Source organism: Zootoca vivipara, chromosome 8, assembly GCF_963506605.1.
Source record: "Zootoca vivipara chromosome 8, rZooViv1.1, whole genome shotgun sequence".
NCBI lineage: Eukaryota > Metazoa > Chordata > Lepidosauria > Squamata > Lacertidae > Zootoca > Zootoca vivipara.
In genome coordinates this window covers 81099521-81387878 of record NC_083283.1, presented here as the reverse complement: position 1 = coordinate 81387878, position 288358 = coordinate 81099521, and the positions used below count along the sequence as shown (strand labels likewise).

General features: G+C 44.6%; 5 protein-coding genes and 1 long non-coding RNA gene across 11 annotated transcripts in view; 1 reads left to right on the top strand and 5 right to left on the bottom strand.

Moving 5' to 3' along the window:
- Nucleotides 1-26972: 26972 nt before the first annotated feature.
- TNFSF11 (TNF superfamily member 11) lies at nt 26973-51562 on the bottom strand. The gene is made up of 5 exons (XM_035103479.2): nt 51338-51562; nt 42723-42890; nt 34121-34169; nt 33935-34033; nt 26973-31392 (listed from the first exon to the last, which is right to left on the bottom strand). The coding sequence occupies exons 1-5, from the start codon at nt 51548-51550 to the stop codon at nt 30971-30973; spliced, it is 951 nt and encodes a 316-aa protein (XP_034959370.1). The 5' UTR covers nt 51551-51562; the 3' UTR covers nt 26973-30970.
- A 42622-nt stretch (nt 51563-94184) lies between these two features.
- On the bottom strand, nt 94185-133921 carry AKAP11 (A-kinase anchoring protein 11). 3 transcript variants are annotated; one of them, XM_060278071.1, is made up of 9 exons: nt 133780-133920; nt 127776-127873; nt 126039-126149; nt 124357-124401; nt 122538-122669; nt 121389-121653; nt 114190-118822; nt 100678-107047; nt 94185-94231 (listed from the first exon to the last, which is right to left on the bottom strand). In XM_060278071.1, exons 2-8 carry the CDS (start codon nt 127833-127835, stop codon nt 106888-106890), a joined length of 5406 nt encoding a protein of 1801 aa, XP_060134054.1. In that variant the 5' UTR covers nt 127836-127873; nt 133780-133920; the 3' UTR covers nt 94185-94231; nt 100678-106887. The 3 variants fall into 3 exon arrangements, with proteins under 3 accessions (XP_060134054.1, XP_060134053.1, XP_034959300.2); XM_060278070.1 differs by lacking the exon at nt 94185-94231 and having other exon boundaries at nt 100135-100761; nt 106892-107047; nt 133780-133921; XM_035103409.2 differs by lacking the exons at nt 94185-94231; nt 100678-107047 and adding an exon at nt 120340-120461 and having other exon boundaries at nt 118686-118822; nt 133780-133912.
- A 3239-nt stretch (nt 133922-137160) lies between these two features.
- Nucleotides 137161-148568, bottom strand: LOC132592564 (uncharacterized). The gene is made up of 2 exons (XR_009558070.1): nt 142338-148568; nt 137161-142193 (listed from the first exon to the last, which is right to left on the bottom strand). It is a non-coding gene; the product is annotated as an uncharacterized LOC132592564 (long non-coding RNA).
- Nucleotides 148569-148828: 260 nt separating this feature from the next.
- Nucleotides 148829-236435, bottom strand: DGKH (diacylglycerol kinase eta). 4 transcript variants are annotated; one of them, XM_060278066.1, is made up of 30 exons: nt 236128-236435; nt 200554-200664; nt 198704-198784; nt 195013-195117; nt 194584-194716; nt 190630-190736; nt 189238-189363; nt 187136-187238; nt 182964-183126; nt 181931-182039; nt 181639-181778; nt 180692-180779; nt 180027-180112; nt 179153-179249; nt 176070-176346; nt 174884-175000; nt 174183-174314; nt 170547-170664; nt 169531-169641; nt 169292-169388; nt 168518-168625; nt 165634-165747; nt 164165-164299; nt 163367-163533; nt 162955-163060; nt 159825-159917; nt 158790-158909; nt 157376-157484; nt 155761-155891; nt 148829-150655 (listed from the first exon to the last, which is right to left on the bottom strand). In XM_060278066.1, the coding sequence occupies exons 1-30, from the start codon at nt 236284-236286 to the stop codon at nt 150566-150568; spliced, it is 3633 nt and encodes a 1210-aa protein (XP_060134049.1). In that variant the 5' UTR covers nt 236287-236435; the 3' UTR covers nt 148829-150565. The 4 variants fall into 4 exon arrangements, with proteins under 4 accessions (XP_060134049.1, XP_060134050.1, XP_060134052.1 ...); XM_060278067.1 differs by having other exon boundaries at nt 174183-174245; XM_060278069.1 differs by lacking the exon at nt 155761-155891.
- An 8477-nt stretch (nt 236436-244912) lies between these two features.
- On the bottom strand, nt 244913-248112 carry LOC118079315 (general transcription factor 3C polypeptide 5-like). Its single transcript, XM_035103403.2, has one exon. It carries the CDS (start codon nt 247936-247938, stop codon nt 246361-246363), a length of 1578 nt encoding a protein of 525 aa, XP_034959294.1. The 5' UTR covers nt 247939-248112; the 3' UTR covers nt 244913-246360.
- A 65-nt stretch (nt 248113-248177) lies between these two features.
- The window catches only part of VWA8 (von Willebrand factor A domain containing 8), an 86936-nt gene continuing 46755 nt past the window's right edge, over nt 248178-288358 (top strand). Inside the window, exons 1-22 of the mRNA XM_060278247.1 lie at nt 248178-248423; nt 252392-252469; nt 254510-254640; nt 256600-256710; nt 258650-258817; nt 259719-259883; nt 261122-261171; nt 263941-264049; nt 265865-265969; nt 267794-267925; nt 269085-269219; nt 269803-269880; nt 271357-271517; nt 274300-274413; nt 276903-277071; nt 277757-277834; nt 280131-280246; nt 282496-282602; nt 283424-283530; nt 284998-285069; nt 285728-285804; nt 287555-287630. Coding sequence (XP_060134230.1) covers nt 248246-248423; nt 252392-252469; nt 254510-254640; nt 256600-256710; nt 258650-258817; nt 259719-259883; nt 261122-261171; nt 263941-264049; nt 265865-265969; nt 267794-267925; nt 269085-269219; nt 269803-269880; nt 271357-271517; nt 274300-274413; nt 276903-277071; nt 277757-277834; nt 280131-280246; nt 282496-282602; nt 283424-283530; nt 284998-285069; nt 285728-285804; nt 287555-287630 — 2517 coding nt within the window. The 5' untranslated portion in view covers nt 248178-248245. The remainder of the gene's footprint in view (nt 248424-252391; nt 252470-254509; nt 254641-256599; nt 256711-258649; nt 258818-259718; nt 259884-261121; nt 261172-263940; nt 264050-265864; nt 265970-267793; nt 267926-269084; nt 269220-269802; nt 269881-271356; nt 271518-274299; nt 274414-276902; nt 277072-277756; nt 277835-280130; nt 280247-282495; nt 282603-283423; nt 283531-284997; nt 285070-285727; nt 285805-287554; nt 287631-288358) is intronic.

Sequence of the window (288358 nt, the reverse complement as noted above, 5' to 3'; positions counted from 1 at the left end):
ATCAGCAAGCCCTAGGCTCAGTGGTTTAACCACAGTGCCACCTGGGTCCCTTAATGAGACCCTTAGATGAGACCTATTGGTAGCAGACAGGTAAAAAAAAACACATACCAATGGGTGTTAATGGCTACCATCACCACCTCAAGAGAGAAGTTCCAAGAGATTCACATTTCTGCATCACAACAAATCTGACAAGGAACCAAATTGACTGTTGGGAAGTTGCCATTGGATCAGTTATCTTTTGTTTGCTACAAAAGATCTATGCTACTAAATACCACTAAGTCTCCCGAACCTCATCAGCTTGTAAACGTTGGCAAACATTCATGAACACACGAACAGGACGGTATCAAGCTTGATGTTTGCAAAATTTACTACCGTCCCTAACTGGGGACACGCTCCATTCAATACTTTTCAACATTAACTCCAGACTGCAAAACACGTTAACTGCTAGTGTTTTGCTGAAGTGGGAGGTTGGGGCCGAGTTTCTTCTTGTTTTACTCACATGCGCCTTAAAATAAAATTGAACTTGTCTATGGGAAATATCAACAACCTCAGATATGCAGATGACACAACCTTGATGGCAGAAAGCGAGGAGGAATTAAAGAACCTTTTAATGAGGGTGAAAGAGGAGAGCGCAAAATATGGTCTGAAGCTCAACATCAAAAAAACCAAGATCATGGCCACTGGTCCCATCACCTCCTGGCAAATAGAAGGGGAAGAAATGGAGGCAGTGAGAGATTTTACTTTCTTGGGCTCCTTGATCACTGCAGATGGTGACAGCAGTCACGAAATTAAAAGACGCCTGCTTCTTGGGAGAAAAGCGATGACAAACCTAGACAGCATCTTAAAAAGCAGAGACATCACCTTGCCTACAAAGGTCCGTATAGTTAAAGCTATGGTTTTCCCAGTAGTGATGTATGGAAGTGAGAGCTGGACCATCAAGAAGGCTGATCGCCGAATAATTGATGCTTTTGAATTGTGGTGCTGGAGGAGACTCTTGAGAGTCCCATGGACTGCAAGAAGATCAAACCTCTCCATTCTTAAGGAAATCAGCCCTGAGTGCTCACTGGAAGGACAGATTGTTAAGCTGAGGCTCCAATACTTTGGCCACCTCATGAGAAGAGAAGAATCCTTGGAAAAGACCTTGATGTTGGGAAAGATTGAGGGCACTAGGAGAAGGGGACGTCAGAGGACAAGATGGTTGGACAGTGTTCTCGAAGCTACAAACATGAGTTTGACCAAACTGTGGGAGGCAGTGGAAGACAGGAGTGCCTGGCGTGCTATGGTCCATGGGGTCACGAGGAGTCGAACACGACTAAACGACTAAACAACAACATGGGAAACCGGACTACGAATGGTGTGCTGCATATGGGCTTGTTATTCTGGAATATGGAAGACTCACATCTAATTTTAAGGAATTCAGCTGCCCCTGAAGGCCTTGTGAGTCCTGAGTTCAGTGGAAGGAATTGCCTTTCACTGCCTTTGGCACCACGCAGTTCTCTTGGGGCGGGAAGACGGGGAGGAATTAAAATTCAAGAGCCACCTTCCTTTACTGGAGAATAATTCCATGCCATCAAAATAAGTGAGCAACCAATTAATTCTAAACTTCCTGGCCTCAAGCGGGCTACGCTACCTCTTGTAAAATAATTTATTTTCAGCTTCCTTCATTTTTTCCCTTTCTTTAATAAAGATCGAACAGAACTGCTGGATTCCATCACATTGAAGATGGCCTTTATCAAGGGCGTTTTATATGGCAGGAGAGCTAGACTTTTTCAAACCATTCACCAGGAATAAAAAACGTTCATCATGTCTTTGTGGAAGAGGCTGTCAGAGCTCATTTCGCTAGTCGGCCTTCACTTCAAAAGCTTCCAGGGCGCTGGTCAGAGCAGAGCTTGATAAAATCACAGTGCTGAACTGTGCATGATGCTCTAAACGCTGAAATTTCTATTTTTCTGAACAGGGAAGAAGAAGAAGAAGAAGAAGAAGAAGAAGAAGAAGAAGAAGAAGAAGAAGAAGAAGAAGAAGAAGAAGAAGAAGAAGAAGAAGAAGAAGAAGAAGAAGAAGAAGAAAATTTATATCATTTAAAATGTTGATATTTGACATTTAAAAAGTTGACACTTCACATTTATTGAAACATTCAAATTTAGGCTCCCTGTCTGAATCTGATGAGGAAATTGCTAGTGAGCATTTGGGGGGGGGGGCGTGTAAAGCCCTTACTTGGGGGCTGCTGTCTATTTCCTGGGCGAGGCAGGATTTGCTGGTTGGCTGTACTGCCCTGGTGGGGAGTTGTAGCTGCATCGGGGCAGCACTGAGCTCGTGTGAACATTGCTTTCTCAATAGAAGAGGGTCAAATGCTATCGTTTGCAATAGTTCCCTGCAGGGTTAATAAAGCCCTCCTGTTTTAAGGCCCTAAGATTCCCAGCTCAGCCATTAAACCAGGCATCCCCAAACTTCGGCGCTCCAGATGTTTTGGACTACAATTCCCATCCTCCCCGACCACTGGTCCTGTTAGCTAGGGATCATGGGAGTTGTAGGCCAAAACATCTGGAGGGCCGCAGTTTGGGGGTGCCTGCATTAAACTCACTGGGTTACTTTTTGGGCAGCTGATGTCTTTTTAACGTTCTTTTCTTTGCAATGCTGGTTTGGAATATAAGGGATAATTTATTGATTTATTTATTTCACTGAAAATGCTGCTAGCTGAGGAAGGCTCCTCTAAGCACATAGACAAAGGTGAAGAGCAACAGCAGACCAGTTTGCTTTGCACCTCACACCCCTTGAATGGCCTAAAAAAATTGTGGAACGTTTCACCCAGAACTACTAAAGTCTATTCAAAGCTATCACAGATCCAAAAGAGAAAAAAGCTAGTTCTGGGTATAAACCCGTAAGTAGTGGTTCTTATAAGGGAGAAGGAAATCTCTCAAAACAAGTAACAAAGGTTAATCTGAGCTGTGCAAAACGTATGTGGGAATCTCATCACAGAAAAACCAAACCCCGTGTGAAAAATATTACAAGCACCGATTGTTACAAGTGTTTCTCTTATGATGCAGTAAATTGGTTAAGAAACAGGAAGCAGAGTAGGGCACCCCTCCCAGTCAGCGGCAGAGCAAGCCGATTGAGCGCCTGGGGCGGCGCGCATGACCTGCACTCACCTTCCAAGTCCCGGACTGCAGAATCCGGGACCGGCAGCCATGTGACACCGGAAGTTGCGTCGACGTAACTTCTGGTGTCGTTTTGCCCTTCTATGGGCACCAAAAATGGCCGCCGCCGGCTTCGAAAGTCGCTTCTACGCATGTCAGGAAGTGCGTCGACACAACTTTCGGTGTCGCTCTCCCCATCTATGGGCACCAAAAATGGCCACCGCCAACACCGGAAGTCGCGTCTATGCACTTCCGGACATGCGTAGGTGCGACTTTTGAAGCCGCCAGCGGCCATTTTTAGTGCCCATAGAAGGGCAAATCAGAAAGGGGAAAAAAGGCTGCCGGCAGGAGAAAATAACGGAGAAAAACGGGAGACGAAGTGATACGGGGGACCACCAGGAAAAGGTAAGTAAAAACAGGGGTTTCCCAGGGAAAACGGGGTACTTGGCAGCTATGGGCAGGGCCAGCCGGGGCAGGACGCTCCGCGGGGCTTCCAAGGTGTCTGCCTGTCTCTTCCCCTATAGCTGAGGGGGAGGCGGCAGGCGGACCGTTTGGGGCAGCACGCGCCCAAGCCACCGTGTCTCTCACCGTGTTACCCCCCTCGGTGGTGACACCTGGGGCACACCGCCCCCCCTTCCTCCACCCCTGCTCCCAGTGGCGGGATGCAGAAACCAGAGTCCCTGCAAGGTATGGCTCTCCTTTATCACATATCACAGCCCAACAAGACATTGACAAAAAATCCACCAACAGCATACAAATCAATATGGCTACCCTGATCTAAAACACCCACCCACCCCACTCACACACGAAACAAAGACCACTGCAGCCAACCACAAATGAACAACCACACCCTAGCTTAGGCCAACCCCAACATCTCTCACCACTAAAGGAACACAGGCGAACAGCAGAGAACCTACACAAGCGACGCTGACAAAAAACAAAAACAACCCCCCCACACACATATATTAAGCAAAATAGAAACATCGCCACCCAACCCACCCCCACTCACCTTTCCCCCATCTACCTCTTTTCCCCTTTTCTTCCCAATGTCTCAACAAATGAAACTGATTTGCAAAAAATCTTACGAGAGACATTGCACATATTTCAGTAAACCAAGAAAATCTTTAATAATATTTTTAAAAGAATTGGTACTGAGCTCTGTGCTTCTTAACTTGTTCATAAATGATCTAGAGTGGAGGTGGGGAAAAACATTTTTGGAGCCCTGAATGCATTTTTGAGAGAGTGCGCAAAGTGGCTGCCATAGGGCTGGCATGATACAACATGGCTGCCTTGGTAGGCATGGCCTAACACAAAAACAGTGCAGCAATGGCGAATCTTTCCCCATAATTGTATTTCCATGCTAGAAAAGGCTTGACCTGCTAAGTTTCTACCTGCTACACAGCAGTTAAATGCACAAGCCCTTCTTCAGGCTCGTCTGTCCTGGGGGTGGGCAGCTGCCGCCGCCAACACAAGTTCCTCCCTGTCTTGGTAGGGGACTCAAAAGTTGTCACCTGCACCCAGATGGCTTCTTCTGCACATGAAAGATTCCTGCATTGCAGTGGGTTGGACTAGATCAGGGGTTCCCAACAAAATTTTCTCGAGGACCCCTCATCGAGCCGCTATTGTGACAAGGACCCCCATTAATTCCTAATCCTAAAATTAAAAAGTGAGAGCCAAATTAAGAGTCTTTTTATATTTTATATTTATACGCTTTTTACAGTTACAACAGAGTACTCCATCAGTATACAGTTAGTTTTAATTTTCAGTTCTTAATGAGATGAACCACTTTTTAACCAACGGTCCATTTTCAACTACGCGAACTGTAGCTTCCGCGAAAAACAACGCTTTGTTTACAAACACTACTGTTTTGCAAAGAGGCAGTGCGCGCCAGGGAGGAGGGAGGGGAATGGAGAAGACAGGGTACCTGCGCAGTAGCGCACAAATGAAGCCGACGTGCGCAAAGCATCTTGGGGAGGTGAGCGTTGGTAGAATGCGCGCGCTGCCTCTTCGCAAAACAGTAGTGTTTGTAAAGCGCCACCTAACGGCATACAGCAGAACTACTGCCTCTATCTAATTTTGTTTTGCGCTAGACTCTGCTCATGCAGGAAGCGGCCAAAACAAAAAATCTGTTATCATACGAAATATATTTAATATATTTTTTATTCTAATAGCATCTTGCGGACCCCTCTGGCATAGCTCGCGGACCCCTGGGGGTCCGCGGACCACCTGTTGGGATCCACTGGACTAGATTACCCTCGTGGTCCCTCCCAACTCTACAAATCTATGATTCTAGCAATATTGCTACTTCTTGATTGCTATGAAAGCAAACCTAAAATTGCTTCCAGCATATTTAGTCTACCCACCCCAAAGAAGAGTCAAAGTAAGGTTAATGTGGGAAAACGTAGCCCATTCTGTTATAGGAACCACATTACATTATATGCATGTTGTGACATGGGCTTTTTAGAACAAAGGTATTAGTCAACTGCAAAGATGAAAGAGCAAATATTACCATGCCCAAACATTTTGCAGATGTCCTGTATATGGAGGAAGAGAGAGCACATAGAGACATACACACCACCAAGAAGTTTGGAGTCAGTTCAATTTAATCCCACCACAATACAACAGGAAATTCAGATGATAGATCAACAAAATCTGAGAAGATCCACATAAGTTAACACATTTCTGGAGCAGCTACGACAAAAAACAAAAACAAAGCGGCTGTTGCAGAGGCAACAGTATTTGGATAACCAAGGAATATAATTAGAAGTTACCCTTTCGAAAGGAGTGCCGAGTGCGTAAACAGAGCGTGAGACAAGAGACAAAGAGCAGCTTTCTCCTTGCATTCAGTATTTCCTATATTAAAATGCTTTAAACTTTAAAATGGTTATGTGGCTTGACATTTCAGATCTGATGAAGCAACATAAAAGTCAAGATGCGGAGAGTCAGCAATTCCTTATGGCAGTCCTTTGCATGCAGTCTCTGGCTCATTTCGAAGGAGGCACCTCACACAAGCTCTGACTCTCCTTCCTTTCATCTTGCTGGGCCTCCAAATGAGAGGAGGAGCAGCCTGTGACAATCTGGGGATGACTGCAAAGACTTTCCAACTGGTCTAGTGGGCCCTCAGCCTTTCTGCCACCCCTGGTGCTCTGCCCCTTCGAGCGCCACTGCAGATCTATGCCATCGGTGAATGGAAGAGCTCCAGGAAAGGAAGTTACAGTGGGCAGGTTCACTGTTGAGCTGGGACCTGGGAGACCTGGGTTCAAAACCTCACTCAGCCATGCAGCTCACGATGTTACACTGGGGGAAATGCTATGATTCAGCTTTGAGGACTGCCTGCAATCCTCGCACCTCTGCTGCTTTCCACATTGTTCTGTGTAGTGAGATTTTGCTTCTTCCACATGTTGTATATGTGATTTTCCCCCCCTCAGAAGACGGAGAGCAAAGCTTCCGCTTACTTAAGGCAGAATAAACCAGTTGTCCTCGGTCTTGCTGCTGTTTGTAAGAGGTTTTAGTTAGTTCAAATCCTAACTGGGCCAAATTGGCTTGAATGTTGCTCTTAGAGGTCAAAGAAAACAAGTTTCTTGCCTCCGAAAGTCTCTTCTTTCCATATGGAGGGATGATAAAAATAAGAACGGCACCTTTTTCTTGACCTGTCCGACTTTTGCCTTGAGTGCAGCTGTTACAGCACGGAATCCCTGCTTCTGGGGAAAATGTGATATTTACAAGATAATGGGCAGGTATAAGGTTGCCTAGAGATTTGCTTTGTCTACGCAGAGCTAGTTCCTATCAGAGGGCTGCGCAAATGGATTTGTAACATAAATGTCCTCCCACAGGTGAGAATTGCTTAGGAAAAGCTTCTTTCCAAGAAAGAGAAAATGGATTTCCAGTCTATAAAATAGATTTATAGACCTGCAGTGATTCCCAGTAGTGTGAGCGAGCAGAGTTAGGTGTGCTGTGTTCCCAGGTAGCAAGAAAGAGCAGCCAGACTTCATGACATTTTTCTCCAGGAGAGTTAGACTCAAGCAAGGTGTGAGAGGCGTGTGGTCAGTTTTCTAAGATTATGTTTCTCTCTGCAGCGGAACAAGCTGATCGGGGGCCTGGGGCAGCACCATAGCTGCCAAGTACCTCGTTTTCCCCGGGAAACCCCCGTTTTTACTTACCTTTTCCCGGTGGTCCCCCGTATCACTTCGTCTCCCGTTTTTCTCCGTTATTTTCTCCTGCCGGCGGAGAAAATCTATGGGCACCAAAAATGGCCGCCGCAGGCTTCAAAAGTCGCATCTACGCATGTCCGGAAGTGCGTAGACGCGACTTCCGGTGTCAGCGGCGGCCATTTTTGGTGCCCATAGATGGGCGGAGCGACACCGGAAGTTGCGTCGACGCACTTCCGGTCATGCGCAGAAGTGACTTTTGAAGCCAGCGACGGCCATTTTTGGTGCCCATAGAAGGGCAAAGCGACACCGGAAGTTACATCGACGCAACTTCCGGTGTCACACGGCTGCCGGTCCCGGATTCTGCAGTCCGGGACTTGGAAGGTAAGGGCGGCACATGTGCCCTGCGCCCAGGGGTGGGGCCAGCCGTCCGCGGGGGTGGGGCCAGCCGAGGCAGGATACTCCATGGGGCCTCCAAGGGGTCTGCCAGCCTCCTCCCACTCAGCCGCCCTACAGCTGAAGGGGAGGTGACGGACGGACTGTTTGGGCAGCACGGAACCTGTGCACGTCTAAGCCACCGCGTCTCTCCCAGGAGAGATGCGTGGCTCAGGTGTGCTGCAGGCCCCAGGGTGAGTGCCATCCAGCATTTTGTCACCCCCCCCCCTCAGTGGTGACACCCAGGGCAGCCTGCCCCTACTGCACTCCCTCCCTCCATCCCTGTCTCTCTGTAATGGGCAGTAGCCCTGCTCTGCTCTGGTGGAGGAAGAGCAGCTAGCTCCATCTTGATAGCATTGATCAGGGTTCAGTGAAGCTTGCTCCTGAGTAAGCATGCATAGGAAGGGAGTCAAACTGCACAATCCAGGTGCCCAGCCATGTCAACATCTGACACTAAACCTGGGCATGCACATACCTAATTGGTTGCAACACGCAACTAATTTGGCTTCTCCCATTTTCCATTTGATAACCCTAACTATACAGTGGTACCTCTACTTACGAATAACTCTACTTACGAATGTTTCTACTTACGAATGGAGCTCCGTCCGCCATCTTGGATGCGGTTTAGGTAGGATTTTTTCTACTTACGAATTCTTAGATAGGGTTGCTTCTACTTACGGATTTTTTCTCCCAATGCATTCCTATGGGATTCGACTTACAATTTTTTTCGACACACATTTGTGTCTGTTCGGAATGCATTAAATTCGTAAGTAGAGGTACCACTGTACGTTATATGTAATGTTAGTGACAAGACAGTTTCTCTTCCCATTCCATATTTTGGTAGGAGACATATTTCAGCCCTCTTCTCATTATGATGATAGTGGGTTTTTCTTCTAATCACAAATGCTACATCTTGAAAGCTTAATCATTCTTGTTACGAAACCACAAAACCATTAAATGGAGATGTCATCTTCTAAATCTCACAGACAATATTTAACCAACCAAAAGTCTTTCTGAATTACAAACCTTAGGCAGCATTTGCGAACCAACTTCTGTCTTCCAGTTATAAATCTGGGAATAATGAGGTGGGTTTGAGGAGAGAGAGAAAACAGAAGTGAATTGTAGCAGAGCAAATTGTATCACTGCAAGAGAAAGTTAATGACAAGTTAATGGAAACTAGTTTTTTGAGTCTAATTCTTAATTTATTGAAACTCCATCACTTAAAATACATCCTAAATGAGGGGAACTGTATTCAAAGGATGCAGTCTCACAATTTGGGAAGCACTGAGGACCTAACGACACATAACATTAATGATATGCTTGGAAATTACTTCATGTGCTTTTAACAATGGGATAATGGGTTGGAGGAAGAGCCTTCTATCAAAATGGCAGCATGTGGGGAGAGGAAAATTATGCCTTCCCTTCCCAGCCACAGAATCTGAAAAATTCCCCACAATAGCAGTGCCAGTTAGCATTGGGGGGCGAGGGGGGCACTTCCCATTATGACAGAGGGGGGAAATTGTCCAGCCACATCTTCTGTCACATGAGGGCAATAAACTGAGTTGGAACCCCAGGAACATGGCGGCCACTTGACTGGTCGGAAGCTTCAGCTGTTGTCAAATTGCAGCTGTTGCAGCTAGGCTTTTCGGGGGTGGGCAGACTACTGCCAGCGCATAAAAGATGGCACCCATCGTTCAAGGTTCTCGTGTTCATTTGCCTAGCCCTTAACAACTTGGGTCCAAGATATCTTAAGGACTGTCTGGTTCCATAGATCTCTGCTCAGTCATTAAGGTCTTCATGGAAGTCACTGTTGGTGGTCCCTCATAGCTCTGGTGCACAGCTCACATTCACCAGGAGCCATGGGCTGGGCACCATGGGCCCAGTTCTACGCACCTAGTGAAGAACTGTCATGTGTCCAAGTTCCTGGCTTGATAACACAGTAAGCCTCGTTAATTAAAAAGGAGGATTTATTGCAAAAGCAAACAGATAGCTCCAGACAGCTTTAACATAGCCTCTGCCATCATCAATCAATATGACCCTTCTGAAGACTGTTTCTGGTTTCTACAGAAGATATGGAATTTGTGAACCTTGTGTTGCTTGCTCTTTTTCTGATCTAACAGCCCTCCCCTTAGCCGATTCTAAGGATGGATTGGCTCAGCTCCAACCTCTTCCCGGTCTGACAAACTACTTCCTTCTCTGTTCCCGCCTGATTGAACTTCCCCACTCGCAGTCATTCCCTTATCAACTGGCATTCCAAGGGGCAGGGGAGCTAGTTCTCTCTGCGTTTCATCCTGTATGAAAGTTAACCCACTCTGTTCCTGGCTGCTTTGCAGCTGGCTGCAAACCTTCACTGGGGGCTGGCTCATTCCTGACAAGAACTTTTTATTTCAGATAGAGTTTTAAATAAGTTCTCTGATCTTATAATTGGTTTTAACTGATTTTTATCATCTCTGTATCTTTTTTTAGAGACTACTTAGACATTTTTTGCTTTAAAAAATGAACTTCAACTAAAATTCACAAATCGCAGCAGAAATGTGGAGAACTGAGTTTGGGTTTGGAAAAATTAAAAACCGAGAGAACTGAAATTGACAGATTTGTCTACACCTACCCAGGTGTCACAGGCCAGGACAAAGAGTTGTGTCTTTGGAACACAACAAAGACTACATCATGAAGGTGCTGGACACACTATTTATACTTTTCTTGTCCTTATTGCCACAGGTGGTTTACCCAAAATGACCTGGAGACTACAGGGACTGAGCTGCATCAGTGGATGCATGTATCCCAAAAGCTGGGATTTTTTGTTTCGGTTTCTTTTTGCTATTTGACTTAAATCCGTGTCTGCAAGATGGAGGCAGCCAACGTCTTGACAGGGAATGTTGCAGCAGGAGAGTCACCGGTGGGTGATGACAGCCTTGTACACATTTATATACGGAAAGGAACTGGGGGAATTTAAAACTGCATATATGTGTCGGAATTGTGGGATGGAAAGACCCACAATTGGCTTGGCCCCAGCCAGAGCGTCTCCCTTCTCAGCCTTCCCGCTGCGGAGATCCATCAGTCATCCTCCTCGGACATGCATCTGCGACTCAAGCTGCTGTGCATGCAAGACCACACATTACTCAGCAGAGAAAACACACAACAGATTAGGCTTGAGGCGTGGATACTATACTAAACTATGCATTTATTATACATAAATCAAGACAAAGAAAACATGGCCTCTCTCCTTGTTGTTCTTCTCGGGGAGAGAGAAAACAAAAGCAATACAGAGTGGATGTTCCGCTCACGGGACTCCAGAAATCTGTGCTGGAATGTCAACAGAGATGTGACATGTAACAGTCCTACATATCTGCAGCAAAGGGTGGAATGGAATTCCCAACAATATGTCCTCTCATTTCTCATACCGTACATTTTTCAAGAGTAAATAATACGAAGCAGGTATTCATCGATAATGTACTTTTTGTCCTCAGCACCTGTTATATTGGCACAGTTGTATCGTCAAAGTGCTCTTGACTGATACAACACAGGAGTTGCTGCTCAGTACTTCTGGAGCATAGCAGTTCCCATGTGTACATATTATGCTGTCCACATATAAATAAACCTATTTACAATATTATATTGTTTACAATAATAAAAAGAAGGTGCTTGACCCACCACTGCGTGGTTAGGAGTTACGACAGAAAATGTCCTCTACCAAGCCACTTCCACCCAACTTCTGAGGGCGGTGGAGCCACTAAGGGGACCTCATCCACTGATCTTAACACCCAAGAGCAGGCATCCCCAAACTGCGGCCCTCCAGATGTTTTGGCCTACAACTCCCATGATCCCTAGCTAACAGGGCCAGTGGTCAGGGATGATGGGAATTGTAGTCCAAAACATCTGGAGGACCGAAGTTTGAGGATGCCTGCCCAAGAAGATCTGTAGAGAAGAAAATCTCTTTTCATATACTCTTTACCAGGCATCCCCAAACTGTGGCCCTCCAGATGTTTTGGACTACAATTCCCATCATCCCTGACCACTGGCCCTGTTAGCTAGGGATCATGGGAGTTGTAGGCCAAAACATCTGGAGGGCCACAGTTTGGGGATGCCTGCTCTGTACTGCTCCATATAGCACCTACTGGAGAGTGGGTTCACTATGATGATTCTGATAATTTCTCTGCAGTTTCTAGCCATTCCAATGAACTTTGGATGGCTTCCACATGGGCCTTCAAGAGAGCAGCCTCAGTCTTGCCCCTTTGAACAGGAGACTAGAGATCGGGGTGATGGACATTTGGTCCTCCAGATATTGTGGCACCATAACTCACCTCACACTTTCCTATTGGCCATGCTGGCTGGGACTGATGGGAAACGTAGTTCAGCAACATCGGGGGGGGCAGAGTTTCCCACCCTGGGCTGCAGATATTCCAACAGTGGTGACTCTTGAGCTCTACTGCCTCTGATTCCTGCTAGATTAAAATTATCTAAGTAATTAAGGCAAATAAGACAGTCTAATGGAAACCTAAATTGTGGTTTGAGAACAACATAATAATGATTGGAGGAAATGCAAACCTATTAAAAGATTATTATAAAAAAGCAATTTGGAAGGATTATAATGGTAAATATTTAAATATCTTTAAGTAGCTAAGAGGCTGCATATGCTAATATTTCCTTGGTAATCCAGATTTAAATGCATTTTTGGAGATTTCTGCCACCTTATGTAAGACATGAGATAATTTATCATGGATAGTGCCTTCTTACTATTGTTTATGAGCGTTAATACACTGTTGGCAACACTGTGAAGGCTTTGCCTGCTTACTTCTCAGTGCCACTCAGGCCACACATTTTGGCACGACAGTTCCTGAGATCGAGAAGAGGGTTTTGATCTATGTTTGGAAGCGGCTGGATGTCGTTTTGAATCAAGAAGACTGACAGAACCGTTCCTAACGGCACCGATTCAGATGTGTCTGAAGATATTGTCACCCAACCCGGTGTGCCTTCATTTAGTTTGGCAGGATGGGAAGCCAGCATGGAAGAGACTTTGCTTGGCGTTATTATACTCTGAAACGGTCAAATGATCGATCCTTGTGTGCCGATCCTTAGGATTCTGAAGTGAGCAGTCAAACCATCTAAACAGTAGCAGCCCCAGGGGCAAACATTCTGCACAGAAGGGACAAAGTGTTTTTCTCTGTGTTATTTCCACATCTCTGAGAGAAAAATAACAATATATGTGAAGTGAGAGCTGGACCATAAAGAAGGCTGATCGCTGAAGAATTGGTGCTTTTGAATTCTGGTGCTGGAGGAGACTCTTGAGAGTCCCATGGACTGCAAGAAGATCAAACCTACCCATTCTGAAGGAAATCAGCCCTGAGTGCTCACTGGAAGGACAGATCATGAAGCTGAGGCTCCAATACTTTGGCCACCTCATGAGAAGAGAAGACTCCCTGGAAAAGACCCTGATGTTGGGAAAGATTGAGGGCACTAGGAGAAGGGGACGACAGAGGATGAGATGGTTGATAGTGTTCTCAAAGCTATGAACATGAGTTTGACCAAACTGCGGGAGGCAGTGGAAGACAGGAGTGCCATGGGGTCACGAAGAGTTGGACACGACTAAACGACTAAACAAACAACATGTTAATATATGGGGTCAGGAAGTGGGGAGTTAGCCCACATTTGTGGGGATATCTCATGAGGGCCTCCAGAGCTGAGTAAGCAAAGGGTCTCCGGCCTTCTTGTATGTATGTATGTATGTATGTATGTATGTATGTATGTATGTATGTATTGGTGATCCACATAGATCTACGATTGTGTACATAAAACCAGCTTAAGCTGTGATCCTACAAAGCTCACAGGTTCACCAATGCTGGTCCCCGTAACAAACTTCGCAACAGGATCCCAAGCAATATGGCACCCCGACTGCTTGTTTCTAGATTATAGATGCCCTATAATCAAAGTAGCCATTTAATGTGACACAAACCTCTGACCTGAGGGAATATTTCAAGTAATGCCTGTTTGCCAGGTCTGTGAGTTAACTCGGGGGGGGGGGGGGGTTAGAGAGGGAAATTGGCTAAAGGTATAATTTTTTATTTTGTAATTATAGGTAAATGCAGAATAGGTAAAAAGTGAGCACAAAACTTAGCAAAGAACCACAGTTTTAAGATTCTAGTCCTTACAGCAGAGTATACAGGTGTGGAAGTAAAATCTTAGGAGCTGAGAACAAGATTTGGAGTGGTTGAGGAATGACTTTGATGTCCTGCATAGTTTCTTTAATCTAATAGCGAAACAAATTATACACAAATATGCAGAATCTATACAAGTTGCAGAATTCAAGATTATTTTTGCGCATAATCTGTATTAATTTGACACAGGATGTTGATGTGAGGATTTTTTTTTCTACATGGTATCCCTTTAACTTCCATCACTTACTGAATACTTTCCTTTGGCAAAAGGGCTTGCTGATACAGTGGTACCTTGGTTCCTGAATGGCTTAGTTGTTGAACAAATCGGTTCCCGAACGCCGCTAACCCGGAAGAAAGTCTTCCAGTTTGCGAACGTTTTTTGGAAGCCGAATGTCCGATGCGGCTTCCGCGACTTCCGCTTGAGTACAGGAAGCTCCTGCAGCCAATCAGAAGCCGCGCCTTGGTTTTCGAACCATTTCGGGAGTCAAACAGACTCCCGGAATGGATTAAGTTTGAGAACCAAGGTACCACTGCACTGCCATGTGTACCTTGAGCTTGAGGAAATGGGCAAGAATAATTTTAATAAAGGAGAAATGCTTGATACTTTTACAAATTTCTGTGTATGTGTGTGCAAAATGAAAGCTGATTGTTGCGCAGGTCTGCTGCAAATGAAATCAAATCTTGGTTTCAAACTGTCGTAAAATTTTTATTTACTAAGCTGTGTTGCAAATTTATAGTAAACTGCAACATTTCCCTTTCCCTCACACATCAGTTCATTTGAGACCACCAAATGTTTCTGCTTTCAGCATTGCAGCAGAGCCAGTAAGTGGAAGCTGCTTAGTGGTAAACGGAGTCACAGACTTTATTCTGCACCTTCAGCAAAATGGGAAGACTCTTATAATTAGCAGTAAAACTCAATGGAGTTGAAGGACAAATTTGATAACCACATAAGTGTTGATTCCTGCAATATTTTGTGTAGGTAAGGTATATACAGTGTGAGTCCTTTAAAAGAGCCCCCGTGGATAGAGAGTACACATGTTCCACGGGGCCTCTTTGAAAAACTCACCCTGTATATACTTAATCAGGGCTGGCTCTAAGGCAAGGCTGGGTGGCACAGGGCACCAAGGCGCCGGGACGCCAGGGGTCGCTGCGCTGCTGTGCCCATCAGACAGCCGCGCTGGGAAACGGGGCAGGGGGGCGCCAGAGGCATAGCTGCCAAGTCTCCCGTATTCCCCGGGAAACCCCCATTTTTCCAGCTGTCCCCAGCCGAAAAAAATTGATTTTTTTTGTTTTCCCCCGGTTTATTCTGGTGCGGCGGCCATTTTGGAACTGGGCGGAGCATGCTCAAAAGCGACTTTTGATGCTGCTTTGCCCAGTTCCAAAATGGGTGCAGCGCGACTTCTGGTGCGGCGGCCATTTTGGAACAGGGCAGAGCAGCATCAAAAGTAGCTTCTGAGCATGCTCCACCCAGTTCCAAAATGGCGGCAGCGCTACTTCCGGTCTGCTACTTCCGGTCCAGTCCCTTATTTCTCAGGCCCGAACTTGGCAGCTGTGGTCAGAGGGATCTTCGCACCACGGCGCCAGGGCAACAGGAACTTGGCCACAGTTACTGCAGCACTCTCGTAACCCAAATCCACCATGGTTTCTCTTCCATTACTCAGAAAAAAGAACATTTTATTTTATGCAAATAAAGAGCTGCAGTCATACTTTGATTATAAAATATAATCTGAAAAGAAAATCATCAAAAGGGACAGGGCAGGGAAGGGGCAGAACAGGGTACTTGCAGGCTTTTCTAAATGTAGGTGATTTCATGGAAGCACACGGTGCCTTGGAATGTAGAGTTTCTTACTGGCCCTGTGGATGGTTTAACGCAGACCTTAGCTGAGAGAATCCATTAAAAATATTTATTTATAATTTTATTTATAGTTTTCATTTAGATACATTTCAAAAGTTTGACAATAGTTCTAACATTTCAAACCTCGACTTCCTTCCTCCTCTTTCTGCGGTTCCTTAAATTCAGTACTTCCCCCCCCCCTAAAAAGGTATTCTGAGGGGTACTCTCATTTTCCTACCCATATTGAAATACTGTCCCTCAATGAGACCAAACTTTGATTCACAAAATGTTTAGGGGTATGCATACCCCTGCGTACCCCCCCCCCCAAGAAAAAAGCACTGCTTACATTTATTTTATCATTTCCCGCATATTCTAAATTAACCTCTCTGCAGCAATGCCTCTTCCCCTCCACCCCTGCCATATATGAAGGTCACCTATTAAAGTAATTAGATTCACATTTGAAGCATATAAAAGGCCTGCACTGATAGCTTTTTATCTCACAGCTGTATTGTATGTACTTATTTCAGCACCATTGGTAATTGATTTGAACTGAATGGAGATTTGGGAACTGCTTCCTGGGCAAATATTCCCATTTCTTCATCCTCTTCTCCATAGCATCTGAAAAATGTCTGCAAGGCACTTGAATTCATCGGCGGTTTCAGTTCATTACAATTCATGGAGTAGTAGAAGAATCCAGATGATTGCTTCAGTCTTTATTACACTAATTTCCATTTTATGTATCTCCGTTCAGTTATTTGTTTATGTTCTTAGAGATGATTTTGTCATTTAAAAATATGAGCCATCTATCTAGTTTATCAGGCTGTGTCTCAATCTACAATCCATTTGAATGATGTGAATTACAAAAATGAAGAAGAAAAGGATGGCTTGATGTTCAGGGCCAAACCAATATGCCTATGCAAAGACACTTTACACTGTCTGAATGTTTTAGCTGAGATTCCTGCCTTACTGGGGCCTAGACTAGATTAGTCCCTTCCAACTCTACAGTTTTATGATTCTAAGCATATTTGCATGTAAAAGACATAGTGGATTTATATATCGGTATAATTTTTTTCTATAAGCAGAATATAACAGGGATTTATGATCTTGCCCACAAGACCAACATTAGAACAGTTTAGCCAGGTAGTAACTTTTCAGGGAACTTTTCAACATATGCATATTCACAGGATGGCTTCCAGAAGTCATCCAGAGAATACAAAGGATGAATTCACATTGCCTGTGTCAACACACGGTTCGACAGATCGGTTTATACTATGCTGAAGAGAAGCAGGAATCTCAGCTAAAGCATCCCTGACAGAAGGTCGCTCATCCAACTTCTGCCTCCAAGGAAGGAGAGACCACCACCTTCCAAGGAAGCCCATTCTACTGTCGAACAATTCTAGGTTCTCACAACATTGCATGTTATCTATTCTAAGTTGATAGACTCAATACCAAAGAATATACCATTTGTCCTTTAATTTCTCAATTTGCAATTTCCCTAAATTCCAGTGGGTAGGATTAAAGGAATCTTTTCAGCCGATGTCAGTAATTCTGAAAACTGGATAGGCAAGTGTGTCTGGATACAGCAGCAGGCTTCTGTTATGTTCTCACATTCTTAGGAGGAGGAGGGGAAAGGAGATTGTTAGCCGCTTTGAGACTCCTTCGGATAGTGAGAAGCAGGATATCAAATCCAAACTACTCTTCTTCTTCTTCTTCTTCTTCTTCTTCTTCTTCTTCTTCTTCTTCTTCTTCTTCTTCTTCTTCTTCTTCTTCTTCTTCTTCTTCTTCTTCAGAAACCCTTGGCTGTGGATGTGTTCCTGGGAGTCATTTTGGACTCACATCTGTCCATGGAGGCACAGGTCAATTCTGTGTCCAGGGCAGCTGTCTACCAGCTCCATCTGGTACTCGGGTTGAGACCCTACCTGCCCGCAGACTGTCTTGCCAGAGTGGTGCATGCTCTGGTTATCTCCCGTTTGGACTATTGCAATGCGCTCTACGTGGGCAGGGCCGGTGTGTCCATTTAGGCGAACTAGGCAGTTGCCTAGAGCACGTAAATGGAGGGGGCGCAACCCCCCCCGTGCCACTGCCGCCCTCCCACGGCGCTCGCTCGCGCTCCTCCCGCCTATGGAGGTCCTATGGAGCGCGAGCCAGAAGGAGAGCTCAGCGCCCTCCCGCCTATGGAGGGAACGCTGTGGGTTCCTCAGCAGCTGCAACGAGCGAGTGGTGGTGGTGGCTTGCGCTCTCCTTTTGGCTTGCGCTCCTCCTGCCTATGGAGGGGACGCAGAGGCGTCAGAGGCGTTGTGCATGGGGCATGACGCATGCGTCATGACGCATGTGCCGGGGGCGCCAGAAGGTGATTTTCCCTAGGGCACAAAAAGCCCTAGCACCGGCCCTGTACGTGGGGCTACCTTTGAAGGTGACCCGGAGAATGCAGCAGTTAGACTGGTGACTGGGAGTGGCCACCAAGACCATATAACACCGGTCCTGAAAGACCGACATTGGCTCTCAGTACGTTTCCGAGCACAATTCAAAATGTTGGTGCTAACCTTTGAAGCCCTAAACGGCCTCGGCCCAGTATACCTGAAGGAAGATCTCCACCCCATCGTTCTGGCTGGACACTGAGGTCCAGCACCGGGGGCCTTCTGGCGGTTCCCTCACTGTGAGAAGCCAAGTTACAGGGAACCAGGCAGAGGGCCTTCTCAGCGGTGGCACCCGCCCTGTGGAATGCCCTCCTATCAGATATCAAGGCAATAAGTAACTATCTGACTTTTAGAAGACACCTGAAGGCAGCCCTGTTTAAGGAAGTTTTTAATGTTTGATCTTTTACTGTGTTTTTAATATCCTGTTGGAAGCTGCCCAGAGTGGCTGGGGAACCCGGCCGGATGGGCGGGGTATGAATTGTTGTTGTTGTTGTTGTTGTTGTTGTTGTTGTTGTTGTTGTTGTTGTTGTTATTCATTAGCGAGCTGCAGCTTGCTGATTCTTGCATAAGACTAGTAAAACAACCAAGAATATTTCTCCTAAGTTACCAGTTTAGCTTGGTACATAAATTTACAACCAGATTCTATCATCCTCTTCATCCACAGTCTCAGGATGCCAATTCTCGAGTGAAGGGGCCATGGTGCTGTGGATGAAGCATCTGCTTGCATGCAGAAACCCTCAGGTTTCATCCTGTGACACCATTACTCATAAGGATCTCAGGCAGAATAGCTGGGGAAAGTTTCCACCTGATATCTAGACTGATGACATTAGTCAGAATGGACAAACCTAGTAGAAGACGTCTTTATTCCCTAATGTATCAACTAGTACATTCATATTTTTGTGTTGTGCGATCCATCCTGATGTGCCACAAACAGATTGATATCAAGTTTTGGCAACTTTACCACATTGCCTCCCACCTAAAAATGTCTATGATGGCTTTTCTGGCTGATACGATTGCAGAAATAATTATCATTAGAGAGCTAAGCTCCACTGACTGAAAAAGTGTGTCAGGAGTATGGGCAGGAGTCAGGCCTGTAGTGCTTTGCAGGACTGGGGCCTGCCTCAGCTTGTGCTGGAGAAGCAAGGAGTGGCCATTCAGGTGAGGCCTCAGCTTGTGCCGGAGAAGCAAGGAGTGGCCACTCAGGTGAGACCACTTGATACCTCACTGCACCTGGTGGCAGGAGCTGGGAGGGATAAAAGCTCAGCATTTCCCTTCAGCTCTTTGCCACAGCAACGCTAGCCCTGCTTGGTTGCCTCTGGCCTCTTGCTCCTTGTTCCTTGGACCCTCGCCTTGCCGACGCCTTGATCCTCAACCCTTGGACCTTTGCCTTGCCGACGCCTTGCTCCTTGACTCCCAGACTTCGCCTCTGCCTTGCTCCTTGACCCTGCGACTGCCTGCTGCTGGACCCTCAGCCCTGCACCTGTTCCTGCTTCTACACCACCATCTTGCCTCTGGTCCCAACATCCTCAGCCAGGGCTTCAACCGCCCGCCGACCGGACGGTGACAAACTGACACATCTTCTGGGTTAAAACATGCCTTGAATCAGGGCATATAGAAGAGAGGAACTGCAGACAGACGGTAAGGAGGGAATATACCCCTGGTGAGTATTTTCCTAATGCTTGAAATTTCAGATCACAAGTAATTAATCGGTGCCATGTAAATTATCTGTACTTAAAAACGGATGAGGTAAGTATAAAGCAATCACTCAAACCCGAGTTGCTTTTGGGAGGTGTGTGGGGAGAGAGGGGTGTTACTGAAGCATACCAGGTCCTGAGAAGGTTCTGTTGCTGTATCAATAGTAGAGCTTTCTTTATTTGCATTGCTGACCAAACTCTTGAGACACAGGAGATCTTCCATCAGTTAAAAAAAAGACATTGTGGGGGCTGGATGGACCACTGTTCAACCTAAATGTAAGGACAGGGCCATCATTTCAAAACCTTGCTAAGACTTTTGTGCAAGTTCCGTTCCTGTTTCCATGTGCAAAATATATACATATTATGTGCATAATATACCGTATGCATAATATGTACATGAGTAATATGGCAAAGAAAAGTGTTGAAACTGCACTTGAATGGTCTACGAAGAAATGAAAAAGATTGTGAGAATAACATTTAAAAAAAAGACCAGAGGCCTTCTTGTTGGGTATCCTGAATAGAGACTTACCTGTCCAATATAGGGAGATTTTCCTATATGCATCAGCTGCAGCCCGGTTACTAATAGCGGCCAGGTGGAAGGGGGACACGCTCCCAACACTCCAGGAGTGGCAATGTAAATTGTCAGATATGGTAGAGTTGGCTCAGTTAACAGATAATTTAAGGGGAGTTACAAAACAGATGTTTACCAAAAAATGGGATGTGATTAAGAGATATATGCAAGAGAGAAATGGACATTCTGTAATTTCCATGGCAGCCTTAGAATGACTGGCCTATAAAGTAGTATTAGAACCTAAAATAATTATCGGTATGATTGGATTCATTGATGTACAAAAGGGATGATAAGAGGACGAAAAGTATGTACTTCGCAAAAAAGAAGAGTTGCGCTATGGGAGGTGACGGGAAGTCATCAGGGCAATAATAATGAAAACAAATTTGTAGTTTGTTTAATGAAAATCTTTATTTTTGTGAGACGACAGTGGATTGACGTACTTTAGTATGAAATATCTGTTCTGTTTCTGTTTCTGTTTGAAATATCTGTTCTGTTTGTTTTGTTATAAAAATCAATAAAGATGTTTGCTCATTAAAAAAAAATGAATTGTGTAGTTTCAATAAACAATATTTTGACCCTATCTGAGTTTTCTTTAGACAGTGATTCCACAGCGTTCAAGGTAGAGTACAAACAAACAGTGCCATCTTTTGGAGAAGGCTTAAATTCCATACAGATATATAAAATGCAGACATTCTTTCTGCAGCGATCTACTCCGGGGTACTACCCTCTGAATGGAAGAATTTGCAGCCACAAAAAGGCCTGTGAGCACAGCAGATGACTTTGGGTGCACACATGTCCCATGAAGCTGTCTTAATTCCTTTTTAAAACCACCTAAACTAGTAGTTATCATTACATCATTAAACTAACTTCAAATGTCCTAAATAAATAAGGCCTCCTTGGAGAAAGCAGATGGTTTTGTTGGTCCTGAACCTACTCCAGTCAAATCATCACACCACAAAAGCTGTTAGGAGTTCTAACGTTATCAGAGAAGATCCTCCATCATACCAACAAAAATGGAATGGCAGACGAAATTATTTGAGAATGCTGAGATGGCAAGATTAACGGGGGAAATTAGGAATCACAACGTCCAAAAATTTAAGAGAGTGGGATAAATACAGACAATACCTAAAAGATCACTGTAAACACCTGAAATCTTTGGCAGGTCTTGAATGACTCCTGTAATGTGACATAACTTATGGAAATAATGGATAAATATTAACTAGATGCTATTTAATATGCAGTTTAATTTAGAAAGGTAGAGGACTGTGGCGTTCGTACAGAGCCCCCAGTTGCTTCACGAACTATTAACCTGTACACCACTGCTTTATTCTTCCGCTGCCACCAACCAAGTTTTTTCTGGTGAAATACTGAGTCTCAGTCAGGTTGTAAAGTCAACAACGAAGATAAAAGTTTATTGAAGAACAAGCAAGTTTTAAATATATTCAGAACCGTTTCTGAAATGCACGCCCTTAACTAGATGTGGCACTATCTCGCACTGTCACACTCCTCTCTCTCAGTTCTATTCCCCATCTCTCACTCTAGCTGTCCCAACTGCTATGTTCGTCTTCCTGGCTCTGTCTGACTCTGACACCTCTATCTTCCAATGGTAAAACACCTGGGCTGAGCCTCGAAACCAGGTAGGCTCTGCCTCTGAGCTTTCTCATTGGTCAGTCTACATTAACCATTTCCATCCCCCCCCCGGTACAAACATAATCATAAGGAATGGGCAAACGCCACAAGGACCCATGTTGGGCCAGAGGGAAGTCTCAATACTTCATTATTTATCTTTGCTTTATTTCCAACATTTCAGTATATTCTTTTGTGTATATTTTTGATGGAGAAGGTTAACTGTGATGTATTCCCAAAAAAATGCGAAGGGAAAAAAAAACCAGAGAAGACCCTCCATCATCTTCCCACATAGACTTTAGATACTTTAGACTTTAGATACTTTCCCACTGTAATTACATTGTCTCCCTCCGTATGCAAACTCACTAATGACAGGTTCTTCCTGGGTTCCGCCAATCCTGGGGCTGAGAGGGGAGTGCTGTCAGTCTTTGAAAGCCACAGTGGATCCCAGAAGCAGGGAAGCGCTATTGAGCTGTTGGGACGCAGCTTCTTTGATGCTCGAGCTCTTATGAGAAACGTTTGGGGCAAAGGATTCCCTTGTAGGGAAGTCATTCTGTTCAGCCTGCAAGATTGGCAAGGTTTGAGCTGAAGCAAGATGTAGCATACACGATTGCAGCCGAAGCATACCTGAGATACGGAGGGGTGGGGGGGATATGTTTGAAAAAGCCGTCCAGTAGAGAGTCTTCATTGAAAGGATGTGGGTAGAAGCAATCATATGTCTCGATTTTTGTGGTGTTAAGTATGGGAGGCAAGCCCAGCAGAGAGAGGGGAGGTACCTCTGCAGATAAAGTATTTTATAGGATGAGCTGCTGAAGGGGAAAATGGGGGGTGCGGTGCAAGTGCTTGAGCACATGAAGGCCAAAGCAAGAAAATGATAGTGGTGTTGTTGTTGTTTAGTCGTTTAGTCGTGCCCGACTCTTTGTGACCTCATGGACCAGAGCACGCCAGGCACTCCTGTCTTGCACTGCCTCCCGCAGTTTGGTCAAACTCATGTTCGTAGCTTCGAGAACACTGTCCAACCATCTCGTCCTCTGTCGTCCCCTTCTCCTAGTGCCCTCAGTCTTTCCCAACATCAGGGTCTTTTCCAGGGAGTCTTCTCTTCTCATGAGGTATTGGAGCCTCAGCTTCACGATCTGTCCTTCCAGTGAGCGATAGTGGTGAGGGAACATATTTTTATTGAAACTAAATTTACAGTTGAGCTTAAATCAACTCAACCATTGCAAATAACAGTTATATACAGGTAAAGAATGTGTTTATCTTCACAAAACCTCAGACTGCTAGTGGTGGACTGGCTCTGGTTAAATTACCAGGTCATTTCCAGGTCCTTCAAATAACCCTGGAGTGGGGTCTGCCTCCCCACCCCCACCCCACATTCCTAAAACTGCCTCCAGGAACTTTCAGTATCTTCACTCATTTTCTCCCAACCATCAGTTTTCTCAGGTATTTTGTTCTTCAACTTGAGAACTCACAGCTTTGAGTCAGATGGGCATGCAATTGGCAGGTACCGTTTCAATGGAAGCCCTAAGCAGGAAATATGAATTAACCCATGTGAGCACTGTGTTGTGAGCACGGCTTCCCCACCCACACCCACCCCAAAATATCTCCGCCTTCCTGCACAGAGTGCAAAAGAGGACTGGAGAGGACATTCCCCATAACTTCAAGTGTCCCTATTTCCCAAGATAGTCCCAGAATTATGAAAGCCACCCCGGGTTCTGATTTGATCCTGGAATGTCCCTATTTCTTCCCCCAGTGCCACCGCTTGTCCTGGGCCATTGAGGTGATGGCTGCTAGGGAGCATCCCATTGCCTCTCCATGGCTGCCGCTGCTGTTGTCCTCCCTTGGGCAGCTTGTAGCGGCAGGGCCACCCTGGGAAGGAAGGAAGGAAGGAAGGAAGGAAGGAAGGAAGGAAGGAAGGAAGGAAGGAAGGAAGGAAGGAAGGAAGGAAGGAACGAAGGAAGGAGAGAGCACAAGGAGTCTTGATTTTAAAATAGTAATACTTTGTGTGTCAGCATAAAGTCCCCAATCCTGGCTCAACAGAAGATACACCGACATAAATTGTTCATCCTGGCTGAGCCAAGACTGGTGTAAGCACCCCACAAATGGCATACCCTCCAGCATGCCACCGATGAAAATAGAGACGTCCTATTCCATAACCATAAGTTTACTATTTATCCCCTCCCATCTGACCAGGTTGCCCCAGCCTATATAAAAACACAATAAAACATTGCACATTTAAAAAAAACTTCCCTATACAGTGGAACCTCGGTTTATGAACACCTCGGTTTACGAATTTTCGGTTTGCGAACGCCGCGGACCCATCTGGAACGGATTAATTCACTTTCCATTACTTTCAACGGGAAAGTTCGCTTCAGTTTATGAACGCTTCAGTTTATGAATAGACTTCCGGAACCAATTACACCCATGCTTCGGGTTAAGTACGCTTCAGGTTGAGTACTCCGCGGACCCGTCTGGAACGGATTAATCCACTTTCCATTACTTTCAATGGGAAAGTTCGCTTCATTTTATGAACGCTTCAGTTTAAGTACTCCGCGGACCCGTCTGGAACGGATTAATCCACTTTCCATTACTTTCAATGGGAAAGTTCGCTTCAGTTTATGAACGCTTCAGTTTAAGTACTCCGCGGACCGTCTGGAACAGATTAATCCACTTTCCATTACTTTCAATGGGAAAGTTCACTTCAGTTTATGAACGCTTCAGTTTATGAACAGACTTCCAGAACCAATTGTGTTCATAAACCGAGGTACCACTGTACAGATGGCTAAGGGGTTGGATAACTCCAAACGCTCTGAAATTTCTCCGATGAAAATAGGGACATCCTAAGGAAAAGCAAGACATGCTTAGATCAAATCAGAAACTGGGATTCCTTTTATAAATCCAGAACTGTCCCTGAAAAATAGGGACACTTGGAGGGTCTGAAAGGGGTGTTCTGGGAGTGGTACAGTGGTACCTCTACTTACGAATAACTCTACTTACGAATGTTTCTACTTACGAATGGAGCTCCGTCCGCCATCTTGGATGCGGTTTAGATAGGATTTTCTCTACTTATGAATTTTTAGATAGGGTTGCTTCGACTTACGAATTTTTTCTCCCAATTCATTCCTATGGGATCTGACTTACAATTTTTTTCGACTTACAAATGTGTGTTCGGAACGCATTAAATTCGTAAGTAGAGGTACCACGGTACTTAGGCTGGATCCTAAGCATGCTCAGCTCAGTCACATGACCTGGAAACCTGATGTAGAACACTATTTCAAAGGCTAAATTTCCTTCCGTCAAGCTTAGGCAAAGCAGGAGCAACAGCCCCGCTGCTGAACAGCGTTTGGATCCTGTGTAACTCTACGCCAGCTTCTTGTGCATAAGATTGCTCCCTCATTCTCCCATTCAAAGTAATCACACCTCAATGTGCTTAAACTATGGCTGGGGGCATGCCCCGCATACATTTTATGAAAAGTGACTCAACTTTCCCAATGTGCAAAATATAGCTACTCCATTTCAGACTTCTGTAGACTATTAAATAAAAAGATGGCCAGAGTGCCAGAATGATTATTGCCAACAATCAGGCAGCTACAATTACAATTACACTCCAATGGAAGACATTTCATAGCACATTCTTCAGTCTGCTTATTTAAGTGGCTTATAAACCTTTGTTTTTTGTCCTCTCTCCAGGAAAGGAAAATGGGAGCCTGAAGATCCTGCTGCTCTTTTGGTAACTGTCCCGTTCCCATTGTTGATACAGACTGTCTCATGTTGGTAGCCAGCCCACACTTGACCAAATTTCATTCCTTCCTAACCTAAGATGACCTACAGCTATTTAAAAAAAAACCCTGTGTCTTTTATATAGACACAAACAGAAAATGCTAGATTGAATTCTCAATTACCCTGTGTTTTGTATGGCTAAGTACACAGTCTATCTAAGATAATTCAATTTGGTTTAATTACTGATTTCCAAAGTTTGACATATCATTTTTGTAGCAAAATTTGCTGAAATGCCAAAAAAGGAATAATCTCACGAGCAGATAACAATGCGTAAATAGTGTTGTTGTTGTTTTCAATTTAGACCCTCTGGTTTCCTTCTTTGAGCCATTACCCAAACTATGATCCAGTTGACAAAATGCAGAGAGGGAGATTGACTGTACACATGCTGTAACTGACAAAAAAAAGAGAGGGGGGGAGCAAAAACACAAACATATCTCAAATGGGAAAGACCCACCACCTGGGGGAAAAAATGAATTTTCATTACACTGTTCAATTCCTGAAGTAAATTTCTTGAGAACAAAATCCTTGCTTTATCATCCCACTTAATACCGTAATGTTGTCGTGTAGGGGGCAATCCTATGGCAAGATCCACCAGGTGAGGAGATTAGGAAGCAGCAGATCTCAGTTGTAGCTGAGGGATTCCTGGCTCAGATAAAAAAAATCCTTCTGTAGCACCTTAAAGACCAACTAAGTTTTTATTTTGGTATGAGCTTTCGTGTGCATGCACACTTCTTCAGATACCAGCGTGCATGCACACGAAAGTTCATACCAAAATAAAAACTTAGTTGGTCTTTAAGGTGCTACTGAAGGAATTTTTTTATTTTGCTTCGACTCAGACCAACACGGCTACCTACCTGTAACTAGAACTATGGCTCAGATAGTATTCAGTTCCTGACCCCCAACTCTGCTGAACATATTCTGGCATAATTTGCTCAGCTCGCCACTAACCTAAAGACAGCAGGACTAGCTGTGTAGGTTTGACATTGTTTGAATTTATGCTGCTCACAGTTAACAGAATTTGCATTCCATATGTCTCAAACTAATAGCAATCACATTTGTTATAAACCTTTGCTCCAACATGGCATAGTGCTAGTACTAAGATAAGAAATCTACAGAGAAAGGATGTGGGGGCAGAAAAGAAATGCAAACCACAAACTCTTTTTCTTAGAAATGTGTTTATTAAAAAAAAGTCATAGCATTCAAAAGCAATGCTTATTATACAATATAAAATAATAGTAACATGGGCCTCTATGCATTTATTGGGAATAGGTTTGTATTGCAAAAATCTATGACAGCATTTACAGTATAACAACATTTGCAATAGGATAAAAAGTCTGTTGAACAATTACATAAATACTCTTAACAAATCGCTTTGTCTGCCGCATACTTTTCCATATTCCCAGCTGTGCGGTGTTAATCTATTTCAAAGGCACAATCTTGAAAACATTACTGCCATTTCTCAGCCCTTCCTGAAAGAACCCAATTCTTTCTCCCTCAAGAATTCCAACATGACGTGGAAGGACTTTGCTAGAATGAAGAATTTTTGGAGATGCAAAAAGTACCTAAAATTATCAACAGTCGTCTAATGATACTTGGCCCTTGACTTCTCAGTAACACTGATCAGATCGAAGAGAAGCTGTTAAATTAATAAAACACCAAGAAACATCACATTTGCTAGTAGCAAATGATCATATTAGCTGCAGTTTTCCCCCCAACGGGATTAACAAAGTGCACCAGTTATCTATACAATTTTCAAACATTAAATACACATACAGTAAGTTTTTTAAATATTTTGTATCAAATACTTTAGGACAAATATAAATTAAAGATTTTTTTCAAACAAAACATACACCTGAAATATAACTTGATATTACAGAATATAAAAATACCCATTTTGCCTTTTTTTGGGGGGGGGGACTTATGGATTTGCAAGTTCTGCGTGAGGCTGAGAATCCATTGGCAGGGCTTCCTTTCAAATTAAAAAAGGCTCAGTGCTCAATGTGTGGGACTCCTATCTTCTTTCTTGTACAATGGCAAGCCAACTGCAGAACCAGAGAATCTCAAGAAGCTTAACAGATCAGGCCAGCCTCAAATAATTTTATCAGCTAATGACTAAGAAGTTGATTCTAACCTGGGGTTATATTGTACATGCCACAGGAACCTTTTCCGTGGCATGGCTGCAGGGAAGAAGGGACATCTCCAGGAACATAGATCAAAAAGCTTCTGTGCTGGGTTAAGAAGACCAGGTTTACAAACTGCATGTTCTTCTAGACCAGGCATCCCCAAACTGCGGCCCTCCAGATGTTTTGGCCTACAACTCCCATGATCCCTAGCTAACAGGACCAGTGGTTGGGGAAGATGGGAATTGTAGTCCAAAACATCTGGAGGGCCGAAGTTTGGGGATGTCTGTTCTAGACAAAGCACTGAAGCTTTAAATCTCCTTCTCTTGTATGTGAAGGGCAGGTGGGGTGGGGTGGGGGTGGGGTGTATGAACCTGAGGCTTGGTTGTTGCACATAAACCAAGCCAGCATAATTCCAGCGCTTAGTCATTTCTGTAGCAAGCCTCACACCAGACACGGTGGCACACAGAAGGGAAGGTGTTTCTTACTGAAAGCACATGAAATTACAGGGCAGTTGTGACATACAAAGAAGGCTGGAAGCTTAGAAAATGGGGGGGGGTCCCTGCATTCAAACTAGTTGCCCACCTGTGCTCTAGCTCCTATTGAGCAATTTAAGGAGTTTTCTTAATTTAAAAAAAAAGCATGCTGAATTCATTTTGATGGACTCATGTCAAATGCTTCATGCTTTAAAGATTACTTCTTGCAAGGAACAATCAACGCCTTCCCACACCTAACTATATTTTATTAGCACCTCTTGACACTCCAAGTGGGAACATCCCTTGGGTCTGCCGTTACAACCTTGAACATCTCCTTTGCTAAACCCTGGTTGTTGTTTTCCGAAAAAACCATTGCTCAGCACGCTGACTATGCCGTACACATTTGATGGCAGCAAACACAGGTTGTGACACACTGACAACCCTGGACCTTTGATGGGAGGATCTGCATGTTAAATGTGTTTCTAGACATTACAGGTTACATCAAGATTAAATTAGCTGAATTTAATTCCTACCAGAATCAATGGGACTAAAGTTATGATTAACATTTTCCACTGATTTCAATGGAGTCAAAGTTCAACTAACTTTAATCTGGATCCAACTCAATTACCGTATTTTTCTGTGTATAAGACTACGTTTCCCCCCCTTAAAAATAATGTCAGAAATCAGGGGGCGTCTTATACATGGATGCATCTCCCCCGTTTTCTTAAATCTGACTCCCCCAAAATAGGGGGCATCTTATATACATAGGGGCATCTTATAGACAGAAAAAATATGGTATGTTTAGATAGGCACTTAAACTCTTGGTAGATGTATAAAGGTAAAGGGGCCCCTGACCATCAGGTCCAGTCGTGTCCGACTGGGGTTGCGGCGCTCATCTCACTCTATAGGCCGAGGGAGCCGGCGTTTGTCCGCAGACAGCTTCCGGGTCATGTGGCCAGCATGACAAAGCTGCTTCTGGCGAACCAGAGCAGCGCAGGGATACACCGTTTACCTTCCCGCCGGAGCGGTCCCTATTTATCTACTTGCACTTTGATGTGCTTTCAAACTGCTAGGTGGGCAGGAGCTGGGACCGAGCAACGGGAGCTCACCCCGTTGCAGGGATTCGAACCGCCGACCTTCTGATCAGCAAGCCCTAGACTCTGTGGTTTAACCCACTGCGCCACCTGGGTCCCTTGGTAGATGTATATAACCTTTTAAAAAATTATCACTGCGAGATGGTTGGACAGTGTTCTCGAAGCTACGAACATGAGTTTGACCAAACTGCGGGAGGCAGTGCAAGACAGGAGTGCCTGGCGTGCTATGGTCCATGGGGTCACGAAGAGTCGGACACGACTAAACGACTAAACAACAACAATCACTGCATTGTCGAATAGTCAATCACCCCCCACTTGCAGTGTCACCTAGATAAGCAATAGCTTCTTCCTCTTTCATTGCTGGTCTTCCATCACAACAGGAAAAGCACTCTTACATTGCAGGAGAAATTCATGAGGAACAACTTCAGTGCCAGAAGTTACAAAATGTACAACACTGGAACCTTTGGCGCCATATCCCTTGGCCAGAGGGGGTTGGGGGGAGTGGGACAAAAAGAAAGCAAATGAAGGCACATAGGTACAAAATACAACACACACCAGATGCAATTCTGCCTGCAGAAGAACAAATATTTTCATCATCTGGAAAACAAACAAGGAGAAGTGGCAATTCTGTTTTTAATTAAAGATTCTAACATTTTCCCTGAAACCAGGTCTAGAGAGACTTTTAAAATGGGCAAAATAAAATTGGCTTTTCAAATGCTTTGGTTATGGGGGGAAATAGTACTAATGTTTATTTAAAAGTGCCATCAGTATACAGGTTGCTTTGCAGACCAAACATGCAAAACAAAACAAATGTTAAAAATCCGCACTTCTAAATCTCCCATCAAAATGAAAGCTGGAATCCTTTACACACTTACCTAGGAGTAAACCCCATTGAACTCCCTGGGATTTACTTCTGAGTAGATATGTACAGGATGGTTTTGTAAGTTAGTTGCATTTAGTTCCCCCAAAATATTGATTTCAATGGAACTTGCAAGCAACTAACTTAGTCCGGATTCCACCTTTTGTTTCTCGAGCATCACGAAAAGTGTGCTCGGATTTTCAAGTAAGTCTCTAAAAAAAATAGTTTAGATGTTGTTATGGACTGCTGCCAATTTATATCCACATATCCCAAATCCATAACCCAATAATCTTCACAAATAAATTTCAAATTAAGAATTGGGAAATGAAGTATCCTAAGTGCAACTGAGCTGTAGAGAAGAATGTCTGCAACAAGGATGGCCAATGTGGTGCTCACCGGATGTTCTCGGGGTACAACTCCCATCAACCCCTAGTCAGCCTCTTCAATGGCCAGTAGTTATGGGAGTTGTGGTCCAAGAAGAGATGGAGAGCACCACATTGACTACCCCTGGTCTACGGAGAAATGTTCGTTCCTGTACAATTGGATCCTAAAAGCTGTTCCATCACATCTCCCGTAATCTGGTCCAGTTGAATGAATAGGCTACTTCCCCTCTGAAAAATCCTGTAGCAAAACTCAATCGATATCCCTTATTTTAAAGGCCCCAAAGTAAGTACCTTCCGGAGAGCGATCCAGTAATGATGGGTATGATACCTGGATACTTATTATTTCACCAGATTTCAGTTTGAAAAACCCTCCTACATTTACAGAATAAAAATGAAATTCTGAGTCTCCGGACCAATTCTTTGTACTTCCTCCTTTCATCAAAACTACAGGGTTTCTCCTTTTAGCATCTGTTTTCATGACATATACCATCAACTGCAGAATTTGTCCAGTTAGGTTTCCCAAAGCTTCATGGTGTCTAAAGCATACATTGGTGTACAGATAATAAAAGCCATCATGATTGACTTCCAATTTTCCATCGCTGAATGTCATATTCAGTATGTTTGCCCAGCCTTTGTCGTGATGCCAAGATGTAAGGTTCACTTTTTTGGTACCTGTGGGGGAAACAGATAAGAAAATGCATATCTTATTTTAAGTTTAATGTCACAGGTGGATAATATATTGTTTTTGCAGCCATGAGTTGGTGTATACCTAGAATTGGTATGTAGAAGACATCTGAAGGCAGCCCTGTTCCGGGAGGCTTTTAATGTTTAATAGTAAAATAAAAAAATTCCTTCAGTAGCACCTTAAAGACCAACTAAGTTTTTATTTTGGTATGAGCTTTCGTGTGCATGCATCTGAAGAAGTGTGCATGCACACGAAAGCTCATACCAAAATATAAACTTAGTTGGTCTTTAAGGTGCTACTGAAGGAATTTTTTTATTTTACTTCGACCCAGACCAACACGGCTACCTACCTGTAACCAATGTTTAATAGATTACTGTGTTTTATTTTTCTGTTGGAAGCCACCCGGAGTGGCTGGGGAGACCCAGCCAGATGGGCGGGGTCTAAATAATAAATTGTTGTTGTTGTTGTTGTCGTTATTATTATTATTGTTGTTGTTGTTGTTGTTGTTATTGTTATTATTATTACTGTTATTAAGGCAGCCCTGCAAAGAGAAGTGTTTTAATGTGTAAGGTCTAGAGCCTTCAACTTGACTTTACTCTTAAATCTCTCTTAACTTAATTTCCTCCATTTCTCTGGTCTCATTCCAACTCCACAAGTCTATGATTCAATGACTCTTCTAGCTATGACTGGGGAAGCAAACTCAGATGGCCATTTAACAACGCCCATGACTCTAGTTATGCACAGAGATGCTAATCTCTCGGTCCCAGCCAAAGGGTTACCATGTTCTGCAGCTGTTTAAAAATGGGGTGTGGGTAGGGGACATGGCATAATCTGCACAGAGAGCATATTATACAGATTATAGGTTTTCCACAGTATTAGGCTATCTATTCAGTGAACTGTGGGCTAAGAATATTGGATTCTACTTGGACAGGAGACTCTTGAGAGTCCCATGGACTGCAAGAAGATCAAACCTATCCATTCTTAAGGAAATCAGCCCTGAGTGCTCCCTGGAAGGACAGATCGTGAAGCTGAGGCTCCAATACTTTGGCCACCTCATGAGAAGAGAAGAATCCTTGGAAAAGACCCTGATGTTGGGAAAGATTGAGGGCACTAGGAGAAGGGGACGTCAGAGGACAAGATGGTTGGACAGTGTTCTCGAGGCTACGAACATGAGTTTGACCAAACTGCGGGAGGCAGTGCAATACAGGAGTGCCTGGCGTGCTGTGGTCCATGGGGTCACGAAGAGTCGGACACGACTAAACAACTAAACAACAACAACACTTGGACAGAAGGAAGTGGTCAGAACAGAATCATAACTGTCAGCTGATTTTAGCCAATTAATCATAAATTCATTTTAAGTAAACGGTGTTTCTGTACGCTCTGGTTTCCGCCACAGTGTTCCATTGCGCCAGAAGCGGTTTAGTCATGCTGGCCACGTGACCTGGAAAGCTGTCTGTGGACAAACACCGGCTCCCTCGGTCTGAAGCGAGATGAGCGCCACAACCTCATAGTCGCCTTTATCTTTTTTACCTTACCTTCTAAGTGAACATTCATATTACCCAAACTGAGTATATACCTGTATGTATTTTGGAGTTGTTGAAGGAAGTGTAACATAACTTACAATTTAATCAACAGAAGCCACCATATAACTAACAATACAATTGACTCAACAGAAGCCTGCATTAAAAGGGAAAGACCATTTAAAAACATTTCCCTTTTCACCCATCCTCTATTCTGGAAACACACCAGAGCCAAGATAACCCCAGATAATGGGAAGTATGCCCTTATATTCCAGCCCTACAAATTATTGACATAATTTAGGAGACGTGCTCGTGGATCAACTATCGTATTAGCTTGGAATATTTCATGAATTGTGGTCATGACCGCTGCTGACCAATGCTTCCTTGCTTTCCAGAATTTCCATTGCAAGATTTTAACCAACTTTATGCAAAGTTGAATAATTACATGCCTTACAAATGGGGGTGAGGGAGATCTGAAATCAGGAGGCCTCACAGAAGTTTTGCCGTCTTACGAAAACTCCACGACAGTTCGGACGTAATGAAAGCTTAATTTAGAAGTTTAAAGTATTCATTTTCATACTTGGTTACATATTGGCTCAACTTCAGCTACAGCAAACCAATTATTTGCATAAACCCTAGTTCAATTCAACCTGTGGCTTGGCCTCCCAAATTTACAGATAAAACAACAGGTTAGAGCTGCTTGTCTCATTCCATTTTCCATCTGCTCAGTTCACCATTCTAGCCAATGAAAGGAGACAATTGTCATTAAAATGGTTTGTCAATTCAGATTTCCCATGAAGCTACAGTTAATGTAAACCAGGTTTTCAAGCCAGCTTCAAATCATGACCAGATTCTACTTTGCCAGCCAACTTCAAACAATGGTTTATCAATTCAGACATCACACCAAACCATAGTTGAGTTTTCTTAACCATGGTTTTGCACAATAACATAAACTGGCCCAATTCAGACAGCATAATATTGATAGAAACAAGATGAAAAAGGAGCTTACCAGCTGGGATTTTATTGCCATCGATTATGAGGTGGGCAAGGGGTGCTCTGTCAGGCTTGTTTTTCTTGGGCAAATCTAACCATGACGCTCCCATTGTAGCTAAAAGCAAGACATATTGTTAAAATCCCCACAGAAATCTCATAAGATTTAAATAATATCAAGTAATGAAGCCACTATCATACTTACATTTATCTGATCTTGACTGATCCTTGCCAATAATAATACGTTGGACTTCCTAAAAATGGGAGAAACAAGCTTAATTTTGCATAGTGAAGCTACAGCTAAATTTGTCGCATGCTCACAAAGCCTGAAAAACGAAGTGATGCTGAAGTTCGCAACAGTCTGCAAGCCATAAGGTAAAGGTAAAGGGACCCCTGACCATTAGGTCCAGTCGTGACCGACTCTGGGGTTGCGCGCTCATCTCGCATTATTGGCCAAGGGAGCCGGCATATAGCTTCCAGGTCATGTGGCCGGCATGACAAAGCCGCTTCTGGCAAACCAGAGCAGCACATGGAGACGCCGTTTAGCTTCCCGCTGTAGCGGTTCTTATTTATCTACTTGCATTTTGACGTGCTTTCGAACTGCTAGGTTGGCAGGAGCTGGGAACAAGCAACGGGAGCTCACCCCGTCACAGGGATTCGAACCGCCGACCTTCTGATCAGCAAGCCCTAGGCTCAGTGGTTTAACCCACAGCGCCACCTGGGTCCCCTGCAAGCCATACCATCTAGTTAAAGAGGCAGCAAGATCGCAAACGGCTTTGCCCACTTTGGGCTAATTTGTATGTAATGCTGTAAGTTTAAACCATAGTGTTTAGTGTTACATAAAAGAGCTGTAGCAAATCTGCAGGTTCATAAGGTTCCCTCTCCTTCTTTGCCATGGCTGCGAGGAGGAGTCTGGAACTTTCTACTTAGCGTTTTAGATGGCCTGCAGTGCTGTCTGAACTTGGACAGATTTGGGGCTAATTCAAACCATCATTTATCAAGCTGGCTTGTTTTAATTAACCATTGTTAAAATTAAACAGAGTTTAGCAAAAAATGGCACCCACAAATCAAATTCTTCATAAGTTTCCCCAGCCACTCTGGACGGCTCCCAACAGAATATTAAAAACATGATAAAACACCAAACATTAAAAAGATCCCTAAACATCAGTTGACTGATTGGTTGCAATACCATCAGATTAATGAATTATATATAATGGATAAAAAAAGAGGTTTTCAATCTGAAAAATCAAAGTTGGAAACAGAATTAATAGAACAAAAACAAAATCAGTAATGATTGAGTGGGCAAAGGACCTAGGCCACAATATTATGATTGGGAAAGGTTATGGAAAAGTAACATGAGATTTACAGCATGTAATGTGTTGAAAGAAAATTCATATAAGATTATGTATAGATGGTATCTTACGCCAGTGAAACTGGCGAAGTTATATCATAGAAAAGATAATAAATGTTGGAAATGCAAAGAATCAGAAGGGACCTTTTATCACATGTGGTGGACTTGTCCCCGAGTAAAGAGCTTCTGGGATAAGATTTATAATGAACTGAAGAAAGTGTTTAAAAAGATGTTTGTTAAGAACCCGGAAGCTTTTTTACTCAGAATTACAAGGAAAGAATTGCCAAAGAAAGATGTTACTTTTTTTCTGTATGTCACAACAGCAGCAAGGATTCTACTAGCAAAAACTTGGAAATCTGAAGATCTACCAACCGTGGACAACTGGCAGATGAAGCTGATAGAATATATGGAACTGTCTGAGGTTAGCTCAGAGAATCCGAGAACAGGGAAGCGAGACGGTGGAAGAAGATTGGAAGAAATTTAAAATTTATCTGGAAAAGAATTATAAGATTAAAAATAGATAATAAGGGAAATGGATGTATAAAGAGGCTGACGAAGCATTTAGATATTGTTATAAGGGAATAAGTTTAAATGAAATATAGTTATTAAGATTTTTAGATTTTATACTGGGAATGAGTGTTTAAAATGGACCAAGAAAAAAGTGAATAGATAAGTATATTAGAATAAGAAATGGGTTAAGAAGTAGAGAGTGCGATTATAGATTTAACTAGAAACGTGGAAGGGGGGGAGGAGGAAGTCGACAGTGTAAGAAATTTGTGTGTTTGATGATTGTTAAAGAAATAATTATTATTTTTTCTTCTTTTTCTTTGTATTTTTTGCTTTTTATGTATTTTTTGTATTCTTTTTTGGTTGTAAAATCAATAAAAATATTTATAACAAAAAACAAAAGTCGCTTCTGAGCATGCTCCGCCCAGTTCCAAAATGGCGGCCACGCTACTTCCGGTCTGCTACTTCCGGTCCGTTCCCTTATTTTTCAGGCAGGAACTTGGCAGGTATGAGAAGAGACCGTGTTTGATAACACTCTCTTTCTCTCTCAACGCAACAGAGAGAAGTGCTCGTGTTTCTGTGTGAATGCATGCAACAGAAAGAAGTACAGGTTGATGTTCTCCCCAAGAAGCAGGAAGGAGAAATCTGCTAGAAGGAGAAAGTGGAAACCTCTCAGAAGGAACTGCATGGCCTACATGGGTGCAAACACTGAAAGAGAGAAAGACACAGTTTCTTTGAATGTCTAAGGCAGTGTTTCCCAACCAGTGTGCCTCCAGATGTTTTGGGACTACAACTCCCATCATTCCTGACCACTGGTCTTGCTAGCTAGGGATGATGGGAGTTGTAGTCCCAAAACATCTGGAGGCACACTGGTTGGGAAACACTGGTCTAAGGAAGAAGCTGTCATCTTCAACTAAGTAAAACTAAGCCCATGCTTTGTGAATAGGTACTTTGCCCATATTCTTCTTTAGCTATAAGTTCTGCAAGGAAAAGCTTTTGAATATTTTAAGAAGTGTTTGGGCATTGTTTTAATTTCAAGAAAAGTGTCAGTAGCACTATCTGAGCAGATAGGCTGCCTAGAAGTGACTGTGTGAGAAAGAGAAAAGATCACAATCATTGTCTTCCAGGAAATTCTCTGGTTTCTATCTCTGCAGCTCAGGAAGTAAACTGCAGAGAAAGCAAACTGGTTCAGAATGTTGAAGCCACAGAAATTGGTCCAGTGAATCTTTATAACAACAAATAGCACAACATGGAAAAGGGGACTGTCCACTGAAAGCAAAATATCCCAATATCTGACAATATTTGCCAGGTTGAACCGGGGTGGGGTGGGGGGCAGGTGAGGAATGGAGATTGTGGACCAGATGGGGCAGCCCTACAGGCTTCATCCAACCCCCGGTCACATCATCCACAACTGGGTAAAAGAGTGAATTCCAGAAGGCCAGATTCTGTCACTCCTGCACGACAAGTTGCAACTATCAAAATCCCCTCTATTCTGCAATTATGAGAAGCCATGCACTCCACATATAGTTACAACATTTAAAGTGGTCCCTGTTGCAGGTTGCAGCTTAGGTGGGCCCTAGCCATGGGCACACTGAAGAATATTCACACAAGTCACATTTATCCTGACGCCAAACAGTTTTTAATTCTAACCCTACGAAAAGCACTTTGCATCCTCACACCGCCGACTCAAAAACAGCAGCAACATTGACGAAGGCTTTGCAGAGTCTTCCAAATGCTACACAACGTTGCGTAATTCTAAACCAAACGAAAACAGCCTCTGCGAGGTAGTATTTTTATGCCCTTGTTGCAGAGAAGTGGGTGGGTGGGCTGAAGAGAACGTGGTTTGCTTACGGTCACCTCCAGGGTTCATGGCAGAAGCAGCATTTGAACCATAGGGCATCCCTGACTCTCAGCTCCCTGCTTCAACTTCTCCCCTTCCTTCCGCCCCAGGACTGCCAGGCCAGACTCTCCTCAAGCACCCTCTCAGACGCCAACGTTTCCTCATGCAAGGCCACCCTGGAGGTCCAGCCGATGAAGTGCTTTGTTGCCATGCGCGAGACGAGTCCAGGCCTGAGTTTTCCCAAAGGTGACTTGGGTCTGGAGCCCAGCCAAGGGGACAGGGACAGAGAAAAGTACCACTCCACAAACTGTCTCGCAGTTTTCTGTTTGCCCGTCTTGCCCCCCCGCTTTTTAAAGAGCGAGTTCTGCAGCTCTGGAGTGGCAAAGGCCTTCTAACGCCTCAAGCAGGAAATCAACAAGCAGACTACAAGAACAAAAAAATGTAATTTTGCTACATGGTTTGAATGAAGCTGGGGAATTCACCGACAATGGCCAAGATCCAAGTGAGAAAAGTGGCACCCGAACCTTGCACGTGTCTAAATGGAAGCTGGAGCCACAGATTTCAGCAGAGAATCGAAAAGGCTGCAGACGGCATTCTGAGTTTAGTCACTATCCGAGAAAGCCGGGAGGGTCCAATTCAGAGGCAGTCATTCCATGTGAGGCGGCTGCCACAGACTTTGGACAATGCTCTGTTGCAGATGACCAGGAAGAGGCCAGAGCATTTTAAAATTGATTCCCCCTCCAAATGCCATTCTGAGAAAACAGTTTAGACAACTTCAGCACATTACAGTGGAACCTCGGTTTATGAACACCTCGGTTTATGAATTTTCGGTTTACGAACGCCGCGGACCCATCTGGAACGGATTAATTCACTTTCCATTACTTTCAACGGGGAAAGTTCACTTCAGTTTATGAACGCTTCAGTTTATGAACAGACTTCTGGAGCCAATTACACCCATGCTTCGGCTTAAGTACGCTTCAAGTTGAGTACTCAGCGGACCCGTCTGGAACGGATTAATCCACTTTCCATTACTTTCAATGGGAAAGTTCGCTTCAGTTTATGAACGCTTCAGTTTATGAACAGAATTCCGGAACCAATTGTGTTCATAAACCGAGGTACCACTGTATTTCAGTTGTGTATATTATGTAAAGGTAAAGGTAAAGGGACCCCTGACCATTAGGTCCAGTCATGACCGACTCTGGGGTTGCGGCGCTCATCTCGCTCTATTGGCCGAGGGAGCCGGCGTACAGCTTCCAGGTCATGTGGCCAGCATGACAAAGCCGCTTCTGGAGAACCATAGCAGCACATGGAAAGGCTGTTTACCTTCCCGCTTTAGCGGTACCTATTTATCTACTTGCACTTTGATGTGCTTTCTAACTGCTAGGTTGGCAGGAGCAGGGACCGAACAACAGGAGCTCACCCCGTCGCGGGGATTTGAACCACCGACCTTCTGATCGGCAAGCCCTAGGCTCTGTGGTTTAACCCAGGGCGCCACCCGCATCCCACACTGTGTATATTATGTACACCTTTCAAAATGTGAAAACCAGGACCTACCCTACCCATGCAAAATTGTATATGAATAATTTTACAGTGTACAGCATTACACGGGGCTCTATTAAGCCCACTTTCTTCTGCACAACTCAGACAAAGCTTTTCCTTAAACTTTGAACTAGGCCAATTAAAACCTATTGCAGTAATTTTTATTAACAGAACTGTTGGGACATTAGAATCCCTCAAAGGCAATAAAGAGGAAACGAACCAAGAGTTTTCTACTTCCTACGCAAGGGGCAATTACAAAAGGCAGAACATATCAAGTGCCAGCACTCTGTCAGCTTTTAAACGGCTCTAGATTAGATTGTAATTACATTTAAATAGAGCTAAATATGCAGTGGTGTGTAAGAGATCAAATGCTCTAAAGACCCTCTGGTATTTGCTTCTACCCATCCCTTAGACATTTGCCTGACACTTTTTGCCAGACACTTCCATGTGAAGCAAGCGTATTGTGCTCAGTTTTCGAGGACTTGCTAAGTCTGCAAGTCAGGCAAAAGGAAAATTGAGAGCCAGTGTTCATTGAGACACACAGTATTCAAATGGGGCTGTATGTCAAAATCTCCTTGCATCTGATGCTTGTTCTGAACCCTGGGCAAGATCTTTGTGCCAAAGCAAACACACAAGGAGAGGAGGGGAAGGCGAATGTGGAGTGCTTGGCCTCCTTCCCAGTTTCATCAACCTTTATGATTTATGGAGCTTGGGGTGGTCATCCAAACTAGGCTTATATTTTTTTTCCTTTCAATTTATGGATCACTTTATCATAAAGACTTGCTGCAAACAACAGCAGCTTTTCACGAGAGCCCATGTGGTCTAGCGGTCAGACTGGGAAGACCTACATAGGTTTCAAAACCCCTCTCCGGCTTCATTCATCCGGCATCGCTCAACTCAAAAGTGAAAGTTTCAGCTTTATAACAACAAACTGCAGTGAGCCACCTGTTTCTCACTTCTCCTCCAGCGTGGCTGTGCAAAGGACTTTGGAAACTTTAAATATATATATATATTCATTAGATTTTAAGCAAATTGAAACTACAGATTATAGAAACAAGGCAATGATAACAACAACAACCATTACTTGTTTTGGTTTTTCTTTCTCTTGCAGGAATTTGGAAATTATCACTTCTATGCAGTGCTATTTTTTTTCTAGAAAAAAGAGGTGCCAAAACTCACCATGAACACCTCCGTCCTTCTCCTAGAATGGCAATGGCGCCCACCTGAGAAGTGCCGGAACTGAGTTCCAGCAAAATCTAGCTGAAAGAAAGCCCTGCTTGTTTTAGATTGTGATCTGCAGTTCAATTATGTATTGAATATATTTCTAGCTTGTTCTTCATCGTATCTGATCCCTTTGTTGAAACAAGCCTCTCAAGCTATAAAGGTAAAGGGACCCCTGACCGTTAGGTCCAGTCGCAGATGACTCTGGGGTTGTGACGCTCATCTCGCTTTACTGGCTGAGGGAGCGGGCGTACAGCTTCCAGGTCATGTGGCCAGCATGACTAAGCCGCTTCTGGTGAACCAGAGCAGCGCATGGAAACGGTGTTTACCTTCCCGCCAGACTGGTACCTATTTATCTACTTGTACTTTGACCTGCTTTCGAACTGCTAGGTTGGCAGGAGCAGGGACTGAGCAACGGGAGCTCACCCCGTTGCGGGGATTCGAACCGCCAACCTTCTGATGATCGGCAAGCCCTATAGGCTCTGTGGTTTAATCCACAGCGCCACCCGCGTCCCAAGTCATAATTTGGCCAGGTTCAGACAAGAGGAACATTTTCGCCTCACACCTAAAAATGAAGGCACCAGGAGAACCTCCCTGGGGGGAGCATTCCACAAACGGGGAGCCACTACAGAAAAGGCCCATTCTCGTGTTGCCACCCTCCGGCCCTCTTGTGGAGGAGGCACACAAAGAAGGGCCTCAGGTGATCGCAGGGCCCAGGATGGATTATATGGGGAGAGGTAGTCCTTGAGGTATTGCAGTCCTGAGCTGTGTCATTTATCTACCATATTGGCCCAAATATAAGCTGCACCTGAATATAAGCCACACCTTTAAAAATTGGAGGGGGAGAAAAAAAGAAAAAATACCCGAATATAAGCCACATTGTCGGCAGCCTTTCCCCTTCCTTCCTCACTCTCTCCCATAGCTGCCAAGTCTCCCGTTTTCCCCGGGAAATCCCCATTTTTCCAGCTGTTCCTAGCTGAAAAAACAGATTTTTTTGTTTTTCCCCGGTTTATTCTGGTGTGGCGGCCATTTTGGAACTGGGCGGAGCATGCTCAGAAGCGACTTTCGATGCTGCTCTGCCCAGTTCCAAAATGGCTGCAGTGCGACTTCTGGCACGGCGGCCATTTTGGAACTGGGCAAAGCAGCATCAAAAGTCACTTCTGAGCACGCTCCGCCCAGTTCCAAAATGGCGGCAGCGGTACTTCCAGTCTGCTATTTCCGGCCCGGTCCCTTATTTCTCTGACAGCAACTTGGCAGGTATGCTCTCTCACTTCCTAGCCTTGAGGGGAGACAATGGGGGACTATGTGCAGGACTATGCGCGGGACATGTGCCGCTTTGCCACGCTCCTGGCTGCATACCGTAAGGTTGGAATTTGGGGGGGGGGGAGGGAGGCTTGTAGTCAGGCCAATACGGTATTACCGTGTCATTTAACCACTAGGATAAACTCCAAGCACTTTCTGCTGAGGGACATGCAGTATTTATATTCTGTACCGCCTGAACTCCAAACTTTTCCCACTAAGAGGGAACAAAGAATTGTGGACCATAATTTATTGATCTTGATCATAGAATTAGTTATATGCCCCAGATGAACATAATGTCAGGAATAACAGTTTTCCAAAGCAACTGTAAGTATAAAATGAGCTGCGGGTAAGAAACAAACTGCAGGTTGGGTTAATCATGTTGTTATTTTTTTAAGTATGCTTAAGGGTGCCACCATAAAGAAGGCTGATCGCCGAAGAATTGATGCTTTTGAATTATGGTGCTGGAGGAGACTCTTGAGAGTCCCATGGACTGCAAGAAGATCAAACCTATCCATTCTGAAGGAAATCAGCCCTGGGTGCTCACTGGAAGGACAGATCCTGAAGCTGAGGCTCCAATACTTTGGCCACCTCATGAGAAGAGAAGACTCCCTGGAAAAGACCCTGATGTTGGGAAAGATGGAGGGCACTAGGAGAAGGGGACGACAGAGGAGGAGATGGTTGGACAGTGTTCTTGAAGCTACGAACATGAGTTTGACCAAACTGCGGGAGGCAGTGGAAGACAGGAGTGCCTGGCGTGCTATGGTCCATGGGGTCACGAAGAGTCGGACACGACTAAACGACTAAACAATAACAAGGGTGCCACTTGTATTCGGATGGAAAAACAGCTCTGGGACCCTGAACCGGTATTACGTCCCCGATGTAGATTGGGAGTCACACCAAGAAGAAATCGGCTTCTTGGCTAAGCAGGGCAGGCCAGCTACTGACTGACAGTTTTGGATCTGTGGGTGCCAGGAATTCACTTTGCACTGGGGTTAATGTGGAAGCTTCGGCTAGCTGTAAGCTTTGGACCAGCTGGGCTGCACTGACCTTCTGCATCGCTCCTTGAAATGCCTGCTTCATCCTTCTGCACGATTCAGACAGCAGCCTTGTTTCTTGGTTTGCCAAGGTTGTTTCCTGCAGGTCTATATTCCCCTGGAGTCTCAGAAAGGTTCTCAGACAATGCGTATCTTCTTCCGAAATTCTGTTAGGGTCCATCTGAAAGAAAATATTCAAAGACAATCTCACTGCTTTTATTTCACAGATTGTTCATGCACCCAAAAGCAGAAAGGAGGCCATCCAAGAGGTATCCAATGTCAAAAAAAAAAAATTGCCCTGGTCCAGCAAGGAAAAGGGACCCCTGACCATCAGGTCCAGTCGTGACCGACTCTGGGGTTGCGTGCTCATCTCGCATTATTGGCCGAGGGAGCTGGCGTATAGCTTCCAGGTCATGTGGCCAGCATGACAAAGCCGCTTCTGGCAAACCAGAGCAGCACATGGAAACGCCGTTTACCTTCCCGCCGGAGTGGTCCCTATTTATCTACTTGCATTTTGACGTGCTTTCGAACTGCTAGGTTGGCAGGAGCTGGGACCAAGCAATGGGAGCTCACCCCGTCACAGGGATTCAAACCGCCGACCTTCTGATCAGCAAGCCCTAGGCTCTGTGGTTTAACCCACAGCGCCACCTGGGTCCCTATGTTCTTAAAAGGAGCAGCTAAAGTCATGGTGGGCAGGCCTGTCAGCAGGTATTAAGCATGCAAACTAAAAACAGAAACTTTATCGTGATCAGACCCACACAGAAAGGGAGTCCTGGCCGTTAACTTGATGGCAGCCACACTTCTAAGAGATAACCTGATCTAGAGAGCCCTTTCAGGAAAGAGAATATACACAAGGATATGTGTGAAGCGCAGCACACATGTTTCTTTTTCATTGGGTATGCAAATCAGACTTAAGAAAATTAGTTATAAATGCAGGGTGTGTGTGTGTGTGTGTGTGTGTGTGTGTGTGTGTGTGTGTGTGACTGAACATCAATTTTGCTGGGAAAACCTCACTCAAGGCTTAGCATCAGAAAGGTTACCGGCAGCTGCCAGAGAAAGGAAAAGCAGCGTTTGGGTTGGTGAGGGAATTGAAGGTTTTGAGGCAAAGAAGGATAAGAGGTCTGGAGAAACCCCAGGGACAGGGATCCCAGGGAGATGCAAGCTGGATGGCGTCTACAATTCTGCATGTCTTAGGGGCTGTTCACAGAAATGATTTCTCCACCCACCGAGATCCTTTTTTTGGATTACAACCCCTTTTTTATTAAATGTTTTGGGGAGGCCCCATTGGCGAAAGCGTGCCTTGGGTTACAACCTGTTTTGGTTTACAAACGGACCTCCGGAACGGATTATGGTTGTAAACCAAGGTACCACTGTACAATAACCCTGCCAATGTTCTTATCTGTTTACAGTTTGTTTGTAAATGTTCAATAAAGAATTTACATTCTTTTATAACAAGTTTGTTATCTTGATTTCTTATTTTTCTGGTAAGTTTCGCCATTTCTGCATATTCGTGAAGTAATTGTATCCATTCTTCTTTTGCTGGGACTTCTTGCCACTGTAGTCGCATACATGAATAAATTTCTATACTGTTTGTGTAATAATGATAATAATAATTAATAATAATAATTTATACCCCGCCCATCTGGCCGGGTTCCCTCAGCCACTCTGGGCGGCTTCCAACAAAATATTAAAATACAGAAATTCATCAAGCATTAAAAGCTTCCCTAAACAGGGCTGTCTTGAGATGCCTTCTAAAGGTCTGGTAATTCGATGTTCTCTTTGACCTCTGGTGGGAGGGCATTCCACAGGGTGGGTGCCTGGTTCCCTGTAACTTGGCTTCTCGTAGCGAGGGAACCGCCAGAAGGCCCTCGGAGCTGGACCTCAGTGTCCGGGCAGAACGATGGGGGTGGAGACGCTCCTTCAGGTATACTGGACAGAGGCCGTTTAGGGCTTTAAAGGTCAACACCAACACTTTGAATTGTGCTCGGAAATGTACTGGGAGCCAAGGTAGTTGGACTGGTGTACTTTATCCTTAACCTGCACCAGCTTGTTTTCTTGTGCAAAGAATTGCTCCCACAGGCATAAAAAAACCTACTGCCATGGTCCTGTATCTCTATATCTATCTATCTATCTATCTATCTATCTATCTATCTATCTATCTATCTATCTATCATCTATCTATCTGTTTTAAAATGTTTTTATATATGTAATTATTTTGACTGTTTTTAGATAAGTGATTGTTTTCTATATATATTTATTGTTATGTCTCATAGGACTGCGTTTCTCAACCGCTGTTCCACGGCACACTAGTGTGCCGCGAGACACTGGCTGGTGTGCCGCGACGTGCCGTGACGAGAAGGTCGATTTGCATTGTCACGTGCCTGGCGGCCGCCAATACATAACACTGACCCGCCGGAAAGGATGCCGGCTGGGTCACGACGCGGGGCGAGCGCAGCTCTCAACAGCCACCACCACGGCCTCGGACGTGAGAGGCGGCCGGCGGGTGCTGCTGCTGCTGTTTGTGTCGCTCTCGCTGCTCTTGCTGGCGGCGCCCGGGGCTTGGTCGGCGCGAGGCCACGGGCCGACAAGCAGAACAGCCTCCGGAGGGCAGCCAGCAGCGTCTACGAGGGAGTGAGCGGCCTCTTCGGCGAGGAGCACGTGCGCGCCCTGCAGAAGGTGAGGCGCCTGGCCTGGACTGAGGAGGGGCAGGCCCGTTGCTCCCGGGGGGTCACGCGGGTTCCAATGGATATTTTTACAGGACACATCTTTATGGCAATATTTCTCCTCCTCTTTCCCAAAGCTCAGTGCAAACGACTGGAGGGTGGTTTTACTTTATATATAGTCAATATAGGCACAGAGTTAAATTTTTTAACTTTTTAATGGTGGTGTGCCTCGTGATTTTTTTCATGGAACAAGTGTGCCTTGGCCCAAAAAAGGTTGAGAAACGCTGTCATAGGAAGTAACTCACAAATAAAACAAAACAATGGAAAGCAGTGCATTCGTCTACTGCTGTGGGAATCACCGAACAGGTGTAGGCTACTCAAAGTCAACCATGTAGTGTGCTTTGACCCATGAAAACAACTGTGTGAACCAGTCGTCAGAGTTTCACCCATGTCCCACTTTCCCTAGCACAGCAAAAACTCTTACTCATGCAAAATACAAAAACAGGTAAGCAACCACAGCTTCCTGGTTGAGATTCACAGGGCCATTCTGTTTCCTGTTTGAGATAACAACATGCACTTTTCACTCTGGTGTATGGTTTCACATGTGGTTAGGATTTTCATAAACCAAGACCTCAAGCTACAAGATGGCCCTGAAGAAGGGAGCTAAGCTCTAACGCAGAGTGAATTCAATGCAAAATCTGGGCTTAAAAATCCTGGAAGGGGAGGGGAACCCATATTTGCAATGCTTTAAAAGTTTAATAGCGCTATACATTCAAAACAATATCACCAACTTTGCAGCTGGCTGAGGGAAGGGCTTTAAACTAGCTGGAAAAAAGTGGGGAGGGTTGTGGCTCAAACTCTTAAAATCAGATCTACTAGATCCATATGAGGTCGTGTTGAATGGAAGCCCAGCATGGGCAGGCAGGCAGGCAGGAGGCGACAGCAACAGAAGGATGTGTGAGTGATGCCATCGCAAATGTGCCTACAAATCTGTGCAACACAATCTAGCTAACAACTTCAGCAAGACAAGGAATGTTTATGAGAAATTTATTAAGATTCACAAGTTGCTTGCTAGCTACCTGTTAAGTCGTGGGTGCAGATGTCAGCTCTTGTGTGATCAGATCTGTGTAGTGATCCAGCATGCTAAGCAAGGATATGCTAGGAGTCAAGTCTAACAAGAACAATCTTCTTTATTGCAGTAGGAACTTAACTGGGGTGGAGTGGAAAGACGAGCTCCTTTTATACTCTCAGGAACAGGAGTTGGGGAAAGGATACATTTAGATTTTGGCGGGACCCAATCATAGCAAGGATCCAAATTGTGTACTAACAAGTTAACCAATAGCAACTGTCACCACACCCGTTTGAATTCTCCTGGAGCGGGAAAGGGAGTTACAGAACTTAGCAGTGAGATTCATGTACACAATTTGAACCAATACATAACACTACCAAACTTCATCAACCAGTTTAAGGCCACGTGTGTAAACTTTCTGCAGGCTGGGAAACAGGGAATATAGCAAAAGGTGGGAATTGTTGAACCAAAGGAGGACCCTGGTGGCAGTGCCCCAGCAAAAGAAAAAAGGGGGAAACTGTGGGGCTTCAACAAAAGGAGCAACAGCCCAAACAAGCCTGGGAGGCAGGTGAGGGTGTTGCCACCATCCCCAAGAAGAGGGGGGGCAGGGGGGCACAAAAGCAACGGAGATTGATTTGCCCCGAGCTCTGCAAACACTCGGATATTTATTAGACTGCAGCTCCCTCCACCCCAGTGAGTGTGGCCAAGGATCAGCGAGGGTGGAAGTTGCGGCCCAAATGTCTGTGGGCACAAAGTTGGAGAATGCTGATGTGCAGAGTTGCGGGTTAAAACCAACGAGCTGCAGAAGAGGGAGCCCACATGATGCCCTGCAGATATTTTGGACAAAAGCTGCCGTCAGCTTCAGCCAGCCTGGAGTTAGAAATGCCATCATCCAAAGCGATTGGCTACAGGAACGCAAGTGACACCAGGCATTTAGTTTGCATGTGTTCCGAGGCACTAAATGAAAGCCCAAAGGAAAAGACTCCAACTTTAAGTTATCAAATGCCTTTTTGTCAATGAGAAAATATTATCTACTTGAAAATTCCACATTCACAAGGCTATCTTACCCAACTGAACTGCCTTTCCAGGACTAGTGTTGCCAGACTCAATAGAGGACAGGACTTCTGTGCCTTTAATTGCCCTTCTCTCTTTTGAGTCTGGAAACCTTAAAGAGAAACCACCAGCAGACCCTTTGTTTAATTTCCAAGCAAAGGGTCTGCTGGTTTCTCTTTAAGGTTTCCAGACTCAAAAGAGAGCAGGGCAATCAAAGGCACAGAAGTCCTGTCCTCTATTGAGTCTGGCAACCCTATCCAGGACCCAGATGTTGACTCTCTGGGTTTGTGGCCGCCAGTTAATCTAGATGCAATATATATGGCACAGCTGACTCTGGTGTAATTGCACACGTGGCAGCTTACAAGGGGTTTTGTGAGTGGAAGCCGTAGCGGATGAAGAAATACTTGCAGCCCAATCCGAAGCATGGCAGATAAACATAAGGGAAGCCTTACTCAAAAGTAAACCCCACTGAGTTGGATGAGGCATCAGGTAACTTCCTTAATACATCTCATTGGTCTGTTCTATGCAGTTGAACAGACAGTCAACATTATCATCCTCAGAAATCCAGTACTGCAGGGGGGAAACCTTTCATTTAATATAGCAACGCATCTGTGAAGACCGCAAGTTTCAGTGAAGTGATTTACATGAGTTCACAGATGAATACCCAAGATATACAAGAGCCAGCCTGGCATAATGGTTAAAGTGTTGGACTAGGACCTGGGAAAGCAGGGTTCGAATCTCCACTCAGCCATGAAGCTCACTGGGTAATCTAGGGCCAGCCACCATCCCTAAGCCTAACCTACCTCACAGGTTACAGGTAGGTAGCTGTGTTGGTCTGACGTAGTCGAAACAAAAAATAAAATAAAAATCCTTCCAGTAGCACCTTAGAGACCAACTAAGTTTGTTATTGGTGTGAGCTTTCGTGTGCATGCACACTTCTTCAGATACACTGAAACAGCAGTCACCAGACCCTTATGTATAGTCAGAGGGTGGGGAGGGGTATTACTCAGAAGGGTGGTGGGAATGGGTGACTGGCTGATAGGAGTGGTAAACCTGTTGACAACTGTTAACGACTGCAATTGGTCTTGCAGGAAAAAGAGAGGGGTGAGATGGCTAAAGAAAGCTTTATCGTGTATACAATGAAATGGCGAGGAGAAGAGCCATGTACACCTCCCTTGAGCTCCTTCCATCATGAAGCTCAAGGTGCATTCCTTGAAATATACAGGTACTGACCAGACAATGACAGTTCTCTTTCTCAAGCTCTGGGAGGAAGACGTTTCATTGCCTACAGACAGCCACCCAATCTTAAACAACTCCTCACCCACAATAATATCACCACCAGACTTAACATGGACACTGGTACCAGAGCCTGCAATAAACCCAGATGCCAACTTTGCTGCCACATACGCCCGGACAACACCATTACTGGCCCCAACAACATCAAACATACCATCTCAGGACTATTTAACTGCTCATCTTCTAACATTGTGTATGCCATCAAATGCCAATAGTGCCCTTCAGCTCTCTATATTGGACAAACATGCCAAACCCTACGCCAAAGGATAAATGGACATAAATCTGACATCAGGAATCACAAGACAGAGAAACCAGTAGGAGAACACTTCAATCTCCCAGGACATTCTATATAAGATCTCAAAGTAGCTGTCTTATTACAGAAAAATTTCAGAAACTGGAAAGAGAAGTTGCTGAATTGCAACTCATTACCAAGCTTAAAACCATGGAGAGACCTGGTCTGAATAAAGACATTGGATTCTTACCTCATTATACATGATAAAGCTATCTTTAGCCATCTTACCTCTTGCTTTTTCCTGCAAGACCAATTGCAGTCGTTAACTGTCGTCAACAGGTTTACCACTCCTATCAGCCAATCTCCCCACCCTTCTGAGTAATACCCCTCCCCACCCTCTGACTATACATAAGGGTCTGGTGACTTCTGTTTCAGTGTATCTGAAGAAGTGTGCATGCACACGAAAGCTCATACCAATGACAAACTTAGTTGGTCTCTAAGGTGCTACTGGAAGGATTTTTTTAATCGTTTTTTGTTTCGACTACCTCACAGGGTAGTTGTGAGGATGAAATGGGGAGGAGAAGAGCCATGTACACCCCCTTTGAGCTCCTTCCATCATGAAGATCAAGGTGCATTCCTTGAAATATACAGGTACTGACCAGACCCAGACTACTGAGATTCAGCAGAATGGCTGCATCCTGTGACCTCAAACCAGGCCCTAGGTTCCAGGGCAAGCCCATTGGGGTGATTGTTTGAAGCTTAAAAGGAGCCATCTGGGTGGAATCTCAATATTTATCCTTTTTGTCTTATTGTAAGGCAAGCTGTTTAATATCCTAAGGGGGAAATCTCCCTTGCATTTCTTCTATAACATTTGTACAAATGTTTCTACAGCGCAGCATTATTGTCATGCGCTACTAAGAAATGTTTCGTTCATCATGAAGAGAAGAGAAACCCAAAACCAGAATTTGCTTCTACCCCTGGGGAGATAAGAGCAAACATCAGCCTCTAACTTCCTTTGAGAAATTTCAGAACGCTAAACCAAAACAACAAAAAAAAGTGAACTTAACCAATTCACAGGGTAATTTCCAAGAAAGATAGAAAAATCTTTTCAGCACCACAGCCTAAACCACCAGAAAGTCGACGCTACAAGCAGCCTCCTCTACCCCGGCAATGCAGATATATTTGCGCTGCCCACAACAAATTCCTGTTTATTTTGTAGATTTCTGTGGTGTAAGGTTCTCTCTTTCAGAGATGTGATAAGGCATTTCTGGCACCCCTCTTGAATCTATTCAGCAGTATCTATTATTTTCCCAGGATTGAGAGATTAAAAAAAAATTAACAGACACCAGTCATAAAAATCCTGCTCTTTCCTAAAGTAAATGCAATAAGAATCAGTTTCAACTGCCTTTCTCTCTGCATTAAGAAAGTTACTAGCTTCATGTCCAGGCACAATCCCAGCCCCTACAGTAATCAATCACAATTGTATTAAAGTGGATTGCTACTTTGAGCTTGTGTTGACAGCCACACGGTTTCAGAACTAAGGTTCACCAGCAATCACCTGGTTGTTATTATTCCATGAGACGTTTACATCTCTGTCTTTCCAATTTCCAAAATATCTAAGCAACTGGCTTCCAACTGTATGGCAGTCATGATCCCCTTCAAGTTTCTAATCATGAGTTACCAAACTGTTCAGCAAAAATCAAAGCTGAAGTTCCATGCACGGGCATCCTTAAACTCTCAGTCGCAGAATGATAAAAAAAGCGGCTCCTTCTTCCCTCTGCCCTTTCCCGACTTAATGGAAAGCTGTGAAGCTTGTGGGTCGGATGCATCTTTCTAAGCTCCGTTGGTTAGAGCGCAGTGCTGATAACGCCAATGTTGCAGGTTCGATCCCCACATGGGACAGCTGCATATTCCTGCATTGCGGAGGGTTGGCGTGGATGAACTTCAGGGTACCTTCCAATTCTACGATTCTACGAAATATTAAGCTTGAACTTGCCAACTTCAAGTTCGACGGCAGCCACAACCACGGAGTAACGTTGCCTGAAACCAACCTCATCTTCGTTCCAGTTAAACAGGCGCTACTCAACAAGCAGTGAATTTGAACGTCTTGTTAAAAATAAAAACCTACATGTGCTTTTCACCCAACGGCGCATCACCCACTTTTGGCCCAAGCCAGCCATTGACCTGATAGTCAGCCTTTCCCTGGGACCTGAGCAGCCCCCTTCGGCTCCCCTTGGGCGTCGCTCAAGCCCCCCCCCCCCGCCGCCGCGTTCGCCCAGCGCACCGGCGCCGGGGAGCCCCGCTTACTGACTTACCTGCGCTCGGAAGTAGAGGAAGAGCGCGATGCTGCAGACCACCTGGCCGAGGCCCAGCAGCGCCAGCGCAGCCAGCAGCGAGCGCGAGGCGGGCGCGGCGGGGGTCTGCGCGGCCGGCGGAGGCGGTGCGGGCAGGGAAGGCAGCGGCGGGGAGCCCTCCGGCTCCTCGGCGCCGCGCAAGTACTTGGAGTAGTCTCGGCTGGCGCGCCGCATCTCCGCGCGCTCGCGCCCAAACTGCCGCCCGGAGCGCAGCGCCGCCCGACGGGGGCCCTTTATAGGCTCGCCCGACGGCGACGGAGACGCCCACCCGGGCCAGGCTCGGCTCCTCCCCGACGGGCAGGGAGGGCAGCGCGCTCGAGTCGAGGAAGCCCGGCCGGGAGGCGCGCGGCGGAAAAGCCGACGGCTGCTTGTGTGGACGCTGCACAGCTGCGGGCGGAGAGCCGTCGAGGAGCAGCAGCAACGCTGTCGAGGATCACCCGCTCCTGCGCCCGCCTGGAGAACTTCAGAATCGCCCTCCAGGGCGGAGAGAGGTTCTCTGCTGCGGACATCGACTCCCCTTTTCTCTCCCCCGCTTTCACTTTTCTCCTTTCACTTGGGGGGGGGCTTGTGTGGAAGCTGAAATCCAGCCCGCTCGATTGCACTCCTATTTCCGTTTGGATTAGTATATGCTCTTTCGCTGTTCCTTCTTGGCATCCGCGTGCCAGGAGGTTTCCAAGCAGTAATCCCGAGTTTAAATCCCATCGCACCCAATAGTAGCAACCACGTCCAAAGAAACTTCCGTAGAACCCGGCTTCGTGTTGGCTCCCCTACCGCACCCCAGAGGACCACCGACCGAAGGAGAGGGGGGGGGGTCCTTGGGAATGTAACGGAACCTTTATTGTTAGCAATGGTCACATTCCGATGCCCTGATTACACCCTAAGACGCTATAAAATGTATGGGACTTCACCATTTCTAAATGAAACAATTACTTCCAAATAAAAGGTAAAAGGCCACTCTGCTGCTCTACATTATTATTACTATTTATTAATTGATACACCACCCTTCATTCAAGGATGACATAAAAACGCAGAAGTACATAACATAATAAAATAAATAAACCCCTACTGTGCACAGAGAGAGAGAGAGTTTAAAAGGCCATAGGTAAAGGTAAAGGCCATTAGGTCCAGTTGCGAACAACTCTGGGGTTGCACGCTCATCTCGCTCTATAGGCCGAGGGAGCTGGCGTTTGTCCACAAGACAGCTTCCGGGTCATGTGGCCAGCATGACTAAGCCGCTTCTGGTGAACCAGAGCAGCGCACGGAAACGCTGTTTACCTTCCCGCCGGAGCAGTACCTATTTAGCTACTTGCACTCTGACGTGCTTTCGAACTGCTGGGTTGGCATAGATGGTTTAATTAGTCAAAGGTCGTTCCTGGGTACCTGGTGAAATTGGGAGAAAGACCACAAGGTTGCCTGGCAAGGTTGCCTGCTGTAAGTGTGCCTCATGGGCAAGCGAAAGAGCCTTGGACAAGTTTGCAAAATTTGCACATATATATTTATCATTCAACTTGGCAGGACTTTTGTTGTTGTTGTTTAGTCGTTTAGTCGTGTCCGACTCTTCGTGACCCCATGGACTTACACCCAGGTAAATGTGGCGGGAATAAACTGCATCTCTGCTCTTCTCTGTTTTGGAAACATGCTGTTTTCAAAAAGGCCGTGTTGTGTTGCTTGAAATCTCTCGCTTTCCATGGTGCTATGGTGCTGTCTGTGGGATCGGCGGAACATTTGACAAAGCACCATCCATTTGAAGAAACAAGCCGAGTGCCACAGAAAACGCCCAGGCCTGCCTTCTCCATTGTAGGTAGGGAAAACCCTTTCCAGTTCTGTGGGACTGGGCTGCACTTCTGATACACAAACCAGCAACCACACAGGAAGCCTCAAAGGCATAGCCCTGTGAGAAGACTTTCAAGACAACAGTTTGTTTTCCCCACATGGAGCTCAGCACAAACATTCAAAGACCCACATGGGATACAGATGAGGAAAGCAACCTCCGTGTAGGTCTTTAATTGTGCAAACTCACATTTAGCTCCATACTTCGCAATAGCTTTGCCTTATTGGGCGAGGGCTGCAAAGTGAGGTTTAATGTGTGGCGAAGTATGTGATTTATTCATAATGATTTTAATGTTTTCCTGCTTGTTGTGTTTTATATTGCCTTATTTTGTTGCCACTCTTGGTGAAGGAAGGCACAGAAATCACTTTAAAAAGAAATAAAGGTAAAGGTAAAGGGACCCCTGACCATTAGGTCCAGTCGTGACCGACTCTGGGGTTGCGCGCTCATCTCGCATTATTGGCCGAGGGAGCCGGCATATAGCTTCCAGGTCATGTGGCCAGCATGACAAAGCCGCTTCTGGCAAACCAGAGCAGGACATGGAAACGCCGTTTACCTTCCCGCTGTAGCGGTTCCTATTTATCTACTTGCATTTTGAGGTGCTTTAGACCTGCTAGGTTGGCAGGAGCTGGGACCGAGCAACGGGAGCTCACCCCGTCACAGGGATTCGAACCGCCGACCTTCTGATCAGCAAGCCCTAGGCTCTGTGGTTTAACCCACAGCGCCACCTGGGTCCCCTTAAAAAGAAATGCAGTACATTAAATAAACTCTTCCTCAGTACCTGGCATCAAAATGTTATGTAAAGGATGCCAAAGCAAGGAATTAATAAGTGTTATTTCTGAAGTTTTTATCTGGTAACTATATACACACATTTCTGACCTTTCCTTTCCTCGGCATAAAAAGAATGTTGCTGTTGGTTTTAGTTTAGTTTTTGACCAAAGTGAAAATTACTCAGTATGCCTCACATCTGATCACTGACGTCCAAAACAGGCTTAGAGCTGAGCCACGGGGAGCTCCTGGGACTCATTATTTGCTGCAGTGATCCTGTAACACACGTTTTCAAAGATGAATCTGCCACAAACAGGGATTTGGAATTCCATTATGGGTAGAAGGGTGGAAACAAAGACTTGAGCCAGGAGGAGGGATAATCTGCTAGGAAGTTCTCCTGCATAAGCACCACTGAAACAGAAGGAGCTCTGCAAGAGCTGAGCAGTGCTGTTTCACCAGCTCATGTTCATTTCATGATGATTGTGCAGGAGAACTTCTCAGTGGACAATATTTCATGTTCATCAGAGGGAGGCAGTGGGTCAGAGTCCTTTGGATATTCTGTCTCAGGCACCCAAATGCCTCAGTACACCTTTGTTCTTTTATATATTATAGGGTAGACACAAAAGTTGTCAAGCTTTTTAAATTTTGGGCCAAACTTGTTGATTTTTGTTTCTGTTTGTTTGCAAAATCATAAAAAAAGAAGTTTTGAGCTATTTCTAAGTAAATTTGCCAAAATGTTCACTCCCGACATGGGTTAGATTGTCCGGATTTTCATGCACATTTGAGCAATTTTTGCCTAGATGCTGTTTACAAGGGTCAAATCCTGAGGTGTGCCTCCTCCTTCTGATCTATTCTGTTTGCCCCCCCCCTCCATGACCGGCGTATCTCATGACGTTTTGAAGGATGGAATTTATTTTTGTCTTGTGGTTATTTGGTGGGGGATTGGGGGGGTAGTGGTGCTAAATTTTAAAGTAAAAACCCCTTGTCGTGCCCCCAAGTGTGTTGCTGGGTGCCTGGCAGGGGCCTAGGGGTCTGATAATGGCTGCCTTGGTGGTTTCAGTTGCTTGGTTGATGATGTCATTATTTGGTTTGTGGGTGTGGTGTAGATTTCACAGGAAGGGAGGGGGTGTAGGAGGAGGAGCTGAGGGAATAACGCCACTTGAGGGCGCTGTTTGACTTAGTGGAAAACCAGGTATATATCTGCCCAGGTGTGAGATTTGAGGGATTTTCTTTTCCAACAACGCTCGGGGAGTGGCCTGGATCGTTGTGTCAAAATTTCAGGACGATCGGTCAAGCGGTTACGGAGAAAAGTGGAACATGCACTTTCACGATTTTTACATTTATATATATATAGATTTTTACGTCATGATTGTTGGATGAAGGGTGGTATACAAATTGAATTAATAATAATAGCAACAACTGACCCTCTAAGCAAAACCCATGTAAAATGAAAGGAAGCTGAGTCAGCTCAATACCATTGACTCATCGGATGATGTTTGGGTTCCTGAAGAAACTTAGGTTGTAATGACAGTCCATCAAAAGGAAACCTACATGTGACAAAGTTAAAAGGAATGAAGGCACGTCTTCATGTTAGCCAGAGTCTGGTCAGATGTGGCTTCTGAACTCTTATCTTCTTATTTAATACCAAGATAAATAGTATTAGTAACCAGGCAGACATACAGTACTTAAAAGCAGAATAAAGTGAACTAATCTGTGCCCCAACAAAGGACTTAAGTAAAGCTACAATCTTGTTTCCAGATGCCTAGCAGTAAGGACTTGCTTTTGGAGAGGATCACGCTATAAAACAATATCCTCAAAACTCCCCAAATCACGTTTTTCATAGTTCCACTCCACCAAACAGAAATTAGTGATGATGTATCACCAAAAACGGCAAAAAGATATATAGGACTGGAAAGAACAGATCATGGTTTGTTGTTTGGACACGGAAAGATGATAAAAAGCTTATAAGCAGGCAGTAGAAAGAGAGATGGATTCACAGCAAAACATTCAACCCAGTTCATCTCTAAGGTTAGAGTACCAATATAACATTATGGTAGTCCCAGAAAAATATGTAAACCTCTTTCTTTGCTGCCTACACGTCCCAGCTTGCTCCCTTTGACATTCTTCACTGGGTCTGTGCCAACGAAAAGGGGAGAGAGAATCTAACACAGGCATCCCCAAACTTCGGCCCTCCAGATGTTTTGGACTACAATTCCCATCTTCCCTGACCACTGGTCCTGTTAGCTAGGGATCATGGGAGTTGTAGGCCAAAACATCTGGAGGGCCGCAGTTTGGGGATGCCTGATCTAACACATTTATATGTGTCTACAGAAAACCTTGAATTTAAGCCTGCTGCAAGGAAAAGGTCTGTTCTGAGGGCGTTAGCATGATCAGAAAGCAGCCATTTCTGAAAAGGTAGTTTCTTCCCAGAAACCAAACCAAACCCCACCAGAAGCCAAACCCCACCAGTAAACGCACACCCTCCAACATTCCTCAGATGAAAAAAGGAACGTTTCTGACCCTCCTTGACCCCCCCAACCCCACAGAACATCTCCTCCACCACCACACCAACAGGACACACATCCTCCACTTAAACCCTTCATCCTGATTTGATTTTATTCTTTGGTAGATTTACAAAAAGAAAAACACACACCAATAAACAGATCTTAGAAAGGGGTAAGAATAGATGTGGACACACAAAGTGTTAGTAGTATTTTAAAATCAAGACTCCTTGTGCTCTGCTCTGCTCATGGGCGTAGGCAGGGGGGGCAGGAGGGGGCAGCTGCCCCCCCCCCGAAGCAAAAAAAATAATGTATTTTACAGACCATAACCAGCACTTTCCCCCTCCAAAAACTGAAGTGGAAAAGGCTTTGCTTTAGCAAGAGCAGCTAAGTCTCCGCTTGCTGGGGGGGGGGCACAGCAGTAACAAAAACACATCAAATAAATAAAGCAAAGTGGCTACCAGTAGTTAAGCAGTTAAGACAATGGAGCATATATCCCCAGGCAAGATTTGATAGCTGACCATTTCACCCTATTGTTCTTAAGTGGGACTTATTAATGAGCATTCAGGAGCATTAAGAGTTCTATTGGCGATTTAATGAGGGTGCAGACTCAGAGGATTCAATTTGACTAAGGTGGCTCTGCAAGGCTAAAAGGAAGTGAATAAGAAAGGGGGGGGCTGTAGCTTTGACAGACACAGTGATGTTTATAAAAAGCATTGGTGTTCCAGTCTGCCCCTCCTCCTGCATCTGTATACTGTAAATCAGGGGTGGCCACCTCCCAAGAGACTCTGATCTACTCAGAGTTTAAAACTGGGGGTGATCTACCCCCTTTTGGGGGGTTCAGGTCAAAGCTGTTGAGTTTTTTTTAAAGGAAGGGAAGCCCTGTTTTGGGGGGTTCAGGTCAAACTTGTTGAGCTTCTTTTAGGAGGGAGGGAGGCCCATTTTTGTTTAGGGCTTCAGGTCATAGTTCAATTTTTTTGAGGGAGGAGGAAAATTTTGGGTGAGCTTTTTTTAGGGGTGCCAGTGACCTACCAGTGATCTACCACAGACATCCAGTGATCTACTGGTAGATCACAATCTACCTGTTGGACGTGCCTGCTGTAAATCAAGCAGAGAGAAAGCTGCTTACAAGGCTCCTGTACATGCAGAGTTCCAGCATCACAGCGTCACCCAGAGGCACCCACAAATATGAGTTATCCCTCTCTCTATTTCTTCCTTCCTTCCCTCCCTCTTCCATCCTTAATAAAATACGGGGGGGCAGATAAGCCCCACATAGAAAGCCCATCAACATGGGGGGATGACTCTTTCAAATACGGTATTTACCAGTAATTGGGGGGGGGGAGAGGCACCTAGGCCTCTAGGAGTTGGCTGCTATGCCTAGGAGTAGGACAATTCAAGAAAGCAGAACGATGCATATGGTATGGTAATATATCAATAGAATCGTAGAATTGTAGTCGGAAGGGACCACAAGGGTCATCTAGTCCAACCCGCTGCAATGCAGGATTTTTTTCCTAAGGTGGGGCTTGAACCATGGTTGAAATATTATGCTGATATGCAGCAACGCCTCGGAGCTGTCGTAGCTGCGGCCATGCCTTGCCCCGCCCTCGCCCGCCCTTCCACCCCCTCTCGCCTGCCCAACCCTCCTGTCCTCTTGCTGCAGAGTTCCAGCATCACAGCGTCATCCAGAGACACCCACAAATATGAGTTATCTCTCTATTTCTTCCTTCCTTCCCTCCCTCTTCCATCCTTAATAAAATACGGGGGGGGGCAGATAAGCCCCACATAGAAAGCCCATCAACATGGGGGGATGACTCTTTCAAATACTGTATTTACCAGTAATTGGGGGGGGGCACCTAGGCCTCTAGGAGTTGGGTGCTATGCCTAGGAGTAGGACAATTCAAGAAAGCAGAATGATGCATATGTATGGTAATATATCAATAGAATCATAGAATTGTAGTCGGAAGGGACCACAAGGGTCATCTAGTCCAACCCCCTGCAATGCAGGATTTTTTTCCTAAGGTGGGGCTTGAACCATGGTTGAAATATTTTGCTGATATGCAGCAACGCCTCGGAGCCGTCGTGGCTGCGGCCGTGTCTTGCCTCGCCCTCGCCCGCCCTGCCACCCCCTCTCGCCTGCCCGACCCTCCCGTCCTCTCCAGCCAAGCAGGGTAGCCGCCAACGCTACCAGCCCCAGAAGCACAAGGTGGCCGCTGCTGCCACCGCCACGATGTCATCAGGCCCGTTGGCCCTTTAGCCCTGCCCACTTTGTGCCCCCTCCCCTTCTGTGCCTTGGCCCCGCCCCTGAACGACCATGGCTTGCCCCCCCCTAGTTTTGATCCTGGCTACGCCCCTGGCTCTGCTCCTCCTGTCTTCCTACTCAAGGTAGCCCTTCTGCTACGAGCTGCCCAAGGGAGGATGGCAGTGGAAGCCATGGAGAGGCAATGGGGTGCTTCCTCGCAGCCACCGCTTCAAATGCTCAGGACAAGCACTGGCTCATCCTCTTCCCTGAGCTCAGCAGCGGTGGCACTGGCAGGGGAAATAAGGACATTCCAGGATCAAATCAGAAGCCGGGGTGGCTTTCATAATTCTGTCCCTGGAAAATATGTTACATTTACAAACCCTGGAGCAACATTGCTAGAGGGGCAGGGACTTTTTTGGGGGGGGGTTAGTTGGTGCTGGCCTTTAAAGCCCTAAATGGCCTCGGTTCAGTATACCTGAAGGAGCATCTCCACCTCCATCATTCTGCCCGGACACTGAGGTCCAGCACCGAGGGCCTTCTGGCGGTTCCCTCATTGCGAGAAGCCAAGTTGCAGGGAACTAGACAGAGGGCCTTCTCGGTGGTGGCGCCTACCCTGTGGAACGCCCTCCCATCAGATGTCAAAGAGGAAAACAACTACCAGACTTTTAGAAGACATCTGAAGGCAGCCCTGTTTAGGGAGGCTTTTAATGTTTAATAGATTACTGTGTTTTATTTTCTGTTGGAAGCCGCCCAGAGTGGCTGGGGAAACCCAGCCAGGTGGGCGGGGTATAAATAATAAATTATTATTATTATTATTATTATTATTATTATTATTATTATTATTATTATTATTATAGTTAAGCCATTTAAAATGTTATCTTAACTTGTGTTTTTTTATATATTGGCCCTGTTGCAAATAAAGTTGATAGTGAAATCAGTGGAACAAGTTAATCATAACTAAAGTTAACTCCATTAATTTGAATGGGGATCTGTGTTTTTGCAGACTGAGGATGCCTGGCATTCGTCTATGGGGTGTGGCCAGGATCTATGTTTTTGGGGGCGGGGGGCAGAATACCCACCTGCCTTCTGTCTGGCTGTCTACTGCTCAGTCAGGTTACCAGTTACATCACTGGAATGCACCACAACATTATCCATATGACATCAGCGAGAATTTCAATTTCAAATATTCTGGTTATCTTAACCCTGACCCTAACCCTAACCCCGCAGCACTCTGCTACGCCCATGCACATATCCCATTTGTTCCTCACAACAAACCTGTTAAGGTTGAGAGTGCCAAGCCAATTGGTGGAACCAAACTCACTCTTTGAGGCCCTCCAGAAACCTTTTTCTTGTGCATTTAGGATAGTTGGTTTTGTACTCTTAATAGTATTGGGGGAGGTGTCCACGCCCATTCCTGCATTCTAGTGGATTTTCACCCTCAAAATGTTTGGGGTGATCACATGTCAGAAGTAGTCATTCATGTGTGGTCTGTAAAAAGGGTAAAGGGATCCCTGACCATTAGGTCCAGTCGTGACTGACTCTGGGGTTGCACGCTCATCTCGCATTATTGGCCGAGGGAGCCGGCGTATAGCTTCCAGGTCATGTGGCCAGCATGACAAAGCCGCTTCTGGCAAACCAGAGTAGCACATGGAAACACCGTTTACCTTCCCGCTGTAGCGGTTCCTATTTATCTACATGCATTTTGATGTGCTTTCGAACTGCTAGGTTGGCAGGAGCTGGGACCAAGCAACGGGAGCTCACCCCATCACAGGGATTCGAACCGCCAACCTTCTGATCAGCAAGCCCTAGGCTCAGTGGTTTAACCACAGCAAATATCTTCTAGCAAATATCCAGAAACATTTGGTACCAGAAATGTTCCTCTTTTTAAAGTTTGTTTGTTTGTTTTTGCTACCTCCTTTGATACACCAGGGCACCATGGCAAGGTGTCTAATGGAAGTCACTTCTTTTGTGATGTAGCTACTCCCACGTACTTCCTGTTGATGTCATTTCCCCCATTGCAACGTTTAGCACAGCAATCGCGGCCTGAGCACTGAAACGGCAAAAGTGAAAGTACGGTGCTGGCATGGTGCCATAGTGCAAATAAACGTGTGCTTAAATGCAAAAGAGGGACAGATAAAATCATGGCATGACCTCTTGCTGCTCAGTGCCAGCTACAAAGGTTTCACTTCTGTCCGGAGGGTTGAGGGAGTTCACCTTTGGGCGAAGGGAAGGGCTGTAGGGCACAGGCAAGCCATCTTGGGTTCAGCTTTCTCTGACTCAATAAGCTTTGACAACAAGGCTGGGGAAGGCTTTTTGCCTTTGGGACTTGGCCTTTGGAGAGCTGCTGCCAGTTAGACAATCTTGGGCTCAACAGACTGTGGTGTGAATCAATAGAAGGCAGTTCTGAATGTTAGTAGAAGACTTGGAAGGGGGCCCCAGTGGCGGCTCGTGGACTTCGGGCTGGGAAGGACTGCTTGGTCACCAGAGAGGTCCTGAGGGCAGGGGCAGGGCCAGATGCCTGGGGACCCCTGGGCTGCCTCTCCAAAGCCCTTTTGCTGTCTGGTGGAGTTGTAGCCGAGTGCCAGCTACGAGGGGGCTGCCTGTAAACTGCAGGGAGGGAGGGCAGCTGAGCAGAGCCAATGTGTTCATCCTGTGAAACAGTCCACAACATGCCACTTTCCATTCTTCTCCGAGATGTGGGGGGGAGGGAAAAGGAAAAGTGTGACATTCTGGGAGCGGGATGGCTTCTGTAACTCCAGGACTATCCCCGGAAAATTGGGACACTTGGAGGGTATGCAAGACTTAATGTATCACGCTGAGGGACATCACCAGAGGCCTGCAAACTCAGCGTTTGGGATGCTTCTGAGCTGGCAAGTCATTTGGTAAGCCAACTGAGTGTGCTTCCATTTATTCACTCGTCATTGAACGGTGCAATTCTACATGTGTCTTTTGCACTGTTCAGTGCAGTAAGTTCTTGTACGTCTGTGTATATGCGCAGTCTAAACGCATTGCTTAAGCATTGCGTACCATTCGGCGATAGGATGCAAAAGAGTTCATGAAGGTCATGAACTAGCTTGCCACAGTTATCCTGAACACAAACTCAGTGATTAGTCAATAGCTTAGGAAAACAAGGTTGGCTAGCTTGTCTCCACACTATTTACCACAGTCTCAGGGCGGGCAGATTTTCCAAGTATATTGTGCCAGATTTTTCAGATCCACAGTCTATTCCAGATAGGTATCTACTATTCACTTTGGAATCATGCACATACAAACACACACACACAAACACAGTAATGCCTACACAACTTTTCTCTTTTTATGCTGTCACGTGAGCTTATCTTAAATAAGCCCTGTTTTTTAAAAAAACACAACATCCCATCACTGCTTTTGGCAGCATCCTCCAGACTGGGGAAGTGCCCTTCCCACAAATGTTTGGACCACAAATGATGGTCAGACAGATGCAGCTAGAGGATGTCTTTTTTTATGTCTGTGCGGGTCAGTCTTTCAATACAGAGAAGAACCAAGACAAATAAACCAAAATGGAACATAAAATAAAATGTCTCCAGTGCACAATAAATTTTGGCTTCATGTCCCCCCCCTTTTTTGTCTCTGTTGCCCCCCCCCCAGCCTCCATACCGTGCCTCCTTTCCAACTGCCATTTAAAACATTAATGAAAATCCAGGAATTTTTTTGCTATTTTGAACAAGATGTTTGGGACAGGGGTCTGGAATGTAGAAAAGGGGGAGGTGCTCTACACTCCAAGCACCCGTCTTTTGTAAGCTCCAGTCTTCTGCATCAAATGCAGACCGTATTCAAGTACAAAATCCGAGAACCCTTATTCACATTTAAAGGTGGTGCCGACTTGCTATTTAAATGCAATCAATGAATATAATTGCCTCTGATTTCTAGATGTAAGGTTTTGCACTGAAGCACTAACAACTGAACTCTGGGTTTGTTTGTTTTGAAATACTGGGTAGATAGATAGAAAGCATCAAAATGTTTTAAATACATAGACAAGTAAGCTTAATTTAAACCTTGCACACATTACCTATCAACCACATTCGGTGTCCAATATCCTGGACTTGCGTTCCTTCTGTCCTGGACTAGGAATAACAGTGTTCTTGGATTCTCTGTCCTGCTTTGGGTTAGAAGCATGATGGTCTCATTGTGCGTAAGCAAGTGGTTTCTCTCCTTAATTGCAAAGGGGAAGTGGTCAGACAGCCCATGCTGTCCCAGCAAGGAACTTGGTAAAAGGTCTTGGATGAAAACCAGAGAAGAAAAAATGCTACATGTGAAATGATCTCTCTCTACACACTCTTTCCCAGTATGACTGGGACAACTTAGGATATTTTACAGAAAGAGACACACAACATTTCCAAAAAGATTTGTCTTCATCTATCACTTCTAGCCTCTATAGAAGTTAACGAGCTAATTCTATTTTCTTTTACATAATTCTGCATGACTCAAAGTTTCACCACGAAGAAGAGGATGTGGGTTTTAGAGTCTGAGGGAGACTATGTTTGCCAGCCCTCAGAGTTAGCGCAGGGGGCTTGAAGAGGGAAAGAAAATTGCTTTTCAGTGGGCTGTTATGCAGCATCTGAATAGCTCCACTCCAAGCAATAGTGAGAGAAAAAAGATGTAGAGTTGCAAGGAGTGAATCAAATGACCATGGTCGTAATCCACCTGGAAGTTCTCCTGTGCAAGAACACTTCTCATTTCCATGGGGTTTGCACAGGAAAACGTCCCACAGGATTGTGCCCCCGACTTCTCAGGCCATGTATTCTGAAATGAAGGGCAGTGATGTGCAAGCACAGGGCAGAACACAAAATATTTTGTGCCCCCTCCACCATACTGTGTGCAACTCAGAGGAGGCTTTTGTTGTTGCAAGAATTAATCAATATTATTGCACTGTTAAAAAAGGGAAATTCTTGAACATTTGCTTTTAAGAAATACCCTCTCAGTACTTCTGCTCAGCTATTGAATGCAGCAAGTTTTCACTCCCTTGTGAAGGCAACATAACCATTATTTGATTTACTAAAAAAGTGTGTGTGTGTGTGTGTGTGTGTGTGTGTGTGTGTGTGTGTGAGAGAGAGAGAGAGAGAGAGAGAGAGAGAGAGAGAGAGAGAGAGAGAGAGAGAGAGAGAGAGAGAGAGTCTTGTTGCCAGGACAATATATTTCTAGCAAGGGGAAATCAAGATTTGTTTTCATTATAAAAAAAAAGTTGTTCAAGGCTGTTTCATATAGTTTATCTTCCAAGGGAATGAAAATGTTCCCAGACTCAAAAATGAACAAGTCTGAGAAATAGCATCTTCTCAGGCTTGTCTGTAGGTGGAAAAACTCAGGATGCCTCTGCTATTTTTCTGTTTTCTTTAGAACTGTGAGAAACTGTATTGAAACAAGTCAACATAGATGTCTATATGGATAATAACATTATTACTCTGCAGACTGCATGTCAAACAACTAAGAGATCTATAAAGGTTTTTGCATACATCTGAAACCTAGGAGAATTTCCCTCCTTTTGTTAATGCTTTATTAATTACTTTAATTAATTTGAGATGGGCTTAGTTTTCGAGGCTGTTTGCTTCAAGGGTGTTTTTAATATTATGTAAGGACGTATTGAATCACTCCCCCACCCAATTCTTCTATCTTTTTCTATGCTATCAGCCACATCTGGCTTTGCCAGAGACAAAGAGAGTGGTAGTTTATCAACATCTGGAGAACCACCCAACAGATTATCAACCCTTGTTAAGCCATTAATCTAAATTGTAAATGACTTGTACATGATGATGTAGCTCTAGTAAATAAACACTTCCCAACACCACCAAACAGCATCTTTATATATTGTTAATGCGGAATAGAGATGAGGGGAGCAGGCAGGTGTTCCCTGGCCGCTTCTAATACATTGCCTAATATTTTGTGAGGTAGAGATGGGGAGAATTGAAGATCCAATACGAAACCTTAAATCACCTTTTTTAATCTGGAATGTGAATTTGCAATTTAAGGTGTGATTATTACAATTTATAAAATGTTCCAAAGATCAGTTACCGCTCATGTAACAGATTTTGCAGTCAAGTTAAAAAAAAAAAGCTAAATTCTACATACTTATTTGGCTATGGTTTTCCCAGTAGTGATGTATGGAAGTGAGAGCTGGACCATAAAGAAGGCTGATCGCCGAAGAATTGATGCTTTTGAATTATGGTGCTGGAGGAGACTCTTGAGAGTCCCATGGACTGCAAGAAGATCGAACCTATCCATTCTTAAGGAAATCAGCCCTGTGTGCTCACTGGAAGGACAGATCCTGAAGCTGAGGCTCCAATACTTTGGCCACCTCATGAGAAGAGAAGAATCCTTGGAAGAGACCCTGATGTTGGGAAAGATGGAGGGCACAAGGAGAAGCAGATGACAGAGGACGAGATGGTTGGACAGTGTTCTCGAAGCTACGAACATGAGTTTGACCAAACTGCGGGAGGCAGTGCAAGACAGGAGTGCCTGGCGTGCTCTGGTCCATGGGGTCACGAAGAGTCGGACACGACTAAACAACAACAACAATCTATCTATCTATATCATCTATCTATCTATCTATCATCTATCTATCTATCTATCTATCTATCTATCTATCTATCTATCTATCTATCTATCTATCATCTATCTATCTATCCATTCACTAATATTTATAGATAGATAGAGACAGGGCTTTTTTGCAGTCGGAACTCAGTTCCAGAACTTCTCAGGTGGGCGCCATTGCCATTATAAGAGAACGAGTGAGGCGTTCATGGTGAGTCGGACACGACTAAACGACTAAACAACAACAACAACATACTTATTTCTTAGTAAAAGTTCATTTAGTGATTCAGATATATTCTTATTTGTGAACTAATCTTGCTAAACATAGAGATTTTAAGTCGTAGAATCATAGAATTGTAGAGTTGGCAGGGACCCCCGAGGGTCATTTAGTCCAACCCCTTGCAATGCAGGAATCTCGGCTAAAGCATCTGAGACAGATGGCCATCTAACCTCTGCTTTAAAACCTCCAAGGAAGGAGAGTCCACCACCTACTGAGGCTGTCCGTTCCACTGTTGTTTAGTTTGTCTGAATCTCCCTTTCTTTAACTCAAAGCCATTGGTTCAAGTCCTACCTGCAGAAGAAAAGAAGTTTGTTGCATCTTCCATGTGTCAATTTATTTCAATGGGAGAATAAGGTTCAGGTGGCAACACAGGGGAGAAGAAAAAAATATATATTACCCCTGAGAGTCATCTGCCACCTGGGGTGGCTGCCTTAGCCGGCCTTACTCTGCCTGATGGCAGGAAAACTCCAGCGACAGTAATCAATATTTCTCTGTGTCACTCCAATTCTTTTATATATAAAAGTATGATATTTGGAGAGGAAAATGGGCCCAGCGCTGTGGGTTAAACCACAGAATCTAGGGGTTGCCGGTCAGAAGGTCAGCGGTTCGAATCCCTGCGACGGGGTGAGCTCCCGTTGCTCGGTCCCAGCTCCTGCCCACCTAGCAGTTCGAAAGCACATCAAAGTGCAAGTAGATAAATAGGGGAAGGCAAACGGCGTTTCCATGCGCTGCTCTGGTTCGCCAGAAGCAGCTTAGTCATGCTGGCCACATGACCCGGAAGCTGTCTGCGGAAAAACGGCGGCTCCCTCGGCCTATAGAGCGAGATGAGCGCCACAACCCCAGAGTCGGACACGACTGGACCGGATGGTCAGGGGCCCCTTTACCTTTACCTTTAACCCCATCAGTTTAGATAAAGCAATCTGATGAAATACTGGGGTTTCTGGAAAGTTACGGTATTGGATCATAATAATAATTATTTATTTATGTAAAGCTGCGGCGATGACCTAACTGCGGGTGATGTATAAAACCTCCATACAGAAGAGCCAGATGTGGGAGTGACTGCATTGTAGAAAGCATCTATTTATCTTGGAGATGTTCCAGCAAGGAAATCACAAAGACCACAATGCAGGGAAACCATAATTAAACAAACAACGCAGGATTATGGCAACCGATTGCATTGCATGCTCTTGTTCCATTTTGTTATTATTTTTGCTTGCACACACATTTTCTTCATCTGGAGTTTCTCCAGGAAGTGGGATGGATAACATTACATATGTGAAGTTCCCAAAATAATATTTGAGACTCTGTGACACAAAAGCTGTGTGTAGCACAGAGACAGAAACTCAATAGGAGCCGGGGTATTTTGCTTACCATCAAAATGACTTAGCTGAAAATTTCAAGTAAGAATATGCATTTTGAGAGTCAAATTCTTAAGATGTGCATAACCAAATAGTTGTCATCCTCCTGACACCGTGTCCCAGAAACAGAGGTGCCCTTTTGTTATTTCAGGTGGGAATCAGGCTGGCTGTTCTGCTTAGCAAAACTGGATTAAGGTACATGGGGGGGGGCTGGTGCAGTTTCCAAAATAGGGCCCCTCCCTACATGTTGTGGTATTGTTTATTTTTTCCCATTTGTTTAGTTATCTGTCACCTTCCACACAAATGTCTAAAGGCAATGTGAGATGGCGTGGAAAGAGGGAACAGCAGCGGATGGTACAGAAAGCACAGTCTCTAAATTATTAGAATTTCAAATTATGAAAGTTCAGGTGATTGTTTATGATGAGCTGGTAATGCCCAGGTGGGGACTCAACCACAATGAAATCACAGGGAAGGGCAGAATAGACAGAAAAGTCAGAAGTATTCCCATTGATTTCAGCAGAAATGAAACAGGCTGCTCTGCTGTTGCGTTGTTGTTGTTGTTGTTGTTGTTGTTGTTGTTGTTGTTGTTGTTGTTGTTGTTGTGTCGTTTAGTTGTGTCCGACTCTTCGTGACCCCATGGACCAGAGCACGCCAGGCACTCTCGTCTTCCGCTGCATCCCGCAGTTTGGTCAAAAAACTGTTGCTTTGTTAGGTTGCGTGTTTTTTTCCTGGCTGTTCCCCCAGGCGGTTTTTTAAGCCATGCAAAATCCCCCTCTGCCATGAAGGTGTTTCTTTGCTGTGTTTTGCACCCTTCCCTGTCATCCCAGCTTCCGTTTTAGCTCTTTCCCTCAGTCACAACCTTCTTTCTGCTCCAGGTTCCCATCATCTTCCTTTCAGCAGTCATGGAATTTCTGAAGTGACCACAGCTGACAAGAGACTGTTTTCCTTGCACCTCTCAGCCTGTGGAAATTCGTACATGATGTGATTCAGGCATCGAGTCAAGCAGGAAGTGCACAACTGCCATTGCCACACCATTTCATTAAACAGAGTGTCTTCCCTCAGCTGCCGGAGGCCCAGCTGACAAGGCTGCCATGGGGTAAAGTACACACACACACACACTTGTTTGTTCAACTTATTCAGAATACCGGCTGCCCCGAGGTCTTTGTCAAACCACTTAAGCAGTGGTCAGTCTGGTTCCTGAAATTTGTGCCACAGCTACAACTGATGGAGGATCTGTTTCAGGAACTAGCACACACACACACACACACACACACACACACACACACACACACACACGCTAAATCCGCCATCACATTTAGATAAGGAATCTCTAAATGCACATCTTTCGCTAAAGTAATCACCCATTCTCCCACTATGACCTTGATCTCATCTTATTTTTTTTTTCGTTGGGGAACAGGGCACACTTGATACTTCCTTTCTGCTAACTAAGCAAGTGCTAGAACTCACCCCCGAACTGGCCTTATTAAACATCTTCCAAGACAACAATGCCCACTCAGAATACAAAGAACTCATGACCCACCTACTGTCAGCAACCAGAAACATCATAACCAGACATTGGAAAGACCTGTCAGGGGGTAAACATGAACCAATGGTATCAAGTAGTATGGGAAACAGCCCTGCTAGAAAAACTAACCAGTAAGCTAAAACTGACACGGGGACAAACAGAAGAAGACACCTTCACCCCAATATGGTTCCCTTTCATCACCTACACAGCCCAACAAGGCAACGACAAAAACCTACCATCAGCATACAAATCAATATGGCTAACCTAAGCAAAACACCCACCCACCCCACTCACACAAGAAACCAAAGACCACCACAGCCAAACACAAATGAACAAGCGCATCCTACGCCAACCCCCGACCTCTCTCACCAACAAAGGAGCCAAGCGAACAGAGAACCTGCACGACCAATGCTGATACTGAACCTCTACGCATACCAGGAAAAAAGAGAGAAACATCGACACCCCACCCTACCCACCTCCCCAGCCCACCCACCCCTCCCCCCTTTCTTCCTAACGTCTCAACAATCAAGATTAATGTGTGTCACAGGGTCCGGAGTGGCTACTCTAGAGTAACAACGCCTCACAGGTCTGCACTTTATTCTTTTATTGGTGCAATCTATTTACAGTGCTGAATCAGTGCTCTATACAGGTTGTCGGTACATGTTCTCAGTCGGGCGCAGAACCTCCGAATGGCGATTCCCGCGTTTTCCTCCAGCAAAGTAATCTTGGCATACTGAATCTCCTCCCTCTGCACTTTTTACGCAATTCCGGGGTGGCTGGGATCGGCCTTTTCCCCACAGTCTCTTTGCTTCCCCTTTCCGTTCCCAGGCGGTGCTTGGGCTCCGCTATCCTACTTGAGCTCATGCTTCTACTTCCTGAATCCCCGCTGGAACTATCCCCCTCCCTCCCCCACTTTCGCTGGGTGAGGAACTCGTGTTCAAGATGGGAGGGGGCTGTCTGTAGCTCCTGTCCCTCACAATGTGTAAAAACGATACATGGGAAAAATAAGAGACATTGTACCACCTTTGTAAACCAAGAAAATCCTTAATAAAAATTTGAAGGGGAAAAAGGGGGAAAAAGAACACAAAGCAGAAACTATTATGAAAAGTGCCGATTGCTAGTTGGTAAGAGAAAGTGCACACACAGAGCATTTTAAAGTGGATTTGGTGCATCATTCCTGTGGGATGTAATCCACTGGGAGCAGTCAAGTACAACATTCCTTGTAATGGTAGAGTGGAAATGCAAGGGGATGTTTGGTCCAGCCAGTCAAAACTTCCTGTTTCCTTCCTGTTGCATGTGATAGAAGCTGGGCGTGACCTAACCTGTTCAGGTAACAAAAGGACGAGTCACGCATCTCTCTCTCTCTTTTTCACTTCCTTCTTCATTCAACCAGTTTCTAGCTAGTTCTGCCCTGCTAGCTTCTCAGCTAACAGAGGCACTGGGATCATTCCTTGCTATGGGGTAGATCTACATGTATATATTTGTAACTAAGACTGCCTTCAGGAATCACACTGTGCTCTGCCTGATGTAAGTAAACTTCTTTTATTGACCTATTAATAAGATTGTTTATTCTTTTAAGAGGGATTCAAGGAAACTTACTAGGAACGTACAATTCAATCTTAGACAGACTGAATTGTATAATAGTTCTAGTTACAGGTAGGTAGCCGTGTTGGTCTGATGTAGTCGAAACAAAATAAAAAAATTCCTTCCAGCAGCACCTTAAAGACCAACTAAGTTTTTTATACTATTATTTTGTATAATAGTGAGAGGCTTACACGAGCCTGCAACCAGCTATCTGCTGTGCGTGTAAAAGGGGAATGTAAATTCTGCTAAGTAAAGGAACTTGCTACCGCAAGTTAGGAAGGATATTACTAAACAATGTATCCTCTCCTGCCACCCTGAACATTCCCACAGTTCTCATGTGTGCAAGTTTCTCACATTGTTCACACAATGTTTTCCCCATTCAAATGACAGCCTGCACTCACAATTCAATGATAACTTAGACTTTCCTTCAAAAAAATATTAATAAATCACACCAGTTGCTAAAAACAATGGAATGTAGAGACAAAGGGAACCAACTCTGTTAAAAGATAATTCTGAATGCCTCAAGCAATTTTGCGTGCACATGCACACACACACACACACACACAAAATTCAACCAAACACTAACCCAAATAAACAGGATCTAATAGAGAACTGACTGAGAATTTGGATGAGCTAAGACCAAAGGTGTGGTAGACACTGGAAACTTTGGGTGACTCAGTGGAGAAAAACAAGCTGCAAACTAAAGACTCAGCCCACACATTAGTTTCCATCCATCTTCTGTAAGACTGAAAAGACAGACCAAGTAATTATCTCATTACTTTGATGGAAAGATTAATGTCCATGCCTACCGGGGGGGGGGCTAAGTTTTTTTAATACAGATGTGGAGGGGGGCTCGGTGGGAGGATTTCAGGCTCAGGGTATTGTGAAGGAGAAGATGCTTATATCCATTGCTTATATTTCTTTATTTATGACCCTCACTGTGTCAAGGCAGTTCTGAACAGCAATTAAAAAGCACAGTGCTAAAATAATAGCTAGGTAAAAAAAAATGTACATAAGCAACAACATAAGAATAGCCACAGTAGGGGAAAGTTAAAACATAAACGACGAAACCTCAAGGAACAAGACAAAAGAGAGCAATATGCATTTATATATACAGAAAAAGTGTGGTGAAATGATGCTGTTTTTACCAAATTTTAAACCCAGCAGAGAAAAGTCCAGAGTGACATGCCTTGGGCATGGGGATAGATAAGGCCTCGTCTTGCCTACCTACCAAGCCTCATGACTGACGGTGGTGGGACAGAGCAAGTTCCCCCTAAGATCTGGGGAGAGGCAGCATCATGACAGACAAGACGATTCTTTGGCTATTCCCCACACAGTTTAAAATAGGAACAAAAAAGAGCCTTCTGGCATACCTTCCAAGTTCCGGACTGCAGAATCTGGGACCGGCAGCCATTTTACACCGGAAGTTGCGTCGATGTAACTTCTGGTGTTGCTTTGCCCTTCTATGGGCACCCAAAATGGCCACCGCCGGCTTCAAAAGTCGCTTGTACGCATGTCAGGAAGTGTGCCGACGCAACTTCTGGTGTTGCTTCGCCCATCTATGGGCACCAAAATGGCCGCCGCCAACACCGGAAGTCACGTCTATGCACTTCCGGATATGCGTAGATGCGACTTTTGAAGCTGGCGGCGGCCATTTTTGGTGCCCATAGAAGGGCAAATCGGAAAGAAAAAAAATGGCTGCCGGCAGGAGAAAATAATGGAGAAAAACGGGAGATTAAGTGATACGGGGGACCACCGGAAAAAGGTAAGTAAAAAAGGGGTTTTCCCGGGGAAAACGGGAGACTTGGCAGCTTTGCCTTCTGGATCAAGACAGGGGCCCAACAGAGGACTCCTCCACACTTCTGGGTCCGAGCCCTTCCCACTTTCCTCATGCTTTCTAGGCAAAAGTCCACATGGTTTTTGCCTTTGTCCTTCCGCTTTTGCCCCCAAAACCTGCTCTTGAGCGATAAATCAGAAGAAACATTTGTTCCGACTCAGCTTTGCCTGGAGGAAAGCAAAGGGGCAATCTGAAATATAGATAAGCTCTACTGCAGCATCCTGTTCTCGCAGGGGCCAACCTGAACGTATTAATCATCGCCTTGTCAAAATAGGCATGTGAAGCTTTATACAACAGGATATTAAAATAAAGTAACTCCAGTCGCATGATCGGCATGCATTGTCAGCCATGTTGGGAATGCCATTCCACCCTTTGCTGCAGATATGTGGATTGTTACATGTCTCATGTCTGTTGACATTCCAGCACAGATTGCTGGAGTCCTGTGAGCAGAACCTCCGCTCTGTATTGCTTTTGTTTTCTCTCTCCCCGAGAAGAACAACAAGGAGAGAGGCCATGTTTTTCTTGGTCCTGATTTATGTATAATAAATGTGTAGTTTAGTATCCACGCCTCGAGCCTGATCTGTTGTGTGTTTACTCTGCAGCTTGAGTCGTAGACGTACGTCAGAGGAGGATGACTGATGGATCTCCGCAGCGGGAAGGCTGAAAAGGGAGATGTTCCGGCTGGGGCCAAGCCAGCTGGCTTTCCATCCCAGGTTCCAACAAGCTATACACCTCTGAAATGGCCCAGCAAGTCCTGCGGTTACAGGACGACACACTGAACAATGTAAGCCCATCCCAAAATCTATGCTATGTGTTGCAGGAATGCCAGGAGATTCAATTAATTATGTCAATTTGAAATTGCGGGCACATTTTTAATGGAGACTTTTAACACACAATTCAAGTTTCTAATGAGCTGATAAGATTTCCAATTACTTAATCTCACGACTGTTGATTACCTTGCAATATAAAGAATTCCACGCACAATTAATTATGTAATTAGTTTTATATATCTTAAGTAAATCATATATCCCCTCAGGTTCTTTTTTATGATAATTAATGTATACAGCATTATTAAATTAAATCTGTTTTTTTTTCCAGGTTTTCAGTGCAATTAAATACAAGTCCAGTTCTGAGCTTGTTGGTATAAACCACTGAGCCTAGCCTAGGGCTTGCTGATCAGAAGGTCAGCGGTTCGAATCCCTGTGACAGGGTGAGCTTCCGTTGCTCGGTCCCAGCTCCTGCCAACCTAGCAGTTCGAAAGCACATCAAAATGCAAGTAGATAAATAGGAACCACTACAGCGGGAAGGTAAACGGCGTTTCCGTGTGCTGCTCTGGTTTGCCAGAAGCGGCTTTGTCATGCTGGCCACATGACCTGGAAGCTATACGCCGGCTCCCTCGGCCAATAATGCGAGATGAGCGCGCAACCCCAGAGTCAGTCACAACTGGACCTAATGGTCAGGGGTCCCTTTACCTTTACCTTTATGGGCAAAAAAGTAAATTTCAATGCATTCCTATGGGAAACCGCGATTCACAAGATGAATTTTTCGCAAAACGAATTGACTCACAGAACGAATTAAATTCGTCTTGCGAGGCACCACTGTACTTGGTTTGGGGTGCTCCCTAAATTAGCCAAGTGCCACTTTTGAAAGTTTGGGAGCAAACTCTCAGCCAGCTTCTTCCTCACAGCTGGGAATTACTGGCTCTCAGCTCCATCAGTTATCTTAAACCTTTCGAAGCTTAGGCATAGCTTTCACCCAAACACGCCTTGGGGAGCCACTTTTCATTTTGTATGGGGCTGCTGCTGCTGTGATGGACCTTGGGGTGAGGCTGAGACTCAGCAGAAGGCCCTGATCCACTGGCTGAAGACCAGGGAGCTAGATCTGGAGGCAGCAAATGGATAGTAAATGCCAGCTGGAAGGGAGTCAGTGGGTGGAACTTCTCCTTATGTGCCTTCCTGTGCACTTAGGCTGCTACTGGAATTTAATGGGAATAATGTGGGAGACAACTACTAGGAGTCTCTCTGCATCCTCCCTCCTGGCAGACATGGCTGAAAATTCATGTTGATTATCAGCTGGAGAGAGGTGGGGGGAACTTAATTGATACAACTCCTTCCGACAATTCCTCAATTTCTTTTAACCAGTGCAATGGAAATATACATTTAAAAAAATGTTTATGTACTCTACCTCCAAGCAGGCATGCGGCTTGGAATTATAAAATGCCAGCAGTCCAAAAGAACAAGGTTTCCAAGAGAAACATTCCATTGCTAAAAAGTAGGTTGAGCGATCTAATTTTAAATCACAAAGAGTTAGGAAAATCAAGAGGTAACCAACAGGCACTGCAACATGCTACGGTATACCAGGGGTCAGCAAACTTTTTAAGCAGGGTGCTGGTCCACTGTCCTTCAGACCTTGTGGGGGACCGGACTATATTTTGAAGGGGGGAAATGAATGAATTCCTATGCCCCATAAATAACCCAGAGATGCATTTTAAAATAAAGGACACATTCTACTCCATACCTGCCAAGTTGCTGTCGGAGAAATAAGGGACCGGGCGGAAGTAGCAGACCGGAAGTAGCGCTGCCGCCATTTTGGAACTGGGCGGAACATGCTCAGAAGTGACTTTTGATGCTGCTCTGCCCAGTTCCAAAATGGCCACCGCGCCAGAAGTCGCACTGCAGCCATTTTGGAACTGGGCAGAGCACCATCAAAAGTCGCTTCTGAGCATGCTCCGCCCAGTTCCAAAATGGCCGCCACGCCAGAATAAACCGGGGGGAAACAAAAAGATCCGTTTTTTCAGCTAGGAACAGCTGGAAAAACAGGGATTTCCCAGGGAATACGGGAGACTTGGCAGCTCATTCCCGGACCGCCCACAGGCCAGATTTAGAAGGTCTTTGGGCCAGATCCGGCCCCCGGGCCTTAGTTTGCTTACCCATGTGCTATACAGTTGTTAGCACTTACCTGTAGGTTAATGCGATAAGAGGGGCTGATTCACTTTTGTTGTTCTGGACTTTGGGCAGCATTTCTGTTAGCTGAAAGTAGCCATGGACACGAATTCCTGGTAGACCACAGAACAATGTGGTCTTTCCTTTGCATCCTTTGAAGAATGAGGGATGCAACCTGGGGCTGCAGTTTAATGAACAGAAGGGGGAAATCAAAGGCGCAAAAAAACTTCAGTTCTACATTGACAAATGTGCCACAAGGGAGACAATAAAGTGAATGCAGAATCGCCACTGGTATTACTCTCCTTTAAGTACTTAAAAAGGTAAAGGACCCCTGACCGTTAAGTCCAGTCACCAACGACTCTGGGGTTGCGACGCTCATCTCGCTTTACTGGCCGAGGGAGCCGGCATTTGTCCACAGACAGTTTTTCCGGGTCATGTGGCCAACATGACTAAGCCGCTTCTGGCGAAACCAGAGCAGCGCATGGAAACGCCGTTTACCTTTGACGTGCTTTCGACTGCTAGGTGAGCAGGAGCTGGGACCAAGCAACGGGAGCCCACCCAATCGCGGGGATTCGAACCGCCGACCTTCCAATCGGCAAGCCCTGGGCTCAGTGGTTTAGACCACAGCGCCACCCGCGTCCCTTAGCACCTACTTAGCACCTAATTAAACATGAAAAGTGTCTAACCTTGGTTGCTGCTGTTTCAATTTCTGGTATGGGTTAATGTTGCAAAAACCATACATTACTCAGAAGCAAGCCCCACTAAATTCCTCGGGGATGGGTCCCAGATACAACTGGAGCCTGAATTTATTAGTCTTTAAAGGCGTCACACAGAACAGTTAACAAGCTCCTCCCCCTAACCTTTTCAGACCTATGGAAAAAGATTATTCCACCCAACCCAACCCCTGGCACAACTTACTCACTTTTCTGTGCCTTCTTTCCATAATGTGGAGGGATATGAAATTAACAAAGTGTAGGAAACCAGGGTTAAAATCACCGCTTCCTTGGCCTATGTTAAAATGTGGAAGAGGACAATCATAAATGCCATGAAAGGAAGTCGGACTCATTTGTTTTAATTGGTTCAAGGCAGAGCACGCTGGTCAAGGGAAAGTAGCCCCAGGGACAAGCCAATTCTGTTGGACCTGGTGCCATGTCCACTCTGAATTCTATTGAATTCAATGGAGGGTAAGTGAGGTTAATATATTAAGTGCATGAAATCACCTCTCAAAACAGGAGTCCTCTGGGTGTACCCCCATGAGAACAAAACACTTAAAATTATAAATTAAACGTATGCTAATACTTTTCCAAGAACACACACTTTAACATACAGACGCTGCAAATATATCTGTCATGGTTCAGACAAATTTAGTATGCATGCATTTTAACAGCAGTCAACATGGAAATAGCCTGAATAGTGTGCTTTTTAGCTTTAACTGTGATTTTTGAGAAAGCTAGGGAGTGAAGATGCTGTGGGGGGAAATGCCATTGAAGAATCTGAAGGGGGGGAGAGGAATTGCAGTGGGACAGAAACAGCCTTGATTATGATGAATACCCACCAGAATGGAAATTCTGGCTCCCTTTTACATTCTTAATGTACGCTAACAAGAAAATGATTCTTATCTTGCAGGTTCTCTGTTTGGTAAACTATTGGGAGGGATTGTATACAGGGTTCATTCATTTCCCCCTTGTAATTTTAGTTGGTTTTGATGACGCTAGGGGCGTCTCTCAGTTGTTGTCATCTAAATCCCAGCTTTCCCCCAGACTGGGACTCACAGCAACTTATACAAATTACAACAATACAGATAAAACACAGATAATAATTAAAAAGTAATGAAACTCTAATAGAATTAAAGAGTTTTACACACACACACACTGAAAAGAGCACAGCACTATTAAAAGCCCTTTCCTTAAAAATAAAAATAAAAATGAGCCAGTTCCCAGAGGCCTGTCACCTGTCAGCAGGAGGACAGCAAGTCTGGCTTCTCCAGGGAGGAAGTTCCAAAGTTATCTGGGAGCAGCCACCACCGATAAGGCCCTCTGCTGCATCCCCACCAGGTGTGCCTCCGCTGGAGTTGCATGGCGATCCCTCGATCCCTCCAGGAGTAAATAAAGACACAGGACACGTTGAATAAGGTTAATGGGCATAAAAAGGCCACAACTTTATTGATTACGGGTGTAGAGAGGTATTGGCTTAGGCATTGGATCTAACCGACTATACCCGACTCCAGCCCATTGCGCTGGCAGTCTGTGAAGGGTTAACCACCGTTGGGTGAGCCCTGCGATGCAGATCAACTAGGAACTCACCCTGGGGCCACCATAGGGCCCTCACCTACCACGGCTTCGGACATGGCCACGCCCCCAGACTCCTTAAGGGAGTACCCTTCAGCATTTTGGGGGAGGTGATGGCAGCAACCTCCCCCCCCCCCCACACCGTAACCTTTCAGAGATAATCCAATGCCTAACCGCCAGAATCAAAGTTGTGACGAGTTGCTACGAGGTAGGCGAAAACCACCCGGCCAGAGCCAATTTGCCAAGTGGAAAAAATTCCTACCAGGCCCCTCAACGGCGACCAACTGGGGTCCGCAGCAATGTCAAAAGGAAAGCCCTGACTAAAGGGAGGGTGGGCGGGAAAACCGAAGCGGCTGGGGGCAGGAACCGAGACTGAGCCCCGGCCGCGCGCTCACTTAAATCAGTGAGCCACGCCCCCCGGGATGTCCAAATTGGACGCACCGGGGAGCGTCGCGCCCGGGGCACAGCCAATGGCTGGGGGGATGACAGCCGTCCCCCCCAGCGCGTGAAGGGCTTGTGGTGCGCCCGCAATCTCCCCTCCTGCTATGCCAGAAGGGACTATTTCAGAGCCTGCGCATGTCTGCAGGAGCGGATACGGTCTTTCAGGAAGCCTGGAATTGTGCCTGGAAACAGATTGGTAGCTAGAAGGCAGCCAATTCATCAAACACCTAATGATATATTGATGTGTGGATCTTCAAAAAAGAACAATGAGTTTGGTTTGCATGGATTATGGTTTGGCTGTACAGTTTCAGTTACTGGAAATATTGGACATGGGTGGCGCTGTGAGTCTAGGGCTTGCCGATCAGAAGGTCAGCGGTTTGAATCCCCACGATGGGGTGAGCTCCTGTTGCTCGGTCCCAGCTCCTGCCAACCTAGCAGTTCGAAAGCATGCAGTGCAAGTAGATAAATAGGTACTGCTCTGGCGGGAAGGTAAACGGCGTTTCTGTGTGCTGCTCTGGTTCGCCAGAAGCAGCTTTGTCATGCTGGCCACATGACCCGGAAGCTGTACACCAGCTCCCTTGGCCAATAACGCGAGGTGAGCGCCGCAACCCCAAAGTCGTCCGTGACGGGACCTAACGGTGAGCGGGCCCCTTTACGCTTTACCTTTAAAGAAGCATACTGCATCAAACACTTTTAACTGGGAGTTTCCTTAAAATATTAACTCATTAATAGTGGTTTCCTAGGGCTGAATTTTTAGATACGGTATATTTCTGTGTATCAGACTACTTTTTAGCCCAGGAAAGTCTTCTCAAAAGTTGGGGGTCGTCTTATACGCTGGGTTGTATTTCTAATATGGTGAGTATATCCCAAACTCTATATTTTAACTGGAAAAGTTAGGGGTCGTCTTATATGCCCAGTCGTCTTATACGCCAGAATATACGGTATAATAGAAAAAATTAAACCAACTCCCCCACCCCCATCTTTTCTATGTCTACATCTCAAGTTATTCAGCCTAGGTATAAACATATATTCTGCTCACCGCAGAAATGAATGAAGTAGAACCTAAACCAATAATTACAAGCATGTACTCATTTCCCCCAAATGCCTTAAGGTGACAGAGTTTGTTTATGCTGTTGCAAGATGCTGAAATAATGGAAGCTGGGTTTTTTAAATATAAAAACAATAATAAAAACAAAAAAACAAAAAACAAAACCTCTATTTCATGGAGGATTGAACTGAATGTTCTGAAAAGTGATTGCCCACCCACGCTGGCAAGGAAGGAAAGCACCAGCCCTGCTTCTTGGAGAGATGCCAGACGAACTGAGTACCACCCAGGGAAATATGATAATAGGAGGCTGCCAGGCACCCCACAGGCCTGGTGGTAAGAAGAGCCACCTCTGTCATGAAATCCTAACACTGTGCTGCTTGCAAAGGCCTAAGATTGCCAAATCGTTAAGGGTAAAAAACAGCCCTTGAAAACAACAGCAGCTCTGTTCTGGAATAACGTGAACCTGCTTGAAAGCCATTATCCTGTTCACGCTTAGCATTTAGTTTTCAGTTTTTTAAAAAATGTATTTATTAAAGATTTTCAAACAACAAAAACATAAAAAAAATACAAAACACAAAAAGAAAATGCAAAACACAGAGGGGGGAAATGCAAAATACAAAAAATATCAAAACAAAAATTCTAATTTATAACCCTTATTTCTAATCTATTGACTTCCTCATTCCTCCTCCTTCTGCGATTCTTTACTTATCATCTGTAGTAAACTCTAAATCTTGTATAATTTCTAATTATTAACTTAATATTATCTTATTTCTCTATCTTTTATATCTTATCCTATTATAATCTATCTATATCTTACTTCTTAATTAAATTATCAATAACTTCTAACAATACCTATTTCCCACCATTGTATTAACTACAACCTCTATTTTATCTCCCTCACTTCCATTAATCACGCATAGCATTTAGAACAGGCAGAGGGGATGAGGACCTCTCGATGTTATTAGACTCCAGGTCCCATCAGCCCTGGCCATTCCCTATTGTTGGACCACAGGTTTCTCAAATTAATTTAGAAGCAGCACCATATAATATGTTATCAACTAGCAGTGAGTGCCTGGCGCTGCTCAGGTACCTTTAGAAACCAAAAAATATTGTGCTTTTTTAAAACGGCAATTGTTGAGTTTGGTCCCATAGCACCAAAGATTGGGTGAAGTCCCGCCAAAGTCAAATTTTGGTCCACCATCTTGATTCAAAATGGCACTCAGCATCCAAACAGAGGCTAAGGCTGTCATCCCTATCCTGGCGACCCATTTCACAATGATATCTCGAGAGGCAGCAAAACCTATGCAAAAAACAAACAAACAGGCGAAGTAATAGCAGAGATAGGAAAAGAAGTTGTAAGGGAACACCTAGCTACTTGAAATCAATTCAAGTCTCCAGGGGCTGATGAGTGGCATCCATGGGCACTAAAGGAGCTTGCAGGTGTAATCTCAGAGCCTTTGTATATGACCATTGAGAATTATTGGGCCCAAGGGAGCAGGGAATTGAAGCATCCAGAGGACACAAAAATAGGTAAGCAATCCGGAAGCAATTCATAAATTTGTTGGCTTAAGGCCAGAAATATTTAGGTACAGTACCAGTCCATAACAGACTGTGAAACCGCCAAATTATTAATTTGTTGGTTATCAAAAGTTATACATCCAAGATGTTTTCAGTGCCATAGAGAGATGCAATGACTCAGAAAGGCGGTGTTGGTGAGTTCAGTTACTAAATTCCCTGTCTTCAAGTGAGCAAGGTGCTGATCTGCAACACACACAGGCCTTGCAGCTCACCTCCTTGAGAAGCTGAGTGCTACCAACACAAATGGTTCTCACATCCCATAATTTCATACTAGGTTTGCAATGAACAGGCTTGGCTGCCTTCTCTGCAGCACAAACTATCTCACAAGAGCTATCGTTTTCAGGAATAAGAGGCAATTTGATATATCAGAATGATCATGTATTCTTTGATTGCAATAAAACCGTCATTTGCTTATAAATAAATACTATAATTGAACCAGAAGTGTGGTTATGGGTGGCTCTCTGGAGTACACATGCTAAAATTGGGCCATGCTAAATTTCCCAAATTAAGTAGTGTCAAAGCCACTGTAATTTTTTTATATATTATCATTGCTGCCAGACTCTGTTATCCAAAGACTTAGAAGCACACTCAGGTCCTGTTGATGGTTGACCAGAGATCAAAGATGTATGAATATGTCCGTATGAAAACTTGCAAATTATGTAGGAGTAAAAGAAGCATACCCACTCCAGTCAAAATGGTAAGGCTTCCGTTGGTCTTTGGGAGACAAACATCATTTTTTCTTTATTTTAATATAAGTAATACAAAAATTAAAATTATTATTATTATTGTTATTACTATTACGATTGTTGCTTCTGCTACTACTATTTTAGTTCAAGTCATCTTTTGTGCTTCATTTCGTTTAGGAATTAGTTGCTTTTTTGTTCCATCTAAATAATAAAAATATAACACGTCAGTTTAATTAAATGACCAATGCACTAAAAACAGTTTCCACAGTTCAGATTTGTATTGCTAATTAATTAAACAATTAATTGGCAAACTTAGGAGCACAGAACACTTATTTGCAGTGTAAATGGATTTCTTCTGCTCTTTCTTCTGTAATCATTAATCTAAATACTCCCAGGTCTTACAAATTATTTAAGGCTGACATGTGGGGGGAAATAACCCTGGGGCACTGTGAATGCTGAAAGCAGATGTGGAGCAAAATCAAGGGCTCTGAGCTTATTTACCAGGGAAAAGTAAGGTTGAAAGATCTGGCCTTCAAAATAGAACTTCTGGCTGACTCTCCTCTTCCTCCCCACCTTAAATGTATCAACATTTAAAAAAATGAAAAAGAATTTACAGGCTTGTAATCCGTCTTCCACCTTCCTACATGGACTTCTGGTCACCATAGCTGTCCAATCTAACCATCCCAAAATACAGACGAGCCTTCACGCTGGCCAGACTGGACATGCCACCCTCTGCCGTCCTTGAAGGTCGATTCTCAAAAACACCATACCAGAATCAACTATGTCCCCGCGGAGTTGGCAGCGTGGAGACTGTATCACATGTACTCCTGTCCTGTCCCCTATATAAAGACCTCAGGGATGAGATCATCACACCGCTGATATCCGCCATTTCGGGCCGCCCATCCGAGGATATACTGTTTTTCCTCCTGGCAGACCAGACTGCCCAGACAACAGAGAAGGTAGCCAGATTTACTGAGAGGGCCATGAGACTGAGGGCCGCCAGCTGAAGGACAATAGCGCCTCCTGTGTGAATTAAGATCTCACCTGTTTCATTTTAATTGTGTTATGCTGAATCCCGAGGCAGCACATTTTATTGTTATATATAGCATTTTTCTTTTTTTTTCTTTTTACCAGGATATGTAATATGAATCCGTTGTTGCAATGGCCTGTAGGCCACGCAAATAAATAAAAGTTTTACTTACTTACAGGCTTGAGCTTGTGGCTACCTTGGAAGTTGTCCTGACTCCTGATCCAGTTGTATACAAACTATGAACCAGTCACTGATAAGCTTGAATCTCTGGGAATCCTGTTTCCAGGAGGAGTGGAAAAGAAACAGAGAAAAAAAAAGGTTGGAGGAGAGGGAGGCTAAGCAAACATTTGTGTCATGCTCTTAAGTACTAGGAGAGATGTTTAATTTGACAGAGCAGAACAACAGAATTATTTCTAAAGTGCAGCTAAAAATATTTCCAAGTCACCGTTGTGAAAGCAAAGTGTACAAAGGCTAGGGCAGGGAAGGGGAGCTGTGCCTCACAGGCAAGCAAAGAGGAGCAGCAATAACTGTGTCCACCAGCAACAGATCTAGACCTCAACCCACCTGGCTTTGGGTTTATCACAGCTGCCTATATACAGGTTTGTAGCAGCATTAACAGGGTGAAAAATAGGAGAGCTGCGCATCCCTGATCAGCCGTGAAGCACACCCGGGGTGGGGATCAAGCGTTCCAGCCTAACCTTTCCTCCAAGGCTACTTGTCAGGCTAAAATTCAGCTGTATAAACAGCAAGTTTGGGCCTTTTTCCCTTTTTTAAAAATGCAATAATGTGGTATACGTGTAATTACTCTGAAATCAAAGTATGGAAGAGGGCTGTGGGATTTAGACACAGAATATCTGGATTTAAACCCTGGTTCACTTATCTCGCTCTCACAGGCCCATAGTCATCAGTCGTAAAGTGAGAATAATTAGGTTCACAGGCTTAAATACAGTTAAAAGCTTTAAAGCACCCAATTATACCCCTCCTTTGATTTGATTGATGTAACTCCATCTGTTGAAGGGAGTTTAATCTGATCAATGTTAGCATGGGCTGGAAATAATTTTCCTCAAGCGATTCTGCTCCAATTAGCAGCTTCTTCAGTTAATTTTCCATGGAGACATTCTTGTCTAGTCATTATTTTTCTTTTCGGTCCACTCTTCAAAACCAACATTATCTCTTGTGGATTTAAAGTTTCCATGATGGAGAGATGGCCACTTAGCATTTTTCGGTGTTTTTGTATTCCTATTTACCCATCTCATCCTTGAAGAAGCAGGAAGAGCCTGACTAGCTGTGTGGTTAACCAGCCCAGCTGCTCTATGTGCCCAGAGCACAAGGAGGCAGCGAGACTCGGACAGCAACTCTTCAACGAGGGACTTAACATTTGCTGTTTGGAGTGGAGGCTTGTGTACATAAAGACTGTCCTAAGGTGGTGTTGTGCTGTACCGCATGTACTCTCGAGAATTCTTGGAGAGCAGGTGAGGTTCCTGCAGACTGTGTCAGGAGTATGGGCAGGAGTCAGGTTCTGGGGCCTGTAGTGCTTTGCAGGACTGGGGCCTGCCTCAGCTTGTGCTGGAGAAGCAAGGAGTGGCCACTCAGGTGAGGCCACTTGATACCTCACTGCACCTGGTGGCAGGAGCTGGGAGGGATAAAAGCTCAGCATTTCCCTTCAGCTCTTTACCACAGCAATGCTATCTCTGCCTTGTTGCATCTGGCCTCCTGTTCCTTGATCCTTCGCCTTGCTCCTCGACCCTTGGAACTTGCCTTGCCGACGCCTTGCTCCTTGGACCCTCGCCTTTGCCGACACCTTGATCCTCGACCCTTGGACCTTTGCCTTGCCGACGCCTTGATCCTCGCCCCTTGGACCTTTGCCTTGCCGACGCCTTGATCCTCGACCCTTGGACCTTTGCCTTGCCGACGCCTTTCTCCTTGACTCCCAGACCTTCGCCTCTGCCTTGCTCCTCGACCCTGCGACTGCCTGCTGCTGGACCCTCAACCCTGCACCTGTTCCTGCTTCTACACCACCATCTTTTTTTAAAAAAATATTTTTATTAATTTTCCAATTAAAACCAATTATATCACATTCAATATTTCAAATTATACACATATATATATCAATCAAACCGAATGTTATGCCAAATCATCTAAAGAATTTTTTATTTGGGTTCCCATGCTTCAAGAAATTGGGAATTCCTCGCAACTGTCCACTGCCGTCTTTTTTCTAAAGTTCAAATCGTCTTCCAAGTTCATAATAATCCAGATCTTCCCCTTACAGTCACATAGATGTTTTCCACTTTCATCCGATTGTTTCCCAGCTGCTGAGATAAATATCAAACAAAGTTTCACAGATGTTCTTTCTCCTGTGTGAGTTAATCAGTCCAGCCTCCCCATAAATCTTCTTAATGGAGCTCCCTGTTGCGTCGAAGCAGCTAGAAGCAGCGCCATCTTAAAAAGCTCAAATCACTTTCGTTTTCTCTCATAGCCATGAAGATTTACGATCATTATAGAATTTACAGCTTTTCCAGGCAGGAGACCCAAACATCAAACCATAAACTCTTGGTAAATTAATGGATCTCCTTGCCCTATAGCTGAACTTAGCTTCAGGTCGCTGCTCCAATTTAAAGTGCGTCACAGCTCATAAATCCTCCGAACGCGTCCAGAACTCCTTCCGTCCGACTAGGGGGGGGGGGGCTTTTCTCATCGGCAACTCCACATCTTTAAAAAATATGCTCAGTAACAACAGTTATAAAGTTCAACTCACACAGTCTTTTGCTTCTCTTTCACTCCAAACAAGCCAGGACATCGCGTCCGGGAAGGTACGAGGCAACAATATGAAGAAAAAAAATAAAAACTCACTTCCCTTATCGCTCCGTCCCCATCAATCCTTCTTCCAGATGCAGTACAATCTTTGACTCCTCTCCCTCAGCAGCATAAATTTCTCAGCAGTAAACAGCGCTTCTTCCCCTCCTTCTGAAGTATGTCCATAGATTTAAGCCTAATTATCTTCTTTAACCATGGAAATCCCCGCCATGCAGATTAGCGTCCGGGAGTCCTGGCCCTCGTAAGTGCTCAGCCCAAGCTCCCCCCACTCCAAAAACAGTCGGAGTGGGTCTGGGGGCATCGCGGGCCAGCGGCCCCTCTCCGTAACCCCCGGAGAGGGTAGGGGGTTGCCATTTACTCCCCTAGCAACCGCCAAATTCCTTACGAAGGTCAGAGAGATGGAAAACAGGTCCGCCATTCCTGCAGGCGGAAACCGGAACCATCTTGCCTCTGGTCCTGACGTCCTCAGCCAGGGCTTCAACCGCCCGCCGACCGGACCGTGACAGAGTGGAGGTGGGCAAATGTTGTCCCCATCTTCAGAAAGGGGGGGGGGAGAAGACCCAGGTAACCAACGACCAGTGAGCTTGACATCAATACCAGGAAAGGTCCTAGAATAGAGAATCCAGCAGTTGGTATGTGAGCACTAAGAAAGGGTGCTGTGATTACTACCGTAACCCTCAGAAATGCCCTCCATAAAGAGCAGTGTGAAATACTGTTCTCGCTCCAGCTCTCTTTGGCATATTTTTCTGCCTGTTGGCTCTTCTATGCCTTCAATTCGACTGAAGACGGCGTTATACTTCCATTCAAGGAGTGACAGGGGTCTGTTCAACGTGGCACAGCTCCATACCATGAGAGATGCGCTTTGCAGATGACGCAGCCTTGACAGCGCATTCTGAGAAAGCTCTACAGAAACTCACCATCTGTTTGACCCAAGTGTGCATTGAGATCAGCCTCACCATCAGCATGACCAAGACCAGCACCCTGGTCAGGATGTTGCTGGCTCTCCACATATCAGCATTGGTGACCACACACTTGAGGTGGTAGAGGGTTTGGTCTACCTGGGCTCCACTAGAACCAGCTTGATGCTGGTATTGGCAAGGCAGTTACAGCAATGTCTTGTCTCTCCAAAAGGGGTATGGGAGCATGTGATGCTAATGACCAATACCAAGATGGTCTACCAGGTTTGCTCGAGTACACTGCTTTACGGGAGTTGTGGGCAACTTACATTCTCTAGGAGTGATGCCTTCCATATATGCTGCGTCAGGATGATTTGGGGCATCACATGGCAAGACATCAAACCAAGATGTGCTCTTCCAAGCCCATATTCCTAGCTTGTTCACATTCCTGTATCAGCGATGTCTACACTGGCTTGGTCATGTCCACAGAATGAAAGATGGCAGGATCACCAAGATGTGCTAGGCCAGTTGGCAGACCAACTCTGTGTTACAAAGGGGTCTGCAAACATGCCGTGAAAGCTGGCAACATTTAACCCCACAATGTAGGAATTCCTCCTTCCAGACGATCACAGTGCCTGGAGACAGACAGGTTGTGCATCCATAGCAGTGATCAGAGGAAGAATGACTGATGAGAGGAGCACAGAGGGAGGTGCCATGGTGCCTTACGAGGAATGATTGAGGGAGCTGGGTATGTTTAGCTTGCAAAAGAGGAGACTGAGAGGAGATAATGATAGCCACATATCTAAAGGGCTGCCACATGAAAGCTTGTTTTCTCCTCCTCCAGAGGGTAGCACCCGAACCCATGGCTTCAAGTTACAAGGAAGGAGATTCTGCTTGTAGGCTCCTCCCACACATCTGGTTGGCCACTGTGAGAAAAGGAGGTTGGACTTGATGGGCCAATGCCCTGATCCAACAGGCTTCTTATGTTCATTTAGGGCCAGTCTAATCTCTCCTTGCTGGTGTAGTTGTTGCCTGAGTAGCAGTTAGTCAATGGATGAAGCCATTGTGTCTTTCTCCCTTACTTCTGCAATCTCAGGGCAACTGGAAGTTTCTGTAGCTGCTTTCAGGCAACATGTCTGAAACTACAAATGCTCCCATCCAAGAATTCCCATACAATTAAGTCCTACCTTTGTTTGGAAGGGGGGGAAAGAAAACTGACAATTTACATGATAACCAGAAAGCACTACACAGTACCTAATATGTTTATATATAATTTATTTTAAGAGACTGCTTCAACAAAGACAAAGTTAGTGCAACTTGAAATTCACATCTCACAACTAAGTGTATTACCACATTTCAAAAAACAAAAAAAACACAAAATGTCGTCGTTACACAGTGAAAGATCTTGTTTGCTTCATTTGCTACACAGAGATATAAACAACTGTTAATTATTCAAATTGCTTTTTAGCTGCATGTTACGCATTTCCTGGACAGAAAGCACTTCTGCACAGGAAGAAGTGTGAAAAGTATATGCAGTTTACACACGTGGCCATCATTCACACAAGCATTTGACACGTCCTGGGAAGACAAGGAAACCACATTTCTGTGTTCTCCATGTAGGAAAAACATAAGAAAGCAACCCTAAGTACTGAGCAAAATGCAGCTGCGGCAAGCACCTTTTGCTTGCTGTTCAGACTAGGTGAAAATCAGGGCTTTAACCTTCACTTCAGCTGGGTTTTGGGGTGATGTAGCTCTTCTCGAAAACACCAGACTCTGTGAAGAATCTTGGAGAGGATGAAGAGTTCCTTTCCCAAGCTATCTTTCATACGGGTGGTGCTTCCGAAGCTCCTTAATCCCAAGCTCTCTCATTTGGAGGTACGTGAGCTACTTAAGTGGGTTCAGAGTCCCAGGAGGAAGGCAGCAAGGGCTTCTGAATGTCCCTTTCCCAGCTGTTCTACAGTACTGCTTCTAGTTGTCACCCACTCCTCACTATAGCTTTTGTGCCATCAAGCTGTAGTCCAGGGGAAAAAAACTGAGCAGGAGAGGTTTCTGGCCCTGCAGGTGTGTGCCATGGGAAACTGTACCTGAAGAATGTCAACTTGCCTTTTACAGGCACAAGATCTGTGCCATACCAAGGTGGCAGCAAAGAAACCATTAGGCTCGAGTGCAACAGTACTGTGGAGAAGGGGATTTGGGAATTGATGCCTCGGCCACCTTCACTGTGATCACTGGGCTGGGAGCTGTTTCCCACCCCTCAAGCAGCCACAGATTTCACAGTACAAAGCTGTTAGGGGTTTAAAGGGGGGTCAACAGAGGGAGGCTGCTCTTCAAATTGAGGCCTCAAGATGAAAAAAGTGCAAAAAGTCAAAATTCATTGACTGCCTTTATCAATGGCCAACTGATACCACAATCCTAAACACATTTACTTGGACTTGGGTAGAATTTCCTTTGAAGTAAACTTCCTCAAGATCAAATCAGGCTGTGAGTTGCCCTAATTCTGCATAACTGATCCAATCAGCTGCATTCCCAACTATTCATAAATGCCTGGCATGAAAAAAAGACTCAACGTTACAACAGACAATAACAAACTAAAATACAACTTCAGCTTTAACGGGAATGTACAAAGACGTCTCAAAACTAAAGTGAAAAAAGTGACCAGAAGCATGCTAAAATAATACTGAAACATAACCTGAATGAAGCTGAAATCATAGGGGAGGAGGAGCAGACTTTGGCTTCCAGATGCATCGACCCTCCTTTGGGATTTGATTATCAAAGATCTCCCCTGGGTTTTTTTTTTTTTTGCTGGAGTGCAACACCAAAGCTGTACTGCTGCCCTCCAGCCAAGGATAAGAAACAAAGTACTCTGTCCCAGAGTGCGATTGTGAAGAATCCAATTGTCTCATTTACACATTGCTTTCATGCACGACATTCCCATATTGAAGCAGGAGTGTGGCAACATTTTAGCCTCCCTCCCAACGCCCTTCCTTCAACATTCCCATGCTGAACCTGGTTGTCTGCAGAGGCTTCTTGGACATTACCATTCCTTAGCAGACTCAACAGACGACTGTCGAAGGAAGGAGGCAATGCATTTGGGGCAGAGCTGAAAGCATGGCCCTGATCCTGCTACAGCATAGAAATGTTCCGCATGTGGACAGACCTTGTCATTCCATCTCCAAAGTGAGTATATTAAAATGGCTGTGCGACGCTAATGCCAATTTTTCTTACATGCTGTGTTCAACCTACTTTAATACAAGCTACTGTTGTCACAAACTGTCCCAAATGTAACTTGCTTTATAAAGATGCAGCATTGGTCCTGGGACAGTACTTCAGAGATCAAAAGTCAAAGATGCTTCCTGACACCACCCTATAAACTACAAAAATCCAGCTGTTGGTAGGCTAATATTTTTTTCTGCATTTGATGCTACTGTCATATTTTATTGAGAGGCATTTAAGAATAATCCACTCATTTTTCTTTGCACATATTTGTTTCACATACAAACAGGGGAGGGTTCATTTTATTTAGAATCATAGAAGATTCTATATTAAGCAGAGCTTTGAATAGGTATCAAAAAAGATATCAAAATATAATTAGAGCACACATCTGAATGCATGCTCTCAGCTCTCTCCAGCTGCTAAGAGAAGTCAATTTACAAGGAATACAATCTTCCACCAGAGTCTTCACAGGTCAGAGTGCACAGAGCCTCCTATTCTGCTTGCATGTTCAGCTAGGCCTTAGATGCAGCAGAGATCAATGCAGCCTTGCTTTGCTCTGGGGAAAGAGGCAAAAGCAAATGGCAAGTGGACTCTGAATACCTCTTGGAGCTTGTTAAGAGGAAAAGGACACAAACAAAGAGGCAAATAAGTAGGAGGAGTGAGGTATACCCTCTTTTTTTTGCCCTAGTTTAGCTGAAACCCTACACACAATACACAAAAGCTCATCCTTCTCACTGCTGCTGCAGGCTTAACACAGCCTAGCCAGAAGTGCACACACACCGGCTGAATGGAGGGGCTTATGATGAAGATTAAAAAGATGGGATAAAAAGCATACAGAGCATCACAAAGCACCTGACAGGACAGCTATGCTTACTTTCAACCCAAAGCTTATCACAATACAAATAGTACATTTGCTAATTAAGGTATATGATACACATTTCCTTCTTCCCAAAGGAGGCATGAAGAAATCAGCGCATCTTCTCATGTGACATTCAAACATGTTCCTGAAGCCACCCAAAAAACGTTTTGCTGCCCAGAGCCCCATCAGCAACTTTCTCCATTACTTCACAGTACTTCAGCACTGCTTGAAAGAGGTCTCCCACTTTCCAGCCCCTCTCTTGCAGCTTCTTTGAAAGCTGGGAAGAGAAAGCAAAAACAGGTTACATTCAAAAGCAAAGCTGAAAAGATAAATTATAATACTACCTACAATCACCTTCCTTCCCTGCGCTTCCCTTTGGCTTAGAACATACCCTGTGGAACTTCCTTATCTGGTCCCGGGTTCCTTCCTTGACCTGCCCCTCCACTCAAGCTGGGACCCTCAAAAATTGCCCCGACACTGCAATTAGGCTTGAAAGCATCCCTCCTCTCCTCAGCTGCAATTTCCATGAAGATCTCACCCAACACCAACACCCCCCTTTGGCAGCTAGGCTTGAAAAAATGTTAAATGCTTTCCCCCCAAGCCTAATTGCTGAACAAGGGGACGGGGGAGGCTGAGAGCCTGCATGTGGACGGGTGGCATGGACCATATGTGTGTCATGAATATGAGCATGCCTGCCATTTGTATATATTAATGTGAGCATGTTTGCAAGAGAGTGCAGGGTGGCCTTTCCCACAGCTATGGTAGTATCCAACCCCTGCATGGCTGCTTGAGAAGGAATGTGGCCTTCAGGACAAAAATTATCCTGCATCCCTGACATAAAGGACAACTTGCTTCCAATTCATTCTCTGCTTCAATCCCAGCAACAAAGGAAGTACTTCTAACCAATGCATTAGCCATTTGTTTTCTTTAACTTATACTTTGCAAGTCAAGTAATTTTAAGCTTCTTTCCTTAAAAATAAATAAATCCAGACTAACAACCACAGTATTAAAATTACAAGCCAGAAATGTTTGATATTTTACAGCTGTAAAAACAAGGCACTCTCAAAGTCCAGAATTTCCTCTGATTTTCTTAAAGATGCCATTCTTAAGGGTGACACTCCCCAAAGCTCTCATGGTAATGTAGGTAGAAGATAACAGCCCCCCAAAAAAACCAACGCTGAACCAATATTCATACATCTATCATCATCCCCAATAAATAAGCATTTCACAGTTGCACAAATTAACACTAAAATATGCATGTCCAAAAAAGTGTGGTTTCACTGGTATTACTTACTCTATTATCAAAGGAAACCACTGACTCCAAGTTATATATTTAAGAACCATAAAGTTCCACAAAGCAGAAAATTAAATTTCCAACTACAAGCCCAGCCATGAAGTTCTGTCATTTCATTTATTTTATTTCTGTCATTTTATTTATTAAATTTAAACAAATTTATTAAATACAATCACAATATAAAAACATAGGTAAAGGTAAAGGGACCCCTGACCATTACTCTGGGGTTGCACGCTCATCTCGCGTTATTGGCCGAGGGAGCCGGCGTACAGCTTCCAGGTCATGTGGCCAGCATGACAAAGCCGCTTCTGGCGAACCAGAGCAGCACACGGAAACGCCATTTGCCTTCCCGCTGTAGCAGTACCTATTTATCTACTTGCACTTTGACGTGCTTTTGAAAAACATAATAACCATCATAAACAATAACCCCTGCCACAGTTTAAAAAGCCATAGATTGTTTAATGAGCCAAAGGCCTGGGAGAAGAGGAATGATTTTGCCTGGTGCCTAAAGATATGTAATTGTTTCCACTTCCACTGCCTCACCTGCAGATGTAAAGGAGAAGCAGAGCTGTTTGTCACCAGCATGTTGCTGAAAACTTACTCCAAACCTCTGGATGACCCCACTCAGCCATTTCATGTAGATGTTAAACAGCACAGGGGGATAAAATCGAACCTTGAGGAACCCCACATTGAAGGCTCCGTGGGGCCAAAGAGCACTCCCTCAGCACCAACCTCCAGAAATGACTATCCAAGTTGGACTGGAACAGTGTTATCAAGCCAATCGACTAACTTGTTAGTTGAGTTAGCTACTGCTCAGGCTCTAGTTCAGGCATAGGCAAACTTGGCCCTCCAGATGTTTTGGGACTACAATTCCCATCATACCTGACCACTGGTCCTGTTAGCTAGGGCAGCATTTCTCAACCGCTGTTCCGCGGCACACTAGTGTGCCGCGAGACGCTGGCTGGTGTGCCGCGACGTGCGGCGACGAGAAGGGCGATTTTGCAGCTGCAAACTCCACCTCCCTGGGCGTCCTATTTCTTCGCCCCTTCTAGTTTCCACAGACCAATCAGCTTTCATTATTTCCATTTTCCCCATGCCTCACGTGACAGGATCATCCCAGAATCCTTTAGCCAAGATGGCAGCCCCCAGCAGCTAATAGTGCCGCACGTGTGTCTCTTTTTTGGAAAATCGAGCGGACTTCAAGTAGCTACTTTTAAAATATTCAATCTCCATCATTCAAAAGGTAGTTTGTTGCTAATTCACGGAGGCATGAAGACCAAATCGTCCTCTCACAAGTCCGAGAACACGCACAGGGTAAGATACGGGACGGCGGGGTCGGGTGGGGTGGATTAGAAACCCGGATCTTTTAAGAACTCTGCAGCACTGACCCGCCGGAAAGCAATATTTGGCAAGTGTTTCTTACAGTCATAATTATAATATAGGGCGGCACAGAGTTAATTTTTGTAACTTTTTTAATGGTGGTGTGCCTCGTGATTTTTTTCACGGAACAAGTGTGCCGTGGCCCAAAAAAGGTTGAGAAACACTGAGCTAGGGATCATGGGAGTTGTAGTCCCAAAACATCTGGAGGGCCGAGTTTACCTATGCCTGCTCTAGTTCTACCCAGGTTGCTGTGGAAACAGTTCTAGATGCAGTGTTAATGGGAGTTACCTAATTATTCTATCCATGACTAGACCTGTGAAGATATTTCAACTCTCGCTTATTGCAGTATAAAACGGGATAAACACAGCTGAAGGACGGCATTTGCAATTTGTACAGTGACAGCCCTTCCATTACTCACAAGAACAAACTCCTTTGGCGCACCGTCATGGAAATGCAGCTCAGCCACCTCTGCTTCTGAAGCTGTCAGCCACTGCAGGGCCATTCTCAGCTGGGAATCCACCAGGCATGGCCCTATGTCAACATTTATGATCACCAATGCCTTTCCTATGTTTCCCAACCCTATTGCAAGCAAGAAAGAGGATAAAGATGAAAAGCCTAATACTCTGAGAATATTTTACTCAATGAATTATGGTGGCCCACGCACTCTTCAGGTAACAGCAATACAGTAAAGCCCTGTTCACACATGATCCGAGGGCCAGGGCTGAACAGGGGAGGTGGTCAAGAATGCAGATATAAAATTATTCAGGATAACAAAAACCAAATCCAACTGCAGTGAGTTCCAAAAAGATCTCTCTAAACTGCCTGAATGGGCAACAAAATGGCAAATGCAGTTTAATGTATGAAAAATCAATGTGGTGCATGCTGTGGTTAAGCAAATTAAATAAATTCTAACTTCGACATACAGGGGCGTACCCAGGATCAAAACTGGGGGGGGGGGCAAGAGAGGGGAAGAGAGAGGGAAGGAAGGAAGGGTGTGTGTGTGTGTGTGTGAGAGAGAGAGAGAGAGAGAGGGAAGGAAGGAAGGAAGGAAGGAAGGAAGGAAGGAAGGAAAGAAGGGGTGAGAGAGAGAGAGAGAGGAGGGAGGGAGGGAGGGAGAGAGAAAGGAAGGAAGGAAGGAAGGAAGGAAGGAAGGAAGGAAGGAAGGAAGGAAGGAAGGAAGGAAGGAAGGAAGGAAGGAAGGAAGGAAGGAAGGGGGAGGAGGGAAGGAAGGAAGGAAGAGGGAGGGGGGAAGGAAGGATGGAAGGAAGGATGGAGCTCCCGTCCGTCCGTCCCCCCCAGCTCAGGCTGCTTCTCGCCCTCCCCACGTTCCTGTCGCTGGCTGCAGCCGCAGAGGGAGCGGAAACAGCCCGATTTCGATAACCCGCAGCGACTTTTCCCCTTCAGTTTTCGGAGGGGAAAAGTGCGGGTTATGGTCCGTAAAATACGGCAAAAAAATTTTTGCTTCGGGGGGGGGCAGCTGCCCCCCTGCCCCTCGCTGGGTATGCCCATGTCGACATATACACTCCACTGTAGGTATCTAACCTGAGAAGAGAGAACTTCACTGATTCATCTGTCTGGCCAATAAAAATGTCAGCATTCTAGGACTTTAGGGAAAAAACTATTTCCAAAATCCCTAAGATGGAGCTGGGTCATTCCCATATTCACATGCTGCTTAGAAAAAAATGAATTGGAATAGCTTCAGCACAAGCCTCCCAAAAGCTGTTACAAAATATAAAGGTCATTATTTGAAACAGCCGAGGGCTGCTCTTCTGACACAAGTCTCATAAAAACTGACCCATAAATAGAGTCTTCTTACATCAACTACAGAATAATTGATACATCCTGTAAAGGTTACCTTCAATTGTATCTTTAAGCTCTTCCTCTTTGTCTTCTGTTCCATCACTGTAGGGGAGGAAAGTAGAATTAATGCAAAGCAGGATAATGTTAAGGTCTGCCACTTCAATGAGACATTCAAGGAAAACATAGTATGTGTGAGGGACAGGGGATATCGCGAAGTCCCTCCCCTCCTGAGTTCAAGCCCGTCCCCGAGCAAAGGGGAAAGCAGGGAGAGTTCCGATTCCAGTGGGGAAGCAGGAAGTCGTGTCCGAGGCTCAGGCAAGGTAGAGGAGCCAGGGTCCCAGGTGGGACAGGAAGGGGCAAGTAAGGGGGGAAGACCCATCCCCCCAACTCCAGAATTACGCAGGAAGAGGAGGGGCAAGAGGATGGGTCTGCCAAAGCTTTTGTGTTGGAGAAAGACGCGCCAAAAGCCATTAGGAGGTTCTGAAACCGACTGACAACATCGCTCCGTGTAAATAGCAATGACTTGAGCACTGTAAATACGCAGCACCAATAAAAGAATAAAATGCAGAGCTGCGTAGCGTCGTTACTCTGAAGTAGTCCACTCCGGCCACTGTGACAGCAACCTCCTAATCATTTTTGGGCTACTTTGGAGTTGCCGGGATGAGCGTGTCAGAGGCGGAGAAGTGGCGGCAGATCGCTGAGCAAGCCCAGCTAGAACTGCAACAGCTGTCGCTGCAGGCGCAGGGAGAATTGAAGGCAGCTAAAGAGGAGACTAAGAAGGTCCAGGACGACCGGCTACAACTTGCGGAACAGGTGAGAGAGCTCCAGGAAAAAGAGCAGCATTTAAGGGCGGTGGCGGTAGACCTCCAAAACAAGCTGGATGCAGAGAAAAACAAGGCGGGAGGGGCACCCCAAGTCCAAGTGCTGCCAGGAAGGAGAGCCGGGACCCTAGTAAGCAAGTTCAATGGAGACCCGAAGGAGTTTCAGGGCTTTGAGACTGAGATTGTGTATGCTCTTGAGCTGCACCACGATGAGTTCCCTGATGATGAGCACAGAGTAGCGTTTATTGTGGAGCACCTTACAGGGGCGGCCAGGGAGTGGCTAAGACCGTTAATTGCAACAAGGAATCCTTGCATGAAGAATGTCAAACTATTTCTAGAAGGTTTGAAAACGATGTATTCGTCCGATAGTCATATGGACCAGACTAAGGAGGAACTTCATAATTTACGCCAAGGAAATATGACAGTTCGCGCGTATTGGGCGAAATTCACCATGCTGGTGCACAGATTGGGGTGGGATCTGGAGTCTGCCCCAATGCAAGCGGCGTTTTACTTGGGGTTGCATGAGGAGGTGAAGGATGAGCTCTCGAGAGGTCCAAAGCCCAGTAATATGGATCAACTGAGCAAAGCGGCTCTGGCGGTGGGGGTGAGGCAGGAATCCAGATGGAGCGACAAGCAAGCAACGCGCGCAAAGCGGGCTTGGTTCCCACGGTCGCAGGAGAAGCCACTCCCTCAACAACCCTTTCAAGCCACGCCTGGGGCCAGTCAGGACCAGGAACCCATGCAGATTGATAGCGCGCGCGCGCGGGCTTTTCAAACCCCAGCGGCGCCAAGACGCAAGGAGGGAAGGGGTGGGAATTGCTTTCTCTGCAACTCCCCCCAGCATCTCGTCAGAGACTGCCCACATCGCAGGGAGTGGCAAGGAAAGGCGGGAACGGTTGTGCCCTCCCCCACTGACGCAGCACCACAGCAGGGAAACGGGAAAGCCTGGCTGCAGGAGACAAGGGGCGGCAGCCAGGCACAGTCAGCAGACAACAGCCCCAGCCCACCCACCCGCACAGAGAGGAGCAGAGCCAGCCCACCCCTCCCAGAGCAGGAGTGGTTCTAGAAGTGACGCTCACGCTCCCAAATGGCTATCCATTGACGGTCCTCGCCCTAATTGACAGTGGTGCCTCAGCCAACTTCTTCTCGAGAAACTTTGCAGAAGAGCACCAGATCCAGCTTCTGCAGCTGGATTTTCCTCTGCACGTGGCAACCATTGACGGCAGAGAGCTGCTGGGAGGGGCCATCACTCATCAAACCCCCCCCATGAGACTGACGGTTGGAAGGCACTCAGAGACACTGGCATTCAACGTCACCACCATCTCAGACCCCCCAATCGTTTTGGGCATGAGCTGGCTGGCGCGCCACGACCCCTCCATAAGTTGGCATCAGAGATGCATCACTTTTGGATCGGACTTTTGCCTGGAACATTGCATGCAGCACCAACCAGGGGAGGGGCCTCCGATAGCCACGGTGGCCACCATGCACGTCAAAGGGGGTGAGGCGATACCCAAACCATACTGGGACCTGCAGGAGGTCTTCAGTGAAGCGGAGTCCGACCACCTGCCCCCACACAGGCCTTTTGACTGCCAGATCAACCTGGTGCCTGGGGCAACTATACCCCCAGCCAAGCTGTACGCCATGTCAGACCAGGAACTGGAGGATCTGCGCGCTTTTATCGACAAGAACCTCAAGCGGGGGTTCATCAGAGAAAGCAAGGCAGCAGGGGGCAGCCCGGTCTTCTGGGTGGACAAGAAAGACACGCAACAGCGCCGTCTTGTGGTGGATTTTAGACGGCTGAATTCGGTGACAGAGCCAGTGGCTTTCCCCATGCCCAGAGTGGATGATCTCCTGACAGCGGCACGCAGAGGCAAGATTTTCACCAAGCTAGACCTGAGGGGGGCGTACAACTTGATCAGGATCCGGGAAGGCGATGAGTGGAAAACCACGATGTTCACGCCTCTGGGCTCTTTTGAATATCTGGTGATGCCCTTCGGGTTGCAAGGGGGCTCAGCATGCTTCCAGGCCTTCATGCACCACGTCCTGGGGTCCCTACTCTTCAGGAAATGCTTGGTCTTTCTGGATGACATCCTTATTTACTCCAACGACCCGGTGCAGCACGTGAAGGACGTCAGGGAGGTGTTACAGCGCCTGAAGGAGAACCACCTGTATGTGAAGCTGGAGAAGTGCAAGTTTCACACCAAGGAGGTGGACTTCCTGGGCTACAAGCTGTCAGACAAGGGGCTGGCAATGGACAAGGACAAGGTGCAGACCATCCTGGACTGGCACAGCCCCAGGACGCGCAAAGATGCCCAACGCCTACTAGGCTTTGCCAACTTCTACAGGAAGTTCATCAAGAACTTCTCTCGAGTTACGGCTCCCATCACTGACTGCCTGAGAGGCAAGCAGAAGTTCAGGTGGACACCAGAGGCGCAAGCAGCGTTCGAAAGCCTCAAGAGGGTGTTCGCCTCAGACCAGAACCTGTTCCACGTGGTTCAGGACGCGCCCCTACGCATTGAAACAGATGCTTCTGATAAGGCTGTGGGCGCCATTTTGTTGCAACTGGACGCCAACAGAGAGTGGAGACCCTGTGCCTTCTTCTCCAGGAAGTTGACCCAGCCCGAGCGAAACTACACAGTTTTTGATCGGGAACTTCTTGCGATCCACGCGGCGTTCCAGCACTGGAGACACTTCCTGGTGGGCGCCAAGCACCCCATCCAGGTGTGCACAGACCACAAGAACCTGGAGTTCTGGAGAACTGCCAGGGTGCTCAACCAGCGGCAGATACGGTGGGCGGAGTTCTTCTCGAACTTCAACTTCTCCATACACTACATCCCAGGAGAGCAGAATGTCAGGGCGGATGCCCTCTCCCGCAAGCCAGAGTACATGGAGGAGGAGGCGCCACCAGCCCCAAGGCACATTTTCCCCCCGTCGGCATGGTCCTGCGGAGCAGCAGTGGTGAGCGAGGCAGAACTCACAGCACTGACGGCAGCGGATGAATTTGCCAACCGCATCTTCAGAGAACTGAGAGGGGGGAGGGAGCAGGCAAAAGACTTTGCAGAACGCAGAGGGCTGCTTTTCTACAAGGGTGCGCTGTACCTACCCACCACCCAGCTTCGACGTACGGTCCTCAAGCAGATGCACGACAACCCTACAGCGGGGCATTTTGGAAGGGACAAGACCACTCACCTAGTCATGAGACACTTCTGGTGGCCAGGGGTGAGGGAAGATGTTCGAGACTATGTAAGGGGCTGTACCACCTGCCAGCGGGTGAAGGTGGTCAGAGCAGCGCCACCAGGGTTGCTGGAGCCCTTAGCCACACCACACAGGCCGTGGGAAGTGGTGTCCATGGACTTCATCACAGATCTGCCTTCGTCCAGGGGTAAGACTGCAGTGTTGGTGGTGGTGGACCTCATGTCCAAAATGTGTCACTTTATACCGTGTGCCAGGGCAGTCTCGGCAGAAGAGACAGCCAAACTGTTTGTTGATCACATTTTCAGACTGCATGGATTACCTTTAAGGGTTATTTCGGATCGTGGCCGCCAATTTGTTTCCAGGTTCTGGCGGCGGCTCATGAACCTCCTGCAGGTGGAGGTCAGCTTGTCGACGGCTAGACACCCGCAGACCAACGGACAAGCGGAGAGGGTCAACGCCATTCTGCAGCAGTACCTGAGATGCTACGTCAGCCAGCGGCAAACGGACTGGGTGGATCGCTTGCCGCTAGCAGAATTTGCCTACAACAATGCAGTGCACGTCTCCACAGGGGTGTCGCCCTTTAAGGCCAATTACGGGCGCGACCTCAGATCTTTCCCAGAGAGGGAGAGGGAGGAGGAGGAGGAGGGCCCACAGGCTGAGGATTGGGCAGAGGAACTGGAGACGGTGCACCAGCAGCTCAGAGAACACTTGGAGAGGGCCAAGGAAGCGTACAAAAAGGGGGCAGATCGCCACAGGCGACAAGGGGAGGTCATCAGGGTGGGGGACAAGGTGTGGTTGTCCTCGGAGGGCCTTCCCACCAGAGGGAGGTGCAAAAAGCTGGCACCCAAATGGCTGGGCCCCTTCACGGTCACGCAACAGGTCAACCCGGTGGCATACAGGCTGGCACTGCCAGAGGACATGAGGGTGCATCCAGTGTTTCATAGATCGCTGCTGTCGCCGTACAGGGAAAGCAGCAGGCTCAGAGACAGCGAACAAACCCCCGAGGGAGGGGGGGAGAGGGAAAGCAGGGAGCAACTCAATGAGGCCACGGCCATCCTGGATTCAAGGTGGGGGGTGGGGGGCCTGGAGTACCTCATGGCATGGGAGGATGCTCCACCGTCCCAGAATGAATGGGTCCCCGCCACTCAGATACAGGAGGAATTCTTGGTGGAAGAATTTCACGCCCTCTTTCCCCACAGACCCAAGCCCTGGCACATGGAAAGGGAGGGGGAGGAGGAGGAGGCACGGGAGAACAGCTCACCATGGCGCTGGGAAGCGGAGTTTGAGGAACCAGAGGATGAGGTATGGGTGTCGCCAAGATCCACCCAGTCAGAGGAAGGAGCAGATTGGCAAAACATTTTTACCCCCACCAGCTCTGACGCCACGGACTTTTTGGGATTCCCGTCCTCCCAGGCGGAAGGGGGGGGCTCGCAGGACTGGGGGGAGGTGTTCACACCAACGGGCTCGGAGAGCACCGAGTTTTTAGGCTTCCAGTCGTCACCGACACATGGGGGGGGCCTGGGGAGGGGTGAAGGAGAGCTTGGGAGGGGGGTGGATGTGAGGGACAGGGGATATCGCGAAGTCCCTCCCCTCCTGAGTTCAAGCCCGTCCCCGAGCAAAGGGGAAAGCAGGGAGAGTTCCGATTCCAGTGGGGAAGCAGGAAGTCGTGTCCGAGGCTCAGGCAAGGTAGAGGAGCCAGGGTCCCAGGTGGGACAGGAAGGGGCAAGTAAGGGGGGAAGACCCATCCCCCCAACTCCAGAATTACGCAGGAAGAGGAGGGGCAAGAGGATGGGTCTGCCAAAGCTTTTGTGTTGGAGAAAGACGCGCCAAAAGCCATTAGGAGGTTCTGAAACCGACTGACAACATCGCTCCGTGTAAATAGCAATGACTTGAGCACTGTAAATACGCAGCACCAATAAAAGAATAAAATGCAGAGCTGCGTAGCGTCGTTACTCTGAAGTAGTCCACTCCGGCCACTGTGACAGTATGAATTAACCAAAGTATCAAGGAATGATTGTGAAAATGGAAGCTTTGCTTCTCACGCCATTTTCTGTCACATGGCTTGTAAATTTCCAAGATAAAACTTTAAAAGAAATTCTACCTTTCCCTTTCAAATATGGAGTTTTCAGAAGGAGATGTTATTATTATTATAATACACTGAATTATATGCAATGGTTCTAATTACTAGGAGAAAATAAATGATTAAACAAAAGGGGAAACAGAAATATTGTAGGAAGCAAGCTCTTTTTTATGAAGAGATCATTGGAAGCATCTAGAATAGCAAGCAGAACATGCACAAAAATGTTGCATTTTACATGTCTGTCAGGACAGTCACACTGTAGCACAGTAAAATGGACCCATTCAGTATGAATTTGTTAAGGAAAATCACGATCAGGTGAAAAGAATGTGGGTAAAAAGTGTGTGGGTAATGAATCACATTTCATATATGCCAGTTTTCGGTCTTGAAAAATTATGACTTCATGCATTAATATATGAGGGACTAGCCTGATTCAATGTCTTGGTTTGACCAACCTGTCTGATGTTGGAAAGGATAAATTCTCCTCATACATATCTCCTTCTAAACCAAGACTGCTCCAGCTACTGCTGTTACCATTACTGCCAGGGGAAGAAGAGAACAGAGCTGAACTAGAAAAAAGTTAGCCCAAACCAGAACCCAGAACCTTCATTTTCCTTGATGCTCTCTGTCCAGATTCCTGAGCTGTGGCACCATTTTCTTCGTAAGTATACAAAAACACTTTGGGGGGAAAAGAGGTACAAAGAAACAAAACACAAGGGCACCTATTAACACTGCTCAGAAAAATAAATGTGAGTTCACATGGCACTTTTCTCCCACTGCCAAACGATTTCTGGAATCCTCATGTGCTGAGCTGGTCCAAGTCAGAACAGGTGCAACACAGCTTCAGCGATGCAGCAACTGACAAAGGAATAATTTGGATTTCTTATTGTTTACATGAATGTCAAAGTGCTGAACCAGTGCTAGTTTCTTTCGCAAACAGCAAATTCTATTGCTTGCATTCAATTAAATTTTAACCAGAGTAAACTCACTAAAATGAATGAACATACCTAAGTGCATTGATTTCAATGGTCTTCCCCGAGTAAAGATGGTTGAATGCCACACTCTAGAGCAGGCATCCCCAAACTGCGGCCCTCCAGATGTTTTGGCCTACAACTCCCATGATCCCTAGCTAACAGGACCAGTGGTCGGGGAAGATGGGAATTGTAGTCCAAAACATCTGGAGGGCCGAAGTTTGGGGGTGCCTGCTCTAGAGTTTCTTTACAATGCTGTTTCAAAAATCGATGTGTTGAGAGAAAAACGGTTTTGTGAAGGTATCTGAAGTCGCCTTATACCAGGCATCCCCAAACTTCGGCCCTCCAGATGTTTTGGACTACAATTCCCATCTTCCCCGACCACTGGTCCTGTTAGCTAGGGATCATGGGAGTTGTAGGCCAAAACATCTGGAGGGCCGCAGTTTGGGGATGCCTGCCTTATACTAAGTCACACAGACCATTAGTGCATCTAACCAGCTATTGCTGCCAAATGACAGTGGTGCTTCCAAGGTATTTTTTAGAAGTTCCTTGGCCCTCTTCTAACAGGACAGCCCATAAACTTGAGACATCCAGGACTGAAAATAATATTTGTGCTGAAAATCTGTTGTGATGGAGGTGGCTAGGTTGAGTCAGAGGTGTCTCTTCGCCTGGATACACTAAGCTCTGCCACTGGGGGGGGGGGGGCAAGGGCTCTGCTGCCATGAAGCGCCCCCCCCCCCCCCGGCCCACTATCACCAGCAATATTCCTACTGTAAAGTGTAAAGCCATCAAATCCACTGGGTCCTAAACCAAGCCCAGCTACTGGAAATGGGGCTGATCCAGGCTTCTCCGCTGTTCTTGGCAGAAGGTGATGCAGAGGAAAGCAGCCTTCCTACCGCCCTCCTATCATCTATTCTGAGCAGCAGGAGCAGCAGAATCTGAAAGCAGGGGTGCCTCTGCCATTCTGCTCAGCCCCACTGCTCTTGCCTTGCTCAGAACAAATCAATCAATCAATACCCCACCTTTTACCGTGACAAGGACTCAATTAAAGACCCACACAAGTGGTTTAAATTTTTGATTATATATATTGTGGTTTCATATTTTGAAATATTTTGAACTGCTCTGAGACCTCCGGGTACAGGGCGGTATATAAATTCAATAAATAAATAAAATGGTCTGAGGCAGCTTTTGACTTGTGTTTCTTGCAGGTGGAATGAAGGATGTCTCTTGTTCAAGGGCAACCAATCCAGAACTCTGCTGGGCATGCCCAAGGCCACAGGTGTGTCCAACAGAGCTCTTTGGATTCCAGCCAATGGCATGAAAGTCTGTGACACAATGTCGATTCCCTGCATATAAAACAACAACCATTTCTAAAGAATCTTGGGAAAAAATAATTTGCTAACTAAATTAAAAGCTGATTCTCAGATGAAAGGCATTGTCAGTCAAACAGTTAGTAAATCCTGATGGATAATTACTATTCTAAATAGCAGATGAAGATACACTCTCCACTTTATGGTGTACATAGGCAGGAACCTTATGACTGTAATCAGAAGTCAAGTGCTCATGTATTTCCCCTTCCTTCTTCCTCCCCTTACAGTTTAAATGGTTAACTTACTTGTTTGATCAAACCAGTTTGCCATATCTTTAAAGCAGCAAACCGGTCTGAGTGGGTTGTCCAATCAGAGATTGCAAAACAAGATCCAACTGTGATCTGAAATCCTGGTTTGGAGGGCTCACAGAAACAATAGTTTCTTAGGTCAGACATAATGTCAAACTATAGTTGGATCAAATCAGAAAGTCATTAAATCTAAGCATGGGACGAAAGGCAGAGGTGCACAGAATCACAGGCTGAATGCCTTCCTGAGCCCAGTTATGAATCTAGTTCATCTCCTCAACAAGAAACGTCCAACTTTCAGAGGCCATCAGTCCACAAACCAATCAATCCAAACAACCTACAGACAGTGAGAAGAAGGCCAGAAATGTATCTTGTGGCACAAGTGTAAGTGCTCAGAAATGATATTAGACTCCGCAGTAAAGTTGGTGCCATTTAGTTGTAACTGGAATTAAAGAACTCCAGGCTCCCAGGCAGTCTCCTATCTAGGAACTGATTAGACTCAGATCTGCTATATCAGATGCTGTATCATTTGTCTTTGGACTAGAGACACATTTCGTCATCCCATTCTCTAACGGAGCCTCCATCAGTCCATACTGCTTGAGCTTGCAAGGAAAAACTTCATGAGCACTATATCAACATCAAGTTGTATGCCAGGTATCTACTGTTGACAACATTTCTTTATAGAATCTAAATCAGTGTTTCTCAATCGGGGGCATATGAAGATCTCAGGCAGGATGGGAGTGTTGTTGTTTTTTTAAAAAAAAATGTGGATAGTGTGAGAAAAAAGTCACAAAAATTCAATCCAATTAAAAATTCAAATAAAATAATTACAGGAGCCAGGTTTGAAGAGGTGTGTGGGAGGTTTATGTTACCTAACCGTTTAAAAAGCTTGAGAAATACTGATCTAAGTCATCCTCAGCACCAGCTCATATCTGAATGGTCACACTTGGTTATGAAAACTGTCACTCACAGATAACTAACCCACAATAACCCTTTGTCTTTCACTGGTCAGGTTTGTTTGTTCTTTCGAGTGTATATTTAAGAAATGGTTAAATTTTATGTTTGTATACTCCAAAGATAGCTTATTATGAGTTGTTAATGTGCAGGCACTATTCTAGTTAATTGCTTTGTTAGAAATGAGCCTTCAGTGTTTTTAGCCAAAACGTGAAATCAGAGATGTCCCTGATTTAGTCACACATGCACCAGGAAAGGACAGCAAATAGCTTCAAAATAACCCAGGAAGTTCCTTCTCCAGACAATAAAGAAAGGACTGTCTGATTCATTTTGAAGCTGCTCTTTCATCTTGCAACAGTGTTCTGGGAAAATAATTGAGAAATCCAGGACTTTAGTGTAGCTGTGACCGGGTAGCTGTGGTACCAACCCAAAGGCAAAGAGGAGCAGCATAGACAGGAGGAGTTCATGGTCTAACTCAGGTTTAATTTCATTGGGGGGGGAAATAAATTACCCTACAAATGCAAATAAAGCCCGTCATTACTATATCCATATTGCATATAGAGGGGGGCATTGTGACTGAGCAACCCAGAGTAGCTATACTAAAGTGGGGGCGGAGAAAAAATTGTATATGAAAACTCTGTGGTGAAGTCCAGTGTTGTCATCCAGCCTCTTGGCTTATCAGGGAAATTATTGTAGCAGCAAAATGGGGGAGAAGTGATTGCTTCTCCCCCCCCCCCCCCATGGAGGAAAATAGGGGCATTCCTGGGTTGTGTTGTCATTGCTGGTATAAACAAATTGGTATATTGATATCAAAGGCTTAAATCCTTTTTTGCTCAAGAGAGGGGGTGTTATTGTTTGTTATGTGCTGATGATAATATTAAGAGTTGTTGTTATTCTGATTTATAAACATTTTTACCCATCCTTCACCATAAGGTCTCAGGGCATGTTACAGCAATGCAAAAATTCAGTATTTTAGCCTCCTCGCTCCCTCCCTCAACTGCCATCCCCGAAGGACCATCTCACTCCCTGAGAAAGAGGGGGGGGGGACTTTGCTGAGCTGCCACCATCTAGTTCCCAGCAGGGCCCCTTCTGCCGCCAGTTGCCACTGCACACAATTCTGAAAGCCCATATTGCCCTGAGGGGAGCAGAGAAGAAGCAGTTCCAGCTTTTGCTTTAACATACGCCTGCATTTGAAATGTATTGCAACGTTTAAAAAACCCACACTGCTATCTTTTGTAAACTGCTCTGCGTCGACTGCCTGAAAAGTGGCATAATAAATACCTTAAATAAATAAATAAATGTTATAAAACACAAAAGATGCCCTTAGAACAGTGGTTCTCAGTAAGCTAAGTACTGCAGACCCTGTTTTTCAACAGCTAAGCCATGGAATGCCTGCTTTTGAAAATGTTGTTCTCTCTATGGTAGTTTTTGTTATGTGAATGGTGCCACAGAGCCCACCCCTTCTTAGGTGGGTTACACAGACCACCAGTTGAGAACCACCGCCTTAGAATATACTGCTTGCTTTAGCAGTTTGCAATTGAATTTAACCGGCAGGAGCATCTGAACCTGGGCTGCGCAAAATTTTAAATCACTCTTTGGCATCTTCATTCCATCTGAAGTACCTACCACAAGCGTTCTTCCACCAAATATGGCTGGGTGTTTGTGGCCCTGCAGATCTTCCTGGGCTACAACTCCCATCACCAGACCCCTGGCCCTGTTGGCTGGGGCTCAAGGAACCCCAGCAGCACCAGGAGGGCTACCTGTTCCCCATCCCTAGAACGCAATATTGACAGCCCAAGATCCATAGAGAAAAGACTTTCTGTTAGGTAACTGCTTTACAGCAGATGAAACCTGAGTTTTTCTATGGTTTAAGAGTTGCATTGTGGGGGGAAGTAGAGCTCTTGTGTCTTTAACAGTAGTCTGGCAGGCAGAAATGCAGGTTAAGCCTTTGATTATATGGAAATACAATTGTGGGGAAAGCTTCATCTGTTTACATTCTGTCTGTCAGACACCTTATTTCTAAACCTGTGGTTTAATAAATTGCTGGAAGCCGCCCAGAGTAGCTGGGGCAACCTAGACAGATGGGTGGCATATAAATAAATTAATATTAGTGTTACTACTACTACTAGTAGTAGTAGTATTACTTGTGTTTTGCCCAATTTATTTTTGGGGCCTCCACCCCAGCCACAAAGAGGATGCAAACTTGCATTTGCAAATTTTATCTAACTTTGTCATTGACTGCAAAGGAAATGGGGGTCCCAATCCACATATAGCATGCTGGGCCCAGAAAATATTGTAAGGGCGCCCCTGCCTGGAAATGCCAAGCCAACATGAGTTACAAGTAGGAGAAATGCAGCTGGACCTTCCACTAAAGATGTGTTCTCTTTTTAAAAGTTGCTTGTAAAATTAGTACCCTTTAAAATGCCTACAGAATGATTCATCTGATATTTGGGAAGTCGGATGTTGTGGATGGGCACTAAATGTCAGGATGGAAAATGCCAAAGTTACAGGCTGCAGAAAACTGGCTGAGTTTTCCACTGATCGGGTTGAGAAATGATGGGGAAATAGATGAAGAAATGGAATTAAAACAATTGTGTCATGTAGATCTCTTCTTATCACAGTAGTTCTACCACTCCAGTCAACAATAAGTCTCCATTGCCTCGTTTGATCTGCGTTGAGATTCTTGCAGTGAGTTTATGTTTTGCTCCTGCACAGGCACATCTTATTTAAGCCATACATTATATTATTTACAATGTTTAACTCTGACCGAGTCACATCCCATACAAATAATATTTTGAGGAATTTTCAGAAGTCACACTTGTATACTGTGATTTAATTACAGTAACCATGTGTGAAATTTTAATGTAAGGTTAATTTCCCCTTATAACACCAAGATTACCGTGGTTGCTCCCAAGGGCAAGAATTGCTTGATTTAAGATTTCTTTTTACATAATGGTGTTTAAAGTTTCATTTGCTTATGACTTGTGTTTTAACTTTTTGACTATTGAAAATAGTATTCTCCCAAAGCTGAATTCAAGCAAAAACTGAAACTTTTAAAAAAAAATGCAGGGCTGAAGGATAAACCGTATCATTAAGGCTGTGAGCATGTACAAAAGGTATTTTAGTTACCTATCACTGAGGTGGAGAAAGCTGCTATTCTCATCAGGATGCTCATCTTCAAAACTCAGGTTGGACCAGCTGCCAGTGCTGTCGTCACCAGTGCTGAGACTCATCTGCTGGCTGACTATGGATTCAGCAGAATTAAACCCTTCTTTTCCCACAGAGCTAGATAAAGATTAAAATGATAGGATCACTATTGTGTTGCATATAGTTCCATGGCGCTCCCAGTTTGGCTTTCTGCCGCCCCCTACTGTTCCCCCCACTGGGGGAATGTGGATGTGCTGATTAAGATTTGAAACGGAAATGTGATGCTGGGGCCTCACAAACAAAGCTGCAGGAGACCTTTTTTCCTCTGAGCAAGGAGCTCCTTGACAAACTTTCCCCTGCCAACTGCTTAAAAAATGCATCAAGACCTAAATCAACTACCTTCAGTTTGTAGAAAATGTAGGAAAGGTAGGCATTAAAAAGGGAGGGGGGAATCTGCTCCATTCCAATTACAAATGTAGCTTCAGCTGCCATCCATTCTAAAATCTTGACTATAAACTTTGACTCTTCGTCGCATTATTCTTCCTCGTCTGCAATCCTATGCATATTTACACAGAGCAAGCTCCATTAAATTCAGCAAGACTTACTTCTCATTTAGAATGCACAGGATCAGACTGTAACACTGAATAGTTGCCTAACAAAGCATCTTCTGCCAGCTAGTTTCAAAATGCTCGTTTGGTTCTTCTAGTTTTAAACTGCTACTCTGAGCGTGACACTTTCTCAGAAAAGAGGACCAACAGCCTGCCCTGCCCTGCACTTGTCTTTTCCCTCTCTGCTCCCTCTATTGCCCCTGCAAGCTTGTTCACTTTCAGGTCCAATATTGCTTCGGAGTGAGTTGCCCACAGTTCTGCAGCGCCATGTCTTTGAAATTTGCACTAATGATTCAAACAATCAGAGGACATAACAGTGTGATGGCAGCAACAAAAAAGATGATGCTATTCTAGGCTATATCCACAGAAACAAAAAGATCCCTGTATTGCACAGGGTTGGACTAGATCAGCCTTTCTCAAACTTGGGCCCCCAGATGTTTTTGGCCTACGACTCCCATCATCCCTGACCACTGGTCCTGTGAGCTAGGGATCATGGGAGTTGTGGCCCAAAACATCTGGGGACCCAAAGTTGAGAAACACTGGACTAGATGATGCCTTTCGGCCCTTCCAACTCCACAATTCTATGATTCTAGGTCTAGTATCCAGATCAAGAGAAGTCATCATATCCCTCTATTCTGCCTTGGTCAGTCCCCACCTGGAGTCCTGTGTCCTGTTCTGGGCACCACAATTTAAGAAGAATATTGGCAAGCCAGAATGTGTGTGCATAGGAGGGCAACCAAGATGTTCAAGGGTCTGGAAACCAAGCCTTATGAGGAATGGTTGAGGGAGTGGGTTATGTTTAGCCTGGAGAAGAGGGGATTGAGAGGAGATACAACAACCATCTTCCAATATCTTCTGCCACACAGAAAATGGAGCAAGCTTGTTTTCTCCTGCTCCAGAGGGTTGGAGTCAAACCAATGGCTTCAAGTTACAAGAAAGGAGATTTGTAAGAGCTATTTGACAGTGGAAAAGACTCCCTTGGAAGGTTGTAGACTCTCCTTTCTTGAGGGTTTTAAAGCAGAGATTAGGTGGCCATCTGTCAGGGATGATTTGAGATTCCTGCATTGCAGGGGATTGGACTAGATGACCCTCAGGATCCCTTCCAACTCTACAATTCTATGATTCATAGAATCAGACGGTGCCCCGCATCTTATATTTGCACAGTTGCCTAAATGCAGAACCTAACATGTTCCTATTGAGATTTATTTTGTTAGTTTGAGCCCAATTCGTCCAATCAGTTAAGGTCACCTTGTATCCCAATTCCATCTTCTGCGGCATTAGCTACCCCTCCCAGTTTGGTGTCGTCTGCAAATTTGATAAGCATCCAATCAATTGCTTTGTCCAAGTCATTTATAAAGACAATGAACAACAATGGGCCCAGGCAGAACCTTGCAGCACCCCACTTGTAATGTTTTTCCAGGAGGACGAGGAACCATTAGTGAGTATTCTTTGGGTTTGGTCAGTCAACCAGCTACAAATCCACCTAACAGTTGACTTGTCCAACCCACATTTTACCAGCTTCCTTGTTAGAGTATCATGGGGGACTGTGTTGAAATCAAGTACTTAAATCAAGTTACACTATGTCCACAGCATATGGATCCCCTGATCCACCAAGCTTGTAACTCAATAAACAAAGGGGGGGGGAAATGAGATTTTTTTGGTATGACTTGTTTTTGAGAAATCCATGCTGGGTTTTAGTAATCACAGCATCCTTTTCTAAGTTCTCACAGACTGTTGAATTATCTGTTCTATTATCTTTTCTGGTATCGATGTCAAGCTCACCAGTCGGGAGTTACCTGGGTCTTCTTTTTTCTCCTTTTTGAAGATGAGGACAACATTTGCCTACCTCCAGTCTGCAAGGAACTCACCTGTTCTCCAATAATTTTTGAATATTATAGACAGAGGCTCTGAGGTTACATCTGCAAGCTCCTTTAGTACTTTTGGGTGCAGCTCATCAGGCTCTGAATATTTGAATTTGTTTAAAGAAGCTAGGTGTTCTCCTACCACCTCTATTCCTATCTTGGGCAGCAGGTCCCTCCTTGCCTTGTTTATTCTTATCACTAGGCTGGGCACTGCTTTCCTTTTGAGTGAAGACAAGAGGCAAAGTAAGGGTTGAGCAGTTCTGCCTTCCCTCTGTCACCTAGTAGCATTTCTCCATCTTCTACACAGAGGACCTACCTCATGCTTGTTCTTCCTCTTGATCTGAACATAGTCAAAGAAACTTTTTAACATCTCTTGCAAGACTAAGCTCATTCTGAGCTTTAGCCCGCCTGACATTCACCTCTGCAACTGTTGGCTATTCACGCATTCTCCTCCTTCATGGTTTCCGATCTCTTCCATTTCCTATACATATCCTTCTTAAATCTCAGCTTATCTGTAAGATCCTTATGTAGCCATACAGGTTTCCATATTAGATGCCTTCCACTTTTCTTTCTTATTGAAATTGTCTGCACTGGAGTCTTTATTTCACCTTTAAGAAACTCCCATCCACCTTGGACTCCCTTGTTGTTGATTCATTGATTTTAGAACTCCACTTTCTACATCCCTCCATACTGAGAATTGTCCTTTCATTCCTACTCTCTGCTTCCTGTTTCTTAACTCACTCCTCCACTTCTGTATCTTGATACAGAGCAGTGAGTCTGCAGGAGGAATGACAGGAACAAAGGTATCATGTTGAGGAATATGAGTGCAAGAGTCCTGTGGGCTTCCCTGAGGCATCTGGTAGCTCACTGTGGGAACAAGATGCTGGACTAGATGGGCTTTTAGTCTGATGAGTCCAGGTCAGGGAGCGCAAATGACATCATCTCCAATGAACCAAGAGAACTGTAGTGGCAGCTCTCTCCATGCGTGCCCACCCCCACCTTCCCTGGGGGCTGCTGAAGACCTCCATGTCCTGACACGATGGCGCCCAGCTCAGGAACCACACATACCATCAACTAACTGTTGGCATGAGAGGACTGTCCACCTTTGGATTATATATTCTTATTGCTTTAGTGTTTAAATTGCAAACCGTCTTGGGTGCCTTGGCAGAAAAGTGGTATATAAACCCAAAAATAAATAAATAAAATAATAACAATAACAATAACTAATGAGTTCCTGATCCACAAGAAGACCTCTCCTCTTATTCTGTGACTGCTTATATGGCATACTTTGTCAAAGGGTACCGAACGTCAGTAAAATGATCTCTATCTGTATGCTTTGTTGATACTCTCAAAAGACCTCTCATAGCACATTTCTTCTATATGCTTGGTATTTTTTATCTTTGGCGGTGCTTTCCACTACTTTTCCTGGAACAGATGTTAAGCTAACTGGCCTGTACTTTCCAGGATATCCCCTGAATCCCCCCTTTAAAAATAAAATAATGTGTTACTTCCCAGTCTTTAGGTACTGGTCTTAGGAAGAAGACACGTATTTTTCTTAGACATTCAGCAATTTCCCATTTGAGTTATTGCATAACTATTGGGTGGATGCTATCTGGACTCATCAATTTGTCATTTATATTTTGTCTATAAAATAAAGCTACGAACATGAGTTTGACCAAACTGCGGGAGGCAGTGGAAGACAGGAGTGCCTGGCGTGCTATGGTCCATGGGGTCACGAAGAGTCGGACACGACTAAACGACTAAACAACAACAACAAATTTTGTCTATAAAGTCTGTAACTCTTTTGTCACCACTGTTTGCATCAGTTCTTCAGACTCTCCACCTATGGAAGTTAGTTCAGGCACTACATCATATCTTCCACTGTGATCTACATCATATCTTCCACTGTGAATACAGATGCAAACAATTCATTTGTCATCTCTGCAAACTCCTTATCCTCTGTTAGCACACCCAAGGTACTCTTGTCATCCTAAGGTCCATTTGCCTACCCAGCTGGTCTTCTGCTAGTAATGTATTTAAATAACCTTTTGCTGTTGACCCTTATGTTTCAGCAACATGCTTCTCAAAAAATTTTAAGCATCTCTTATTGCCTACTTGCATTTCTTTTGCCAGAATTGAAGTGTGTATGTGGAGGCTTTTTCTTTTTTCTTTAAACCAGGATGAAGCTTGGACAGCAGGAAATGGGACTGGGATATAGGGAAATGAGTACGAATGAATGAAGACATAACAAGCAAATAAGCATGGACTACTACACCATAAAAATGTGTCAGAACCCATGGGGAGAAATCCATCATATTAGACTAGAGAAGGGCTATTTTGGACACTTTATGACAATAATAATTGAAGAGTTACTTTTGGACATTTTGAGTGAAAAAAGGTGGACCTGAGATGCCTGGGAGTGAAGACTGAGAAAACAACACCTAGCAGACTGAGAGAAAGCTGGACACTAAAACAGCTAGAGATTACTTGGAAAGCATACTCTGAATACCTTGAATAATTGTCATATACATAATTGGCGGACAGAGAATTGAAATATCCTCTTTTTCTTCCTCTTTATTTCTTTTTTTATCTTCCTTTTCTATGATCTATGATTTTGTTCTCTATCTATTTTATCTATATTTATGCTTTGTTTATTGAAGTTTCCTATCGTGGATTAATGAAGATACACACTAAGGTGACAGATGGAAGGTGAAATGATCTCTGAGGGTGGGAGCCTGGGGGAAGAAGGGGAAGCTCCCAGGCGAAAGTGGGGAGGATTGACTTTTCTGTGTGTGGAATAAGGATTAAGATATAATTGTGATAGAGTGTCTGGTATTTATTCTCTCTTCTTTCTCTCCTCTTCCTTTATTCTCTTCTTTTGCATAGTCTGGCTTCTTTCCTATTTATCTTCTTTAGATTAGTTTGGCTTTCATTGTATTTTATGTTGAAAATTCTTAATAAAAATTATTTTTAAAAATGAGATTGAACTGCACAGGCAAATAAATGTTGTTCCTTTGCAGACTGACTTGAATTGAAGCTGGTCTGCAAAAGGATGTAGTTCACCTGATGTCATGGAAATGAGACAGGTAGGCAACCCTACTCATCTGTCTCCAGGGACAGAAGGAAGTTGAGATCCAGTTCCCCACCACGGCCTGAGGTACCTTGTTATGGTATTTGGCACCAGCTGAATTCATATATTTATACCCAAGCTTTTTGGGGGTGGCTGATTGGGTTTTGGTCACCTGCAACTGGGAAATTCCTGCCTGTGGTATGACTATTTTATTTTAATCTGGTTTAAATTTTTTATACTGTGTTTTTATAGTTATGTGTAAGTAGCTATGTTTATAAACCACCCTGGGATCACATGTGATAAAACAGTGGTGCACAAATAAAATAAATACATACAGAAACACACACACAAATTATTTCAATAAGATCAAATATGCCTGCATTTGAAATAGAAAATCAAACATTTTGCTAAACCTCCAGAATCATTTCTAACAAGTGGTGCGGTGCTACTGACCTTGCTGATATGCCCTTGCAAGTGACCAACCTCACTTCCTTTTGACTACTGTCTGGTCAAAAGACAGAAATTATTAATTAATTAATCACCGTATTTACTCAAATCTAATCCTCACCTTTTTTGGCCAAATTACATTTTGAAAATTAAGGTGTGCATTAGATTCGATGGCACATTTACATTTGCCATCAAATACATTTTTTTGGTTTCAAGGTTCTGAAAATTTAGGTGAGTGTTAGATTCAATGGCACATTAGACTCGAGTAAATACGGTAATTAAATTTCTATATTGTCCTTTATCCAAGGATCACAGGGCAGTATACACACTCTTCTCTCTATAGATATCATAACATAGTAACAAACAAAAATAATACACCCCCCAATAGTTTAATTAGCCAAAGGCCCGAGAGAAGAGGAATGTTTTTGCCTGGTGTAAAACAAGATGCTTTTTCTTTAATCAGTAGATTGCAACTATAAATCAACACATGCGCATGCAGAGCACTGGACACATTGGCTTGTCTTCTAAGAAAGTATTTCTCCTACTATGGGAATCGTAGGACCCATACAACAACTAAAGCACAAAAGTGGATTCTACTGAAGTTCCTAAGCTGTACTATTAATGGACAAACCAACAACATATACCCAACTGTGCTATTTTAATGATACATTTGGAAGCAAGAATAAGGGAAACAGCTTCAACAGTATTCACATAACCAAGGAAGGGTCATTTCAACCTCCACAGCCAACACTTACGGAAGTTTCAAAATCAGTTTCTGTTTAACGCAGGATTTTCTTTGATCAAATTTATTAGGATTTATGATTAGCTCAGCAATACTATTTTCTACATAACTACATGTTCGGTGCTTTAATTTGATGCTTCATGTATCTCTCCGCCGCCACCTAAAAGATTATCCAAACCTGGATGTGACTTAGCAGAAATAAGTGATGTTTTATCTTCTACCATTTATGATTCACAATGGCTTCTACATTTATGTTAGAGTAAAAAACGGGAAACAAAAAGTTTGCCAAACCTGAAAGACGACAAATACTCTTTAAGCTTATACTCTGCATTTTAAATTTACTTAAATCCTAGCACCCTTCATGAACACAGTAAACAATTACTTTCCATGGCAATACTATTAAATGCCCTTGTTTTTAAGCTTTATCACAAAACGAAAAGCTACGTTCTTATGACTTTCTTGCATAAATTAATATTTTATTAATACTGAAAAATGCATAGTTTTCAGCACCTTACATATATTAAAAGCAATATAAAATAATTTAACTTTACCTTATGTTGGCAGGTGGGCTAATGTTTGTCATACAGGAAGTCATTATTTCTGTAGTAAGGCTTTCAGCAAAGCTGACTCCATCCTGGCCAATTCCACTATCCGCTGCCAAACTTGTGTTGCTAAGCTGCCTTTCTGCTTTGCCAAAAACTGTAGCAACCACATTTTCAGCAAATACTACCTTCTCATCCATATTAATATGAATTTTTGGAATATCCAGGTGAAGAATGCGAGATTTAGGACAGCTTCCACTTATTCTGGGAATCTGATTAACTTGAGAGTGGAGTTCTTGCCGAGTCAGCTGCAAAGATGAACTTCCAGTACAGTATTGATGCTCCTTCATACTACAGTATCTGCAGGCTGTTGCAGAAAATGGAGACAACTTTTCTGCATGTGTTGTTCTATCTCCATTTGTCCAGTTTTCAGTGGTTTGCAGCATAGCAGATTCCAAGCTAGCTTCTAAAGTGTCATCTACTACCTTCCTAGCATACTGTTCAACGGCATGAATAATGCCATTTCTGTAGGTAGGTTCATTTAAACTGCCTGTACTATGATAAAGCTTTTGTTTGCAACAGAAAGGAGAAAGTGCTTTAGAAAATGTTGTTTTAAGATCAGTGACTTTATCATTCTTAGATTTTTTATACAAACAGGGATCAGTTAAAGATTTTGACAGACAAGCTCCTCTCATTTTTCTTCTGGCATCAGATGTTATGCTATAAGCAAGGGATTCTGAAAAATCTAGTAACTTTGTACATTCAGTTCTGTGTGTGCTACATTTGTTTCCAAAGGCTTGTTGCCCCAAATGACAAATGTTACATTTTTTCTGTTTCTTTCCATCCACACCAGGATCAGCCTTACTGTTTACCTTTGATCCCTCGGAGGGAGCTATTTTACTTTTATACTTCTTCCCGAGTTTCCCAGCAGCTTCCTGCATTCCATATTTTATAGATCTGTAAGCAAGTCTACTGGCAAACTGATCCATTATCAGTTCATTGTGGCCACCTTCTCTTTTTAGAATACGAATGATGTGATCTGCGTATTCATCAGTTACACTCTCACAACTTGGATATTTGGAAGTCAGACCTGGAGCTTCTGGGTGCTGGGGTAGATAGAGTATAGAAGAGTCTGTCTCTCGAGACCCCTGGTCTGCCCAGGGACACCTAATGTCTTTGGACCAGCATTTATGAGTGTTTCTTTTAGGACGAACGCCATCTGCCCAGCAGTTCACTTGCTTCAGCCTTAGAAGCGTGCAATGTTTGGATTCAACTATTTTCTGAGCTTCACTAATGACCTTTCCAGCCATATTACCAGCATAAACCAACAACGAATGTAGGTTGGCTTCTGAAAAATTCACAAATCCACGATGCCCACATCTTTTATTTTCTGCACTTATTTGAACGCATTTATTATTCTCCATTTGAACCGCTTTATAATCTAAATGTGAAGCAGCCATTTCGGTTGCCACAGCAATTATGTGAGTGGCTAGATGATCGGCATATTCTGTTGACCTTCCTGATGTTTTCGTTCTCTCATCCAAAGCTACAGGCCAATGCTCTTCCTCTTCGCTGCTTTCAACTTCCTCAGAGAGAGACCGCATCAGTTTCAACACGAACTCTTCCTTTTCTAAGTCATGACGTTCATTTTCATATACTCCACCGGTTTCTGATCGGTAAGGGGTAGAAGGGGGCGTCGCGGGTGCAAACTCCTTTGCTAGTTCACCTTTCAGTTTCTTTGATAGCTTTCTTAAATTCCACTCTGAACTCGTTTGGGTTGCTAATAAAGGTGTTGGTGGAGGTGTGTCTGGTAGGACACAAGGAGTTTCATCTCTGATACCCAATTTGTCTTCCATCTGAAATGCATCTTCACAGTTAGTTGCCACAGAAGTGAAGGTATTAATGCTAGGAAAAGTTCTTTCAGGACCAAATGTAGAGCAAAGTGCATGGTGCCCTGCTGATTTGTATGTGTTGTGTTTCCCCAGTGGATTGCTTGAGGATTTTGCTGAACAGCTTTCTGCATCTGGAAATTCTTCAGCAGGTTTCACAAAAGTCATTGCAGAACAAGGAGATGGCGTGGATGTGGAATTCCTGCAACCCACATGTCTCTTTTTTCCCTGGATGCCATCTTTAGACCCTGAAAGCAGACACCTATTAGAGTAAATTGGCGATACATGAAATTTAGATGAGCTGTTCAAGGGCATCTGCTGCTGCCCTACAATTACTGGAATACTTTTGTTTGTTTCCGATTGTTTTATTGCACTATGCAATTCTTTCCTATTGCTTTTTTTACTGGTTCCCAATCCCACACAGTATGCTAATTTCTCACCGGTAACAGAACATGCAGATTTAGTTTCATCTACAGACTGCTTCACTATTCGCTTGGCTAAATAATTTGCAAACATATTCTCACAGGGATCTTCACCAATGCATGGCAAATATGACATTTTATCCAATTTTAGTATTTCTGTGTATTGTTCTGCATTTTTGGATGTCTTGGAAGAGGTTACTGCTTCATATGCCTCAGTTACAATCATATCTACCATTGTTCCAGAAAAATTACTGACGCTTGGCATCCTAGTTGCGAAGTCTGAAAATTTACTGACTTCAGGGCTATTTGCTTGCTTAGAGTCACTTTGTGTACATACAATATGTGCATTATATTCACTGTTCTGAATGTTATCTGTCATCAAGTAAACATTTCTAACTGATGTCACTTCATCTTGTCTTTTTTGTGTTGCACAACACCGCTCTGCTGATTTTTTATAAAATTTCAGACTGCCTGTTGATGCTGAATGTTTCCTTACCTGTATGTCATTAAATAAAATCTGATTTTGACAAAGTATGCTTCCAGCTAAGGGCACCGGGATTGAACTTGCAATGCCAGAAGTACAGAACAAAGCTTTATGGACTGTATATTCCTCCCTGAATTCCTGTATTGAATTCAAGGCTACTGGCTCTTGATCCTGAAACTCAGAGGAAGCATTGGAGGCCTGTGTTGACTCCAAACTACTTTCTGCACCTATGCACTTTATATTTTCCGTGGAAATACTAATTGCTGCTTGTGTCGTAAATGCCACCTCAACCTGTGATAACTCAATAAAAGCTTCCTGAATAACCGACTCAGACAAGTCTTTGGAATATGACTGTATAACTTTATCATCATAATGGAAGGACGTGTTCTGGAAAGTTGTAGGAGTTGATGGGTGTGAAAACTGGCACACTTCCATGATCCCCTCAAAAATTAGTTCCTCAGCCAAGTTTGCTGCAAATTTTGCAACTGTGTTGGTAAATATTTGTTGCTTTACAGAATGTAGCTCTTTTAAAGCACCTGTTAACGCTTCACTCACCCAAAAGCCTGCTAGTCCATTAATAGCTTTCTTCTTCAGTGAAAAAGCTTGCTGCCTCCCAATCTCATAAAAAGCCATTTGAAAGATTGAAGAAGTCACTTTTGCAGCCAAGTGACAGAGTGCATTAGTACATGAAGAAACACCTTTCTGAAGATCTTTAAAAGCACTGCCAAAACTCTTCTCAACAAGCTCTGATGCAAATTTCTGGATGTGGTCTTTAATCATTAGTGATTTGCATTTAGATTTTTGTTTGTTATCTAATTCTTTTCCAGAAGTTTCCCCTTGGGTTTTTGCCGACTGGACTGTTTCTTCTTTTGAGACAATCCTATTACTGTTAGAAAATTCCTGTGTGCATCTACATGATGATGGAGATCTGGAATTAAAGACCGAACCTAAGATTTCAAAGGAAATATTATTTGCAAAATCTGAGTATGTGTGACAAACTAGATTGTGCTTTTGGTTAATGGCATCTCTACTGACACCCAACTGACAAGGACACTCTGTTGAAAGACAGCTGCCTAATGGACTGAAAGCTGAAGATCTGATAGGGCTGAACAAGCCTCCACTGTCATCCCCTGATGTTCTCAATGGCCGGGGGGAATCAGGAACATCCAAGAGGTTGCTATATGGAGATTCTGGTTTGCGAGGAGTTGGCTTCCTCACATTAGCTGGAAGAGTGGGATGATCAAACTTGAACTTTCGAGGATTCATTGCAGTGGTTGCAGAGCGTGGCCTTTTATGTGAAATCATTTTCATATGAGATGGATGTTGAAGGACAGGACCCCTAGAATGTTTACAACCACTCTCCAGTGTTTGTTCTTGTTCATCAAATTGGTCAAAGCTATCGAAAAATTCACTTACTTCAGAGTCTGAATCCTCTATGCCATCTTTCATTACTGGGATTTTTGGTAGCTGAAGTTTTGCCTTCAGGCTTCTCTGATACCCTTCTTCATCTAAGAAAATAATAGGGCTTGGGCTAGAGCAATCTGACTCTGATGATTCAGCAGGAGAAGAAGAAAACAGTGTTTTACATAAAACGTTAACATTCTGATCAGAAGAATTCTGTGGCCTGAAGAAACTCCTCTGCAGCCAAGGATCCGAAACAGAAGTTGTGACAGAATTTCTTACAGAAGACGACAATTCTTTTAATTCCAAGATGTTAACTAGAGAAGCTGATGACTTGACAGATGGCTTCCGATGCAGAAAATTAAACTTTGGATCAATAGATTCCAAACGTTGAAGAGAGATGGTCTGCAAAGCAGCATCTTGAAGTTTCTCAGGTGTAACTTGGCCTGTGCCAACAGGGAGGGAAAGGAACAGTTAACATACAGTACATCTGAAAGTAAAAGATTGCAGTTGTAGCAGAAATAGGTTAATAGCATAAAATGTACTTGAATTTTGGTCTGATCAAAGATTGGGCAGCACAATCCTATTCATGTTTACTCAAAAGTAAGACTAATTTCATTCAACAGGGTTCATTTCCCAAGAAAATATGAACAGGATAAGAAGTAGAATTGTCAGTGAAATTCTCCCAAGTTGGGCTCAAAGAAGAACTCTGAAGGCTTGGAAAAGCCCACCTCAAGTATGAAGCAAGCATAAATCATGGCCACATAAGAATTCTTGTTTTTATTCTTGACCAGCATTTCCCATGTCCAAAATGACCCGATCCCCCAACCCCCGCTTCCCTTTATTTACCTGGCCAATGGGGGCAGTACCGGAGACAGCTGTGTTGCACAGGAAGGTCTACCCTGCCCCCATTTCCTGTCTGCCTGGTGCACAGTTTACACATTGGCCCAGTTCACATGTCATGCTAAGCCAAACCATGGCTTAACATGCTGGGCATTGGGAGAGGAGCTCATAGCCACATTGCTTCTCCCTGGTTGTTTTGCTGCTTCATCATGCATGTCATCCAGACCTGGGCTTGTGGTTTAGCTCTCCCAAATAGTGAGCCATAAAGCATAGGAAAACCTTGTTTACAGCTCATGGTTAGTCTGGAAAGAGATAAACCAGGAGCCCAGGTTCAGATGTCATACCTAGCCAAACTATGGCTTCATTCAGCATGGTGCAGCAGAAAAGACCACGGTGGAGGAAAGTGGCTACAGACTCCTCTCCTATAGTCTGTATGTTCATGTCAAGCCATGGTTTGACTCAGCAGGATGTATAACAAATGGGCGAGAGGGACGACAACAGACTTCTCCCCTCCCTTCTGCTGGCCAGATAAGAGAAAGGCACAATGATATTTGGAGCACTGAAGAGGAGGCTGTTTTGGTGACAGTCCTCTGTCTGTCTCAGAAAATGTAAAGTTCTTCCATTTTTGTTAAATCCAATCAGGATTTGTAAGATCAATACTCCAAACACCGAAATGTGTTCCCAATGCAGTCCTACATCTGGAAACAGGCCTACATAGGGTTGAAGCTAAAGTGTGGCATGCTGCCTTTTACTTCTGGCTAAGACAGGCATCCCCAAACTTCAGCCCTCCAGATGTTTTGGACTACAATTCCCATCTTCCCCGACCACTGGTCCTGTTAGCCAGAGATCATGGGAGTTGTAGGCCAAAACATCTGGAGGGCCACAGTTTGGGGATGCCTGGGCTAAGATTTAGTAAGACACCAACTGGCCTCCTCCCCTTGATACACTGTGATAACTTTCAATCAAGCTGGGAGAAGAGCATCCACAGGAAACTATCCTTATATGGACTTTCAACAGAGCATCTTTTAAGCCTGGAAATGGGAAGAGTGAAAAACCTACACGACTCTCAACAATTTTTAGGCACCTTTATGACCATAGAAGGATCCACTTAGCAAATTACCTCAAGTCATTAGATAATCCCAAACATCGCTGGGCATTCTCCAGGGCCCGTTTTAACGTCCTCCCCTCAGCTTTACTAGTCGGTAGATACAACAAGACTCCGATTGACCAAAGACTATGCCCCTGTGATGACAATGAGATCAAATCCATCGGGCATGTCCTTTTATATTGCCAATTATACCGTGTTACGAGGAAAGAGCTGATCGAACCGCTCCTAGTGAAACAGCCCGGCTGATCAGAGGAAGCCTACACCAGACACCTTTTAGCTGACACAAGACATAGAGACTACCAGGATTGTAGCAAAATTTTGCTACATAGCGACAAGAATAAGACACGCCGTGATGACAGCAAACACCAGTGACAGATAACCTAGTTGATCTATTGTAGGTTTATCACAGGAGCGTCAACAGGTGGCCGAGATTCATATACTGTATCAAACTTTTATAAAATTTTAAAATTTGTAACATTTTAACTGCAATTTTACTATGTAGATACCCATTCCATGAACTGAACTGTATAATTCTCTCGCTGGTCTTTGACCGTATTAAAGATTTATTATTATTATTATTATTATTATTTCCATTTTTGTTGAAAAAGAGCTTGGATCAACTCTGTGGTGAGATGGAAAGAACCTGCCCGTCTTTACTTAAGAAGATAATAAAATCTTAAAGTATCAACAACTTATATATCTCCTTTAGTAGAAAAGGGTAAGACTGATAATTTATATTGGCAGCTTGGATTCTACTTCAAGAACATCTTATATTTATGCAATCACAAACTGTTGCTTCAAGAAATAGGCCAGAGATTACACAAGATTTACCAAATTTGAGCAAGCATAGTCAATTATTGTTTATTAGATGGGTCATTAAAAAAAAATCAGAGTTCATCACAGGGGCTAGTATTGCTTGATAGGGTTTTTTTAATATATAAAAAGATACAGAAATCAATAGACTACTGTATATACAAGTATTTCACTTTTAAAAAGCTAATCATGGTATTCAATCCCTTTAAATCCCAACTTATTTATCAGAATATTGCAGAAACACTAACCAGAGTTTATCATTTTTGTAGGCTCATCTTCATCTAAATGTTCTAACGCAGTAACAAAATCATCCTCAATTGATGACACTGACTGATTAGTATCATCATCCTCAGCATGGGGTATGACAGACAGGTGCTTCTGCAATGAGCGTATTTCCACAGTACATCTTATACCAGCAGCATATTTACTCAGTAAAATAAATAAAGAATCCACTTCATGTCTTGCAAATGTTGGAGACAATTTCATCACACACAGAATCCGTGAGGGGTAATTCTTGAGAAAGAGAAAGAGAAAATATGTAGTTTTACCCGTCTTATAATTCAAAGATTATTCCTTCTTTTCTAAACTGCAGTGACATCAGTTAAGGATATAAAGTGAAGTTTCTGCTAATAATTTCAAAAAAATGAAAAGCATATTCCTCGAGTATAATGAGGGGGAAAACTATTGACAAGTGTCAGGGCTGGTGTGCGGCTTCCCACGACCAAGGACCACCAAGACTCGATGATGGGTTTTCAAGCTTTATTGCTATATACATATGTACAGTTCAGAGTTCAGAAAGACATGACCGCCTATTCCGAGTCAGAATCCGGAACTGGCGCGCGTCTCGATCTACGCCAGCAGAACTTCAGCCCACCTCGTTTCCTCCTTTGCTCCTGACGCTTTTCCCCGTCTATGGACCTCAGGGGAGTGAGCGGGACCAGACCCCTCCCTGAACTGCTCAACAGCCTCCTCGTTGCCCCAACCTCCGAAACCTCCCCTCCTGCAGTGTCTTCGGACACCTCCTTTCCTGCACGTGCGTCGGTGGCATCCCTAAGCACCTTCGCCTCGCTCGGAGCCCTTCTGGTTCGCTCTCCTGCCAGTCCTCCTCTTGCTCTGCCCCTTCCTCTGTCCCTGTGCGAACTTGCTCCCCTCCCAGGGTCTCCTCACAACAAGTTTCCATTATCAAAATGGAATATATTTAAAATATTTAGCTTTTTCAGCAACACTCCCAGTGTGTATACATAAGCCTTTGAAAATTTGTAGAACTGAGTAATACACCCACACATTTCATATTTTATATTCAGAATGTTGTGTCACATTAATACAATTAATTTGAAAGGCAAATTAAAGGAAGTATGCTACCAATCATACATTTATGTATTTTAAATCTCTCTTACCTTCTGCTTAAGAACACTAGTCTCCAATGGTTTGTGAATATCCTTTAGAAAAATGACATCATTTTCATGTAAAGTGCACAAATGGAGGGATTTCAGAAGATCTGGGAGCTCAACAGACATGGCTGCCAATTCCTAAATCAAACACAGAGAATAATACACTCATGCTAGGAAAACTTTCCTTTAATGCCAGAGGACTAATGGCAAACTCAGCCTAGCATTTTTTCACCCGGACATAGTTCCACAGTGCTGGAATCCTGTTTTATTTACAAGCAATTCCAATTATTTGATTATAAAATGTATACTCTGCCTTTCTCCATAATGCACTCACAAGGCAGCTGACAATAAAACAACAATGAAAGGAATTTAAAATAGAAAAGCACAGACAATTGAATCAATACAAAGCAGACAGAAACAATAAAACAATGAATCCTTAAAGGTCATAACTAAACAATGCCAACTGAAACAAAACCAACTAAAGTACCTGCTTAAAAATGGGGAACACATCTTAATCTGGGCGCCACAACTGAAAAGGCTCTTGTTCCCTCCAATCCAAGCACTGCCTGTAGTGGGACTGCAAGAGGAGCCTCAGAAGCCGAGTGAAATTTCCAAACTATTTCATTTAGGAGAAGCCAGTTCAAGAGATGCTCTGCTGCCAGACCTTTCAGGGCTTTAAAGGCAAGTCGTTTATATTTTTACACTCACTTACACTTCTGGCATGCTGAGGCATGTCTGAGTGCTCCTACAGCACAGAAGTAAGGTAAAGGTAAAAGGACCCCTGACAATTAAGTCCAGTTGTGAACGGCTCTGGGGTTGTGGCGCTCATCTCGCTTTACAGGCCTAGGGAGCCGGCACTTGTCCGCTTCCGCAGACAGTTTTTCCGGGTCATATGGCCAGCATGACTAAGCTGCTTCTGGCAAAACCAGAGCAACACACGGAAACACCGTTTACCTTCCTGCCGGAGCGGTACCTATTTATCTACTTGCACTGCGTGCTTTTGAACTGCTAGGTTGGCAGGAGCTGGGACAGAGGAACGGAAGCTCACCCTGTAGAGGGGATTCGAACCGCCGACCTTTCGATTGGCAAGCCCAAGCAGCACAGTGGTGTAACCCACAGCGCTAACACCACTTACTACTAAATATTTTGTCTTTTATACAGCAGCAGAGGAGAGTGATCAACTGGGACAGACGATGCGCTACTCCACCAACCTAAGTCTGCTCTCAGCCAGCCCCCACCTGCTGCCATTCATGGGAGCTTTCCTGCACCCAGAGACAGTGCCAGGAAGTGGGAGAGGTGGTGGTGAAAGAGCAAACTGCCAGCTGTCCATGCTAGCTGTCTCCTCCACTGCTGCACCCAATGGGACTGTTCGCAGGATGTAGTGTTTGAGCTTTGTTTTGCCTTCCATGCTTGCAACAAACCTTCCTTCAGCATCTTCTTGTTTGTGGCCATGTTTCATTCATACTCATGAAGAGTGGGTGGCATCCAAGAGCATTTAGGGTGCTTATGGGGGGGCTTCAACTGTCTCTCACTGGGGGGATGCTGACATGTTTGTTTACAGTGTGCGCCTGAGATTGGCCATGTCGAGCATGCCTTGTGGGTGGTGTTTGCTGTTTGGGTGGCATCAATGGTGCTGCATGGATGCCTGCTTGTTACCTCTGCTAGGCTTAGCTTCCTTTAAAGGGCCTTAGCCCCTCCCAATCACCTCCAAACAAGATTTGGATGCAGAGGTTATTGTGCTGGAGTATTAGCAGCGGGCATAAATCATGGTGCTTTCCCAGTTTGCTCTGCCAGTCAACTAAGATCTCTTATGCAGACACCATACCTTAGGAGCAACAGCTGTCTCATCAGCAAAGCACAGAAATGTGACCTGTAATAGAAATACATATAAGTTATATAAGCAAATAGAATTATATTAAAGCTTTCAATTCTACACTATATAGATGTAGAACTATACAGATATAGAACAGAATATGGATTTCCTCTAACACACATTTTACCAGGAGGAGATGGGTGGGTGTACTTTATTACTTATCCATATACCCAGAGTGCATACTATTTCTGTTATTAATATAAATGAGGCACTGGACAGAAGTGGGCTGCCCAATACCTTTCTGTGAGGTGTACATGGGTCACATAATGGCCAAATGTGGTGCAGCTGAGATTCTGAAGGGGTATGCATACCCCCGACACGCACCCTTGTATGTCACCTGCAAAAAATGACAAGGAAAACAGTGGGCAAAGAAGCTCAAAGAGATACTGTTGTGCTGCAGCCAGGAATCTTACCCTTACCTAGGCAATTCAGCAGGGTAAGCCCAGACCAGGAGACTGAGCAATTGTTTGATTACGCTCAATTGTTCAGTAAGTATTTTTAAAAATCTGAAAACTGTTCTGCACTCCAAATTATTATTTGGTTTTATTTTTAGAACAAGTTTTTGAAGATTCACTATACAGAACTTTTCCCACAACATTATAATGGAAGGTTATTTGTCTGCTCACAATGCATTTGGATTCCTCTTAAGGTATCGTATCCTGGTTATCAAGGAGCAGGTTTTCATCTATGTTCAGCACTATTCCTGTCACTTCCCAGAAGAGGAAGAAACAAGTGGTGGTGGAAGGTGACTCCTTACTGAGGGGGACAGAGGCAGCAGTGTGTAGAGGAAACAGGAGGTGTGCTGTCTTCCAGGTACAAAGATTCAAGATATGAGACAAGTTGCCAAGTCTTATAAAGCCTGCTGACTTTTACCCTTTCCTTCTGATTCATGTGGGTACAAATGATACTGACAGACACAGCCTTCAACATGCAGCAAGGGACTATGAGGTTCTGGGTAGGACTTCACAGGAATGGTGCTACAGGAACCTACTAATGGGTAGGAAAAAACAAGAAGGAAGGATAGAATGACTCATGGCTTCAGTTTTCTCTATACTGGTGCATATAGCATGGGAAACAAGCAAAACGAATTTGAGTTCTTACTACAGGATAGCAAATATTACCTAATAGGCATTACTGAAACCAGGTGGGATGAGACTCACAACTGGGATGTAGAAACCTGCTCAAAAAGAATAGACCAAGCAGGAAGGGAGAAACTGAATGAATAGTATTATATAAGAATGATGTGTACACCTATGAGGATATCTATGACCTGGAGCATGGAAGGCAGATTGAGAATATTTGGGTGAAAACTGTAAGAGAGGGAAACAACAGTGACCTTACTTTGGATGTCTGCTACACTCCTCAAAGCCAGATTGAAGACTTTGATGCTCCCTTACTACTCCCTTACTACTGATTTTTTGCTTCTTAGAATTCCCAAGCAACATCAGTTACAAGGCTGCTAGTGAATTATACAAAACATACCACAAGCCTCCATTGCTAGTAGTATAAAGCAGCACTCATTTATGATGTCTTTAAAATGAGCATACAATCAATATTTGCTAGTATGGATGTAAGTGAAAAGCATTTTTCACATTTATTTTTAAAAAACCTGATGTGTCAAAACAAAGCCAAACCTCATTGAAATTGTCTTTCTCCGCCTTCAACTCTTCTGCCGATACTGTGCATAATTCTTTTTCACTTTGCAACAATGCCTTCAGGGGAGGCATTGAACATTCACCAAAGCTCTGGAAAAAGAAAATAGGAAATGAAAACACACCATATACTTTTCTAGCCTTTTAAGATGCAGGTTTTACGCCAGGTAACTAGATGTGTATATACACTCAATTCAGTCTACTCTGTCTCAATTCAGACCATGCCCCCCAACGATCAAGAATGAATATCAGGCTTGCATGTTGCTTCTGCTCACTGCATCCAATGCATTTCTGATTCTATTTCTGTTTGCAGCTTGGTAGTAGCCATGCGTTGCCATAACTTCCAAACCGGCAAACTTTAGATAGTGCCATCATCCGAAGTAGAATGGGAAAACCAGTTCAAACCAGGATTTCCAATTCTGGTTTGGAGGAGAAACGTGAACCACAGTTTGCCAACTAGGGTGCCATCACAAACGATAGCTACTGCTAAACTGGAAGAAACGAGGAGGGTGCAGGCAAGCCTGTGGCTTGTCCTTGACCATTTGAGGGATCTTCTGAACTGCTGTTCATCTGAAGCAAGCTTGCAAATCCAGAATGAAAAAGTCTTATAAGAGCCCATAGACTATGTTGAACTAGACAAAGGAAGGAAAATATTGTTGTTCTTTACTCCTTGCTGCTCCAGGACAAACTGTTATGGTGACTAGTTACTAAACAGGTTAATCTTTTAATAATTCAAACATTCTGGCTTCTTAAAATTCTAGTATGAATGAATTAAAATCAGGAAAATGTAAGATGTACCAAAGGTCACAAATAAGGATTAAGATATAATTGGGATAGAGGGCCTGATATTTATTCTCTCTTCTTTCTCTTCTCCTCTTTCTTTCTTCTCTTCTTTTGCATATTCTTGCTTCCTATTTATCTTCGTTAGATTAGTTTGGCTGTTACTGTATTTTATGTTGAAAATTCTTAATAAAAATGATTTTTTTAAAAAATGAAATTGAACTGCACAGGCAAATAAATGTAATTTACCCTGCACAGTGACTGAAAAATAAAAATGCAAACCAGAAAGACAAATAACTGGGGGCTGCCTGGTTAGTGCTGGCCCATGACAGAGTCTTTTCAGTGATAGTTCTCCAATTGTGGAATGCCCTTGCTTGTGAGGTGCAACTGGCTCCTCCCTCTTTATTGACTTTCAGGAGGAATTTGTTCCTGGTTGAGAGAATGTTTTAACTGTTTATAGAATGCTTTAGAAAAGAAAAAGCTTTATTATTGGTGTGCTTGCTGCCCTAGGCTCCTTCAGAAGGAAGGGGAGCATATAAATTGAATAAATAATAATACTTAATAAATAACAGAAGCTGAGAAAAAAACAAATAAAAAAATGAAACAAAATTAAGTCATCTTATAAAGCACACTCGCCCAGAGAAAAAGTTCCTAACAGGCATCAGGTGTGGTGGTCAAAAGTAAGCTGAGCACAAAAGGTAGAAGCCACCCCCTTAATGAGAATGCCTGGTAGGTGGAGCACCTGTCAAAACCCTATCTGACCTAGAGATGTTTCCTCTATGCAGACACAGAAACCAAATGCATGACCACAAAGAAGATATTTGAAAAGCCAAAAATATAACATAATCTAAAATATTATATCAAACCTTTATCAGGGCTACAAGACAGTACAAGTTAGATTTATTCAACAACAGGATAGCCAAAAGAACAAGAGTTCACCTTTCTCACTGGTACCCTTGACATCCTATGACTGCTTCGGATCCTGATATGGCCATCCATTGCTTACTTTTTGTTTCTAATGATGAACCCAACAATTTCTAAAGAAAAACATAAGGAGATAGCAATAGGATAACTTTACGAAATCGACTGTTGCTTACATTTTTAAATAATCATTTTGCTAAAAACAATGAAGGGTGTGAATTAAATAGCAGAAAATTAAATGAATATAAACAGCATACTAGCCAGACAGCTTTACCATTAGCAAATAGTCAGGCTCATTGACTAGGGATATGATCCTCACTATAGGAGAGACTCACTCCAGGAGAGAGTGGTTCTGGTGTTGCAGATAACACTGGAACACATATCTTGGCTCATATACTTTTTTGTACCATATACAGAGAATCCCGTTTTATTTTCAATAGCTCAAAGCTGTTTTTAGAAGACTCGGGGGACAGCGTCCATATTACTCAAAGAAACTCACAAGAGAATATGCTTAGAGAAACTAACGTCTTAGCAAGAAAATACTTTAAAAGGTACGATTTGTTAGCAGTAACAACTCAAATCCTCATTTTTGTCTAGGAAAGCAAAGCTACCCATTTCAAATGCAATAAGAAAAAAAGTGTAACTCTGAAAAATCTGGGTTTCTAAGGTAACCTAAATACCTTTAGAACATGGAAACACCTCCACTTGCAACTGGAGATTTTGCCAGGTTTTATTCCTCCCAATGCATTGGCTAGGAGTAAATAAAGTACAATAATTCAGTGCCAAACAAAATAATATCCGACCAGTCTAGCACTGCCATTCCCCAGCTGGTTGTGTTTACTTCCTGACTGAATATGAGTAACATGGATGGTATAACTGCAAGCCAAAAAAATGTGTTCCCCTGCCAGAAACTTGAACCAAATCAAAATTTGGGGTGGGATTCGGAGTTGGCTTCTGGAGGAAAAAACAAATAAGCTTTTTTTGTATAGTTAATGCCTTCTATAATGCAGCAGGAATTATTAAACTATAAAAGGTGCTAGATAGCATTTAAATTTTAGATTTATGAACAGAGCTTTGAAGCATTAACTAATCTTATTATAATACTTTGAAGAAGAAGTAAATAAACAACTGGTATAGTGTGGTAGCTAAGAATCACAAAGTTCCTAGTTTGAATATTGCTACTGCTATGAAATTCCTAGTCTGTATGGTCAGGCTGAAACATGAATGACATTCACCAGTGGCCTGCAAAGAGTGTGGGGGAACCTGGGTCTTCAACCTTAGCAACTGCATAGCAACCAGAGCAGAACAGTTACATGAGTGTGTGTGTAAAACAGGGTTTTGCTTACGAGGGGACGGGGGGGGGGCAGGGAGCTAAGAAGCAGGTGAGCAATGCCAGCAATCTGGACTTTCACTAAACATGCAGAAATTTGGGGCCTATACAAATGGAAGGTGTTCCCATGCATGTGCAGAGAAAAATATTGAGACAATTCAAACCTTAATCTTGGCAGGGAAGAACTGCCAAGCCATTTGGATTTCTGATTGAGGCAGTGCCTCATCAGCCCATGTGTATATAAACACAGCTGACTCTCAATGCCATTTCAGAGAACCAATCCACAAAAAGAATTACGATTTTGGAGGGTACTGCACAGCAGAGGTTTTTGAAAGTGAGCACTTGAGGGCGGAACTTCAGTCTCCCATCTTACCTATTTTTCCTATTTATTTCAAGGCTCCCTGGCCAAGATCCTATTTGTGAGTATTTTCCCCCTCCTTAGTGTGTGGATTAGGGTTAGTTAACGAAATAGGGTAATTCTTTCGCTCTAAACTCTATCCCCCTTTTCCAGGACTTCTTCTTCACAAGGAACCTTTGGACCTTCATTTTTAGGCTGGTTATTTGTCCTTATATTCCTCTGCAATGGAAGACCACAGGGTGTGTTCTGTTTGTCTGCTATCCTTTCATTCACTTTAGCAAAGAAAGATTCCTGGATGGTGTTACTCAGGTCTGATCCACTTGGCACACAAGCACTATCCAGTTCCATCACCAAACTGAGTGGTGACAATATACCTGACTGAAAATGGTGGGCAACAGCTATTTAGCAAAATACCTGACTGAGGAGAAGAGATACCAGGAATAAATGGGCAGTTTGCAACTGCTGTGCACATGTCAGGTAAATTACCATCTTTTGTAAGGCCAATTTTTAAAATTAAGAGTTTTCTTATTACACAGAAGTCTGCAAGGAATGCGTAATTTTCAAAACAGGTTAGATGGCTCTGGCCTGGTTAGAAACTGCACTCTGTCACCTTGAAATCTCTTTCCCATCCCCTGCATTTCAAATTAGTGTGGGAGGCTGTTGTTACCTGGCAATGAGAAAAATGCACTCTGTCCAGTTCCTTTTAGCCTTTTTATTACTTTTAGTCTTTTTATTACTTCATGTCTATTGGTGCTGGAGGAGACTCTTGAGAGTCTCATGAACTGCAAGAAGATCAAACCTATCCATTCTGAAGGAAATCAGCCCTGAGTGCTCACTGGAAGGACAGATCGTGAAGCTGAGGCTCCAATACTTTGGCCACCTCATGAGAAGAGAAGAATCCTTGGAAAAGACCCTGATGTTGGGAAAGATGGAGGACACAAGGAGAAGGGGACGACAGAGGATGAGATGGTTGGACAGTGTTCTCAAAGCTACGAACATGAGTCTGACCAAACTGCGGGAGGTAGTGGAAGACAGGAGTGCCTGGCGTGCTCTGGTCCATGGGGTCACGAAGAGTCAGACACGACTAAACGACTAAACAACAACAAACAATTGGGACAGAGGCTGGGACAGGCCCAACAGGCAGTTAAATATAACCTGAATTGCATATATACATACATATTCACTAGCAATAGCTGGCTCAGTAAGTTATAACCTTACTAATATTTTCATGGTGTGTGACACAATGCAATTCTATACTTAGAAGTAAGTCCTATACCACTGAGATATTACATCTATCAGGATGGCCACCAGAAAACTAAGTGAAGTAGGTATCTGAAGAAGTGTGCATGCACACGAAAGCTTATACCAAGAACAAACTTAGTTGGTCTCTATGGTGCTACTGGACAATTTTTTATTTTTATATATATTAGGAGCAACTACTGTATGTATTTTCAACAAACAGGCACCAACATTTATTGGCAAACCCTACTTGTCCTTTTGCGTTCTATATATTGATGGTGAATTTTGATATAGACAACCCCCAATTTACTTGTGGTTTGTGTTCCAGGTCATCATGCGCGACAGCAGAGCGTGCATAAGCCCATAATGCCCCCCCATTCCACCCACTTCTGTGTGCATGCACAGTTGTGCCCATATCGAATGTGCATAAATTGGTCATTGCCTGTACAGGTAAGAACAACCATAGTTGCTGAGATTTTATATTCTACAAGTATTTCAAGATACAGAAACCCCATTCCTCTTTACATCTAGTCATCACACATAAGCAATAAAGGCACCTCCGTTTTTAAAGACATAAGGTACACATTTTTAAAGACATATTGTACACAAGAGGCTGAAAGAGCTGACACCAAGCTGACTGACTCTATACTCTTGTCAACCCAGTTTAGCTCAATTTATAATAGCTTCATCATATGGTTTGAATTCAATCCTTTTTCTTTTTTTATTACCATAACATTAAAGGTAAAGGGACCCCTGACCATTAGGTCCAGTCGTGACCGACTCTGGGGTTGCACGCTCATCTCGCATTATTGGCTGAGGGAGCCGGCGTATAGCTTCCAGGTCATGTGGCCAGCTAGCATGACAAAGCCGCTTCTGGCAAACCAGAGCAGCACATGGAAACACCGTTTACCTTCCCGCTGTAGCGGTTCCTATTTATCTACTTGCATTTTGACGTGCTTTCGAACTGCTAGGTTGGCAGGAGCTGGGACCAAGCAATGGGAGCTCACCCCGTCACAGGGATTCGAACCGCCGACCTTCTGATCAGCAAGCCCTAGGCTCAGTGGTTTAACCACAGCGCCACCTGGGTCCCTACACCATAACATTATACAGTGCATAAACAAGTAATATATAGCAAAAATCTAAGCAGAGTGTGGCTTGTAGAAGTTGTCTTTAGGCACTGAGATAGCACCTGGCATGGTAGAGCAAATGCCAGGGTCCACTGAAAAAAAGTTTTGTATTTTTTTTAATGGCCTGGATGCTGTAGAGACACATGCTGGACCAGGCAGGCACAATTATTTTCCTTGTTGCCAAAGCCTCAGGGCCTCACCAAAGACATGCACAGTCCTGGATTGTGGGGAAAATTGTCCACCCCACCCCCCAAATTATTTTCCCCAAAGATGCCATGGGGCACCTTCAGGGACAAACTGCAACTTTGGACATGATAGGGTTATTGTTTTATTATTATTATTATAAATAAACCAGCTGCCTTCCCCAACGCTTCCAATATAGCTTTAGCATACTCAGGAATCAAAGGTTTTGTGTCTCTTTTGTAGGAAATGTATACTTTTTTGTGCATTCTGCTAAAAAGGGATGTGGGGAAACAAATTAAGGTCCTCTCGTGCTGTGGTCTCAGTCCATATGAGATGACTTTATGCAGGTGGTGGGGAGAAGGGGCATGTTTATGTTTTCTGCCACCAACTTACTAGGTGGCTTCAGACAAGCCATTATCTCCCACTCTTTTAATATATGGATGGCTATGGCTACCTAAGGTGCACATGGACTTCTAATGGGTGGCAAAGAGACACGGGTGGCACTGTGGTTTAAATCATTGAGCCTCTTGGGCTTGCTAATCGGAAGGTTGGCAGTTCAAATCCACAAGATGTGGTGAGCTCCTGTTGCTCTGTCCCAGTTCAAAAGCACACTAGTGCAAGTAGATAAATAGGTATCGCTGCGGTGGGAATGCAAACGATGTTTCCGTGTGCTCTGGCACTTGTCACGGTGTCCCACTGCACCAGAAACGGTTTAGTCATGCTGGCCAAAGCACACTAGTGCAAGTAGATAAATAGGTATCGCTGCGGTGGGAATGCAAACGATGTTTCCGTGTGCTCTGGCACTTGTCACGGTGTCCCACTGCACCAGAAACGGTTTAGTCATGCTGGCCACATGACCTGGAAAGCTGTCTGTGGACAAACGCCGGCTTGACCTCTTGGCCGCTCTCTCCGTTTCGAATGGCTGTGCTATCCCAAAGTGGATCCTTTTGCTGCACACGATCCCCATGTGTTTTAATTGTGGTGTATCTTTAATTACTCTGTATTTTAAGAATGTTATGTGATGTGTGTGTGTGTGTGTGTGTGTGTGTATTTATAATATATAATATTTATTATAAATAATGATTACTCCAAGTGAATAATACATATTTATTATAATGATTATTTATTAAATACTGTATATAATAATTACATATATCGCCACACAGACACACACACACACCATTTAATATAAAAAATAACTGTTTTGTAAAGTGCTCCGAAACCACTTGAGCACTGAGCTAATTCATTGCTCCTACTAAGAATAAGCAAAGCAGCGGAAACGAGCGGGCAAAGCGGCGGCGGCGGCGCGTTCGGAAGGGCCTTGCGACCCGTCTCTCCGTCCCGTCCCCGTGACCTAGAGAGTCCATAGCTGCCAAGTTTTCCCTTTTCTTGCGAGGAAGCCTATTCAGCATAAGGGAAAATCCCTTTAAAAAAGGGATAACTTGGCAGCTATGCCTAGAGACACTCCTCCCCCAGGGGCAGCGGCGAGGATCCCGCGGAGGAGCATCATCCTCATCCTCATCATGGGTGTCGTGGCCGCTGTTCCTCTTCCTGCTCCCCCCCGGCCGGAATGAGGGAAAGGGAGGAGGGGTCCGGAGTGGCGTCACGAGAGAGAAGCCAGGGGGGGGGCAGGAAGGCCGAGAAACGGGGGGGAGGGGGCGCCGGACCGTTGCTCGGGCGGAGGGAGGGGGCGCGCGCAGCCCTTCCCCGGAGTCACCTGTACCTTTCAAGGGGGTCTCGACACCCCCTCGCCCGGCTCAATTCCGCCCGCCCCGCCCTCCTCACCTGAGGCGTTTCCTTCCTTCCCCCCACAACTCGCGGACCATCGCCTTCGCCGCCGCCTCCTCCTCCTCCGCCTCCTTCTTCTCGCGAGACTCGGCGGCGCCTCCTGCCCCTGCGGGCAACCCCGTCCACACACGGACGCATTCGCCGCGGCAGCTAACGTTCGCCCCCACCACCGCCACACACTCCGCATGCGCATTAGCCGCGAACGAAGCCGCGGCGTGACGCTCGTGTTCCACGCCCTCTGCCCGCCCCTGCCTGCTCTTACGTAAGCCGCCTGGAGTCCCTGTCAGGGGAAAAGGCGGGCTATAAATAAATGTAAAATTACCACTGCTACACTTCAGTCCAGCCCACCCAATGGTCGTTGGGCTGGTGCTTGTGGTTCTCCCCCCCCCCCCCCGAATATACAATATGCCAGAATATTCCTAGACTATACAAACTGGCTCCTGAATAGCAGGGGGTTTGACTAGATGACCCCTAGGACAGCCTTTCCCACTCCACAGCAAACTGGTTTTGAGCCAGGCCCTGCATTAGTTGGTGGCTGAGGAGGTAAAAAAAAAGAATTAGGCTATAGTCCTCCAATATATCCAAAGTCTTTGAAACCTTGCAAAAGTTATTCAAAGCCTGCCAAAGAGTTCAAGTGTTTACAGTGTTCTTTTAAATACAATCCATATTTGTCCCATTTTCTGTTGAAGTTTTGAGCCTCCTGATTTCTGATTTTCCTAGTCAATCTAGCCATCTCTGAACTGCACTGAAGGGTTTGCAATACACACAACTCTCTCTCTGCATAAAAAGCAATGGATTCTATTTTAGGGTTGTTGTATTCTCTCCAGTTTCAACCCAATGTGCAATTAAGAGTCTAATATTACCGAACGCGGGTGGCACTGTGGGTTAAACCAGTGGTCCTCAACCTTGGGCCTCCAGATGTTTTGAGACTACAATTCCCACCATCCCTGACCACTGATCCTGCTAGCTAGGGATCATGGGAGTTGTAGGCCAAAAACATCTGGTGGCCCAAGGTTGAGGACCACTGGGTTAAACCACAGAGCCTAGGGCTTGCTGATCAGAAGGTCGGCGGTTCGAATCCCCGCGACAGGGTGAGCGCCCGTTGCTCGGTCCCTGCTCCTGCCAACCTAGCAGTTCGAAAGCACGTCAAAAGTGCAAGTAGATAAATAGGTACCGCTCCGGTGGGAAGGTAAACGGCATTTCTGCACGCTGCTCTGGTTTGGCAGAAGCGGTTGTCATGCTGGCCACATGACCTGGAAGCTGTACGCCGGCTCCCTCGGCCAATAACGCGAGATGAGCGCCACAACTCCAGAGTCGGTCACGACTGGACCTAATGGTCAGTCAGGGATCCTTTTATTACCGAACAACACAGCAGGGTTGTTGTAACCCAATCCAAAGTCTGACCCCATAGCATTTAGTATGAATTGCCTGTATTCGCTACCTGGAATATGAATTTTGGAATCTGCCTTCTGCAACACTTGTGTGGTGCTTTTGTGCAACACTTGTGTGGCTAAGGGGTTGGGCAATTTCTAAAACCTTTTAAAGTTTTCACACAGCTTTGTTCTGGGTCCTCATCCAGTGGGTGGGGGACTGTTGCAACAGAAAAATAAACATCTCCTTGCTTTCCTTCTATTGGTTCCTGCCTCCATTCATTTCTCTCTGACCAATAATCGGCTTAAGGGACACTGAATCCCTTCATGGAGAGTTGGGCTGTGAAAGGCAACCCTAAATTTTTCAACAACAGTATGGGGGTCTTGGATTGAAGAAACAGTCTGCTGTCATACTAGGCTGGACTTCCACCTCTGCTTTTTTGCACTAGATCTTCCCATGGTCTTCGCCATGTTGTTGGGGGTTACCAAGTATTCACACACCTGAAGAAAGGGAAGAGGCTGGATGTGCTGTTAACTCCTGTTGGTGCTTTAGTCAGATTCTGATCTTCTCCCCACCCGAAGATATTTTGAATAGTTATAGTTTGAGACGCCCTCATGTTATGTCTTCTATAGTATGTGTTGCAGATGAGTCGAAATTAACTGTATAAATGTGTAAGATCAAACTAACCTCGCATGCAATAAACTTGTATTAGTGTTATGTCGCAGACATGCTTGCTGTTGGGTTTAGTGCAAATCAGAAATTAAAGCAAAGGGCGGGAATGAGGAACTGCAATGCCTCTATTGTGCAGTGAGAACGTATGCAAACCAGTATCTTCTCTCTTCTCTTCTGCAGAAAGATAGTCAGAAGGTGTCAAACTGATTGAACGGTGTTGTTTTAAAAACAGACAAATGTGAAATTTGTCTGGGTGAAATAGGCCCGGTTGGGATATCATCAGCCCCCAATAAAGGCGCCCTCAAATAAACAGCATGAGAAGCAGACCAGGTAACAACTACATGATGTTTGTGTGTTCACACAGGCACTGAAAACTTAAATATAAATTTAGGGAGATACTGTGTAATGCCACCCAAAGTAAAGGTGTGTCCTGCATCAAATTCAAGAGCAGCTGCTACTGCAAATGCGTTCTTGGGTGAGAAGAGGCAGCCTGCAGTCTCTGGAGTGGTAAAGATGGAAGGACTTGGATGCATCAACCACCACAAGGTGGAGGGAGCATTTCATTTTAGAGAAATTGCCAAGTGGAGCTGCAAGTCACCGGGTGCTATGCATGTATGCATCTTTATCTCCTACGACAGGCATCCCCAAACTGCGGCCCTCCAGATGTTTTGGCCTACAACTCCCATGATCCCTAGCTAACAGGACCAGTGGTCAGGCATGATGGGAATTGTAGTCCAAAACATCTGGAGGGCCGAAGTTTGGGGATGCCTGTCCTACGAGGAACATCATGGGAGGGGTGTTTTCAGCTACCTCTTGGAAGCCTTCTATTGAAGCTGCTGAAGGAGAGGAACTGTAAGCCACATCATGGAAGGGATGTTTCTATGACCAAGGGGCAACGGTCAAGCTCCCTTGTTATTTTTGTTATTGGGTGCTGGGTTTTGTTTATAAAATCTTGCTGTATTTATAGTTCTGAAATGGTTTTTGTCTGTGTTATTATATGTGCTATTGTGTTCTTTTGCTTTGTTATTAGGAAATTCTTTTTCATTGTTTTTGAAATTTATTGTTTTCTTTGTCGTAAGCCCCTTTGAGCATGTTTTTTGTGTGTGCGGAAAAGCGGCACACACAAATAAAATGAATGAGGAGCCAGGCATCCATCCAATGTTCGGAGACAACCACCCGCCATCTTTTGTTGTGCAATGGACAAAGGAGTCCTAAAACAACAGACACAATACGCAGAGCATTAGATGTTCTTGTCCAGGGCAATCCCAATCTTGTCTACTCAGACGTCAGTCTGCTCTTTAAACCCATTTCTCACTAAAAAAAAATTCAAATTCGTTATTGAGATTGTATGTATTAGTTTATTTCAGAAGGAAGATCCATCGAGTGCCCTTTAAGGGAGGCATATCTCATAAATGTACAATAAAATCAACCATTGCTTCCAGCAGCATACAAAAATACACATCTCCATGACTTCCATACAATAATAAATAGGCAATCATGCATCCAATAATAAAAAGGCACAAAAAACTGGTCACTTAGAAGTCATAAAATTACTATTAACAGAACCACCCAAATACTCTGAATACAGAAATGTAACAATATATCCCAAAGGTGCAAAACACATAAAACATCTTTCAAATAGCATATGCAATAAATATCTCAACTGTTGTATATATTAAAAATAAACCTGTGTCCTTGTAAACAGTATGTAAACAAACAAAAAACTCACCGTTTCTTAAAAACAAATACAAGTAAATAAAGCCCAAACTTACAACATTCTCTGCTCAACAGATTTCATGGGCAAGTTTGTTGACACACTGAAAAATTGGAGTCTTTTTACAGCATATGAAGACGACAGCTAGGCTGACCTGCAGGGCATCTCAGTGCCCATGGCCTGGCCCAGGGCGCGGGGATTGGCATATCTCAGTGGGCAAGGCACGCAACCCATGCACTAAGGTAGGCGCTCTCAATGGTAGGAGGCTATCCCTTGTTGCAAGAACGCTGCACCACCCCATAGGTAAAGATCTGAAGTATGAAAGTGTCATCAATATCAACAACCCTTTAAGCAGAGGTTGGATGACCATCAGTCATGAATGCTTTAGCTGAGATTCCTGCATCGCAGGGCTGGACTGGATGACCCTTGGGGGTCCCTTCCAACTCTACAATTCTGTGAAATAAAACTCAGATTACCATTAATCACTTGCATAGCACTTGTCATTTAGATATCTTCAGACTATGTTTTGCAAATAAGCTGCTAGGCAGGATTCCCATTCTCCAAATGGGAAAGTGTAGGCACAGAAAGGTTAAATTCACAATTGCACATTAGGGAAAAGAAGCTGTCCCTTGAATGGATGCAGTGCCCAGGTTGTAGAAAGGCCTCCCCAAGAGAAAATGTCAGCAATAGACCAGGGCTGGCTCCCCTGGGCCCCTCCACATCAGATGACAACTCCCATCATTCCCAACCACTGGCCAGGCTGACGGGCAGATGAACATTGGAGTCTACCCGCTGGAGATTAACTACCCCTGCACTAGACAAAAACAATTTTTCCCCACCCAGGAATTTAAACATTAAAATCTGAGCAAATCTCAATCTGTTTCACTTCTCTCCTGTTGCTTTTACAATTGTTTTTGTGTTTGTTTGTATTGATTTTATGTTATATGCCATCCTGATCTAACAAGATGAAAGGCAGTATGCACAAGTTTTAATAAACAACAAAAAAATGTTCTTCCAGTTCAACACAAGCTGGCTTCACATAACTACTTTCTGATCTCACATACGCTGGCATTTAGGAAAAAGTGACAGAGTTATCAAACGCCTTGGACAAGAAATGGAATCCAGGCACCCTGAAAGATGAAAGGTAAGAAATAGGCACCTGCTTCATAGTTCTTGTTAACTCAATATTCCTGGCTTAGCTATAATGCAGAGCACCAAGAGGAATGAGGGAAATGGCATGCAAGACCCAGTGTATAGCTTCCAATTAAAGCCAGTGGGAATTTTCAGACAATTGTCAATACACTTTGGCAATAGTGCTGCTATCTGATAATTATGGATAGCTTCATATGGTTTTGAAAAACACAAAATTCCAAGATCTGGCTAACTTGCTAAAACTGGGTGGGCTGGTTGGTTTTAATGAAAGAAGTACATGTTGCTGAAGGAATGTTTTTTTTTAGCATGCAATACTTTGCAAAATTGCCATTAACCAAGCAGGACTGGCTTGTTAGTACTTTTCAACATTTGGTCACATAAGGAATATATGCACATTTAACTGACAACAAAGTCCCCTTAGAGGCTCTAAATGTCTGACCTTTTCAGTGACTGGCACACTCTGAAATACACAGACATTGGCAGAAGCAACGTCATTTAAGATACAAAACCAGTGCTTTTTTTCTGAGGGGACGCAGGGGAGAACACAGCAAGAAATGGGTTTGTTTTACTTGCAGGTACTGTACTTTCTTAGTATTTCTTGGGTTTAAAATTCCTTGTGTTACATTGGACAAAACACTTGTGCTGTGAAGAACATAAACCCATAGAGAAGGGCTGGGAACCTCATTTCATTCGAGGGTTGGATTAAAAAGCGGCTAACCTTCCGATTCCAACCAAAACAAATAAAAAATAAGATTGAGAAAGAGAGAAGCCTGGAAGTATACTTTGAAGAAAAGCAAGATTTGAAAACTGAACTCATAGGGGTAGTTCAGATCTTCCAATTGTTTTAGTTTTAAACCACAGAACTGAGATAAGCTTCCAGAAGGTTAAGTGTATAGTAGTATGCCTTATTTCTCATCCTTACTCCTGCCCTCCCCCAAAAGTAGACAGAGTATCTCCTCGTCTTCCAACCGAGTCTTAGCCATGAAACACACACACTCGGCCTTCTACTGTAGAAATACCTCTGCTTTTTGGTGGGAATCAGATTCCTTGGGGAGCTCCAAAATGAATGGGATCCCTGCGGAAAACAGCTTTTAAAACCTGAACAGCACACAATTCAAACAGCACGGAATTCAACTGGGGTCAAGCTGCAACTACAAAGGAATAACTAAGAAGCCTTGGAGTTAATAATTATAACAATGATGGATTATTAATAATAATAAACAAGCTTCTGGCTGTTCTTTCGCAGCCACAGCTTTAACTTGCCCAGCATTGCCTGTAGGCCAGAGTCTCCCCACTATTTTATAGTGAAATGATAGTTGCACACTGGGGAAAGCAGAAGTCTTTTAAATAGAACCGAAGCTGTTGGAATCCCTCATGGAAATAGTCAAAAGCATTCTCCCCTTGAGCTATGTTAAGTTATAAGTATTCAAAATATTTACAGCCTGATCCTATGCTGTGACCAACACCATTGAAAATAAAGGGTTTAGGCTGCCATCCCATGCAGGACTGGGAACCCCTAAGATTTTGTAAACCCAGCCTACCCATTTCCTACCATTTACCTTGACAGAAAAGCAACTATAATAAAAGCTCTTGTACGTTTATATCTCTGGAACTGGATTAATTTTTCCCACATATGTGGAATCACACACACACAGGGACATATGGCTATGGTTATTTACGTTTACTTATTTACGCACAGGAATGAGTAAACTTTTTCAGACTGGTTGAGGGTTGTGTCATCCCAGTGGAAAGCTGTGGGGGACCAATATCGTGGTAGCGAGGGCCCCTCCCACCATTCTACAACCTTCACAGACATGCACAGCTATTTCACTTGGAAACAGTGGCATTAGTAACTCCACTCAAGCTTCACCATTTTCTCCAAGGATGTTTTGTATCAAAATGGGTTAAAAAAAACAACAACACTGCCCAATACCCTTTTATCTCTCCCTGTGCTGAAAAGCAAAAAGACTTCCAACCCCAAATAATGTAGACCTGAAGGAGCGTCTCCACCCGTATCGCTCAGCCCAGACACTTCAAAAAGCAAGTGCATACTTGCAAATGCAAAATTCATGCCCACTGTTTGCATCTTTGTCAGGAGCACAAACCTATCTAGTGAGACACCTGAACTTGTTGTAGAGGAAGAAGCCGGCCAAGGTACATTTTGCACGCCATCAAAGCCCTTTCCCCTTTCAGTTATTCTCTTATACTGGGAGGAGAGGGTAAAACCAGCTGGGGTTCCTCACACCTATTTTAAAGTTGCAGCTTCCATTTTCTATCAGTACTATATCTGTCTTCAGGAGCAAATACCGTTTCCATTTTTTAATAGTTAAACTAATTGATGAGACTCATGTTTAAAGCTAACCAGGTGCACAATGTCTTTGCAGGACTGGAGTAACTGCAAAGTGATATGTTTAACGTTGACAAAACTATACAGTTTTATTTCAGCAGACTTTCAGAATATTAAAATTCCTTCCACTAGCACCTTAGAGACCAACTAAGTTTGTCATTGGTATGAGCTTTCGTGTGCATGCACACTTCTTCAGACCAACACGGCTACCTACCTGTGATTTCAGAATATTGTTTCCAATAAGGATCTGAATTCCTTTTTACTCTTATAATGTTGTTCTTGTTCTTGTTGTTATTTTGTAGTAGTTGTTATGATTCTACTATTATAAACTAGGGTGGTATTTAATGCAGAGTGGAGCTGCTGGAATTAATAGACCAAACTTAATCATGTTCATTCCTTTCATTGGATTAACTCTGTGTAAAACATGGTTGAGTACCCATCCAAATTATATAATAAATCAGTATACTACATTGCACACATGCAACAAAAGCTTAAACCGCTACAGTCAAACCTTGGTTCCTGAACACCTCTGTTCTCGTACATTTCGGCTCCCGAATGCTGAAAACCCGGAAGTACCGGTAAGTGTTCCGGTTTTTGAACGTTTTTCGGAAGCCAAACATTTGACGTGGCTTCCGCTTGAATGCAATAAGTTATTGCAGCCAATCAGAAGCTGTGATTCGGTTGTTGAACATTTCAGAAGCCGAGCGGGCTTCCGGAACGGATTACATTCAACAACCAAGGTTTGACCGTTTTTCCCACCGCAAATATCTGTTGTAGTGGAAGAGAGTACAACTAATCTTCCACATAATTAATTCAAAGTTCAGAGGCAAAAAAATTATGTGAACAACAGTTGCTTCTCATCTGACAAATTAGTCCAGTTATTTGACCCCGACAACAGAGAGTGACTTGGGAATATTTTTCATTATCTTAGACCCAGCTGGTTTTTACCTGCCAGAGCCTCTTGATGGGAAGTCCTGCAGGCATCACCTCAAGCAAAACGTCCCCTCAACCTGGCCTGCTTCCCCTCACCGCCACGGAGCCATGCACATCAGGTTCAACTATGTGGCCTTTGCAGCATAAATTTACACTCCATTGTGCAAATTTTCATTTAAATAAATTATGGTGATGTACTTAAACTGTTTGGAGGGTAGCTACCTAGAGCAGTGTTTCCCAACCTTGTGCCTCCAGCTGTTTTCGGACTACAATTCCCATCATTCCTGACCACTGGTCTTGCTAGCTAGGGATGATGGGAATTGTAGTCTCAAAACATCTGGAGGCACAAGGTTGGGAAACACTGACCTAGAGAACCAATATTCATTTACATCAGTCCCTTCCACGTTATATGTAGCACAGACAGAAATTAATACATAATTATAAAGAACTCACGCATTCAATTGTTTACCAGAGCCTACTTGTTTTCGTCAGAGCAAGTTGAAGAACTGGATATATGCAGATATATAAAGTTATCACTACAAATACATACATGCTGCAACAACAACCTGAAACAACATTTTCTTTTTTCCTCTAAACTGCTACTTGACAACTGAGAACAACATCAATATAGCTGGTTGCTTTCTGTTTCACTTACAGGCTATGATTTTTAAGTTATTTTCCAACAACTGTGACAATTCTGAACAAACCCTTTCACAATACTAACAACATTTTAAGACATAGCATTAAAATCAGTGTTCTTCATTTCCCAATTTTATGGGAAAGTACACTAGCTTTCCTATATGTAAAAGTCACATATCTGTCCTTTTCAAACACAGAACTATTTCTTTATTTAAAAAAGCAGAACAAAATAAAATAAAATTCAAGATTACTGTATTTTTCCGTGTATAAGACTATATTCCCCCCCCCCAATTTTTTAAGTTTAAAATTGGAGGTCGTCTTATACATGGAATGTTGCAATTATTTATTTCTTAATTTGGGGCTAAATAAACAGGGGTCATCTTATACACGGGAAAATACTGTATATTTCTTAGGGTTTCTGTATTTCAAAAAGTAAAAATGTGACTATAATCTTTGAAGACCCTCTTTTAGCAAAACACCTGTCAATGTGATTGACAATTACCCGTACATCTCGGTGAAGACAAAAGCATTGATTGCCAAGGGTATGCACTGACCGCACAACAAAATTGTGGTGGTGGTGGTTACTTTTTCTCAAAAGAGAGAATAGCAGCCATGGACTTATCTGGGGAATATAAGGAATATACTCAGGAACAAACGGCACTAGGCTAGCAGGAGAAACATGTCGTCTGTCCCTGGAGATATCAATGGATTGTCTCCAATGTCAGTCCTACTCCAAGTGGACCCCCCCAAGAAAGACACAGTTGACACCAATATTAAATGTTTATGGTTATTGGCCTAATTTTGGCCACAACTTTATTGGTTGCAGAATGTGAGTGGTTTGCTTAGGCCAGGCATCCCCATACTTCGGCCCTCCAGATGTTTTGGACTACAATTCCCATCATCCCCGACCACTGGTCCTCTTAGCTAGGGATCATGGGAGTTGTAGGCCAAAATATCTGGAGGGCCGCAGTTTGGGGATGCCTGGCTTAGGCATTGCTTCGACTAGCTGCACCTACACCTCCAGCAGGGCAGCACTGACAACTGGACACTGGCAGAAGTCAGTAAGGGTAAACGAACTGGGGCAGCATTGGTCCTACCAGAGACGCAACCTCACCCCAAAATGCTCCCAGGTGCTCTGGAAGGGGATGGAACAAAAGCATGGCAAACACCTGGATTCCTTTAACGGAATACCCTTTTGCACATCGGGAAGGGCAGGTGTGACAACCTCCCCTCCACCACACCTTGAACCAATGGCTAACCACCAAACCTTACAAAGTTGTGACGATTTGCTACGCGGCAGGCGAAACCCAAGTGGCACCAGCCAATCAGCCAGATGGGGAAATTCCTACCAGGCACCTGCCCCAAAAGCAGACGACCCACAACGGCATAGCAAGGTCATGGCAAGACCCTAAATATAGGGAGGGTGGGCGGGTTTTCCGATGCACGAGGCGCTAAGAGGAAGCTCGATGCAATGTGCAGCGGTATAAATAGGTCCCCCGGCTGCAAATTCTCTCAACCCATTGGCCAGAATTACCCCAGCAACCGAGGGACCCAATCAGGTTGTTGTGGTTATCCAATCGCTCCCACCCACACAAACAGTGACGTCTTAGTGATTTCACCGCAACATGTGCACGATTTCTCTCACAGAATTTAAGGGGAGCCCTGAAAATGAAGCCCAAACCTTTCTGCATACACAGCCTAAGACTGGGTTCCATTTCTTAGTGGTGCTGTTCCAGAAGCTGTTTTTTACTCACACGGTAATGCATTTTTCCACATGCAATGGAACACCCACTAACTATTTATTCAGCTCTTAAAACACTCAAAACGCAACCGAAGATAAAACGGGCTCTTTATCAAGGATACGTGTCTATAAAAATATCATTCTTTTTAGTCTTTAAAAGTTCTGTAGTGGATTAAGAGCACTGATCTTTCTTGGTCTCAATGCTATACCAAATATCTGTAGTATCAAATATCAGTATACAAAGTGCTTATTGTACAAGTGTTAATACACAATAGACTAGTGCTGATGCACTACACCTATTTAATTTCCGCACATGAAATCAATGGGATCTACAAGTGCCGCAATGGCTGGATTGCCAAACATCAACGGACCCCATCAGCAGTGAGGGGGCGCCCTGGGTCTGTCGTGCCAACACTGGCACAAATGGGCAGCAGCAACATTGCGGCCTCATGGGTGCACCAGGAAAGAACCCACTTTGCCCCAACCTCCCTGCTGCCCCACATCAATCCCATCCAAGTAAGTAGCAGTGTCAGGAGGGCAGCTCTGACCCACTGGACACACCATGACCAGAACCTGCTCAGCATTTCTGGCAATTCATTGGTTGCAATTTTAATAGATTGTTCTATCTTAGCCATTTGCCCCAACCATGTACAGTGGTACCTCTACTTACGAATGTTTCTACTTACGAATGGAGCTCTGTCCGCCATCTTGGATGCGGTTTAGATAGGATTTTTTCTACTTACGAATTTTTAGATAGGATTTTTTCTACTTATGAATTTTTTCTCCCAATGCATTCCTATGGGATTCGACTTACAAATTTTTTCTACTTACAAATGAGCGTTTGGAACGCATTAAATTCGTAAGTAGAGGTACCACTGTATTCCATAAATTCTGAATGCACCCAAACACACACAAGCCGTTTAATGTAACTAGTTGACAGACCTGTCAGCCATGTTTTGCCTATATAAAAACGATGCATATACAGCTATAAAGAGTGATGGACCTTCACAGTGCAACTATAAATATTAACAACTGAAATCAATATTAATTCTAACTTTTTATCTCCTATGACATACATACTCTTGTTTTCAAGGTATAGTTTAAATGAAAGAATAATTCTGTATTTTATCATTCACCAATACATTAAAGGGATATGTTAAAATAATGTTAAACTGGCCACCTGCCTCTTAGACAAAAGAGAAGGCAACAACCATACCCGAACAAATATTATCTAGATATCTAAGAAGAGAGAATGTACGTAGGGTGAGGATTTAGTGCAGCTTTCATGAAGCGGCTTGACATTTATTTCCAGTTGAAAAGCAAAAAGTATATAAAAGATTCAGCTATCTGCTGGCAACAATGGAATGAATCCATGGAATGAGGGAAAACCGTGCTTTGTGAGAATTTTAAAAGAAAGCGTCAAACTGCAAACAATGGGGACATTCTGTTTCAAATACTGTACTGAACATTCAATTTTTTTAAAATGCCTTTCTGTATTCAATGCACACTAGCCCATGTATTCTTTGTTTCCCTAAAATTGTATATTGATGTTCCATCCAGAAGGCATGGGGGTTATATAACCAAATTGTCATGGCCAGATTGATCACAACTAAAGCTTTCCTTTCTATGTGATGTTTCTATATAACCCTTTCAGATACTGCTGAAAATTTGTCTTTCACTTTTGTTCAGAATCAAAAGAAGGCATCGTACATTTTAAAGGCAATAGATGAAACATTTTGAGCAGAGAATGTTACAACAGATTAGTTCTAAATCAGAATGTCCTTATAGGCAGCAATATTATCTGGAAATTGGTACAGATGTTGAGAAACAATGCACTTCAGCTTCTGCTCCTTCGTAAAGCTTCATCAATACACCAGTCATGTCACTTTGCAAACCATCTTTCCATAACTCTCTTTTACTATGCATGTGTCTGCAGTGTCCTCCTAACTCTACGTCCTTAAGGGAAATATTTAGTATTGGCAATATTCATCCTGTTTCACAGGTTTTCATCTTTGGTATGTGATCGTTAGCCAATGTTTTTATATAATTTTCATCTAGGCTTTACAGACTTCCTACCTAATTCAGGTGGTAATCAATTCACTTCATTAGCAAAGATTGCTCTCCCTCTGTATCCATCACATGACACTGATGCTGCTTAAAGTGACTAAAGAAAGCTTTTCATGTGTTAGTCTGTGCAGACATCAAAGTTCCCACAGAGATCTTTGGAGCATAGCCAATAAAAAAAGCCTAGAAAAAATTCTGTGTTAGAAATCTACCATTGTAATTGTAATCACCTGCTGAAAATGTTGTTGTCTTTTAAGAGTCTAAAATAAAGAAACCAGTGAAACTATAAAAAAGATATAGTAATGTCAGAGCTGTAGATCTCTGCCAAATAGGCTGGCTCTTTTCAAGGGCATCTATGTTATGAGTTCACATTTAATCTCTTACGTGCCTTTGTGGGCAGGTAAGACAAAGTTTGAGAGAACCAGTGCTATCATTGGAAAAAGTAAACAAGTTCCTGCTGTAAGTTATCGTAATTCAGTACATAACATTAATGGTGAATCTTATGTTGACCACCATAAAACTAGAAAATCGTTAGTGTGTGTACTTTTGAGCTATGCGGTTTATTTTAAAAAATAGCTAAAATTTCACAACAATGAAGAAATAACAAGTTTCATCTTAATATAAAAGGATGCTTCAAGTACTTCTACTTTTAAAAGTATATGCAACAAAGAATTTGTTCATACACTGTTAGCACAAAAGCACAACATCATTTTGAACACTGTATGCTGAATGCTGTTTTTGTGGAGCTCCACCTAAGCTTGGTAGAAAGTCCAACTTATTTGGAGTGATAAAATGCTACCATAATTCTGATGAGCAATAGTTGCTATCTGAGCTGATCAAATTTCTTTCAGAAGCTATGATGGATCACACTCAATTGTAGCATCGCTCAGGATTCCCCACTGTTGCTCACTGCCACTTAAGCAGAAGGGGAAATCATGACATACATACAGGGGTGTCAAACTCAAATTCATCGGGGGCCGCATCAGCAGTTTGGTCACCCTCAAAGGGCCGGTTGTATCTGTAGGACTATGTGTCCACTCTTTATTATCATAAATTATTGTCACTGCATTCAATTATTACTGTTTTTTTGTAATAATGTAAGTAATAACTAGCTCTGAAAGCAGAAACATAGTCAGAATAATGGCAAGTAGATATTCAAATGTACAATTATTGTACAATTTATTGAAAAATGATTTTTGGTAAGTGCACTGGGTGGTGGAGGCTCGCTAGGGTTTCATGCAGGACCTTTGCAGAGCTACTAGTACCTGGAGATGCTGGGGTCCTTCTGCATGCAGGACAGATGTTCTGCCAGTGAGCCACCACCCTTCACCAAAGGGACTGGCTGAGGTTGACTCACTGAAGCTGCTCTCCTGGTTCCAGGGTTTAGGGCCAGAAGTATAAAGCAGCATCCTATGTTTCTGAGGAGAGGGAGAGGGAAGGGAAGGGAAGGGAAGGGAAGGGAAGGGAGGGGAGGGGAGGGGAGGGGAGGGGAGGGGAGGAAGGAAGGAAGGAAGGAAGGAAGGAAGGAAGGAAGGAAGGAAGGAAAGAGGGAGTGGGAGGGAGAGAGGAAGGAAGGAAAGAGGGGAGAGAAAGAAGAGTAGGAAATAAGGAAGGGAATAAAGAAGGGAAGAAAAAGAAAGAGGGAGAGAAGACGGAAAGGGAGAAAGAAGGAAGGAAGTAGAGGGAAAGAAAGAATAAGAATGAGGGAGAGGAAGAAAGATGGGAAGGACGGAAGAAAGGAAGGAAGTAAGGAAGAAAGAAAGAAAGAAAAGAGGGAGCAGGAGGGAGAGAGGAAGGAAAGAGGTGAGAGAAAGAAGAGTAGGAAAGAAGGAATAAAGAAGGAAAGAAAAAGAAAGAGGGAGAGAAGACAGAGATAAAGAAGGAAGGATGGAGAGGGAAAGAAAGAATAAGAACGAGAGAGAGGAAGAAAGAAAGGGAGGGGGGGGGTCGCCGCCTTGATTCAGCGCCAGAAAAGAGCATGAAGGGACCCAGGGGCAAAAAGCATTTCCCGTGCAGCGTGAGGCAGCGGGTGTCTGTTTTAGGAGAAGTGCGTAAAGCCTCAGAGTTGCAGGTTCGTGAGGCTGAGCCGCTGCTGAGCTCACGTTCATGAGGCTGAGCCGCGGCAGGAGGAGGAGGAGGTGAGGCAAGAGGAGGAGGAGGAGGCGGCTTGCCGGGTCGGTGCCCGGCAGCGCCGTGTGGAGAGTCCCAAGCCTCTGGGACGCAGCAGTGCTCTGTAGCACTTTGAATCCTCCTCCTCCATGCGGCGCTGCTGGGTGCTTTGTCTGTGCTTCAGCGGCAGCAGCAGCTGTTTCCAGGCGCCGAGCCGTGGCAGGAGGAGGAGGATTCAAAGTGCTACAGAGCACTGCTGTGTCGCAGAGGCTTGGGACTCTCCGTGCGGCGCTGCCGGGCGCTGACCCGGCAAGCTGCCTCCTCCTTCTCCTGCTGTGGCTCGGGGCACTCCACGCAGCACTGCTCCGGCCGCCTTTCTAACCCCCCCCCGGCCCCAGCTGTTTGTCGGCGCGGCGCTTCAGCAGCAAGGTCCCACTGCTGGGTCCCGCTGGCTGGGGCGCTCGGCGGGCCACATGACGAGGTCTGGCGGGCCGGATTTGGCCCCCGGGCCTTGTGTTTGACACCCGTGCATACATATATCAGAATAAATAGTTTGTCTTCTATTACGTACTGTCTTTATGCTCTTCATTGTTGGACAATCTTTAATTATATCACACCAGTCAATTTAGGACGTAGTACTTGGCACTGGTTATTTTTAACGTGAAAAGCTTAAACATACACCTGAAAGAGCTCTGCCTCAGCTGAGAAACAAATACATTTTATATTATTTTAATAAAGGGATTAGAATTTTAAAGACACAATTCTTAATCCATTTTACTAGTCCATTTTAACAAATACACCGATAAACAGGCTTCACGCATATCCCAGGAATTAAATATTTCTAAAGAGGATAATTTCTGTACTAAAAGAAGTATTTGCTTAATATTTACATGCCTTGTGTTGATAAACTGAATATTTTATATGCTCTGTGTTTTTACTGATTCCATTAAAAAATACATAATCAAGCCCTGATATTCAAATAATTGGTCTGAGTGTGCCTTCAATATGAAGTAATTTTAGTTCTGTGAACATCATCAGGTTGCTACCACTGAATTAGCAAACATCCACCTTGCTATGAGTCACAATACTGCCATGCTTTGAAGTTTAAATACTCAAAGTAAGCTAGCAGTTGCCTTAAGAGAGGCTGTAAGAGATAAAACATTGCATATTTTATAGCCGATAAGAAAATATTCAGATAATTCTGTTTCTTGGGAGTAAACTCGTAATATTGTGAGGTACCAGCCTTTTAAAAATACTATTAAGTTACTTGCAGCCAGAGGACATAAACTTTCCATTATATTTAATATACATCCCATGCCGGAGAATAGCAGAGATGTTCACAGCACGTTTAGGGTACGAACGACGTCAGAAAAAAGTCTTCAACCAACACAAGACACAGAAGAGTAATAAATTAAACCTTATTCCAAACCAATATAAAAGTTGTTCAAGTCTGTAAAGTGTCAGGTGTGTCATGCAACAAAAAAAGACAGTTCAGGCAGGCAAACCAATAATTACAGTTTGCACTCACGGTATACAGCATGATGGCTCTGGCCTGATTTCTTGGTCAGAGACAGAAGAGGAAGGGAGGTTGCCGAGGTATCAGCATTGCCTGGAAAAACCCACTGGTAATCAGTCCCTCCAACACATTGGCAAGTGTTTCCAGGCCTCAGGAATTTTTTTCAAACCTAATGGTCTCACTGCATTAAGTTATTTGTTGCAGTACTGAGAAATCCCATGCATGAAAGGAAAGCCATCCTATCTTGACTGCCCTTTGCTAGATAACGCATAGGCTACCCACATTTCGGTCAAAAGCTGACCTGTTAAGAGCTGCTCTTCGCAATGTACTTCACAGCAACGTCAGGCCCACAAAACCTCCCAAGGACTCCCATTCGGCTCTTTTTTTTCAAGCAATGCCCCCAACGCAATCCCTCGCACGCCACATGCTGACATTCACACATCCGTGCAGAAACCTACAAAGAAGGTAATGCGCCTCCACAGCTTTGCATAAACAGCCTTTCTTCTTCAGAGGCCAGCAATAGAACTACACTTCTGTCAAAGGCAAGGTCCGGCCGAGTTCTTTAATTCCCTGAAGGATTCGCTTCATATGACCCACCTTCGTGATCCCCAGGTCCTACAAGACAAGGAGAATGGGAAGGTCAGTCGCAAAAGTTCATTCACAGGCACCCAAAGATCTTTTAACCTTTAATAAGAAGGACCGATTCAGATGGCCAGCAAAGGGGGCAGATATCCAGGAATGATCCTACCTCTAGTCGAAAGCACGGGGAGGGAGCAAGGAACCCATAATAAAAATCCCCCCCCAACCATTGCTACTGTGCTAATCATGTAATAAACACCACCGGTTCCCATGACTGATTACACATGGCAGAGTTCTTAAAAGCAATTACTGCAGCCATGCAAATAATAGTGATGATACTAATAATGCTAATGCACTGGTTTAAGAACAGCTTAGCTTATGAACAACTTGGATTAAGAACGCTGCAAACCCAGAAGTAGGTGTTTTGGTTTGTGAACCTTACCTTGGAAGCAGAGCATGTTGAGTGAGTTCCATTTGTAAATTGAGTCCCCCACTGCTATGGGAAAGCACGCCTTGGTTTAAGAACGCTTTGGTTTTTAGAACTTTCGGAATGGATTAAGTTCGTAAACTAAGCTACCACTGTACACTACAGTGGTACCTCGGTTTATGAACAAAATTGGTTCCCGAAGTCTGTTCATAAACTGAAGCGTTCATAAACTGAAGCGAACTTTCCCATTGAAAGTAATGGAAAGTGGATTAATCCGTTCCAGACAGTCCGCGGAGTACTTAAACTGAAGCGTTCATAAACTGAAGGGAACTTTCCCATTGAAAGTAATGGAAAGTGGATTAATCCGTTCCAGACGGGTCCGCGGAGTACGCAACCTGAAGCGTACTTAACCCGAAGCATGGGTGTAATTGATTCCGGAAGTCTGTTCATAAACTGAAGCGTTCAGAAACTGAAGCGAACTTTCCCATTGAAAGTAATGGAAAGTGAATTAATCCGTTCCAGATGGGTCCGCGGCGTTCGTAAACCGAAAATTCATAAACCGAGGTGTTCATAAACCGAGGTTCCACTGTACTACTACTACTACTACTACTACTAATAATAATAATAATGTAATTTCCTGAACAAGGTGTATTTCTAAATATTAAGATGTAAAGACAATTTTTGTAATTTATTCCCAATAGATTTAGATAACGTTACTTACCTGCAACAATAATGCAAAAAATATCTAATAAACTCATGGGACATTTAAACAGGAGGTTTCTCAATATACAGTGGTGCCTCGCTAGCCGAATTTAATTCATTCCACGGGTCTTTTCTTATAACGAAAAATTTGTCTAGCGAATCCCATAGGAATGCATTGAATTTTTTTGTTTTTTTTTTTTTTGCCCATAGGAACACATTAATTGAATTTCAATGCATTCCTATGGGAAACCGTGATTCGCTAGACGAATTTTTCATAAAACAAATTCGTCTAGCGAGGCAACCTCCGCTCGAAAAATCCTTTCGTTAAGCGGAAATTTCGTTAAGCAGGGCATTTGTTAGGCGAGGCACCACTGTATCCAGAAAATGTCAACCTCTGGGGAAGGGCTGCACCTCAGCAGTAGAGAGCATGCTTTGTACAGAGGAACACCCAGGCTGAGACCTCCATCATCTCCAAGTGGGACAGTCCATTTAGTGAGCTAGATGGATGAATGGTCTGACAGTACAAGGCAGATTCCTCTGTTCTACCTACATTGTATCCTAAATGTTATGACCCACAACAGATTTTTCTGCCCAAGACATCTCAGATCTGTCTTCTGTTATGTGTATGTCTCCCCCCCCCCCAAAAAAAGCCCGGTTTAGATCCCTCTCTTTTAATATCTGGTGGAATGAATCTCTTGTCTGGCAGAAATGACAAGATCCCTTCAGAGAACAATAGGTTTTCCTCTATGTGTGGGGAAAAGCACAGAGACTTTGATGTGCTGTGCTGTGAACACCCAAGTTGGAAAGCCATTGCATGCCCACATTTCAGAATGATAAGTGTCACTTTTTTGTCACACACTTTGCAATAAAATAAAATAAAATAAAATAGGGGTAGAAAGGGGGCAGGTGTCCAGGAAATAATTATTGTTGGCAATCCCTCCTAATTTCACCTAGTGTGTTTTGACCATACACAATTTTGGACTTTTCAGAAATTGCAGGCGGGATCCTTTCCATAAAAATAGTATAACAAATTGAACTAGGTTTGTGGGATGGAAAAAGGAAACAACCATATACTTCAATGCTTCTTCTCATTAACCTCCTACCCAACATAGGAAAAGCGAGTCTCTCACAGAGAAAACTCTCTTGCACAAAAACTCTCCTTGCAATTGAGGCTACTTCCCATTACTGAATTATCCTTTATGTTCACCCTGACTTGAATGGCAGTGGTATACAGTTCAGGGATGACCATTTTCTTGAACATGTATTTTGGAACAAACAGGACCTGTAACAGACAGAAGCATAAAGTCCTCCATACCCTCTTCCAAGACTCGGCCCTAGGGACCCTGTTCTATGGTCCCCCCCCCACTGGGGCTTGTTCTCAAGATTTCTTTGTCCTCCTGCCAAGCTCGTCTCTGGGATGCCACACAGCCACGTGGATGACCCATGACATGTAAAGCAGTCCATTAACTTTAGAAGTACGGTAACCAAAATATAATGGGGTGGGGAGAGAAATACTTTTCAAAACTAGTTAAAAACTGGACAGCTTACAAACAGAGGGAAATGTCTCAGCTACTCTCTAATGGCAGGATTTATTACATAAAAATACACCATAGCTGCCAAGTCTCCCGTTTTCCCTGGGAAATTCCCGTTTTCCCAGCTGTTCCTAGCTGAAAAAAATGATTTTTTTGTTTTTCCCCGGTTTATTCTGGCGCAGCGGCCATTTTGGAACTGGGCGGAGCATGCTCAGAAGCGACTTTTGATGCTGCTCTGCCCAGTTCCAAAATGGCTGCAGTGCGACTTCTGGCGTGGCGGCCATTTTGGAACTGGGCAAAGCAGCATCAAAAGTCACTTCTAAGCATGCTCCGCCCAGTTCCAAAATGGCGGCAGCGCTACTTCCGGTCTGCTATTTCTGGCTCGGTCCCTTATTTCTCTGACAGCAACTTGGCAGGTATGAAATACACATGTAAACTACCTTTCTTGTACTTAACAAATGAGTATTAGTTTCTTTAGAGAAACTAGGCATTTCCACTAAAATAGTGAAATTGGAAAATGGCACGATAATCCGAAGTAATTCTAGATATGTTCATAATCAACAGGAAAGAAATATGATTAAATTAACCAATTATTAGTAGTATCAAGAATTATATCTTCTTCTCCATTTCTCCCAGGCCTCTGAGGTTTGGATGGCCTCCTCTAGGAATTGAGCCTTTAGGGTGGCAAGCCCTTCCCTTCCCTGCCTATAGAGGTTCAACAGGAACAGTCCCTGCCTCCTTTCTGATGTCTTCAGGCAGGTCTTCCTGATATTTTTTTCTTTTAAACAACCAATATTTACTGACATTTTACTGATGCTTTTAATTATGTTTTATAGATATTAATAGACTGATTTTGTTGTATTTTATATGTTATAGGCTGCCTTGTCATATTTTATGAGAGAGCATTACAAATTTTCAAACAAGTCTGAATACTACAAATTTCAACCGAGCCAATTCATACAACATTGTGATTCCCATGAATCACCTTCCTTGTTTGTATAAATGCGTGTAAACTAAGGCATTGTGGGCTCATTGCAAACTTGCAAATTGCAGCTTCACAGTTCTTCTGCAGAACCTGTTGCATTTAACGCTCAATCAATTAAGGCATTTATCTAGACCTTCCCTAAGACACTATTAATTTGAGAAAGCTATACACCTCCATTCACCTGCTCCAGGAAAAAAATTAAGTGAAAATTTAACACAGAGAGATGCAAAATGCACAGCAGAACACTATAGGTATACCAGAGAAACACCTGAAACTAGGGATGATAGCTAGATGCCCAGGAAACTGAGGGGGTGCTACAGAAACCTGCTAAAGGCCAGGAAACTGCCAGAAGGAAGCCAGCTGTGTCAAGACACAAGTTTCCATAATACGGTTCCTCATACAGCTAGTGTTAGACACGCCAGACTGGATTGGAGTCTAGAACTATGAACACAATTGAGTTAACTGATAATTAAAAACAGAAACTAAACATTATGCCTAACACAATTTTCCTCCTGTTCAGGAGATGTCAAGAATAAGCTGAATTACATCCACAGAAAAACTCCTGGCCTCTCTACTCACTATTAAGATTTCTTTGTTGCCCCAAGCATCAATGACGATAGCCTAAAATGAAAGGCAGACGTAGAACAGGAGTGTTGGTGGTGGAGGAGTGGAGAAAATCTCCTGGAAATGTGGACACAGAAGTGGCTCACAGGTGGGACGCTGTTGCATAGTGGGAGGGACAGGAAGAAGGGGGAGGCGGGGTGGGGGTGGGGAGATAGAGGTGGTGCAAACACATCCATGGAGCCAATCCAGCGCTCCCGGTGGTATGTTGCCCACTGCCTTGTCCCTCTCCCTTCCAGCAAGCCACAGCAACCTGCCGGCCAAGAACCTCGCACAGTGTTTCAACCTCACCTGGCGAGCTGCTTCTGAGGACAATTCTGTTTAGAGCAGAAAGAACTATAACTGCCTGCCTGGTCTATCTTATCCTCAAAGCAGGTCTGACTAGCAGCAGTGACAGATACAAAATGCAGAACACCTACTTAAGGTTACCCCAGAATGCCTCAAATAGAAAGGGATTATAACCCAGAGCGAGGGATGGGTGTATTTCAAAATCTTGCATCATGTGTATCTTGATAACGGCCAGTTGATGGATTACAAATTATCTCCAACCTAAACCCTTTTAATGATAATGTAGTTATTTTCATATAAATCAATACAGCCAATACATTTAGCGATTTCCCAAAGCCCGGTTCCACCATTACTCTGTAGAAATCATTAAAAGACGCAAATTCCCAATATTCCTGTTAATTAGAAGATTAAAAGTCTGGCCTAACGGACAGCGTGTTAGTTTGGGGTTTGTTTGTTGTTTTGCAAAGTTTGCACACTAAAAGCCAAGCTACAAGCACACAGCTGGAATAGGGACAGAGGAAAGTTTTTAATTGATTTCTATCAAGGGGAAATGATCATAAGCAGAAAAGTAGCACATAGAAAATACCTTAAGATCTCGCCTTTCCAGGTGTAAAAGCTCAGAGCCTCGGATGTCATGGCTGATGAAGATTTCTTTGTACTCTCCCAAACTGAGCAGATCCAGCCAAGCAGCAACTTCATCTGTGCCCCATTTTTGAACTACCAAAGTTAAGAGCAAAACCCCCTTAATTTCTACATGCTCAAGTGCATCACAAGCAAAGGTTAGGCCACAGAGGGTGAAAAACAGACTAGAATACTGCAGTGATAGCAAAAAGTCAAATATAGTCTTGAAAAAAAACTGGCAGCTTCGTTTTTCCATGCAGTTAAAGAAAACCTGTGAATGTATGTTAAATTAAATAAAAAAAGAGGACAAGGCATTCTGCATTACAGCCATGCTTTCAGCTTCAGCATCAAAGCTATCAGGCTTCCTGAACAGCAACTAATTAACTTGTAACCATATTAGAAGATGTACTACAAGGTCTGTGCATGTTCTGCTGCACACAAATGATGATTTATTGGTTTCCATGTTAGCAGGGGGGGAAATCAGTACTCATTGAAACATAAACAACTACAGCTCTTAATTCAGAAAATTATCTATTAGCCATACCAGGCAAAATAGCACATTTAAAAGTTCTGTCAACATCGTTCTCCAAGGTTAGTTGCCCACATTAAACTGAGAAAGCAATTTAATAAAGAAGAATGAGTGTATATTTCAATTTTCATGTGTTTACGCAGTGCTATTTCGTTTCGGAAGCTAGATGTGACACACGATGCCTCTGAAGTGTAAGCAACAGCCAACCAATAATTTCAACGAAGCCTCTTACATTTATTAAGAATTCTGTGCTCGCTATTCTTTTTTTTTTTTAGCATTTTCAAAAATGTTCTCTGCTAAAAGACCCTACCCTGAGATCTCTATAATAAATAGTGAAGTAGTAACCTGTACACATTCTGTAACAATGGGAGAAGGGGACTGAAAAGTTTATTTAAACTCCAAAAAAAGAAAAAAGAAAAAGAAACCACTGGGCCAGGATTCTGAAGCACACTGCTTTCTGGCATACAGAGGAGGATCAGTACAAGAGGACAAGGGATGCTTGCTGGCCATTGCTGAAATGAGGATGAATCCCAAGGACTTCCTGGGACACCGTTTGAAAACTAATACAGTCATACCTAGGAAGTCGAAGGGAATCCGTTTTGGAAGTCTGTTTGACTTCCAAAACATTCAGAAACCAAATTGCAGCTTCTGATTGGCTGCAGGAAGCTCCTGCAACCAACCGGAAGCCCCGCCGGACGTTCAAGTTCCAAAGGAACGTTCGCAAACCGGAACAGTCACTTCCGGGTTTGCGGCATTTGGGAGCCAAAACGTCCCAGTTCCAGGGCATTCAACCACCAAGGTATGGCTATATTAGATTTTAAGGGTTAGCTAATCCCAGGACAGTCAAACCAGTGAGAGGTATTTTACATCCTCTAACAGTGAAGCAGACCACAGGTCATTTATCCAAGGACAAGGGTCAAGGTTCCCTTCAGCTCAAAGCTGAGTTAGATAATAACGATTCATCATCTGAGCATGTAATGAAAGATTTGAACCACAACTCCCCCATAGCCACATTATTATTACAGTATTATTATTATTTTATAAAGCATACCAAGCTGAGGGCTAGTCTTTTGTCTCTGAACCTTTTCCTTTTTAAACTTTGGCACTATGCGGAATACTGTGCTTCTGTTGTTTCTTTTAGCATATTCCAAAGGAGGATCCTAAAAACAAAAGAGATGGGAAAACAATGTTGAGAAGCAAAACTTAATAATTCAGAAGGGGGGGGGGAGAGAGAGAATGGCAATTTCAAGGACAGAACTTGCATTTGAAAAATGGGAAGACAGAATATTTGTAGGTATTTCACTCCTTCTGGAAGGTACCCCAGACAGTAATCAGTAATTCTTATTCAGTGACTTTTGGGGGGCGGGGGTATGCAGGTGTGTCTAATCGAAAAGGGGGTGAAAGTCACAAGAACAGTCCAAAAATCACAGCCCTTATTATAAAACAGCTTCATTTCTCCACCATGATGTCAGCACATAGCCAAATCTGACCAGCCAGGCAGCAGTTTTAATGTCCAGTACATGTTGTCTGTCTGCACGAGAAAAAGGAAAAAAATGCAGAAGATCCCCCTTCCTAACCCAAATGGAGCAGCTGAATTGGGCTTGAAAACATACTTAAGGTAGGATGGGGCAGGGGAGAGAGAGCTGGAAGAAGGAAAAATATTTTCAAGGTTTCCCATTTGTGGCTACTTTATTGTAGGTTTAAGCAATAACAATAATGATAAAGATTTCATTATTTGTACCCCGCCCATCTGGGTTTCCCCAGCCACTCTGTGCGGCTCCCAACAAAACATTTAAAACACAATAAAACCTCCAACATTAAAAGCATCCCTAAACAGGGCTGCCTTTAGATGCCTTCTAAAAGTTGTGTAGTTCTTTATCTCCTTGACATCTAATGGGAGGGCTTTCCACAGGGCAAGCGCCACCGCCAAGAAGGCCCTCTGCCTGGTTCCCTGTAACCTCAGTGTCCGGACTGAACGGGCAAATATTCTGAGCTGAGGCCATTTAGGGCTTTAAAGGTCAGCACCAACACTTTAAATTGTGCTCAGAAATGCACTGGGAGCAAATGTAGATCCTGTACAGTGGTACCTCTAGATACGCACACCTCTGGTTGCGTATCTTTCAGGATGCGAACACGGCAAACCCAGAAGTATTTTTCCGGGTTTTGCCGTGCGCACATGCGCCAAAGCACTCTACGGACCGCGTGCATGCACAGAAGCTCTAAACCACGCCATACGCAGAAGCGCCACCTCCGGTAGCGAATTCCTCTGGGTGTGGCCAGAACTCCGGAACGGATCCCGTTCGCAACCCGAGGTACCACTGTACTTTGCAAAAAACAAACAAACAAAAAAGCAACAGCAAAGACGGATATACAGTAATGCACAAAGGAGTTTTGGGATGCCAACATGATTCAATTTACTGATTTAATAAAATGAAAGCAGGCTTGCAAGTGTGAATTTCACCCACCTCATCGTCATTTAATTGTAGAACATAAAAGAGCCAGGGAATCTCAGCCAGCTTCCTTAATTCAGTCTCTAAATTGTGCACAGCTGTTGAGAGCAGTTCTTCATGAGGGGATTCTAACTGCTGCAGAAACAAATCACAAAACGTTAGCGGGCCTGTGTCCTTTAAAGGGGAGCATCTAATTTCCCAACTTTTACAATTAAATAGATGTGTCATATGTACTGCCATTTTTCTTTTTTAAAATTGCAATTGGATGCCAATTTGAATAACATGGAGAATGAACCTTTCAAAATTGCACTGATTTCCCATTTCTTATTATTCCCAACCAATGCTGGGCGCATGTGCTGTAAACTACTGATTACATGTGTTGTCGGGAGCAACTACAGCCACAACAAAGATGAAGAAATAAGGCGTTGAGATAACACAAATACAGTCATACAGTCATACCTCGGTTTAAGTATGCCTTGGTTTGAGTATTTTCAGTTTAAGTACTCCGTGGACCCGTCTGGAAGGGATTAATCCACTTTCCATTACTTTCAGTGGGAAAGTTCGCTTCAGATTAAGTATGCTTCAGGTTAAGTACGTACTTCCGGAACCAATTACACTCATACCTTGGGTTAAGTACGCTTCAGTTTAAGTACTCCACAGACCCGTCTGGAACGGATTAATCCACTTTCCATTACTTTCAATGGGAAAGTTCACTTCAGGTTAAGTACACTTCAGGTTAAGTACGGACTTCCAGAACCAATTGAGTACTTAACCTGAGGTACCACTGTAATATACTGATGTTCTGCTCCAAAAGTGCCCAGTCCTCCAAGTTTTATTCATTCATTCATTCATTCATTTATTTGAGCTATTAATACACCACTCAATCACAGGAATTTCTAAGCAATGTACATAAAACTTTCAAAAAGCATGCAATGGCTAAAATCAATTAGAATTAATAATACAAACAAAGAGGTCCCTTAAAATTCCTGCTAAAATAGAAAAGTCTCTGTCCAGTGCCTGAATTTGAACAGGGAGGAAAAATTCACTTACTAAGGGAGCTCTGCCTACTAGCAAGGATTTGGTTTCATCATGCAGAGCCTTCATGTTGACAGCGACTTCCAGGGCAGTGTTTCTGGTAAGGCTCTGTAGGAAGAAAACCAAGGAGCACATTTACTCGTAAACAGTTTATAATAGTTGGAAAAATCAAATAAACGCAGCTGGCTTTTCCTTTCCAAATCGTAACAGGGTCCTTAACTCTTTTGACCACGTTTGTTGAAAGGCTGTATTGTAATACAGTGGTACCTCTGCTTACGAACTTAATTCGCTTTGGAGGTCCGTTCTTAACCTGAAACCGTTCTTAACCTGAGGCACCACTTTAGCTAATGGGGCCTCCCACTGCTGCCATGCAATTTCTGTTCTTATCCTGAGGTAAAGTTCTTAACCCGAGGTACTACTTCCGGGTTACCGGAGTCTGTAACCCGAAGTGTTTGTAACCCGAGGTTTTTGTAACCTGAGGTGTTTGTAACCCGGGGTACCACTGTAATGTAAATAAATAGGAATTTGTCAGTGGCTAAATGCTTTATTAAGGGTCAGGAAGGAAATCTCCTCCAGGACTGGGGAGGTTTATGCGGTGCCTGTTTTGGGATCACCTGCTGGCGTCATATTGTGCTACTTGCTCTGCAAGCATCTTTGTTCTTTGCTTGTGGCACTGAGAAAGAAAGATCACGGGGAACCTTTCTCCCACCTTCTCAGCTGCCTGACACAGTCCTAAGGTCAACGGCCTCAGTAGTAGTAGTAGTACTGGTAGTAGTAGTAGTAGTAGTAGTAATAATAATTTATTTATAGCCCGCCCATCTGGCTGGGTTTCCCCAGCCACTCTGGGCAGCTTCCAACAGAACATTAAAATACAATAATCTATTAAACATTAAAAGCTTCCCTAAACAGGGCTGTCTTCTAAGAGTTGTTTTTCTCTTTGACATCTGGTGAGAATTTAATCCATTCTCAATGTCCAAAAATGATACCGGTAAGTAACAGGATCATTCCTTCACAGCTGGAATTCTAATCAAACTTGAGGTGCAGCGTGCAGATAGAGATCATCTAAAACATTCTTAATAGCAAAGCTTCATTTTAGATTGATCAGCCATCATAAAGATGCATTTGGTTTAAAACAGGCATCCTCAACCTGCAGCCCTCCAGATGTTTTGGCCTACAACTCCCATGATCCCTAGCTAACAGGACCAGTGGTCAGGGATGATGGGAATTGTAGTCCAAAACATCTGGAGGGCCGAAGTTTTGGGATGCCTGGCCTAGATGCCTTCAAGACTGAGGAAGACCAGGAAACTGTGAGGTCACGTCAGCCACGGCCACAGCCGTATTGGTGTAGTTTCCCCCCCCCCCCCGATTAATTAATGGGGGGGGGGAAAGCAGGTGTAGCTTTTCCCCCCATTAAAAAAAAACCTGAATGGCTTGCAAGGATGCGGCCAACCATGTGCTCCCTTGACCATTGCTCTCTCGAGGCTTATTAAATCTTGCCAGCGGAGGGATGCAGGATCTGATATGTCTACAGTGTGATCAATACACATCAATCAGCAGGACGGAATGGCCCAAGCTATCCTGAAAGAGGTGGCGATTCAATGATTCTGGAAAAAGCCTAAAGGACGCCCACTGGTTCATGGAATCTATTGCCCAGTTGCAAATACCCCCATTTTGGAGAAAGGTTGTGCAAAATTTGCAGGTATTCTTGGATGAAAGAGGCTACCTTCACCCATTCCAGTCAAGGCTCAGAGCTGCTTGTGGGACTGAATCTTCCTTGGTCACCCTGATGGGTGGCCCTTATTACAGAAGAATGGGGACGTGTGATGCCGTCTTTGCAAGAGAGGTTAAAAATAACGCAGAAGGTTTCCCTCGGCTATTTCCAAAGCAAGTGGTTGGTCCTCTGCGTGGAGAAGACGGAGAAATGCTCTTGGGTGTCCGAGAGAAGGGGGAACTGCTCAACCCCTAGTTTGCCTCTGTCTTCACCCAAAAGAAAAACGATGTCTAAACTGGTGATGACATAATAAGAGGTTGGATGTCCATCTGTCATGGATGCTTTAACTGAGATTCCTGCATTGCAGGGGGTTGGACTAGGTGACCCTTGGGTATCTTCCAACTCTGCAGTTCTATGACCCTGTTATTCTTACTTGATTTGTTGGTAGCTTTCAATACATAGTATCCTCATGAACAGACTCTGGGCAATGGGCACTGGGGACGTGGTTTTGCACCAGTTTCTATCCTATCTCCAGGCTTGGTTTCAGAGAATAGCACTGGGTGATGATTTCTCAGCTGCCTCGCAGGGTCCCATCCTGCCCCCATTGCCATTTAACATGTACATGAGATGGTCATTAGGAGATTTGGGACAAGTATGTTGAGGAGAGGGAAGTCTGCAGGTCCGTAGTGCACCATGTTGTAACTGGGCCTTAGGGGTGATGGCACCTAACTTTGGGAACTCCCTTCTGCTATGTATCAGACAAGTGCCATCTTGCATTTGAGGCAATTGCTCAAGACTTTCCATCACAAGCCTTCTAAGTGGAGCTGTTGCTATGGGATTTGAAATGGATTATATATATATGTGGGACTCAGGTGGCGCTGTGGTTAAACCACTGAGCCTAGGGCTTGCTGATCAGAAGGTCGGTGGTTCGAATCCCTGCGACAGGGTGAGCTCCTGTTGCTTGGTCCCAGCTCCTGCCAACCTAGCAGTTCGAAAGCACGTCAAAATGCAAGTAGATAAATAGGAACCGCTACAGCGGGAAGGTAAACGGCATTTCCATGTGCTGCTCTGGTTTGCCAGAAGCGGCTTTGTCATGCTGGCCACATGACCTGGAAGCTATACGCCGGCTCCCTCGGCCAATAATGCGAGATGAGCGCGCAACCCCAGAGTCGGTCACGACTGGACCTAATGGTCAGGGGTCCCTTTACCTTTACCTTTATATATATATGTGCACCTTGTTCTGTACGTAATCATTGTTTTAATTGTTTTCGTAATGGTTGATTTTCATTGTAAAACTGTTTTTATATAGGGAAGTGTTTCATATATGTCTTGACTGTGTCGTAAATAACTTCAAAATACCTCATAGGAAGCAAATGACAAATGAAATGAATAACAAAACAATCATATTCAACCAGCACCAGAGATTTCCTTTACCTCCGAAAAACTTGGGCTGGCCTTGTTTAACGCATGAGAGCATGCATTTACTGCGTGAGCCAGTTCTTGTTCCAACAAGCTGTGTATCTTTGCAGCTTCACAGATTCTGCAACAAATGTTGTGGGTGGAAAAAGAGAAAGGAAATGAGAAAAGCATTCTCTGTCGATAAACAGCTGCCCAAACACGAAGAAAAGAGATACAGGTCATTCGCAACTAGGGCAGAGGTTTTGTTCCAGGGAAGCCACGTAGGCACAAAAACATGACAGAGGGACCGGGGGGTAAGCAAAATTTTCAGAATCAATCCACTGACATGCTATTTCAGCTCAATATTTGGTCTAAGTTACGGCATATAAGATGCCATAACTCTTGTCAAGTTTAAGGCCTCATGAAGAAAGCAAGGCGAGGAGGGTACCTGCTAATCAGTTCCTCTGCGGCCTGAGAAGATGACTGGATCTGCAAAGTCTCCTCTTCAGTGGCCAGTTCCACAGCCTGTTGAGGGTACAAAGGGGATCTCAGGATCGGTTTGCAGGAATCACACTTCTGTTTGTCTTCCCAGGATTTCAGCGTACTCTCAAAGGCCTATTCAGAATTGAGGAAGTTGTTTGACATGAATACAAATACTTCCATGTAGGATCGTTACGCACAATAATTCATACCATACTTTAAAAGACGTCACTCTATTAATTTTTACAATGAAAACTAATACCAAAAATAAGCTTAATATTTGTGTCTGCATTGGGGGGTGGGGGGAATCATACAATCCCTGGTGAAAAAACAAAACACAAACACAAAACACTGTATAGTAAATACTGTATGTGTGTGTGCGCGCATGTGTGAATGTGCACACACACACACGTGTGAATGTACATGTGTGGCTGGCTGCATGTTTACTTTTTCCCCATTAAAAAGATTAAGGTATTTGAAGCACATACTTACACTAACCTTATTTTTGCATGTTACTTATGTTTCTTAAGGCACAGAAAAATCAGTTTCCTCACAAAGGGATTTATACAGAAGACAGTAGGTGGTATTCAATGAGACCCCCGGGTATAGGGCGGTATATAAATTCTAATAATAATAATAATAGTCCTACTCAGCATAGACCCATTGAAGGTACCAGACATGACTAACAGGTTTATTCCTTTCAGTGGGTTTACCCTAGGTGGGACTTGAGGGCAACCCATTAGATATTAGACAAAATATCACCTACCCTGTCTCGGGTTAGCATCTGTGCTCTATTTTTATGCACAATTTTAATAATTCCTGGAGGTTGGATCCATGCCTCTCCATCCACCTGCACAGGGACTCCTTCGTCTCCAAGTATGGTGATCTTTACCGACCGGCACTAGAAAAGAGTAAGTGGATTTTAATGAAGGGTGATTTCATGAAAATGTCAACCTGCAGACTCACTTTTTTCACTTTCATATACCGTATAACTAGCATGTTCTTTTTAATTAAAAAAACATTTTTATTAATTTTCCAATAAAAACAGCCAATCAACATACAGTGGTACCTCGACTTACGAAGACGATCCGTTCCGCGGCTGTCTTCGTAAGTCGAAGCCTTCAGTTGTTGAAGCAGCGCTTCTGCGCATGCGCGAAGTGTGATTTTGCGCTTCTGCGCAGAACGCACGTGCGGGGTGCCTGCGGCGAAAAGACTACCGGGGTTATCGACTTTGGAAGTCGAAACCTTCGGAAGTCGAATCGTTTGGATGTCGAGGTACCACTGTATAATCATAATCATATTCCAATTAAAAACAACCAACTAAAACAAAAAAGACCAAATTGTATTCCCAATTATTAATTATTAATTATTCTTCTTTTTTCGGACTCCCCATAGTCTGGACCTCTTGAAGAACCTTCCACATCTCGTTCCTGCCTCCTTCTTGTTGTTCTCCTTTTTCCACATTCGGGTCTTCACACTCAAAGTTCCCCTGGCTATGCGACTCTCAATCATGTCCAAAGTCATATATCCTTGCATCCATCGAGTAGTACAGCTTTGTTTTAAAATATGTGAGTTTTATGTATGATGTCTGTATGATGCCTGAGTCCCTTCTAATTCCTGGGGTCCTAGTTCCAGGGAGGTCTAAAATCTAATGGAGGATTCCTTAGCTTTATTAGACAGGCAAGTTTCTTTGTGAGAGAATGGCCATAGTTGCCACCAAAGGACCACAAAAGAAGTGGTGGTGGTCTCTTCATCTGTCTGGTAATTAGAAGGACAAGAGCCGTCTAAGTTGTGTGAGAGAGCTGGAAGCAGGCAGAAGCCAGAGAGGGAGAGCCATGCTTGATTTCTGTAGGAATCCAAGGCTGTGACCATGACAGAAGCGAGACCTTTTGGGGAGTTTATGCTGTGAGCGCTGGTTGTGTATATGTGTAAATAAACCATTTATCATAAATACACCATCTCTCTCCTTCCGAGGACACCAAACCCTGGGTAAGCTCCTGGAACCCCCAGAATATCAAAGCACTCTGAGATTGTGAAAGATGTTTTCCAAAAAGAAGTGTGGTTATTAACAGCTGCGGCTCCTGTGCATCCAGGTACAACTCGTGGGCCAAAAAGCTACTGCATTTTGGCATTTATGATGGTTAGCACGCTTAAAATGAAAAGTCAACGCTTGATTTGTGTGCACTTGAACACGTTTACGGGCTACGCTTGTTTTCTCCCGGTAGATACACATACCTGGGCTATCCTGTGGTGCTGTAGCTTGATAACACGAGAAACAGCCATCTGCATGCTGCCAAATACTGCAACAACCTCCAAAATCTTATCATCAAATGACGGTGCCCCAAATATCTGGTGGACAGAAAGGAAACACAAGTCTGGGCTTACACTTTCAATGGAAGCCTACCAGCTTATGTCTGCTCTTTTGTCTGTCATGCTCTGTAACTCATCAAAGAGGACACCGGAATGGGTGCAATTGAGAAATCACACCACACACTCCAGCATATAAATCAGTATCCCTCAAACCTCAATGAAGACGTTAAGCATTTGGGACACAATTCAGGTGCACTCTGTTGGGGGCAACCCCACCCCCACTTTACAGGGGGGGGCACTTTACAGCCATTGCCCCCTGCCATTCCAGGGGGTTGGACTAGATGGCCATCGTGGTCCCTCCCAACCCTACACAGTTCCATGATTCCTGACCATCAACAGTTGGGGCAGCCCCTTCGCCCAGTTTTCCTGTGGCTGAAAGAACCCTACTGTTATATATTTTGTAACTTTTTAAATTTTAAAACAGTAAAAGTTCTAACAGCGTTTATATTAGGCACTTAGGGGCTGCCACGCTCCTGTTCGCCAACCCGGCCTACCCACCAATCCCTTTCCCCACATCTGGCCAAGCCCTCCTCCCTTTACACCTGACCAAGCCTTCCTGCTTTCTTTACACCTTGCCTGTCCCCTCGCCTATCTCCCCCACAGCTTCCCCAAGCCACACCCTTTTTAAAAATGCGGTGGGGGCACTTCACCATCATTCAGCTGCTCACCTGGGCTGCTTCCCCACTTGCTTCCCCACTTGCCTGCCTGCCAGGCCCATAAGGAGCTTCTTTGGGTGTGAGGCAGGAGACTTGTCCATCAGTTGCCCCACATTGCCGACACTGACCCTTAATCTGATCTGATGCCATAGGAGCCAACTCCTCGGGGGGGCCCCCCACACACACCATGTCATGTAATTGATTATGTGGGGAGGGGCTTACCTGCCCCCCCTCCATAGTTTATTCAAGTTGCCCCCCCGTCTGATGCTACACGGTTGTACGCAGCAACGCAAGTCCAGACTGGAATATTGAAGACTTGCTGTTCATACGGACAATCATGGGTGTTTTGCCCATTAAGTCTCCAAGTCAGCTGAGAGACATGGGGCGTTCTCGGCGTGCCAAGGCCAGCAGACCCCTGTCAGAGCCCCCCTAGCCAACTTTGACCTCCGAGGCCCAGGGCAAGCGTACCCAGCTGCCTTCTCTCTGAACTAGGGTTGCCAGACTCAATAGAGGACAGGACTTCTGTGCCTTTAATTGCCCTGCTCTCTCTTGAGTCTGGAAACCTTAAGGAGAAACCAGCAGACCCTTTACTTGGAAATTAAACAACCCTACTCTGAACGGGTCTGTTCCCTGTCATTTTGTCATCACGCTGGGGTTGATGAACTGCAGCATGACGAAAGCCTTACTATTTTATGCACATACCCTGTATGAAGAAATAACAAATATGTAGGAATTTTAAAGGGACCCAGGTGGCACTGTGGTTAAACCACTGAGCCTAGGGCTTGCTGATCAGAAGGTCGGTGGTTCAAATCCCTGTGACGGGGTGAGCTCCCGTTGCTTGGTCCCAGCTCCTGCCAACCTAGCAGTTCGAAAGCACGTCAAAATGCAAGTAGATAAATAGGAACCACTACAGCGGGAAGGTAAACGGCGTTTCCATGTGCTGCTCTGGTTCGCCAGAAGCGGCTTTGTCATGCTGGCCACATGACCTGGAAGCTGTATGCCGGCTCCCTCGGCCAATAATGCGAGATGAGCGCGCAACCCCAGAGTCGGTCACGACTGGACCTAATGGTCAGGGGTCCCTTTACCTTTACCTTTTTAGGCATTTTAAAAGCAAAAGATTTCAAACCTGAACATACTCTCTGTCAGGGGACCTTCCTACAGGGAATTTCCCCCCACCATCCTGTTGACCGGCTCTTCGCCCAGTGAGAGCAGCAGCAGTGGGTCAGCTGGGGGGAATGAGGAAGTTAGTGGTATGGAGGAGGAGGCAAGGCTCAGTGATGTTGGAGAGCCTTTGCGCCGCCTTGACCAAGAGGTGGAGGGGAACAGGCAGCCCCTTCTGGTGCCCGAATTGAGGCGCGCCACTAAACGTAAGGTCGGGAGGGGGCATTTCGGGGTGCCCAAGCTCTTATGTTGGTCATGCAACAGGAAGCGTCCACTCCCAGATTCTGTGAGTGACTAGGACAGGGGTCCCCAAACTACGGCCCCCGGGCCGGATGCGGCCCAATCGGCCTTCCAATCCGGCCCGCGACGACCCCCGCCGCCCGCTGCCGCCGCCCGCTCTCACGGCGCGCGGCGCAGCGACAATCTAAAAAATCGGCAAAAAATCACCGAAAATCCTTTGTGCGCATGCGTACAGGCCTCTCCCGACCCGGAAGAGGTCATTTCTGGTGCACTTCCGGGTCGGGGGAGGCCCATACGCATGCGCACAAGCGATTTTCGGCAATTTTTTTCCCGCCCGTGTGCGTGTGCGCATGCGCACGGGCGCGCACTCCCCCGCCCTCCGGCCCGCTGCGCGCGCACTCCCCTGCCGTCCGGCCCACCGCGCGGGCGGCGCGGCGGGCACCGGCCCGCCGCTCGGTAAGTCTGGGGACCCCTGGACTAGGAGGTCATGTTTTCTGCTATCTCTGCACTGTAAATACTATGCACAATAAAACCTTGTGCATAGTATTTGTGCAAGTACGGACTTGGGCGTCCTTACTCAAGAGTAGCCGCAACCACACCCTTACACTGTCAATAAAACCAGCAGAAATTCTGCTTCACAGGACATTGGCGGCAAAAACACTTGTAGAAACAACCCCCCTCACCCTGCTTACATCATCCTCCTTGGTTCCGCCCCAGAAATTAGTCCCACCAGCGTAGCTTGGGATATTCAAAACAGCTATGCCTTGAAGACTCGGGAGGGGGATGTATTGCCCATCACACTGCAATGCAAAAAAAACAACAACAACTGTATAAATGATCACTGAAATAATTTGCTATATCCTTTAATCACATATTGGACCTAAAGGTCATTTAGTTTACGTAGCACAGATTTTCTATACCAGGCATCCCCAAACTTCGGCCCTCCAGATGTTTTGGACTACAATTCCCATCTTCCCCGACCACTGGTCCTGTTAGCTAGGGATCATGGGAGTTGTAGGCCAAAACATCTGGAGGGACGCAGTTTGGGGGTGCCTGTTCTATACCCATTAAACCGTTTAGTGGGGCAGCGGATGCACTTTGGAACTCCCCGCCTGTTGAAATCATGCAGGCCCCCTCCCTGTATTGTTTTGGGTGCCTGGGTAGGCAAGGATACCTATACACTTAGAAACGCTGGTGTGAATTTTAATCTGTTTTAGTATTTTAACTTCTTGTATGTTCTGGTGTATTGTGAATTTTCCCTGAATTTACGATTTAATCTTTTTTTAAAAAAATTGCTTTGAGTGCTTTTTTTTTACAATCAAAAGGTGTAATTTTTTAATGAAATGGATAAATAAATAAAACAAGTATGAAGGGACTGGCCTGTTGCGATTGGGGAAGGGGAGGGAATGTTCTATTCCTGCAGCCCGCCTCTGACAGGGATGCAGTTAGGGATATATAAATATTACCTCAAGCTGAACTTTTTGTTCTAAGTTCTTGTAGGTACGTTGCAGTAATTCTTTAGTACCAAGTACACCATACCACATCATGTTCTTTGTCCTGCTTCTAAAAGAAAAAATGGTCATGCCGAGGCGTATAGTTCACACACTAACCACTGTTAAGATGCAATTATTTTTTTTAAAAAAAAGATATTATACATGTTTGCAGAAAATATTTCTATTTAAAATCTGGGTTCTGACTCAATTACCTGCATTTTTCAGGGTGTTCTTCTCGTTTATTATTAAATTCTAATGAAATCTTTGCATCTAATCCAATGCCAAAGTAATTGTTCATGACACACTTCTCTGAATATCCTTCCCTGTAGACAAATGTGCAAATGTATTATAACCTTACCATAGCGAAGGTCGATTGCAACAACTGTATGTGCAAGTATACAATGACACATTTATAGTTTTTCAACTGATTCTACACTAATTACCCACATTTCTCTCTCGCTCTCGCTCTCCCCACCCCCTCACACACACACACACACCATGAGACAGCAACAAAATTGTGTTACATAAATATTTGGCCATTCCTCCTTCTTCATCTTTCGAGAAGAATACCTTGGGTTTCTGCCACTGGAAAATACATCTTCTTGCATAAGGTGGGGGACCTGATTGTCCCCCTGCCCCCTGCAATCCCCCATGACGGCAGAGGTGCTGCAGAGTTGGGCCAGCCCACCATGAAGGTGTTTTGATTTACACAACTGCTCACGGAACAGATGCGAAGATTCTCGTTTTTTGTCCCTCCATGGCCAACCCCTTCCATTCCTTTCTTGAGGGGAAAGGAGAAAAACAAGAGCGTGAATGGCTGCACAACTTGAGGAGACCTACTGCTCTTGTTAATCCTGTCTCCCCCCTTGCTCTTAAAACTGTTTTCGGAGTAAGGTGTGTGAAGGAGGAACAAGGGAAAGTTCTAACTCAAGGGATGTAGCACATCGCTTATCAGGTCTTCCTAGGACAATGTGAAGATAGAACAGCTGACTGCCTACTGACCTCATTTGGGAACCACAATTGTGTAGGTCTGGTGTTTTTATTTTTAAGAAACCATTTTTCACTTAAGAGTTTTGGACTTTTGAATCCATTAAAACCACTCAAACTTTCCTTTGTCTGCTGCAAGACTTTCCGGATATTAATTTGGTATAGAGAAAGAAATAAGATTGCCAAGGAAATGTGAAACAGAAAACTATAAGGATTAAGCAAAACATATTTTTCTTCTTACAGTGATTCTGGATCAGGATCAATGAACGGTGTAGCACCAAACGGATCAATGTTGGCTAGTAACATTTTGCTGATAATAGAACTCCCTGCAATAGAGGCTGCCAGGCCTGCTCTTAGACCTGATGGGAAAAGGAGAAAATGCATACTACAATCACTCAATACTGTAGTTTTATCCTAGCTTTTAGAAAACATTTTGGGGTGGGGAGGAGAAGTGGGTATCTAAAACATTACCCTGAAAAGCATTTCACCAATTCTAAAAGTGAAAATATTTCATATGAGGTTGTGTTAGTTTTGAATGCTTTTCAGGGTGTCCATTTTTCTACTGGAAACACTGAAAGTAATAGGACCTGGGGAGAAATGGGACCCGTGCAGGATGGGGAGCAGCAAAACTATACCAACCCCCGCTATTTTTCCACCCCCAACCACTCTGGGCCATCATTTCACCGTTTCCTTTCTGTTATACAGAAATATCAAAGAATCAAACCAGTCAGAACAAAGTGATTTGAGAGAGTGTCAGGACTCTGATAAACAAGGAATATAATTACAGGTAGGTAGCCGTGTTGGTCTGAGTCGAAGCAAAATAAAAAAAATTCCTTCAGTAGCACCTTAAAGACCAACTAAGTTTTTATTTTGGTATGAGCTTTCGTGTGCATGCACACTTCTTCAGATACCTGAAGGTATCTGATATTCTGATATCTGAAGGTATCTGATATTCTTCAGGTATCTGAAGAAGTGTGCATGCACACGAAAGCTCATACCAAAATAAAAACTTAGTTGGTCTTTAAGGTGCTACTGAAGGAATATAATGTGAAAGAATGGAAAATCTGAATTGAGAACTATAACCCAGAGGGAGCAAAAAATAAAATAAAAAAGTCAGCTTGAAGCCAATCAGTGAGATAATTAAAACTGTTTGTCTATGTCTCATCAAGATAAAATTTAGACACTGAAAGCTTACGATAGAGAAAAACAATACAAAAACAACAATAGAGCAAAATGCATTGCTGCATTCAATTTTACTGTTTTTAAAAAACAAAAATATTAGATGCAAGAGTGCCTGGCTGTAATCTGAACCACACCATAGAATATTTAAATTAGCCTATACTATGGCCTATAGCACCTGAGGTGCCAACCCAGGGATACCTGTTCGTAATTACCATCAAAATCCTCCCTCATGGTTTTGATTTATGGACTACTTAAAATGAGGCTGCATTTTAAATTTTAATATGGTATTTTTATCTGTATTTTAATTCATTGTTTTCTTTTCTTTTATGTCTTATTGTAATTTTATTGGTGTTAGCCGCCCTGAGCCCGGTTTTGACTGGGGAGGGCGGGGTATAAATAAAAAGTTGTTATTATTATTATTATTATTATTATTATTATTATTATTATTATTATTAAAATCAAACCCTCAAGTCCTTTGCTGTGCACAGAACTCTCACGGATTCCAGTTAGACTAAAGTACACTTCACATTACTGGGATTGTGTGATACGTCAACACCTGCTATTGGATGAAATTTTGGCTTTGTACACAGAACTCATCCTCAGTGGGAAATATCAGGATATTTACATTTCCAAGCATCAGGCTTGTGTGCTATCCCTCCTCACTCCTCGCATGCAGCAGAGGAGAAAATCATTCTCTTCCAGCTGTAAACCAACCTGGGTTCCTTGTTACGTTCAAACTCAGGGAACTCTGGCTGGTTTAAATTATAGTTACTGAACAATCCGGAATCATTAATCATGCCTTGGTCCTGGTTTGTTTAAGCTGACTATAGTTTAATCTAATGTTTGAGCTGACTATAGTTTAATCTATCCTGTTTCCTTTAATTTGGACAAAATAGGGTACTCTGATTAATTACTAACCAAAATAACTATTCTGATCTCTTTCTCTGGTGCCGGAAAAGTGAGAGGGGGACGACACAACAGCCTGAGGCTCAAACAGGTTCAGGAAATGAACCATTAAACTATGGGTTAGTGTTGCATCCAAAGAGGCCTCATCTTTCTAAGGCTTCCTCGGTTACTTAGCAACAGGAACTACTAAAGATGTAACTAAGTGTGGGCCTGTCTCTTAAATGGCTGCCACTCCATAGATGGCAAAGGAGAAATTGTACACTTAAACAAATATGGTATAATGTCTCCCTGACCCTAATTCTCTCTTATCAGGAAAGAAGACATGGAATCTCCGACTTATGGGGGGAGAAGGGGAAGGGAGCAAATGAGCCCAAAGTCAGCACTTCCAGGAACCGCATAGTGCCTGAAGAAGCCCTCGGATATGAGAACATGAATATTTTTTTGAGTGAGCTGATTTTGCTGTTTATTCAAAAACATGTAGCCCCTTTGTGCCTGGGGATGTGCCAAAACATTTTTCATGTCTGCCGCTTCCTTACAGTGGACACAAACCATTTAGAAATGTAAATATCAGTCATATTGAAGCCTGGGTGTATTCCACCCTCTTTTGTAGGGTAACAATATCAGCTGAAGGGTTGTATAATTTACCAACTGTAAACACATAGCACATTTACAAAGTGTCAAATCGTTTAAGGATTCAAAATATGGACAGAATCTCTTTTAAAATACTAGACAATACAGACGGAACGGACTCCCTCAGGAGGTTGTGGAATCTCCTTCCTCCAGAGCAGCTGTTTATCAGCTCCACCTGGTACGCAGGCTGAGACCCTACCTGCCCGCGGACTGTCTCGCCAGAGTGGTGCATGCTCTAGTTATCTCTCGCTTGGACTACTGCAATGCGCTCTACGTGGGGCTACCTTTGAAGGTGACCTGGAAACTACAACTAACCCAGAATGCAGCAGCTAGACTGGTGACTGGGAGCGGCCGCCAAGACCACATAACACCGGTCCTGAAAGACCTACATTGGCTCCCAGTACGTTTCCGAGCACAATTCAAAGTGTTGGTGCTGACCTTTAAAGCCCTAAACGGCCTCTGTCCAGTATACCTGAAGGAGCGTCTCCTCCCCCATCGTTCTGCCCGGACACTGAGGTCCAGCGCCGAGGGCCTTCTGGCGGTTCCCTCGCTACGAGAAGCCAAGTTACAGGGAACCAGGCAGAGGGCCTTCTCGGTAGTGGCACCCACCCTGTGGAATGCCCTCCCACCAGAGGTCAAAGAGAACAACAATTACCAGACCTTTAGAAGGCATCTCAAGGCAGCCCTGTTTAGGGAAGCTTTTAATGTTTGATGGATTTCTGTATTTTAATGTTTTGTTGGAAGCCACCCAGAGTGGCTGGGGGAACCCGGCCAGATGGGCGGGGTATAAATAATAAATTATTATTATATTATTATTATTATTATTCCTTAGAGGTTTTTAAGCAGAGGTTCGATGGCCATCTGTCAGGGATGCTCTAGCTGAGATTTCTGCATTGCAGAGGGTTGGACGAGAAGACCTTTGGGTCGCTTCCAACTCTACAGTTCTATGATTCTATTGTTCTAAGACTCCAGGCGAACATCAATACCTCATAGTCATCGCTTGAAGTCACAGGCTCAAGCAATGTGTAAGCTCTTTTAAAAATGGAAGAAAGATGTTAAAACGAACCGAGCTTCTTTTGACAGGTCCTTAGAAAAACTACACTGGTATATTTTGGGAAACTCAAGGCAATGGACTAGAGGATTTTAAAATCCTTGTTACCTGGGCAAATTATCCTGGTGTTCAGCACTGGAAGGTTTTCTTTGCTGGCCGTGCCGGTTGTTGCTGAAAAAGAACTTGCATGTGAAGGAATGCGACTTCTCCGTCCAACTGGAGATTTGGGGGCAGTTTTAACTATTCAGAGAGACAGAAATATATACATATCCCTAAGTAGAAATAAATCGAGCCTTTTGCCTATGAAACGAATAAATAAGCCATAAGTGTACATTTTCTTTATTAGAAAAAAGACTACGCCTGTGATTTATTAGTTTGCTTGTTTATACTCCTTATTGTGGAGCAATCGCCCCTGGTGGTATATTTTTGCGCGGCTTTGCATTTTGCTTCTCTATCACTGCCCTGTGTATTGTTTGTTGAGGTTTAAATAAATGGGCAGTGGGGGAAAGGCAGGAAGGAAAGCAAGGGGGTGAATAGCAATTGGTTTATCCCACTGAAGGTTCCAGCTGATAAATGAGATGGAAGGAGCCTGAGCGAAGGAGCTCCTCTATACAAGACCCTAGAGTCTAGGAGGTTCATGCACATACTTGAGCTAAGATAAAAAGATAAAAAGAGAAATAACAAACAGAGCTTGGACAAAAGTATGGAATATAGGCATGAGCTTCTCTCCTTGTGTAAGCCTTACTGAAAAAGATTCATTGCAGACTTATTTAGAATCCTTAAGCAATGACTATTTTGGGGCTACTTACTTGAGTGAGCTTCAGATTCCTTTGTATCTTCCTCTTTAGATTCATCCAATTCCTTACTATACTTCATCGATGACTGATTTATTTGCACTTCTGAATGGGCATTCTGTTCATCTACAACTATAACAGCAGGTAAGTATGTGTCAATGTTATTATTCAAATTTCTGAAATCTACCATGTAGCACTAAATAAGAGTTAACTATGCAAGTAAAAAATATAAAGAAAATGTACTGCTAGACTCCTCAGAATATCTCCTGAATGTTAGGGTGGATTTACACATTTGGTTTTTACTGGAAAATACAATGAGAAATTTGTGCATTCTTTTCATGTGCATTTACTGTTATTATTGTACTCCCTTTTGGTAAAAGAAAGATAAGCAAAGCACTATTAAATTTTCAGAAGGCATCTCCCATAGTTTCCTCCTGTAGTTTCTGCAGCTGGACTGCCACCACCCTCTCAAACATGTTTCCCAAAGAAGAGGCATTTGCGACTAAATACAGTGGCCCCTCGACTTACGAACTACTCGACTTACGAAATTCTGAGTTACGAATGGGGAAAAATGGCCGCACGCTTACATTTTTTCGACATCCGAAAGGAAAACCGTTGCGGTTTAGATGGGGTTTTCGCGACTTACGAATTTTAGATACGGTTTACTCGACTTACGAATTTTTCTGTTTCCAATGCATTCCTATGGGAAACCGCTTTTTTGACTTACAAACTTTTCGACCTACGAATGTGCATTCGGAACGGATTAAATTCATAAGTCGAGGGACCACTGTAGTAGTTTGCCATGTACCCGAGACCTGAGTACTCCCTCCTTATTCTGTTTTGATACTTTATTCATGTTACTAGTGTAATTCAGCCCGTTAAGTAAACAGGCGCTAGAACATCCTGGGGTTCGGAGAAGCGCTTGCGCAGCGCTTCTCCGAACCCCGGGACCTGTCCTTGTTTGTGCATGCAGTCTCTGCATCCAATCCCTGTGTCCGTGGGGCACATGCGCAGTAGCGCGGACACAGGGACACAGGGAATCTGGACGCAGAGACACTTGCACTTTATTATATAGGATGTGCAACAACAAAAAATCAAATATACAAGTAGTTAGCTTTGTAGTAAGTGGGATTTTTAAAAAAATGAACCAGAAAGTGCCGTAAGTAAAGTTAATAAGCAAGATTGTCTTCCAGAAGCACACCTTTTTCTGCTTGCTCAATAATTTGCCTTAGAGCCTTCTTCAGGCTATTTGCTCTGAGCATGAGCTGTTCTCGTGGCTTGAAGATCTGGTGTGGGACCGATGTTCTGTTGCTCTCTGTCAGCGGCTCCTTGGCATCAGACAGAGACTCTTCGCTTGATGACTCTTCAGCTGCTTCCTCCGCAATGGGGGAAGTGCTTCGTGGCAACACAGGGGCAACCTGGGCTTCAGCGTGAAGAGCCTGAAGCAACAGGTTGAGCTTCTCGTTCAGCTCGGAACACTAACAACATCACAGACAAACGGAAGGAAATATACACAAAAAGAAATGCACATTCATACGTAAGGCTAAATAAACACTAAGCAATTGTTTTGACAATAAAGCAGCCCACCAGCACCCTGGCAAATGGCAATGATTTTACTACAGTTTTCTCATTTTTAAAGCAATGTTTTTGGGGGGGTTTTAAAAACATGTTTTATTGATTTTCCAACACTAACAAAAATAAAAAACAACAACAATACAAAAACAAAACAAATTGAATTCCCTCTAATCTTCGGCCCTCCAGATGTTTTGGACTACAATTCCCATCATCCCTGACCACTGGTCTTGTTAGCTAGGGATCATGGGAGTTGTAGGCCAAAACATCTGGAGAGCCGCAGGTTGGGGGTGCCTGCTCTAATCCCTTTCCTGGTTCCATTATTTGTCAACATGCTGCATGTCCATTGTTAAATTTATAACATATTTAAATCACCTATTAGCCAGTCATTGTAAAATTACAAGTAAACTTAAAACCCTTCTAATGTATTAACCTGTATGCGTTGCTTCTGTATATATGCAAAAAACACCTTCCACTACTGTATTCCTTAAATTCATTGCTGTCTCTTCCTCTTAATTTTATCATCAATTTTGCCATTTCAGCATAGCCCATTTAGTTTAACTTGCCAATCTTCTTTGGACGGGACACCTCAAAGCAATGTTTTTTGGAAGCAATGCCATCGGCTTCTGCAGCATCACCGAGCGAGCCACCGCCATTTTGAATTGGTTGGAGTGCTCCAGAAAGAGGGCTCCGACTCCAAGATGTTTCCTGACCAATGGTGAAGCATCAGAGCTGCTCAGAGGACACTGACCAGCCGTCAATGGTGGCCGCAGGAGCCACTGCTGAAACCCTCCGGAAACCCAACTATCTAGAGTCGGGGGAGGGGAATACCCTTATGCGGGAGCCACTCCTGAACATAGTCACCCAGTATGGATAGGACTGGGAAGTGTTCGTGTGTGCATGTGGCACCCTGTATGTGTGGACACTGTTTATGGTGCATGTGTGCTTCTGTGTGGGTCTCTGTGTATGGGTACATCTGTTGTGATATGAGTGCTGGCGTAAGGCCCTTGGAAGAACTGACCCAATATAATAATAACAATAACAATAATAATAATAATATATTATTTATACCCCGCCCATCTGGCTGGGTTCCCCAGCCACTCTGGGTGGCTTCCAACAGAAATATTAGAATACACTAATTTCTTAAAGATTAAAAGCTTCCCTAAACAGGGCTGCTGTCAGATGTCCTCTAAAAGTCTGGTAGTTGCTTTTCTCTTTGACATCGGGGGGGGGCATTCCACAGGGCGGGCGCCACTACCGAGAAGGCCCTCTGCCTGGTTCCCTGTAACTTGGCTTCTCACAGCAAGGGAACTGCCAGAAGGCCCTCGGCACTGGACCACAATGTCCGGGCAGAACAATGGAGGTGGAGACGCTCCTTCAGGTATACTGGGCCGAGGCCATTTAGGGCTTTAAAGGTCAGCACCAACACTTTGAATTGTGCTTGGAAACTGGGAGCCAATGCAGGTATTTCAAGACCGGTGTTATGTGGTCTCGGCGGCTGCTCCCAGTCACCAGTCTAGCTGCAGCATTCTGGATTAGTTGTAGTTTCCGGGTCACCTTCAGAGGTAGCCCCACGTAGAGCGCATTGCAGTAGTCCAAGCGAGAGATAACTAGAGCATGCACCACTCTGGTGAGACAGTCCGCGGGCAGGTAGGGTCTCAGCCTGCATACCAGATGGAGCTGATAGACAGCTGCCCTGGACACAGAATTGACCTGCACCTCCATGGACAGCTGTGAGTCCAAAATGACTCCCAGGCTGCGTACCTGGTCCTTCAGGGGCACAGTTACCCCATTCAGGACCAGGGAGTCCTCCATACCTGCCTGCCTCCTATCCCCCACAAACAGTACTTCTGTCTTGCCAGGATTCAACCTCAATGCATCCTTTAGGCTCGAAAAGGCCACCCTTGGTTTAAAGGAAGGTCCTCCTGTTAACGAAACCTTCTCACATGAGAACGAGCACTGGGAAATTGGTGTGGCATTCATTACTTAGGTCTGAATGATTCATGGCGGCCACCTCCATTGGGAAGCCTTGCTGGGCAGCAAGCTGGGCTTCAGTTAGGAGAGAAGCCTAGGTCTAGACTACACAGCTGTTTGGTCTTCAGGCTCCCCCATCCAGCAGATCAACATTTCAGCTTCTCTGTCACTGCCCCAAAGAGTAACCAAGTGTCCCCTTTGACGGCGTGGCCTCCAGCTTGTCCTGCCCCACGAAACCGGTCCCTCCATATAGGGACTTTGCTAAGGCACCCAAAAGGCGGCCTAGTAGGAGCTTTGGTATTTCCTGCTCCCTGCTCTTTCCCTTCCTAAATTTTCTGTCATGAAGAATATGGATCTCAAGACATATTATTATTATTATTATTATTATTATTATTATTATTATTGCATTCTAGGAAGCCAAAGCCAGGGCACAGACATAATAAACTGTACAACATCTGTATTCATTAAAGCTATTTTAGAACTCGGGATAAAAAAAGTTTACTCTGGCTTCCGAATGAACTTCACAAGGAAACTTAGGAAACCAAAACTAAAACCAATTTAAAATGCAATACAGATTTAACCAATTCTTGACTTCACTCCAAGAGTTTACTAAAAAGTGTTTTACTAAAATCATTTTGAGAATTTATACAAAGAAGCAAATCTTAACACTGGGAAATTTCGAACACCGATACATTTGAAGTGAGGGTTTTTTTGAAGGAAGGAAAGCTTAATTCTTACTTTAATGGCCATAGCATCAGCTTCTGCGTTTTCCATGGGTCTGTCACAGCTCTTTCCTATTTTAGCCACAAAGCCTTTTACAGTTTCACATAATATCCTTTTATGAGAGAGACATAAACACCAACAAGGCAAAGAGAAAGGGGATGATGTTGGAATATCAATTCTGTTTGAGGCAGTAATATAGTTTCACTGTTCCCAACGAACATCCATTTAGAGTCCAACAGCCATGCATTTTCTATCACACAAGCAACGGCCCTGAGATTTCACAGCCCAGGCGCATCTGGGTTCCAGCTCCCTTATCTTCTTGCCATATTTCTTGCAGCCGTACCCCTTGTGGTGGGGAGGCAGGGAGAGAAGGGATTGCTTTGTCTTCACAAGGAAGACTCCAGGCACTGCCACCTTCTCAAATGCCACTTCTCCCTGCACAGTAGCAGCATGAGACTTAGGACTCTGGCAGTGTGTGTGTGTGTAAGAGAATACAGAAAAGGTGAAATTCAAGATCGATAGGTGATGCTGGAACCACAACTGTACACAACTGAAGCCCAAGGGACATGTAGACCTAACCATTTACATTTCTAACGAGTCTGACATTCTTTTGTCAGCCGAGGTTCATCGCAGCTTGTTGTGAAGCATTGTTGTACAAGCACTCTGCCACAAGCAGAAATATCACAATTCCACATCTGCCCTGAAGCGTTGCTGAGCCATAACTTTGCTCCCGAGCCTGCAGCGCCCTTGCATGTAACATCTGAATCGGGCAAAAGTCCAAATTTGAGTGCGCAAGTAAACGTTCAGGCTTGCATGCATATTAAAAAAATATGGAACACAAAACTGCTCTACACTATATTGTGACGTGCAGGGTTTTTTTTTAACTTACTTGGCCGATGATATGACAACCGAGTGCTGATCAGAATCAAGGATCTTCGCCAGATGAGCAGCAACTGAATCTTCATACATAGACATCTAAACATTAAGAAATAATTATTCATATTCTACCTATGATTGTGTTGAAGTAAAAAACAAATCTCACACAAGCACATCCCTTTCTGCATCCACCAAAGCTGCCTTCTATACAGTAATGCTAGATGTATCTGCGGTTATTGATTTTCTTAGCCTAAGAACGCTCTCTAGGTCCAGTCGCGGACGACTCTGGGTTGTGGCGCTCATCTCGCGTTATTGGCCGAGGGAGCCGGCGTACAGCTTCCAGGTCATGTGGCCAGCATGACAAAGCCGTTTCTGGCGAACCAGAACAGCACACGGAAATGCCGTTTACCTTCCCGCTGTAGCGGTACCTATTTATCTACTTGCACTTTGACGTGCTTTCGAACTGCTAGGTGGGCAGGAGCTGGGACCGAGCAATGGGAGCTCACCCCATCACAGGGATTCGAACCGCCGACCTTCTGATCAGCAAGCCCTAGGCTCAGGGGTTTAACCCACAGCGCCACCCGCGTCCCATTCAGACATGCCTAGGATTGCTTTGTTAATTATATTTCATTTTTTTCAAGCTCTACAATTCTATCGCATCCCAAAACCTATATTCACCTGACATTCCTCAGACTCCTCTTCCGGAGTAACAGGAAGAATAGACTGCTTTGTTGGCAGTTTCAATTCGTAAGACATTATGCTCCACCTGAAAAAAAGTGGTGATCAGACAACAATATCCAGGTGATCAAACAACATGCAAAGGACCAAATTCGCACAGCAAAATCAATTTGTATTCGCATTGGAAGAAAAAGAAATAGTCACTCAAAGGTAGGTTTGATGAGGCCCTAAGCTACTGAAGTAATGGGGCCCTTTATATGTCCAGCTGTCCTTTCTCGAACTCAGGCCAAAAGAAGATGGATTTCAAATAAATCTTCACAAGGTTTTATTGATGCGATGCAGAGTTTAAATGGAAATCAATCCCAATGTTGAAGGCAAATAAAGGTAAATTCCAGTAGAAATCAGGACAGGGCCCTGTTTCGACTATTCTTCATCAGCAAAGATTCGCAGGTCAAAGTGTACCAAATATGTACACTTGAGTTCTTGCAATTTATCGTTTATTTCTGGACTTTCCCAAGAACTCCAATTTCTACAGCTGTCCTTTCTCAACAACAAATTGCCACTGTTTTTTGTGTTGAATATATGCTATATGGTAATTTATGGACCTAACAGGTATCTAAAGCCATTTGGACATGCAGAATGTAGGCACCCTATATATAGAAATGAGCAAACCAGTGATATTTTAGGGAGCAGGCTAGCAGGCGGGGCCCATGACTTACATCATAGGAGCCTACACAACACAAAACACTGTAGGTTTTATTTTATTTGTTTTTTAACTTATATTTTGGAAATGTACATCCAGGTGTTTTTTTTTCCTTTAATTTTTTTGGGTGCCCCCCAAGAGAGTGGGGCCCTAAACTAGAGCTTGTTTAGCTTATATGTAAATCCAGCACTGCTTATGAATAAAATTAATTGGGGTGGGGGAGATGAAAATGACGCTTACTTACCTGTCTAACATTTTGGTACTAGCTCGTTCCAACTTTTCCAAAATTTGAGGAAGCTGTGTGTCGTCATCACAAGACCCTCCCCAGCCAAGGACACGGGCAAGGTCATTTCCTGTACCCAGGGGTAACACTCCCAAATGACACTAAATGAAATAAGAAATATTCTGTTTAAAGTCAACTTACAGACCAATATTTGTGGGGTTTTGTCTTTGTTCACTTTTGTTTTGTTTTCTAGTTTCTTAAAAACCCACCTCACTCTTTCTTTCCTACTCAATAAGAAGAAACAAATACTCACCTGTTTGTGTAAGTTGAGTTTATCAATTTCAGACAACACCCAGCCAACACTTCCGTCTCCTCCACACACTAGGATTCGGAAATTGTCAAACTTCTGAAATAATCGTAGACTGAAAGAGAACGCATTGTCTGTGTTCAAACCCACAAGGAGATACAACATTCACAACAATGACAGTGATAGCTGCTGATAGCAAATTATGCAGATTTTCAGAAGAGGGGAACAACCAAGAGCACTAAAGACTAACTATTTGTTATTAATGCAGGTTTTCGTGGACTCAAGCCCACAAAAACAGCCATCGCAAATCTGTTCGTCTTCCACTGATTTTCCGGCAATCACGCCTAACCTTCTGGAAATTTTATGGGAAATCACTTGTTGCTTTAAAAAAAGAATTCAGATCCAAACAAACCATTTTTGGTCTACAAGTACTAACCAAATACGGTGGCAGCATTATTGCAATGAAAGTGAGGTCTGCTCCAAGGCCAAACCCCTCAAAATGATGTGAAATATGCACAGAGCCCCTCTGCTTCTTCTTTTTTGCAAGTGAAACCGGTTGTATTCCCACTCACCCCTGCTTAAAATTGGGGGCCAGTGGCTATCTACCTAAATGGCCCAGACAGCTCTCCCAAAGTAATTTAGCAAACCAAAGCCAAACTTGTAACAGGGAGCGAAAGCCTCAAACATCCATGACAGGTGGTCATCCAAGCTCTGCTTAAAAACCTCCAAGGAAGGAGAGTCTGTTCCTTGGAGAAAGTTCTTGTCTGGTAACTTCTCTAGGCATCCTGCATGTTTCTCAGAAGAAGAAACTACTACATGCTTTGTAATTCTCCAATAATACAACAATCTGATATAGTGAACTCTAGCAGAATAAAGTTTGATTTAAATGCACCAATTTTGCAATGACCCAGTGTATTTTGGTATTTGCTGGAAGCCGCCCAGAGTGGTGGTGGAAACCCAGCCAGATGGGCAGGGTAATAATAATAATAATAATAATAATAATAATAATAATAATAGGTAGAAAAGCAAAACTCATTACCCTAAATGAGGCCCTCCATTCATTAGATCAAACACCTGAGCTGGATTTAGCGACTGCTTGAATCGTCGGAGAAATTTTACACCCTGATTGTCTCCACTCTTTGAATTGACAAAAACCAACAGTGGACTGGCGCAAGATGGTGGACATGTGGCTTTCCAGAATCCTGTAAACAAAGTAAGGAATAAAATGATGTAAATATGGTTGAAGGAACCAAGTGACTCCCATTTTTCCAACAGGATCACCAATTACTGCTTTAGCGGACAAAACAAAACAACAAATATCCACTCTAAAAAGCCAATTCTCACTTAGCTTCGACTTTGAAAAGGTCTAATTGTCCCCATACTAATTAAAGCCAATAGGAGGGTTGGGAATTAGCTGATTAAAGGGTTCAGGGTAAGTGCACAAGTGAAAACCACAAGTGAGACAGAAGTAAATGACTCTAACGCTTCTGCAAAGCACCTGCGAGGCAAGAGCAGCAACATTTTGTTCTGTTCTCTCTTGTATGGAAGAAGAGCTTGCAGATTTGCGGTGGGTTCAGACAGTGGCAGCAACATAAGGAAGTCAGGAGACAACTGACTTCCCTATAGACCAGTGGTTTTCAACCAGTGTGCCATGGCACCCTGGGGTGCCTTGAATGATGGTCAGGGGTGCCACGGGTACCACTAGCCTCTGTCTCTCTTTCTTTCCCTTTGCCTCCAATGGTCTCTTGAGTCTTTGCCTCCCAAAGGCTTGCACGACTGTTTGCAGGGCCGGCTCTACGTAGACCCCCGGTGGCGCAGGGCACCATGGCGCCGGCCCGCCAGGAGGGTGCTGTGAGCTGCGCCCGCCCGCTGGCCGGCCGGTCCGCTGCGTGCGGCGCCCACCTGCCCACCGCGCTGGGAAACGGGGCGGGAGGGCGCCGGAAAGATCGCGCTGTGCCTGCCCGCCCACCCGCCCACCGCGCTGGGAAACGGGGTGGAAGGGCACCGGAGAGATCCGGCACACCATGGCGACAGGGGCGCTTAAGGCAGCGCTGACTGTTTGTTGCAGCAGCCCTAGCTACAAGCTCCCTGGGGTGAATGGTGCCTCTGGGGCTGGCCAGGGGTGCTTCCAAGGCCTCTGTGGGGCGCTGTGAGGAGGCACCTCTCCGTGGGGTGGGGTGGGGGTCAGCTCAGAGACCAGGGGCAGCAGCGGTGGCTGCCCGGAGAGGCTGTCCTAAGGAGAGGGAAGAGGATAGGAGGCTGAGGGAACACTCCACAAGCGAGGGTGTTTGAAAAGAGGTGAGGGGCTGCCAGCTCTGCAGGCAAAGGGTGCCACAACTGGGCTCCTGATCCCTACAGGGGTGCTGCAGAAAAAATGTAGTTGATCAAGGTAACCGTGGACCCAAAAAGGTTGAACATCTCTGCTATAGACAACTGATTTTGGACCTCTTTTGTTGAGTTGGGTGGTGATGCATATCAGATTAAGACTAGAAAGGTGTTTGGTGTTTTTTTTAAGAACTCCTTTTTTGTTGTTTTTAAATTCAGAAGTCATCTGGGTCACGACAAAAACTCATCAATGGGGGGGGGGCAGGAGGAAGATTTTTATTTCTGGTTTCTTTCCAGTAAAAAGCAAAGGATGTTGGGAAACAAATATAGCCATACCAGTCTCTGGCAACTACTAAATAGCCATTTTTGGCACCAAAAAGCAGCCACAGAGATTGGGGGGGGGGGGGACAGCCTTTGCTAACCTTCATTAAAGCTTCCAAAGAATGTGAATATCGAAATAGCTTCAGCAACCTGAGCAAAAAGCTCTCGTTAAATCATGCTAATGGACATTATTGCCATGAAAATCACATTCAGGTCCCAATGGACATACAACACGCTCAGCTGTTCATGACTAAATTCCAAAATCCATTTAAAGAAAGAAAGATCAAATCCAAGTGTATAATGGTCCTATGAAATCCCAAGTGCTCATGAATCCTATTATACCCCCCCCCCCCAAAAAAATTACGACACTAAAAGGGTCAGGAATTATATATAGTTCCACTTGGTATTTGCGCGTGTTCTGAAATGTGCCAATAGGCCAGCAGCTCTAGCAATGGGAGTCATTTTCTTACAATATAAGAATGGTGATCTTTCTGCTAATTTAGCTGTCAATTTCAAATGATAATTACAAACAGAAAGTGAACATCTGCTGGAAACATCTGCATTGTGAAGCCTTCAAAACGTAATAGGTGATGCATATATTTGCAATGTACTACACAAAGGCCAATGGCAGCCATCCCACATTCTTCAAGATTCAGCTCGTCCACTAAGAGCACATTTTACTTAGAATTAAACACTATTGAGTTTATTTCCAAGTAAACTTGGGGGTCACTTCTTAGACGACATGTCTGTTGTGTTGCTTTTATTGTACTGTAGTGTTGAGTTTGTAAGTGGTTGGCTTGGACCCAGATTAGGCTCTTCCAATTGCAGAATGATGTGCCCACTAAATAGTGAGGAAGAGAAATGATTTTCACAGATTTCTCTTTCCCCCTGAAGTTTCCTGTGCTATCTTCTCACACCCTTCAACCTCCAGTGCTCCAGAACAGACTGAGGGAATGAAAATAAAGCAGGTGGACTCCGTGAAAAATCAGCTCCCCATCCAATGAATGAGAGGTTTGAAAAAATTAGCAAATATTAAGATTTGTTGTTTGAACTGAAAGCCTGCCAGTTAGGGTACCCCTGACCGTTAACTCCAGTCGCGGATGACTCTGGGGTTGCACGCTCATCTCGCTCTGTAGGCCGACGGAGCCAGTGATTGTCCACAGACATGTGGCCAGCATGACTAAGCCACTTCTGGCGAACCAGAGCAGCACACGGAAACGCTGTTTACCTTCCCGCCGGAGCGGTATCTATTTATCTGCTTCCACTTGATGTGCTTTTCGAACTGCTAGGTGGGCAGGAGCTGGGACTGAACAACGGGAGCTCACCCCGTCGCGGGGATTCGAACTACCGACCTTCCGATTAGCAAGCCCTAGGCTCTGTGGTTTAGACCACAGCGCCACCCGCATCCCAACTCCTCCTAAATAAAAGAACACCAGTCAAGATTACCCTTCGTGTCAATAAATATTTCACACTAGTGTCATTCAGCCCGTTCAGTAAACGGGCGCTAGCCGGGCGGGAACGAAGGGGAAGCCCTGGGACCGCGCAGGCGTCGCCTCCGTCAAGCGCCTGAGGCCCACCGGCCCCTCCTCCGCCTCCTCCCGCTGTCCCGAGTGGCGACGGCCTCCTCCACCTCCCTGCTGCGGCGGAGTGATGCGGGGCGGCGAGGCGGGAGAGCGAGGGGCGGTGCGCTTACCTGAGGCGCGCTGCGGGAGGCGGTGGCAGAGGCCTCTTCCTTCTCCTCAGGAGAAGGGAGGTGGAGGAGGCCGTCGCCACTCGGGACAGCGGGAGGAGGCGGAAGAGGGGCCAGTCTCTGCATCCAATCCCTGTGTCCATGGGGCACATGCGCAGTAGCGCGGACACAGGGACTGGACGCAGAGACACAGGGACTTTATTATATAGGATGCACATTTCCTGAGGCAGCCCGGGGACTGACTGAATGAATCGATTTATTATGGTCACAGGGAATAAAAGGAGGCAGCCAGCAGTGGCAGCAGTTGGCGACTCCCTGGGCAGGTGGTGAGCAGATCTGCCACCTGAGGCAATCACCGCACCTCATGGTCCTGGCTAGTCAGCCTCTTATTCGTAAGTCTGTATCTTTTGGTCTTCCCAAGTTGCTCCCTGGAGCAGATGGGGGTGGGCAGAGGAAATCAGCAAAAATCCTCCCCCTTCCATAGCATGGAGTAGAAACATCCCAGTTGGACCACAGAATCCAACTCCCTGTCCTTTTTCTGTTCTCTTCCCTTTCTGTCTGTGGACCTGAGTGCATAATTGGAAAGAGATCTCAAGAACTGCCCAGTTTTGCCAGGGCATTCCATGGTGTCTGGGTGAGACGGCAGAGCTGTATGTCTGCCTGTTGATGGAGAACCTCGGCACCATTTTAATATTCTGTACTTGTGCTAAGCTAACACAAGTCCCTGGTCCTGTTCGTAGACTTTATAAAATTGCAAAAAGGCAGCACCACCCTCTCTCTGGTCCCAATCAGCACAACTGCCTTGTGCAAGGCCTTTACACTCAATCTTATTTGCAAAGCATGTCACAAATAAGTATATTAAAGGACCTGCATACCATCGGAGTCTATGCTATTCAGTGCTGTAGGTGGAATAATGGATACTTTGCACTGGCCAAGTGGACACTTGCGAGGGAACAAATCTCTGCATGCAGTGTGCACCTGGAGGGGGAAAAATGAACAAGCAATGGACCGTCAATATACAGCCTTAATGTTATGGCAACAAGCATACACCTGAGCATTGTAATGGAAACACTCGTTTTTTTCAAGGAAAGGTATAAAAATAAAGGTGTGCTCTATTCCTAAGTGACAAAGCCACAACAGGCCTGGATAATTTCTGGCCCATCAAGCCTTCCATGTATATATAGCAGGAGAAGCATCATAAAAACTCAGTGCAAAAACAGATTGCTAACTAGTCGCTGCTGGTCTGGAGTGGCCGTCTGTGCAGCATCACAGATGGGTTCTGCCCCTGCACAGCGGACCCACTGGGAACATTTCGGAGATCTAATTAGGGAGCCCTTAAGAAGAGCGCTGTCACTTACATGCCTGCCTGGAGGCGAGACTACAAATAAAGCATGCATTTTAAAAGGAAGAAATACCGGTAAGTGGCAGAAAAGGGCAAGTTGTAAAATATCAAATAATACAGGTGAAATAAGGAAGTCTTTAATGCTTGATGTTCTACTGGGTTTAATGTTTTGATTTGTTGGAAGCTGCCCAGAGTGGCTGGGGCAACCCAGTCAGATGGTCAACATATAAACAATGAATTCTTCTTCTTCTTCTTCTTCTGGCTCAGGACTGTCTACATCAGGGGTGGCCAACTCCCACGAGACTGCAATCTACTCACAGAGTTAAAAACTGGCAGTGATCTACCCCCTTTTGTGGGGTTCAGGTCAAAATAGTTGAGCTTTTTTTAAGAAGGAGGAAGACCCATTGGGGGGGGTCAAAGTTGTTTTTTCAGGGAGGAGGTAAAATGTTGAGCTTTTTAAAGGGGAGCCACAGTTGTTCAGCTTCTTTGGGGGAGCCAATGATCTACCAGTGATCTACTGCAGACGTCCAGTGATCACGATCTGCCTGGTGGACATGGCTGGTCTACATATACTGAAAGTGGTTTTCCATTAGTCTTTCCCACCCTAATTGGAGATGCCAGGGAATGACCCTTTTCACTCTCCCTGCTTGGCTAATTCATAGAGAAGGGTGAAAGTTGGCATCAAAGTGAGACCCCTTGGTGTTCTTTCTTTGGCTCTGCATTGAGCAAGAGACTACAGTGGTACCTCGACTTACGAATGTTTCGACTTACGAACGCAGCTCCGTCCGCCATCTTGGATGTGGTTTAGATAGTATTTTTTCGACTTACGAATATTTAGATAGGGTTGCTTCGACTTACAATTTTTTTCTCCCAATGCATTCCTATGGGATTTGACTTACGAATTTTTTCAACTTACGAATGTGCATTCGGAACGCATTAAATTCATAAGTCGAGGTACCACTGTAGTATCTTTCCTGAATAACAGTATAGTCATATAATCATAGAGTTGGAAGAGACCACAAGGGCCATCCAGTCCAACCCCCTGCCAAGCAGGAAACACCATCAAAGCATTCGTGACAGATGGCTGTCAAGCCTCCATTTAAAGACCTCCAAAGGAGGAGACTCCACCACACCCCTTGGCAGCAAAATTCCACTGTCAAACAGCTCTTACTGTCAGGAAGTTCTTCCTAACAGGGTATCACAATTATACAAATAAACAGTGGAAGTACAGGAGGCAGAGAGAAAGATTTACCTCCATGTCAGGCTTGAATTTGTCTTCAAAAACCACCATGGCTGCCAAGGACCCTGAACCCATTTAGTAGCAAAAATGAAACCTTGAATATTTTTTAAATATCAGAATAAGCTATTATTTAGAAACTGTACGTCAAACTGCGCTATTTGTGACAGGGAAAGGTCAACATATTCCATTAGCCATTTGTTTTTTCTTTGTAATTTCTGTACAGTTCCTGTGATTTTGATTCATTCTTTTGACCTCACTTTTCTGCCCATGGATGGCTTCACCCTCCGGAGGCGGACTCCGTTGTCTCTCGAGACAGACAAACGCCAACCAAAAATTATGAGAATTCTCTAGGAGACTGTTTTGAGGGAAAGAGACTTGTACAATCTGAAACTCACCATTGTTTTACACCAAAGGCACTTCCAATCTTGCAGTCGCAGGACGCTGCCACAGGTCTTGTCACAAACTGCACATTTGGCACTGACGGGTAGATTTCCTTCTAACCACTGGTGAGGCATAGCTACCTGCAGCGGAGTGTTTTTAAGGTCAAGGTGGGGGCGACAGAGACAGAGAGAAATATGCACGTCACCTTTCTTTCAAATTCACTGCTTCCCCACCCACACAACCCATTTCAAAAACTACTACGGTTATATCAAACTAAGTTACACTCAGAAGAGTCACAGAAATTAATGGATCTAAGTTTAGCCCTTATTTTCAACAGGTTCACTCTGAAGAAGACTTAATGCTGGATACAACCCCTGAGGTTCTGAACCAAAGAGATCTGAGTACATATATGCCTTGGTGCAAAAAGTTCCCCTTCCAGTCGCCTAATGAAATGCCTGTTTCACGAGACACACACACACACACACACACACACTCTTTCAAAACTGGCTTTCTAGGGTCAGGGTGCTGCTGCAGGAAGGGGAGAAGTTGGCACAGCTGTGTCAACCTTTTTGGACAACTGCCATTATCAATTTCCCCCCCCCCTCAACTACACTTATCTGCCAGTGTAGCTTAACTTGTGTCAAGCATGCCAACAGAGCGGGTTGTTGGAGGAAGCGGTGAGGTGCGGGAACCTTGGCACAGCACCCCTTGCCTCCCCAGTCCCCCTTGGCAAGCAGCCCACTGTGCATAGCTGCCAAGTCTCCCGTTTTCCCTGGGAAACCCCCGCTTTTCCAGCTGTCCCCAGCCGAAAAAACAGATTTTTTTTTTGTTTTTCCCTGGTTTATTCTGGCGCGGCGGCCATTTTGGAACTGGGCGGAGCATGCTCAGAAGCGACGTTTGATGCTGCTATGCCCAGTTCCAAAATGGCTGCAGCGCGACTTCTGGTGCGGCGGCCATTTTGGAACTGGGCACAGCAGCATCAAAAGTCATTTCTGAGCATGCTCCGCCCAGTTCCAAAATGGCCACCACGCTACTTCCGGTATGCTACTTTCAGTCAGGTTCCTTATTTTTCACAGAGGAACATGGCAGGTATGCCACTGTGTTGTGTGAGGGGAGCAACAGAACCCCAGAGGCAGCAGCTATATCGCAATACCCGAAGCAAAAGCGGCTGGCTTTCCTCTAGTGGACCACAGGTGAGATTACTTTGGGTGTTATGGATTTCTTTGTGTAATAAGGCTTCAATCCAGCAGGATTAAATGTGCTAAAAAATATTTTTTTCCCTAATGTAGACAGGATCCATAATCACTTAAAATTGGCATTGTCCTACCTATTAGCAAATGTTTCATTTTTCTCCATAAAACCGAAGCATGTGCAGGGTGCTGCCTGCATTTCTGAGAAATACTTACACCATCTTCATCCTCAATAATATCTTTTCCGACTGAAGTCAAAGTAGTCCATTTGCAACTGTTTATTGCTCTGACTGCACATCTTTTATGAGCCTTGAACTTGCACACTGGGTGAAAAGACACACACATAATCTTTGAATGATTCACATCATCTTTAAGAAGCTTAATCAAACACAGATCACTTCATTGCACAAATAGGTAATGTTAAAAATGTAAATGGTTCAAAAGGTAACTGTTTAGTTCAGACACCCCCAAACTTCGCCCCTCCAGATGTTTTGGACTACAATTCCCATCACCCCTGGTCGTTAGCTAGGGATCATGGGAGTTGTAGGCCAAAACATCTGAAGGGCTGCAGTTTGGGGATGCCTGGTTTAGTTCGAATCCTTTCCCAGCAGTGCTCTGGAAGAGTGTTCATCCTACACTTCTTCCAATTCTACCAAACTACTGAGAGACTCACCCTGCAGGGTAATTTAGTTAGTTAGTTAGTTAGTTAGTTAGTTAGTTAGTTAGTTACCGGTAGTTAGTCAGTTAGATTTATAGGCCACTTAATCAAAAGGCTCTCTATGTAGTGTGCAAATAAAACTGGACATGTGAGTTAAAATCCACAAAGCAATTTAAAAACTATCAAATATAAACTATATGTCTAGGTAGGCTTATAAAAACAAAAAAGTGTTCTGCAGGTGTATAAAACGACACGGCAAAGCTGCTTGCCTCATATTAGTTTATACTGTAGACATAAGCAGTCAAGGCAGTGAAAGTCCACTCAGGCCCGGCTCTAGGCGCACTCCTGGTGGCGCGGGGTGCCAGGGCGTGGGGCTGGCAGGGGGGCGCTGCACGGCAAAGCCGCGCGGAAGCGTGCTGTGCGCTTCAAGGCGGGGGCGCCAGAGCGATCTCCGCGCCTCAGCGCCAGGGCGCCCGACCTGCTCGAGACGGCCCTGAGTCCACTAGTAGCAGATCTCTGTCTGTGCTACCTTCGTAAATGGGTGGTTAAAGGTATGGTAAAGGTAAAGAACCCCTGGATGGTTACGTCCAGTCAAAGGCAACTATGGAGTTGTGGCGCTCATCTCACTTCAAGCCAAGCGAACCGGTGTTTGTCCACAGACAGCTTTCCGGGTCATGTGGCCAGCATGACTAAACTGCTTCTGGTGCAACGGAACACTGTGACGGAAGCCAGAGCGCATGGAAACGCCGTTTACCTTCCAGCCGCAGTGGTACCTATTTATCTACTTGGACTGGCGTGCTTTCAAACTGCTAGGTTGGCAGGAGCTGGGACAGAGCAATATAGGAGCTTACTCCATTGCGGGGATTCGAACTGCCAACCTTCTGATCGGCAAACGCCAGAGGCTCAGTGGTTTAGACCACAGCGCCACCCTGCTAAGCAAGCGTATTGACTACTAAACCAAGTTCAGGCTAAGTAGAGTCCCAGCCTGTATCCTCCCCCTTTGCACTTCATCAAGGAACAACATCAGTCTGTGATCTAAACCAAATCCACATCCACAAGCAATCACTTGAAGAAACTTACTTTTCTATAATTTTTTGGACACCGTGCCAAATTGTCTCTTAAATTGTCTCTTGCGGGGATTCGAACTGCCAACCTTCTGATCGGCAAGCCCAAGAGGCTCAGTGGCAGAGTAAGCATCCAAGAGAAAGTGGCGCCTTGCTTGCTTGCAGGAGTCCACTGTGGGAATTACCTGCTTCACAGCACAGGGGCTAATGTGGAGAGGCACAAGGCAGCCCAAGGATCCCCTTAGGATGCTGAAAAGCCCAGCTCTCCTCCAGCCGCAATACTGCAATGCACAGGCACTGGCAAAAGGGTGTAACTAGAAGAGCCTGACAGTCAGAAGGACAGGAAGGTCCTGCTTTGCATGGGAAGCAAGGAATCTCCTGAACATGATCAGGCTGCCCATCTACTTAATGTTGTCAGCACTTAATATGTATCCCAACCTTTATTCCAGTTTGTAAGGAAGTGGTTCCCACTTCATAGATGGAAAGCTGACACTTATGGACCATGGTTTGTGAAAGCCACCTAAGGAAACCATGGTTTACGGGATCTGAAGAGATAATGGATGCAAACCCTTGCAGCAGTAAGGCTACTGTTTATTATAATTAAAGAATATTGCCTGCAAGCTTCTCGCCATCCCAGAAACTTTGTGTTGGTAGTTCTTCAAGAACAGCTGCTCTCTCCAAATGCCTTGGTTGATTCCAAAAAAAAGCAAAAGTGCTAATCTGACAGGATCCATGTCCTGGGACTTGCAGTTTAACTTGTCAGACAGTGCAATAGCTGTCTTGTAGGATTACACAAAACCTGTTATTTTGTTTCTAAGAATACAAATATGCACAGCAGGGTTTAAACACCCACTCACCCACCCAGTAGATTTCAGATGCTAGGAAGTAAACTCTCATTTTGGATTGTAATAAAAATTCATATTGCAAGAGGGCCTTCTCGGTGGTGGCGCCCATGCTGTGGAACGCCCTCCCATCAGATGTCAAGGAAATAAACAACTATCTGACTTTTAGGAGACATCTGAAGGCAGCCCTGTTTAGGAAAGTTTTTGAGGATTGATGTTTTCGTTATTTTTCAAAGATGTGTTGTAAGCTGCCCAGAATGGCTGGGGAAACCAGCCAGATGGACAGGGGATAAATAATAAAATTATTATTAAAACATATTATTAAACAGGGACGTACAGTGTTCCACTCTTTTTTCTACCTCAAATGCAGGGCCCTTTGTGGCAGGCAGGAGGGGGTAGGAGGCCCTTCTGGAAAATCTGATGATTAAAGTTGGCGAGCACCTTTCAGTGTGCTCCAGGGAATCGGGTGGCTGTCCACGGCTGGTTATGATCAGTTAATATCTCACACCGTGGTTCTCTACGGTGGATCTGGTCCGTTACATTAACTAATGTGACCGAGCTTCCTCAGCCTTGTGTCTTGAGTCCTTATTTCCCAGTGTGTGTTGCAAACAGCTGTCTTCACAGAAACCCAACTTTGCAAGCTCCTGCTCATGTGCAGAATTCCTACATGCAAGTAGCGACTCACACATTTGGGTTGATCTACAAACAACCAAATGCAAGGCACTGTTGCTGCTAGATGACAACGTGGCATGACGGATGTGGCTCAAAGTTCAGCTCTATATAGCCAACAGAAGAGTTAAGCAATACAAAATCTAGACATAGGAAAAAACCAAAACAGCCTTGGTTATTTTCCTCGGAAATGAATTTCCTAAAAGAAGGCATTTGGAAAGGAGGGCCTCTTAGTGTTTTTAAGTGTCAGGTGTAACTTCAGCCTGAACACAGCAGAGTTTGCGCAGGTTTTTCCGGAAGCTTCTGGCGGTAACTTAAATGACTAGACGTCTGGACGCAGAGTAAAACTATATGCAGGATTTATTAAAATAAAAGAAATCCAGAGTTTCTATAGAACTCAAAAACAAAGTAAAATAAATCCTTTCCTCTCTGTCTCTCTCTCTCACACAACCGATACAGCACCTCTCCTCCTACACTGACCACACTCACCACTCCACGTACTGTGCTAGCTTTCTCTGATAACAGGTCTCAGTGCTGATATCAACCAATGAGAGTGCAGTTACTATGGCAGAAGTAGACCTTGGCTTTCTGCCCAGTGTTAATTGCTTGTCCTAGACTTGATTGTGTGAAGAAGCAATCTGATGGTTTCTCATGCTACTAATTTAGCAAAACCCGAACAGGGCCAACGTGGCCAGGCTGACAAAGAAGAAAAGAAGGGTAACAAGAATCCTGAAAGGTTCTTTTCAGGAACCCCTACATTTTAAAGGCAAAAAAACATTGCAGGGGGTCGGACTAAATGATTTTATAATGTTCACTGAAGCTCAATAGCGAATTGTTACTTACTGATATACATTCTTCTACTGCTTGTCACCACTTAATTATGTGATAATACAAAAGGGGGTGGGGGGGGGGCTGCTGCTGCCGCCGCCGCCTTTACCTTCACAGGACAGGCCATGAGAAGTAACTCCGGAAAGGCTCTCTCTGCAGACATTGCAGAAGGTGGGTCGAGCATGGGAACAGGCGTACCAGTTATGCATCCCTGAGAAATGTTCCACATTAAACTGTGCAGCCTAAGAAAGGAGAAGTTAAGACAGATTTGCAGCAACAGGACATCACTACAGCAGCAGCTCAAACCACCTCACGTTTGAAAAGCTCACCTTCCAAAACAATATTCCCCAGGCTCTTTAAACAAAAGTAATGTGAACGATATGGATATATCAGGTTTAACCAAATCTCTATTTTAGTTTCTTGGATTTTTCACACCGCATCCGGGACATACACCTTTTTTCTTCCCCGTTTACTGCATCTTGAAAAACCGGCTATATTTCAGTTTTTAAAAGCACAAGAGGCACAGCATTCCTCTTACCTCATAATGCTCCCGGGACTGTACGGACTTCAGAGAGCTGATCCAATCCTCCATCTCTTTTCTGTTCTCTGCACACAGTATTAACCTCCTGAATGGTGTGATTATCTGGGGGGAAAAGATCACTTGATATGATGACTCCGAACTGCTATAAGGAGGGCAAGGTAACAAAGAACACAGAAAAAGCAAGACCTCATAAATCTTGTAAAATACTGATCACCTTAATAAATTCCAAAGACAAAAAATTAGTTATCAGTTGTAAATGTTTTCCTGTGTAATTCACTAACATTTTCTCCTGACAGTTTTTGTATCACACATTGATGAGGATTTTTAAAAAAAAAAAAAACAACACAATTTAATACATATGTAGTGTCATATAGAAGCAAAGTCCACAACCTCTGAAGGGAGATTGTTCCACGGTCGAACAGCTCTTACCTTCAGAAAGTTCTTCCTGATGTTTAATATATATGCATGCATGTGCAGATAAAGGCAGGAGATATTTAGAGAGAGATTCTTGTTTATTTCTAGTAGGAAATTCAGATACTACAAATTCACCACCCTTCTGAGAACAGCAAGCCTAGGTTGTCAGGATATTTCATATGTTTTACATTCCAATGTTTGGTACGATGCTGGATTTATATTACTTTGCAATCAAAATAAGATATGTGTGTATAAAGCGTAGGGAAAGCAGTGAGTGAAGACAATACTTGTGGTTTATATTGGTACCCTTAACTTAAAAAGCCACATAAACCTTTAAGCAGCAAGCATTCAGAAGATTTTCTTTCCTTGTCAGAGTCGTTATTATTTTCCCATTCCATTGCTGTGCTCTCTGATAGGCTATTAAATTAGACCACAACAAATTAACATCTACAAAAGTTTCAGAGTTCATATTCCACATAATGATGGAAATCTTTGTCTTATAATGCCACTAATAGCAACACACAGTATCCTTTGATACAGGCTTCCTCCCCTCTGACTTACCCAGCACTCTCTGCCATTTGTGTCTTCCATGCGAGATGCTCTTCGCCAAACTGCTCTTTACGGTCTCTAACAAGCTCACTAGCCACATACAGCACAATCCGTGAGTCACAAGGAAGAGGGAGACCCTTGCAAGCTGTTTTTTATATATACAAGCTGCCTCTGGAACTGAAGAACTTCTTCTCCACCTCCTGACCTTTTCAAACATATTAACATCTACCCCACAAAAATGCACAGAGAGTAGCAGACCGCTCACACAGGAACCAAATTTATTTATTGACTAGCTGGCCCTGCCACGCGTTGCTGTGGCTCATCCCTGTGGTTTCCCCCACCCTGTGCCGATCCATGATGTATCCCCCCTCCCCCGGCTTATCCCTGTGATTCCCCCCTCTCTGTCCTGACACATGACGTATCACGCCCCCTTCTCCCCCCACCCCGGCTCATCCTTGTGACTGGTCCCACCATGTCCTGACCTATCCCGTCCCCTCCTCCCCCCAACCCCCACCCAGGCGAGTCAGTACCTCCATTTGGAGAAACAGGGTACCACTGCCTCCTTCAAGCAGGCAGGGACCACCTGCTCTCATAAAGAGGCATGAATCACCTCCCTGGCCCAGCCAGCTGTCCCCTCCCTGCTGGTTATTATCAGTCAAGAGGGACACATTCTTGAGCCTTAACAACTGAAACTCATCCAATATAACGGGACTAGACTGTGCTCTGGGCACCCCTTGAGATTCATCTGCTGTAACAGCCTAGTCAAGAGTCTGGATGCAAGCGATTCTATCCTCAAAATGCTTTGCAAACAAGTCACAGTGAGCTACCGTTGGTTTGCTGCAAGAGGCCCTGCAGTACCTGGAAGAGCTCTGCCGGATGACATACTGAGGATGCAACGGAGGCACCTGAGTGTGCCTTCTTTCCTGCCTTCACTGCCACAAGGTAGACTCGATGGTGAGCCCTCAAGTTGCATTTTTCTCCACTTACGTTTGAGCTGTCTCCCAGCTTGTTTCCCCACCGTAAGTTCTGGAGTATACCAGGGAGCCCAACAGGCTCCACAAAGAAGCAAAAGGTGCTCAGGGGTGATTGTTATTAGTCGAAGCCATTCAAATATTTCAGAAGTCAGTCAGGGCTTCTACAGGGGCGCCAGTCATACAGTCAAACCCCGATTCTCGAACGGCTCCGTTTTCGAATGTTCTGGCTCCCAAACACCGAAAACCCGGAAGTAAACGCTCCGGTTTTCTTTTCATTTTTAACAATGAATTATTATTATTATTATTTTTCCACTTTTCAACGATATACAAAGTATAATTAACATTTATACAACAAATGGCTTTGCCAAGTTCTGACTTCCCTCCACTCCCCCAGCAGGTAAATTTTTTCTCATCCACTCCCGTATTTTCTAAATTCTTCACAACATCAAAGATGTAGGATTTATCTCAATCTCGCTAACGTTTTCATACCTTTATAATTTTCTTTTACATATTCTACATATTTACTCCACTCTTTTCGAAATCTCACACCGTCCTTGTCACGTATTCTGCAGGTCAGTTTGGCCACTTCCATATACTCTAGTAATTTCGTTTGGCACTCCATAATCGAAGGTATTTCACGTGATTTCCACTTTTGGGCTATCAAGATTCTTGCCGCCGCAGTGGCGTACATGAACAATCTATTATCTGATTTTAAAATCTCCTTGCCCATCAGCCCCAACAAGAAGGCTTCTTTTTTTTTTTAGGGAAAGTATACCTGAATATTAGGGACCCAGGTGGCGCTGTGGTTAAACCACTGAGCCTAGGGCTTGCTGATCAGAAGGTTGGCGGTTCGAATCCCTGTGACGGGGTGAGCTCCCGTTGCTCGGTCCCAGCTCCTGCCAACCTAGCAGTTTGAAAGCACGTCAAAATGCAAGTAGATAAATAGGAACCGCTACAGCGGGAAGGTAAACGGCGTTTCCATGTGCTGCTCTGGTTTGCCAGAAGCGGCTTTGTCATGCTGGCCACATGACCTGGAAGCTATACGCCGGCTCCCTCGGCCAATAATGCGAGATGAGCGCGCAACCCCAGAGTCGGTCATGACTGGACCTAATGGTCAGGAGTCCCTTTACCCGTTATACCTGAATATCTTTTTTAGTTCATTATAGATTAATTCCCAGAATGTTTTTATCTTGTCACACGTCCACCACATGTGATAGAATTCACCATCTGATGAAACGCTACATTTTTGAAACCTTCCTCGGACACGGCTTCCGCTTGAGTGCAAGATCTTGCGACCAATCGGAAGCCGCTCCTTGGTTGTTGAACCGGAATGGATTACGTTCGGCAACCGTGGTTTGACTGTACTAGCTAGAAAATCTCCCAAAGCCACCTGGAATTCCATCAGCCTCCAAGGGTGGGCCATCTTAACAGATCCCCAGCCTCTGTAGAGGGAGAAACACACTGAAAGTCGAAATCTCAACAGGAAGTGATCTGACCACGACGTGTCAATACTCCCTGCTTTCAGATCACCCTCTTTCTGCCATGCGTTGGGCCGGTCACATGGTGGGACAGCCACAGAAACAAACAAGACCTCAAAGACCTTCTCGTCAAATGAAAGAAATGTTTCAATAAACACACTCCTCTTAAGAACACTAGGAGAATTTCCACTGTCACAAGTTTTAAAAAGGCAAAACGGAAAACTCAAAAGCATTTTATAGCTTGTTAGAACATCAAGAATATTGGAAGCATACCGTGAAGCTGTTGTTAACATTTTTTGTGCTTGATTCAGCCACACTGGCATCGGACAAGTCAACTTCATCGAAGATTAAAGACTGTGAAAAGAACACATAGGGTGCGTTTCATTTTCTACATACACTGGAATGTTACTCGCCTGTTATCTTTTCAGGGGTGTTTTTTTTTTAAGTAAAGGCCAGAGGAATCAGTCAGTGCTCCTAAACCTAAGACATTGAGGGTTGGTAGCCAACGCTTTTGTTACAGATTTCCACGTGTGCGACAGATCTTCCCTGCAGTCTCGCTCAAAATCTCCTCCAGAGGATGAGGGTGTATGAACCGGGTCAAATAAAGCTTAGTTTTGCCCTTGGCTTGATATGTGGCAACCTGTCAACTAGAGGAGATGGACTTGCAGCAGAAAATGGTGTTGGGCAATGGTACCTGCTCACCTCTAAACCTTGGTTTATTACCCCCTTTTAAAGCTCCCAAATTATTTGAATTCCTTAACTTCTTCAGCTCATAGATACGCCTTTATAAAGGCAAGATTCAACACCTTCCCATCGAACGTGCTGAGAAATAGATTATCCAATGGGCAGATATCGCTCTTATGTGATTGTAATTGTGGGGCACCGGAATCGTTGCATCACATAATCCTTGATTGTGCTCTTCACTCATCGGCCAGGAGCAAGTTTCTTGCTCCCTATCTAAAGGGAATCGCCGATGATTCGAATGAAGCCAAACTGAGATATCTACTAAATGATGAAGACCCCTTAAGATCACTCACGGTTGCCAGATTCTTGATCAGCGTCCTATCCCTAAAGAAGAAAAACGGACTCCTGTGCGGCTCGGATAACCCTTTTAAACCATGATTTATGTTTTAGGATGTAATTAGGTGATATCATCATTGATGTCTTTTATTAATTTATGAGCAGAGGGTGACGGTTATGTTGCAAATTATGTTGCTACACCCTCCCATGTAGAAAGCCTACATGAAGAAAGTACCAGAAGAGAAGGTTATGGGATATGAGAAGTCAAGAATGTTATCAATGTATCTCTGAGCTGTCTCTTTTCACGGAAGGGCCAGATCCTCATCTCCCTAACACCCCACAAGCTAACTTTGACAGGTAGGTGGGACAATCTAGGAGACTGCCAGCAGCTACAGCAACCTCCTTTGAAGATGTTTTCAGTGCCAATCAGCTGACTGGAGCTGACAGCACACCTTCAAAGTGCCTTGCTATAATAATCATCAATCAGAGGATTGGCCGTCCCTTTGAGAGGGGGAAATGCTACTAAAAACAGTATTTTCCCCTCCGGACAGGGGAAAAAAAAATTCTCTGTTTTGCCCAGCTCTCCAGAGGAAACTTCTAAGATTCAAATACATTGAAGGAAATGCTTTGAATCGAAACTGCTTCCTCTGCAGGAGGGAAATGCTCGGTTTGGGGAAACATTTCCCCTTCTGCAGAGGAATCAAAATTCCAAGCACTTCCTCCCATGCTCTTGAATCCAAGGCACTTCTTCCAGCCCCTTTGAGGGCAGCAAGGCGTACTGGCAGAGAGCCCTGAGTTGTACTTTAAAACCCCGACAGTCCTGGTTTCAAATGCAAAAGGCTATGCAAGCCAAAAAGCAGAAATCAAACCCACTACTAATTTATTTTTTAAATGTGCTAGAAAAATACAAGAAACCTATGCAGGCAACACAACTAATTTTTACAAAAGTAGGGGAAACTACTTTTAAAACTGCTTTTATAATAGGCAGAGAGAGAGAGAGAGAAAGAGAGAGAGAAAGAGAGAGAGAAAGAGAGAGAGAGAGACCCAAATACAATTAGTATTATAGAGACAGCATATTGATTTCTACAAGAATGAATCTTTACCTTTGAATCCTTGGCATAGTAAAGGGTACGGCCCCGAAGCTTAAAGTAACGTTTTTTCCATCGCTGAAAAGAACTGGTTTGCTTCAAAAGTAATCCTTCCTTTATACTGGTCTTGAGGGGAAAAGAAAAAGAAATGAAAATGCAAAATTCCACATGTGCCAAAATTGTTACATGTATTGCAAAATAATTTTATTATTTATAAAACCTGGACCTAACCATTCCGGGGGTCCTTTACCTTTACCTTTTACCAGTGCTTTTTTTCTGGGGGGGACGCATACCGCTAAACATTTTGTGAATCTAAGTTTGGCCTCTGGGGGGGGGGCAGTCTTTCAATATGAGCAGGAAAATGAGAGAACCCATAAACATTTTTTTTTAAAAAAAAACCACTGCCTTTTACTCATTAATTTGAATTAAAACCATATCAGTATGACTTAATGGTTGTTGTTGTCGTTTAGTCGTGTACGACTCTTCGTGACCCCATGGACCAGAGCACGCCAGGCTCTGACTTAATTAGAAAGACTGAATTCTACCTAATCACCACAAGGTGGCAGTATGCTTCTATTAATTAAAAGTTCTCAAGCAGATGTAGTATGTTAACAGTGATCACTGTAACCTAACGGCTTATTCTGAAACAGACGCGGCACACTAAAAAACAACAACAGCAGGCGTAGATTCACAAGTGGTTGCATAAGCTGCACACTTACAGATAAATAAATCCACTTCTACTCCACAGCGGATAAACTTGTGAAGCCCATATGAAATTGGGCTCAGAAGAAAAGACAAAGAAATATTACACAAGGTCTCCTCTTTTATCTTATCATGATCAAACCTAATTTTGACCAAGGAAATGTTGGGAGACATGGTGTGACTCACTGGCTGTGATTTACACCGTTCCATCAAAACATACTGACCATTATGCCAATTAAATATGATATACCGGGACTAAAAATTAATAAAATGGAGGGAGATTGCAGAGAGTTGTTGAGCTTCTTTAAGGGGGGGGGATTGCCCGCCCAATTGCCACAGCAACATCCAACCAACACCACCCCTCACCGCAGACACCAATAACATGCTGCACAACATCTCGCAGCGTCAACCAATCCCACGTCCCCCATTGCTCGGTCCCAGCTCCTGCCAACCTAGCAGTTCGAAAGCATGCCAGTACAAGTAGATAAATAGGTACCACTGCGGCTGGAAGGTAAACAGCATTTCCATGCGCTCTGGTTTCTGTCACAGTGTTCCGTTGCGCCAGAAGCAGTTTAGTCATGCTGGCTACATGACCCAGAAAGCTGTCTGTGGACAAATGCCGGCTCCCTCAGCCTGAAAGCGAGATGAGCGCCACAACCCCAGAGTCGCCTTTGACTGGACTTAACTGTCCGGGGGTCCTTTACCTTTACCTTTTACTACCCATGTATAAGACGACCCCCGATTTTAAACATAATTTTTCAGTTAAAAAAAGACTAGTCTTATACATGGAAAAGTACGGTAACTCTCAAATAGGATGTGTTTCAAAACTGTGTGCAGCAGCACCCAAATATGCAATTGATGCAATATTTAACAACTCGCCCTTGAGTTTACCATTACAGTCGTACCTTGGTTTTCAAACAGCTTAGTTCTTGAACATTTTGGCTCCCGAATGCCGCAAACCCGGAAGTGACTGTTTGTTAACTATTTTTGAAAGCCGAATGTCCGAGGGGGCTTCCGCGGCTTCCAATTGGCTGCAGGAACCTCCTGCAGCCAATCAGAAGCCGCATTTTAGTTTTCAAACATTTTGGAAGTCAAATGGACTTCCGGGACGGATTCCGTTCGACTTCCAAGGTACAACTGTATTACAGAGTCATTTCTTGGAGTATTTAAGCAAACCATTTTGTAAGGGTGACTCCCTACAGGGAGCCAGCCCCCATCATCCTGACGTCCACCTCGTCAAGTACAGAGAGCACCAGTGGTTCTGAAGCAGCCAGAGGGGGAGGGAGAGACTCGGAGGAGGAGAGAAATCAGAGGGGGGAACAATGGGAAAGCTCGGGGGGGGCGGATGGATGCAGGCAGATGCTCAAGGATGCTGCAGAGCCAGGGCACCGACCGCTTAGGGAGGAAGCTGAAAGGGCATCACTCCTTCCGGCGCAAGAAATAAGGAGAGCGCTGCAACGCAGGTCAAGGGGGTGGTGTTTTGGGGTGCCTAGACTACTTTGCTGGCGTAGGAACAGACGTACGCCATTGCCGGATTCTGATTCGGGATGAGAGGTCATGTTTCAAGCTGTCTCTACACTGTAAATAAATAGCACAATAAACGTCTTTGAAGACAAACTGGACTCAGGCCGAGTTACTCTAGAGTAGCCACGACGACCCTCTGACACATTTGTTTTGTTTTATCCCTAAAAGAAAACACAGCATAGCAACTATTTAAGGCTGAAACAACAAAGACCACAGAGGCATCTTAGACAGTAACAAATTTGTTCTGGCATAACCTTTCATGGACCACAATGTATTTACCTGGCAGGAAGCCCCATTCAGGTGGACTTACATTTTTCACATAATTCAGGAGCACAACATGAGTTGTAGCCCATCCTGGTAGACCTCTCCTCTCATTCTACCCCAACAAAAACTTTCACAACAACTTCCACGAGGCTGAATGAAATGCACACTGGATCCAAAACAGTTTGGAAGAATGCAAGGGGTATTCCACCTATGTCCCACAGACCTGGTGTAGCAGGGTGATTCAGACTATGAGAGCCGGTTCCAGCCTTAACCATGAGAAAAGAGTAATCTAATGCATGCTCTCTAGAAGATCCTAAAGTTCCTGGGGTTCTCCATATCAGCTCCCATCCGTGTTGCAATACAGAAGGCCCTTTTGAGCGGGGGGGGGGGGGGAGAGAGAGACTCAAAGCACTCACTAAACAAAGCACATAGAATTCCCAAGACGTCTCAATGTAGCAACTAAAGAATATTTGCTGGTAAATGCAAAAAGAAACACATGGGAAAGGATACAAGACTTTTTCCAGAAACAGATGGTTACAGAATATCACATAGGATGGAAATCAACCTTAAGCTATTACGGTAGTTTGCTACAGTTAGCACTTACGTCAAATGCTGGTGGTCTCAAGGCAAATCTGAAAAAAATGTAGTATGAACACTGACAACTTGGAAACAGTGGCCTGCGAGTGCTCCAGTTGGAGAACAGCCTTTACCAAAGGTGTCATGGGCTTTGAAGACACTCGAACTCAGGACGCAAGGGAGAAATGTGCTAAGAGGAAGGCATGCTTGGCAAATCCACACCGTGATCAACTCCTACCAGGAAACCAATGTCCCCGCTGTGGAAGGACGTGTGGATCCAGAATTGGCCTCCACAGTCACTTACGGACTCATTGTTAAAACCGTGTTTATGGAAGACAATCTTACTCGGCTACGAGTGGTCGTGGAAGAAGAAGAAGAAGAAGAAGAAGAAGAAGAAGAAGAAGAAGAAGAAGAAGAAGAAGAAGAAGAAGAAGAAGAAGAAGAAGAAGAAGAAGAAGAAGAAGAGGAGGAGGAGGAGGAAGACAAATGAAGAGTATGTCTATGTCAAACTAGTTTTACTTTTTAATTCTATGCATAGTTTAATGTTTTCATGTATACTGTAACATAGCAAGTTTTCCTAAAATACTTTCCAGCTTGATATGCCAGTGAAATTCAAAGTGCCAACAGTTGCCTTTGATAATTGTTATAGATTTGGGGGACCCCCCCCCAAAAAAAACCCTAGGAATTAATAAATTGTAGGATTCTGATTATTTGGGATGTGAAGGCAGAAATACCAGCTGCAGAGGAATTCCTGGGCTAGCCTGTGCAAAACAACCTGGGCCATTAAGAAACAATAGAGAGCAACTGAGGGCCATTGGCCTTCCCCCCTTGCCCCCCCCCTGAGAGACTGGGAATTTGGAAGGTTGCTAGGGTGGGAGGTGACAAGAAAAAGGAGTTTTGTAGCAGTGTGTTCTGGGCAGAAGAAGGAGGAAGAGAGACTGGGGTCCATCTTGGGCAGGCCGGCTGAAGGCTGGCTGGGAGGGATGCCTCAGACTCTGTGGCTGAACTGAAGAAGAGTTTGGATTTGATATCCCTCTTTATCACTACCCGAAGGAGTCTCAAAGCGGCTAACATTCACCTTTCCCTTCCTCCCCCACAACAAACACTCTGTGAGGTGAGTGGGGCTGAGAGACTTCAGAGAAGTGTGACTAGCCCAAGGTCACCCAGCAGCTGCATGTGGAGGAGCGGAGACACGAACCCGGTTCACCAGATTACGAGTCTACCACTCTTAACCACTACACCACACTGGCTCTGTGGGGAACTGCTGTGGGGGAACACATCCCTCTTGGAATGACCACACTGTAAGATCTGGACTCTCTCCATGAAGACGGAAGGTGCAAATAGGTGAATAAACTGTATTTTTTAAAGCTACAACAGCCTCTGCCATGCCTCAGTTCTCCAAAGGAGCACAGACCCAGGGTGAGTGCCTGGAACGTCTTGGGTCTTGGCACCGCTCGGCAGGGAGAGGTGGAGGCACCCAACTTTTGCAACACGATGTTTGTTCTTGAGGAGACTGACATTTTCAAATTCACCCTATAAAGCCACACCTCGTCCTTTAAACAAATTAGTGCCGACACAGAACAGCACAGTGCTGCACCAGACAAAGAAGCCTAGTGTTGCTGATCAGCAGATTTGCCCTTGCATGAATGCATGCATTCACATCTACTTGAGTGTTACACGTGTAGGGAAGCAAGAACAATACAATCCTTGGGATCTTTACTGGAGACACACAAATAGAAAGGACTGCATAAGCTCAGAGCCTTAGACACCCTTTGCTTTGCTTGGGAAAACTTAGCATGGACCAAAATTCCTGCACATGCTCTCGATGCCTAGCAAACACACACACTGCAACGGCAATTCTAATATTTTTATTTGTAAATAAATACAGGTTTTTAAATACAGTCGTACCTTGGAAGTCGAACGGAATCCGTTCCGGAAGTCCGTTCGACTTCCAAAATGTTAAAAAACCAAAGCACGGCTTCTGATTGGCTGCAGGAAGCTCCTGCAGCCAATCGGAAGCTGCAGAAGCCCCAATGGACTTCCAAAAATAGTTCACAAACCGGAACAGTCACTTCCGAGTTTGCAGCGTTTGGGAGCCAAAATGTCCAGGGACTAAGCTGTTCGAAATCCAAGGTACGACTGCAATAACATGGCCGATATAAAATGAATTAGAAACAACGAAAGTAGCTTTAAATCTTGAAAGATAACAGTGTTTTACACAGCAGACAAGCTTTTTCACGCATGCCATCTACTTAGTTACTAGGAAAGCAGCAAAGTTGCCTAATAAGGAATTATAAGGCAGAGTTTTAAAGACCCTGCTTGCTGTGGGATGCAAGTGAACTAGGAAGGGGAAAATATTACATGCAAAGCAAAAGCATCCTCGTCTCGCAAGAGCCAGATTGGAGCAAAAAAAAAGCAAATGGGAATAGGGGGGAAATGGAGGTGATGAGGCATTAATATTACCTATCCAGGTTATTTGGAGAGCATGCAGTGTTCCTTCACTGTGGCTTAAAATAAGCAGATGATGCCACAGCAGCGCCTTCAAGCAGGACTAGGCATCTTCCCTCTGGAATAGCAAGCAATGTTTGCGGTCTTCCCTTTCTTCAGTGACTCAAGCAATCCTCTGAGACTCTGAAGAGGCCGACCAGGATGCTGCCTTCCAGCCGCCTCCTTTTATATATGCCGGGTTTTCAAGAGCCCTTCAGAGCAGCTGAAAAACAGAAAAAACCTGCCCTCTTTTCTTAAAACCACAGTCTGGTGCCTTCCCAGCAATGTTCCTTATTGGCTTACTGGCAAGGGGAAAGCAAGTCTTGCTAAAGGCTTAGTGGAAGAGAGCAACAACCAGGCATTTGCAATGTGCAAATGGAGTGCAAATGGCCAGAAATGGAGTGGCATGGATTAGTTCTGCCCCCCCCCCCAGGATTTAGCAATTAACCTTGTTCTTGGATCTATTCAGAAAGGCTCCAAGCTTACACTCCACTTGACTCAGCTTGCTTTACACCAGCTTATTGTGCATAGGACCATAAAGAAGGCTGATCGCTGAAGAATTGATGCTTTTGAATTATGGTGCTGGAGGAGACTCTTGAGAGTCCCATGGACTGCAAGAAGATCAAACCTATCCATTCTGAAGGAAATTGGCCCTGAGTGCTCACTGGAAGGACAGATCGTGAAGCTGAGGCTCCAATACTTTGGCCACCTCGTGAGAAGAGAAGAATCCTTGGGAAAGACCCTGATGTTGGGAAAGATAGAGGGCACAAGGAGAAGGGAAGGACAGAGGACGAGATGGTTGGACAGTGTTCTGGAAGCTACGAACATGAGTTTGACCAAACTGCGGGAGGCAGTGGAAGACAGGAGTGCCTGGCGTGCTCTGGTCCATGGGGTCACGAAGAATCGGACACGACTAAAGGACTAAACAACAATAACAACAACATTGTGCATAGGATGTCTCCCTTAGTGATTTGCTGTTCATGGGTCAGTCTCTTAAACACCACACAAGAACAACACAAGCAGCTGCTTAACACCCAATCGCACCATTTGTCCATATAGCTCAGTATTTCCAACATGGACATTCAAGATGTATTAAACCTAGGAATTGCTCCTTAATGGGTTTCTTTTTCACAGCTACGCAATTAGAATGAACAGCCGAGAAATCAATGATATACATAAAAGAAAAAGAAAGGAAGGAAGAAAAAAACCCATCAAACAGGCTAATTTACAAAACAGATCAATACTAACTATGCAGTCAAGAAAGGGGGGGGGGAAAGCTATATAAATCTGAAATGGCTACCAGTTTGTGTATTCCACAGTGCAATCGGGATTATACAGGCTCCATTTTCTCGGGTTTTAGATAGCGTGTGCAGTTGTAAATCTTGCTACCTTCATCTACAGCTTTTAAACTTCAAGATCAGATCATCAGAAACAGATCTACTTAATTCTACGACAGAAGATAGACTGGGTGGCATTTTCTGTGTTGCAGAAAGATGAAGGCAATTATGTAAAAACTATACTCAATTCAACAGATTTGAGTTTTACTATTGATATTCAAAATTGTTACAAATTACTTTTGACTTCCACTTTCTAAAATGTCATTATATAGATTTTTTTTTTTTTGAGAGAGAGAGAGAGAGAGAGAGAGAGAGAGAGAGAGAGAGAGAGAGAGAGAGAGAGAGAGAGAGAGAGAAGAGGGGAGTGATAGCTGTGTAGAACCAAAGGTGAACTGTTCCAGAAGCAGGCGCGTATCAAGGGAGGGGCGAAGGGGGCGGACCACCCCTAGCTCCACTCTGGCGGGGGGGGAAAGGGGGCAGCGTGCGGGGACAGCACCCCCAGCCCCTGGCCCGCCCCTGGCCTCCTGCACCTGAGCAGGAAGAAGCAGAGCGCGCTACGGAGCGGTTTGCCAGCACCAGCGCCGCCCTGCAACCCACTGCGTAGCACGCTTTGCTTCAGAGCACGCCGGCCAAGCAGAGCAGCAGCGCTAACCTGGACAGACTGTGCATGTGCGGACATGCGCAGTCCGTCCTGGCTCGTCCTGGCACACACGCCGTGCATCGTGACGCCCCGGGCAGCCAAGTGTCACCGTTTGCCACTGTCCAGAAGCACAGCTTATGTCATAGTGGTCGTCAAGATAACCCCCAAATGCACACACTTTGGGCTGGATGCAGACAAGGCATCTCCTTGCTGCAGTGCTCACTGCTGTGTCCTGTCCAGAGTTTGTCGGAGCAAGGGGAGTGGGCAGGCTGCTTCTGCTGTAAGTCTATACTTTTCTTTAATAAAACATTAGGCTCCTTCCCTGCCACGATCTCAAACTCCTACGAGGTCTCCTCTAGCTTGAGGGTCTGCATGCAGTTCACACACACAAAAAGCTGATTTTGAAACTTTACCATACGGAAGGGGAGAAAAATAGCAGATTACGTCCCAGCAGTTTTAACCTGTGATTAAGATCTTCCCCTCCAGACAAGTGCAGAATATGAATATACAATACTGAAAAGAAAATCACTTGAAGCGACACATTTTCTTGTTATTAGAAAAGAGCCGCAAAGTAATTGTATCCTGTCAGCTGTAACAGTTAGTCAAACTCTCCAATGACACCCCATTATTTTCACACTCAACTTTCTGTACAAATGGCAATTAAGCCCCTGACTTGCAATTTCTTCACTGATAACCTCCATGAGCAGCTAACCTCATTATCTTATTCTTTAAAGAAGCATTCTCATAATTTGACACTAATGGTCACTAAACTCTGTGGCTTGCACTATTGAGCTACTAGCAACAGCACTAGAGGCAGGGAACCTGGCTCTGGCTGAGGTCAGCCTCACTCCAACCATCTAAGTCAGGGGCCAGCAACCTTTTTCAGCCGTGGGCCGGTCCACCATGATCCCTCAGACCATGTGGTGGGCCAGACCATTTTTTTTGGGGGGGTGAATGAATTCCTGTGCCCCACAAATAACCCAGAGGTGCATCCTATATAATAAAGTCCAAGTGTCTCTGCGTCCAGTATTCCCTGTGTCCCTGGGTTTGCGCTACTGCGCATGTGCCCCACGGGCAGCCATTGGGACTTGGAACACAGAGACACTTCGGAGAGGGGAGCTTGGTGCCCGCTCGGCCCAGCAGGGAGACAAGCCAGGCTGAGACGGTGAGGCAGGCACGAGGACCGCCCCACCCCCCAAGCCGGCCCTTCAATCCCCTCAGAGCCGGAGCGGCCGCCTTGAGCTCCGGGCTCCTTCCTCCTCCACCACCACCACCAGCAGCAGCAGCAGGAGCAGGAGTACGACCCCTCTGGGCAGGACAATGGCGGGACCCCCTTCTCCCACCTCCCGGCAGCTCCGGCCGCCCCTCGCAGCTCCTCACGGGCGCGCCTCGCCCTCACGTGGCAGAGGCTATGGCAACGCCCAGCTCCTCGCCACTGACCTCCCCGGTGGCCCCCTCAGCTCGACGCCCGCCGCCTTGGCCCGGGCCGCCCTCCTCAGCCCGCCTCCTCCTCAGCCGCCTCCCCTACGGGGAGGAGGCTCGCCGGCCCCGGTATCCACCCACCGCCGCCTCCTTTCCGCCCCTTGGCTGCCTGAGCCCCGGCACCTCTCCTTCTCCCAGCGGCGCCCATGGTGGTTGTGGGAATGCACAAACACAAGAGGTCTGCTCTAGCACCCGTTATTTTAACGGGCATCAAAATACTAGTTTTAAATAAAAGGACATAGGGTATCCTACTCATGTAAAAACATGCTGATTCCCGGACCATCCGCGGGTTGGAATGAGAAGGCGATGGGACCGCATCTGGCCCCTGTGCCTTAGGTTGCCTACCCCTGATCGAAGTGATAATAATGTTGGGGTTGCCAATGTGTCAACCAGTGCCTCTGTCTGATGGTATCTGCAAATAGCCTCAGAAAATATCTCATCAAAAACCTGCAATACACGAGTCTGTTCCTCTTGCTCAGTTCCTCTTGGCACTGCCTCAGCCTCTCCTACATTAAACTCGCACCCTTAAACTTCCCCGCATTTCGTTAGATGCAAGAATTGGATGTCTAGCCTCCCCCATCCGTTCTACACAAAAATCACACACGCAGTTCTATAGAACCACAACGAGAAAAGGATTATAACATCGCTATCTTTCGCTTTTTGTAAGATAATTCAATGCAAAGAAACTGCTAAAGTTAGTGTTAACGCAGTTCAAAATGCATTCTTGTTCTTCAAAACAAAATGCAGCAATTTAATATATTTTGCTGGGTCAATACTCTTTTCAATTTCAAAGGGCACAAGAATATCATCGTGATCTACAACTACATTTGTCAGGGCGAAAATCAGCCTCCGAAATGATAATATACTTACAGGTAGAGAGCTGAATGCAGCTGCCCGAGTACCAGCCTTTGGGATGATAAGACACAGGTCTGCTGTATTTATAGCAATGCTGCTGTGACTCTTTATTCATTTCTGATATCAACAATTCGTTTAGTCTAATTGAAAATGGGCTGGATCATCTGGATTGTCGGAAACCCCAGAAAGAGCACGTGGAAGGTCCCAGCAATACGAAATGGCACCCAACTACGTAAATAAAAATGTCTTGTTTCCAACTTGTCAATAAGGAAGCACAATTTTAAAATACATTTGCTCTACTTTGCATTTTGTAAAGAGAAGTAGAAAGATGGGAGTCTTGCAGGGGAGAAAAGAATGAGGAAGAAATAATGTGAAAACAGTATAAATGTATTTATACACCCTTTATACCAGCGCTGTAAGCCACCCAGAGAACTTTGTTATGGGGAGTCTGGCAAATGCTGCAAATTATGACACATCATTCATCTTCCGGGTAGTCCTCTGAAAATTCACAGAATCATAGAGTGGGATGGGACCCTGAGCATCATCTTGTCCAGTGATGGAGAACCTATGACACGCGTGTCAGACATGACACGCAGAGCCCTCACTGCTGGCACGCGCCCCATTGGCCCATTCACGCTGTTGTTGTCGTTCCCCCCCCCATTTGTTCTCCCTCTCCTCCTACAGCTTGTCTCCGCTAGAGCTTGTCTCCGCTGTTAAAACCCGGATCCTTTTTTGTTGTTGCTGCTGGTAGCCAGAGATTGGTTTTTTTAACTCTCTCTGTGCTGTTTTTTTCCCCTGGCGCTTTGGCAGACTATGTCGGTGCTGCGTGTTAGTTCCAGCAAAGTTATTATTCGTCATTTATTTCTGTTCTCCCCCCCCCAAAAAAAGCAAAGCAACATTGGGCCATCCCCCCCCCAAAAAAGCAAAGCAACATTTGCACCACCACCCCAAAATCCTCCAAAACTTTGGTCAGCAGCTCCCCCCAAAAAGCTCAACAACTCTGGGCACTTTGTGATAAATAAGGGGTTTTTGGTTTGGTTTAATAATTAGTTTTTGGTTTATTAAATACAGTTATATATTACAATTATACATTTTTGTTATTTAAACTACAAATATTGTGAAATTATGGTTTTTCTTCTCGAAGTGACACACCACCCGAGTTATGCTCGGTTTTTGGCAAATTTTGACACACCGAGCTCAAAAGGTTGCCCATCACTGATCTAGTCCAATACCCTGCAATGAGGGAATCTCAACACACGGTTTGAAACCATACCGGACCCTGCTTAGCTTTGCAAATGTGCTAGCAGCTTTATTGCTGCATGTTCCAAGCAGAAAAGCCATTTGGGGGCAGGATTCGGGGGGGGATTTGGATCAGGGAATAGTAGGCAGGGGGAAAGATTTAAGTGCCCATTCCTCACGCGTAACACACCATTTAAAATGAAAATTATATTGGGGGAAAATTGGAAATTATATGAAACAACAATGCCCTACCATTAAATCTTGGATTCATTTTTAAAGATCGGCACTGAAGATAATGAATTGAGAAATAAAACAGGAAAGTTAAAAGGAATAGGAAAATAAAATATACAAAATTAAAAGAAGCAGTTTCAAAAACTACTAAGGGACTGAACTGCAAACAAGCGGAAGTGACGGAGTGGAGAGAATTATAAGTTAGGTGATTTGAATTTCTTATGTGTGTTATTGGTATTATATTACTTGTGTATTTGTTTATTGTTTTGGTTTGTTATGATTTAAATTTATTATGTATTATGTGTTATAATTTATGTGTGATGTATTACGTGTTATAATGTGAACCTTAATAAAGTCGTTTTTAATTTTCAAAAAATAAAATGAAAATGATGCTAGAAGGCACCTTTCCGCAAAGAGCTGCTTGAAACAGGGCGGTAGGAAAGAGAAATTCACCTTCTGTGACTACAGTTCAGTTTCCCCACCGTCACCTTACGCAGCATGCAGGTAGAGAGCCAAACGATTACAGCACATGGAGAAAAAAAACGAAGCTATCTCCAGAACCTCTTCCACTGTACTAACAGAAGAAGCCAAAGTTTCCTACAGGCCACCAATCAGCAACTCTATAGAGGACAAGAGATACATTTGACAATGTACAGATCTCTTTTCAGCAACTGTTATCAAAAACAGGTTACAAATCAGCTCAAAAATCAAAAGAGAAAATAGCTTCCCAATATTATCTTCTAGAACATCTCAGCAAGGCAGGAACTCCTCAAACAGAGCACAGTGCATCCGAGTCTTCAGCTCTCCGGGAATTCCAGAAGACTCCCATACAGGGCCGTCTTAAGCCCACCCAGCGCCCTGGCGCTAGGTCGCTCCAGTGCCCCCCTCCTAACCTCTCCAAAGACCCGGGAGTGCCAAGCGGACCGCGGCAGCAGCGGGAGGCCACCTCCGAGGACTCCGCGCTGCGCCTCCTTCTCGTTTCCCCAGCGCTGGGTTCCGCTCAGTCAAGCTTCACCACCAGCGCGTGCACCGCGGGACCAGCAAAAGCTGCTTGGGCGCTGTGCGCGCGCTGGTGACAAAGCTCGACGGAGCAGAACCCAGCGCTGGGGAAACGAGAAGGAGGTCAGCGCGGAGTTCTCGGGGAAGGAGCGCAGTCCTGGCCAGATCGCCGGAACCCTGTGCTCACTTGGCGCCCTTCCAGCGCCCACCAGCGCCTGGCGCTGTGGTTCTCCGCGCCACTAGCCTCTATGGCTAGGACAGGCCTGCTCCCATAGTCAATAATATCAAAGGCCACTGAAAGATCCAAGGGAATCAATAAGGGAATCAATCATCTTCTCCCGGCCCCTGTCATAGCACAGGCCAAGTGCCAGAAGGACCATAACAAACTGAGGACAAAGCTGGACTGGTCCATATAAACAGAATGTGCTTTATCCAGACCCATCTCTGCTCAACTCCTTGAGCAAAGAATGGAAATGTAGGCTCTGGTTTCTAATACCTTGAGGACCAAGAGAGGAGCATCTTTTCCAGGGGAGAACAACCACCTCCTTCAGAACAGGTTATGCCTCCCAACCTTGGAGGCCTTGATTATCATAACGAGTCATGCACTCAGATTACCAGCTCACTAGAACCAACCAGGGAAAGTATGTGAAAAGTAGGAAAGATGTGGCATAAAAAAGAAACAATTTGTGCAATAAAAGCTGGACTCCAGACAGCTACAGTATGTTAGTAAAGTGCAGCTCAGAATGGACGCAAGTGATCTTATCCTCAAACAATCTTGTAGAAATGCCAAAATGAGGTGCCAAATAATCTAACTCTTCCAGTAAAGGGGGGGAAAGGTAAAGGACCCCTGGACAGTTAAGTCCAGTCAAAGGCGACTCTGGGGTTGCGGCGCTCATCTCGCTTTCAGGCCAAGGGAGCCGGCGTTTGTCCACAGACAGCTTTCTGGGTCATGTGGCCAGCATGACTAAACTGCTTCTGGTGCAACGGAACACTGTGACGGAAGCCAGAGCGCATGGAAACGCCGTTTACCTTCCAGCCGCAGTGGTACCTATTTATCTACTTGGACTGGCGTGCTTTCGAACTGCTAGGTTGGCAGGAGCTGGGACAGAGCAATGGGAGCTTACTCCATTGTAGGGATTCGAACTGCCAACCTTCTGATTGGCAAGCGCCAGAGGCTCAGTGGTTTAGACCACAGCGCCACCCTGCTAAGCAAGCATATTGACTACTAAACCAAGTTCAGGCTAAGTAGAGTCCCAGCCATCTATCCTCCCCCTTTGCACTTCATCAAGGAACAACATCAGTCTGTGTTCTAAACCAAATCCACATCCACAAACAATCACTTGAATAAACTTAATTTGCTATAATTTTTTGGACACCGTGCCAAATTGTCTCTTAAATGAACACATAAAATTCTTAACCTAAAGTAACCCAGCTCTATAAATTCACTTAAATTTGTTTTCCTGATTATTAAAATAGCCCCCTCTCTCCTGGTTAATCTCATCCATCACTTTAAAGCTTCCCAGAAAACATGCACCTATTGTATGGCACTTAGCAATGAACTAACTACAAACTTGCCTCTATTATGCTAATAATTCTCAGCTATTATCTAAAGTGCAGAGCTAGCTGCTTCATATTATGGCTTCTTTCTGAACTGCAAGATTCTGAGCCCCCTTAATGCAAAACATTGGCTTCTGCAGGCTCCTTAAGCAAGTTTTATCTACTGTTTAGGACTGCTCTACATATTTCCAGCAAAAGGACTGGAGCACACACAGTTTACAATTCTATCAGAAATTGTAAAAAGGCACTATCTTCTCCTTGCTACTGTGTCTCAATAACACAGCATAGCTGTAACACGTCCCAATCTCTTTTCGACTGATATGAATTTGGGAGTGCTCATATGCTCTTCTCCACTACGAAAATTTATTTCTCCCTTATTTATTTGTTTTAGGCATTTTTACGAAGCCACTCGGTCAAAAAACGGATCCTCAAGTGGCTTGCAAAGATCAGTAATAAAATACTCCCTGGCCTCAGGCTTACAATCTGAAAGACAGGGCATAAAAGGAAAAGAGAGGGAGGAGGACAAAGGCAAACAGGCACAGTTCTGAGTTACAAAACAACCCCTCCAACCCCCAGAGCAGATGGACCTTTCCTCTCTTTTTTTTGGTGTTAATGATTCAAACTGAAAGCAAATTGTAGGGTCCTGGTATCGTTTTGTGACTCCTTAGCTTCTGAGGCTACATATACCATGCAACTATTCCTTTTTTGCCAGAGAGGTGCGTGAAAGGGCTGAGGCTCACGGAGCTTTCCTGTAAACTTGCTAGAGAGAACTCTGTGAGATCACTTCCCTATCGTGTCCTGACAGGAAAAGGGCATAACTGTATACAGTATATTCCTCCCTGCCTGGGCACGTCCTCTCCTTTCCATTACGTCTGCAACATTAACGTTGAGCTCCAGCTCAGATTCCATTTTTAAGCCGGGCTTTAGCATGTCTTAGTAACTTAATTAGCATTTTAAGCCTGCCTGCACCAAGCAGCTATATGCGTTTTCTTTCAAGACTTTTATACCAAGTGAGTAATTGCTATTTTTACCTTTTACTAGATTGTTTGTGTGTGGTTATTATTTTAAGGGAGAGAAAAGGAGGTAATACTGGGGAAATCCTGTCTGCCTTAAAGCATCCTGGATTACTTAAACTAAAAAGCTAAAACTAGCCTATCAAAGCTTCCCTTTTAAGCTGCAAAGGGATGGCACACTGCTGAAGTCACAAGCGTGAGGAAGGAATAAATATAGCAGGGGTGGCCAACTCCCAAGAGACTGCGATCTACTCACAGAATTAAAAACTGGCAGTGATCTACCTCCTTTTTAGAGGTTCAGGTCAAAGTTGTTGAACTTTTTTTAGGGAGGGGGAAAGCCATATTTTTAGGGGTGCAGAGCAAAAATGATGAGCTTCTTTTAGGGGAGCCAAACTTGTTGAGCTTCTTTGGGGGAGCCAGTGATCTACCACAGACGTCCAGTGATCTACCGGTAGATCACGATCTACCTGTTAGACGTGCCTGAAATATAGCATCTAATCAAATCTCAAGCCCAAGTTGACCCACATGGCCACTTTTGCCAAACCATGCCCACCAGCTCATCGTCTGATGTCACTCATGTCATCCGATGGGTTAGTCGGCCCATGTGGAGCTTGTGTGATGCCTTAGGCATGGCAGCGAGAGTCTGGCAGGCCCCTGGCAGGGGGCCCTGACTGGCTTAGCCCTCCAGAGCCCAGGTCTGAGGCCAGGGACAGGAGGGTAGAGTTAAATCCTGCGCTGGTTGAGTATGCCTGCTCCCAGCAGGCAACAGGGGCACACAGCCAAAGCAGCAGAATTTAACCTCTTTCTTGGCAGCTGACAAGCAGCAAGTTAAATCTTGCTCCGTTTGGCTGGATGCACCACTTGGCAACAGGGGCGCACAGCCAACCTGGGTAGGATTTGAACCCACTCCTCAACTGATGAGTAGGGAGGTGGTTAAATCGTGGCTCAGTTCAGCAGGATACCAGGGAAACCCCTGCTGAAACAGAGGTGGGGGGCGACCCAGCTTTAGCAACACCTTGCAAGGTACTCCGAACACCTGACTTTGCTACTTCAAACCACCTTGGACATCAGGTGATTGACGAGCGGGCTGCACCCACCTGTCAAATTTGGCCCAGGAAGCCAACCCTGATGAGGATCTGGCCCATGGAGCCAACAAGTTTCCACACCCCTGGTTCACATAACCAAGAAGTTATGTTTGTTAGCACTCAACGGGGGGACTGGCAAAAATATTTGAGCTCCATATACAGTGGTACTTACGAATTTAATGCGTTCCGAACACACATCCGTAACTCGAAAAAATTTGTAAGTTGAATCCCATAGGAATGCATTGGGAGAAAAAATCCGTAAGTCGAAGCAACCCTATCTAAAAATTCGTAAGTAGAAAAAAATCCTATCTAAACCACATCCAAAATGGCGGACGGAGCTCCGTTCGTAAGTAGAAACATTCATAAGTAGAGTTATTTGTAAGTAGAGGTACCACTGTACATAGGTAAAGGTAAAGGGGCCCCTGACCATCAGGTCCAGTTGTGTCCGACTCTGGGGTTGCGAGGTCAATCATCTCAATCTATAGGCCGAGGGAGCCGGCGTTTGTCTGCAGACAGCTTCCGGGTCATGTGGCCAGCATGACAAAGCTGCTTCTGTTGAACCAGAGCAGCGCACGGAAACGCTGTTTACCTTCCTGCCGGAGCGGTCCCTATTTATCTATATGCACTTTGATGTGCTTTTGAACTGCTAGGTGGGCAGGAGCTGGGACCGAACAACAGGAGCTCACCCCGTTGCAGGGATTCGAACCGCCGACCTTCTGATCAGCAAGCCCTAGACTCTGTGATTTAACCCACAGCGCCACCCTGGGTCCCTACACCACTGTACATACCCTCGCTAATTAAGTAAGAAGGTATCTTTTCTTTTATTGGCTACAAAAGACCCATTCATACACGCAAAAGTGTTGAGTCAGGAGGCGAAAGTCCCATTTTGCCCTCCTGGCAGAAGTTGCTGTATAAAATCCAGGGCATGCAGCTTCTGCTGGCTGAAGACCCCTAACAAAAAGACCTGGCTGCAAAGTTGTAAAAGAACATTCTCGTTCTAAGAAACCTGGCTGTGAAATTGGCACAAGGGCTAATCTGACTCAGGCAAGGTTCCCTTGCATCAGGCAGAGCACAGGGCAAGCCTCTGCTTGTTCTGGTACACACAGAGTCGGTGTCTGCGATGGAACAAAGGTCAACAAACAGTAACTGCATCATGCACGTTTATGGGCCAGCACCTTCAGAGGAAGACTTGATTTCCTTAACCCACTATATTCCTAACTCTACACGCCCAAAAATATAAGAGCCCTAATGGATTCGATCTAAGTCCCATCCAGTCCAGCAACCCATTCTCACAGAGGCCAAGCAGCTGCCTTTGGCAACCCCACAAGGAGACCATGTGCCCTCCTCGCCTGCCCATGACATAGCTGCCAAGTTTTCCCTTTTCTCGCGAGGAAGCCTATTCAGCATAAGGGAATTTCCCTTTAAAAAAGGGAGAACTTGGCAGCTATGGCCCATGATGCGCAACATGCTCTCAACTGCACATGTATACGATGTGAAGGAACTTACAGAACATATAATTCAAGTTTATTCACATAAGCAAGTCACAGCAGAGGAAATTATTTCCCAACTCTAAATTTGGGGTCAGGTCATGGCCAACAGTGAGCCATTAATGTGAAAACCTGTTTGCTGCTCAGTCGTAACATTCACGAAAAATCAGCCTTATGCTTCTTTTTAACTAGCACCTGTAATTCTGAGATTTCTGCATCTATCTGCAACATTGTTACCAGTGGTCACAATTAATTAAAAACAAAACAATTAAGAAGTGAGATGGGCCAGTGATTCTTTTAATTCTGAGCAAAATCTAGACACCATATAAAATCACTATAGGAATACCTTGCTACTTCTACTGAATAATAATAATAATAATAATAATAATAATAATAATAATAATAATAATAGAAATATAATAGCTACTTTTATTTAATCAGCTTATTTTTTGCAGGTCTTACAGTTTTGCAAGAAGGCATTCGCATCTAGACCAGGCATCCCCAAACTTTGGCCCTCCAGATGTTTTGGACTACAATTCCCATCTTCCCTGACCACTGGTCCTGTTAGCTAGGGATCATGGGAGTTGTAGGCCAAAACATCTGGAGGGCCGCAGTTTGGGGATGCCTGATCTAGACTGTGATACAAAAATCATCAGCTGCTTTCTGAGCTGATTTTTTTCTGAAAAGGAGAGTAAAACTATAAACAACCCTACTTCTATTATGATCCTATATATCAGGGGTGGCCAACTCCCAAGACACTGCGATCTATTCACAGTGTTAAAAACTGGCAGTGATCTACCCCCTTTTTGGGGGTTCAGGTCAAAGTTGTTGAGTTTTTTCAGGGAGGAGGTAAAATGTTCAGCTTCTTTGCGGGGAGCCAATGATATATGGTGCTGGAGGAGACTCTTGAGAGTCCCATGGACTGCTAGAAGATCAAACCTATCCATTCTTAAGGAAATCAGCCCTGAGTGCTCACTGGAAGGACAGATCCTGAAGCTGAGGCTCCAATACTTTGGCCACCTCATGAGAAGAGAAGAATCCTTGGAAAAGACCCTGATGTTGGGAAAGATTGAGGGCACTAGGAGAAGGGGACGACAGAGGACAAGATGGTTGGACAGTGTTCTCGAAGCTACGAACATGAGTTTGACCAAACTGCGGGAGGCAGTGGAAGACAGGAGTGCCTGGCATGCTATGGTCCATGGGGTCACGAAGAGTCGGAAACGAATAAACGACTAAACAACAAATGATAAACCAGTGATCTACCGCAGACATCCAGTGATCTACCAGTAGATCATGACCTACCTGTTGGACATGCCTGCTATAAATCATACTGAAGTTAAACTGGGATATTAACATGACATAGTGCATAGCACTTATAAACCGCTGCTTCCAATATTCGCTTAGGCTGAGAAAGGTCTTTATATTACTGACAAAACATTTGTTAGAAAAGACACATACCACATGTCATATACACTAATTTTTTAAAGTAAGTTTGAGAAACATATAATTTTATTTTCATAAAGTGTTTGGTTACGTGGGGCCAACATGTGCTCAATTTTGAACTTCTTTGCCTTGGGAAATTTAAATTGTTCTTAACCTACCCGTATGTCTTAATTATGCTTTTTGTAGAACTCATAACAGTTTTTCAGCATTTTCACTCGAGCCTTCTGGCTACAGAGCAATGCACGAGACCAGGGTTTCAAATATGCTCTCCATGGTCAGATGTTACATATACACCGAGTAAGCTATAAATTAAAGACAGGTTCCTCTCTACCCCACTCCAGGATTATTAGCCTGGCAAGCCAAAGCATAGCTTCAGTGTACATTTGGGATCTGAAAGTAGAGTTAAGGTCACAAATCATGGTGAAGCATTACAATCGTAAAGCACATTGTGCAAGACATTTAGCGAGCCACTGTGTTGAAAAGCTCTACAGACAGAGAAGCTACATTATTTAAAGCAGTGTTTCCAAAAAACAAGGGAAAGCTGTATATAGGAAAGAAAACACACAGCACAAAAATTAAGCTTTCAAATTCATGAACAATTGAACAGGACACAGTTCCATTTTCTGGTAGGGCTATCTCTGGCGAAAATCAGCAGATTGCCACCAGACGCTGTGCCCAGTCAAATCTGCTCTTGAACACTTTTGACATTAATTCGCTTGGGTGTTTTCATCACAGAGATGCAGAACAGGTTAAATGGTACATGCTACCAATTAAATAAGAACAAAGTATTGTCAAATTCGGTACTTCAGCACACAGAGCAAAAAAAGACGTGGAGAGATTCACTTAATAAAACCTTTAAACTTCATTATCTTTGAATTTGATTTTATATTCTGATAATGGAGAATCTGGCCATGAGTTAATTATTCCTCTTTCAAGTAGATAATATGTTCTTCTCAAGTGGTTAATTCTGAGCTCTAAAGCAACAGAATTCATTTGACCGCTGAACAATATATATATTGAGAGAGAGAGAGAGAGAGAGAGAGAGAGAGAGAGAGAGAGAGAGAGAGAGAGAGAGAGAGAGTGAGTTTTCACCAGAGGGCCATGTGTCTTCAGTGGCTAGGACAGGCATCCCCAAACTGCGGCCCTCCAGATGTTTTGGCCTACAACTCCCATGATCCCTAGCTAACAGGACAGTGGTCGGGGAAGATGGGAATTGTAGTCCAAAACATCTGGAGGGCCGAAATTTGGGGATGCCTGGGCTAGGAGGACTTTTTGCCAACTTCACTCAATACGACAGCTGCACCCGTTTCTGGGTCCATATATTGGTAACCTCAAGCTTGCATTGCTGCAATGCTCTCTACATGGGGCTACTCTTGAGGTTGGTGCAGAGGCTGGAACCAGTGAGGAACGTGGGCACTGGGCTGCTGGGGGGCGGGGGTTGAGACCACAGCCAGCAGATATTTTTTAAAGACAGTAACTGGGTTCCTCTGGAGGATCTACTACATTTCAGATCATAAGCAGCTGAGTCTAATTACTAGGATAAGATAGAAATTTCACCTCTGCTCTCCTCACAACATGCCAGATAACTTTTTTGTTATCCTTGTTTCCAATTTTGTCTAGCCCACCTCCATCTTTGACTGCATACTCCAACTAAATGGGTAAGGAGAAGAAGAGGAGGAGGACGACTTTGGATTTGATATCCCGCTTTATCACTACCCGAAGGAGTCTCAAAGCGGCTAACATTCTCCTTTCCCTTCCTCCCCCACAACAAACACTCTGTGAGGTGAGTGAGGCTGAGAGACTTCAGAGAAGTGTGACTAGCCCAAGGTCACCCAGCAGCTGCATGTGGAGGAGCGGGGAATCAAACCCAGTTCACCAGATTACGAGTCCACTGCTCTTAACCACTACACCACACTGGCTCTCAGTATGTATGTATGCATACATGCAGTGCATAGCGCTTCAGACAAATGATTGTTTTGAGTTGGCTATTCCAGTTGGTTATCCTAAGATACCTTTAAAAATAAAAGACTAATCACTTTGTCGTTACAGAATCACAGAATTGCTTAGTTGGATGGTAACCTCAAGGGTCATCTAGTCCAACCTCCTGCAATGCAAGAATCTCAACTAAAGCATCCACGATGGATGGCCACCCAACCTCTGCTTAGAGACCTCCAAGGAAGGAGAGTCAACAGCAACCTTCCCAGGCAGTCCGCTCCACTGTCAAAGAGCTCCTACCCTCAGAAAGTTCTGCCTGATGTGAAGTTGGAATCTCCTTTCTTGTACAGTAACTTGAATCCATTGGTTCAAGTCCTACCCTTCACAAGATCAGATACTAAAAGGACCACCTGGCTAAATTAGGACTTGTGTTTCCCTTCCATTCCATCTCAGGGTAAATGCCTCTTAAAGAGCATTATGATCTACAGAAGCAGTTTGTTTTCACAATCCATTAAGGAAACGGCGGGAAAATAAAGAAGACACTTTAAGCTCCCACCACTGGAACGGCCGCCCTAAAGCAAAGAGGAGGGTGTTATCAGCTCAGGTATCTCAGAACATGGAAGGAAACCTTTTGTGTTGTAGTTTAAACTGACACAACTCACGGCTTAGCAAGACCACAAAACCTGTAGGCTCTTGGGAAAGTGTTTGGAATGATTTTCCTCTTCCTTGCTTATCTTCACTGGTGAGCCACACTGAGCTGCCAAGGTTTGGCTTTGAGTACTATCTGGACTATTTGTGGTCAAGCCCTCTCCTCACTAACCACGAGCTGCAACCAAGAGCGAATGGAGGCTACAGCTCGATTCCAAACTTTAAAATGGAAAGCGTAATGCTGGTGGTCAACAAAAGAGGTTTGAATTTTTAAAAATGTAGTATAAACAACGACAACTGGGAACCACTGGCCTGCGAACGCTCCAGTTAGAGAACAGCCTTTACCAAAGGTGTCACAGGCTTTGAAGAAACTCGAAATCAGGACGCAAGGGAGAAATGTGCTAAGAGGAAGGCACGCTTGGCAAATCCACACCGTGATCAACTCCTGCCCGGAAACCAATGTCCCCACTGTGGAAGGATGTGCAGATCCAGAATTGGCCTCCACAGTCACTTACGGACTCATTATTAAAACCGTGTTTATGGAAGACAATCTTACTCGGCTACAAGTGATCGCCAAAGAAGAAGACAGCGCATGGCTAGTGAAAAGAGAGCTTAACCAGAAGTCTTGTTTAGAAAGCCTAACCTTGGCTTAGCTCAGCATGGTGCGGCAAGCTGCTCTCCTGGAGCCCACACATTTACAGAGTCTCACTAAGCCACAGTTTGACTTAATGTGCTGTGCAAACCAGCTGGCCACATTGCAAAGTGAGATGTAGTGTCAATCTACTAATGCAACAATGGGGCTGTTCTTCCTGTATTATACCATACTGGACTACAGGTGAGGAAACTGCCTGACTGAATGATTCCCGTGGGGGGGAAAACTCCCAGTATGAAAGCAAGTACCTCCTCCCTGGCATATCAGTTTTCTGCCATGCAGCGAGGTAGTGTGGTTATTTAAATGGAGGAGCGTTCAGACATGCAGTTTCTTCTGCAGCAGCTGATGTGACACAGTCCAGGAGGAAACCAGTGTGGTGCCATAGATAAAGTGCTGGACTCGGAGTCATGGCTCCCACAAGGCGACCTCGGAGAGCAGTTCAGTGCTGTGAGGATAAGGAGTAAAGGGGGCTGCTTTGTGAAAGGGTGGGATAAAAACTGAACAAATAATATAACCCAGGAAAACTTGTGACCCACGGTGAACACAGTCTTTTCTCTAGGGCTCATGGCGCTTTCTGTTCGTCTCTCAATGAATGGGGATATCATTTGTAACCACCACTTCCATCTTTCCCACAACTTTTCTTTCATTGGGAAGGGGGAAAACATCATTTGGATACTTTTAAATCACGATTCTGCCAACAAGAAAATCAAGATTGCATGCTAAAAAACAATCCAATGTACCTTGTGAACTTTAGAAAGCTTTTCTTCCAGGAGGAAGATTTCAGTTTGTATTCTTCTAAGGGGTCAACGAGAACTGTGGGTGTTACTAGTAACCGCAAACACCCTGCCAAGAAAATGTCACTGCACAGCTTGAAATGAATGCACACGAGCCCTCCTTTGAATAGGCTGCAAGCAAGATCACAAAATGTTCAAAATTTTCACTTCAGTGCACATTTAACATGGGAATTTGTTTTCAGCCTGTGACTTTCTGTAATGCAAAAGTCGTGGCATGAATACGAGAAAGCAGCACACACACACACACACACACACACACACACACACACACACATCACTGAGCTCACTGAAGACAAAGACTTGGTTTGGACATAATGCCCAATCATGGCTTGGCTTTATATGAATGAGACTCGAAGACTTGTGCCTGCTTTTTACCCTCTCTCCCCTTCACGCAACTCCCTCATGGCTTCCCACACTTGCCCTTACATAACAAAAGACCTTTTCCACTGCGAGAAACCACAGTTTGGTCTTGCCCCTTAAACAAGAATTACACACCATGATCGATCAGTGCTTTGCCATTCTGTTTTGGAGGGCATAACCAAACCATGGTTTGCTGTGAAAGAAAGGTTGCTGGGAGAGGGACCAAGCCAGCCCAAGGATCACTTAAAGGTAAAGGTACCCCTGACCATTAGGTCCAGTAGCAGACGACTCTGGGGTTGCGGCGCTCATCTCGCTTTATTGGCCGATGGAGCCGGCGTACAGCTTCCAGGTCATGTAGCCAGCATGACTAAGCCACTTCTGGGGAACCAGAACAGCACACGGAAATGCCATTTACCTTCCTGCCAGAGTGGTACCTATTTATCTACTTGTACTTGACGTGCTTTCGAACTGCTAGGTGGGAGGAGCTGGGACCAAACAACGGGAGCTCACCCCGTTGCGGGGATTCGCGGGGATCACTTACATATCACCAAACCATGTTGTAAACCAGGCCAGTTTCCTAAAAGCAGTTCCTCTAGGAAGTATTAAGAAACAGAATCCTACATGCTCTGGATAAAACAAAGTGACCGCTTTGGAACCCTTTACCCTGTATTTCTGTTTTATTTTGCTTTCGAAAATGTTTTTTGTGGGTCTTTGGACTGAAATAAAGAATGGTGTGCGTAAACCAGGCCAGTTTCTTAAAAAAAACAGGATGACGTGTGTGTTTGTATATGCTGCACCAAACTGCAATTATCGGTACTTTATCTCCCTTCTGAGAGATCACCAGGTACTCCTCAAATATCTTGTAGTACAGATTTGCACACAAAAAGACAGGATATTTCCTCTTTTTAAAAATGCAATATTACAAGACACCAAATTGTGCACAAATTCTGTGGTTATTTAATGTGCTTACATAGAACTGTGACATACATGCCTAAGATACACGCTGTACTCATTCTCGGCAGTTAAGCTGCTTTGCTTCTGCTTATAATGCTCAGCACAGTACCAATATACTAGGCAGTTCTAAAAATCACACATTGCCACCACTGGAGCACACCACCAAACCCAATTCTTGGACACTGAAAAATAGGGCCAGATTCAGATATGGCTTCACCAACCCCCCACTTTCCCCAGCGATAGCACTTTGTGTCTTGTCCTCAGCCTTCCTATCTTCAGGATTCCACGGAAGTGTTTTGCTTCTGCAGCAGCTCTGAAACCAAATAATTCCCTCTCGGCAGGGAATGGATGGGGTGGAACAAGGTTTTGGGAAGAGCGGCACAGGCAGGGGAACGGTTCAGCACCAACGCTCAGCCATGTTATGCTACAAGCTTCCTCCTACTCCGCACTTCATAAAACACGGGCAAGACTCACATTCTGACACATAGATCACAATAATCATTGGAATTGCATTTTCTGCATTACTGTTACCAAGAAAGAGAAGCCAGATGTCTCTTAATTTGGATGGGGTTACTCGCCCCCTAAAGAGTCAGGTTTGCAATTTGGGTGCTATGACGCCTTCTTTTTGGAACGGTTTCACAAGAAAGGCCCACTTGGTGCCTTTCTGAGCTATCCCTTTGGGTTCAAGCAAAGCCATTCTTATTCCCCCAGGCCTTCTTATTTATTTTAATGCATAGCTTAAATCAGGGGTCCCCAGACTACGGCCCGCAGGCTAGATGCGGCCCAATTGGCCTCCCAATCTGGCCCGCAACGCCCCCCGTCACCCACTCTTACGGCGTGCAGTGCGGTGGCGCACTTCCAGATCGAAAAAAGCGCCGAAAATTGTTTGTGCGCATGCGTATGGGCCTCTCCCGACCCAGAAGAGGTCATTTCCGGTGCACTTCCGGGTCGGGGGAGGCCCATACGCATGCGCACAAACTACTTTTGGTGATTTTTTTCAACCTGGAAGCGCGCCACTGCGCTAGTAAGTGTGTGTGCGCATGCGCACGGGCGCGCACTCCCCCACCCTCCAGTCTGCTGCGCGCGCACTCCCCTGCCAGGTAAGTCTGGGGACCCCTGGCTTAAATCATGGGTAGGCAAATTAAGGCCCGTGGGCCGGATCTGGCCCAATCACCTTCTAAATCCGGCCCGCGGATAGTCCGGGAATCAACATGTTTTTACATGAGTAGGATGTGTCCTTTTATTTAAAATGCATCTCTGGGTTATTTGTGGGGCATAGGAATTCGTTCATTTATTTTATTTCCCCAAATATAGTCGGGCCCCCCCACAAGGTCTGAGGGACAGTGGACCGGCCCCCTGCTGAAATAGTTTGCTGACACCTGGCTTAAATCATTTTAACACTGCGTTGGGATTTTAGGTGGTTGTTACAGGCAGGTCGTATACTGAAAAGAAAATCATTAAACACAATGGGTGAAATCCAACTAAATCAGTGATAGCCAACGTAGTGCCCTTCCAGATGGTGTGGGACTGCAACACCAATTAGCCCATGCCAGCAATAGCCAACTGCCAGGGTTAATGGTAATTGTAACCCAAAAACATCCTTTCAATTGCCTATACATTGACTTTAATGTACATGTTCAGAAGGTGGGTGGTGCTCAGTATTTCATTCTCATTGACAGTAATTTTAGAACCAATAAATGTTTTTCTTTAAAAAAGGAACACAACAAATGTTCACACATTTGTCGGATAATGTGATATTAAGATCTCTTCTACTGGACAATGCCATCTGCAAAGGCACCACCATATGGCAGTTTTCAGCTATGATTAACTGTATCAAAACAGCTAAAAATAATATATTCCGACAGTGAACATGTCATATATATATATATATATATATATATATATATATATATCCATATATCCATATATCCATATATCCATATATCCATATATCCAACTGCAAGCTAAGGAATATATTCTAATATGCAGAAGTGCTTCAACTAACAATATAAACAACCACAGCCAAGAAAAACAGTGAGTGCCTGTTTTGGTCACTACTTTTTTCAGCTGCAAGACTAGCCCAATCCATTTAATTAAATTCTAAATCAAGAAATGGGTTTACTTTCTAGATTGTGAAAGTGAATCTTAATGTTTTTAATTAAATTCTAAATCAAGAAATGGGTTTACTTTCTAGATTGTGAAAGTGAATCTTAATGTTTTTAATTAAATTCTAAATCAAGAAATGGGTTTACTTTCTAGATTGTGAAAGTGAATCTTAATGTTATTTTGTTAGTTTGATGCAATAACTGTATAATGTTTTTAATTCAAACATAAGACACTATCTTGGGTGAAAGAGCTTTTCTCTAGTGATCCTTTTCTCCAGTGGTTTCTTGTAACCGCAGGCCAACCACCAGTGAAAAAGTAAACAGTCCAATGCTGTGGAATGCTCTCCCCAGGGAGGTCTGCCTGGCACCTTCATTGTACGCCTTTGGGTCCCCAGACAAAAACATTCCTCTTTAACCAGGCCTTTGGCTGATTCACATCCAATGCTCTTTTAGAGCATTGGATGTGAACATAGCTGCCAAGTTCTCCCTTTTTAAAAGGGAAATTCCCTTATGCTGAATAGGCTTCCTTGTGAGAAAAGGGAAAACTTGGCAGCTATGGATGTGAATCCAATGCTCTAAATCCAATTCACATCCAATCCAATGCTCTTTTAGAATGTGTTGGGGAGGGGGGATTGAAACGAAGTGTTAGTGCTACTATTCTGGTTTCATCCTCATCAGGTAAGGGATGTAATATGGACTTCACACAGAGCCACTGTTATCAGGAATCTTGTTGCACCTCCACAATGCAAACCTTTATAGATGGACAACTTCTACGCTCGTTTCCAGCATGTTTTGAATGTCAGAACAAAATATTTGTATAACCTGTTTTCCCCCATCTTTTCTGCTTCTTCTATCTATGTCATGACCCCTGAGTCCAGCAATGAGTTGACGTCTGCTCTGCAGAAGTACCAGATGAGGAGGTGGACCAGATTCAGGGCTGTGAGGCTGCTGCTGCAGATCGAGAAACCGGTGGGCTTCAAGCTGACAGAAAGCCCACAGAAGAACCTAACGTAGAACCAGGGCCTTCAGCGCTGAACTCTCACAGGTGTCTTGCCTAAGCTGAAGGAACCCAATGCTTTCCGATACCAGTGTGTCAGGAGGACATGGACCAAAGGACGAGTGCCTGCCTTCTGTGGAAGAAGGCTTCACAAGGCTCAATTTGCTTTTGACCTCTGTAGGAGGATGTTGCTCACTTCCAGCTATCTGTGGTTCTGCAACTCCTGGTTGGCCTTGCCTTGTGGGACTCTGGACATCTTGCTCTGATCCGCTCAGTCCAATGCACAGGAAATGTTTCTGCCACATTTCCTGTAGTAGCTTGCCTTCATTAAAAGCGTAATTAGACAAAAGCTGAGAAGGGAAGGGGGGGGGAGAAAAGAAGGGAGGGCTGGCTGGCTGGCAGTCTTTCACAGACATGTGTTTCTTTTGGCCAGCAATGGACGCTGTAGGCCTTGCAACTGTTTCATAAAACCTTGACTAGAACTGCATTAGCAAAGTAGCACATCTGAAACACGGACTGCATTCCCTTAACGTTACAGCGATTACTCTCTGTTGGCACTAGAGTCACTTGCTTCTATTTTATTGCATCATGTGGTTGACTGGCAATGCAGGGTTGGAACCAATGCTAGCCCTACTCAGAGCAGACACACTCAAAATTAATAGGCCCAAGTTGTTGTTGTTGTTTAGTCGTGTCCGACTCTTCGTGACCCCGTGGACCATAGCACGCCAGGCACTCCTGTCTTCCACTGCCTCCCGCAGTTTGGTCAGACTCATGTTCGTAGCTTCGAGAACACTGTCCAACCATCTCGTCCTCTGTCGTCCCCTTCTCCTTGTGCCCTCAATCTTTCCCAACATCAGGGCCTTTTCCAAGGATTCTTCTCTTCTCATGAGGTGGCCAAAGTCTTGGAGCCTCCGCTTCAGGATCTGTCCTTCCAGTGAGCACTCAGGGCTGATTTCCTTCAGAATGGATAGGTTTGATCTTCTTGCAGTCCATGGGACTCTCAAGAGTCTCCTCCAGCACCATAATTCAAAAGCATCAATCCTTCGGCGATCAGCCTTCTTTATGGTCCAGCTCTCACTTCCATACATCACTACTGGGAAAACCATAGCTTGAACTATACAGACCTTTGTCGGTAAGGTAAAGTCTCTGCTTTTTAAGATGCTGTCTAGGTTTGTCATTGCTTTTCTCCCAAGAAGCCCAAGTTACTCGTGCTTAATTTCAACAGGCAAGCAGATGCAATTGGTGTGGGCTCATGCCATTTATTCCCGAGACTAATAATTCTGAACCATATCTGGGGTACCATTGGCTTCACTGGCTGGAACTGATGGAATCTGGAGTCTGACAACATGTGGAGGGGCACAGGTTGGTCAGGCCCTGCTTGTGGGCATCTGGTTGGCCACTGGATGAGAGGGGCCTTTGGCCTGATTCAGGAGGCCTCTTCTGATGCCCCCCCACCCCTGCTGCTCTCCAACCTTTCCCTTTCTCAGCTTTCCTCTCATTGAGTGTTCTCCTCCCACATCCTCTTCCTGTTGGACCACCTTGGTCTGCCTCTCCCCCTGCCTTTGCCCACCCTGCTCTCCCCGTCTCTATTCCTCCCTAGCCACATTCTCTTGCTTCCCGGCCAGGGTTGAACTGTGACCAGCACAGAAGCCCTCTGGCAGGAGGCTGGCCACATCCAGGAGAAGGGCTGAAGCCCACTTGCGCCAGCAGTGCTTCAATGGGCAGAGACAAAGTGGGGTGGGGTGGGGTGGGGTGGGGAGAGACAAGGTGTCAGGCCTTGGGAAGTGTATGGAGGGGGCTTGGGAGGAAATATGGGTACTGTAGTTCATACTTGGGACATATTTATTTGGGGCCAAGCATTAAGGATCCAAGCAAAATAACAGTCAAGCTGTTGAATATGTGGAATGTGCCAGAGAAACATTTCATGTACAGAGGCAGAGCTGGATATCATCAGTGTACAGGTGGAAAACTAGGTAAAGGTAAAGGGACCCCTGACCATTAGGTCCAGTCGTGACCGACTCTGGGGTTGCGCACTCATCTCGCATTATTGGCCGAGGGAGCCGGCATATAGCTTCCAGGTCATGTGACCAGCATGACGAAGCCGCTTCTGGCAAACCAGAGCAGCACATGGAAACGCCGTTTACCTTCCCGCTGTAGTGGTTCCTATTTATTTACTTGCATTTTGACGTGCTTTCAAACTGCTAGGTTGGCAGGAGCTGGGACCAAGCAACAGGAGCTCACCCCGTCACAGGGATTCAAACCGCCGACCTTCTGATCAGCAAGCCCTAGGCTCAGTGGTTTAACCACAGTATTTACCAGTAGTTCAGAAGACTGAGAACAGCTTAGGTTTTAGTATGCCATGAAGGGAGCCAAGCATGCTAGTATGATCATGTGAATCAAAGGCAGCAGAGAGGTCAAGGAGGGTGAGGTCCACATGGTCCCTTTTGGATTTTACTTTCATGTCACATATTTTTGCTCCTTGCTCCTTTTGCAACAAAAGCAGGCTCCAATTCAATGAGTTTGAAGGACACTCTTGGATTTAACCATTAAAAAGAAAATACAAGCGGAGACTTTAATGCATATGCTTGTATTGCACAGAGATATTTTAAACCAGGTTATTTCTACAAAGCTCTTAGTAGAACATGAATGTTAAAAATAGAATTAAAAATCCTGTTTAAATCAAGTACATTGATAGGAGCATTTTCATATGGATATAATTTATTTAAAAATCCAATTATTTTACTTTTAATAGAACACTGATTCCTTTGCACCTTGCTTCTACTGCTAATTTGAAATTGCAAGGTGCAGGATCTGTAAAGATGAATTCAGCATGTGGACAGAAGTAGGTGTGTCACAAAGCCATTCATGTCACAAAGCCATTCATGTCAAAAGAAATACAGTGGCACTGTTTCTACCAAGGTACAGTGGTGCCTCGCTAGATGAATTTAATTCGTTCCACGGGTCTTTTCTTATAACGAAAAATTCGTCTGGTGAATCCCATAGGAATGCATTGAATTTTTTTTAAAAAAATTTTGCCCATAGGAACGCATTAATTGAATTTCAATGCATTCCTATGGGAAACCATGATTCGCTAGATGAATTTTTCGTAAACGAAATTGTCTAGCGAGGCAACCTCCACTAGAAAAAACCTTTCGTTAAGCGGAAATTTCGTTAAGCAGGGCATTCGTTAAGCGAGGCACCACTGTATCCCTGTTGCCATATGTCAACAAACATCAGAAATCTCTCTTCTGTATCACTATAGAAAGGACAGATTATCAGAAAATGAATTTCGCAATCCAGCTGATATTGGTCACAAGCACAGAATCTGCCTTCATGAGTTGTAACTCCCTTCTGGAACCTACCCAGAAAAGTCAATCCCACAATTGTCGCCTCTTGCCCATGCCCAATGCGACATTCAGCTCTGGAAAATAATAATTTTCTAAAATATCCTGAAGAGCTGTTTCCCAAAACTGATTCTTAACCAATTCCCATATAGCACATTGCAGGAAAATGGTCAGTTGATAAAATGGTCAGTTGCAATTCGTTAGATGTACCGGTACCTTAACTGTGCACATTCTACTGCTGTCTTAATTGATAGCTACATAGATGCTCCAATGAAAGAGACTAACCTTTTTTGGGGGAAAGGTGTTCTGCATAGTTTGGAAAACTTCAATGCAACAGAAGTCAGGTTCCCAAATTTCAACACCACGGAGCATTTCAGGGATCACTTTGCTACTGAAAATCTTTCGGACAGGTTCAATCAACTGTCCTTCCTTATTATAAGAAAACTTTGTCAATGGCCCTACAGCAATGTCTTTACGATCTGAAAATAGAGATGCATGTGCTTTTGTAACCCCAGAAAATCTTTAACAACAATACTGTAACCATTTTTTAATAGCCATGTTAGAAACTCATACTGTATATGTAATCTAATCACCAAATGACACCTTAAACCTAGGGGACAGTTGCCACAGGGGACAGGAGCACCATTTCTGTGGGACCGAGCGCCCCCCCCCCCAAAATTTTCAGCGAGGGGGCCAGCCCCCATCAATATTCCACAGCCCACATGGCGGGAGGATGCCGGACCTGGGGCCTGTCGCGACTGCAACGGGCTGCATCGGGCTTTGTCAGACAGCAGTGGGAGGACACGATGGAGCCCGTTGCTGCAGCAAGAGCCAATCACAGCCTCGGCAGGCCTCCTCCCACCTTGTGACATCACACAAGGTTCTGGGCACCCACAATGCTGGGTGTGACCTAAAATGCCTGACAGTGGAATGTCTAGGCACCATTTCCCCCCGATAGTGTTTATCATCATCATCATCATCACTATAGCACTTTATATTTTAAAGAACAAATCTCAAAACAGTTCACAACACATTAAAATATCAAATAAAACCATCCGGAATAAAACAAATTCAGGCTTCAATAAAATATTCTCTAAGTGACATTTTGCTTAATAATAATAATAATGATAAATATAATAATAATGTTGTTGTTGTTGTTTCCCCAGTTGCCAACCTAGCATCCAGCGATCTCAACATGGTCACAATTGGACCTGTGCCAGTTGCAAAACACTCCTGGCCCCTGGCTAATTTCTAACACTGCCATAGGTTTCCATGCTTTCGATTTCACAGCTACACTAAACCATTTTCATGAAAGGGATTCACTGAAAAGAACACCCAAATATCTAAATGATATATAACTTGCTGATCTAAACTCCATTTATACTCAAGAAAGAGAGCACAGCCCTGAATCTGGTCCACCTCCTCATCTGGTACTTCTGCAGAGCAGACGTCAACTCATTGCTGGACTCAGGGGTCATGACATAGATAGAAGAAGCAGAAAAGATGGGGGAAAACAGGTTATACAAATATTTTGTTCTGACATTCAAAACATGCTGGAAACGAGCGTAGAAGTTGTCCATCTATAAAGGTTTGCATTGTGGAGGTGCAACAAGATTCCTGATAACAGTGGCTCTGTGTGAAGTCCATATTACATCCCTTACCTGATGAGGATGAAACCAGAATAGTAGCACTAACACTTCGTTTCAATCCCCCCTCCCCAACACATTCTAAAAGAGCATTGGATTGGATGTGAATTGGATTTAGAGCATTGGATTCACATCCATAGCTGCCAAGTTTTCCCTTTTCTTGCGAGGAAGCCTATTCAGCATAAGGGAATTTCCCTTAAAAAAGGGGAGAACTTGGCAGCTATGCTTCTCACCATGGGCGACCAAAACAAAAAGTATGGCGATACATTGCAGGCTAACATGATGTCCACATAAACTTCTGTGGACTACAGTCTACTTCATCAGATGCACAAAGTGTAATATTCAGTTGCATCTATGCACAGGGTTGGGGTTGGGGGTGCAACTGTAAAAAGTGAGGTAAGAATGAAATTAAATGCAGAAAAGTAGAAATGGTGAAAATTACCGGTATGTTACTAACAATGGCCATTCACAGGACAACAAATCACAGCTGCTTTTTTATCACATAGACATCCTAGCCTTGGTGAGCCACTTAACAGATGCACTGTGATATTTGTCTCTATTAAGCTTAGAAGTGATAGATGAGAGTTCAGCAGTTCTCCCTTTAAAGTTCCTCTGTTCTAGTAAGGTCAGCCACAGAATGTCCTGGAAGGTTGAAATGCTTGTCCACTGGTTTTGAAACGGTCATATCTGGTGCCAGATTTATGTCCATTGATACATTTACATACAGACCGGTCTATCTGTACAATTATTATTATTATTATTATTATTATTATTATTATTATTATTAATTTATATACTGCCCTATACCCAGAGGTGTCGGGGCAGTTCAGTGTAAAAACGCAATGTAAAACACAAAACGACATTGCTAGCTAATGTTATGGCCAAGCACTTGTGATGCACAAAAAGGTTTCTGAATTTGCCACACCTATCAAATTAAATGTAACGCTATCACACACAATGCTGGTTCTCCGTATTGCAACAGCCTTCATAGATGATTACAGCTAAGCATAGGCAGCAGGTCCCAGAGGCCCTGGGTGCCGTGGCCCCCCAACATTTTGAATAAGGGGAGCACGGCACCCACAAAGTGCGTCACTGCATCATCACACACACACCGGCCCAGCGTGCGTCTGCTACGTCACCATGCCATACGTCGGCACACTGGGGGGCACGATAACATAGTGTGTGCACATACGTGTGTGTGTGTGTGATTGCTTGTCCCAACCAGCCTTCGGTAATAATAATAATAATAATTTATTATTTATACCCCGCCCATCTGGCTGGGTTTCCACAGCCACTCTGGGCAGCTTCCAACAGAAAAGTGAAATAAAATAATCTATTAAACATTAAAAGTCTCCCTAAACAGGGCTGCCTTGAGACGTCTTCTAAAAATCTGGTAGCTGTTTTCCTCTTTGACATCTGGTGGGAGGGCGTTCCACAGGGCGGGCACCACTACCGAGAAGGCCCTCTGCCTGGTTCCCTGCAACTTGGCTTCTCGCAACGAGGGAACCGCCAGAAGGCCCTCAGTACCGGACCTCAGTGTCTGGACAGAACAATGGGGGTGGAGATGCTCCTTCAGGTACAGTATACTGGACCAAGGCCATTTAGGACTTTAAAGGTCGGCACCAACACTTCGAACTGTGCTCGGAAACGTACTCGGAGCCAATGTAGATCTTTCAAGACCGGTGTTACGTGGTCTCGGCAACCGCTCCCAGTCCCCAGTCTAGCTGCCGCATTCTGGATTAGTTGTAGTTTACGGGTCACCTTCAAAGGTAGCCCCACATAGAGCGCATTGCAGTAGTCCAAGCGGGAGATAACTAGAGCATGCACCACTCTGGCGACACAGTCCGCGGGCAGGTAGGGTCTCAGCCTGCGTAAACTGATGAATACAGTGCACTGCCCAAACACCTCATAATGATGTGCAGTCTGCATATCGAGGGAATAACTGGGACCCCTGGCAACTTTCTTCGGGGGGGCGGGGGGGTAATTCATCTCTGTGTGCATTAATATTCCACACTCACTGGACTCCCCATCAGTGAACAATGTCACTGTGAACGTTGCTCAGTGTCAAGGACTAGGTTGCAGAGGGCAGGACGTCACACGGGACGGGGAAGCAACAACAAGCGATGACTTGTCTCCCCGAGAAAGTTGAGCGAGGTCTTAAGAGCTAAGACCTAAGGCACTGGGCAACGTCTTAGACCACCATGTGGCAATTTGACCTGCTACTAGAAGCACAGCCCCTTAAAGTCGAATTCGCACTCTACAAGTCCTGCACTAGCCTTAAAGGAGCCACACACACCCCCATGTCTGGCCACTTGCAAAGGAACATTTGTGTCCCCCGCCCCCCCCCCCCCATTATATCAAGCTACTTCATTTTCCAGAGTTTTAATGTGCTTTAAGAGATGCTTTGACCTGGGGAGAAAGCAAACTAGGCAAAGGAAGTGTGAGAGGCAAGGAGCACTCCTATCCCTGAACTTCGAAGGCTGATTCTTTCTTTTTGGGGGGAGGGGGGCACACAACACAAGATAGGTGCTAAGTGTTCCTGGAGGGATTGTGTTTTTTTAAATCTGAATTATCTTATTCCTGTAGTGCAAACACATCCAGGCGTCTACGAGAAGCGGGCTGGGGGCGCAGGGTAACAGGGGCGACTCTTGCGAGGCTCTCCGCTCTTTTCCGGCTCCGCAGGGGAGAGGAGGCGGCGGGCGGGGATGGCGGAGGCTCCGGCCGAGCGCAGGGCTCCTCCGAGCCGCGCCACGCGAGTGGGGAGACCGTTTCTGGGCAGCTCGCCCTGTCCAGGGCCGGCGGGAAAGTGGTGGCAGCGCAACCAGGAAACCGAAGCCGGGAGCGGCTCCCTGCGCTCGGCGATGCCGCTCCTCCTCCCGAGCAGCAGCAGCAACAACGGCCAAGATCGTCGCTCCGCCACGGCGGGGGGGGGGGGGAGACAGATGTGGCCGCAGCTGGAAGGAGGGGGAGGGGATGCGATGGTCCAAGCCCCACCCCCACCCCGGCCAGGAAGGAAGGCAGGCAGGCGCGGGTGGGGGGGAGAGAAGGGCTGATCTGAATGGAGACGGCGAAGGGGGACCCCCGATGGCAGCAACAGCAGCTCTTCCTTTCCCGGCCGTTTTGTCGGCGCGAGGTGGCGGCAGCGCCTCGTCCAGGCTCCGGACCCCCGGGCGGGGCTGGCCCCCAACGCCCACCCCACTTTCCCTCCCCCCCCCCGCGTGCGGCTAGCCCACCTTGCTCCGGATCTGGCCCGACGTGGAGACCTTGCGGATGAGCTTCTGGGGCGCCTCGTGCTCGCCTTCGCTGTCCGACGACTCGTCCGCTGGCCCCGACGCCGCCTCCGCCTCGCCTCCTCCGGGATCCCCCGGCGGCGGCGCCTCCACCCCGGCCATGTTCCCCGGGCGAGCGAGCGAGCAGCGAGCGAGGAGCCCACGGAAGGCAGGCAGGCAAGGCAGGCGCGCGAGCCCGGCTCAGCCCCGGAGAGGAGCCGCCGCCTCCGCCTCCTCCTTCTTCTCCTCCTCCCCCCGCCCGCCGCTCGCTCTTCCCGGGGCGGAGATAGGGGAGGTGGCGGCGATCAAAGCCAGCAGGCTCCGCCGCCGCCCCAGTCCCGCCCCGCCCGCCGCCATCTTCCGAGGCCGCCGCGCACGCTCCGCGGCTCCCACCGCCCGGCTCCTCGGAGGGGCGGACGCGCCGTGCCGGAGCCCACGAATCTGGGATTGGGGGGTGGGCGCAGCCTGAGGCTGCTCTCTCCGCCTCGACGGGGCGGGGAGCGCGCGGGGGGGGGGGAGGCTCTGAGTGGGGAAAGAGCCGAGTCCCCTCGGAAAGGCCAGTGCGCTGCTCGTGCGCCCCGGGTTCTCAGGGGAGGCGGAAGTTGCCGGGAAGAGGGAATCCCGGGGGAATCCCGCTCCGAGCGCGCGGGGCTGAAGTCGTCTCAGGTCCGCGGGGGGGGGGGCACATTGACAACTGGGCTCCCTTTGGCCCTTCGACGAGCACCGGCGGGCGGGGTGGGCTGCCTCGGGACGCCCCACGTGCCGGGCGTCCGGGTTGGCAGACAGCGCGGGGCAGTCGGCGGCTGGTGGCCCTGGAGAGGCTCGGCCCTTTTGCGACGGCCCTCGTGGGAAGAAGCTCCCACGCTTGGAGCCACGTTCTTAGGGGGGAAGAAGCCCCAACGGGCTCCATTCCGATGTGCTGGGTGACACCCCCCCCCCCGCCTCGCCGTCCCAGAGGCCGGTATTCACGAGGGACGGAGCGAGGACGGCGTTCTCACGTTACGCGCGTCTCAAGAGCGGAGCCTCGTTGCTCCTCTGACCCGAAGCGCAGCTCGCTGTCGCGCGGTCCGCGAATCCTGAGCTCCGCGTTGCCTCTCTCGGAAGGCAAAAAAAAGAGGAGCTGCAACTTCGGGGCACTTTAGATGGGATGGGAATTCGGTCGCTAATGGCTTTAACATCTTAATTAGATTTTGTATTATAATTACTTTCTCAGTGATCTGAAATCTGATGAAATTTAAAATTGCTGAAGGAGGTAGCATAAGTGCTTCAATTTTCACAATCATTATTACCATTTATAATATATAATGGACTATGATCTATCAGGAGTACTTTTGAAGAAACCGCTATGGCGCCTGTGCTACACAGCTAGCTTTTAGCAGAACTTCCAACAATTTCGTGGTTGTGCCACATTTGAACAGGAGCAATCCATGCAACATCTGTGCTGGTTATTCAAGGGGACATGCCTTTGCAGCTTTAGTATTAGCAACAATTTGAAGAGGTGTTCGAAGCACAGTTTTTCTTGCTGGGCAGACAAGAGGACCCGTGACCCTCTGTTGATAGACATCATTTCCCACCACCCCAGATCATAGATGATGGGAATGGGAGTTTAACAACCCAAAAAGTACTCATTAATGCTTCCTCGTCATCCTGCAGAAAAGTGACAATTGGGGTGCGGCAGGGTTCTGTCCTGGGCCTGTTCTTCAGCGTCTTTATAAATGATTTGGGTGAAGGAATTGAGGGGATGCTCATCCAATTTGCAGATGACACCAAACTGGGAGGAGAAGCTCATGCCGCTGAAGGCAGATTCAGGATTCAGACCTTAACAGTTTGGAGAACTGGGCGCAAGCTGACAAAATGAATTTCAATAGGGGCAAATGTAAGGTTCTGCACTCAGGCAGGAAGAACCAGGTGCACAAATATAGGATGGGGGACACCTGGCTTACTAGAAGTACACGTGAAAAGGATCTTGGGGTCAGCTTAAAATGGGCCAACAGTGTGATGCGGCAACAAACAAATAAAGATAATGTTGTTCTAGGCTGCATCAACAGAAGTATACAAGTCAAATGAAGTAATAGCCCCACTTTATTTTGCCTTGATCAAACCCCACCTGGAGTCCTGTGTCCAGTTCTGGGCACCACAATTTAAGAAGAATGTTGACCAGAAGCAAAATAAAATTCCTTCAGTAGCACCTTAAAGACCAACTAAGTTTTTATTTTGGTATGAGCTTTCGTGTGCATGCACACTTCATCAGATACACTGAAACAGAAGTAACCAGACCCTTATGTATATTCAGAGGGTGGGGGGGTGGGGGTCATGGGAATGGGTGATGGGCTGATAGGAGTGGTAAACCTGTTAACGACTGTTAATGACTGCAATTGGTCTTGCGGGGGGGGGAGCAAGGGCTGAGGTGCTAAGGAAAGCTTGATCATGTATAATGAGATAAGAATCCTATGTCTCTGTTCATTCCAGGTGGCTCCATGGTTTTAAGCTTGCTAATGAGTTGCAATTCAGCAACTTCTCTTTCCAGTCTGTTTCTAAAAAAATTCTGTAATAAAACAGCTGCTTTGAGATATTGTATAGAATGTCCTGGGAGAAGGAAAGTGTGCAGAGGAGGACAGCTAAGGTGATCATGGGTCTAGAAGCCAATCATTATGAGGAACAGCTGAAGAAGCTGGGTATGTTTACCCAGGAAAAGAGGAGAGTGAGATATGATAGCCATCTTCAAATATCTCAAAGGCTGTCACATGGAAGAGGGAACAAGCTTGTTTTCACCTGCTCCCGAGGGTAGGACTCAAACCAATGGATTCAAGTTACAAGAAAGGAGATTCAAACTACTGGTAAATATCAGGAAGAGCTTTCTGATAGCAAAAGCTGTTCAACAGTGGAACGCTCTCCCTCGGAAGGTTGTGGACTCTCCTTCCTTGGAGGTTTTTAAGCAGAGGTTGGATGGCCATCTGTCAGGGATGTTTTAGCCGAGATTCCTGCATTGCAGGGGGTAGGACCTTTTTGTATCATCAGATTTTTGTATCAGATGATACAAATGATCTATATGGATGCAGTACATGTTGCTGCTAACAACACAGGGAGATGTGGCCAAGAAGTCTAAGATGCTCTTCAACTCCTGCCATTTCAGACCATTGGCTAAGCTGGCCGGGGATAATGCGGGTTGTAGTCCAACAATATCTGGGGACCCAATACAGACGAAAACTGATCTGAAGCCAATGGAAGGTGGGGGTGGGTTGTAATACCATGCCTGAAGAATCTATCCATTTTATTAGCCCTTCCATCGAGCTAGAGTTCCCATGTATGTGTGAGTGTGTTCCTGTTAGTACTCCAATGTCCCAGAAAGCTGTCTGTGGACAAACGCTGGCCTGAAAAGCAGGGTGAGCGCCACACCCCATAGTTGCCTTTGACTGGGGTCCTTTACCTTTTACTTTTCTGCTCCAATGTCACATTTACAGTAGGGAAATGTCCATTGTGAAAGGAAGTATGGTCTGATAAAGGAGAAACCCACAGCAGCGCCACACCCTGGGTTGTGCATGCATGCATGCATTGCACAAGTGCTGGTAGCAAATTAACAATGCCTTTCCATGTTATGTCTGAAACAGGCATCACATGTTAGGCAGAAGTTTGGCTACCATTAGAGTTGCATGGTTCAAAGTGCAGCCTTGAAGACACAAGAGGCTACCCACTTTCAGGACAGGTCTAGTCAGTGCCTGGATGGATGAGAATCCACTCCGAAGCCCCATGCCTGTGTCCCTGAGCTCCCTGGAGGAAAAGATGGGCTGTAAGTAAACAGTTACCTGAAATGTGAACATATAGTGGCATTACAGGCGCTGGGAATCTGCTGTAACAAAATATATTTCTGCTCTAATTTAACATAGCATTAAAAGGCATTGGGTGTCTGTTTTTTGCTGCTAACTGCTTGAGGAGCATCACACAACTATTTTCTTTGGTCAGTCGGGGATTTTTGGAAACTACCACAACTTCTGATTACCACATGGAGCCCCCAGGGAATCCTAGCACAGCCCTACTGTTCACAAGATTGGCTCATAGATCGCATCTTTCACAGCTCCTCTGTAGCATCTTTCACTTGCAGTTTAGATTTAGATTTAAATTGAGAGTAAATCCAACCACCTTCAAATCAACTGGGTGGGGTAGGGAAAGAACCGCAAAGCATCAATAATGAGTGTTACTGAACAAATATTATTGCTTTTGCAAAATGTAGGAAGACTGAAATCAGGAATTTATGATAAACTTCGGGTGGAACTCTAGTGCTAATCTTCCCTTATTAACTCTCCACGTTCAGGACCAACGCTCAGTGGACATCCCTATTCACAGCCTAGGCTTACATCATGAAACTGAGAGCTGGAAAGCAGCAGATGGAAGGAAGGGCAGTTCCCCTCCACTCTTCCTGTTCCTGCCCAGCTCCAGCAGCAAGTCCTACAGACAAGGGAGCTCGCCACATAGTTGCATCACTGCAGCATGAGAGACGCCAGCTGTGGGTCTCTTCTTGGAGTCTTGCCCTCTCCTTGTGTCTTCACTAACTTTTGCAAATGCCCACACAGCTCTCTTCCCCAGCCATCCTCCTGGGAACCAAATCTGCAAACCTCCCACGGGCAACCTCTCCCAGCTCCCTAAGCCCTGTTACCTCTTCAGCTTCCAACACCTCCTCCTCCTCCCAGTCTTCTCCCTCTGTCCACTCATCCTTGTCCCACCACCACTCCCTGGGGCTCTGAGCCTTCTTACCTTGCTGGTTCCCACAACAAAGCAAATGTCATGGATTGATTAAGATGCAGAGGAATGGTAACTAACCGAAATTATTCTGCGTGGCTCTGCTTGTGGCTGAAATGCTTGTTGTTCGTCTTGTTATTTATTAAATTTCTATATCACCCCTCATCCAAGGATCACAGGGCAGTTTACAATATGAAAACACACACACAAAAATACATAACATGGTAACAACAACAAAAGCAATATCCCCCCAGTTTAAAAGGCCACCGATTGTTTAATTACCTAAAGTTTAAGGGAAATAGTTAAAATTCTTGTATGCCGTGACAGCTGCAAGAACTCTGATTGCATCCTATTGGAAGAAGAAAGAAATACTGTTCCCAATATCCTGGAATGGCAGGAGAAGCTATTTCGCTATTTAGAGCTGGATAGCCTGACCAATTCAATTAGAGGGTATACTAAGAAGAATTTCCATCAGAATTGGGGAAAATTTGGAGAGAACATGAAGGGACAGTGCCCCATGGTAAAATCTTGGGTTTATTTCTAATACCTCGTATTGAGTTGATTTAATTTAAGTCGATAAAGCTGAATGATGGTGATTTTTTTTCTCTTTTTTTGAGTTTAGATATTATTTGAGAATTATAGGATATATTTACATAGGATTGAGGGGAAGCAGTACCAGAGTATAGTAACTGAAGAACCTGAGAGGGAGATAAGTGGAAGTCTAATACGGGAGGAGGAGATAAAGGGGAATAAATAAAGGTGTGTGGTAAAAAGAAAATTAGGAATATAGCTGAAATGTATTTTGATTATTACAGCTGTCAGCACCTCTCAGCTGATCTTCCTTTGCCTTCTTCCCTAGCTGCAGCTGGTTCCCCTTTGTGTTCCGCTGGTCTCTGCCGGTTGCCGTGAGCAGTGAGGGGCAACCGGCAGAGACCAGCGGAACATTAGCGCGGGAAGAAGGCAAAGGTCTTCCCACACCGCCTGGATGCCTGTCCGATCCAGGTGGGAGGCGGCAGCGAGGAGAAGAGCTTCCCCCGCCGCCGCCTCTCACCGCACACGGCCGGCATGGGGAAGGCAGGCAAGGCGGCGGCCGGGAGAAGAGAGCTTCTCCCCACTGGCGCCTTGCACACAGCCGGCATTGGACGGGGCTTCGGAGACCTTCTCCGAAGCCCCGTCGCATGCCATCGCCAGTCGCCCATAGGAACGCATTGATTAAGTTTCAATGCATTCCTATGGGAAACTGGGACTCGCTAGACGGAAAATTCGTTACACGAATTGACCCGTGGAACGAATTAATTTCGTCTAGCGAGGCACCACTGTACTTGCTGTGTGGAGGCACAGCTGAGGAGTGGAGATAGTTGGGATGGGGAGGGAACAGGAAAGCGAGAAAGAAAGAGAAATGCAATGGGTGGGTGGATGGTGTGTGTGTGTGTGTGTGTGTGTGTGTGTGTGTACCTGCATGCATGCATGAGAAGAAAGGGTGGGGTGATTCTGGCTCTGCCCTCATCCATTGCTAGCATGCAGTCCTGGAAGGTTCCTCATGGAAGAATGTGGCCCTGGGACTGCAAGAAGGTTCTCCACCCCAACATGAAGTCACCACCAATAATATTTTCTCACCTGTGCAGCGATGATCGAAGATCCATGTGCATGTTTGCCCTGATGAAATCTATGTAGGAAAACCGTAGCATGTGAGGGGGAAAGACCTGCATGAAGCCAAGATTTCACCCTGTGGATTAGTCTGTGTTAATAGTTCTCAAAGCACTACACTGTTTAAAAAGTTTTATTTTTAATTATTTGTTCTTTTTTGAATGTGTGCTGTTTGATGAAATACGTTAAATTGATTGGTATCTCCACTTGCATTTTGTAGTTCTCTACGCATTGAATTTTGGGTCCCCATTACACCGATATTTGATTCACATTTGCAACACTTCTTTTTATATGAAAATCTGTGATGTAAAAAATCCATGTGAAAGCACAAAGCTTTCCTACGCGTGCTGTCAAAACAAAACACATTCATCTGTTTGAAATCTGAAGCAGCAAATGTTGTTGGTGGATAAATGTCTACTGCACTGCTGCACCATTAAGCAAAAATTAGATCATTAGAAGGTAATTGTTTTGCACAGCAGCAAGAGCAACCCTAGTTGAGAAAGGAATTGATGGGCAAATAGCTTATATGGCACTCTGCCTCCGAATGAACTATGCGGCAACAGACTTTATCACATTAGGGATCGGGTCTACAACTTCAGAATTTCTGTAATATTGTTATGACCATTATTTCCTGGCATGCAAAGTAGATAAATTGTCTCGTCTTCTGGGCATCTTGAAACTTATTTTCTGCAGACAATCAAAGCTGATTAATGGGAAATGAGATGTGGCAGGAAGGGCTTAAAAAGCCCTTAGTCCCAAGCCAGCTGCAATTTAGGTAGCATGTACCAACACATAAAATAACAGATGAAAACATCTCTTTGGAATACTTATTAGGGAAAGGCTTGAGGTTGTGAGGGCCTGGCATGATAAATAACTTAGAGCACAATTCTATGTATGCCTACTCAGGACAAGAGGCTTCTTCCAGTTCGGTTCTCGGGCGTAGTTCAATCACATACCAGCAAATTCAGCTTGTGCTGTTCTATTTTGAGGTCTTTTGCAACAAACAAGTGTCCCCTAATGTCTGGACTTTTTGCAATAAGGGAAATGATGGGGAAATCCGCTGGAAAGTATGGGATAACACAGTGTGTGCACAGCCTACAGATGTCCGCAGCAGGACCATTTAACCAACCCCCATGTACTTACCTGGTATAGCCTGTGGACCCTATGTTGGCACCACCACCTCCCAGCACCTCCCAAATGTTAACAGCTGGAATGCACTCGTTACTCTTGTCACCTTGCCCTGGCAACCAACTTCCCCCCTTAGCCAGGAGTTGCCAGCCTTTTTGGACCAGGAAGCACTATTTGAATTTTGAGGGAGTACTAGGGGACCAGGGACGCAGGTGGCGCTGTGGTCTAAACCACAGAGCCTAGGGCTTGCGGATCAGAAGGTTGGCGGTTCGAATCCCTGCGACGGGGTGAGCTCCCGTTGCTCGGTCCCTGCTCCCGTCCACCTAGGAGTTCAAAAGCACGTCCAAGAACGGTGGGAAGGTAAACGGCGTTTCCGTGCGCTGCTCTGGTTTGCCAGAAGAGGCTTAGTCATGTTGGCCACATGACCCGGAAGCTGCACGCCGGCTCCCTCGGCCAGTAAAGCGAGATGAGCGCCGCAACCCCAGAGTCGTCCGCGACTGGACCTAACAGTCAGGGGTCCTTTTACCTTTACCTTACTAGGGGCACCAGTCACAACACAGCTGCCAAGGGAGCACAGCATAGCACAAAATTAGAGACAGGACAATATTGGTGAAACTTTCCATATGAGAAAAGGCTTAACCTGCTGAATTTCCGCCTAGAAACTAGGACCAACGCTGGAGAAGTGCATTAAAGGGGAGGTTGAAATAGCAGTTCTTTAGAACCCCAAGGATTCTTATTGCCTGGTGTCCAAACAACTCTCTTATCCATTTCAGGCTCAAACTCCAATAGAAAGAAGGAGCCAGTCTGACTCATTTCACAGGAATCCATTAGAAAGCTACCTGCATGTTTTGTTTCATAGCTTTTGCTTCTTAGCAAGGAAAAGGGCTAGACTTATCATTTTCTCCCCATTTTAAGGAAAGCCCCTGCCCAACATGCGCCAGCGAAGAAGCCCTAGTGAAGCACCTGTGCAAATGCCACTGAGATGACGGCCCCTCCATACCTCTCCCCTTCATTACACGCTTAGGGGTAAAATCACTGCATGTGCGAATGGAGGGATGACCTGGAGGCAAATCAGCTTAGCATGCAATTAATCCCTGTACACACATAACATCGCGCTTTGTAAATCAGCGAATCTCATATGCTTATTTATGGGTGGGGCTTCGATCATTACCTAAAATGAGATTTTATCAAAATGAACAAATAAGTGACGTTAGAGATACCACTTGACCAGGGCCGGATTTAGGTTTGATGAGGCCCTAAGCTACTGAGGCCATTTATATGTCCAGCTGTCCTTTGTCAACAACAAATTGTCACTGTTTTTTGTGTTGAATATATGCTATATGGTAATTTATGGACCTAATAGGTATCTAAAGCCATTTGCACATGCAGAATGTAGGCACCCTATACATAGAAACGAGCAAACCAGTGATATTTTAGGGAGCAGGCTAGCAGGCTTACATCACAGGAGCCTACACAACACAAAACACTGTTGCTGTATGTAGGTTTTATTTTATTGGTTTTTTATCTTATATTTTGGAAATGTACATCCAGGTTTTTTTCCTTTAATTTTTTTGGGGAGCCCCAAGAGAGTGGGGCCCTAAGCTATAGCTTGCTTAGCTTATATGTAAATCCAGCACTGGAGACTCTCTTCTTATTTTTTAGTTTATTGTTTTTAATTGGAATATGTTAATTGGCTGTTTGTATTGGAAAACTAATAAAATGATTTTTAAAAATAAGACACCTTCCCTCCAAAGAACGGCATGAAACAAGGTTGTTCTCAACTCAACTCTCTGGCGTAGTCTTCAACCTGTTGTTCTCATATGCCTTCAGTTTGACTTTAGTATTAGTAAGGTGGCTATGGCAATGGCTTGCCTCTCCTAAAGGATATGGGAGAATGAGATGCTAACCAATGCCAAGATGAAGGTCTACCAGGCTTGTGTATTAACCAGTTCGCTAAGCTTTCTTTAGAGGAATATTTAGCAAAACCTCTCGGGATAAGGCATCTCCTCCAGCCCCATTACTTGCACATTTGCCATGTCTGCAGAGCTCCAGGATAAGCAGCCTTACTCATCACAACCTTCACCCCCAAATCAGTATCAAAAAGGCAAACATGGGTGTCTGTAAAGAACAGAACCCAAAGATGAGAAGAAGAATAACACTAATTGGCATGAATTAACATCTACAACTGTAACAATGGAACATAACTGAGATTTTGATAAAAGAGAAAATACATAGAAACGAAGGATGAAGAGCAGGTAATAGATAAAAGAGGATAGAAAACCAAATGTGAAAGAAGGTGGAAGTCTGGTTCGGCGGAACTAAAGGAGAAAGACAATACGAAAAGATGTTAAGATAATAAAGGGGAGGGGGAAAGGGTTTTTCCCCCTTTCTTTTTTCTTTTATTTTATTTTGTGAAATAATTGTTATTGGCATTGTAATTGATTGTAGTCTTGAATATATCTTGATATTATTTTGGTATGGATATTTACTTTGAATAAGAACACATAAGCCTGTATTAGGAATTATGTATGAAAATCATTAAAAAGTATTTTTTAAAAAAACAAAGATGAGAAGAAGAGACATGGATGGGTACTTGTCTCATTAGGCCTGGCTTCCTGTCTTGCCTGTAGGGACAAGAGAAGCCAAGGTCCTCGCCAGGGATAGGTCCACAGTTCCAGTTCTGGTGCATCACACATAGTCCAAAATCTCTGTCTCCATTTCATTCTCACTCCCATCAGATGGTTCTTTGAACTCCTCCTCTTCTTCCTCCTCCTCCTCTTCTTCTCCGGACTCGAACGCCAGCTGCTCTTTGCCCTCTTCCGTGTTCGAAGTGCTTGTGAACAGAGCAGGCCTTTTGGAGCGGATGATCTGCTTTATCATCAGAGACATGGAATCCCGCAAGTCATCGCTGGTCTTGGGAAGACACCAGCCGTCCCTCTCTGTACACACCATCTCCATGCCATCGTTCCGGCGAATGATCTTCTGCAAGCATTCCACATTCAGATCACAAAGCTGATAGAACATCTGTCGATAAGGAGGCAGGGAACCTTCCCGGAAGATGTATATCGAATCTTTAAGTTTGTACTTGCTGAAAGCAGGTTTCCGTGGACTGGACACCCCAGAGGTGCTCAGTCCTTGCTTAAGGTCCTGGATGCCAACTACATGGCTTGCTGGTTTTTTCACGGTGATGGGCAGGCTGTAGTTGTAGGTGCTGCGCTTAGCTTTCACCGGCATGTCATTAGGGGCATATCCATATTTCATTCCGCAGCGAATTCTGAAATCCAGGACCTGGTAGAACTTCGCTTCTGGGTGTTCCCTGGGATCATAACCAAAGCGGACCCACAGGCTCCTCCAGGGTCCAGTTAGCATGTAGTAAGCTAAGTAAGGCAGAAGGAACTTGAGCTTGTCAGGGTGGATGCTTATATTGGCTTTCACAGCATTACGAGACCAGACTGGACGGACCTCAAACAGCTTCCTCAGTTCCTCTTCTGCTTTGTGATCCACTGCATTGCTGCAAACCTTCCTCCAGGTCTGCTCTGCAGCGTCCAAAGCCTTCGTGGGGATCTCCTCATCCTCAAAGTTGATAAAGATGGCGTTGTGGGGCCGACGGGCCCGGCTGAGACCTATCAGGTTTTCGCTGGACAACGTGGGGTTCTGATATCCTTCCCTATGTTGCGTTTCTGGTCGATAGTAATAGTCCACAGGCGTGTCCAAGCGTGAGAAAATGGGTGGAGGGATATAAAGCGGAAGGTCGCTCAGGAAGAACTCCTCTTTCTCTGGCTTGAGCATCAGGACTTTGTCATACATGGAGGTCTGCTTGCCACCTGGTCCAGAGTGCACTGCCAGGTACTGGAAATCAGACATCCCTTGAAACTTATAAACTGTGGTAACAATGCCAAGGACTTCTACTTCGAAACGGACATCTTCCTCGAAATCCCCTGCTTCTGTCCGTTTCCTCCTGGTTTTCTTTTTAACTTTCAGCAACATGGAAGAGGTGGGGAAGCGGTTGGCACACACAGGGTGGCAGTAGGGGTCCTTGGGGCGGAAGTAGAGCTCGAGTCTTCGGCTGGGGTCCGTGTAGATCCTGGAGACCCCTTCCTCTCCGCCCAGCGTCAGCAGCGTCTTGCCCACGTCTTGCACAACGCCTGGGTACTCCACGCACACCAGCCTCTTGTCGCGGTTCAGCTCTGAAGTCGCCGCGTCCGCCCCGACGGCAGGAGGAGAGCAGCACCCTGCGCCTCCCTCGGCGCTGTTTTCCCCGGCCATTCCCCCCCCCCCACTGGAGACCCTTTCTCAAGTCCAGTTCTCTCCAAAGCAGGAATGAAAAGGCGACCCAAGATCTGCACGAACTGCAGAAGCAGCTTCCGAGCTCAGGCAAAGCGGGACCTTCTTGAGCCAAACGTGGCCGCAGCAAGGGGCGAGTGTTTTCACATCCGTAAATAATATTAATCTTGGTCCCGCCCCGGCCCTGAGAGCGTCGGGCGCTGTTTCCGCGGGGACGGTGTGCACCAGCTGCACCGGTCCCCCAGCGAAGCTGCTCTCCGGCTCTTCCTCCTGTCAGGCCGGCCGGGCCATGCCGTCGCGGGTGCTCTTCCTCGGCGGCGCCGGCGCCTGCGGGGTGTGCGGGGCTTCGGCGGCGGCCAGGCGGGTCCGGCTGCTACTGCGACAGGTGGCGGCCTCGGGAAGCGGCGGCGTCAGGAGCGTCCGCACCGGCCGGGCCCGGCTTCTGCACTCGACCGGCAAGGCCGAAGGTAACGGCGGGGCAGAGAGGGCGCCTTCCCGGGCCTCCGCCGCCGGCTGGGGCGCCAAGGTCACCCCCGGCCTAGCGGGGACTGGGAGCCGGGTCTGTGCCGGGTCGCCTCTTGGCGGCAGGCCCGGGGATCCGGAGGATCCCACAGGATCGGACTCCTCTCCACAAGGTTGAGGCGGAAAAGGCTGCTGGAGCCACGGCACCCCATGGCCCTCCGCTTCTGGTCTTCCTTCCCCGTGGCTGAGTGAGCTTATGGGACTCACTGCCACGAGAAGAGTTCGGCCCGGGTGACTTCTGCTCCCAAAGGGTTTTTTTTAAGGCCCTTTTATGCATAGCTGCCAAGTTATCCCTTATCCCTTTTTTAAAGGGATTTTCCCTTATGCTGAATAGGCTTGCTCGCGAGAAAAGGGAAAACTTGGCAGCTATGCTTTTATGGGGTTGCTCTTCCAAGAGTGCCTCAGCCCTTCCAGTGGAGCTGCCGCTTTCTCAAAAGCAACACACCTCTCTGCGCCAGCGAATTATTATTAATAATAATAATAATAATAATTGAATTTATATATGGCCCCAGGGGTCTCAGGGTGGTTCAAAGAATAAAATCCTTAGGGGAGGAACAATCTACCTTCCTAACCTGCTTGCTGGCTTCCCATCAGCATCTCTCGAAACACAATAAAAATTTTTCCTTCCAGTAGCAGCTTAGAGACCAACTAAGTTTGTCATCCTTTTTTCTAAACCCTGTTTTCCCTTTAAGTCTTCTCTCATTCCAATGGGAACTATGCTTCGCCTTTTTCCTTTACGCCGTAAAAATAATAATAGGAGTTGTTATTGACATGACTGGCCTCCTTCCATCAAAATAAAGTAAAGGAAAGCTACAAATTTGACAAGGAACTGGAAAAATAGGCCACATGGATAGGGATAAGTAGGAAATAGCACCCCTCCCCTGAGACTGGCAGTAACAGCTTTTCTCAACTGGTCCTGCTAGCTAGGGATGATGGGAATTGTAGTCCAACAACATCTGGGGACCCAAAGTTGAGAAAGGCTGGGCACAAGCCTATATCTTCATCAATATCATTAGTCATTTCATTTCTATACCGCTTTATATTTCTAAGAAAAAAACCTCAAAAGTTGTTTACAACACATTTACACTACTTATTTTACGCTACTTTTATTAGATCCTTTATTGTGGTTCTACTTTGGTGGGATTTCCTTCTAGCTGAGATTCCTGCATTGCAGGGGGTTGGACTAGAGGACTCTTACGGTCCCTTCCAACTCTACAATTCTAGGAGGTACACACAATTGCAGCCTTGCTCTTAATTTCCCATAATAAATTTACTTAGATGCTCTATATTTCAGTATAATATAAAAGCAAACTATATGATTCTGTACCACTTTTATTATTTTGGTTTGCAGATAATATAACTGTTTAACCTGTTATTGAGGTCTAGGTTTAACACACTAGTACCAGTATATTTTAAATGTGGTCATAAGTGACCCTGATTTTTAGTGGAACTTACTGCCACATACATGTGTTTTGGATGATATCTCAGCTTTGATTTTCCATCACATTTATTTTGACTAAAGTGTTCCTGTTTCTCTTTTGTCAATGTTCTAAGCTTATATATGGGAACCTTTTCTACATGTTTAGCTCAGCTCTGTATGAAGTCTTTTATGAGTATCTCCTTTTGACTGTCTTGCATGCTTTTCATTGTGCTTCTGCTGGGGTTGTGATCATAACATATTTGGAGAGTGGTTTGCCCATTTTTCGCTCTCAGTATTGTTATCTCCAAGGCGCACTAAGGATTTCTGTGCTTTTCCTTATCGCTTGCCTTTTTAAAACCTGGTAATAAGTATTTCCACAGCAAGATTCGTGTTTGTCACCCAGTTGCCCAACAGCATCAATTTAGATCAAAGTCCTTTTAGTTAATTTTTTGCTTGATTTATGTTGCATTGAAAACATTATTAAAGAAAACTAATAACAGCTGGCTTTAAAGAACATATTCAAAATGAGTAGTTAACCCTATTGTTATGAAGTAACTATTTATGAAAGGAGAAATGAGTAAGACAATTTATAGCTGGGCAGGCAGGAAAGATAATGAAATCCTAAAATTGTTGAAATGGGATATGCTTGCCCCATGATCAAACAGAGATTTGTATAACATCCTCCCATTTATCACTTGAGAATCTAATGATTTAGCCCTAAATATCCCTGCCCTCTCTTTAGCTTTACTATGGCCACATATGCATCCCAGAAGCACTGAAAACAATAATAAAACTTGTACAGTATGTTAGTCTTCCATTACCCCATGTTGTTCTCGGCTATAATGAGCTGTGATTGCCATGTGATATTTCAGAGCCCCCCTCCTTAATTTAGCGAAAAAATAAATGTTTTTACCTTTACAGCTTTGGGGGTCTATTCTGCCCCTCTTGGAATGATTAAGAAAACCACACAGGGTGCCTGCCATATCTACAGATGCTTAGGACAGAACTTGCTCTGCTCATTTAATATGAAAAAAAATCATATTTAGTCTATTTTCACAATAGATAATGGGGTGTACTATACACACACAGTAGTTTGAAGTCATAGCTGCCAAGTCTCTTGTTTTTCGCGGGAAATCCCCGTGTTTTAAACCGTTTCCCACTGGCAGCCCGGATTAGGAAAAATCCCGTAAATCCCCCGGATTTCCTACCTGCCAGGGAGGCTCCATTTTGGGTCCTCGCCGCCCGATTTCCGGTGCCCAGACATGGGTAGCGCGGCACTGGAAGTTGCTTCTACGCGTGTCCGGACATGTGTAGAAGCGACTTCCGGTGCCGCGCCGCTGCTGAACCCGCATTTTTCAGCGGGAGACTTGGCAGCTATGGTTTGAAGTGGTTATGAGGTGTGCATGCTTTTCGTGTTCTCTATGTGGCAAATAAAATACTGATATTCTCATTCTGTGAATAACCCAATAAGGAAAAACAAACCGTTTGCATCTGTAGCTTCTGCTGGTATGGATGCTTTTTAGTGCTTATTTTTTCGTGGGCAGTTTGTCATGTGTGTTTCATTGAGGACCATAGCTGCCAAGTTATCCCTTTTTTAAAGGGATTTTCCCTTATGCTGAATAGGCTTCCTTGCGAGAAAAGGGAAAACTTGGCAGCTATGTTGAGGACGTTCTGTTGCCACACACCCTATTTCATTTTTCTCCTCACCTGATTGCAACCTAGCCATTGGGTAGCTTACATGATGCCGAAGGCATCTCACACAGGGCTTCAATCCCTTGGAACTGCCCCCTCCAAAGCATTGAGTGGACCTTGCCCGGAAAGCAAGGCAGAGAGCTTAAAAGCTGTTTCCATGCTCGGAAATTCTTGTGTGCATTTAATTACACAATTTCAACTTGCCAGGATTCAGGTGCAATAATGCTTAAAATAGATCTATATGGTTTAAACCATAGCTGCCAAGTTTTCCCTTTTCTCGCGAGGAAGCCTATTCAGCATAAGAGAAAATCCCTTAAAAAAAGGGATAACTTGGCAGCTATGGTTTAAACTAGATTTCAGTGGGTCTGTGCTAAGCATGACTAAGCCTGGATCCAACCCCACATCTTTAAATAAAATGTTAAGTATCACAAGTTGAATGAATGACCTGTTTTTTTGTAGAATCTCTGCAAAGTGGCTGATGGAGCTATTCGTTTACATGTGTCCCTTTGTTAAAGTTATTGGGGTTGCAAAGGCCAGGAGTTGAAGTGGAAGCTAGATACTGTATACTAAGTTTGTTACTCTGTACAAAGGTTTACTATTGCAACTATTGACACAGAAAGCAAAGGCTATACAGTAACAAAGATTTTATGGTTAAAATGCCATCTTGGGTCTTCCCTGCAGGAAGGTTCAGAAAATATTATGTGCCCTGAATAAGCAAATGTCTTTCTCTTTGTAGGCTGTGTTAGATTTGTGATGATGGTATAGTTAGCAATCACTGACGGTTCTCCTTTTTCTTTTCAGGTGATACTGTTACTATTGGAGATGTGTCATACAAACTCAAAATTCCAAGAAATCCAGAACTTGTCCCAGTGAACTACAGTAAGAAACAATATTATTCTAATACCCAGCTGGTTAAACATATATGAATAATAATAATGATTTCAAAATTTATTTTCGCCCCACCCTTCTCTCTGACCGTCTGAAGGCAGCTTACAGATAAGAACAAGATTTGCTAAAAATAGGGGGGGAGGGAAATCATTAAAAAAAATCTGTAATAGAATTTTTAAAGCTTTTTGATGTTATACTGTGCCATTTGCACCCCGAAAAGTACTTAACCAGAGTGGTGATAGCGTGTGTGCGTGAAGTGCCACTTCTGCACATGCGCGCACGGCGGAACCCAGAAGTAAACACTTCCGGGTCCGCCGCGTACTTAACCTGAAAGTACGCAACCTGAAGCGTACTTAACTCGAGGTATGACTGTAGTTAAATAAATATTAGAAGAGTTTGATTACTACAGGATGGAGAGAAGGTGGAGGAAAGATAAAAGGAAATGCGAGATGGAGAAAGTCTGGGAAGATAACATTTTGTTGTTGTTGCCTTCATTAGTAAAGGTTAATTACTTTATGTTAAGCTGAGCACTAGTAAAATAAAACTATAAGATCAACTAAACATATTTGCCAATTCCTACCTACAAGCCTTTCTATGCTCTTGTTATTTCATATAAAGGAAATAGTGAAATTTTGTAGGAGCTGGTTATACTATTGAAAAGTGCATTTGAGTGCCCTTGTGTCCGTAGGGTCTGTGGCCCTGAGGTTTTGGGGGTATTCTTGTATGCATTTATGTTCTATTCCTATCTGACAGGTTTGTTTTGCATTCTTGAGTTTTCTTTCCATTTTAGGTGTCTCTTAAATCTGATCCAATTTCTTTTCTTCAAACCGTAACTAAAAATAGAACTGGTTAGATTTATTAATGTGAAATGTACCAGGAGTGTGGAGTTGCATAGCAAGTAAACTGCTCTTGGGCTTCTAATGCTGGCTGTGATCACGCATCATGTCAAGCCGTACTTAAAGGTTCATTATGGTTTAATGTGAACAAGGCCCCTGCCTCCTGCTGAGAAGTCCCGGCTTCTGGCTACATCATGCCGAGAACAGAAAGATGTGCAGGGTAGATCTGCTCCAGGGGACCCCAGGGATGTCACACCAGCATTTAAAGCTTTTTTTCAAATCCCTGTTCTGCATTAACCGTGCCTAAGCCTGGCGAAGGAAGCTCACACATAAGAGAGAAGGAGCCATGTGGAGAATAGAAAAAGGCCTTCTCCAGGCACTACAGCACCTTCCATAGCCCAGGGGTAGGCAACATGGTGCCCTTCAGAGGTGATTTAGCCAGCATGGCCAGCAGTCAGGAATGATGAGAGCTGTAGCCCAGCAACCTCAAGAGGGAGGCCACCATGTTGGCTATCACTGCAATAGCTCTTGTATTTGTCTCATTTGTACCCCCAAAGAGGCTAAAAGAGCTGCCTTTGTGTTCCTCTTATTTTACCTTCATAAGTATCTTGTGAGTGCTGGCAGAAATGATGTGCTAAAGTCTATCCAGGGACTTTCAGCGATGAGCAGAGATTACTTACTTGTTCGTTTAGTTGCCTAACACAGGCCAGTCTTGAGACGCCTAAATGTCCAGTTGGAGGAAAATCTTAACCTAGCTCACCCGCTTCCTCACCTTTAAACCTAAGTCTCTAGATCAGGCTTCCTCAACCTCGGCCTTCCAGATGTTTTGAGACTACCATTCCCATCATCCCTGACCACTGGTCCTGCTAGCTAGGGATCATGGGAGTTTTAGGCCAAAAACGGAGGGCTGAGGTGAGGAAGCCTTTTCTAGATGGCACTTCCTTTTATTACGGTGATTTAACTGGACTCTATCAATCCATTTTATGCATCCCAAACACTGTCAGTTGCATTGGTTTGAACTTTAATAAATTTGAAATGTTTGTACTCTGAAAAAAGGACCTCTAAGCAGTGAAGCTAGAAAGATAAATTCAGAAATTGAAGAGCAGTATCAAAACCATTAAAGGTGCTTCAGAATTTAAAAATATTTGTTTGTAAATTCTTAATTTAGACCAAAGTCCACGCTTTTCTCATTCAGTTTCAGACTCTGTGGCTCAGTCTGTAATTCAGCATTTAAGATGGATCATGCAAAAAGACCTTTTGGGCCAAGACATCTTTCTTATAGGACCACCTGGGCCTCTTCGGCGATCGATTGCTATGCAGTACTTGGTAAGTTTGGGGAGAGAGACTTAATTTTCATTTGGAAACTGGAGTGGACATTAGTAATTCTTAGGTTTTGGTGTAGTAATGTTTAGCAGTCTAAGAGACATGTAGCCTGGGAGAGTATCTTTTTGGATTACTGGCAGAAGGCCCTGTAAAGTCTGGTGCGCAGAGAATATGTTTGGTAATCAAGGATTGTTTAGAGTTACATCCCAATTTTGAAGCCTTTGAATCAAACCAAGAACACACTACAGCTGAGTTTCTAGACTGGTGACTGGGAGTGGCTGCTGGGACCATCTAACTAACACCAGTCCTGAAGGATCTTCATTGGCTCCCAGTGTGTTTCTGACCACAATTCAAAGTCTTGGTGCTGACCTTTAAATCCCTAAACAGCCTCGGCCCAGTATACCCGAAGGAGCGTCTCCACCCCCATCACTCATCACTGAGGTCCTCCTCCGAGGGGCTTCTGCTCATTCCCTCCCTGCGAGAAGTGAAGTTACAGGGAACCAGGCTGAGGGTCTTCTCGGCAGTGGCACCCTCCCTGTGAAATGCCCTCCCATCAGATGTCAAAGAAATAAACAACCACCTGACTTTTAGAAGACATCTGAAGGCAGCCCTGTATTGAGAAATTTTTAATGTCTGACGTTTTACAATTTTTTATATGTGCTGTAAGCCACCCAGGGTGGCTGGGAAAACCCAGCCAGATGGGCTGTGTATAAAACTACAACTACTACTAGCTGGTTGTTTTTTCATTGTTTGTTGCCTCAAACATGTGCTATACTTATTTTATTGGCATAGTCAAACTGGGGTTTAGACACGGTTTTGGCACAGAAAACACTTTGGTCACCTTTGTCAGGAGAGAGACAGGGGAAACATGTCCTTGTTAATTCTCCTCAGCCTCTCAGTGGCTTTTTATACCATTGACCATGGTATCCTCCTCGAGCGGCTGTCTGAGTTGGGGGTGTGGGTGGCATTGCTTTGCTGTGGTTCAATCCAGATAAGACTGAGGCACTGGGTGGTTCCCTAGACCAGAAGGCTGGGAGGTTGCCTGCTCTCGATGGACTCCCTCTGAGGGAGCAGGTATGCAGCTTGGAAATATTCAGGATCCTTTGCTGTTACTTGAGGCTCAGGTGGCTTCAGTGGCGTGGAGTGCCTTCCATCAGGATTGACTGGTAGCCCAGCTACACCCCTACCTGAACAGGAATAGCTTAACTTCTGTTGTCTAAGTCTATTACTGCAATGACTTCAAGTCTTTGAAGACTTGATTCTTTTAAGGGAGTTTTTAGGTTTTAAAGACGACCCTTTTTAGCTATCTTTTTAAAGAATTGTTTTGATTTATTTTGACTACGGCAGACCAACACGGCTACCTACTTCAATCTATTACTGCAGTGCGTTCCTCTGCACTGTGTTCCAACATTTATATTATACGAATGGCACATATTCAGGAAGTGCACTGGGATCCTCCAGCTCACAATACGTTTCATGAGCAACCATTAGCGCTAGACGAACACATTTTCACTATATGTACCGAAAGGAATACAACATAAATGAAACAAAGTTTTCAACAATGCTATTAATGATGCAGAAGTAATAGCAATGCTGTTTATATGTTTATGATTATTGCTCTCTGTCATGCTATGACTCACACTGATGGAACATATTGCAAGGTCTTTTTTACCTCGGTGTGTCTCTCTTATCTCTCCTTTTAGCTGGCCGTCTTACTTTGTTTTGATCCATCCAAGTGATTTAAAGCTGAATGTTTCAGAAATGTTCATAAGGAGGTGGCCTGCTAAAAAAATTCAACCATGCTGATTGAGGGGGAGAGCACTAAACTGGGCCTCAAAAGATGGCGTTGCTCTTTAGTTTCATTCCATTTAGTGATGTATCGCTGCCTCTGATGGATAATTTGCTGTGGAGATGTGCTGATTGTAATCTATATGTTTTCAAATATTGCGCTGTGTCCTACAGGAGTTGACCAAGCGAGAAGTGGAGTACATTGCACTCTCCAGGGACACAACAGAAACAGATCTCAAACAGCGGAGAGAGATCCGAGCTGGAACTGCTTACTACATTGATCAGGTGAGTACCTATAATTGCCACGGGTCTTTATTGTCAATTTGATGAGAACTGATGATTTCTGGGCAAGGTTCTTGAGAGCGTGGTTGCCAAACAGATCCAGGTACTCTTGAGGAGTCAGATTTCCTAGATCCATTTCAGCCGGAATTCAAGCCTGGTTTTGTTATGGAAACTTCCTTGGTCGCCATGCATGATGACTTGTGCTGAGAGAGAGACAGGCAGAGTGTGACTCCATGGATCCTCCTTGATCTCTTGGTAACTTTTGATACTGTTGACCATAGTAACCTTCTGGGGTGACTGTTTGAGTTTGGGTTTTGGGGGGCCTGTGCTACAGGGACTCCATTCCTGCTTGAATTGATGGCTCGAAAATGTGGCTCCTGGAGGAGCAATGCTTGGCTCTGAGGATTCTCCAGTGTGGGGTTCCTTGGGGGCCGGCTCATGAAACTGCTCAGTGGGATCGTATAGAGTTTTGTAGTGCATTGCATAGCTGCCAAGTTTTCCCTTTTCTCGCGAGGAAGCCTATTCAGCATAAGGGAAAATCCCTTAAAAAAAGGGATAACTTGGCAGCTATGGTGCATTGACACCAGTACAGTAGTACCTCGGGTTACGAACATGATCCGTTCTGGGTCGCAGTTCGTAACCCGAAAAGTTTGTAACCCGAACCGCCATTTTGCGCATGCGCAAAGCGCTATTTCCGCGCTTTACGCATGTGCAGACCGCACGCGCGGCCGAAAATACTTCCGGGTTTGCGCAGTTCGTAACCCGAGTTGTTCGTAACCCGAGGTGTTCGTAACCCGAGGTACGACTGTATGTTGATGACACACAGCTGCATTTCTCCTTTACATTTTGAATTAGTTCTTGGTTGTGATGATAGACTAGATGAGGGCCCATAAACTGAAGCTTATTCTAGTCAATACTGAGATTCTGTGGTGGGTGGTTCCTCTGGCTGGCATATTTGTGTGGCCCCCTACTCTAGGGGGGGCATTCTCCCTTGGGAGGAGTGCGCAGGGGGGGCGTGTTTTCCTCCTGGATACATTGCAGTTCCTTGGAGCACAGGTGGCCTTGGTGCCACAATGTTCCATCCTTTCATTTAGGCTGGTGGCCCAACTGCAACACTATCTCTACAGGAATAACTTGGCTATAGTAATATATGCTATATTCAGAGGTGTAGGAAGGTCAGGTGGTACCTGGTGCGGGAAATTTCTTGTCACCCCTCCACTTGATTCCTTCCCCCCCCCCCCTGCAAAAATGATTTTACGTTATTTCATATTTTCTTACAAAGGATTGTGGATTCTGGGCCTCTGATAACAAGTAGGCAACTGTGGACAGATGCTTAAATCTACAGGATGGATTGTGTTTTGGCTTGTGTTATTTTATTTATATTTATTTAATAAAATTTAGTTTTAAAAACCTGCAAAGTGGTTTACCAAAACAAAAAACATATCAGTTAATATCTTGACCCTGCTCCACTTCATTGAAGTTTCAGCCTTCATGACATAGGAAAACGGCCAAGTAAACAGCTATTTTCATGGAGGAGGGTCAAGATATTAACTGATCTGCATGAAATTTCATATACTGTATATAATCCGTAGTGTAGTAAGATAAGACCTTTGGAGCAGGCATTTTTTAAAAAATAGTTTTTTTTATGAACTGCCCTAGTAGGGCAGTAATTGTTCCTTGATAATTTGTCACCCCCCTCCATGATGGCACCCGGGGCGGACCGTCCCCCCTTCCTACGCCCCTGGCTGTATGTAAAGGTAGGACCCCCAATTCTTACAATTCACATTCTCCCTTGAAAGTTGACAGATATGCCACCCCTGTTTTCACAGGGGAATATGGTTCTGCAAATGTGTGCAGTGGGAAATATTCATCCTAGCTTTCGTTTTGTGAACTCATATTCAGCTGTTTTTGCTTCTGAAGCTGATTTTGTTTTGTTGGGCAGTGTGCCGTACGAGCAGCCACCGAAGGTAGAATCTTGGTTCTGGAAGGCTTGGAGAAGGCCGAGCGGAATGTCTTACCTGTGTTGAACAATTTGCTGGAGAACCGGGAGATGCAACTTGAAGATGGCCGTTTTCTCATGTCAGCAGAACGTTATGACAAACTGCTGAAGGTATTGGGTTGTTCCATCAATATTAGATCCCAAACAACATTAGATCTAAAATAAAAGTTGCTGGAGAAGCCTTGATTTCCAGAAGGCTTATTCTTTATATGGCTTATTTTATAGTTGCTCCTTCCCTGCTGGATCTCTCGAGTAACGTTTTACTGTATGGAGCTCTTCCTTTCTTCATTATATTTCTAAACATGTTTGCCCTTAAATACCACAATATCTACCTAACACACGCTTCTCATAGCGGGGAGATCGGTACACCAATAGGTATCCTGTACTACCCCTATTGCCCAACTTCCAGAACTTGCACTCGGAAAACTGGGTCTCCCTAAATAGGAAGGTTGGTGAAAACTAAGGACTTCTTAAAAATCACTGCAACCTCCCTCCCCACCCACATGACCTTGGTTGCTGTGCGTAAGAGAAACCTGGTGGACAAGCAGTGGCAAGAACAGGTGCAGCTGCCATGCCCAGCCATGTCTCTGTTACACGTGCAAGTCAATTCCTCAATCGAGTCGTGGATGGCTCTTGTCTTATGAATCACTGACCTGGCATTGCAGGTAATGATGGATCCCTTGGCATGTACAGTACTGACATTTCCCCCCTCCTCTTTTAAAGAAATATTTTTTAAAAAAATGTTTTCAGGGTTATGGTTCACTGTGAAAGCACAGTGAACATACATTCAGATCACTGATGTGTGAAGTGACTCTTAAAATCCTAAAATCAATATGCAGTTTTGTTAATACTGTCATTTGTATTGAAGCTGAAGGAATGCGAGCTCCATGTCTTCCAGATCTATAAGTCATTTGTTGTCCAGTTCAAACAGCTCTTCATTAGGTACTCTGAATAGTTGGTCTTTTTTTCTGAAGTGGTTGCAGAATTCTAATTATAGACCTTATTTATTCAGGAGCATAATAAATCAGAGTTGGATGCATGGAAGATTGTTAGAGTCAGTGAAAACTTCAGAGTCATTGCCCTGGGCCTTCCCGTCCCCCGATATTTGGGTAACCCATTAGACCCACCTCTGCGATCTAGATTTCAAGCAAGAGATGTTTATTATCTACCATTTAAGGTAAGTAATGTTGCAGGTGTCTGGGGTTGTACACAAAGTACAGTTGAACGATGCTTTTACCACGGGAGTCAAAGGTGTTCTAAAGGAGGAAAATGAAATGATGGAGGAGCTGAATGCATTATTTGAATTTTTCCCCTCTGTGGAAGAGCAGATGCCTATGTCTTTACTAACTTTGTCAGGAAGTGAGTCTAAGGAACTGAGGCAAATAGTAGTGACAAGAGCTGATGTTTTAGGCCATGTTGACAAATTAAAAACGAAGGCTTCACCAGGTCTAGATGGCATCTACACAGGAGCTATTTAAGAACTCAAAATTAGAATTGCTAATCATGCAAAAAACAACAACCCAAAGTTGGGGAGTAGGGATCCAGGAGATTACAGGACAGTTAGCTTAACATCTATTCCAGGAAAACTGGTGGGAAACATGATTAAAGATAAAATTACCAAGCATAGCGATGTTGTCTTGCTGAAGAGGAGCTGGCATAACCCACAGTTGGGGAGTAGGGATCCAGGAGATTACAGGACAGTTAGCTTAACATCTATTCCAGGAAAACTGGTGGGAAACATGATTAAAGATAAAATTACCAAGTATACCGATGTTGTCTTGTTGAAGAGGAGCTGGCATAGCTTCTGCAAAGGAAAGTCCAGTCTACTTAACCTTTTAGAATTCTTTGAGGGCATCAATAAGCATGTAGTGAGGGATGACGCAGTACACTTTGTGTGTTTGACTTTTTGAAAAGCTGTTGCAAAGCCCACCACCCAAGACTTCTGAGCAAGCTTAGCAGACATGGAACAAGTTATCTTATGGATAAGCAAGTGGTTAAAGTACAGGAAGCGCAGAGCATGAATAAATGTCATAATAAATGTAGGATCCCCAAAGGATCCGTATTGGAACTGGTGCTTTTTATATTCTTCATAAGTGATCTGGCGTTAGTGGTGGAGCAGGACAGAGGCCAAGTTTCCTGACGACACAAAATTGTTCAGAATATAAAAACGAAAAGGACGGTGAGGAGCTATAAAAGGACCCCTCTCCAAACTGGGTGAATAGACGTTAAAATGGCAAACACCGTTTAACGTAAGCAAGTGTAAAGTGGTGCATTGTAACATAACACCTGACTTTGACGGACCAGGAAAGAGAACTTGGGTGGAGAGCTTGATGAAGATGTCACCCTGCACCCTGGTGGACAGTGTGCTGTTGCTTGAGTAAATGGCCTGATAGGTGATACTGTCTTCTGTTTTAGGACCATCTTTCACAGTTATATTGTATTGGACCTAACGTTTCAACTGAGAGGTAAATATATGCATTATAGCTATGCATAAATGTTTTTAGAATTTAGTTTTCTTACCCATTGGCTTCCCTTGTAGAATATTAGAGTTGTGTAGAGTTGTTGTGATGTGACAAAATGAATTGGGTGACATAATCAGACATGATATACAAAGGTTCAAATTTTTATTAGGCCTTCTAACTGATTTCATGGCTAATGTACTTTAGGTAATGGTGGTACAAAATTTGGGTACGTCTATCTTCCAACCAAACTCACGTCTTTAGGATGGGGTGAAAAAGAATCCTCTGTGAATAAACCTAGATGAGCTCCTTGGTGAACCTTCACTTCATGACAGAGGTAGTTAGTGAGGAAAAAGTCAGAAACAACTGAGCAACTGTGATTTCAGATCTTCCTGAAACCATCATTTAAACCACAGTTTCCCAAGTTCAGAAATTATGAGGAATTGCACTTAGTTTAAAATTGGAAGCAGAGGCTTCTGATCTCTTCCTTAGTGTGCAAAACAGGAAATGCTGGGCATGCACAAGGCGGAGGCCTGTAGCTTGTTCATGTAAATGGTCCTGTGAAGTCTGAATGGGGCCAATGTGAGATTAAAGACACTTGTACCTTTTTTGTTTTGATTGCTTGTTTCCTTTTTAGAATTTGTGGATAAATGAGCTGAATGGGCCAGGGATGGGAAATAGAACAACACATCTTAAATCTCAGCAATGATCTCTTGCTCTGTTAGAAACGTCCCTTAAAAACAACAACTGTGGCTTGCAGGATCAAACATTCTGCGCTGGATCCCATGTTGTGATCCCATGTTGTGTGTGAACATGGCATGTATACAGGATGGATATATGCCATCCTGTTTACACCCCTGATATTATGGTTGTAGCAACTGTTAGCCTTACTTTAGTTAGCATTTTGAATTTAAGATTAAAATTTACCTAGATGGGTTTCCGTCAGTATATTATAAAACGTTAGGATTGCCATATTTTGAAGAGCTAAAAAGAGGATCCATTTGCTGTCTTCTACTTTTAACTATGGATCACTATGACGACTCATTTTACATACCCTTGAAAAAGAGAGCGTGTCCTGGAAAAAGAGGACGTATGGCAACCCTATGAAAGAAGCTAGTACTCTAATTCAGTGTTTCCCAACCAGTGTGCCTCCAGATGTTTTGGGACTACAACTCCCATCATTCCTGACCACTGGTCTTGCTAGCTAGGGATGATGGGAGTTGTAGTCCCAAAACATCTGGAGGCACACTGGTTGGGAAACACTGCTGTAATTAAAGTGGAACCAAAGAAAGTGGCCTCTATTGCAATATCGTATAGAATATTGCTCTATTTAACAATGATTTTAAGATGTAATCCATATTGGCAGCTAGATTAAGCAAATTTATTGGTAAATAATTTGATGCAGATTAAACTGGATTTATCCTAAATTTCAACATGAGAGTACCTATATTAAAAGGTTAATAAATAGTATTAATGCTATCTATATTCTCAAACAAGGGACTAGCTTGTTTTTTAGATCCCCAAAAAGGCATTTGATAGGCTTGAATGACCCTATCTAGCACAGGTTTTTACAAACATTTGGAAGTGGACATATTTCTTCAAGATGAATTAAAACTTCCTGGATGGGCAGGGTAGCATCAGTTAAAATGACGATTTTACCATTTTTAATTCTTTTTGTTTCAAACTCCACCTATAAGTATTTCAGCAAAGGACCTAAGGAAATGGCAAAAAATGATTGTAAGCGGTACTCATCAGGGCAAGAGACCTAGACTGCGATTAACTGTATTGTCTTAACCTTCTCAGAGAGGGGCTATTGGTTTTACCACATCTGCAAAGATATCATGATGCGGTCCATATACAAAATGCCATTACAGGCAGCGGCCACTATAGGCATGTCCGATACGTGTGAACCATGCACATGTGCCTTGTGCCGAACCCAGAAATGACTCGAAAGCATCACAAAAATGTCACCAAAAGTGTTTGCAGGGTGTTTGCAGGTTTTTTCAATGGTGTATGTTGCCTGTAGTATGATCAACAATGTGAAAATGGAATATTTGGATACAATCAGAGTTTGATAAATTTGAGCACAGAATAACAGGTAACCCATTTTTTTTATTCATAACATAAACTGTCCAAGAAATTATAACAAACCCATTTTGCAAAAGCAGAATTAAAGATTGGCGATCCTGGAAATCAAAATGAGCACCTCCTGTATCACAGTAGACGCCCTTTGCATTGCAGCCCTCCTTCCACACATCTGATGGGTATCAGCTGGAAAGAAAGAGGCTTTTATAGATTGATTCACTTTTAAGAAAGCGATATTTCTCTCACAGCAGGGCAAATCATGGAAAGAATGAAAGGGTGTAATGTGAATTGACTATTGATCTTTCAGGTAAAACCCTTTATTTCACTCAACAGTTAAATCTCAGGCAATGAGACCATTGCCACCATTTGAAAATCTGATTTTGAATCCCCCCCATTATCAATTTTAAGGTGAATTAAGGCTATGTTCAGTGCCTGTATAACCAAACTAGTGAATGACGGAGCTATTTCAGAGCCATTCTTATTAAACTGGGACACAAAGCACAGTCACTCTTTGTCATCACTGCTGTTTGCTTAGGATGTTGAACCATTTGCTGTTGCAATTAGATTTAGTGAAGGAACCAGTGGGGTGAAGTTGGTAAAAAAATGAATCTTATTTTTTTCTTTTAAAAAGTGTTCTATTTAGAAGTATTGTTTGTCTCAACATTTTTTTCCTTTGGGTTTTCTTTCTAGAATTTCTAAACTTTTGTCATTTGCAACTACTTTTTGCACCCAAGAATCCTCCGCCCTGGGTCTTCCTGATTTTCCTTTGGACACCTTAGCATCTGCTGTGCAGATTCTGGTATGTCCTTGCAAATAAATAATGGATACTGAGATGGAGATTCCTTATCTGGAGCTTAGGGAAAGCGTTCAGGTATTAAGGATAAAGAAACTGCTTCTACAATGTAGCAAGGGAAAAAAAGAGAGAAAATAGCAAATTGCTGCAGTGAAGGCTTATTTTCTTTCCTAACATAGTTGTCACCTGCAATTGAAAACAGTTTTGTATTTCTACTTCTTCTTTGTTACGCTGCTACAGATGCGTGAACTACAGTATGTCGCCTAACATCTCTCTGCTCCACTGTGGGCAGCCGAGAGCTGTTAACATGAAGATCCAATTGAGGCCAGTGCGCACCTGTTGAAAAGTTAGGGTTCATTATTGTTTCACAGGATGTGTACCACTTTAAAAGTCAGGGTGCATATCCTGACCTAGTTTTTATAGCTGTGTAGCAGGTGCTGATAAGTCACTGTAATTAGCTGTGTCAGCAATTGTGAATGGTATATAATGTGCTGTATGTACCTTACTCGGTCCCCTGGTGGGTGATGATTATAGACACGGTAAGGTGTATGTTTTGTTATCAAACCTTGCAAATATCTCTTTGTGTCTCTTTAGTGATTCCATCTGTGTGGTCTACTCTGCACGCACTCTGTGGCCTGTTTCAAATGTCAAATGTCCAATAGCACCATGTCAAATCTTGGCCAATGAACCAATGTTTTTTGGATCTCGCAGTCAAGGCTCAAATTTGCACAGCAGCAATCCTGCAGAACAGAATAAAGCTCAACCAGTAAAGCCACAGATTCAAGACTGTAACTGAAAGGAATCACTTGGGTTATTATTGAACAAAGCTGCATGACACTTTGAGAGATTATGGAATTTATAGGAAATACAACCTCTTTAAGCTCCCTATTGTATTAGGTCAATCAAATTCATAGTTACTAATCCAAGGCAGGAACCCAGAAGGTCGGCGGTTCAAATCCCTGTGACGGGGTGAGCTCCCGTTGCTTGGTCCCAGCTCCTGCCAACCTAGCAGTTCGAAAGCACGTCAAAATGCAAGTAGATAAATAGGAACCGCTACAGCGGGAAGGTAAACGGCGTTTCCATGTGCTGCTCTGGTTTGCCAGAAGCGGCTTTGTCATGCTGGCCACATGACCTGGAAGCTATACGCCGGCTCCCTCGGCCAATAATGTGAGATGAGTGCGCAACCCCAGAGTCGGTCACGACTGGACCTAATGGTCAGGGGTCCCTTTACCTTTACCTTTACCTAATCCAAGGCAGAAGGTCTTCTTGTGGTCATCGGTTGCGCAAGGCTTGCAAATGGCAAGTCTTGCTGAAGCAGAGCCACAAATATTTTAAAGTTCTTTGAGAATGTGAACTAGAATATTGATAGAGCTGATCTGGTTAACAGAGTGGACTTGGGCTTCCAAATAGCTTTTGACAAGGCACTGCAGACTTCTGAGATCACTTCCCAGGCATGGACCCAGAGGAGAGTTCCTCCTGTGGATCTGGAGTTGGCTAAGTAGCAGGAAGTAGTAGTAATTCAGAGGCAACCTTTGTCCTTTTGCCTAGTAGACAGTCAAACATCTTCAGCTGGCCCTGCCTATGGCCTTGAGAAAATACTGCTTTTTTGCTTGGGTTTCTCTAATTTCAGAGCTATCTTTTTCAGGCTAGTAGAATCTAGGAACCTCGGAAAATAGAGCTTGCCAAATAACTTTTGAAGTACTGATGAATGGTACTCGCTTGCCTATTTCCCGCAAAATATTGGCATTATGTTTCTTTCAGGTTTAGCACAACAGTGTTTCTATGTTCACTTTTTCTGTGTGCCCCCCCCCACACTTCCAGAACTGCTTGCCTATGATCTCAATCCAGCATATAATCAGGTGGCTTTATCCGTATAATGTTCTTTTGGGGAGGGAAGGCAAGACGGCCGTAGAAGATGCCTTAAAGGTAAGCACTCACTGTTTCCATACAAATTATTCTGGCATAGGTAGCAGCCACACTTTTCCAGTTCTCTGGAATAAAATAATAATAATAATGGCTAAATTATTGGTTTCAAAGCAAGAGAAAGCCCTACGGGTTCAAGAACTTTCTCTTCTGCTGTTTTATGTTTCTCCAAAAGTGTCTTCTAGTTACTGTGGCTTTCTGTATTTATTTTGTGTCGTTTTGGGTGGGGACAGAGAGGACTGACAAAAACTGTAAGTGTAGGCATTCCATGAGCTGTGTTTTGTTTTCGTAGTTCTTTTTTTTAAAAAGAAATTTTTATTAAAGATTTCTTAATTTACAAAAAACGTGCATTGTCTCTTTTTTCAAGTTGTGTTTTCTACAGATCAGTTTCATCTGTTGTGAGACATTAGTGTTGCATACAGTGTTAGGTTAGGAAGAAAAGAGGGAGAGGGGAATGGTGAGTGGGGTGGGGTCAGGTGGCATTGCTTCTATTCTTCTACGCAGTGTATGTGTGGGGTTTTGTGTCAGCATCACTTGTGTGGGTTCTCTTACTATTCGCTTGCTGTAGTTCCTTGGTGGTGAGAGAGGTTGGGGTGGCTTAGAGCAGGCTTCCTCAACCTCGGCCCTCCAGATGTTTTTGGCCTACAACTCCCATGATCCCTAGCTAGCAGGACCAGTGGTCAGGGATGATGGGAATTGTAGTCTCAAAACAGCTGGAGGGCTGAGGTTGAGGAAGCCTGGCTTAGAGTGTGTTTGGTTGTCTTTGGTTGGCTGTAGTGAGATTTGCTTGTTTGTTTATGTGTGTGTGTGTGTGTGTGTGTGTGTGTGTTTTCGGATCCGGTTAGCTAGCCAGATTGATTCGTATGCTGTCGGTGGATTCTTCTTGTTGTCTTGTTGGGCTGTGTATGTTTTGTGATTCTTTTTGACATGTTGAAGTCTAATGATGATTGAATAGTAAGGATGTCTTGAGGGACGTAGTCTTCTTTGTTCTTGGTGCCCTCTAGGCTTGTTAAATATAAGTTAATTGACTGAAACAGAAGATCTGCATTGACAGTGCTCTTGCTTAAGGGGACATATACTTCTTGAAAGTAATTCCCAGTGTGTTTAATAGGCCTTGCTTCCAAGTAAATGTGCATAGGATTGTAGCCTAACTATTTTTTCAGGAAGCTTGCCATGTTTGCTACGTTCCCTTCAAACTGATGACGTTTGATTAATTTCAACATATTAAGCTAGATCTGAAATAATTGAAAAAATAATCATACATTTTGGGATCATTTTACTTTTCCTAGTTATGAGGCTTCATTTTGCTATTAAATCTGTTCTTTAACAGAAAGCAAATACTATCCCCACCTGAGTCTCTTTTTTGGGGGGGGGGTGTCATGTCTACAGGAGGTCTGATTAAAGGAGCAGACAACTGGTCATTATGGAAGCTGTCTGATGTAATCCTCACCCTTTATGTGATTGCAGCCAATGTTGTGATCTGTCCCAGGTTTCCCAGGTTCCTTCTTTATCCCCCATGAACACTGTCACTGGCCAGGGGCAACTTCTAGACACTGGATCTCTCTGTTTGGCTGTAAGCCCCTCTGAGTTGCCCTGGGCAAGAGAAAGTGACTGACAAAATTAAATAATAATAATAATAATAATAATAATAATAATAATAATAATTGCCTATGGCTCTTGGTGACCCTGTAACATTGGTGCAAGTTCAGCATGGTGGCCAAGCCCAGACTAAGGATGCCCTGTGCAAACCAAACAAGGTGGAGGAGTTTGGGGCTGAAAATACTTTCACAAATAGAATAACCTAGACCTTCTATTCCTCTTTCTTAGCGATTTGAGCTCCAGGATTCAGAAAGACCTGTTGTACCTACAAGAGTTATAAATGTGAACAAGAGGGAGGATGGCAAGATGTTGCAGGCTGACGTGACAATTCAGATAGCCGGAGAAGCTGTGACATTTCAGGTAACTATTTAATTGTTTAACAAGTGGGAGGATAAACTTTATTGCACTGTATAGCTATGTTGCTGCCTTCCTTTCGTTTCTGGCTTTCCCAGAATTTGACATAAAAACTAAGAATATGTTGCATTCCTGTTAACTGGGATGCTGACAAACTTGCTTGGATGTCATGACAATCTAAAGCAGAAGTGAAAACTTCCAAAATCATGATTGTGGCAGTGCAGTGCCAGGTGCTTATGTATGCGTGCAAGCACATACATAAGCACATACAAGCAGGAACGCCCTTGTAGTGCTAAACCATAGTTTATTGTTTGATGATACAGCAGTCAATGAGAAAGGCTTAAGCTGAGCTATGGATGTAGCCTTACATATGGTTTGTTTGTTATTCAGGAAACAAGTTATATTAATATTATTTGACAGGGAAATGTCAGAATTCGTTTTCTGGAGTGAATTCTTGAGCAGAGAGAACTATGTGTTGTTAGCATATTACAGATATTATTATTGCACAGTTTGAAGCAAATGGGTGCATGGAAACACAGTCCTTTTAGAATGAAGCATGGTCCAGACTCATGAATATTATTCAAAATTTTACTTGCAGAACGTTGTGCATATCCAGCACAGGCACAGCATCTTCTTAGAAATAAAATAAGCTTGTAATGAGAGCTGACAAACATAGCTCTCTCTCTCTCTCTCTCTCTCTCTCTCTCTCTCTCTCTCTCTCTCTCTCTCTCTCTCTCTCTCTCTCTCTCTCACACACACACACACACACACACACACACACACACAGGGAGAGGGGGGGGTGCATTGCCTACATTCCATCCCCCATTTTCCCTGGAGCTGTTTTCTCTCCCTTCAGGAGAGTCTTTTACACATCTTTACTCCATAGAGTCCGAAAGAACAAAAGATTCCAGCCACCACCCTTCAAAGATGGTGAATTTGCAACTCAGTACCTTAATCACCTGATCTAAAGTTACTCACTCATATGTTCACTACTAGAGAACTACGGTTAATTATCAATTCAGCTAGAACTCAGATACCCTTTCTTGGCTTTAATATAGCCCCATGGAAAAACCCCATGTTAAACCTTTTCACCAATACACAGGCATTCACCATTTCTGTGTGAATTAAACCAATTATACTTAACATAGTGCTATCTGTCTTTTAGGTTCCTGCTGGGACTAGGCCACTAAACCTGCATTCTGGGACAGACCATTTCGTTAAGACTCCCAGCCATGAACAGCAATTGGCAGAAATGATATTGTCCCACATGGTTAAAGATATCTGTTTGATTGGAGAAAAAGTAAGTATACCTGAAGGAGCGTCTCCACCCCCATCGTTCTGCCCGGACACTGAGGTCCAGTGCTGAGGGCCTTCTGGCTGTTCCCTCACTGTGAGAAGCCAAGTTACAGGGAACCAGGCAGAGGGCCTTCTCGGTAGTGGCACCTGCCCTGTGGAACGCCCTCCCACCAGATGTCAAAGAGAAAAGCAACTACCGTACCAGACTTTTAGAAGACATCTGAAGGCAGCCCTGTTTAGGGAAGCTTTTAATGTTTAATAGATTATTGTATTTTAATATTCTGTTGGAAGCCGCCCAGAGTGGCTGGGGAAACCCAGCCAGATGGGCGGGGTATAAATAATAAATTATTGTTGTTGTTGTTAAGTGCCATAATGTGTATTAAGTGCCATTAAGTGTACATAGCGCTAAATTTAATGCAGTATTGTGATAGACACAAACTTATACCAGTTGGTGGGGGTGGGGGAACTGCCCATACTAATTTATCACAAACTGATTTCTATTATGCGCCTCACCTGGAAGGAATTGTTACCTGCTTAGGTTGAATGTACAGCTGCTTCAATCAGCTTGTTCTCCTTTTTCCCTCCAGGGTTGTGGCAAAACAGTTCTTGCTAAGGAATTTGCAGCTACATTGGGGTATAACATAGAACCCATCATGCTATATCAGGTAAGTTTATTGATACCCCAACCCTTGGCCTCCTAGGCTTGTCACACACTGGCCAGTGGGTTGCATTTGGATCTCTTACAGTGTCGCTCATCTCTTACAGTGTTACCCTATTCCTTACTAAGGGGGTTGGACCAGGTTATACCATTTCAGATGCCATGCAGTTGAAGTCCTTGCCCTGAGAAAATGGATGCATGGGGGAAGAATTGTAGTCTATTTTCTCTGGTTCCTGTGTTGCAGGGGTGTTAATTTTTATATAGAAGAGCAATGTGAGATCTCACCTGCAGTCTGAGGTGGTATAGCCTAGGCACCACAGTGAAAAGTAGGCCATTGATTCTGTGATCTGTTGGAAACTGTAGCTGATTTCATTTTAAAAATAAATCTGCATGTTTCTAGTTTAGGTTGTGTGAGGGACAGGAGCTATAGACTACCCCCTCCCATCTTGACAACCAGTTCCTCCCCGAGCACAAGCGGGAGTGGGGAAGGAGATGAGTCTAGCGGGGAAGCAGGAAGTAGAGGGCAAGGCTCTGACAGGGTCACAGAGCCTCTGCACCGCTTAGGACAGGAAGAAAGGGAGAGGGAAAAGGGGAGGCAGGAAAACACGGCTAGAAGACCCCTCCCTCCAGTTCCGGAGATGCGCAAGAAGAAACGGGGACGGAGATTGGGGATTCCCAGACTACTTTGTTTGAAAAAGACGCGGGAATCACCATTCCGGGGTACTGACCCAGACTGAGAACATGTACGTTGTACAGCTTCTGCACTGTAAATAGTCTGCACAGAATAAAAGCATGAGAAGGCAACGTGTCTGAGAGTCGTTACTCTAGAGTAGCCGCCAGCGATCCTGTGACAGGTTGCTTTTATGTTTACTTTAAAACAACAAATTTGGGTTTGTGTTAAGGTGGTCTGGTGCAGCCTACATGACTTGGCACCATTTTTTCACCAGAAGCATTTAATATCTAGATGAAGAGATATATGCTTTTTGGATGGCATCTGGATCGGGAGAGGCTATGGGAGCCCTGGACCTGAATAAGGGAAAATAAGATGACAAAATAACAATATTGCACATTGATGTTGCTTAGAAACCAGTTTTTTCTTTTCTACTGCTCTGTTCTTGGTATTGCCAATTGAAGACAATCGGTTGATGCCTAGGTAGCAGTGGCAACTAAGTAAGGATGACGGATTACAGAAATCTGCACCAGGACTAAAAGAGTATTTTGCCTTAATTGGCAACATCCTTTCATTTGCGGCAATGCTTGTTGCCTGTTCTGGAGACAAAGGTGTAGCATGCTTATCTGTGTATTGCACATTATATATGTGTGCCTGTGTGCATACATGTGCATAAATCCATGGCTAAAACGATCATGATTCCTTTTTTTATGTGTTGATTAAAGCAAAATATTACACTGTCAGCAAAATAAATGCCTTGTATTATTGAGACTCACACTAATAGTAGTTTGCTGCCGCTGTTGTTACTCATAGGATATGACAGCCCGAGATCTGCTGCAGCAAAGGTACACTCTCCCTAATGGGGACACTTCCTGGAGACCATCTGCACTTATAACAGCTGCCCTGGAGGGGAAGCTTGTTATTCTGGATGGGATTCACCGTGTCAACGCAGGCACCCTCGCTGTTCTGCAAAGGTCAGTGTGACAATCCTAGAGGAATAGATCTGTGGGGCATTAATGAAGGATGCGACGACCGAGGCTTTAAGAAGGACAGGTCCACACTCACCAGGGGCTTCTGCAGGAGTGTTTCCAGGCGATTCTGACAGTGCTTGTGAAGAGTCACCAATTTGGCGAACCGGTCATGAATTGTGGAGTCCAGGTGATATTTTTTGAAGCCAACAGAGGTGTGCAAGTTGTAGCAGCCCCACAGAGAGCCCCCTAGTTCATGGAAATGTTGTTTCTGCATGAGCCCAGCCTGCTTGCAATCCCACATGCTTCCAAGGCATGAGAGGAGCTGCCAGCAAGTGCGAAATGGCCATAAAAAGTCAGTTCACTTAAAAGACTATAAATAAATAGGTTGACAAAAAAGGACCGAGGAGCACAGCAGATGTCATGTCCGCCACTTAGGTTGGCCTTACATGGCTGATTTGAAAAGCAGTTCTGAAGAAGGGTGATCTTGATGCAGAATGTGGAGGGAGGGGGCTTTAACTGTTGCCCTGCCATAGCCCTTTTAAATGGCACTACAGGTGGGGCATAGGATTTAAGCACCTCCCTCCACACAATTGTCTTTCCTGTGCATATGCTACATGCGCACATGAGGAATATGAAAACACAGGAAGATTGTGCTTCAGAATTAGGGACGCGGGTGTTGCTGTGGTTTACACCACTGAGCCTCTTGGGCTTGCCAATCAGAAGGTTGGCGGTTCGAACCCGGCGATGGGGTGAGCTCCCGTTGCTCGGTCCCAGCTCCTGCAGTTCGAAAGCACGTCAAAGTGCAAGTAGATAAATAAGTACCGCTGCAGTGGGAAGGTAAACGGCGTTTCCGTGTGCTGCTCTGGTTTCGCCAGAAGCGGCTTAGTCATGCTGGCCACATGACCCGGAAGCTGTACGTCGGCTCCCTCGGCCAGTAAAGCAAGATGGGTGCCGCAACCCCAGAGTCGTCCGTGACTAGACTTAACAGACAGGGGTCCCTTTACCTTTACCTCCACACAATGGACCTAATCTAGCTCTACTAATCCTACCATGACTGATATTTTTTTCCTTTTTAAAACTGCCACACAAGACCAAACCACGTGACAGGTGTCACTTCCATTTTGGTCCTGAGTGATCCTTGGGTTGCTTAAGTTGTTAAAAATGATGGAAAGTGTAGGGCTAAGTGTATGGTTTTATATATGATGCTCACATTGAATGGAAATATATGAATTACATGTAGGAATATTCCACACTGTAGCATTTAATTAAGATAAAGGCTGAATCTAGAAACCAGACTGAGCACATACAAAGTGACTTCCACTAGTTGTGGCTGTCCTGGCACATGTTTCCCTATGGTTATCCTGCAGCACAGTCTTCCTGTGTTTTCATATTCTTCATGTGGGCATGTGGCGTATACACAGGAAAGACATCTTCCATGTAAAGTCTAAAGTGGCCCTCGGCCAGGCATCCCCAAACTTCGGCCCTCCAGATGTTTTGGACTACAGTTCCCATCTTCCCCAACCACTGGTCCTGTTAAGTAGGGATCATGGGAGTTGTAGGCCAAAACATCTGGAGGGCCGCAGTTTGGGGATGCCTGGCCTAGGCCATAGCATTAATTCTTTCAGTATGAAATGGTTGTTTCATAACTGGAGCTGTAGTCTTCTGAATTTGCTGTTGGTTTCTAACTGCCCCTCTAGATGTCATCATTATAAATTGTTTCATTAGGGATTGAAATGAGATTTATCTGTGATGGTGATAATAAAGTGTGAAAATGTTCGGTGTGTACATTTCTGGTTTAGTTAACACCACTGATTCTGTGAACTTGCCTTCAGTTATATGTTAATATTGCTATGCTTTCCTCTAAATCACATTTTGAATTTGTACTGGTTATGTTGTTGTTAACACCTTGGAATTTGGGGGGGAACAGGAAGTTGTGTTGTGGGTAGGATATTTTTAGCCCTTATTTTCCCCTGGAGTGCTTGCTCCGGATTTTCAAAGTGCTTTTCCTGTATGGAAGCTTTAAAGAGCGATTTGAGGTTGCCTTTTGAAAGAGAAACCCTTGGGCAATGGGTGCATGTGCAGATTCGATGCCTGGACATCTCTGTGTCCTAGCCCATATATTTAATTTTGTTCATTTAAAACGTATTGTTATACAGTCATACCTTGGTTTAAGTACGCTTCGGTTTGAGTACTTTCTGTTTAAGTACTCCGCGGACCCATCTGGAATGGATTAATCCATTTTCCATTACTTTCAATGGGAAAGTTCACTTCAGGTTAAGTACGCTTCAGTTTAAGTACTCCACGGACCGTCTGGAATGGATTAATCCACTTTCAATTACTTTCAATGGGAAAGTTCGCTTCAGGTTAAGTACAGACTTCCGGAACCAATTGTGTACTTAAACCGAGGTACCACTGTACTGTTCAATACTACATTCTTTCAAAAGATAGGAGAGCAAGATAATTAGTGACATTATACTTCATGCATAATTTAAAAAGCAAGTGTTAATTCCTTGTCCTAGTTGGATGTTCCCTGATTCTTCTTTAATTCTGATTCTAAATTACATCCTTCAGAAAATGTGTTCAGGTTGGAAGATGGCCCTCACCTCATTCATGTTTGCCTGTAGGTTTGTTTTATGTGTGGCTATTTCAGCACATGAAGGAATTGCTATGATGGTCAGTGGCAGGAAGGGCAAGCATGAAGTGTTTCTCTAATTAACAAGTACTGATTATTAGAACAGAACCTCTAACCTGCTTACTGCCCCCTTTTTTGTAAAATCCTGTGCAGGTTGATTCATGACAGAGACATTACTCTGTATGATGGCACTAGGTTGCTCAGGAATGAGAGATATCAGAAGTTGAAAGAAGATCTACAGCTCTCTGATGAGGAACTACAACAAAGGTAGCCTGCTGGGTGGTGGTGGTGATGATTAATGTTTGTTTGCCACCCATCTGACTGTGTTGCCCCAGCCACTCTGGTTGGCTTCCAACAAATTAAAGCATCAGACGCAGTAAAACATCAAACATGATCAAACTTCCCTATATAGGGCTGCTTTCAGATGTCCTCTAAAAGTCAGATACAGTGGTACCTTGACTTACGAACGACTTGACAACCGAATTTTTCGACTTACGGATGGGGGTAATGGCCGCGCGCTTACGAATGTCTCAACATCCAAAAAAAAAAAAACCACGGCGGTTTTAGATAGGGATTTTTCAACTTACGAATTTTTAGATAGGGTTGCTTCAGCTTACGGATTTTTCCATTTTCAATGCATTCCTATGGGAAATCGCGTTTCTAATGGCGTTTTTCGACTTACAAATTTTTCGACTTACGAAGGTGCCTTCGGAACGGATTAAATTCGTAAGTCGAGGCACCACTGTAGTTGTTTATTTCCTTGACATCTGATGGGAAGGCGTTCCACAGGGCAGACGCCACTGCCAAGAAGGCCCCCTGCCTGGTTCCCTGTAACTTCGTTTCCCACAGGGAGGAAACCGCCAGAAGAGCCTCGGAGCTGGACCTCAGTGTCTGGGCTGAGCAATGGGAGTGGAGAGGCTCCTTCAGGTATTCAGGGCTGAAGCCATTTAGGGCTTTAAAGGTCAGCACCAACACTTTGAATTGTGCTTGGAAACGTACTGGGAGCCTATGTAGATCTTTTAGGCCTAGTGTTATATGGCCCTGGTGGCCACTCCCAGTCACCAGTCTGGCAGCCGCATTCTGGGTTAATTGTAGTTTCTGAGTCACCTTCAAATGTAGTCTCACATGTATTGCAGTAGTCCAAGTGGGAAATAACTAGGGCATGTACCAGGGCAAGACAGAGCACAGGCAAGGAGGGTCTTGGCCGTTGTGCCAGGTGGAGCTGATAGACAGCTGCCCTGGACACAATCCGTTTAACCAGTTTATTACGGTCATAGACCAGCAATGTGCCCTGGACGCAGAAGTGACCTGTGCCTCCATGGACAGCTGTGAGTCCAAAATGACTCCCAGGCTGCACACCTGGTCCTTCAGGGGCACAGTTACCCCATTCAGGACCAGGGAATCCCCCACACCTGCCCACCCCCTGTCTCCTAGAACCAGTTCTTGTTGGGATTCAACCTCAAGCTGTTGACTGCCACACCCCCCACAACCATGAACACCCAGCCCAAGCCCTGTGATGATACCTCCCAGCAGTTTCATATGTTAAAAAGCACGGGGGGGGGGAGGACGGAGCCCTGAGGCACCCCACAAGTGAGACCCCCCCCACTACTTTCTGGACACTGCCCAGGAGGAAGGAGCCGGGACCACTGCATGGTTCATAGAATGCTCTGGGGCCACAACAACCACAATAGCTTGTTTAAAATCCTGGGTATTTTCCTTCTTATAACCCTCCTCGCCCTTTTTAATATTAACATCCAGAATGTGTGTTTGTAGCATATTTGCAGTGCACCAGGAGCCATGGACTTGCTGTGATCTGTAGCTAACTGGCAATGACTCAGAGGAGCCTCATGAAGGTGATGAGGCTGCATATCGCTGACACTTTGCCCCAGTGGCTCACAGATATTTTACCACGGGAGTCTTTTTTCTTTTTGAAAGCCGCTTGCCCTGTTAGTGCAATGCAGCCTGTAAGGGAACTGACTGCCAGAGTCTCCCTGCATTTCCTGACACAAGCCATCACACAGAGGGATTGGAATGAGTTTCAGAAATGAGCATGTTAGCCTGTTTACTAGTGAAAATAGAAGTGTATAAAATAGAAATGTGAAGACAGCTGCCCTACTGTATCTCAAAAGTAGTTATTTCTGTAATCAGCATGGTTGCTTTTCTTCGACATTTGCTACATTTTGACAATTGCATATTCATTATTCCCATTTCACATTATTTATTTCAGATGCTTTGTTGTTTGTGTTTTATCAGTCGGGGATTAGCTTTGAGGCTTAGGACTTTAAGCTAAAAATAACCGATGTCACCATCAGCGTTTTGATCTGAGTGTTTTCAGCAGGCAGTTCTCAGCTTAGTCTTTGAAATACAAGATTATTATTTTTTTGTAACCGCCACTTTCCAAGCAGTGATGTCTAACACAGTGTTTCCCAACCAGTGTGCCTCCAGATGTTTTGGGACTACAACTCCCATCATTCCTGACCACTGGTCTTGCTAGCTAGGGATGATGGGAGTTGTAGTCCCAAAACATCTGGAGGCACACTGGTTGGGAAACACTGGTCTAACGTACCATTCTTGTTCAGAATGCTGCCATACTGTGTTGGTCCGACAAAGTGAAAAACAGAATAATGTGGGCATTGCCGCCTCTCAGACCATGCAATGAGTGGGAATGCGAAAGTGAAACGAGCTTTTGAGCTGCATTCAGGTGTTCTTCAGGCCTGGGCAAGATGTCACATCTAAAACTCACCATTTTCTCGCAGGTCCATTTTCCCCATTCAGCCTTCCTTTAGGATAATCGCCTTAGCAGAGCCACCTGTCATAGGAAGCTCCACGCAGCAATGGCTGGGCCCAGAGCTCTTGACGCTTTTCCTTTTCCATGACATAAAGCCTCTGAACAAGAGTGAAGAAATTAAAGTTATTAAAGGGGTGGTAAGTATTTGCAAAACTTTGCCTTGCTGCTTGGCTTTGGGTAGCCATTCAAGGAGTCCCACCTGTGCCCCCCTTCTGTTCTCAGCTTTTTGCATAGCTGCCAAGTTTCCCCTTTTCTCGCGAGGAAGCCTATTCAGCATAAGGGAATTTCCCTTTAAAAAAGGGAGAACTTGGCAGCTATGTTTTTGGGAAGCAGGAGGTGTGCGAGGTGCTGCACAAACGGTGTTTTTTGAGTTCTGGCCCTCTCATTTATACTGCGAAAATGAATAGATCATATATAAACAGAAATACATGCATGGTGTGTATGTGTATTACATGTATACAAGAGGGATCGGCAACAAACTTTTGCAGCATGGTGTGCTGCTGTCCGAGCCCTGTCTCTTTCCAGATTACTCTCTTCTACTTGCATGGCCTCCTTCCCCATTTTTGGTTCCCCTTTCATGAAACAGACATCCCATGTTCCGTGGCTACTGAGCAGTGTTTGTCCTCAGTGATCTGGGTTTTTTGGGGGGGGGTCTTTCCTCCTAAGTTTTTACCCCCCCCCCAAGTTATAGTTCTGTAAACTGGGTGTTTCCAAGGCTGCTGGTGCTTCTCTGTGGATTATGCCATTTTTGCAATGTAAGCACTCAGATAATGAATGAATTATACAGCACTAGCCATATTTTATATTTATTTATTTTTTCAGGTTCCAAATGTTCCTAGTGCTGCAGTGGAGCAGCTGTTGAAATTAGCACACAAACTTCGCGAGACAAATGATCCCACTGTGAGTCCAACCATTCGAATTTCAGTTGTTCAGTTTTGCTTTCCTTCTTCTTTAACACATCCTGTGTTTGACTAGAATAACAGCACTGCTGCAAGGCCATCAGCAGATGCCCCACTTGCCAGCCTAGCAGCTGCACGCAGCACTGTCTTCAAGGAGAGTCCCATGTTGCAGTAGTCCTGGTGGGAGGTCACTAGAGTATGGACAACTGAGGGTCTTCTGCTCCAGGAACAACCGTAGCTGACAAACTGACCTAAGCTGGGCATAAACACCCAGTTCATTCAAGGGGGAAGTGCAGTCCTTCCCAGAATAGGTCATTCACCTAATTCCTGTTCCCCGCACCTCTCTCTTACCAATAAACAGCCTCAGTTTATTGCTCTCATTCAGCCCATCACTGCCTCCCAACACCAGTCCAACACCTTCATAGCCTCTCCTAATTCAGATGGAATGGAGAGATAGAGGACTCCGTGACCTAGGTTTGCAGGTGACCGCTCCCAACGGTTTCAGATGGATGTTGAATTGCATAAGGGAGGGAATGGTCCCTTGACGGACCCTACAACTCAAAGCCATGGGACTGAGCCACAGTCTTCGAGGACCCCTTTCTGGTGGTGATCCTTTGGGTAGGAGGAGTGCCTCCCCTGAGTAGTGCCTTTGAGAGAATAATTATAAGAATAGACCCGTGGAACGAATTAAATTCGTATAGCGAGGCACCACTGTATATTCAATCAGATTCCCACTTAGACTTGTGCCACCTGCGCTCTAGCCATTATCCAGCACCCTTCATCACCCAGAATTCCTCAGAAAACAAAGGAGCCCATTGGACTGCCCTCGGTCACAGAGGGCACTTAGAAGCTCATTGATGACCATCTGCATTTTGCCATTCCCGGTGAAACTAGGACCTAGAAGATCCCCCAGAGCATTCAGAAATTGTATTATTTGACTACCATTCATTCTATGTCTGCATTTAAGAGGAAATAATTGCACATTACGTGTCTTGGATGCTGGTAGTTTTGAAGGGCAAAAAAAATAATTCAATGTATTATTCATTTAATGCCTAATTAGCACCCAAATCTGCTATATCTAAAAAGAAAATCTATGTGGCCCTTCACATAGATACAGATTTCTGACATACAGTGAGTCTGAAAAGTGGGGCCTCTCAACAGGGATAACGTTTTGAAATTTCAAAATGTCCAGAGGCCTGCACGTCAGGAGTGAGTCACAGTTCGGACCGAGGGGAGATTCCTACAGATGAATAGTGACAGGACATCTGCAGAAAGATATAAATAGCCCTCTTGTGCTGCGAGTTGAAATGTACGCCTTAGGTATACAATCCTTGATGGCTCATGCAGGGTCAGGGAGAGAATATAGCTGCTCAAACCCCCCCCCCATAAGGGTTCCAGATGCATGTTTACCCTTGTGTAAGGCGATAATGACGGGGCATGAACTTGGTTGCTAACCTGTTCAATACACAAATTACTCTTGCTTTTAAACATGACCTATATCTTGAACTTTGAATGTCCCTGCCAGATGTTACATTTTCCAGAGTCTCTTTCTGTTCCATTTAGAAAATGCTCATATAAATAGTTGTAATTTGCTTGCATCTTGGCCATTGGAGGAAAAGCAAAGTTTGCTGAGAACAAATGGATGTGAATTTGTGAGCAGTTCTGCTTTACAGTGTTAACTTGTATATATATTTAAAAAGATAACTAGTGCAAATTTGCCCTTTGAGGAGAGTGAGAGCCAACTGTATAAATGGATTCAGTGTCTCTTCTTAGCCACAAATATATCCCAAACACTATGGCTTTGGAAAGCGCTACAAATGGTATTGCTCTGTTGGTGCAGGTATTTGAGAGAGAAGCTGCAATATGTTTGCTGCTTTCTTCTTACTGGTTCCCATTGTGCTATACTCACTGTGTAACATCGGGAGTTTGGTGGATTGTTCTTATAGTTTATCATGCTGGCAGAACCCCAGGGATCTCTTAACCACAGTCAAGGACTCAGAAGCAGGCTAGGGGATTGTGTACTTGCTCTTTACCAGGCCACCCCACTCACTTCACTTGATGGGATTGACATTGGTAGAGCATTGAACTGATACTGTTAAGGCCAACCAGAGTTTGCTAATCAGCTTCAAACTCCGATTTCAAATTCCATTTAAGAGGGAAATCTGGTTAACCATATCTAATGTTAGTGCTGATGTAATACTCAAGTCTTGATGCTTAAACTTCCTCAGTTGAGACCTAGTAATTGACATCACAATGAATTTATGGTATTTGAATAAAATTAATTTTACTTTGGCTAGGCTCAGTCATTGGCATCATCCTTGTCTACACGGCAGCTGTTGAGAATTTGTCGGCGTCTGTCTCAGTACCCAGATGAAAGACTCTATGATGCTGTCAATAAAGCTTGTCTTTCCAGGTATATTTTTGTCTTCTCACAGTTGTGAATTATTATTATTATTGTGTTTAGTTTAACAACACAAATACATTATTTATTAACAATCTGAAATTTGCAGATAATTGCTTTTGATCTTTTTGTTTAACTGAATTTCACTTATGATGATAAAAGGGCGAAGACAGAATTATTTGTTTGTTTATTAACTGTATATCCCATGCTTCCTTCTCAAAGGAGTCCAAGGCAGCAAACACAAAAGCGAGAAAACAATACAATTAAAAATAAAATAAAAGCACATTTAAAACATTTGAAAGCATCTAAGAATGTGTTACTTGGGACCCAGGTGGTGGTGTGGGTTAAACCACAGAGCCTAGGGCTTGCTGATCAGAAGGTCGGGGTTCGAATCCCTGCGACGAGGTGAGCTCCCATTGCTCAGTCCCAGCTCCTGCCAACCTAGCAGTTCGAAAGCACGTCAAAAGTGCAAGTAGATAAATAGGTACCGCTACAGCGGGGAGGTAAACGGCGTTTCCGTGTGCTGCTCTGGTTTGCCAGAAGTGTCTTTGTCATGCTGGCCACATGACCTGGAAGCTATACGCCGGCTCCCTTGGCCAGTAACGCGAGCTGAGCACCGCAACCCCAGAGTCGGTCACGACTGGACCTAATGGTCAGGGGTCCCTTTACCTTTAAGAATGTGTTATAATATTGAAAACATCTAAAAACAAGTAATACAATCAGATAATCTCACAGCTAATAATGTCAGGGTTGCCAGAAAGAGTAGCTGAATAGTAGACCTGGGTGTGGAGAGGGCAGCTGAGTGGGACCCAGCGAGGGGCAGCCTGAGCAAGGACCACCCACCTTGTGCCTGCCCATAGAAAGCAAGTTTCCAGGAAATCTTCTCTTAGTGGGTGAGCTGAGAGGTTGTTTGGGCCCTGGTGACTGAGAGGGAAGGTGCGCCAGAAGGAAATTGAATTGAGATTGATTTAGATATTAGTAACTTTGTTTCTATAGGTAATGTGTGCTTTTGTAATATTTTGTTCAATCTCTCTGCTGTTGGTTCTTTTATGTACAGTGGTACCTCGGTTTATGAACACAATTGGTTCCGGAAGTCTGTTCATAAACTGAAGCGTTCATAAACTGAAGCGAACTTTCCCATTGAAAGTAATGGAAAGTGGATTAATCCGTTCCAGACACTCCACGGAGTATTTAAACTGAAGCGTTCATAAACTGAAGCAAACTTTCCCATTGAAAGTAATGGAAAGTGGATTAATCCGTTCCAGACAGGTCCGCGGAGTACTTAAACTGAAATGTTCATAAACTGAAGCATGGGTGTAATTGGTTCCGGAAGTCTGTTCATAAACTGAAGCGTTCATAAACTGAAGCGAACTCTCCCATTGAAAGTAATGGAAAATGAATTAATCCGTTCCAGATGGGTCCGCGGCGTTCATAAACTGAAAATTCATAAACTGAGGTGTTCATAAACCGAGGTTCCACTGTACACTGCTTGGAGATGTTTTTAGTAATTAAGTGGTATAGAAATTAAATAATAGAATCAGTCGGTGAGCAAAGGTTCAGTCCGTCTCACTTTGGCTGGGCACACCTGCTCCCTTGCAGGGAACATGTCTGAGAAGCAGACCCCAACTGGGTTGAACCCCGCCCTCCTGCCCATCAGCTGATGCCACCCAGTGATGTCACCTGATGGGCAGGAGGGTGGGGCTTGGGGGGGAAATTGCCTCACAGGCCAAGATCAGTCTGTGCACTGGAGGTTCTCTCCCTGTGCTCTACGGCCCCCGAGTAAATAGGTTTGTGACCTCATGAAGAGAGAAGCTTTGTCTTGTCTACTCGTGTTTTAAACAACTAATGTATGCATTATAATATGGGTGCATTTCGCTGCAATAAGGATTACAGCAATGAAAAGAAATCTGAGAGTTTGCTCTCCTCCCATGACATAGTGTCTAAGATCCATGCTCAAAAACAAACACATTTCAGTGGCAGGGCCGGGTCTAAGGCAAGGCTGGGTGGCGCAAGGCGCCAGGGCGCGCTGCGCCCACCAGACAGCCGCGCTGGGAAACGGGGCCTGGGGGGGGGCGCCGGAGGGTTCTTCAGTGTTCAGTGGACACGTCTGAATTGGCAGGCAAATTCTGTATGTGGATGTTATTCTAGGACCACAATGCACTATGGTCTTGTCTCCCGTATTGGAGAATTGCAAATACAGTACCGTTGATTATGCCCCCCCCCCCCGGAAAATAAACTTTCTGCCATTTCTGTCTCATTAGGTTTTTACCCAACCTTGCTAAATCTGCTTTACATAAAAATCTGCTGGACTCTGGAATTGAAGCAAGCCCCATTGAAACTCTGGAAATGGAGGGGAAAGGCTATAGCTGTAAGCTGCAATCATCTCTCTCTCTCCCCCCCCTCTTTCCCTCTCTCCCTCCCTCCCTCCCCCTCTCTCCACCCTTCCCCCTCCCTCCCTTTCTCCCTCTCTCTCTCCCCCACTCCCCCCCCCCCGCTTCTTCTGTTAAAGTGAACTTCAGGATAAACAGGTCATGATTCGGTGTTTCAATCCCACTACCTCATAGAATGCCATTTGCGTACTTGTACCCTTGTACTCTGAGGGTTTGCAGCCATTTCTCTAAGCAAAGGGAAACGCAAAAGCTAAGTATTCAAGTGCAGTCAGGCCAACCAGAATAGTGGCAAAGCACAGTGAACAGCTCACTGCTGAGAGCAGGCCTCCAATTCAGATCTCTAAACTCCTCAAATGCACACATCAGAACCACTTTTTTCTTCTCAGAGCCACATTTCCTTCCCTCACCCCCCAAAAAACGTATTGGCCAGTGAGCCATTGCATGGGGCTGCATCTTCCCCGATTCCCTAAAATGTGGCCTCTTCTCCTTTCTGCTACCTGAAAGATCTGTTGTAACTCTAAAAGTAGTAAAAAGCATGTAAGACAAGTCGTGGCACCATATGTCTATACAGTATTTAGTTTCTAAATACAGTAGTTTCTAGCTTTTAGAATACGCAACTCTACTGATAAGCATGTTCTCTAGCTAAATGCTCATTCTCAAAATACCTCAAGCTTTCATAATGACAAGCCTCAATGTATCTTATGTTCCCCACCTCCATGACTTTGCTAAAATCAAATATTTCCATTGCACTTTGAATGGATATAGTTGTGCAAAAATGTGGTTTGTATGAAACCTCCAGGTGAAGTGGACTCGGGAACCCTGAAGATTGGGGCAGTCACAATCCCTATTTATAACCCCTTGGAGAAGATGAAAGTGCCCGATGTTCTCTTCTATGAAAATACCCAAGTAAGTGCTGATCTCTCACTGACCAATTTCGGCGAAGATTTTAATAACAAATACTTACGACCAAATTTCTCCGCCATCCTTTTCTAATGTGATTAAAACACTGCAAACATTATTCTAATGTTCTGGCTAAATACATCGCCACCGAAGAATTTTGTTAACAGGGTTGTTGTGGCTGTTTCCAGCAAGAAGTGGCACTCCTAATTTCCTTCACTTACCTCAAGTCCCATTTGCCACGTAGGGAGTTTCTTGGGAGGTTCTTTCTTCCATTCATTGCTGTGTTAGTTCACCTTCCTAGCAGTGGATTTTATGTTTTTCTGCTGTGCGTTAAGGACAACCTCTGTTATTATGCCTCTATTATTACCAGTATCAGTTTTAGTATTATTCAATAGATTCATTACTGAGCTAGATGTAGCTGAAGCAATCAACGTCAGTTCTTAAATTCTTACTGATATAGATTATTGTGTAACTAAAGGAAACATATATTATTGCCTCTTTAAGTGGGTGTGGCAACTGTGCATCACCAACACCACAAAAATTACATATGTACATTCAAGAGCTGTAGACTACTTTTTCCTGCTGCCTAATAATAATAATAATAACAATAATTATTTATACCCCGCCCATCTGGCTGAATTTCTCCAGCCACTCTGGGCAGCTTCCAACAAAACATTAAAATACAATAATCTATTAAACATTAAAATCTTCCCTGAACAGGGCTGCCTTCAGATGTCTCCTAAAAGTCTGGTAGTTGTTTTTCTCTTTGACATCTGGTGGGAGGGCGTTCCACAGGGTGGGTACCACTATCAAGAAGGCCTGATTACCTGTAACTTGCCTTCTCGCAGCGAGGGAACCGCCAGAAGTCCCTCGGCACTGGACCTCAGTGTCCGGGCAAAACGATGGGGGTGGAGATGCTCCTTCAGGTATACTGGACCAATGCCATTTAGGGCTTTAAAGGTCAGCACCAACACTTTGAATTGTGCTCGGAAATGTACTGGGAGCCAATGTAGATCTTTCAAGACCTGTGTTATGTGGTCTCGGCGGCCGCTCCCAGTCACCAGTCTAGCTGCCACATTCTGGATTAGTTGTAGCCCCACATAGAGCGTATTGCAGTAGTCCAAGCGAGAGATAGCTAGAGCATGCAGCACTCTGGCAAGGCAGTCTGCGGGCAGGTAGGGTCTCAGCCTGCATACTAGATGGAGCTGATAAACAGCTGCCCTGGACACAGAATTGACCTGCACCTCCATGGACAGTTGTGAGTCCAAAATGACTCCCAGGCTGCACACCTGGTCCTTCAGGGGCACAGTTACCCCATTCAGGACCAGGGAGTCCTCCACACCTGTCCGCCTCCTGTCCCCCCAAAACAGTACTTCTGTCTTGTCAGGATTCAACCTTAATCTGTTAGCCGCCAATGCCTTGTCATTACTAAGTTGTTTCAAGTTTTACAAAGCAGTTTTAATTTTTCTCTAGCATATGATGGTGATGGAAGATATGCTAAAAGACTTTTTGCTTGGCGAACACCTTCTCTTGGTTGGCAACCAGGTGAGAGTAGCCCAATATTTCTTGCTTTTGTTTTACTGTAATTTGTATTTATTGAAAGCTCTGTCCTGGATGATTTGACAGAGGACTGACACTGAAAAGTCCACTGTTACAGTACATGGGGGGAAAAACTTTCATCCAAGGATGTAAAATTATTTTGAATATTACCCTCAGACTCGGTCTCGCCTGCCTGGTGCTTAGCTGCCACACTGCAAAGTAGTGGCAATCTCTTCCCTGGAGCCACACACTTTTTAACACTGCCTTAGTTTGCTTATCTGAACCCAGGCTCACGGCTGGGCTCTCCTCCTTCATCATGAATGGTAGCCGCGGACAAACCTACAGCTCGTTTGCAAGGGGAGTCTTTAACTACTATTGAGCCCAGCTTCAGCTGACATGCAAAGCCAAACCTTGAGTTATCCACCACAGGATCTCCTCTCCAGAAGTCAGCATGTTCCCACAGTCCCAGGAAGCCATAGTTGACTGTGTTGTGCGAACTAGGCCTAAAAAAAAAAAGGCTGGTTGTTTCTACATACAGTACGAGCATTGCTTTTTGTTAATCATTTTTCCATGGTTGGGGTTTGGTTTTCCTTGGTTGTAAAGAATATTTAATCCTGTTGCATTAATTTGCCGTTAAGGAATGGAATGGTTTTCCTTTCTGCAGGGTGTGGGGAAAAATAAGGTGGTTGACAGATTCCTTCACCTGCTCAATCGACCAAGAGAGTATTTGCAACTGCACAGGTAAGAGGGGCTGTGTAGTCATTTTACATGACTTCACAATCAGGTTTCACTTGTTTTAGCTTATCATTGATTTTAATAATTTTTTAAATGTTTTAAATATCTGATGTTAACTGTTTTTACTGATCATTTTATTGTTTTGTTCTCGTAAACAGCTTCGGTGCTTTTTGTACACTCAGTATATAAATTTTATTATATCAGTTATTGGGCTTTGCTATAAATTATACTGGATTTTTCAGACACATGGCTGGTGAAATATTACAGATGCTTCCAGTAAATATTCCTTTAGCTGGCCCAACCTACTTCTAATGCAGTGGTACCTCGAGTTACAAACGCCTCAGGTTACAAACTCCGCTAACCTGGGAGAGTTACCTCGAGTAGAGAACTTTGCCCCAGGATAAGAACGGAAATCGTGTGCTGGCGGCGCAGCAACATCAAGAGGCCCCATTAGCGAGAGCACGCCTCCAGTTAAGAACAGTTTCAAGTTAAGAACGGACCTCTGGAACGAATTAACTTCGTAACTAGAGGTACCACTGTACTGGATATAGTGATACAGCAATTTAGAGGTGGAGTGAATAACAAGGTCACAGAGCTAATAAATAGCTAATAAACAGAGACAAATGCACCCAGATCTATGTGCTCTAGCATGTTTCCCTTGTTGAAGCAATGCTTATCAACTTGTATCCCTCAGTTTAGCTTCTGAGTCTCTTCATGATCCTCTGCTGTTTCCTTCCTCTCCAGTTCAGCCATTTCAGCTGATCGGGTCTAGCAGTTACCTCTTCTGTTTTCCAGCTCAACTCCTAAACAATATTTTCACTCCCCTTCTTAACCTTTTTAGCCAATCACCAAAGGAGAGTAAGTTTCTGTTAGTTAAGTTTTTATTTCCCCTAATTGCCGCATTCCTAGTCTGAACCTTTTGACATCCTGTGCAGAATTTCCTGAGCAAAACATCCCCTTGAACATTATTTTGAATTTTTGACCCTTCCGTTCAGGAAAGCTGCAAAAGCAGCCATTTTGCAGCCCACATTGTAAAACCAAAAACCAAATGCAAAATGTCCTGTTCTTTTGCTCTCTTTAGAGTTATTCAATCCAGTGGGTGGGAAGAGGAGGAATCGCGTTCTCCCATGAAAGATTCCTGCCTTCCAGGGGGTTGGACTAGATGACCCTTGTGGGCCCTTCCAACTCTACAATTCTCTGATTCTATGTTGAACAGGAGGGTGCATCAGATGAATTCCAAGCTGAGACAGGTTGCCTTGGAGGGATTTGGGGTTTGTCCAAAGTTAAAGCAGGCATCCCTGAAGCCCTTTGTGGCATCTTGGCAATCCAGACATAAAAAAAATATATGCATGGACAAGCAAAACTGTTTCTTTAGTTTTATGGTGTATTGAGAACACCAGGGGGGAGGGGCCAACTTTGCAAAATTGAAACTTATGTGTTCTAAACAACACATTGGAGTGGAAAGATTCTGACTGGAAAGGGATTAAAGCTTTCAAAGGTTGTTAAATAATGCTGAATGGCATAATCTCTTCTACTCATTAAAGCAAGGGACTGCTAACTGAAAAATCATCTCGAGGTGCTGAAACAGAGTATAACTTCCATGATAAGGCTAACTTTGGTTCCTTTTCCACGCCAATTTTTCCTTAAAGCTCAGTGCTGTTTCTTGGGTGGTTTCTAAGTGTAAAATGGTGTCTGATGTTTTGAAATGAGAATAAATTAATTCCCTTTTTGACTTGTGCATGTTTTGCTGTCTTAGAGACACGACCGTGCAGAGTCTTACGCTTCAGCCTTCTGTTAAAGATGGTCATATTGTCTATGAGGATTCTCCACTAGTAAGTCCACATTTGTGCATTTGAATATATGAGTTCTTCACTAAAATTCATTGATGGGTTCAAGTCTTTATCTTGAGATGAAATACGTTGTTACAAATCTAAGAATGCCCTGTTTCTTTTCAAACTAAGTTTTCTAGCCCTCAAAACAAGTACCTCAGGTTACGTTACCTTCGGATAACGTAATTTCGGGTTGCGAACACCCTGGAAGTGTATACTTCCAGATTTCGCCGCATGCGCAGAAATGCTCTATTGCGCTGTGCACGTGCGCAGAAGCAGTGCTTCTAGATACAGACTTTTGGGGGTAAGTACGGACCCCGGGAACGAATTAAGTTCCTATCCAGAGGGTCCATTGTAAGTTGAAAAGTATGGAAATGAAAAAGATGGGTGAAATCCACTGCTGCTCTCCCTCTCCTGGAAATGGCCTTTGATGTGGCAGAAGTTTCTGCTAATAGAAGAGAAGGGGAGGCATTCCCCCCCCCATTTCCCCCTTCAGTTCCTACATCACCTTCCATGCTGTTCTAGAAGATGCCCCAATCCTTTGGAACAAATTTTCAAGGCAGCACATAGAAGTGGAGAAAACCCCTTCCCCCTTTACATTAAGCAATAGATCCACTTCACTTGTGTGTGGAGTTTAGTTTGTGCTTACCTCCCCGTAGCTGCACTGATAATAAGCATTCAGAGAAACAATCAATTGAATGTCTTCTCTTAAATACCCAAAATGTCAACTC

Coding starts and splice junctions, on each gene's coding strand:
- AKAP11 (XM_060278070.1), bottom strand. CDS start 127,835: ATGGATGGCCATATCAGGATCCGAAGCAGTCATAGGATGTCAAGGGTA. Junction 121,654..122,537: donor CTAGTGTTCTTAAGCAGAAG/GTAAGAGAGATT, acceptor CTCTTTCTCAAG/AATTACCCCTCACGGATTCT. Junction 118,823..121,388: donor TACAAAAATGATAAACTCTG/GTTAGTGTTTCT, acceptor CTGTTGGCACAG/GCCAAGTTACACCTGAGAAA.
- TNFSF11 (XM_035103479.2), bottom strand. CDS start 51,550: ATGCGGCGCGCCAGCCGAGACTACTCCAAGTACTTGCGCGGCGCCGAG. Junction 34,170..42,722: donor TTCAAGGAGCGATGCAGAAG/GTCAGTGCAGCC, acceptor TCCCATTTTTAG/GAAGTCCAACGTATTATTAT. Junction 34,034..34,120: donor TCAGTCAAGATCAGATAAAT/GTAAGTATGATA, acceptor TCTTGCTTTTAG/CTACAATGGGAGCGTCATGG.
- LOC118079315 (XM_035103403.2), bottom strand. CDS start 247,938: ATGGCCGGGGAAAACAGCGCCGAGGGAGGCGCAGGGTGCTGCTCTCCT.
- DGKH (XM_060278066.1), bottom strand. CDS start 236,286: ATGGCCGGGGTGGAGGCGCCGCCGCCGGGGGATCCCGGAGGAGGCGAG. Junction 155,892..157,375: donor AAAGACTAGCCCTCAGCTTG/GTATGCTTTATA, acceptor TAACTTTGGTAG/TTCAAAAATGGGGCACAGAT. Junction 150,656..155,760: donor TGGAAAGGCGAGATCTTAAG/GTATTTTCTATG, acceptor CTTGTCTTGTAG/GACCTGGGGATCACGAAGGT.